The sequence below is a fragment of the Helianthus annuus genome, chromosome 9, assembly GCF_002127325.2.
Source record: "Helianthus annuus cultivar XRQ/B chromosome 9, HanXRQr2.0-SUNRISE, whole genome shotgun sequence".
Lineage (NCBI taxonomy): Eukaryota > Viridiplantae > Streptophyta > Magnoliopsida > Asterales > Asteraceae > Helianthus > Helianthus annuus.
The window spans coordinates 127,978,487-128,266,844 of NC_035441.2; the positions used below are offsets into that span (position 1 = coordinate 127,978,487).

At 37.3% G+C, this 288,358-nt stretch overlaps 5 protein-coding genes, 4 long non-coding RNA genes and 1 other non-coding gene across 12 annotated transcripts in view; 4 read left to right on the forward strand and 6 right to left on the reverse strand.

Moving 5' to 3' along the window:
* Positions 1 to 39,997: 39,997 nt before the first annotated feature.
* Positions 39,998 to 48,318, reverse strand: LOC110878607 (protein ZINC INDUCED FACILITATOR-LIKE 1). Of its 3 annotated transcripts, XM_022126939.2 has the most exons (16): positions 48,114 to 48,318; positions 47,270 to 47,310; positions 47,123 to 47,183; positions 46,556 to 46,658; positions 46,299 to 46,455; positions 46,159 to 46,221; positions 43,923 to 43,972; positions 43,773 to 43,848; positions 43,011 to 43,181; positions 42,673 to 42,760; positions 41,947 to 42,032; positions 41,527 to 41,634; positions 41,144 to 41,188; positions 40,960 to 41,048; positions 40,384 to 40,427; positions 39,998 to 40,301 (listed from the first exon to the last, which is right to left on the reverse strand). In XM_022126939.2, the coding sequence occupies exons 1-16, from the start codon at positions 48,250 to 48,252 to the stop codon at positions 40,210 to 40,212; spliced, it is 1,413 nt and encodes a 470-aa protein (XP_021982631.1). In that variant the 5' UTR covers positions 48,253 to 48,318; the 3' UTR covers positions 39,998 to 40,209. The 3 variants fall into 3 exon arrangements, with proteins under 3 accessions (XP_021982631.1, XP_021982633.1, XP_021982632.1); XM_022126941.2 differs by lacking the exon at positions 43,011 to 43,181; XM_022126940.2 differs by lacking the exon at positions 47,270 to 47,310 and having other exon boundaries at positions 48,114 to 48,317.
* Positions 48,319 to 80,455: 32,137 nt separating this feature from the next.
* LOC110878604 (protein ZINC INDUCED FACILITATOR-LIKE 1) lies at positions 80,456 to 151,702 on the reverse strand. Its single transcript, XM_035977029.1, has 17 exons — positions 151,636 to 151,702; positions 149,436 to 149,505; positions 128,165 to 128,210; positions 128,019 to 128,079; positions 88,177 to 88,279; positions 87,919 to 88,075; positions 87,786 to 87,848; positions 85,953 to 86,002; positions 85,804 to 85,879; positions 83,117 to 83,281; positions 82,824 to 82,911; positions 82,383 to 82,468; positions 81,954 to 82,061; positions 81,136 to 81,180; positions 80,948 to 81,036; positions 80,632 to 80,675; positions 80,456 to 80,544 (listed from the first exon to the last, which is right to left on the reverse strand). The coding sequence occupies exons 1-17, from the start codon at positions 151,700 to 151,702 to the stop codon at positions 80,456 to 80,458; spliced, it is 1,407 nt and encodes a 468-aa protein (XP_035832922.1).
* LOC118482098 lies at positions 110,975 to 112,821 on the reverse strand. The gene is made up of 3 exons (XR_004867212.1): positions 112,348 to 112,821; positions 111,378 to 111,554; positions 110,975 to 111,114 (listed from the first exon to the last, which is right to left on the reverse strand). It is a non-coding gene; the product is annotated as an uncharacterized LOC118482098 (long non-coding RNA).
* An 11,295-nt stretch (positions 151,703 to 162,997) lies between the features above and the next one.
* On the reverse strand, positions 162,998 to 218,927 carry LOC110878603 (protein ZINC INDUCED FACILITATOR-LIKE 1). The gene is made up of 16 exons (XM_022126936.2): positions 218,774 to 218,927; positions 209,408 to 209,448; positions 209,259 to 209,319; positions 198,560 to 198,662; positions 198,302 to 198,458; positions 198,168 to 198,230; positions 183,521 to 183,570; positions 183,372 to 183,447; positions 165,990 to 166,148; positions 165,658 to 165,745; positions 165,231 to 165,316; positions 164,835 to 164,942; positions 163,999 to 164,043; positions 163,814 to 163,902; positions 163,485 to 163,528; positions 162,998 to 163,398 (listed from the first exon to the last, which is right to left on the reverse strand). The coding sequence occupies exons 1-16, from the start codon at positions 218,910 to 218,912 to the stop codon at positions 163,310 to 163,312; spliced, it is 1,398 nt and encodes a 465-aa protein (XP_021982628.1). The 5' UTR covers positions 218,913 to 218,927; the 3' UTR covers positions 162,998 to 163,309.
* Positions 168,989 to 169,869, forward strand: LOC110878605. The gene is made up of 3 exons (XR_002558106.2): positions 168,989 to 169,144; positions 169,295 to 169,601; positions 169,675 to 169,869. It is a non-coding gene; the product is annotated as an uncharacterized LOC110878605 (long non-coding RNA).
* On the forward strand, positions 173,953 to 174,747 carry LOC118482099. Its single transcript, XR_004867213.1, has 3 exons — positions 173,953 to 174,076; positions 174,163 to 174,232; positions 174,337 to 174,747. It is a non-coding gene; the product is annotated as an uncharacterized LOC118482099 (long non-coding RNA).
* Positions 218,928 to 257,828: 38,901 nt separating the features above from the next.
* Positions 257,829 to 258,409, reverse strand: LOC110898103. The gene is made up of 3 exons (XR_004867214.1): positions 258,343 to 258,409; positions 258,183 to 258,266; positions 257,829 to 258,073 (listed from the first exon to the last, which is right to left on the reverse strand). It is a non-coding gene; the product is annotated as an uncharacterized LOC110898103 (long non-coding RNA).
* A 6,022-nt stretch (positions 258,410 to 264,431) lies between these two features.
* On the forward strand, positions 264,432 to 264,538 carry LOC118482499. Its single transcript, XR_004868533.1, has one exon. It is a non-coding gene; the product is annotated as a small nucleolar RNA R71 (small nucleolar RNA).
* Positions 264,539 to 269,454: 4,916 nt separating this feature from the next.
* Positions 269,455 to 270,162, forward strand: LOC110898108 (glycine-rich RNA-binding protein 3, mitochondrial-like). The gene is made up of 4 exons (XM_022144856.1): positions 269,455 to 269,569; positions 269,644 to 269,712; positions 269,780 to 269,880; positions 270,004 to 270,162. Exons 1-4 carry the CDS (start codon positions 269,455 to 269,457, stop codon positions 270,160 to 270,162), a joined length of 444 nt encoding a protein of 147 aa, XP_022000548.1.
* A 1,823-nt stretch (positions 270,163 to 271,985) lies between these two features.
* The window catches only part of LOC110906697 (protein ZINC INDUCED FACILITATOR-LIKE 1), a 47,744-nt gene continuing 31,371 nt past the window's right edge, over positions 271,986 to 288,358 (reverse strand). Inside the window, exons 7-16 of the mRNA XM_035977581.1 lie at positions 278,528 to 278,577; positions 278,378 to 278,453; positions 277,552 to 277,731; positions 277,215 to 277,302; positions 276,831 to 276,916; positions 276,407 to 276,514; positions 276,284 to 276,328; positions 272,991 to 273,079; positions 272,636 to 272,679; positions 271,986 to 272,548 (exon numbers count right to left, since the gene is read on the reverse strand). Of these exons, the coding sequence (XP_035833474.1) occupies positions 272,457 to 272,548; positions 272,636 to 272,679; positions 272,991 to 273,079; positions 276,284 to 276,328; positions 276,407 to 276,514; positions 276,831 to 276,916; positions 277,215 to 277,302; positions 277,552 to 277,731; positions 278,378 to 278,453; positions 278,528 to 278,577 (858 nt within the window). The 3' untranslated portion in view covers positions 271,986 to 272,456. The remainder of the gene's footprint in view (positions 272,549 to 272,635; positions 272,680 to 272,990; positions 273,080 to 276,283; positions 276,329 to 276,406; positions 276,515 to 276,830; positions 276,917 to 277,214; positions 277,303 to 277,551; positions 277,732 to 278,377; positions 278,454 to 278,527; positions 278,578 to 288,358) is intronic.

Here is a 288,358-nt window from a genome sequence, read left to right on the forward strand (position 1 = left end):
AAACTCCCCCTCAGCCCGAGCTCAGTGTTTGTTCGTGCAGGAAGAAGATGGTGAAAAGAGCTAAACAACAGTACAGAATACTGTTCTATTTATAGGCACTTGCAAACCACTGAGCACCTACGCTGACGTCACCATGAAAGTGACATCTAACCTCCTAACAAACTCTAACAACTGACCTGTACAAACACTGCTTAAGATAACTACTGATGTTACATTTCAATACATAAAACAAACATAAACTGCTGCTGCATCCTTCCACTGCTGTGAACCCAGCAGTACTTGTCATGATCAGCAGTGCTTAAACCAGGGCAGTAGATTGAGCAGCAGAGCTTTAGTTCTTCAACAGACTTTGTCTTGATCAGTAGTTGTAGGTCAGCAGTTTGCATGATCAGCAGATAGGAGGTCAACAGATGTTGAAATCACTTTCAAGGGGATAGACTTGCAACCAAACAACTGCTTATTCTGGATCCACTGCTCTGATCCAGTTTTGGTTTTCATTATCTGTTCCTTTGGCAGGGTTCAATCCCAACAATCTCCCCTGGAACAGATAATGCCAAAACTCTTCATTATTGTAGATCTTTATTGCCTCATCAACAATTCCCTTATTTGCCCTTTGAATTGCAATTCAAAAGTTAAGGCATCTGTATTATCATCATCCCTGCTAAGTGGAAGATCAAGGAGATCCTGCAAATCTTCAACACTCAGGCCAAGAGCTTGTTCCCTTGTTAGTTTCTTCACTTCGCCATCAGACCTGAACATAGTCAATACGTGGGTCTGTTTATCAGTTTTCCACTTTAGTACTTTTGAGCCTGATGGGTTTCTTAGGAGATTTTTATTTTAAGAGGAGTTTGGTGATGCTGGCCTATTCATGACTAGCTGAGCAGTACTTGCAGATTGGTCGAACTCAAGAGTTTCTTCAATCATTCTTTTTATGCCTTCTTTCACAAGGTCATCACCAGCAATTAACTCTTGAGTTGTTTCAGCATCCAACTGTTTTTGACTCCTTCTCTTGTAGATGGAAGCACCAGTAGGAGCAGTGGTTCTTTTGACTTGCAGCTTTGGTGGTCTTTTTGAGACCTCTGCTTTGGAGTAGTCAGGCTTTTGTGGAGCTGTTGGATCCTTCTTCCTAAGTTCCTCCAACCTTTTATAGGTGGCCCTGACCCTAGCTTCTCCCCACTTTGACACAGAATTCCTTGACCCATATTCAGCAACTATCAGCTCCTCTTTCATTCTCTTCAACTCTAAGGCTTTGTCAGCTTCAAACTGTTTGAATTTTTCAGGGGGAGTCTGCTGGACATTATCTTTGATCATTTCATGAATCCTGGCTACATCTTTTTCAAGCTCAGGAATGGTCCAGTTTTTGTACATGTGTTTCTCCCCCTTGTATTTCTTGTAGGTCATGATATTTTCAGTGTAGTCTTTTCTTAGGGTCTCATCTGCCCTTTCTGAAATTTGTTGACTAACATTTTTGGCAAATTGTTCCATTGATCTGATTTGTGTAAGAAGAAACTGATAGTTTTGCTGAAATTCCCTATCAGATTTCCCTTGTTTGTTTTTGTTAGCGATATCCTCTGCTTGCTTGGCTTTGATTTCTAAATATTCTTCAATGTTGTTTGGCATGGGATATCCTCTAACTGAGGGCAAGCTCCTTTTGGCAGGGTTATCCTCATAGTAGAAAGATTTGATTTCATCTCTAACTGCTATGAGTTCTAAAGGAAACACAACACCTGCAGGAGGTAATGGCTTTTGAATTTGAGTTGAAGAGAGAGGAATGGGTTTTGAAACTGTGACAAGTGCTTGAGATTTTGAAGCTGTTGGTGGTGGTGATGGAGAATCATCATCTGATATGATAACCCTTCTCCTTTTTATTTTAGGAGAGGCAGATGATGTTTTGGGTGGAACAATGGAGGTGGTTTGTGACTGACTAACAGTTGTTGAAACAATTGGTGTTTCAACCACTGTTGTCATTACAACAGATGTTTTAACATCTGCTGTCTTCTGCTTTAAGGCAGGAACTGATGGTGGAGATATTGTTTTTGGTGGTAGTAAGGCAGTGGTAGTGGTGTGTGTTGAAGTGGTGTGTGCTGAAGTGAGAGCAATTGTTGTAACAACTGAGATACCAGCAGATGTTGATACAACAGGAGTTTCAGCAACTGTTTGGATGGAGGTTTGATGTTGGTGGCTTTTGGATGGTGGTTTTGAAGTATGCTTTGGAAGACTGGATGGTGTGGACTTGGGTTTCCTTACTTTTCTAGTAAGATTTCTTTTTAGAACAGAATTTTGATCATCCTTTTCACCAGAACAACCCTGCTCATTCAGCTTCATGAAAGCTCTTTTCTCCTCATTCCAGCTTGACAAATCCTTTGCCGCTTTATCCCTTTTTACACTTATGACACAATCATCAAGTGCATTTTGGGTAACATCAACCTTCTTGCTACCATCTGGCAAGGGAATTTCTCTGAGCATTGCATCCTTTTCTGTATCAAGATATAGCCCATTATCAATCCCTTTCTTTATCTACTCCTTAATTTTCTCCCCCTTTTTGGCATTATCTGAGGGGATTTCATCAATGAAAAGAACTGTTGGAGGAGCAGTGCCAGTGGTTACCAACAGATGAGTTTTCAGAGCCTTGATGTCTGCTTGTGTGGTTTTGAAATTGGACTCCATCGCTTCTCTGAGCTCTTGAACATGTTTTTCATGCTGCTGCTCAGCCATCTGTTGTTGCTGGTGGAGAAATGGTTGAAAAAGATTCCAGAGCTCATTTGTAACATCTGCTGATGGTGGAGCAGGTGCTTGAGGTGGAACAGCAGTGGATGGTACCATTTGAACTGTTAACAACTGTTGCAGCATTTCTTTGATTTCTACAACAGATGTATCCAGTTTTTCAACTCTTTCCGTCAATTCCTGCTACTTTAAACCATCACCCAATTTAATGGGATCATCTGATTTCCCACTAGCAGTGGTTTTATCAGATGTTGAGGTAGGGAGTGTACTCCAAACATCAACAACTGATGCCCCTTTTTCTTGGTACTGGGGTCTTCTTCCTTCAACACTTGATAATCTTTTGATGGAACCAGTGGTTAACACAAACTCACTAGCAGATAACAGAGGTGTTATGGAAGGAATTGCCTCCAAGGAAGTCTTATTGATGTAGCCACTGTCCAAGTGTAAACTTGTTGGTTCAACACTTGTAGTGGCTGCTTCACTTGGATTACCACCAAGAGTTACATGTAACTCAAGGGGTGTAACCTCCTAAGGTTGTGTTGGTGGGTTAGCAAAGATTGATACATCAGGCCCAGTCTGTTGTTGAGGTATTTTCTCATGGATAGGTGATTGACAAGGACTGCTTTGTGCCAGGTTCAGATCAATTGCATCCAACAGTAGTTTGGTATTAGGTGGAATTGGGGATGTGAAGGTAGGTTTAGAAAGCGGAATTGCCCCAGGCATTGGGCTGTGGATGATGGAAACGAGTGCTTCCAGAGCATCATGATGTAGTGACCCTTGTTGTATAACCTGTTCTTTTTGGGAAGAGACAGGAGGAGTTTCGGCTAGGGTTTGAGATATTTTTGCCAACTGCTGTGAGGAAGTAGCAGCAGTGGTTTGTTGTGACTTTTGTGCTGTCACAGGCAGTTGCTCTGGTATCTCATCCTCCAGAGTTGCCTTTTTGATGGGTTTGGGGGGCTTTTGATTTTTCTTTTTCTGTGGCTTTTTTGTTGATTTTAGGTGTGGGTTTCAAGGCAGTTGGTTGGCTACCTTGATCACGTTGAGCAGTGGGCTCAGCAGCAGATACCTAAGGAGCAGTGTTTGCTGCTAAAGTCTGCTCAGGCACCTCTGCTTGTATTTTGCAAGGTGTTGACATTCTTGTAAATGTTTCAGCAGTTAAGCTGTTTATCTGAAAAGAGTCACCTTGGTTTATTACCGCAATATCATCCTTACTAAATTTTTTCTCAAAATAATAACTTAAAAATCTTGGAAACAGTAAGAATGATTTTGTTTCAACATTTTTAACCAAATCATTGAAAATTACCTTCGAATAGTTAAAATTTTCTTCTTGTAAAATAGCGTATCCCAAGTTTTGAATTTTCATTGGTATTTCATTAAAAGAGGTGGTTTTATTTGAAACACACATGAGAAGGGTATGGAATAAAAATCTTGTTGCAGGAGGGAAGAAACCTTTTTGTAAGGTATCCCTCTTCATCATTATGTCTGCATACCCTCTCTCAATGAAGTCAATTTTAACTCGTTTTTAGGGAAAGAATCTTTACCTTCCTGATCAGCGAGCTGAAAGACCTCAGATATGGATTGCGGTGTTATTTGAACTGCCTTTTTCTGCAGAGTAGAGTTAATGGCTATGACATTTTCACCTTGTTTTTCAAGGGTACAATTTTTCCAAAACTCTCTCTGAGTATGCAGGTAAATGGGTGCATCAACGGTTAACAAAGTTTTGTACTTTGATGCATTGATAATATCGAGGATGGAATCAAATGTATCGATGTTGCCGGGTTTTGTGAGAAGACCCAGTAGATTATGAGACGGTTTGTGTGGGATTTCTGTGGAGGTAGCCTTTTGAGAGGCCCCTTTGGAAGATTTTGCGGATGATTTCGATTTTGTCATTTTGAAGAAGAGGATCGAAAATGAGTTTGTGAAGAAATTTGATGGAATGGATTGGAAACTGCTTTGAGAAGAGAATTTTTAATAATTCAATTCGACAGTGAAACCCTGTTTGGGCTTTGAAAAGGGGTTTTATAGAGAAAAAGTGAATGCTGACGTGGCAGCGGTTACAAAAAGTCTGACCACTATGTACTGTCTGCATGCCATCCCCTGGTGAAATGAAGGACAATACTTTTGAACAGTACATTTTGTGAAAACAACTGGTGAAGACAGTAGTTGTAATGGTAATGGAGAACAGTGGATGCTTTTAACTATCAGTAGATAGCTCAGCAGTGGATACAACACTGATTTTGAACATCGGTGTTTATCAAAGGAAAATGAGAACAGGGGATGACTTTCAGCAGTGGACAAACTTTTGAGGTAGAACAGACTTTTGAACCCATCAATGGTTATGGCAGACTTTTAGGATTTTAATGAAAAATTCATTTTTAGCTATTTTTAAGGATGGATTTTTGATTTTCTGAAAACATTTTAATGCTTTTATTCATAGAAAATCAGGATTTTGCCTGTTATTCCATGTTTAGCAAGCCAATCCTAGAGATCAAGCTTTCAAAGGTGGATGTGTCTAATGCTTTGGTTAGCACATCTACCAGCTGATCCTTAGTTGGAACATGATGCAGAGAAATCAAACCTTTTTCATAGCAATCCCTCACAAAGTGATGTCTGATATCGATGTGTTTGGTGGTTGAATGGGAAACTGGATTTTTGATGATATTTTCTGCTGCCTGACTGTCCAACATAAGTGGTGTCTTCAAGGCAGTGATACCAAAATCTAGTAACTGATTTTAAAGCCAGAGCAGTTGGGCTGTACAGCTTGCAGCAGCTATATATTCTGCCTCAGCAGTGGATGTGGAAACAGCTGCTTGCTTTTTGCTTTGTCAAGACACTAAGCAATTGCCTAGGAATTGGCACCCTCCTGAAGTGGACTTCCTTGTTTTGTCACATCCAGCAAAGTCACTGTCTGATAAACCTGAAAGCTCAACTTTACCATCAGCTGGATACCTGTCACACCCCGATTTCCACGTGTATCACCGGTGGGCCCGGTGGGGGATTATCGTGACGTAGTTGGCAACAATATAGTCAAACCACAATATATAAATGCACAGCGGAAGCATATAGATAAATATTATCCAACCATTTATTGTAATATCGATTGTATCACATATAGTTGAATAGTATCCACAGGAGGGATCAAAATAAATAAAAATGTTGTTCAACAGATAAGACATCAAGCTTGCGAGACTTCTTAAGATGCTAAGGAGCTATTGCCAGCCGATTACGTGTAGTACCTGCACTTAATCTTTTTGGGGAAAATATGTCAGTTTACACCGGTAAATACATTCAACCGACACTTTTGTAAAATGTTTATTTAAAATTGATTTGAATGCACGAGGCACAAACTCTTTTATAACTTGGGAGAATTATTTAAAATTATAATCTTGTGAACGAATTACATGTTCCTTTTATGCGTTCAGTAGCCCGGATCTAGTCCGGGTTAAAGATCAATAAACACACCACTTTGCGTAAAACCATGATGGGTAAACCAACGGCTACGTCTTTTATAATATAGACATAATACCGGGTGTCGAGGTCGTAGCCATTTCGTAAAATGATGCCTAGGATATCCGAGACATGGTCATTAACCCCCCAAAGGCTTTTAAGTAACAAGACTGTTTAAATGAGCCGATCAAATTATTCAATTAACCACCTAAGCGATGAAAAATTTGATGCTCAATCAAGCGGTATTTTATATACCGTAACCCAAGCCCGTATAAGGGAAAATAAGTTAAAAGTATTTACCTTTGCAAGTATTGTCCTTAATCGGTTAAATCACAGATATCTTTTACTGGGGCTCCTATTCTGGAACGAAGGTTTTAAAATAACCTATTAGAATCCTAACGGGGCTTTATATTAGCCGTAGCCTAGACCGGTTAGTTTCGAGGGATAGATACGGTTTAATCGCGTGAAAGGCGAAAACCGAGAATGGAATGTGATTCTGACCCAACAAGTTCGGAGACTTGTTTTATACGGGTTTAATATTCACACTCTGAATCTTGGGGTCAAAATGATATGGTTTGACCCGTATCGGCTAATTTATGTAAACTAGTTACATAAGCCGAACCGTGCGCGCAATAGGTGCAACGGGTAACCGTAGGAGTCCTACACTGTTTTCCTAAGTCAATATACTTTAAAGAGGTTGTGGTATCAGTAGGATACCTTCCATAATGCCCGTAACGAGTTTTAGTTCATTATACGCCCCGTAGGGGTTTTCCGGTCATTTTAAAGACTTTTAAAGGGATTTCTGAGTTCTACAGGAAACCTGAGTTTCCCGATCAGTTTAATAAGTCTAAAATATCTTATTTATTATTTAAAATCAGTAGCAACTGGAATCGGGTCAAAAGACCTTGTAGAACTCAAGTTTTGGCCGAAAAGGGCATATTCGGTATTTACCGAACCGTAGCCATAACCGCAGGTTATGAGCAGGTTAAAATTAATTAAAAATCTTTAAAAATCCCAAAATATTATTTTACTACAGTGGGTAAAAGTTTTGGCGACGAAATCTTGGTTTAGGTAGGCGTTATGCTAATTGCACCGTTTATTACAAAAGTTTCTTATAAATGCGCTATTTAGCATAATTCCCATTCTAGACCTCGGATTGGCGTGAAACTTTAGGGACATGCTTAGAATTTAGTAAGCAAGGTTATGGTCCGTTCACGTGTCTGAAATACTCGTTTTATTTTAAAATGGCGTTACGGTCAACTTTTAAGTAATTAACGGAAATGCGTAAAAGACTCGGACAAACAACGAACCGGTCACAGAGGGTGATACCATCACGTGACCTGGTCCTAAGAGAGTCCTAAAGCATATCTACATTATACTAAAACGGGTCAGAACTGAAGTCAAAGCAAAAGTCAAACTTTTGCGACATTCGGCTCCGAACCGGGTCAATATATCAAATGGCCGAATCAAACGAGTTTAGACAAGTTTATATACTTAATATCATGTTTTATGAGTGTTCAAACAGGTTTCATATCATCCATATTACAGATTATGCAAGAATCGCAAAAATGACTTCCTGTTGACTTTTTAAGTATACGTTTGACTCGATATTTGATCTAGTTAGAGTGGTGATCAGGGGGAACCCTTTTAGGGGTTTATTGCCCACATAAATACCAACACATAACTACTTTCAATTCGAGATATGACTGAGCCATTAAGGATTTATCTCGAAGTCAAACCGTAGTTACGACGGTTTGATTTTTAGCTATATTACTAAGTAAAACTAAACCACAAACGTTTTAAACAACTTACAGAAGCTTGAGCACGATTTAGGATGATAGGATAAAGCTTGGAAGCTCCAGAGATGATCAAGAGAATGTGTTTTGAGGTGTGGTGAACTTATGCATACAATAGGCCTTTTTATAGTACACAACTTGCCTCTAGATCATTACAACACATACTACAAATGAGTATGGATGAATGGCAGGTGTCCTAAGGTGCTATGGGTCGAGTAGGGGACGCCCATACCTCTGGGAAACCCATTCATATATGTTTTACCGCTTTAAACAGCCAACAGCCAACTTTCTGTCGCTGGGCATTGCTTACGGACCGTATGGCTGGGGCCTTGCGGTCCGTAAGCTTGTGGCGGAGACAAGCTTAATCATTCATCCCTTTACGGCCCGTAAGGCAGGACCCTTGCGGTCCGTAAAGGTAGTTTTTAAATCTTTTTAAATCTTTTTGTAATGATTAACAAATCTTGGTATTTAGTAACGAAATCTTTGGTAATTAATAACCTGACCTTTCGGGTTTGAAGGGGTAACTTTGCGATTTGGCCCTTGATTATTTACAACTAAGGGCCTCGTGTTATTTACCCGCATTGTTAAGTCCCCGGTTATCTTGTTAATTATTCGGAAAGCCTTAACTTTCATTGTTGACGCTTTTAACCCTTCTCGTACGAATTTGATCATAACTTTCTCGTTTTAAAACGGAACTTCGCGGAATTTATACACTATATTCTAGTGAGCGTATTTTACTGTTAGAAAGCCTCGGGTACGTCAAAGGGTCACTCAGAGGTATAATTAAACATGTTGACACAGTTAACCCCTGTAGCTTGTAATCTCTCACTTTCTTCTGCGTTTCGCTTCCGTACGATCCATGATTTATTCGTTTGAAGGTACTAGCATCGTTTAGGGTTGCTATACAGTATACTTACCCTTGTTTGACATTTATAACCCTCGAATTTACATACTTTCAAGGTTTGTCAACATTAGTCCTTTATTTAATATTAAATGCCACGTGTAAACTCAAGACACGTGTCAATACATTATTGGACACAAAATTTCGAGGTGTTACATCCTCACCCCCTTAAAATAAATCTCGACCCAAGATTTACTCAAACAAATAGGGATATTTCTCTTTCATCGTGGATTCAACTTCCCACGTGAATTCGGGACCTCTCCGGGCATCCCATTTAACCTTAACTATTGGCACATGTTTTCTTCGGAGCTTTTTCACCTGTCGGTCTTCAATCGACAAAGGCTTCTCCACAAACTTCAAGCTCTCATCTATATGCACATCTGTGTGTGGGATCACTAATGATTCATCAGCGAAGCACTTCTTTAGATTGCAGATGTGGAACACATTATGAATTCCATTGAGCTCTTCTGGTAAGTTTAATTTATAGGCAACTGACCCGACCCGTTCGATAACCTCGAAAGGTCCTATGTATCTCGGGCTCAGTTTGCCCTTCTTACCGAAGCGCATCACCCCCTTCCAGGGTGATACCTTTAGTAACACTTTTTCACCTACCTCGAAGTGAAAATCCTTACGCTTTGGATCAGCGTAACTTTTCTGCCTATCACGGGCAGCTTTGAGACATTCCCGAATCTGGACAATCTTGTCCGTTGTTTCGAAAACTATCTCTGGCCCTGATAATTGGACCTCTCCCACTTCCGCCCAACAAACAGGCGATCTACACTTCCTACCGTATAATGCCTCGAAAGGCACAGCCTTTATGCTGGTATGGTAGCTATTGTTGTAGGAGAATTCGATTAGGGGTAGGTTCTTATCCCAACTACCACCTAAATCGATAGCACATGCTCGCAGCATGTCTTCTAACGTTTAAATAGTACGCTCACTCTGGCCGTCTGTCTGAGGATGGTAAGCCGTACTAAAGTTCAAACGTGTGCCCAAAGATTGTTGGAAACTTTTCCAGAAATGAGACGTGTATCTAGTATCTCGATCAGAGATAATAGACACAGGTATACCATGTAAGGCTACAATCTTATCAACATATAACTGGGCCAATGTATCGGAGCTATAAGTCTCCTTGATGGGTAAGAAATGAGCTGACTTAGTCAGTCGATCGACTATAACCCATATTGTGTCGTTTCCTTTGCTCGTTTTTGGTAACTTGGTGATAAAATCCATAGTTACACACTCCCATTTCCATTCAGGAAGTTCAGGCTGTTGTAGCAAGCCAGATGGCTTTTGATGCTCAGCCTTGACTTGCGCACAAGTCAAGCATTTGGCTACATAAGCGGCTACAGACTTTTTCAAGCCTATCCACCAATAGTTTGCCTTTAAATCCTGATACATTTTATCTGCTCCAGGATGGACAGAATATTTCGAACTATGGGCTTCCTGGAGGATAACATCTCGTAGTCCTCCATAAATAGGAACCCATATCCGCCCATTCAATCTCAAAAGTCCATCCTTGTGAAGAGTTAACTACTCCTCAATTACTCCCAGCTTCTCCTTAGGATAATTAGCTTCCGACACAGCCTCTCGCTATGCAGCTAATATCCTTTCAATCAAGTTATTCTTTACTTCCATTCTCCTAGCATTGATTCGGATGGGTTTCATCCTTTCTTTCCGGCTCAGGGCATCAGCGACTACATTCGCCTTGCCGGGATGGTATTTGATCTCACAATCATAATCATTCAAGGTTTCCATCCAACGGCGTTGCCTCATGTTTAGCTCCTTCCGATTGAACATATGTTGAAGGCTTTTGTGATCTGAATAGATCACAAACTTGATTCCGTATAGATAATGCCTCCACAGTTTTAGTGCGAATACCACGGCACCCAGCTCCAAGTCATGGGTCGTGTAATTCTTTTCGTGCACCTTTAACTGTCTTGAAGCATAGGCAATCACTTTGCCTTTCTGCATGAGCACACACCCCATGCCAGTGTGTGACGCGTCGCAGTAAACTACGAACTCTTCGGTACCTTCTGGTAGCGTCAACACAGGAGCGTTGCTCAGCCTTTGTTTCAAAATATCAAAGGATTCTTGCTGCTTAGGGCCCCAAACAAACTTTTCCTTCTTCTTGGTTAGAGAGGTTAAGGGCGCAGCAATCCTTGAGAAATTCTCAATGAATCTTCTGTAGTATCCTGCCAATCCCAGAAAACTACGGATCTCTGTGGGCGTCTTTGGCTCTTGCCAATTCATGACCGCCTCTACCTTAGCGGGATCCACCTGGATACCACGCTCGCTTACGACATGTCCAAGAAATTGGATTTCTCGTAGCCAGAATTCGCATTTAGAGAATTTGGCATACAGTTGCTCGCGATGCAGCAATTTGAGAATACATCGTAGGTGTTTCTCATGGTCAGCTTTATTCTTTGAATAGATAAGGACGTCGTCGATGAAAACGATGACAAATTTGTCTACGTACGGCTTGCAGACGCGATTCATTAGATCCATGAACGCAGCCGGTGCATTTGTGAGCCCAAAAGGCATCACTAGGAACTCGTAGTGACCGTAGCGAGTCCTAAATGCTGTTTTGTGTACGTCTTCATCTCGGACCTTCAGCTGATGGTAGCCCGACCTTAAGTCGATCTTCGAGAAATAGCTAGCCCCTTGCAATTGATCAAACAAATCGTCGATCCTTGGCAATGGGTATCTATTCTTTATCGTGACTTTATTAAGTTCACGATAATCGATGCACAGACGCATCAATCCGTCCTTTTTCTTCACAAACAGGACAGGTGCTCCCCAGGGAGACGAACTAGGCTTGATGAAACCTTTTGCTAACAGTTCATCCAGCTGGGTCCTCAATTCCTTCATTTCAGTCGGTGCTAGCCTGTAGGGTGCTCTAGCAATGGGAGCTGCCCCAAGGATGATATCTATTCTGAATTCCACCTGCCTATCTGGTGGCAACCCAGGTAGATCTTCGGGGAAAACTTCTGGATACTCCGAAATGACAGGAATGTCCTCTATCCTTGGTTTGGGCTCTTCGATAATCACTTGTGCCATGTAGATGACACAGCCTCTTTTTAAGCATCTTGAAGCTTTGAGCATAGTTACGTTCTCGGGCAATCCATACTGTGTATCCCCTCGAAGGGTGAGCGATTCACCATTCGGGGTCTTTAGCACAATTTGTTTTCTATTGCAAATGATCTGGGCCTGGTTGTGGGACAACCAGTCCATACCCAGAACGATGTCAAAACTAGCCAGATTAAAGGGAAGTAGAGATAGAGGAAAAGAATGGTTCTTAATGGATATCATACATCCCTCTAATATAGTGGAGACGGTTTCTACAGTGCCGTCTGCTAGCTCTACTTCGTATTTCACATTTAGCGTTTTGATAGGCATGTTCAGCAATTTGCAAAATTTTTGGTCTACAAAGGATTTATCAGCGCCTGAATCGAAAAGTACTCTTGCAAAGATATTATTCACGAGAAAAGTACCTGTGATTACGTTGTCGTCCTGCAACGCTTCCTTTACATCCATTTTGAAGACTCTAGCGTTATTCTTTTTGGTTTCTTCAGTCTTCTTGGCGATCTTGGGGCAGTTGCTCTTGATGTGCCCCTTCTCACTACAGTTGTAGCAGGTCGCGTCTTTAATCTTCTTACAGTCCACAGTCTTGTGGTCTTTGGACTTGCACAATCCACAAGTATGCGTCTTTGACTGGGACTGTGAGTTCGGCCCAAACCTGCATTTCCCAAAGTGGAGTTTTTGGCAGTTTTTGCACTTGGGCTTCTCTCCGGTTTGTTGCCCATCTTTTCTCGACTCTGTTCCTCTCTTGCCATCACCGTTCCCACGGTGCTTCTTTCCCGACCTTCACGAGGTATCATCCTCACGCTTCCTCTTTTCGGCCTCTTTGTTCCTCTGCGATCTCAGCCAGACCGCGTCCATTGTGAGGGACAAAGAGAGGTCAGTCACAGACCTGAAGGTCGTTGGCCGAGAGGCCTTCACACTAGCCTTTATCGCGGGTTCTAACCCCCCGATAAAACGAGCAATCCTCCTTGGTTCCGGGGTGACTAGATATGGAACCAATCGAGACATCGTGTTGAAGCTCGTTAAGTAGGCGTGGCAGTCCAGATTTGTCATCACCAATGACACAAAATCGGACTCTATCTTCTCCACCTCATGCTGAGGGCAGTAATTTTCTTTGATGAGAGAAACGAATTCCTCCCACGTCATGCTGTAAAGCACAGCTTTTCCCGAGGCCTGAACCAACGCCCTCCACCAAGCTAGGGCCTCGCCCTTAAACGACCGCGACACAAACTTCACTACATCCCTTTCCGCGCAGCCACTGATGTCCACCATAGTGTCCATCTCATCCAGCCATGTCATACATTCAACGACACCCTTCTCCCCCGTAAAGTCTTGGGGTTTACAAGACACAAAGTACTTGTATGTGCAGCCCCTGGCACGGGAAGCATCAGTATACTCCCTTTCGCGACGAACACTATTTTCGTTTGACGAGTGATTATCGTCGTCCTTCTTGGGCTTGGACGAGTGGTTATCGTCGTCCTTCTTGGGTTTGGATGGTGGTTTGCTGAGGGATTTTGAGTGTGTCTTCGGCTTTGATGGTGGTTTGGAAACAGTTCTGCTTCGAGATTCGGTATATTGTCGATCTAGAGCTGCTTGCACAGCGTTGTCGACAAGAGCCTTGAGTTGAGCGCCCGTTAGATTTATTTGGGCATTATCATAATCATCTTCATTTGTATGACTATTTCCTCCATTAGGATTCGCCATAGTAGCTTGTATCTGCTGCAGAAGATAATGAAAATTCTATTTAGGAGTTTATTTATTGAATTGTCTTTTATGGCAATTCATTAACCATGGTAACGAAGACCATATCCGGTTAATCTGTTACTCACTTTTTATTTAGGATTTGAACATACTTATCCTAATCACAATTAATATTGCTAGTGGCATAAAAGCCTAGTCACGAGGACGTTATTATAATATTTAGCCGAGATTACGGAGAATCAAGGTATGAAGGTTTGAACCGTAGTCCTTTTACTCCTTCTGACAGGGAGTCCTAAACCACCATTGTCTTTTGCCCTATTATGACAATATGTATGGCTCGTAGGCACTACATCGCTTATGGATGTTTAACAAGTGATCACCTTTATTGGTGATTTAACCCATGATTTATTATATCATTAATTTGGGCTTTGGAATCCTTTAAAGGATTCTTGTATAAGAATGACGTGTGTGACTTTAACGAATCACATCTGTCATAATTGTTAACATGCTTACAGAGGTTAACAGGGAATCTGAATCTTTTAATTAGGTCTTACCATCTTGGCCGGATCTTAAAAGACACCTGGCTAGGTTTCACTCTGAAGATTCTTTATTTAGGCAGATCAAATTAAAAGGAATGATTTTGATTTATTTCATATATAGTAATAACAACATGAAATTCATAATATAACATTCCAAAAATTTTAATACGATTACACACCGCCCTAAACGGGACTTTTAAACAGTACATACCTACATAGAGGTTAAAATGAGAGACAAGTCCACGCAGGGACTAATACATGATAAGTGTCCACGCAGGGACTAAAAGATAAGTCCACGTAGGGACTGAAATACGATAAACGTCCACGCAGGGACTTATTTAAAATAAACGTTACATTAGAACATACATAAGGACTAATGGTCACGTTTCTTCTTCTTGCCCTTCAGTAGGTTTGCTAAGCCCTTGAGGAATCCTCGGTGGCTCTTACGTTCTTCCTCGAAGTCTCTTTCCACACGGCTCAAACGGTGGAGTATTTCTTCTTGTTCAGGTGGGGAAAAACGCGGTTGTGGCGCCGGTTGCGGAACTGGAGGTCTAGGAGGTGCTGGATACCCATGAGCTGAGTAGTCCGGTATTCCCATGTTTCCATATGCTCCGTCTGGATAGCGGGCATTATACCTAGCCCCTACCACATATGGGTCGCGCTCATAGTTGTAATTGTAATGTGCTTGTGATGACGGTTCGAACGGGTTGTAAGCCGACGGACCCATATATGCAGGTATTGGGTGGTCATACCCAAATGGTGGCGAAGTTGGTGCAGCTGGTGCGGAGTTCGCCTCCTGTACAGGATTTGAAGGTCCTTCTTCTTGTAGTGGCGGGTAGTGGCTACTACTAGAGTGTCGAGGGGTGCTGAAGTGGAAATCCCCTCCTCCTCGTGTGGACATACGGGCATTTGTCCTCCTACGCCTTGGTGGATCAGGCATTACTGGCTATACCGGTGGCGGAGGTGGTGGCGTAACTGCCACGAAATGTGGATCCTCGGAGGGATCTCGCGGATGTTGCGGCTGTTGTGATGTCTGTGGCGTGTGGTACCACTCGTGTTGATTAAACAACGCCATGAAGCTATCTGGTCCCTGATAGGGTGTACCGTGAAAGGATGACCCATCAGAGATTTCTATTGGATGCGTGGGCGTACCACGAGCAGGTTCTGTCGGATCAGTATCCTCGTCCATATGATCTTCGGAGAAGTGATCTTGTGGTCCTAACGGAACAAAGCCTGAAGGTTCCTGGATGTAGTCAGCTGGATTAAACTGACCTCTGAAGTATGGAGTAGGGTCGTCAAAATTTCGGTGCGATACCGAACGCTGTAGAGGTATGAAGGAGGGTTGCGGGTTGTTGGGATCATTTTCGGAATTTGGCCCGAATGAGTGCCGGTACGATGGCGTCGAGCTATGCGAGGTGGAATGCCTCGCAGGTTCATAAAGGTCTCTTCGCCTTTGCGGTTCTTCACTCCTTGTGGTCGAAGGAGCTCGCGTATTTGAAGGTCCAGCTTCGTGATCGTTGTGAGTAGCGATCTCTCCTCTGCCTCTTCTTCCCCTTCCTCTTCCTCGGAAAATCACTGGTGGCATATTTCCTGCTTTCAAAACTTTAAATAATAATAAAAGAAAAAGACAAACTTGGAATAACAATTCGAATTTGTCCTATGTTCTTGTCTAGACTCAAGTTTATGCAATTGTGTCACTGAGATTAAACACATTAGGATAGTGTTTAATTCACTCAATGTTGGCTCTGATACCAACCTGTCACACCCCGATTTCCACGTGTATCACCGGTGGGCCCGGTGGGGGATTATCGTGACGTAGTTGGCAACAATATAGTCAAACCACAATATATAAATGCACAGCGGAAGCATATAGATAAATATTATCCAACCATTTATTGTAATATCGATTGTATCACATATAGTTGAATAGTATCCACAGGAGGGATCAAAATAAATAAAAATGTTGTTCAACAGATAAGACATCAAGCTTGCGAGACTTCTTAAGATGCTAAGGAGCTATTGCCAGCCGATTACGTGTAGTACCTGCACTTAATCTTTTTCGGGAAAATACGTCAGTTTACACTGGTAAATACATTCAACCGAGACTTTTGTAAAATGTTTATTTAAAATTGATTTGAATGCACGAGGCACAAACTCTTTTATAACTTGGGAGAATTATTTAAAATTATAATCTTGTGAACGAATTACATGTTCCTTTTATGCGTTCAGTAGCCCGGATCTAGTCCGGGTTAAAGATCAATAAACACACCACTTTGCGTAAAACCGTGGTGGGTAAACCAACGGCTACGTCTTTTATAATATAGACATAATACCGGGTGTACGCCTACACCCGGGTGTCGAGGTCGTGGCCATTTCGTAAAATGATGCCTAGGATATCCGGGACATGGTCATTAACCCCCCAAAGGCTTTTAAGTAACAAGACTGTTTAAATGAGCCAATCAAATTATTCAATTAACCACCTAAGCGATGGAAGATTTGATGCTCAATCAAGCGGTATTTTATATACCGTAACCCAAGCCCGTATAAGGGAAAATAAGTTAAAAGTATTTACCTTTGCAAGTATTGTCCTTAATCGGTTAAATCACAGATATCTTTTACTGGGGCTCCTATTCTGGAACGAAGGTTTTAAAATAACCTATTAGAATCCTAACGGGTCTTTATATTAGCCGTAGCCTAGACCGGTTAGTTTCGAGGGATAGATATGGTTTAATCGCGTGAAAGGCGAAAACCGAGAATGGAATGTGATTTTGACCCAACAAGTTCGGAGACTTGTTTTATACGGGTTTAATATTCACACTCTGAATCTTGGGGTCAAAATGATATGGTTTGACCCGTATCGGCTAATTTATGTAAACTAGTTACATAAGCCGAACCGTGCGCGCAATAGGTGCAACGGGTAACCGTAGGAGTCCTACACTGTTTTCCTAAGTCAATATACTTTAAAGAGGTTGTGGTATCAGTAGGATACCTTCCATAATGCCCGTAACGAGTTTTAGTTCATTATACGCCCCGTAGGGGTTTTCCGGTCATTTTAAAGACTTTTAAAGGGATTTCTGAGTTCTACAGGAAACCTGAGTTTCCCGATCAGTTTAATAAGTCTAAAATATCTTATTTATTATTTAAAATCTGTTGCAACTGGAATCGGGTCAAAAGACCTTGTAGAACTCAAGTTTTGGCCGAAAAGGGCATATTCGGTATTTACCGAACCGTAGCCATAACCGCAGGTTATGAGCAGGTTAAAATTAATTAAAAATCTTTAAAAATCCCAAAATATTATTTTACTACAGTGGGTAAAAGTTTTGGTGACGAAATCTTGGTTTAGGTAGGCGTTATGCTAATTGCACCGTTTATTACAAAAGTTTCTTATAAATGCGCTATTTAGCATAATTCCCATTCTAGACCTCGGATTGGCGTGAAACTTTAGGGACATGCTTAGAATTTAGTAAGCAAGGTTATGGTCCCTTCACGTGTCCGAAATACTCGTTTTATTTTAAAAAGGGCGTTACGATCAACTTTTAAGTAATTAACGGAAATGCGTAAAAGACTCGGACAAACAACGAACCGGTCACAGAGGGTGATACCATCACGTGACCTGGTCCTAAGAGAGTCCTAAAGCATATCTACATTGTACTAAAACGGGTCAGAACTGAAGTCAAAGCAAAAGTCAAACTTTTGCGACATTCGGCTCCGAACCGGGTCAATATATCAAATGGCCGAATCAAACGAGTTTAGACAAGTTTATATACTTAATATCATGTTTTATGAGTGTTCAAACAGGTTTCATATCATCCATATTACAGATTATGCAAGAATCGCAAAAATGACTTCCTGTTGACTTTTTAAGTATACGTTTGACTCGATATTTGATCTAGTTAGAGTGGTGATCAGGGAGAACCCTTTTAGGGGTTTATTGCCCACATAAATACCAACACATAACTACTTTCAATTCGAGATATGACTGAGCCATTAAGGATTTATCTCGAAGTCAAACCGTAGTTACGACGGTTTGATTTTTAGCTATATTACTAAGTAAAACTAAACCACAAACGTTTTAAACAACTTACAGAAGCTTGAGCACGATTTAGGATGATAGGATAAAGCTTGGAAGCTCCAGAGATGATCAAGAGAATGTGTTTTGAGGTGTGGTGAACTTATGCATACAATAGGCCTATTTATAGTACACAACTTGCCTCTAGATCATTACAACACATACTACAAATGAGTATTGATGAATGGCAGGTGTCCTAAGGTGCTATGGGTCGAGTAGGGGACGCCCATACCTCTGGGAAACCCATTCATATATGTTTTACCGCTTTAAACAGCCAACAGCCAACTTTCTGTCGCTGGGCATTGCTTACGGACCGTATGGCTGGGGCCTTGCGGTCCGTAAGCTTGTGGCGGAGACAAGCTTAATCATTCATCCCTTTACAGTCCGTAAGGCAGGACCCTTGCGGTCCGTAAAGGTTGTTTTTAGATCTTTTTAAATCTTTTTGTAATGATTAACAAATCTTGGTATTTAGTAACAAAATCTTTGGTAATTAATAACCTGACCTTTCGCGTTTGAAGGGGTAACTTTGCGATTTGGCCCTTGATTATTTACAACTAAGGGCCTCGTGTTATTTACCCGCATTGTTAAGTCCCCGGTTATCTTGTTAATTATTCGGAAAGCCTTAACTTTCATTGTTGACGCTTTTAACCCTTCTCGTACGAATTTGATCATAACTTTCTCGTTTTAAAACGGAACTTCGCGGAATTTATACAGTATATTCTAGTCAGCGTATTTTACTGTTAGAAAGCCTCGGGTATGTCAAAGGGTCACTCAGAGGTATAATTAAACATGTTGACACAGTTAACCCCTGTAGCTTGTAATCTCTCACTTTCTTCTGCGTTTCGCTTCCGTACGATCCATGATTTATTCGTTTGAAGGTACTAGCATCGTTTAGGGTTGCTATACAGTATACTTACCCTTGTTTGACATTTATAACCCTCGAATTTACATACTTTCAAGGTTTGTCAACATTAGTCCTTTATTTAATATTAAATGCCACGTGTAAACTCAAGACACGTGTCAATACATTATTGGACACAAAATTTCGAGGTGTTACAATACCAGATACCAAGTGTGGGAGCACCTTTGAGGTATCTGAATATCCTTTTTACAGCAATAAGGTTTGACTTTCTAGGGGCTGATTGGGATCTTGCACAGAGACATGTTGCAAACATGATATCTGGTCTAGATGCAGTTAGGTACAATAAAGACCCAATCATACTTCTATATAAGGTCTGATCAACCAAATCATCCTTTTCTTCAGACATGACCAATTTATTGGTTGCAATGGGTGTACTACATGGCTTACAATCATCCATATCAAATTTCTTTAAAAGTTCTTTGGCATATTTGCCTTGATAGATGAAAGTACCATTTTGCAGTTGCCTTACTTGGAGACCAAGAAAGCACTGGAGTTCACCCATTGCACTCATTTCAAACTCAGCTGTCATGAGTTGCCTGAACTCTTCACACATTTTATTACATGTGCTTCCAAAAATGATGTCATCCACATAAATCTGGACAATCATCAAATCCTTTCCTCTCCATTTTAGAAATAGTGTTTTATCAAGCCTGCCTCTGGTGAAACCAATGGAAAGTAAAAAGGTGGACAGAGTTTCATACCAGGCCCTTGGTGCTTGTTTCAAGCCATACAAAGCTTTATTTAGCTTGTAGACATGATCTGGATTAAATGGATCCTCAAAACCTGGAGGTTGACAAACATAAACCTCCTCTTGAATCTTACCATAGAGGAATGCACATTTGATATCCATTTGATACACCTTGATGTTGTGGTTGACAGCAAAGGCCAGAAAGAGTCTGATAGCTTCAAGTCTTGCTACAGGGGCAAATGTTTCATCATAGTCAATGCCCTCTTCTTGTCTGTAACCTTTAACCACAAGCCTGGCTTTGTTCTTGACAACAATGCCCCTTTCATCAGTTTTGTTTTTGAAGACCCACTTTGTGCCAATAGGACTTACATTCTCTGGCAGTGGAACAAGCTCCCATACTTGTTGTCTTCTGAACTGTTGGAGCTCTTCTTGCATGGCTTCTACCCAACTGTTGTCTTTCAGTGCCTCTTGGTACTTGACTGGCTGATGGAGTGATAGAAAACCAGCAAAAAGACAAATGTTTTGGGATTGACTTCTTGTGAGCACCCCTTCATTGATGTTGCCAATAATTTGATCTGGTGGAAGAGATTTCAAGAAGATGATCTCTCCTTGGTATGGAACAATGGCATTGAGTGGTGAGGGCTGCAGATGTGTATCATCTGAGCTAACCACTGCTGGTGACTTTGGTGACCTAGCAGTGGCTTCAAAAGGTGGTGGCATAGGGGGTAAAGGTGTGGACACCTGCTGACTTTAATCCACTGTTTGAGGACTTTTGTCAGCAGTGTTTAATGAGGTGGAAGCAGTGGTTAAAGGGCTACTTTGGTCAACAACTGTTGAGGTAACAGTGGTTGAGCTTTGACAACTGTTTTGAACAACCGATGCTCTCCCTATTGAAGCCGACTTTTGAGGAATGATGATCTCATATCCATAGTCTGGTGATGAATCTTCTGATGGACCTGCACTGTTAGTCTTGACAGTAGTATTTCCAAAAGTGAATTTTTCAAGATCAAACAATTCTGCAGGATTTGCAGGGATTTTTATTGATGATAGTTCATTGAACTTTACATTCAAAGTCTCTTCCACTGCTTTGGTCCGTGTATTAAACACTTTGTAGGCCTTAGCAGTGGTTGAGTATCCCAGGTGGTATCCCATATCAAATTTGGCTGCAAACTTTGAGATAGAATCTTTTAAGTTTAGAATGAAACATGGGCAACCAAAAACTTTGAAATATGAGATTAATGGCTTTATTTTATATAGAATTTCATAAGCAGTCTTTTTGTGCCTAGGGTTGATCAAAACTCTGTTTTGGACATAGCAAGCAGTGTTTACTGCCTCTGCCCAAAAAGTTAATGGCAAACCTGAATCTGTAAGCATGGTTCTGGCAGCCTGAATCAATGTTCTGTTCTTTCTTTCAACAACCCCATTTTGCCTATGTGTTCTAGGGATGCTGTACTGCCTTACAATCCCTTTCTTCACACAGAAGGCATCCAACTCCTTATTTTTGAATTCTGTGCCATTGTCACTCCTGAAGACTTTTACTGGAAGGTCAAATTGCCTTTCAACCTGTGTCACAAAGTCTTGCAAAATGCCTGCAGTCTCATCTTTTGAGTGTAAAAAGAAGGTCCATGTAAACCTAGAGAAGTCATCAACAATAACCAAGCAATATCTCTTCTTTTGAGACTCATGACTTGCACTGGGCCAAACAAATCCATGTGCAGCATTTGCAAACACTGGGTTGTTTTGGACTCTTCAATGGGCTTAAAAGAGCTTTTATGCTGTTTTCCTTTTAAACAGGAAACACAGTGTTCAGGACATGAAAACAATTTTTGTGGTAAGCCTCTCACCAAGCCATTTTTTGAAATTTCATTAATTGTCTTGAGATTTGTGTGTCCAAGTCTTTTGTGCCATAGCTCTGTCTCTTTGTTAGAGGCAGCTGAGAACAGGCAGGCATCAGCTCTGGGATACTCTCTTGACATGTCAACAACATAAACATTGCCACTTCTTTGAGCAACAAGTTTTGTTGTGCCTTTCTTGATTATTACTTCAATCTTACTAACCATTTCTGGTCCAACAATCCTACAACAATCATTTATGAAGAATGAACCAAACCCTTTATAACTCATTTGAGATACACTCAGGAGGTTGAATTTTAGATTGTCAATAAGATTGACATTTTCAAGTTTTACATTTCCAGACTTTACTGTACCAGACCCCAGAACCTTTCCTTTACTATTATTACCAAAGGATATATCACCCCCTCCATGAATTTTGAAATCTTGAAGAAGGGCTTTACATCCTGTCGTGTGCCTGGAGCTTCCACTATCTACATACTAAAGACTATCTAAGCATGCAGAAGCTCCCTGCACATGAAGTAAAAGGATTAGTTCATAAAAGTCTCCAAAGCCAACAGGGCTTTGGATGGGGTCTCAACAGTGTCTGGGATGGATGCAGATGTATGGACAGTGGCTAGCACAGGGGTTTGAACATTTTTGAGAATGTTTTTCTCTAACCACTGTTGGGGGTCTTAACCCATCATCTGTTGATAACCAAAAGGATGCCTGTTCACTTTTGGTTTAGAGGGCTTTTTGTAAGCCTCATAAACGTGTGGAATCCTTTGGTATGATGCTTTATCCTTGCCTTTTCTGAAATGATTGGCTGGAGGTGCATCAGTCACTTGTACATCCCTTTGAACAGATGTTTGGTTTAGCTGTTTTGTGACAGCAGTTTGGACAGGGAAAAATAGTGGTTGTTTCTTGGTGAATTTAACAGATGATGCTGATGAACTTAAGGATGTTTTTGCAGTGTATTCTTTCTTCTTCTCATCAAAGTTTTTGAGATACACACATTCCTTAGTTTTGTGATTATTTTTACTACAGATGGTGCAGCTTTCAGCAGGAACAATGACATTTGTTTTGTTTAGATAATGTGCTTTTAGATGAAAACAATCTTTTGTTAGATGATTCTTCTTTTCACAAAAATCACAAAACAGGTTTTTAATCTTTCCTCTTTTCTTCCTTTTCTCAGATTCCTTTGCAACAGAGTTTTGAACCTCTGTTGGGATATCTTTGATAGGAATGATTCTTGCTTTTGGAGCTTTTACACATTCAGTGGTTGTGAAATCCATTGGTTTGAAATTCTCCAGGATATCACACTCATCAGACCATGTGGGTTTAAATTGGTATTTCTCAATTTCCTCAAAAGTTGAGGATCCCACAGATCTTTCCAGAGTAATTTTGTTACCAAGTTTGTCGGTTATTTTAACCTCTTGGCCATTTTTGTTGGTTGGAATTATCTCAGTTGAACAAGCTTGTTTTCCAGCAGTGTTTTCAAGATCATCATATTTTCTATGTCCAATACCAAACTTAAGATTGCTTTCAAGCTGTTTTGCAAGCATAACCTCATACCCTTTACAAGACTCCACCCATCTTTCACAGGTGATCTGGGTAGACTCCAACTCTGTTTTGCAAACTTGGTATTTTTCTACCATAGCTTAGAGTTGAGTTTTGGTTATGCTCTGCTCTTCTTTTAAACTGCTGATCTCTTTATCTTTTTCAGTCAATTTGTTTCTAAGTTCTTTTAATGACTTTTCAAATTTGACTTCATCAGATAGGACTTTATTCCTAAGGTTTTCATTTACCTCTTTGATGTTAGCAAATGCAATAATACATTTGTCTGAACACAATTTTTCAAGAACATGAGGTGATACCTTAGCAGCAGCCATCATGGCACAGTCACATTGATGATCACTTTCTTCATCAGCTCTAACTTCTTCCTCACTAGCTTTCTTCTTTTCTTCTTCCTTTTTGTCTTCTTTGGACCAGGGGGTAGACAGTGGTTCAAGCAGGGTTTCTGAATTTTCTTCCAGCAGTAGTTCACTAGCAACTGCAGTAACCACTACTTCAGCAACTTCATCCACTGTTTCAGCACTTAGCTGTTCACCTTCAGTTTCAACCCCTTCTGATATTGACTCTAATGCCATCAAACAAAATTCATCATCAAAAGTATCATGAGAAGCATAGAGTGCAAAATTTTCATCACCAAGTTCATCAGGCATGCTGCTCCAATCAACAAAGTCTTGTGTGAAAAAGCTTTGCTGATCTGGTTGTGTCACTGTTGGAGCAGCTTGTTGAGGTGCAGCAGGTTGCACTTGTGCCTGAGTAACAGGGGCTTGAACATACTAAATTTGTGGAACAGTAGTTTGAACATAATGCACAGGCACAGGGGTAGCGGCATAATGAGCAGTGTTAACATGTGTTGCAGGGGTATATTGGGTATAGTGCACAGTGTTTTGTTGTTGTGGTCTAGGGTTTGAACCAGGGTGAGTGATTATGGGACAAGTGGTTTGACTCCTACATTCCCTAGCAAAATGACCTAGCCTATTACACTTGAAACACTTGATTTTTGATTTATCCAACCCCACCCTTAAATTCCCATGAAGTCCTGGGAATTTTCTCCCTGTTCTTTTGTAGAATTTGCTTGTTCTAACACTAAGCAAAGCCAATTGATGCAAGATGTCCATCTCTTCTAAGTCAGTGGGATCAAAATGTTGCAAATCATTCAGCTCAAAGCACAAATTGTCTGACATCTGGTTTTCAGTATTTGCAGTGAAAGCATAATTTGCAGAGTGAGAATCAGAGTTGTTAAAATTACCCGCAACAGTTATGTCAATAAAGTGATCATAACTCTGATCCTTACTGCTACTACCAGATTCTTCCTGACCAAACAGAGCTGTGCTGCCAAATGAATAGTCATCAGCAACTTTACCAGACTCTTGCAACTTCCTTTTCTGGTTTAACTCCCTTTCATAGGTCAGGAGTCTACCATGGAGTTGGGTCAGGGTCAGATCTTTGAACTCAGCTGAATTTCTGGTGACAAAAGCAATTGTGTCCCATTTTTTTGGCAGTGATCTAAGGAACCTGCTATTTTGGGTTGCATTTGGAAATGTAACCTTAACAAGCCTTAGTTCACTGATGAGACAACTGAAACGTTCAAATTGTTGGGTTAGTGATTCCCCTTTGATGTGACAAAATGTATCATACTACTGATTCAGAATTTCCCTGTTGTTTTCGATAACCTCTTCCGTCCCCCCAAATTGTTCCTTCAATGCATCCCATAATTCCTTGGCACTGTTACAGTGTAAAAGCCCAGCATAGATTTCATTGGGCAATGCAGAGGCTATGATGCTAAATGCTTTGGCATCCAGTTCGAACTTCTGAAAATCAGATTCAGTATAATTTTCAGTTGGTTTAGGAACGAACTTTTTGGTGTCCTTAGCACTTGGCACCATAGGAACATGAGGACCGAAAACAACAGACCTCCAACATCCAGTGTTCTGTTGAGCGAGGATGTGACACATCCTTCTCTCCCAGATGTTGTATTCATTTCTTTTAAGCATAGGAGGTTTAAAAAGCGAGCCAATGTTATTCTTATCATCTTGAGACTGTGACGACATCCTGGTTGTTTTACAGGCACTGATTAATCAACTTTATCGGTGATTAAACCTTGCTCTGTTTTTCAACACAACGAACAAAGTATCAGTATCAACAATTTCGAGCTGAACTATTTACGTCAAAATGATTGTTAAATCAAATTTGACTGCCCAAGCTCTGATACCAATTGTTAGGATCTAAGTTTGGATTGATTGTGATTTGTGTTTGAATTTAGATGAACAAATGAAAGAGTAGTGCAGCGGAATTTAAATGGAAGCAAACTTTTCACAATCAAACAGAAGAAATGCTTTCAATCATACATTTTCAACACAGAATCAAATGATTAAATTTATTTTTAAACTCTGATTACAATGCATGTATGATTCGCAAACTCCCCCTCAGCCCGAGCTCAGTGTTTGTTCGTGCAGGAAGAAGATGGTGACAAGAGCAAAACAGAACAGTACAGAATACTGTTCTATTTATAGGCACTTGCAAACCAATGAGCATCTACGCTGACGTCACCATGAAAGTGACATCTAACCTCCTAACAAACTCTAACAACTGACCTGTACAAACACTGCTTAAGCTAACTACTGATGTTACATTTCAATACATAAAACAAACATAAACTGTTGCTGCATCCTTCCACTGCTATGAACCCAGCAGTACTTGTCATGATCAGCAGTGCTTGAACCAGGGCAGTAGATTGAGCAGTAGAGCTTTAGTTCTTCAACAGACTTTGTCTTGATCAGTAGTTGTAGGTCAGCAGTTCGCATGATCAGCAGATAGGAGGTCAGCAGATGTTGAAATCACTTTCAAGGGGAGAGACTTGCAACCAAACAACTGCTTATTCTGGATCCACTGCTCTGATCCAGTTTTGGCTTTCATTATCTGTTCCTTTGACAGGGTCCAATCCCAACACTTTCTGATTTACTTCGGTGATAAACGTGCCGAAACAGATGTAGACTCGATCTGTGGTCTAGAGTTGGTTTAGGAACGCATTGTCCATCGATTAAGACGATCACGAGATGGATTCTGGCATAAACCTGTCACCAACGGACAAACGGGTCGGACTGGGGTGTTTCCCGACCGATCAAAATGTCTGTAAAATGATGAGTAGCTGATTGCCTCAGTCTGGACCGAGACGTCACCATAAATTTCCAACTTAGAAACTTTTTTGACAAACAAGAACAAGGGTCACCCGATCGAACGGCAACCCGATCGGACAACAACCCGATCGGATAGCCACCCTATCAGGTGACACTTGTCCTGAAGCTCTCAAACTCTTAGTAATCAAACAAAAACTTGGAAGTTTGATCGAATGGCCACCCGATCGGACAGCCATCCGGTTGGAATGCCCAGTTCAACAACACTCGGATCGAGTGGTAATCCGATCGGATTACCATTCGATCGGACAAGTCACCCTGGTCCCTTTCATACAAATCACAACCAAACGGATGGCAACCCGATCGGATAGCCATCCGATCGGGCAGCCATTGTCGCTCTACATCACTCGTGTCATCCGACCGGCTGGCCATTCGATCGGACAACCCTTCGACCCGGTGACTGATTTAACACTTCATTCAATCTCAATACGCTGCCCGACTCTTACCCTATTGCAATCTAATCAGGCTAACCCTAAAAGAGCTCCCTTTGATCCAATAACAGTTGCGACTGTTAAACAACCACTGTGAGTATACTCGATCCCCTTTTTACTTTAAACTTTTGGGGTGTAACATGTATTCTATGAAACTTAAACATGAATCTTTGAAACTTATACTCTATCCTATGTGAACATGAAACTTATGATTCTTGATTCTTGACTCTTTGTGCTATGTGACGTTTAATCCAGAGTGTGTAGTTCCGCCTTAACAATAGTAGCGCTATAGGAGATGCACCTCTCCCATTACTCTCGGGGGGTATTGTTAGGAGGATTCTATTTTACCTTGAGTCTTGGGTAAACACTAAAGCATCGGGATACTTGGGCTTCTACTGCGTGGATTGCGACACTAGCACGGCAGAAACTATTTTAATGTTTACACTATGGATATGGGTTATTTTAATCTATTACACTATTATCAAACTTGTATACTCGCCAATACTTTTGTATTGATATTATAATACATGTTGCAGGCTGATAGGATGCTATGGAATGCATGGAATCAAGCTAGGAGATGCTTAGAAACGTCACCTAGTTAACTTAGAACCTTTTGAATAATTTGAACAATATTCGTTATCGTTTATACTTGATATATGTGTTGGTTATGTTTGCTTTTAAACAATGTTATGATAAATTTGATCTAATTTCTATTAAAACAAATAGTGTTATGGAATCTCGTGAGCAATCTTAACGCCTAGTGCTCGCACCCTGATGTTTCCGCCATCGGTTGGGGTGTGACAGATTGGTATCAGAACCATAACTATAGGGAATTAGGATAAGTAGGAATACTTGCCCTAGTCTATAGTTCTAGGAATCTTGACTCTTATTTGTTGTTTAAGACTTATGCATTCTACCGTATCTGCTTCCTAGCAGCACATGCTCCTATTGAACTTACATGCCTTTCCTAAGGCTGATACAATATACACTTTATACTATGAAGACACTGTTACACAGTGTTTATTTTAGCACGAGATTTGCCCACAGGATAGGAGTGACATCCGAACCTTGAAGGGAAATCTCCATATTATTCTAGGTCGGTTTTGTCTGCGGATGAAAGCCGACAACATTTAGGGTACGATGTTGTCAAGATAGAGGTGAAACTCAGATAACTAGTCCAACTCCTTGATGATTTTATGTCTCGCCAAGGTCTCGTAACTGCCAATCAATTGAGTATGCGGAATGACCAAAAGGACAAATATCGTAGGCCTAACATCGATGACGTATTTTTCTAAGTAAGTCAAGACGCGTTACCTCAACTCGAAAGGAGTTCGAATCACTTTGGTTAGTCGTCGTTCCTCTACCCGGAAATAAGCCTATCTTGCTTTTATGTTATCTCGATTTTTCATAAATGTGGTTTTATCTATAAGGTTTTAGACTTGATTCTTCGTTCGTTTTGGTATATTTTTACACAAATCACATGTTGTCCGCAATCTAAAACGTTAATCCTAATCTCATAACCAACTAAATTTATGAGCTTTATTCTATGAGTAATCTATGTGGTAATCTTGAGTGACTATTATGTTTTGAGGTGATGATTGTAGGTATGAAACACTAAGATGACATGGAAGTACGAGACAGAAGTGGCATGTCCGAAGCATGGTGGATACGCCGCTGGTACTTCCTATATATAAGTGCTTCCGACATGTTACCAACTTTCGTACCAAGTGCCATACGAGGTTAGTGTTTGCAGACCAGCGTGGATAGTCTATGTAATCTATGGAAACTTTATTCGCGAAATCTACGGGGAATCTATGTAATCAATGTAGACCCTAAAGCTATGCATGTAATCTATGTGTACTCTAGCAATGTTAATCTACTGTGTCAAACTATTGAGTTAACCTATGGCAATCTATTGAGTTAACCTATATTAATCTATTAAGTAGTCATGTTAAGCTATTGGGTTACTCTATAAGCTAATCTATGTCGATCTATCAAGAAAACTATGAATAAACTATGTGAATCTAATCTATGCGAAGCTATTTGAGAGATCAATGATGATAATGATAATGATGATGAGTAAATTGCTATGTTTGATAATTGGGACACGTAACATGACACCAAGTACGAGGCAAGGCGATGTGTCCAAAGCGTGGTGGATATGCCGCTGGTACTTCCTATATATAAGTGTTTTCGGCACGCTGACCAAACTTCGTGCAACGTGCCATGTGAAGGTCGTGAGTTTTGTGGTGATTCAATCTAGATTCTATAATCTATCGTGTGTGTAATCTATATTGTGAGATCTCGTTAATCTAGACTCATACGATCCTCTTGTTGGATCTTTAGGATGTCTTCGCGAAAGCTATCCGGCACTCTCAGGAAGTCCAGGGAGAAGTCTCAGAAAAAGATGATGTCATTCATGGCCGACCAGATTGCCCGAGTCGTGCCAAAGATCGTCTATGAGCTCCAAGGATCAAACACTCCTCCATCCTCTGTAGACTCCAAGGCTGAGAAGCAGAAGCCTACTAAGTTCAACTACAAACATTTCATCTCTTGCAACCCTAAGCCTTTCACGGGCAGTGATGGGGTGACTGCTATGCTCGAGTGGTTCGACAACATCGAAGTTACCTTCATTAATAGTGAGTGCCCAGATCATTTGAAAACTAGGAGTGCAACTGGAATGTTTCAGGGTAGAGCATTGGAGTGGTGGTCGAATGAGAGAAACATCCGTTCAAATGAAGAAGCCTATACTCTTCCATGGGCTGAGGTGTGAGAACTAATGATGCTTGAGTTCTGCCCTCTTCATGAGCAGTTGAAGCTTGAAGAAGAATTTCGGCATCTAAAGCAAGTTGGTGATGACAACCTGGCATATACTACTCGTTTTAAGTAGTTGAGTCTCATCGTTCCTCACTTGGTTTCGACTCCTAAGCGGATGATAACCAAGTATATCAACGGCCTACAGTCTGTAATGCGTGATTCTATCGAAGCAGCTCAGTTGGAAACTATCGAAGAAGTCTATCGTTTGGCAGCAAGTTTGAACAACAATCGTGTGCGTGATAAGTAGTTTGCTACCCCTGCCCCTTCAAAGTCTCCCAGCAGCCTAGTGGCAGCAAGAACAAGAAACGAAAGTCTCAGGGTACGGGATGCAATGCTATTGTCCCTGCTGCTAACCCTGCTGCAAAACCTGCTCCTGCTACTACTGCTGCTAACCCTGCTGCTCCCGAAGCTAAGAAGCAATACACTGGGCCTCATCCCAAGTGTGCAACTTGCAACTACCATCATCCCGCTACTTCTGCATGTCGTCTGTGCACCAACTGTAATCGCTATGGTCACACTACTCCCTACTGCCGTCAAGCTAACCCTGCACTGCCAGCTCAGCAAGCCCCAGCTCAGGCAACTCTACAAGCATCTCCAGCTCCTCTACAGAATCCTAGGCCAGTCAATGTTGTTCGTGCATGCTACAAGTGTGGAGATACTACTCACCTCCGTAACCAGTGTCCTCAGCTGAACCAGGACCAGCAGCCAGCCGCTCGTGGACGAGCGTGCAACCTTAACGCAAATCAGGCTCGTAATGACAATGACGTTGTCAATGGTATGTTCCTTGTTAATAACCTATATGCTTCAATTCCATTTGATACTGGTGCCGATAAAAGCTTTGTGTCCGTGGAATTTGAGTCTTTGATAAACTGTACACGCTCCAGGTTACCAGAGTCGTTCTCTGTTGACGTCGACAATGGTAAGTCGATTCTTGTGAATTCTATCGTTCGTGATTGTTCCCTGACTCTTAACGATCATGTATTTCCTATTGATCTCATACCCATGCGTTTGGGAAGTTTTGATGTTATCATTGGCATGGACTGGTTGCGAAAGAACCATGCTGAGATTGTTTGTCATGAGAAACTTGTTCGTCTTCCTCTTCCCTCTTGTGATACTTTGATCGTCTATGGAGACCGACCTTCAAAAGGACTAAGGTTAATGTCATGCACACAAGCGAGCAGAAGCTTACGTAAACAGAACCCTGCCTTCTTGGCCCACCTGGTGGAACCAAAAGGCAAGGGGAAGAACATAAGCGACGTTCCAGTGGTGTGTGACTTCACCGATGTCTTTCCTGAAGATCTTCCTGGTCTTCCCCCTCCCAGGTCTGTTGATTTTCGTATTGATCTCGTACCTGGTACAACTCCTGTCGCCAGGGCTCCTTACCGTCTTGCACCTACGGAGATGCAGGAGTTATCTAGTCAACTTCAGGAGCTACTCGATAAGGGTTTTATTCGTCCAAGTACCTCCCTGTGGGGTGCTCCCGTTTTATTTGTCAAGAAGAAGGATGGTTCCTTCCATATGTGTATCGATTATCGTGAACTGAATAAGCTTACCGTGAAGAATCGTTATCCGCTTCCTCGCATTGATGACCTATTTGATCAACTACAAGGCGCGTCCTGTTTCTCGAAGATTGACCTACGTTCTGGATATTATCAACTACGTGTCCTCGAAGATGATATTCCTAAGACTGCATTCCGTACTCGATATGGGCACTACGAGTTCGTAGTTATGCCTTTTGGCTTGACTAACGCACCTGCAGTGTTCATGGACCTCATGAACCGTGTTTGTAAACCCTACTTGGATCGTTTTGTTATAGTATTTATCGATGATATTCTTATTTATTCTAAGTCTAAAGCTGATCATGCTCGCCACCTACGTCTAATGCTTGAACTTTTACGTGGTGAACGTTTGTACGCTAAGTTTTCCAAGTGTGAGTTTTGGATTGACGAAGTGCAATTTTTGGGTCATATTGTTAGTAGACAGGGTATTCATGTTGATCCTTCGAAAATTGAGGCAGTGAAGAATTGGGTACGCCTAAATCCGTGTTTGAGATTCTTTCTTTCCTAGGATTGGCGGGTTATTACCGCCGGTTCATCGCAGATTTTTCGAAAATCGTTGTTCCTCTTACTACGCTAACCCAAAAGGAGAAACCATTTGTTTGGGGTCCCGAGCAAGAGAACTCCTTTCAAACCCTTAAGAATCTCTTGTGTAATGCCCCTGTGTTAACTTTACCTGATGGCAACGACAATTTTGTGGTATATTGTGATGCCTCGAATCGTGGATTGGGCTGTGTGCTCATACAACGGGGCAAGGTTATTACTTATGCCTCTCGTCAGCTCAAGGTACATGAGAAAAACTACACTACTCACGATCTGGAGCTTGGTGTAGTTGTCTTTGCGTTAAAGATATGGCGACACTACCTGTATGGTACGAAGTGTGTGGTCTTCACCGACCATAGGAGCCTTCAGCATATTTTTGACCAAAAAGAGCTGAACATGCGACAGAGACGTTGGGTGGAATTGCTTAACGATTACGACTGCGAAATTCGCTATCATCCTAGCAAGGCGAACGTAGTAGCCAACGCCCTTAGTCGTAAGACCCATTTCAAGGCTATTCGTATCTCTAGTGATCTGCGTGCTTGTATTCGTGAAGCTCAGTTTTCGTCAGCAAATGAAGGAAGTCTAACTATCGAAGTTCATGGCACTAATATAAATCAGCTCGAAACTAAATCTGATGGACTGTAGTATTACCTGAATCGCGTCTGGGTCCCAGATCGCGATAATCTCCGTGAGCTCATTATGACAGAGGCTCACAAATCCTGTTACTTTATCCATCCAGGTGCCGACAAGATGTACCAGGATCTGCGTACAACTTATTGGTGGCCTGGCATGAAGAGGGACATTGCTGTCTATGTGTCTAAGTGCATTACCTGCTCGAAGGTAAAGGCTGAACACCAGCGTCCTTCTGGACTCTTGGAGCAACCTAAGATACCTGTCTGGAAATGGGATAGCATTGCTATGGACTTTATTACCAAGCTACCCCGTACCTCTAAAGGTCATGATAGCATCTGGGTGATTATCGATCGTTTGACCAAATCCGCTCCCTTTCTGCCTCTTGTGAAGATTATAGAGTGAAGAAACTTGCTCGAATCTATACCGATGAGATTATAAGTCGTCATGGCATACCTCTTGACATCATCTCGGATCGTGATGGTCGTTTTACTTCACGTCTCTGGCAAACGTTTCAATCCGCTATGGGTACGCACTTGAATCTTAGCACGACCTTTCATCCTCAGACGGATGGTCAGAGTGAGTGTACTATTCAGACCCTCGAGGATATGCTTCGTTCTTGTGTCATCGACTTTGGTGGTAACTGGGATGTACATTTACCATTGATAGAATTCTCGTACAAAAATAGCTACCATTCCAGTATTCAGATGGCTCCTTTCGAAGCTTTATATGGGCGAAAATGCCGATCTCCTCTCAGCTGGCATGAGGTTGGGGAAAAGCAGTTCACCGGCCCTGAGATTGTTCAAGAGACAACGGATAAGATTCTTCAGATCCGCGATAACTTGATCAAGGCTAGGAGCAGACAAAAGAGCTATGCTGATAATAGGCGGAAGCCTCTGGAATTTGCTATTGGTGACCGTGTTCTACTCAAGGTATCTCCCTGGAAGGGAGTAGTTCGTTTTGGGAAGAAGGGAAAGCTTGCGCCTCGCTATGTGGGTCCTTTCGTGATACTTGAAAGGATTGGCAAGGTAGCATACAAACTCGAATTGCCACAAGAGCTAAACAATGTGCATCCAGTGTTCCACGTATCTAACTTACGGAGATGCCTAGCCGACAAAGGACTGCAGGTTCCTCTTGAAGACTTGCAGATAAATGAAGCTGTTCAATTTGTGGAGAAACCGGTCGAAATCATGGATCAAACTGTCAAGCGTCTTAGGCGCAGCAAAATTCCCATTGTTAAGGTTCGATGGGAAGGAACGCGTGGTGCCGAATTCACTTGGGAGCTGAAAAGTGATATGAAGGCCAAGTATCTGCACCTCTTCGAGCAGTATTCTTCTAAGATTTCGGGGACGAAATCCCCTAAAGGAGGGGAGACTGTAACGCCCAACGTCCCTGAACTTTAGACACTTGGCAAGAACAGTCCCTAAACTTCTAATCAATTTTAGCCCCTGTGGTTTTATGGAGTTGATGTTTTGATACTTTTGGGTGTGAAAATTGTTGATACTATGATGCTTGACTCTTTATTCTAGATGCTTGATTGTGACACTTAAACTATGAGACTTGATACTTAGCCTAGATACTTGACCCTTGATGCTTAATCTAGACACTTGATTCCTGATACTATGGAAACTAGATTCTTATTGTTGATTCTTGATACTTAGAGTTTTGATTCTTGATGCTTGAGAAACTATGACTCTTGACCCTTAAAACTTATTTGGTGCTTGACTCCTTAGACTCGTGAAACTTGATTCTTGATTAAACGAGAGACTGGAGCCTTGTCACTGGCGGAATCTATGAAACTTGGAAACTTCTGGTTTGTGATGTAATCTAGATACTTTACCTAAACTATGCATAACGCAATGCCTAACCTAACGCGTAAATCGAATCAAAATCGGGAACGCGGAAAGACGGATTGGTCAGAGTGGCCGTCCGATCGGATGACCATCCGATCGGATGACCATCCGATCGGATGACCACCCAAGCCGAACCACGCTTTCCCTTCCTTTCTCCTTCACCTATAAATTGGCCTGTCACATCACCTTTCAGTGATGTGACAGCTCTGCTCGACCAAGAACACGCGCGCACGCTATTTGTTCATTTTCTCATCAATTTCGGTACGTTTCAAGCTAGATCTTTGTACTTTCTCACTCTACACATCATTCTCCACGTGATTCCCGCTTGAAATCACACTTTTCACCAAGAAATCTCTTAGATTTGAGTTCTTGAGGGTGATGTCATCATGACGGTTTGTACAAACTGCCATGTGATGTCATTCTAAGCAAGATTCAACTTGAATCTAAGGTATTTCATATGTTTTTACATTAAATCTAAACCAAACCTATACTTTCCATATAAAACTGGGATTATTCTTCATCTTTTCGTCTAACTTTCTGATTTACTTCGGTGATAAACGTGCCAGAACGGACTGTAGACTCGATCGGTGGTCTAGAGTTGGTTTAGGAACGGATTGTCCACCGATTAAGACGATCACGAGATGGATTCTGGCATAAACCTGTCACTAACGGACAAACGGGTCGGACTGGGGTGATTCCCGACCGATCAGAATGTCTGTAAAATGTTGAGTAGCTGATTGCCTCAGTCTGGACTGAGACGTCACCATAAATTTCCAACTTAGAAACTTTTTTGACAAACAAGAAAAAGGGTCACCCGATCGAACGGCAACCCGATCGGACAATAAACCGATCGGATAGCCACCCTATCAGGTGACACTTATCCTGAAGCTCTCAAACTCTTAGTAATCAAACAAAAACTTGGAATTTTGATCGAATGGCCACCCAATCGGACATCCATCCGGTTGGAATGCCCAGTTCAACAACACTCGGATCGAGTGGTAATCCGATCGGACAAGTCACCCTGGTCCCTTTCATACAAATCACAACCGAACGGATGGCAACCCGATCGGATAGCCATCCGATCGGGCAGCCATTGTCGCTCTACATCACTCGTGTCATCCGACCGGCCGGCCATCCGATCGGACAGCCCTTCGACCCGGTGACTGATTTAACACTTCATTCAATCTCAATACGCTGCCCGACTCTTACCCTATTGCAATCTAATCAGGCTAACCCTAAAAGAGCTCCCTTTGATCCAATAACAGTTGCGACTGTTAAACAACCACTGTGTGTATACTTGATCCCCTTTTTACTTTAAACTTTTGGGGTGTAACATGTATTCTATGAAACTTAAACATGAATCTTTGAAACTTGTACTCTATCCTATGTGAACATGAAACTTATGATTCTTGATTCTTGACTCTTTGTGCTATGTGACGTTTAATCCAGAGTGTGTAGTTCCTCGTTAACAATAGTAGCGCTATATGAGATGCACCTCTCCCATTACTCTCGGGGGGTATTGTTAGGAGGATTCTATTTTACCTTGAGTCTTGGGTAAACACTAAAGCATCGGGATACTTGGGCTTCCACTACGTGGACTACGACACTAGCACGGCAGAAACTATTTTAATGTTTACACTATGGATATGAGTTGTTTTAATCTATTACACTATTATCAAACTTGTATACTCGCCAATACTTTTGTATTGATATTTTAATACATGTTGCAGGCTGATAGGATGCTATGGAATGCATGGGATCAAGCTAGGAGATGCTTAGAAACGTCACCTAGTTTACTTAGAACCTTTTGAATAATTTGAACAATATTCGTTATGGTTTGTACTTGATAAATGTGTTGGTTATGTTTGCTTTTAAACAATGTTATGATAAATTTTATCTAATTTCTATTAAAACAAATATTGTTATAGAATCTCGTGAGCAATCTGAAAGCCTAGTGCTCGCACCCCGATGTTTCTGCCATCGGTTGGGGTGTGACAATAATTAGATATCTACATAGAGTAGTTGAGATTGACTGTTAAGGTTGCATCGGATCCAATTGCTATACACTGTGCTGGATGTGGGATTGAACCACCAATAAACCAAGAGGTTGTTGGTGTGTAGTGGCTCAATCATTGTTTGACAGTAGTCATAATTTATTGGAGAGAGGGTAAATGAAAAGTTGTGTGAGTTGTGAGATGCCATATCTGTGGTGGTGAAGCAGGTAAATATACCATAAGAGATATGCTAACTTTTGTATGAAAACTGTAACTTTCAGGTGAAGTGGTAAGAAAAAGTTATAACTTTCATGTGGAGCAGTAAGTGAAAGTTTGTGAACTTTCATTTCAAAGAGTGAGCGAAAGTTTTGTAGACTTTCTTGTGATGAGTAAGCGAAAGTTGTGACTTTCTTTTAGCTTTAAACTTTCATGTGACAAGAACCGAATTTGTACTTTTGTGTAAAGGGTAAGCAAAACTTGAGAAAGTCGCTTTGCTTGTAACCTTTGAGTAATAGAATGCAATAAAGTAGTAACTTCCACACGAAATTGTAAGGAAAACTAGTGTTTAAATTTATTTTGGCAACGGTGATGACTATTGAAGTTCGATGCTACAACGACAGGTAACAATGATGGTGATGCCACAATTGTGAGTGCTAACAAAGATTTCAGCTGTGTTGCAATAAACAAGCAGTGACTTCAGTGGTGGCGTTAATGGTAAAAGCAGTGGTAGTCCAATTGTGATGAAGCAGCAGTTGTATATGGCTATTGACTTGATGTGATTAGTTCAATAGTAATTGGTGGCATTATCTAGTCGTTTTTCTTTGGTTCTGCTACCAAGATAAACCAAGAGTGTGTGTCATTGTGAGTAGTTTAACTAAATTAACCCTAAATTACGCACTAAGTAATACTCTAGACTCTCAAAAAACTAAATACCGATGACATGCAAGTGAACCTATCGACCTAGTAAAGCTAAAGCAAGTCCTGATATCGAACCCACGAGACTCCTATTGGAAATGTGAACTAGACTCTATTACTCACCTACACTTACTTGATTTTAATTGTTTTCATGTTTGAGGGGGGGGGGGGTTTCTAACAATTCTAATGCAATGAATTAAGATTAACTAACGCAAACTTAGACATGAACTATTACTGTAGACGAGATCAGATGATAGTAAAAGCACTACCTAGGTCAGAATCCTAGACGTGAATGACAAGCTCTCTCTCGGAATTGGAACTATTGTGGAACCGGGATATAAATATACTAAACTCAAAAGATGATCTAGGGATCATCGACCCTTCTCAAGGCGTCGCCTGACCGATCCTAAAAGTTGTTAAGTAGACCGATTATGTGGATTCCCTCACGGGCTTTCCAACTCTAATAATGAAGTACTTGCTAGACAATCCACCTCACAACGTGAATGTCTCAATACGCGAAGATGTGCAAGGGTTAACTATAGGAATCGTGATCAAACTCGATAGGTAAGGAATGGCATGCAAAATAGGGAAATCTTCTCACAAAGGCTTTACACATAGAAACCTAACAATCAAGACAAACAATCTCTCACCTCACGGCTATTAAGATTGGTTGAATAACTAGACCTACTCAATTCACAATTATCACTCCTATGGGTTACTACGTCTAGCAAACCACTTAACAATCGAAGACACATGATAAACGATCTAGCATTCACCTAAAACTGGAAGACATTCAACAAAGCACATGTGGAGTAAGAATCATACATTAAACAAGTTTAAATATGCATACACATAAGATTAGGAAAAACCAAGTCTTTTACTTCAAAATTTAACCACAAACATTGTTTCAAAAACAGAGAAATCACATGTCAAACAATAGTATTCATCACGACCTAGGGAGTTTATAAGTTTAGCCAAAAATTATCATGAAAACATAAAAATTCATCAAATTAGATTTAACAAACATGATGGATAAACAAACAAGATACATGAGATAGATAAGAAACTGAATGATAACACCCGAGAAATATTGATCAAAACACTTTGAATCTTCAATCTGATGCTTATATCTCCTTGAAATCGCCTATATCAGCTCCTCCTTCGTCCCAAGTGTGGATAATGATGATTAAAAGTTGTTTAAGGTTATAATATATCGAGTCTGGGCCCAAAACGATTTTTCTGCGTCTTTTAGGCCCGTCATGTCGCGCGACGGGCTTTCCCTTCTGGTGTCGTGTAACGCGATAACACATATTCACATGGTGATTTTATATTCCCTCACGTCACGCGAAGGACTTGTCTCCACCCTGTCGCGCGAGGCGACAAGGGACGTTTTCAGCATTTTTCTCCCGTTCAATCTCATGCTTAACCGCAACACGTCCAGAAGCTTGTTTTTCTTCGTTTTTGCCCATTTTCACTTCTTGCCAATGGTGAAGCTTGACTCAAATGACGGAGGGTCGAAAACGTATATACCGGGGGGTCGAAAACGTATATACCCAAAAATTTCTGTGCGAAAACTACATATATAACACTACTGAGCGAAAAGTTCGGGGGGTCGGGCGCCCCTCTCCTCCCCTTCTATACTTCACCCCTGCTTCTTGCTTTCCTCCGGACCCTTGCAAAACTAAGTGTCTTACAAAATCCTAATTAAAACCACATAAAACAACTCGAAAACTGTACAAACTATACATGGAATAAGATGTATTTTGCAATACATCAACTTCTATATCAACTAGTTGAATTGGAAGTTTGGACAATTAAAAACATTCTACCCTTAACTACTTACCAAAAACTTTTTGTCGATTTCAAATTTTCAATAAACCATAACATACAAACCTCACAAAATAAGACCTTTATCTTGTATACTCATCAAATCACTTCCATCAATGTCACACAACACAACATGATTTGTAGTAAATTAGTGTTTATCCCCCGCGTTGCTAGGCGTAGGTCGTAAAACTATGCTAGGTAGTAAGCAAACGATCAAAACTGGGAAAATCGTAAAAAACGCGAATTTATACTGCCATGTGATGTCAAACATAGGAAAAGATAAAACCGAACTTATGCCGTGAGCTGGCTTAAAACATAGACAAACTCAAATTTATAGCGGAAAATGCTTAACTTAAAGAGAAAAAAACTTACGGGACCAAAAATGAAACATAGAACTTTAAGGGATTAAAAATGTTAACCACAATACAAGAAAAAAAACAACTAAAAGACAAAAAAAAAAAAACAAAACCTCGATTCTCGTGCAAAAAGACTAAAAGGAGGTAAAAATTAAAAGGATGACACTTTAGTAATTAAGCTACAAATGAGGGTTAACAACACAAAAAAAAAAAAAAAAAAAAAAAAAAAAAAAAAAAAAACCAACCCTCCACCATTTGGTGCAAAAAAAGGTAAAAACTAAAAGGATAGCATTTTAGTAAGTTAAAGGGAGGATTTGTTTTGGTACTATAGACGAGCTACCTAAATTGTTATATAGTACAATTTGGAATTATTCTATACTTTCAACTATATTAACACTTCAGAAACATTCAAAACATTCAAAAGCCACTGACAATTGATATAACAAAGTTAGATGGTATGCATGGTTGACTTTATGGCAAGTCCATGTAAAAAATGTCACAGACAAATTTTCAACAAACCATAACATACGAACCTCACAAAATAAGACCCTTGTCTTGCATACTCATCAATTACTTCCGTCAATGCAGCACAACACACACAACATGATGTGTAGCAAAGTTAAAATTAATCTATAATTTCAACTATATTAATCCTTTAGAAACATTCAAAACCTACAGACAATTAATATAACGAAGCTAGATGCTATATAAGGTTGACTTGATTGAAAGTCCACATAAAAAATGTCACTAAGATCATTTTCGCAACTAGAGTGTAGTCGTTGGATTCTCTTAGAATTAAACCCGGATTCAGTTGCTCCCCACTAGTTACGATTTGCGATAAAAAATGGCTTGAACGTCAGTAGAACCCCAAGTCCCTCAATTATATTCAAGAGAAAAAATATCATATGTGCGCCTGAAATAAATAATCAGTAAACCTTATTATGTTTTATAAAAATATCTTTGTATGCAACAGTATCAAGTGAAAAAGAGCTTACCAGGAAGAAATGCTACATTTTGTCTCTTTAGGGACCATGACAAACTACAAATTTAGAGATAAGTGCAATATAATTAATCAATTACTTGATGTGGGTTAGGTTCATTATTGAACAACCCCTTTGATTGTGAACACTAGTAAACTAATCCTAGTCTTTAATTATCAATACAAAAGTGTAAATCAATGGCCAGGATTTGATGGTGAAAATACACTAGTGTATTTTACTATTTGATGATGTAAATCAATCGTCAGGATTTGTTCACTCAGTTCACAAATACATTAGTGTTCACTCTAGAACCCCACCCTACTTGATGTTAATGATAATTAGAAAGTAAACTTGCCAAGTTGTACTAGGTGTTTTCACCGCTTTAGTTATAATGTATTTAAATGTTTTGATACTATATAACTTTTAACAATATAGTTTCCCCGAATCATAATTAATGCATTAACTACTTTTTTGTGAGTAAACACAACTCCTTTATTTTCTTCCATCACATACAACTGACCCTTTTTTCTACCACAACCTGTTTTGACACCCACAATTAAATTTGAGATTATCCAACATATGAGTACTCACAGTGTTCCTCCACATGATGGACCAATTGCATTAAAAGTTGCCTGCAAAGTCATCGCAATACCATTGGCTGCACCTCTTTGATGTTGATCCTGTTATCCATGTACATTTGTATAAAATATATAGTTAATACATGTACCTTAACATTGTAAAATTAAGTACAAACTAGAGAAACAAATAATATTACCACAGCTTTATTTTGCAGCATGACTGTCCCGGTTATGATGGAGATCTGGTTAAATTGAGAAACTAAATTATGGTGACAGAGATAAAGTAAAGATGGTCACAACATAGATAAACGTTGCATTGTATGATCTAGACAACATGGTTATGTTACTCGAGCCTATGACCGCCATATACATACTAAAATTGAAGTTTTTTTTTTTTTTTTATAATTGTCTGTTGAAACCCGTGACTATAGGTGGCAAAATATGCGGTAACAAGTCAATGCGTCAATCTTCATATACAGGGATTAGAAGTACCATTTAATGTGCATGTCTTAAATAAAGTAACAACAGTCTATCAAGAAAATTACATATAGTAGACAACATGTAGCCTTGACAAACTTACTGATAAAATGTTCTTCACAATTGAAGCTAAATTTAAGGTAAATGTGAGTATGAAGCCAGACAACAATGCAATGTATGGATAAGCTGTAAGTAGAGGTATAGACAGAACCTACACAAGAGATAGTTAGATTAGCCTGTTAAGAAACATATTATCTAATACTTATTTCCTCGATAAGTTAGGTACCTTTGACTTTGAAAAAAAACTACTTATGTTTTCAAACTAAAATAAATATATTTATTCATTTCGAATAACTAAAATCACATCAAAAGTAGAATAATTATTATATTTTAAGAACAATTTGTGAGAAAACAGAAGAAAAAGGAGTTATAGTCTGACTTTCAATGTCAAAGGTAAGGCAATTAATAAATATAAGAGGAAATAGTAGTAGAGAAATAATGAGTCTAAAGGAAGATTGTTTACTCCTGAGATCCGAGCTACCATGAGAGGCCCAAATATCCTCACCGCAATCGGAAAAAATGCAGTATGAAAAAGAAGAAGGCACACCCCTAAACAATCATTAGTTCGGTGAGTGCCCGTTTTGACCCTAACAAATTAGATACTTTTTCAAAATGAATGTTTTGATCTATTACCAGGCCACTCCGTTTTGTCATGTCATTATCAAGAAGGTAAACCGATTAATAAAACACAAATTTAACATAGAAACATTGAATCTTGAATACTCTCTTAACATTGTCGCTTACATACAAAGATCCATACATAATTACACCTACGAGCTGGCGTGTCTAGAAAACACGTCGTTTAAAATCAACCGATACTATAACCTAATGACAATACTATAGTTGACCCCTTCTATTTACAACTTTACAACTTTGACACCTTATACTTAAATTAAGACACAATAATACTAAATGTTTAGTTTAACTACCAATATGCCAAGTTTATGAAAAATGTAAATGGAACTAAAATGCAACACATAAAAGTTTTGACAAAAAGTATCTCATTCTTTTAACTTATTATTGCTACACAATGGTTTGTTTAGCAGTGAAAAGTTAATTTTCTTTTAAATGATTAAAGGTTTGAGGGAAATATGTAATTTAACTTAACATTTTTGTCAAATAAACAAATGTTGCTAATAATTTGGAATATCCAAGTACAGGAGAGGTGTTTAAAAATTGATAATCTCACCTGTGATGGATAGGACAATGCCAACATCCTCAGTAGTATAGTTAAGTCCCCCCAAACTCTTCGGGCTCTCAGCCCATAATGAGAAAATCTGTGAATGATAAAAATCAACATAGTCTTAAAGTTATGATGGGTGAATATTTATATAAGAATCAAAGTTCAAAAACCATGGTAAAATGTACTTGACTATTCATCACCAACTAAACAATATGGTTTATGGTGTATATTTTATGGTTTATGGTATCCAGAAGTGACTCTGTACTTTGAAAGAATGATAGAAATTTCTTAGGATTTGTTACCAACAGTGAGTTTGTAACTAACGACCATATTTTAAAATCTACCTCGGTGTAAGCCGTGTCATGAAGAGAGAAAACACAATAGACAATAATAGAAGACATTAATGGCCAGTTCTTAAGGAGGCTTAATAAAGTAGAATCTTTTTCCTCATCCTGAGCAACCCGTACATCTGACGCAGACTCCAACTCAGCTTTTTTATGAATGTGTAATGTTTCCTGCGGTTTTGATATAAATATGAAGTTGAACAAGATGTATTTCCAGTAATATTTTATTATGTTTTCCTTTTCTAAGAATGGTTTTAAGAGCGTCCAAGGTGTTAGGCGAGAGCTTAACATACAGAAAGTGTTGCTCTGTATACAACGAAATGTTGCATCCCTCTCATCACTTTACATATCAACCATTTAATTGAGTAAAGCATTCATAACCTTTTTTCTCATTACTGTGTATTAAAGCCAAGTTTGTAAGCCTTGAAAACACGAATAAAAGAATGAGGATACACATTGCATAAGTTGTCTTCTCTACATATCGGAAATTGAAAATTAAAAATGATGATGTATTGTTAGAATCTCAAAAATTAAGATTGTGTTCATTGATATTCCAATTGGTCAAACATCAAACCCATGTTTGGTTCTAGTGACATGTTCGACTTCAATTTAGCCTTAAAACATTTCTATAGAAAAAAATGTATTCCTATTTTCATCAATATTGCAAAACTGTACTTTAAAGTTTCAAATATGGAATAAATATCATGCTAAGATGCATTTTAATGGAAGCATTAAGAAGTTGTTAATTTCATAAAAATGTACCGGAAGCCAAATTGCAATGATGGTCACAACAAATGCGAAAATGGAGATGCAAAGGTAAGGCAAGAGGTATGGAAACCTGCATCACAAGTAATGGTTGCAGTTTTTGCATAACTGAACTCAAATTATATTTACATATGATATCACAATTACCTTCCAAATAAAGAATCCGAAGATACAAGGCTTGGAAATTTCTCTGCAGGCTGAATATCAAAAGAAGTTATAACACACGTTAGGAGATGTGAGATAGATGCTCATACAAACTTACCTACCGAAAGTATGACTATGTATAAAGTTAAGGTTTACACAAAGGAGTTATGTGACTAACTTTTCATGAACATTTGCAAATGTTTAAGTTAATAGTGAATGGCTTAAGGTTATGTTGTTTTGAAGACAGGTACAACTTATCTTACATTTACACTATATGAATATATCAATGTAAGTTTTGCTTATTTATTAGTATAATTATTAGCTTCCTTTATTATCCCAACATTGATTCCGTAATACCCATGCATTTATAGGGTTGAAACACTACTTTTGAAAACTCATTTTTAATACCCATGTTAAAGAATGTGTTCCAAATGTAAAGGAAATTGCCTGATTGCATTATGAATATTAACTGTGTTACAAACTATGCATCAGGATATCAACCCCGTAGCCATTCAATTATTGATTAGGTTAAAAAGATTAGTTACCCAATATTTGGTAATGTGCAGGGAAGCTAAAGGTGTTGCGGAAACTTGAGCCTGAGCCAGGATACATGGAAGACCGAATGAACCCGACAGTCCGTTGGTGCTTTAAGTTCATAAGTGGCTACCCCCAACAAAAGAATAAAGAATGATGTGTTAAGAACCACGAGACCTAGGTGGTAGTTTCTTAAAATGTTGATCGACAAGATACGACTGAATTCATGGAAAAACCATATCTCCATCCTCAAACTTACTTCACGCCATTTTAGGTCGACCATGGATTTCATGCGATCCCTTCTTGTTTGCAAATTAGTACGCAACACCTTCATGCTTTCTTGGGTTGTTTCCAAATCTTCGATCTTGAATTCGACATCCAAAACATGCGCAGATCGATCTTCGTCATCGCTAGGGCGGTCGTCATGTGTTTCTCTTTGGCTAGATCCGGTATGATTTGCGTGAGACTCCTTGACATCTAGATCTGTCTGTTGGCCGCGAGGAACTTTTAGGGAAGCTACATCTTCCCTAAGATGTGATTCCAAGGTATCGAGTCTAGCAGCGGGGGCTGCTAGTTAATTGGCACCTGGGGTTTTAGGGCTACGACTCCTAGAAGCATCATCAGATTTCGATTGTTGTGCTTTTAGGTGTTAGATATTTTAGTGTAATCGGCATTGACTTGGTGATCAAAGTGAATAATAATACACATCAAGCAAGTTAGGGAGGTGCGGGAGTGCACGCTTGTTTGAGTTATTATAATTCGAAGTGTACGGGCGGAGCCCGTACTCTACGGGGTTCCAAGGAGGCAACGCACCCTTGGCGGGGGTCCGGGGGCAGTGCCGATGGGAGCAGGGTCCAATGGGCGTAGCCCCTGGCTGGGGTCGAGCTTCAAAATAATGGCAGTTAAAAGGCAGTTTAGTGGCGGTTTTGTCTTAAAATTGAGATAATTGCCATTAGGCAGTTAATCACCCCCAACCCAGAAATTTGTAGAAGTTTTTCTTATTAGTTTTTCCTTCGTTCAGATAATTTTCGCATACACACATACCCTTGTTCAATTTTCTCGAAAATCAGAGTTGTATCCGATTAAATTATTCGGGTGAACCACCGAAATAATTTGATCTGTGAGAGTGATTACACGCCTCTCTGATCATCCGGTAATCTGAAAATTCCCCAACATTAGGGACATGACATGGGCCTTAAGTGATTCAAATGACTACAATTTGGTGACAATGGCACCAATTTAGTCGATGTGTGATTCTGGTGAACACCACTACCTTCATTCTGGTCATTCGGTGTCTGCTCCATCATGTTTCCTGGCAATGGAACCATTGATAGAATCTGGAAATCGAATTAACTTAATAGGGGATAACTGACCTGATTCGAGATAGGCTAGCTCTCCAAAACATAAATGATTTGATTAATAATAACTTGAACGGTGATACAAAGAAAAACTTGAACATTAATATTAATCCTATTATGGTTATTAATTAGAAACTAAACAAATTTGACCCCAGTACTTTCCTTCCCTTAATTTCTATTGAATTAAGTGATTTAGATGAGAACTCGAATCTGCGACTTGACCCATTTTACCCTTATGGGAACAGACCCAACCGCTTTCCTATCATATACATATGTTCAGTTTCAATCAAATTTTTAAGATGTTATCCACACATGAAGCATATCAAAATACAAGTGAGTATAGAAACCTGTGCAAGGAAACCTCCCAAAGCAGGACCAATGATCAATCCTATCCCCCATGATGTACTAGTCTGAAAGAAAACTATAACTACGTGAAATATGAATGACTAATAATAAACATCATGAAGTTTCATGATTCATTCCTTACAGCTGATAATCCTAAAGCTTGATATTCCTGAGGGAAAATTTCACATGCATATGCCTTTATAGTTCCTAGTATCCCGTTTAAAAATCCAAGAAGGAACCTTGTAATGATAGCCATCCAATAGTTGAAACTAAAACCGAAAATTGTGTTGAAAATAACCCTGAAGAACATGAAAAAAATACTTTTTTGTTAGAACAATTGCTATTATGTATTTCAGGAGACATAGTGCCAAAATAATAATTGTTGAAGCAGGTACGAACACTGTTGAAGTGCCTAGAATAATAATTGGTTTCCGACCATAGCGATCAGCTACCACTCCCCAGAGTACAGATGATAATGCCCGTCCAATCATATATGCGGACCCTTTAAGATTTTGAAACATATGAGATAAAGTTATAACAAATTTTATCTGTTTACTTAACTTATAAATGGGTCGACTCAATGTACATTTGATGTCATGCACAAAATTAGCTAAAAAGAAAATGGTTTAGATGGGAGAAATGGGTCAAGAAGTTCAAAAGTAGCCCAAAATGTATATATAATGCATAAAACACTCTAAAACATTCTATTTAAGATGACATAACTCTTGTGTGTATATATAATGCATAAAACCCTCTAAAACATTTTATTTGAGATGATATAACTCTTGTAATAAGATTTGGCGCTAATTAGTTATGACGAATTAAAATATTATAGACAGAAAGTGTTTGGGGTCAGTTCAACCTAACCCACCCGTACAATCAATACTCATTTTGATTTGTATCTGTTTTGACCGATTACCCAATGTGACAACCTTTAATGGAACAAAACAAGAAAAAACAACTTACCAACAAAGCCTGCATAGTAACTAATGTCCTCTTCTTTCTCTGCAATGTTAAAATCCCTTACCTACAACCGAAATCAAGATAAAGAACCCCAAAAGTCAAAAATTGAAAATTGGGAAAGAAAGCAAAGACATAAGTGAACACATGTACCATGAAATAGATAAACGGATAAAGAGATGATATTGGGAGTACTGGGAAGGAAAAATGGAAACAAATGTCAGACATGAAGCCATCAATGGGATTGCATGGAATTACATTCAAGATTATATGCTTCAAATGTAATAAATTGTTCTTTTCACCTTTTTTTTTATATAATCTAACATTAAATACCAAGATACAAAGTAAAAAACATATACTTTTTCAGTATGATACAACTATATCATGCAGCATTAGGATCATCATTATCATACTCAGTAAATCCCAATTCCACTCTCGTCTTTTTTTTTTCTTTTTTTTTTTAACGGGAAATTTGAATTACTGACGGATCACTGAAGCATCACTAGGCAATAATGCCTATACACCAATTCAGGAGTATACATTAGTTAGTATTTAATGTTTTACTACGATATTTAGAAAATATAATTTAATTAGGTTTTCTTTATAATTATCCTCATGATCTATAGACGTTACAAAAATATTGTGTCACATAATATCCAATCATTGATTTTATGTATTATGAATGTATCTACTGCTGCTGATTCATATATTTTTTTTCTACAAAGTAACATATTAAATGATTGTATTATTTAATTTCTTGTCCGTATTTTGTAGTTTACGTAACCCTTCTAAAAAGTAACCAAAAAAACTTTGATCGAAGGTAACTTAAATCTATAGCAACATGACATAATTTTCTATCAGCAAAATAAATGTTTTGGACACCTTTTAGAAAAAGAAAAAGAAAAAAAACCCAAACATCATGATAAAATATAAATAAGCAGTAAAATTGGATGATGAAATAAAGATGATTAAGTTATAAAATAAGCAATATACTCACCAACACATAGCACCACGACCCATATACAAATGAGCTCTTTAATAGGTAACCCGGTTTGAATCCGTTTTCTACGATCCACTTTACAACCTGGGCAATTCTCATGGTATACTTGCTCCAAAAGCTCGTCGTTGATTGCCATCTTTAAACAACAAACGTTGGAGGAGAAGACACTAAGTTTGTATAGAGAGATAGAGTCGTTAAATAATACACTAAGAATAAAGCACTTATAGTGATTAGTGGTCCCTGAATTATTGCTAAATTTTCAGTTTTTGTCTGCATATCATCACAACTTTGGTCCTTATAGAATGAGTTAATGACAAACCGGTCCTCCTCTGAGATCGGTTTCAGATCTCTTTTTAAGTGTCATGGTCGATCTGGCAAGCACATGAAAAGAACGGATGTGATATCATACACATGTATATTCTTTTTAGAACCTACGATACCTTTTATTAATGGTAAACTTTATTAAAACACAACTAACCCGAATCGGACAGCCATAACACAGTTACATAATTACAAATTTATATCAATTCTTTCTAGCGGAAAAAAGGATCAGGGAGTTCCTGAGCCAAGATTGAGACGGAGAGAATTTCATATATACCTTGTGTTTATTGATTCTTAAACATGATTTCCAACAAATGAGGATTAGTATACATGAGGGGAATGAATGTTGAATTTTATTATTTATTAGTGTCATGAAATAAACAATTGGATCTCTCCATCTCGGGTTGATTACACACATTTATATATTATAAACTAGGTTGTAGTCCCGTGTATTACACGGATTAAATAATTAAAAATGTTTGTTAGCAGAGTACAATAATATAATTATGTGTATCTGATAATCATCACACAAGCTTGCAATCTCTTGCTTATAGTAGTCAAAACTCAACCCGCTTCTAAAGTGGTTAACAACTCTGTTCGTGATAATTTAATATAAATTTTTTGATTATTTTTACATCGTTAGTCAATAAAGTAATGAAATAACTTTTAGAGTTAATTACATAGTTAGTCCTTGTGGTTTGCACAAAATAACATACTTAGGTACTAATAGTTTAAAATCACCTTCTAGGGTATTAACTTTTCATTTTGTAACGTTTGGAGGTATTAACTTCTAGGGTATTAACATAGTTAGTCCCTGTGGTTTGCACAAAATAACATATTTAGGTACTAATAGAATGTGATTTTAAGCCAACAAATAACGTTAATACCTTCAAACGTTACAAAATGAAAAGTTAATACCCTAGAATGTGATTCTAAACTATTAGTACCTAAGTATGTTACTTTGTGCAAACCACAGGGACTAGATATGTAATTAACTCTAACTTTTATCAAATACATGAGATAATTTATTGCATATTTGCACAAAAATATGCAAAATATCATTATCATTATAAATCTAATATAAAAAGTTACATAAAAAATATGTTTTTGGTACAGTATCAATATAAATCTAAGATAAAAAGTTACATAAAAAATATGTTCTTGGTAAGGTTTAATTAAAACATACATATTATCATTATAAGTTAAAGATATGTTTGAAGTAAGAGCGGATTTTGTAAGAATATTTATCCGATTTAATTTGACTAAAAATATTAGTAAACTTAAAGATATATATTTGAGTAAATACGGATACCAAAGTAATAAGCAATGATTTCATTTATTACATTTAGGGGTGTTCAGAATTCGTTTTGAATTCGAAAAATTCGAAATTCGATTAAATCCGATTCGATTATCAGGAATTCGTTTCGATTATAAGAATTCGAATTCGATTCAATTCGAGTCAAGTAAATCGAATACTAATCGAATACGAATTTATAACTTCAAATTCGATTCGATTCGAAATTCGAATAAAAATTATATATTTTATTTATTATTTTTATATATAATACATATATACCTTTTATTGGGCTATACTATAAATTATTTTCAAAATTTATTCCAAGTATTAAAATTAAAATTATCCATTACCAACCCTACTACATAGCCCATAACTAAAACCTAAGTAGCAAATCTGTCAGTAGATTTCTAACCCTATAAATATTAACTTGTAGTGGTTATTCCCGAATTCTCATTTTGAATGTTAGATTTATGGTACTTTATTTGGAATGTTTTATGGCTGCTCTAAAACTTATGTTTCATTTTAAAAGCTATTTACATGTTTTAAAAGAAACTGAATCAAATCGAATTTATTCGAATTCGATTCGAATTCGAATTTTTAATCGAATACGAATTGGATTTTTTATTCGAATCGAATTGGGTAGGTTTTAATCGAATACGAATCGAATTCGAATTCAAGGAAAAATAAAAATTATTCAAATAATTCGATTCGAATAATTCAAAAATTCGATATTCGATTCGATGAACACCCCTAATTACATTAACTTAATTTAAGAAACAATTTAAAGGTAATCTTGATTAAAATGGCCTTTTGAGAGATGATATGGTGGTGATAGGTGACATTATTTGTAATTGTTTATTAGATTTTAAATACAACGATATTGTTTTTTTTTCTTCTTTTTAGATAATGATTCCCCTTCTCTAAGATCAAAGAAAAAAATATTACGTTTAAATAATAAGTTATATGAATTGATAACTATGGGTATCTTATTTCTTTTTTTTTTTTTTTTTTGTAAGAAACTATGTAATGAGAAAAATATGCACGTATGGATAAGTGATAAATATATACATATTTATATATTTTAATTGTTAAAAACCATATTAAATAAATTTAAAATAAAAATTGCAAGGTTGAAGGAAAACATGCCATGTGGTATTAATTGGAATCTTTTATTAGAATTTAGATTAGCATGTTTTTTTGCATAACAAGTTATAAATTGTGCTTTGGACATTTTTCAAAAAAAAATTGATTTTTTTACTTTTAATTAAAATGTTTTTACCTTTTACAATTTTAACCCTATATAATTTGTTTTTTTAAATTTAACCCAAAACATTTCATTATTTGCAATTTAAATTCACAACTTTTGTTACTTATACTTTTCATCTTCCGCAAATTTTCGTTTTACGTATAGTTCTAAATTTTTCGAGTTAATACGACGCAACGTGCATGTGTGTTCAACATTTTTGCCTCTATTTTTCCATGTTTGTCAGGTTCGTCGCAACACGCATATCCTAGGTCGAGTCAATGTTGGTGGTCGATGACGGTTGTGTGACATTAGTACTATTTGACACCTTTTTACACTCCGATGCAACACGATGTGTGCTTTGGGGGTTTTTCAAAGAAAAAAATTATTATGCATATGGTTGTTGTAACGTTGGCTTTGTGGGTTTTCCAAAAAAAATGATTTTTTTACTTTTCACCCAAAACTATTTCATAAATTACTTTTAACCCAAAACTATTTGTTTTTTTACTTTTAACCCAAAACTTTTTATCTTTTCCAATCTATCCTCATAACCTTTTTTACTTTCAACTTTGGTCCTTTATAGTTTTCATTTTCCGTAAATTTTTCGCTTTATGCTTGGTTGTAAATTTTGTGACTTAACACATCGCAATGTGTGTCTTTGGCTTAACGTTTTTACGTTTCGTTCTAAATTTTTGCGAGTTAACAAGATGCAACGTGCGTGTGTGGGTGAACGTTTTCCATCGTCTATTTTTTCCCCGTTAAACAGGTTTAATATAACGTGCGGGTCTTAAATCGACTTAGTTATAACTAAAGAATCCCCGCCGCATTGCGGCGGGTCGGAATCCTAGTTTAAATTAAAAATAAATGTTTACATTTCAAGAAATAGTAAGAACTCTTAATTTTAAATCTAAAATCTAAACTTCCTAATATAACTGGCACGTTACTCTCATACTTTTTTTTTTCTTTTTTTTTTTTTCAATTCTTGCAAAAGATAGACTTTTAAATGTGGTTTGACGGACCTACAAGCTCAAATAATGATGGTGTTGTAAGTTGTTGACTTTGAAGCCGTTCACGAAACAATATTTTTCTTCCCACGAAGCAATATTTTTTCCCATGAAACAATATTTAAAGGAAGGATAGCGATATACATGCACCGTTTGCTTGTTAAATTGATGAGGATCTTAACTTTTGGAATTTGAAAAACAGACAATCATTTCTTCTGACAAGATACTTTTTTAAAATGTCATTTTATTCTATGTAATTGATTGGTATTTTGTCAATTTAGTTCAAAGGTTTGAAACATTGTTATTTTAGTCTAAATAGTTTTAAACGTTCCTATTTTTGTCCACTGAGTTAACTCCATTCATTTTTTTGTTAACTAGAAGGGCATTTTGATCTTTTATTGTAATTCTGTTAACTTGGAGGACAATTCGACCATATAAAATGACCGATTTGCCCTTCTAGCTAACAGAAAAACTGGATGGAGTTAACACAGTGAACTAAAATGGCAACATTTGAAACTATTTGGACTAAAATGACACCGTTTCAAACCTTTGGAACAAAATAGTAAAATGACCCAAACCATAAGGACTAAAATGGTATTTAACTCTAAATTTATTTTTGTATGTCTCAAACAGGTGTTCTTCATATTTTATCTATTTAAATTGAATTGAATATTTAATATAATAAAATAATAATATTACTAAATTAAAGAAGAGAATCACACATACAATGACAATAAAGAGGAAATGATTCAAATTAAGAAAAAATAGTCGAACTAGAAATCAAGTAAAAAGGAAGGAGGCTAACCCCCGAAAATGCTTTGCGCCTAAGTTCTTTTGTCGATGGGGCTTACACGTTGTGACTCATTAATTCGGTTGTGTTGGGAGGATTATTGATCGCAAACTACAGAGAAAGCAAATAGTAGAAGAAAACCCTATATACAATAAATTAGAAAAAAAAGGTTAAACAAATTGAACGTATAGATGAAGAAAGCATCAAGTTATGCAGAGAAAAATTTTACCAGATGATTTTCTTGTGATGATCCGATTAACAAATCAAAGAATGAGGCATAACAAGAGAGTCAGATTTTCAATCAGCGTTTTGTCAAAACGAAATTTATGCCCCCTAATTATTAGCGAGATTATATTTTGGGTGAAAATGAAAAATATAAAGTTGATGACGTTTAAAATTTACTTCGAGAAGGCCCACGACCATATTAATTGGAAATTCTTAGATTGGATCCAAGAACAAATGAATTTTCAAATTAAGTGGTTCAAGTGGATATGGCCGATTATTTCTTTGGTTAGATCATCGGTATTGGTGTACGGGTCCCTGTCATTTGAGTTCCAACTCCAAAAAGGTCTTAGACAAGGACGTTTTCCTTCATACAACGTTTAACCGAGAACTTGTCAATTCTATTTGGGATCGGAGCTTACTTGAAGACCAAGAAATCATAATAAACATTGAAAAATTAGGAGGTTGAAGTACATGCTCGATCAAGACTATTATGACAAAAAAATTCCCTTAGGTCTAGTGATAGTTATACTGCTTTAGGATGCAGAGCCATCCTTAAGGATTTAAGTGCCTAGTATGAGCCAAAAAAATTCCCTTAGTCTAGTGAGTTATATAACGTAACTTTTTAAATAAACATTAACGTTATAGCAATATACATAAAAAAATATAGTACTAAATAAGAGAATGACAAATTGTAATAGATAACCAATGATTCGTAAAGCTTCATGAAATCAACATGATCGATGGTGGGTTGTGGTGGTGCGTTGGTGGGCTAAGATGGTGGTCGGAGGGCAGAGCCAATGATTGACTAGTGGCTTGGTATAAACTATTGTCGTTCTGTGTTTTCTTTCTTTTTTTGTTTTGATTTCTTTGTTTTATCATTATTTAGATTATTATGGATTATATATATGACCGGCTAAGTTTTGATTTCCAATAAATAAGTCATAAAATTTTAGTTAAATTATATATGACCTAATAAGTTTTAAAGTTCTAATTTTTTAGAGGGCCCAATAAGACAATAAAATTTTTGTTTTCGTATTTTAAATGTATACATATAAACATATATATAAAACTTTAGGTCCTCAAGAAAAAGGGGCCTCGGACAGGAGTGCGACTCGCCCATCTTCATGGGCCGGCCTTGTCAGTAGGGGTGAAAATTAGCCAAGCCGAGCCCGAGCTCAATAAAGCTCGAGGAGCGCAGGCTCGATTAACTTACGCGAGCATGAGCTTAAGCTCGACTCAGTTCGAGCTGTCACACCCGCTAAAATCAGAGTTGGCGTGATCTAACTGGTATATTCATTGCACAGCAGAAGTATTAAATGCTAAGACTTCTAGGAAGTGAACGCCCACTAAGTACTCGAATACCCATGGGTTCTCCAATTCCAACCGTGCCATAGTTTGAAAATGTAACCTAAGAAAGAAACATGCGAAAAATCAACATAAAGTTGGCGAGTTCATAGGTTGTTTGAAAAAGATTTGAAATAAATACTTTTGATAACCGGTTTAAAATAATGTAGAGAAGACGAAATAAAAATCATTTTCCTTGGCATGTCATATGAAAACTTTGTATTTGTAAAACTTTGTGTTTATAAAACTTATTTAACCGTCAATGTCTGCGCATGACAATGACGATATGCCCACATGAGCCTATCCAGTCCTTAAGTTGTAGGCCTTATAGTTTGCATGCAGGATCCGTGAGTTGTATGCAGGAGACACTGTCCCGTTGTTCATAAGCAGGACAAACCAGTCCTCTTATTTGTATGCAAGACACCCAGTCCCGTTGTAACTAGGACAACCCCGTCACTAGTATGTAGCTCATGCATGTTTCGTAAAACGCTTATAACCTTTGGTAAACCATTTGAGTTTATTGAAATTCATTTGTAAGATGGTTTAGAAATATATATTTTCGTTCATCAAAATATTGTGTACTTTTGCGAAACTTGCATGTCTTTCCACACACCCGAATACATTTATAAGAATGTAAAACTGTAAAAAGTGGGGGTTATGAACTCACCTCGATATCCTTGTGCAAAGATAGCTTAATGTGATCCATAAGGTCGTTTCCAAAACGTGACTTGCTAGCATGCAATCTATAACATTCCTACGAAGGAATAACTAAATGTAGCTAAACTACGTGTCACCGAGCTCTACCGCATCGCTAACCGAATGATTCGATGAGAAAACGTGAACTTGAAGGAAGCGATAGCTATATTCGTTTAATTCCATTTGTTATCAATGATAAATACTAGTTTTTGAGAACACGTAACTTCCAAAAGATTTGGTATATATATTTATATATATAAATATAAATATTTTATGAAGTCGTGTTAGTCATCTCGAATAGTAGTACGTGTTTGTGACGAATATTTATATATAAAAATAATACTTTGTAAACTCGTATAATGTATCGCGTCTCGTATATAATTATCAAAATAACTATATATGGTTGTATGCTTGTTATATTCGACTTGTTTGTTTGTTATCAAATAACTAGGTTAATGATATATGTGACAATCGTTTGGTAATTTATCGTATGCCGTTTAGGCGTTTGAAATAAATATAAAAAGTTATATTTATTTTACAAAGTTTTCGAGTTGTGGAAGATTTCCGAATTTTGTTATTTTGTAAACGGCGTTAGTTGAAACGTTATAAACTCGTTTTTAGTAGATTATAAGCCTCACCAAAAATAATCATACACGTATATTTATTTCTATAAAATACTTAGAATCCCGTTATGTTTCCGTCAGTTTTGAAATAATAACATATATCTTTATATTTTAACGAAAATCGGGCAGAGTTTCCTCTGTTTTTAGGATAACCCGACAAATCAAGTTGTCGATAAAACTTTCAAAACACAACAAACAATGTACAATATATATGATATTCTATCGTAGCTTAAAAAAAAGGTCGAATTTTTGTCGCGTTTAAGTCAACACATATATACAATTTTGTAAAGAGACGTCGATTCATTTTTAACTATCATTTACACGATTTATATATACAAAATTTCATTGCACAAGTACAGTAATTTTCATTATGACGTTTATATTAATCGGTTCGGTTTTAATGCTCGGTTTCATGTTTAAAACAATATAACGTGTCATGGCCCCCGACCCGGTTTGACCCGTTTCAGGAGCCGCGGAACAGAAATCCCGCGGTATTTAATTTAGGCGACAGCGGAAGTCTTTTTAAAACAGGATCTTTAGTAGTAAAACTGCTCATTATATAATTTAGGGATAAAACCCAGTAATTTACAATAATGTGATTTCAATGGAAATCTTTATTTTCCAAAACATGTTTCTTTATTTATTTACACTGAGCCACTTTTCTAAGCTGGTAGTGCTTCCTGGCACTTTTCTTTGCTCACAACAGATTACCTGAAATATGTTTGAAAAAGGTTTTGTCAGCGGGGAAATACTGAGTGAGTTCATTCAGTTTTTAGGAAATGACTCATAGTTATAAATTACAGCATAAGAGCGATTACAATGGTTCATATCTTATTTTTATCTGGCTTTCTGTCACAATGGTGACAAGTCACAATGGTGACGATGGTCATACCACTATTAGGTTAATGAACTCTAATAGTGACGTTTCTCCCTAGTAGGTCAATGAACCTAACTGGGAGAAATAGTAATGTGCACAATACCCCACTAACCAATAAATCAAGATATCCACGACTTAGTCCCTGTAATTATAACACTTTGAAAATAATTTGGAGTATTGTAAAACAATTGATAAAAAGAGAATGACTCACATTGCAGATTTAACGAGCAGTGTATAAGCCTACTGATTAGCCTTGATTATTTCTAATTTAACAATAATGCACACAAAACAGGATTAGTGATCAATACAGCAGTTACGATAATTCCCCGAGATCAATTTTGACAATGAATGTCCAAGTGCAATACTTCGGCTCATTTATCAAAATGACAAACGATAAAGTATAGTACTTCAACTCGTATATCGAATTATCGACAACGACAAAGTACAATGCTTCGGCTCATTATCGAATTATTGACAACGATAAAGCATAGCCCAATGTGGGCGGCACTTAGACATTCTTTGAATGTATTGATTCCGGAAACTGAATCGTAATAGCGATCGAGTAATTACCCTGTTCTGCGGCAGCGATTCGATAATTGTGTGTGTGTTGGACTGTTTTGCTTATAACTCGACCTACGTAACTCCGATTTTCGTCGTTCAAGTGCCAAAATTCAAGTCCCAACCCCTGCTATTTATACTGAAATTTTGACACCGTCGCGTAGCGCGAGGGGTACCCCCTTAGCCGTCGCGCTACGCGAGTGACCACCCTATTTTCATAGGGTAGCCCTTCGTGCAGGTAGGCTTGCTGTGTTGTCAGTTTCTTAAAATTCGATTTTTACAATTAGTTATGAAGATAATCGTTGGCTAGGGTTTATCCCCCCCTGAGTTTTAGGGGCCCTGATCCTGATTCTGAAAATTCTGAAAATTTTAGGGTTTGTGTAGAATCACTTGGGTGTCTCAATTAGGGTTTCCTTAATAGCTAATTAATATTCTAATTATTAATTTTAATGAGAGTTGTTACATCCTCCCCACCTTAAGAAAAATCTCGTCCTCGAGATTCACTGAAATAGATGAGGGTATTTTCACTTCATTTCTGATTCCAGTTCCCAAGTATACTCTGGTTCTCTTCTAGATTCCCATTGGACTTTCACTAACACTAGTCGTTTGTGTTTGAGAAACTTAATTTTTTCGATCTTCTATTTGTAGGGGTTTCTCTGTCATTTATCTCTATATCTTGAAGAGGTACTACCAAGGATTCGCTTGATAGACGTTTCTTAAGATTGGATACATGAAACACATCATGTACTTCAGCTAATTCTTCTGGTAGTTGTAAATGATAAGCTACTGGTCCTATGCGTTGGTTTATTGGAAATGGTCCTACGTATAAGAGACTTAGCTTCTTCTCTTACCGAATTTATAAATTCCTTTCCAAGGAAATACTTTCAATAGCATTTTGTCTCCAACTCGGACTTCGACGGCTTTTGTTTATTATTTGTATAGTTCTTCTAACCGTCTTCAGCCTTTCCTTCGTGATACTGAATATCACAGTTGTAATCACTGAGGATTTCCTTTTCCTTATGTTTAATTCTTGTTGCTCAAATATGTATCTTAAATTCTTATGACCCATATGGATAGTAAGCTTGCTTAGATAATATTTCCTAATCTTAAGGATAACTTGTGGTTTCTAATTTTTTAGGCTTACAAGTGGTAAGGCTTTCTTTGTGCTTTTGCGATTGCCTTGATGCATACACAATTACCTTTTTGTGTCGCATTACCATATATCCAAATTTTAACTTTGAAGCATTACCGTATACTTTAAAATCTTCTGTTCCTTCTGGTAAGGCTAGCTAGAGGCTTCTTTTTATTCGGGTTCTTATTTATAATTAACTGTGTTAACTTAGTTAAGGATGTATCTATCTAAGAGAATCCTTAATAAACTGCCTATAGTATCCGGCTAATTTTACAAAATTCCTACTTTTCATTTAAAGATTGCGAACTCTTCCATTGTTATCTTAGCAGAATCTAAGTGAATATCTTCATGATTTATCATGTGACCTTACGTGGTTTATTTTCTATAATCATAAATACTTCTCCGGCGGTTACCTGGATTTTCTATAAAATTCTTATCACAGAGAATTCGAGTAGGGTTGGCTACTAATCAATCTATTTCTAACACAACATTAAACTTGGCTAATTTCATAGGAATTAGGTTAGCGAAGAATTATATGACCTGAGAGTTATATTTTCCTTTTTGCCTATTTTGATGGTAAAGATTTGTCTAAGTTAAGAGTTTGACAGAATGAAGTATTTATAGAACTTTGGTGTGCATCAGATTCAGTTAATACTTTTTGTGTAAACGTTGTATCCTAGGACGTACCGGCTATTACATCTGGAATAAGCTCTGTTTCCTGAGCAGTCAATTGAAAGGCTCTTGCATTCCTTTTTGCTTCTTCTGCAGGTTTGGCTTTAATGTCAGATGGTTTGTTCAGTTTTGGACAATTTGGCCTAAGATGTCCAGTTTCTCCACAGTTGTAACAAACTGAAAATTTCTTCCTCCTGCAGTCTTCTTCCTGATGCCCTGGAATTTTGCAAAAATTGTAGTATCCTTTGCATCTCCCAAAATGCTTTCTTTTGCAAAAATTGCAAAATGAACTAGTAGAAGATTGCCCATTCCCTCCTTTCTTAAAATCGTTATGGTTATCCGAACGGATTACCTGGGTAATCTTTTGGGCTACTTCCTTCCTTCTATTTTCTTCTCTTGTCCGTACTAGTTCGTCAGTCAGAGTATTGGCTAAATCTACCGCATCATCAATCGTGCGAGGTTTCGCAGCCTTGACGATGTTACGGATTTCAGAAATCAATCCCCAAATATATCGAGAAATAAGTACTGGCTCTGGCGAAGCCAGGGTTGGTACTACTCGAGCATATTCGAAGAATGTCGTAGTATACTTTCGACAATCTACATCAACCATTCGGTGGGTTAAAAACTTGTTTGTCATTTGTTCCTTTTCATATTCGGGACAGAATTTTCTTTCTACCAAGCTTTTAAATTCTTCCCAGTTCATAGCATACGCCATCCTTCTTCCTTTTGATTGTAACACCGTATTCCACCATTCTAGCGCTCCTTCTTTGAAAAGGTTTGACGCGTACATGACCTGATCATCCTGAGCACATTTACTTATGGCAATTACTGCCTCAGTTTTCTCTAACCAACGTAGTGCCGCAGTCGCTCCTTCGTTGCCTGCAAACTCAGATGGTTTACAAGCAAGAAATTCCTTATAAGTGCAACCAGGTGTTGCAACTTTCATTTTCTTAGGGAGCGGCGCTGGTTGTGGTTCATTGTCATGATTAACATGATCATTGCCTCCGTTTATGCTATTACTGAAGTTATCTTCAGAAATACGTTTGCTAGGAACGGGTTGTTGTTGTTCTATTGGATTTTTAACAGCAGCAACGATGGCTGGAATAGCGTTGGCTATCCCTTGAGCTATCATTGTTGGAATAGTGTTGGCTATCCCTTGAGCAACGATATTTTCTATATCCTGCCTAGTCATATATTGATCCCCCGGTTGTTGTTCAGAATCATTAGCCTCATTAACTGGTTCATTATTAGCGTTTTCCATTTGACAACTATGTTATAGATAAATAATTAGTATACAGGAAATAATCCAATATCATACTTAATTGCACATAATCACGTATACGAACAAAATTTGTAAATTTTTTTTTTTTTTTTTTTTAAATTTCATGCTTCTATATACAACTGTTTTATTATTTATCTTACACATACTGATTTTACTATTATTATTACATAATAACAGTTTCATAAATCCCCTATCCTTTTTGTCAACGATATTCTAGTAACTGTGTTCCCTCTTATCGTAGTTCCAGGAGATTTGTCCCCCAATCTCTTGGATCCTATTCCCAGTATCCATTAGTTCTTCACCAAAGCGAAGTTCAGCCTTATTCTTGTTACTTATTGGTGGATTTGGTAAAGGTTCTAGATGGAACTTGAGGAAAAAGCTTATAGGGATGGTTTTGTAACTGTATTTCATTAATTAACCATTCGTTTATTTGCGAGTGGATTGAAGGGTTTGGAATAGATGGTTCTAAGTTCATTGGTAGTGGTGTTTCAAGAGAGCAATTAACAGGCTTAATAGTATTAGGGCTTGCCATTATAGAATCTAACTCTTCCTGAGATGGTAACTTTTCAATTTGCCTAGAACTTTCCCCAATTTCTATTTCCTTGGGCTTGGGTTTCTCGAGAGGTAAAGCATCGAACTCTATAGGTTCTTCTATATCTGGTATATACCTATTGAAATCTCTGGAAACTTCTAATCTTACTGGATAGAGATTTAAATTCTGAAGGGCCTCAGACAAGTTACTCATGCTGTTTAGCAAAAATAGACATAGTCAGAATTCATAAATTTATAGAAAACTTTTTAAATATTAGTTCCTACTGGGTACTATTGAAATTTACATCATACGAGGTTTTATTTTGGAAATTTTATGATTTTCTTGATAAGCCTTCTAGATTGTAGATAATAAAGGTACTAATACTTGAATCAAATTATTTAAGAATTTGTATGACTTACTACATTGACTAGCATATAAAAATCTGCTCATACTGTACACAATTAGTCAGATAAATAAATAAATAATCATAAAATAGCAATTAATGGAAATTAAGTATTTTCTAAATACTTAATTGGCTTAAATCAGTGGCTTGAGAAGTGGCTCTGATACCACCTTATTTCTGTCACGGCCCCCGACCCGGTTTGACCCGTTTCAGGAGCCGCGGAACAGAAATCCCGCGGTATTTAATTTAGGCGACAGCGGAAGTCTTTTTAAAACAGGATCTTTAGTAGTAAAACTGCTCATTATATAATTTAGGGATAAAACCCAGTAATTTACAATAATGTGATTTCAATGGAAATCTTTATTTTCCAAAACATGTTTCTTTATTTATTTACACTGAGCCACTTTTCTAAGCTGGTAGTGCTTCCTGGCACTTTTCTTTGCTCACAACAGATTACCTGAAATATGTTTGAAAAAGGTTTTGTCAGCGGGGAAATACTGAGTGAGTTCATTCAGTTTTTAGGAAATGACTCATAGTTATAAATTACAGCATAAGAGCGATTACAATGGTTCATATCTTATTTTTATCTGGCTTTCTGTCACAATGGTGACAAGTCACAATGGTGACGATGGTCATACCACTATTAGGTTAATGAACTCTAATAGTGACGTTTCTCCCTAGTAGGTCAATGAACCTAACTGGGAGAAATAGTAATGTGCACAATACCCCACTAACCAATAAATCAAGATATCCACGACTTAGTCCCTGTAATTATAACACTTTGAAAATAATTTGGAGTATTGTAAAACAATTGATAAAAAGAGAATGACTCACATTGCAGATTTAACGAGCAGTGTATAAGCCTACTGATTAGCCTTGATTATTTCTAATTTAACAATAATGCACACAAAACAGGATTAGTGATCAATACAGCAGTTACGATAATTCCCCGAGATCAATTTTGACAATGAATGTCCAAGTGCAATACTTCGGCTCATTTATCAAAATGACAAACGATAAAGTATAGTACTTCAACTCGTATATCGAATTATCGACAACGACAAAGTACAATGCTTCGGCTCATTATCGAATTATTGACAACGATAAAGCATAGCCCAATGTGGGCGGCACTTAGACATTCTTTGAATGTATTGATTCCGGAAACTGAATCGTAATAGCGATCGAGTAATTACCCTGTTCTGCGGCAGCGATTCGATAATTGTGTGTGTGTTGGACTGTTTTGCTTATAACTCGACCTACGTAACTCCGATTTTCGTCGTTCAAGTGCCAAAATTCAAGTCCCAACCCCTGCTATTTATACTGAAATTTTGACACCGTCGCGTAGCGCGAGGGGTACCCCCTTAGCCGTCGCGCTACGCGAGTGACCACCCTATTTTCATAGGGTAGCCCTTCGTGCAGGTAGGCTTGCTGTGTTGTCAGTTTCTTAAAATTCGATTTTTACAATTAGTTATGAAGATAATCGTTGGCTAGGGTTTATCCCCCCTGAGTTTTAGGGGCCCTGATCCTGATTCTGAAAATTCTGAAAATTTTAGGGTTTGTGTAGAATCACTTGGGTGTCTCAATTAGGGTTTCCTTAATAGCTAATTAATATTCTAATTATTAATTTTAATGAGAGTTGTTACATAACGTAATTCGCGTCATTATTAAATCTCGTGCCGAAACGTTGACCGAGTTTGACCGAGTTGACTGCGTTGACCGAGTCGACTGAGTTGACCGGGTTGACCGAACCCGAATCTTTAACCGAGACCCGAACCCGAACCTGAATCTTGAACCGAATATGAACCGAACAAAAACCCAACTGAAACTGAAGAACCACTACCACTGCCGTTACACTGCCGCTGATGCCATTACCGCCAGTTGCCGCCGTGCGGTGGCTCGGTTCGTCTGTAGTAACCTCGTCGTCAAACACCCCAATTAGAAACTCGTGAAACCCTCGCACCACCACTCTCCAGCCGCCGGAAAAACGACTTTACCGCCTACGTCGTCATTACCTTGCCGGAAATCACCACCTCTATAACCTGTAACATCATGCACGAGCCGGAGAGGGGTGGATCTAAACAGATCTGGAAGATGAAGGAGATGGAGGAGAGTGAAAGGCACTTACCGGAGAGAAACCTCAAACCAAGGCTGTCGGAGCTCGTAAACATGGCCACAACTGCTCAAAACGGAAAATGGAGGCCGAGAATGTGTTCGGGATGTAGGTTTTAGGGGGTACACCTTTGGTCCACTGCGAAACACCCTACGGCGCCACCGCCGGAATTCCTCGTCGGACCACCATCCACGTGGCCAGCCGTCATAATACGCCAGAGCTCCGTCGGTGGTCTCGCCGGACTGGCTGCCAGACTTCATTGAGAAGAGAGAGAGTTGTGCGTGTGGGTGTGTGTTAGGTAAGTGAGTGGATAAGGTTTAAGTGTAGGTATGGCAATCGAACCCGAACCCGATGGGTAAACCCAAAACCCGACACATCTGGGACGGATTTGGGGTCGGTTAATCGGGTTTGGGACGGGTTTGGGTCTAGTTTTTTTTTTCGCGGGTTTGGGATGGGTTTGGGATTTGGTGATATACACGTTTACCCGCCCCAATTACCCGATAAGGTAAACCCGTTTACCCGATATAATTTCTTTTATATTTTTAAATATGTAAATATAATACACCTTTTTTTCTATACACATATGTATTTTATCTCGTATACATTATAGTTATTTGTTATATTTCTTTAGTGATAATACTAAGTGTAACTGATTAGTAGTTACCCGATGGGTTTTGGGTACCCAACGGGTAAACTTTTTAAAATTAATGGGTTACCCGAAACCCGTGGGTATACCCGATACCTGATGGGTATTTACCCACTAGAAACCCGACGAGTTTTGGGACAAGCTTATTTAATCGGGTTTGGGGTTGGGATTACCTAAACCCGTCCCAAACCTGACCCATTACCATCCCTATTTGAGTGAGATTGAGGCCTTTTATACTTAGGGTTTCTAGTGGGTTTGGGCCCAAGGCCCACAAGCCCACCTCTTGTGTTTTGAGCGGCCCAAATGCACCTACGAGACCCGTTTCGAACCCGAACTCCATGGAACGTTGTAAAATATTATTTTAGGGACAAAAGTATATAAAATAGTGTCGGTAGTTAACGTTGGCGCGTTCGTTTGTCGGTTGCGTTAAAAATCGGGTAAAATCACTACAATCGTCGTTTTAATCCGTTTTCCGATCCGATTTCGGCTGCGAATAATAAGATTCGATTATATAGCTAAATTTATTATTATATTTCAGTTTTTTAGGTAATACAAAAGTACGATGCTTCTGTTTCGTTGTCGGTGCGTTCCTAGAGTCGCGTTTTTCGTTCACGTATGCGTTTTGTGACGTTCGAAAGCACGAAAAATTCGTAAATCCAGATTCATATGTTTAAACTATACGTATAAAATTCGTATTTGTTGACGTTGTCAGTATTTCATCTGGTGTCAGTTCGTTACCGTTTAACTTTCAACAGATTTCCCACAAATCACCATTTGCGCACTGTAAAGTCGGTTAGACGTTCCTAGACACTCCAAAGGCCTAATTAAGTTAATTTACGTCTTAAACCACTTCTTATTATTGTCTTAATGCTTGTTATATATGTAATTAATAACCAAAAGTTACCGGTTGTCACACGAGCTTTGTTTTCAAAACTCGACATCGGTTCATTGGTAGTTTCTCAAGCTCGATCTTGGCTTGGGCTCAACTCGTTTATCATGTATTAATTAATATATTAAATATAAATAATAGACTCGTTTAGACTCGCGAGCTCGATAAGTGAAGCTCGGTTTCTAAATAAGTTTAATTAAGATTGGCTCAGCTCATTTACTAGACAACTTTAAATAAGGTGTAAATATTATTATATATTAATAAAAACTATTATTACACTAAGGCTCGATAAGGCTCAATGAGCCTTATAAGCTTCACATGCCAGGCTTGGGCTTGATAAATAAATGAGATTTATTTTTGGCTCAAGCTAGGCACAGGCTCGATAAGGCTTGGCTCATTTCAAGCTTCTTCTTGAGCCGATCTCGAGTAGCTTGCGAGCCACTCGGCTCGTTTGCCCCCTACCTGTCAGTATCAACTAAGATGCAATAGCATTTAAGTGTGATCAGCAACAACTAAGTTACTACTCATAGGCAATGTTGAGGTAACAATTGTTGTTACTAAGTTAAAATACAATATTCAAGTCTTGCAGTTTCTCTCCACTTGAAAGCTTCACAAAACAGTTGCCCCAACCCCTATTACATTAAACTACCGCCTTCAAAGAATATAGAGAACAAGTGTTGATTATCAAAAGAGCTAGTCAACACGTCAGCCAAAGTCAAAGGCTGAAGACCCAAAGACCAGTCAACAAGTCAAAGGCAGAAGTTCTAGATTTCCAGAAGAGTTACGTCACAACTAGCTGTTCTGAGAAATCAAGTAGTTCACTATATTACTCATTTACTCTGAAGATCTAGCAGTTCAACGAAACAATGTAACAATCCAATAGTTCCACATAGTGGAAGTTACATCAATTAATGAAGTTGTTAAAGGTTGATTTCATGATGACATCACCAGCAATTCACACCTCCGATATATAGTTTTGTGTTTCTTTTTAATTAGTTAACACCAAGAGCCGAAGTGCATATAACTTAGTGAGAGTGTGATCACTTGTGAGGTGGAGTATTGTGTACTTATTGATTGGATTACATCTATTGATTTATATAATGAATCATTTGCAATCCTTTACTGTTCATCTGTGATTTTGTTTGATGTATTAAGATAATGTTGTTTGATTGAATTTCCCAATTTGATTAACTGTTTTACAAGAAAAACACACACAACAGACATTCTAATCCAATAGATGTCAAGGCCATTACTACTATCGTAATCGCTGCACCGAAGAGAGTCAAGTACTTTTTGAAGATCGTTGTGCTTTTAGCATCAACAAACCAATTGACAACATTAAAAGTTGCAACAAGGTGAAGTTAGTGGCACCAACCGTGGCATCCCGTGGTAATGACTGTCACGACCCCCGACCCCATCTGGCCGGAATCGGGCGCCGCGAACAGCCCAGTGGTACCGGTGATTATTTTGAAAAACATTGCAGCGAAAATTTCATCAGGACCGTGAGTTAGGAAAAATATCAGAGTTTTAAAATACCGGATTTTATTTATTAAATAGATGGGATAAACCCATGTTTTACAAAGGTAGCTTTAATAATAATGATATTTCTTAATTTGATTTAATTAATAAAATAAGCCACTTCTTGATGCCTTCGGTGCCGGGTCCAATTCTTACTCCAATATACTGTAATTACCTGAAACGCGTTTTAAAAAAGTTTTGTCAGCGGGAAATACTGAGTGAGTTCATTCAGGTTTTATAAAAACAGATTTGTTATAATTCACAGTATTAAGAGAGATTACAATGTTTCTGATATCAAACCAACTACCCACAGTATTTGTCACTCGACTCATTTCGGTGACTGTGGTCATATCACCATTGGCTGCCCCAATGAATGACGAATATCACTTAATTTTAGGTTCGCCTACCTAAAGTGATAACAACAGTAGTAATGTGCACAATACCCCACATACCGGCTGTAATTTGGTGATTACATAAACTTAATCACTGTAATTATAATTCTGAAAATAATTTGGAGTATTGTAAAACATTTGATAAAAAGAGAATGACTCACATTATAAGCATGCAGTATTGATTTAACAAGCTTCTGGATACTATTCCTTCTGATAATTAAGCGTATACTTTATTGTTCTGAATCTTCTGATGAAGTAATAGTTTGTTTGATTGTAAGTGTGCAGTTGGGAGTATCCGGGTAGTTAAACATATAGTTTAACAGAATGGAATACGTATTTGTGTAAAACCCAAATCAAACCTTAACGGTAGTCACGAGATTCGAACCTTAACAGAATTCACAAAGTATAGTACTTTGGCATCCGTTTAACGAACTCACAAAGTATAGTACTTTGGTATCCATTTAACGAACTCACAAAGTATAACACTTTGGATTCCGTTTACCGAAATTCACAAAGTACAACACTTTGGCATTCGTTAGTTGGTTCCTGAATCAATCGGACAGAACATCGCTTTGGTGATTATTGGTTAGAACACCAACGTATAGAGAGAAGAATAGAAGAAATGAGCAAAGGAAAATGAATTCCTAAGCTTCCTATTTATAGGTAAGAAGTATGAAAGTTCTAGGTAGTTTCCTATAGCTTTTCTAGGAAGTTAGCTATACATCTTCTAGGAAGCTTCCTATCCACAGATATCTATCCTCTTACACCTTCCTAGCACCTTCCTTTGATATTATCTACTTTATATTTATATATATTTCTATTTAGGTGATTAGTAGATCTTACTTAGCTTAATTAATCTTGCTTAACTTAATTGATCTTGCTTAGCTTAATTAATCCTGCTTAACTTAATTAATCGTTCTTAGCTTAATTAATCTAGTTTAGCTTAATTAATCCCACTTAATTAATTAATTAATCACACTTAACTTGATTAATAGATTAATTAATCTACTTAGTTAACTTAACTGCTAAGTTTATTTAACTTTACTTAACTATTAAGTATTCTAGCAGTTTCCTGATTACGGGTTCTAATTTCTAGACACAATGGAACTCGTATTAGTGTATTAACTCAATTCAACTTTAACGATAATCACGAGATAGAAATCCTCACAACGAATGAAAAAGTGCGATACTTAAACATCCAGCGGATTCGCAACGAATGACAGAGTATAGCCCGAGTTCGGGCAACACTCAAACATCCTGTCGGAATCACGATGAATGACAAAGTATAACCTGAGTTTGAGCAGCACTTAAACATCCATCGGATAGTCTCAATCGATCGGATAAAGTATCGTACCAGTGATTAGAGTTATTACCCTAATAACGGGCAGAGTTTAGGGATTTAGAGGGTAAAATCCCGAGCTATTATTTACAAAAATAAAAGCTGACGGAAAGAAAAGAATTGAACAGCGATCAAGTTAATACCCGGCATCGTAGCAGCACCCTGCTATACTAATTAGAGATTATTTCGGCTATAACTCGACATATATTTGGAGTTTTTACGTCGTTTTACTTTCTGATTTCGAGTCCCAAGGCCTGCTATTTATACACGAAATTTGACATGCTTACGGACCGTAAGCCTAATCCCTTACGGTCCGTAAGGGACACCTAAGGGTCATAGGGTTGCCACGCGTGGGACTAGGCTTGCTGAGTCGACGTCTCCTTAATTTTAAATTTTGACAACGAGTTATAAGGATAATCATCGAGTAGGGAATACCCCCCCCCTAAGTTTTAGGGGCCCTGATCCTGATTCTGATTATTCTGAAAATTTTAGGGATTATGCAGGATTACTTGGGTGTCTCAATTAGGGTTTCCTTTTTATACAATTAACATAATAAGTATTAATTTTAGTGAGAGTCGTTACAATGACCCCGAATGAATGTGGAAGAACCGAATAGCGACCCATGTGGCGTTCCATTGAAACCACCCCAAACATCGTTGGAAGATTGGAATGGCGACCACCTTGGTGCTCCCAATCCGTCCTTGAGGACAAGGACCTTTTTTAGGGCGGGAGTATTGATATGAATCCATCCTGACCCGGTTAATTAATCAGGTCAGCCGAAGACCAGTCAACATGTAACGCCCTGGTTGGGGTGTGACACAACAAGTCAAAGGCAGAAGTTCTGGATTTCCAGCAGAGCTGGGTCACAACTAGCTATTCTGAGAAATCCTGTAGTTCACTATATTACTCTGAAGTTCCAACAGTTCAACGAAACAATGTAACAATCTAGTAACTTCACATACTGGCAGTTATATCATTTAATGAAGTTGTTAAAGGTCACTTTCATGATGACATCACCAACAATTCACACCTCCTATATATAGTTTTGAGTATCTTTTTAATTAATCAACACTAAGAGCCGAAATGCATAAAAAACTTAGTGAGAGTGTGATCACTTGGTGAGGGAATATTGTGTACTTATTGATTGTATTAGATCTATTGTTTTATATAATGAATCATTTGAAATCATTCACTGTTCATCTGTGGTTCTGTTTGATGTGTTTAGATGATACTGTTTGATTGAATTTCCCAATTTGATTAACTGTTTTACAAGAAAAACACACACAACACACATTCTGATCCAATAGATGTCAATGCCATTGCAACTATTGACGGGTGGTCCATGGGATAACCCTTAGTGATGTTAAAAGACGAGTTTATCCCTCATTTAATCATGTAATTATCTTGAATTAGATAACTACAGTTGCTAATGTTTCAGGTGTAGTTCGGGAGCTAAAAATGGATAAAACGCTGCTTTGGACGGTTTGGAGATGAACGGGTCGTGCATGGAATGAAAGAAGAAACAAAACCCAAGCATCAGGGCTTCACCGTAAATTACGGTGGCCCTGAAACCTGCATTCTTCCACCGTATTACAGTAGCAAACCACCGTAAACAACTTGATGTCCATCGTAATTTACGGTGGAGACCATAAATTACGGTGGTGGTGACGGACAGATGCGTAACTGCCTCATTAAAACCGTTTTTGAGGTGTCTTTTCACATATCTCATCATTGGACGTTTTCTCTGAACATTGGGGGCGATTTTGGCTGGTTATTGTTGGTTCTAAACATTCCAAGACATTTAGTTTGTGTTTTTGATTCCTATGAACTTGAACTTTGATGTTATGATGATCAACTGAACCATGTCCGGCTAAAATTGTGGTGATCATCTTAGGTGAAGGTTTTTCTAAAACTCTTGTGTGTTTGTTTCTTTATTTCTAGAATGATAACATTGTGTTGCTTTGATTATCATGGTGTATGAATAATTGATTGTAGCTTGTTAATTGGTATTGCAATTCTAGTGTAATTCGTACGTTCTTGGTGCCGTTGGCAATCGAGATATCACGGGAAGGGTTAGGGTTGGATATTGATTGATTGATCATCGGGAAACAACCTCGCATTCATATAATCCGAGTACTTTGTTCCCTTTTATCATAACAATTGTTTATACACGAGTTATGTCTATGTAACTCTTTCTAGTTGGAATTTCGCACAAGTGTTTAAAGAAACTGAATCCTAAGATGGTCATTGTTCTAATATTCTGAATTAAAAATCCAATCTTGATTAGTAAGTAACTGATAATTTAGTTTTCTAAAACAAACAATCCAAATCATTGATCTTTAATTTCTGCAAAGTAGGTTAATTGTAGTTAAATCACAAAGCTATAACATAAACACATTTTCCACATACTCCCTGATTTCGATACCCATTTACCACTATCTACTAGTTGTAATTTGGATTAAATTTGCGTGTACCACGACAAACACGTCAAATTTTGGGCCGCTGTCGGGGAGTAGTGCGCAACGTGTGTTAATTTAGTAGTTTTGTTTGTTATTTTTGGGTTTATGCTGGTTGTGTTTAGTGTGCAGGTACCGTAGGTGTATGCATACTAGAGGCTCTCACAAGTCGTCACCACTATCGTTCGATCCGGAAATTGAAAAAACACTACGGCAAAACCAAGTTTTGCTATGAGAAAACAGAATTGTTGGTTCACCCACTTCACCCATTACACCAAGAAACATCATGCAAGAATCTCAAGTACCACCCATAACGGGTCAATCGACCTCATCATTCATACCTACTGCCACACAACCATCACCAAACACCACCATACCTAATACCACCACTGAACCTACTCCACCACTCGAAGTTACACCAACCAATACCACGCAACCGATCACTACCAAGTTGAACCCACTATTACCTTTAACCCTTCTACCACAATCCCACCATTTTCCCATTTCTTTCCCCCAACTACGGGTCAATCATCCTCTAATTATACTATAACACCCAATTCAACTATTGTTCATGCTACTTCATCCTTTAGACCACAAAACCAATCGGGTTTTCAATATTCAACTCTTCCCTTTGGGCAATCTTCGGGAATTCAAGGGGATGGATACGATGATGGTTACGAAGAGGATTTTAGAGGTTATGAAGAGGAAGGTTTTTCCTATGGGGGTGATGGTGGATATTTGGGACTACAAGGGGGAGCGGGTCAACAAGGTCAACCGATTCAATAATTTCAAGATATGGGTAGATTACCGGTTGGAGTGCAACATATTAGACCGCAAGGGCCACAATTGCAACACCCTACACCGCTACATCAAGTGCGGCCTCAAAACACGCAACCTCAATTTCAAAGGCCGATTCAACAACAACCACCTATGCATCAATATCAATACCAACCACCGGTTGCACCTCAAGTGCATATGCAAGGGCAAATAGGTCAACCAAGAGCACCATTGGGTGCACCTCAAAGACATCATCGGGAGGTTGTATGGGGGATCGAAGCTCACTTCCGGCCTATTATCACTAACAATCCTTCACCGGTAGTGATTCCTCATCATGCGGATGGAAGAACTTTTGAAGTTAGAACAACCGCCCTCCAAAGTCTACCAAAGTTTAAGGGATTAGCAACGGAAGAACCCTATTTTCATTTGGAGACATACGACTCCATTTGCAACACTATTGGAGGTCAAGGATTTTCTTCGGATGATGTCAAGTTGGACCTTTTCCAATTTTCCCTAGAAGATAAAGCAAAGAGATGGTTTCACACTCTACCCTCCGCATCGATCTTTACATGGGCCGATATGCAACAGATATTCTTGGATGAATATTACACCTCTCAAAAGACTAATGATGCAAGGAGAGGTTTGAGGAGCTTCCAACAACAATCGTGGGAGATGTTTCATGAAGCCTTCGAAAGGTTTAATATGATGTTACAGAATTGCCCTCATCATGGGATCCAATTATGGGAGTTGCTAAACGCGTTTCACGAGGGGTTGAGTTCGGAGGATGTACGGGATTTAATGTCGATCACTAATGGTACATTCGGTACGAATTACGAACATGTTGATTGGGCATTTTTAGAGCAAATGGCGGTGAATTCCAAGAGGAAGGTGCAATCTTCAAGGCGGGCAAGGCATGTGACACAAAGGCCATAAGTGCATGGAGTAGAGAGTGGCAATGTTCAAACCACAAACCAAGTATACAACGTGTGCACTAATTGCAATGAAATAGGCCACACGACGGAGGTTTGTGTAGTGGGGATGGTTGATGAACAAGTAGAGGAAGTGAATGCATTTCAAGGGGGTGGCCGAAATTTCAATATGAACTCCATCACATACCACCCAGGGTTACAAAACAATCCTAATTTCCGTTATGGGAATGCGGCGAACCAAGCTAACCCAAACTTTCAAGGAGCTCAAGGTAACTTTGCACCTCGTCAACAATACAATAGAGGAAACTATCGGGGTGGAAACAATTATGGTTATCAAGGGAAATTTCAACAAACGGGTCAAGGTGGTTTGGGTCAAAGTTCATCAAGCGGGAATGAAGTCATGGATATGCTTTGGGCTATAAAACAAGATATGCAAAAGTGGAATCAACTTGATGAAGTTCGGATGCAAAAGGATGAGGTACGTGACAAGAGCATCCAATCACCAACAACCCAAATGGGTCAATTGGCAACCGATGTGGCAGAATTGAAGAAAAAAAAAGGTCAACTTCCTAGCGACACTAAGGTAAATCCTTCACATGGTTCGTCACGAGGTAACAATGTTAATATTAGTCATGTTAGTGTTTTGAGAAGTGGCAAAGAATTTAAGGCGAATTTGTCACCGGGGTTGGTCGAGGGGGTAGTTAAGGGTGTTACGGGTAATGAAAGTGATGATGATGTCTCACCGGTTACACCTAAAGAATCAAATGTTAAAAAACCGGGTTTGGGTAAAAATGAGGAAAGTGAAAAAGTTGAGGGTGAATCGAGTCAAGTTCCATTTCCATCGGCTTTACTTGACCCGGGTAGGAACATTTTTATTGCATCAAGAGGTCCCCCAAAAGAAGAATTGTGGGACATGTTTAAACAAGTAAAAATCAATCTTCCACTACTTGATGCAATAAAACAAGTACCCGCTTATGCTAAATTTCTAAAGGAATTATGTACACAAAAAAGGCAACAAAAGAAGAAGATGCCTAAGCGGGTGGATTTAACCGGGCAAGTAAGTGCGGTTTTGAATGGGGAGCTTACTCCTAAGCTCCAAGATCCGGGTACGCCATTAATAAATATTCAAGTTGGTAATTTCAAAATGGCAAGGGCGTTACTAGATCTTGGAGCCGGGGTGAGCATTTTACCGGGGGGCTTATATGACCAATACGACTTTGGTCCGTTAGCAAGAGTAGAGATAATGGTGGTTTTGGCCGATTTGTCTCATAAGTTACCCCGTGGGATGGTTCAAAATGTGATTGTGAAAATTGATGAGTTTTATTACCTGGTTGACTTTTTAGTATTGGTCTACTCATCCGCGGACCCAAAACAACAACAAAATGTCATTTGGGTCGGCCATTTTTGAGCACCGCGCATGCTGTGATCGATTGTAGATTTCGTACAGTCGATATGACCTTTGGAAACCAAAAAATGCGTTTGAATGTTTTTACTAACAATTCTAATGCTGTTGGTGTTGATGAGTGTTTCATGGCAGATTTAGTCGACGGATGCAACCAACACGAGTATGAGGAGGATGGCATAGATATGTGTTTGTGTGATTTTTCTGAACAGGTACATGCTTGTGCATTATGGGTTGAAGAGAAAAAACAGGATGCTATGGCTTTGAAGGAAGGTCGACCGCCATGGACTCACCAATTCGAAAGCTTGCCGGTGGAAATAAATTCGGGTACTAGACCATCATTAGAAGAACCACCAAAATTGGAGCTCAAAGATTTGCCAAGCCATTTAAAGTATGCTTTTGTAGGGGATAATGACACACTACCGGTCATTATTGCCTTTAATTTAGAAATGGCGCAAGAGCAAGCTTTGTTGGAAGTTTTGAAGGAGAACAAAGGAGCTATCGGATGGAAGATTGCCGATCTCAAAGGAATTAGTCCATCAATCGTCATGCACAAGATTATTACCACCGAAGATGCAAAACCGACACGAGAAGCTCAAAGGCGGTTGAATCCGAACCTAAGGGAGGTAGTAAAGAAAGAGGTAATCAAATGGTTGGATGCGGGAATTATTTATCCAATTTCGGATAGTGTTTGGGTAAGTCCTACCCAAGTTGTGCCTAAGAAGGCCGGCATTCAAGTAGCCAAAGATGAAAATGGTGAACAAGTTGCCACCCGACCGGTTACCGGGTGGCGGGTGTGTATTGACCGCCGTAAATTGAATGCCGCCACTTCTAAGGACCATTTTCCGCTACCTTTCATTGACCAAATTATTGAAAAATTATCGAGTAAAAAATATTACTACTTTTTGGACGGGTATTCGGGTTACAATCAAATAGCAATACATCCGGATGACCAACACAAGACCACCTTCACTTGTCCATATGGTACCTTTGCCTTTAGGCGAATGCCATCTGGCTTGTGCAATGCACCGACAACTTTCCAACGATGTATGATGAGTATCTTCTCGGACATGGTTGGAGAGTCGCTTGAAGTGTTCATGGATGACTTTTCAATTTTCGGAACTAGTTTTGAATCTTGTCTCAACGAATTACAATTTTTTTTGAAACGATGCTTTGAGAAAAATTTAGTGCTTAGTTGGGAGAAAAGTCATTTTATGGTGCAAGAGGGAACTGTGCTAGGTCATGTGATTTCGGAAAGGGGAATGGAGGTGGACAAAGCTAAAATAAGGGTAATATCATCTTTGCCACCACCTAAAAATGTTAAGGGTTTAAGGTCATTCTTGGGACACGCGGGTTTTTTATAGACGTTTCATCAAAGGTTTTAGTGTTATCACAAAGCCTTTATGTAATTTGTTATTAAAAGATGTTCCATTTGACTTTACTGACGAATGTTTGCAAGCATTTACTGTTTTGAAGGAACATTTGGTCAAAGCTCCCATCTTGCAACCGCTGGATTGGTCAAAGCCATTCGAGATCATGTGTGATGCAAGCGACACTACAATTGGTGCAGTTTTGGGTCAACGAGTTGATAGGAAGCCGGTGGTAATTTATTATGCAAGCAAAACTATATCCGAAGCGCAACTGAATTACAACACAACCGAGAAGGAGTTACTAGCGGTGGTGTATGCTTTGGATAAGTTTCGCTCGTATATTTGGGGGAGCAAAGTGGTGGTATATTCGGATCATAGTGCGGTCCGGTATTTAATGGAGAAAAAAAATGCCAAGCCTCGTTTAATCCGGTGGGTATTGTTGTTACAAGAGTTTGATTTAGAGACCCGAGACAAAAAGGGGAGTGAGAACGTAGTGGCGGATCACTTGTCTCGGATCCCGGTGGAAGGAATTGATGATGTGAGTGAAATAAACGAAAGATTTCCCGACGAGCAACTCTTAGTCGTTTCCACTTTTGTCGCACCATGGTATGCTCATTACGTAAACTATCTAGCCACGGGTGCCATCCCAAATCATTGGACCAAAAAGCGAAGACAACAATTTATAGTCCAAGTGAAGCAATACATTTGGGATGAACCGGATCTTTTCAAGATCGGGCCAGATCAAGTTATTCGGAGGTGTGTGCCTGAAACAGAAGTGTTGGAAATTTTGACTCATGCCCACTCATCCACATGTGGAGGTCACTTTAGCGGGAATAAAACGGGTTATCGGGTTCTCTCATGTGGGTTTTACTGGCCCACCATTTTCAAGGATGCATGTGAGTTCGCAAGAAACAATGTAAATTGCCAAAGGATGGGAAGCATTTCCAAGAGGGATGAGATGCCATTGCAACCAATTTTGGTTGTAGAAGTGTTTGATGTATGGGGCATTGACTTCATGGGTCCTTTTCCAAATTCCAACGGGTTTTTATACATTTTGGTAGCAGTGGATTACGTATCTAAGTGGATTAAGGCTATTGTAACAAGAACAAATGACCACTCGGTTGTTTGTAAATTTGTTCAATCCAACATTTTCTCCCGCTTTGGTATTCTGAGGGTCATTATCAGTGACGGAGGATCACATTTCAAGAACTTTAACTTCAGAAAATTGTTGAAGCAATATAGTGTGAATCACCGGATTGCCACACCTTACCATCCGCAAACGAGTGGACAAGTTGAAGTGTCCAACCGTCAAATAAAAGAAATTCTCATGAAGACGGTAAGAACGGATAGGAAGGATTGTGTTAGTGCACTATGTCTGTTGATTTCGTCTTGTACCATGTAATGTAATAGGATTGATAGATCAGGGCTCGTAGTACGAGAAACAGGTTTTATGAGGTTTTGGGTAATTCCACACGAAATTACCAGATGGTAATTCCACACGGAATTAGGTAATTCCGCATGAAACGAACCTTGTTAATTCCACACGGAATTACACGCCTATAAATACCTTGGCCTTGACTTTCATTTGTAACTTTTCTGATTCGGTAATGAAGTGCTGCCGAACTGTCTCTAGGTTGTAAATCACTGTTATATCAATAATAGAGACATTTATATAGACATCAAGCTGTTTCCACGTCCGTTTCACTGTTTCCGTCTTTGATTCGGATCCAAACTCTTCTAATTCGTATTGGTCGAACGAACGATCCTACTGATTGGTCGAGTAAGTTGGACGATGCATTGTGGGCATACCGAACAGCCTACAAAACTCCAATCGGCACAACACCTTACCGGATGGTGTATGGAAAGGGTTGTCACTTACTGATGGAGTTAGCGCATCGGGCATATTGGGTAATCAAGACGGTAAATGCAGATTATAATGAAGCGGGAAAGATAAGAAAGTTGCAATTGACTGAAATCGAAGAACTTAGAGATGAGGCATATGAGTGTGCATCGGCTTACAAAGACAAGCTCAAGAAAGTACACGATGCAAAATTGAGGAAGAAAACCTCTGAAGTGGGTCAAAAGGTTTGGTTGTACAACTCAAGACTCAAGATGTTTGCGGGCAAGCTTAAAAGCAAATGGATGGGCCCATATGTTGTTCAGCGAGTTGGGAGGTTTGGTGATGTAGATATCCAAGATGAGCAAACGAACAAACAACAAACGGTGAATGGACATCGCTTGAAGCCATAATTGGAGAAGAACGACATAAACAACTTGGAGCTTGACAAAGTGGGCTACATTTTATGCACGGTCGGTGAGGAACAACCATGAGGGGCCCAGGTTTGGTAGTGTAAATAGTTAGTATTTTGTTTAGTTTGTTTTGTATAGTTTGCACAATTGCCGTATTTGCTTGAAGTCCGTGTTTGAAACAAGTGTGGGGATATTCGGGTCACGAATTTCTCTAACATTGTGTTGAGGACAACACGGGACTTTCGAGGGAGTAGGGTAATTTTTACATGTTTTTGAAAAATTTAAAAAACACAAAAAAAATTGAAAAAAACTGAAAAAATATAAAAAAAAGACATTGAAAATTGGAGTTTTTGGCGAAGCAAAAAGGCCCAGAGGCCACCATGATTTACGGTCTGTACCGTAATTTACGGTGGAAAGTGAAAAACATGGGGCTTTATGGTGAAAAGACACTGAGTTACGGTGGGATTTTTGTGCCAGCATCCACCGTAATTTATGGTGTCCACCGTAATTTAGGGTGGACCTGGCGAGTTGAAGGGTCGATTCGGGTGCAGCATTTACATAAAAAAAAAGAAAAAAAATGAAAGAAAAAGAAAAAAAGATTGATGTTGCATTGTCTTGTACATAGTAGTTAAGTTTGGCATTTGTTAGTTTGTTTCAATTGTGTAATAAAAGACCCGGTAAAGTTTTCGCTACTTCATATATATTCCATTTCCTACCCATTCGCCTAGCCTCGTTACAACCTTTAAGCCCCTTTGATTTGCATTCATACTTGACACTTCTAGGAGGAGGACCGATTTAGGTACAAGCTTATAGTTGTGACCCACCCGTTCGCCTTTTTCTGTGTCTAGCTTATAGTTGCTAGTGCTTACTTGTTGCCGAGAAGAGAGACATAGCGAGGGGTGCATTATTTTGGGTGTTAAGAAAAGGGGTAGTAAAAGGATTGCATGTTTGCGCTTGATTTATGTTGATCACTTGTTTTAAAAATGGTTTGATGAGTTGCTTGGGACAAGCAACGGTTAAGTGTGGGGATGTGATGGGTGGTCCATGGGACAACCCGTAGTGATGTTAAAAGACGAGTTTATCCCTCATTTAATCATGTAATTATCTTAAATTAGATAACTACGATTGCTAATGTTTCAGGTGCAGTTCGGGAGCTAAAAATGGATAAAACGCTGCTTTGGACGGTTTGGAGGTGAACGGGTCGTGCATGGAATGAAAGAAGAAACAAAACCCAAGTATCAGGGCTTCACCGCCGTAAATTACGGTCCACCGTAATTTACGGTGAAGCCCTGAAACCTGCATTCTTCCACCGTATTACAGTAGCAAACCACCGTAAACAACTTGATGTCCACCGTAATTTACGGTGGAGACCATAAATTACGGTGGAGGTGACAGACAGATGCGTAACTGCCTCATTAAAACCGTTTTTGAGGTGTCTTTTCACATATCTCATCATTGGACGTTTTCTCTGAACATTAGGGGCGATTTTGGCTGGTTATTGTTGGTTCTAAACATTCCAAGACATTTAGTTTGTGTTTTTGATTCCTATGAACTTGAACTTTGATGTTATGATGATCAACCGAACCATGTCCGGCTAAAATTGTGGTGATCATCTTAGGTGAAGGTTTTTCTAAAACTCTTGTGTGTTTGTTTCTTTATTTCTAGAATGATAACATTGTGTTGCTTTGATTATCATGGTGTATGAATAATTGATTGTAGCTTGTTAATTGGTATTGCAATTCTAGTCTAATTCGTACGTTCTTGGTGCCGTTGGCAATCGAGATATCACGGGAAGGGTTAGGGTTGGATATTGATTGATTGATCATTGGGAAACAACCTCGCATTCATATAATCCGAGTACTTTGTTCCCTTTTATCACAACAATTGTTTATACACGAGTTATGTCTATGTAACTCTTTCTAGTTGGAATTTCGCACACGTGTTTAAAGAAACTGAATCCTAAGATGGTCATTGTTCTAATATTCTGAATTAAAAATCCAATCTTGATTAGTAAGTAATTGAGAATTTAGTTTTCTAAAACAAACAATCCAAATCATTGATCTTTAATTTCTGCAAAGTAGGTTAATTGTAGTTAAATCACAAAGCTATAACGTAAACACATTTTCCACATACTCCCTGAGTTCGATACCCATTTACCACTATCTACTAGTTGTAATTTGGATTAAATTTGCGTGTACCACGACAAACACGTCAACTATCATACTCGTTGCATCGAAGAGCGTCAAGTACTTGTTGAAGATCGTTGTGCTTTTAGCATCAACAAACCAATTGACACCATTAGAAGTGGCAACAAGGCAAAGTTAGTGGCACCAACCATGGCGTCTCGTTGTAATGACCCCAAATAAAAGTGGAAGAACCGAATGACGACCTCTGTGGCGTTCCGTTGAAACCACCTTGGTGCTCCCAATCCGTCATTGAGGACAAGGATCTTTTTGAGGGCGGGAGTATTGATACGAATTGATCCATCATGACCCTGTTAAATAACCAGGTCAGCCATAAGTCCATGTTTACACCATCACCCATGTTATATCCCTTTTATTCTCATTTCCTTTTATTAATCATGCATGTAGTGGGTTAATTGCATTATGCCATGTTTCGCTAGTTCCTGTGCGCTTCTTCTTCAAGTTGTAAGCCTATTTGAAGCCTTTGTTTTGTTAAATGTTAGAACAATTTCATCAAATTAGTCTTGTTCTTATCTTTGTTTCTTGAAGTTTGACCCACTCAAAGGGTTAGTCTAGCCCAATCTAGGGGTTACTATCATCAGATAACCGTAAAGTACTTCACACGATTTAGATATTTATCCATGGATTTGAAACTTTAAACCTACATGGTCTACTTGGTTCGGGTATCTTGAAATAGGTAAAACGAGAAATTGAGGAAGTTTTATCTTTGGTCAATAGGTATTTATCAAAGAAGACAAGCTTCGTTGGTCTAGATAAAGGTGTCACAGAATACAACCGTGCACTAATCGAATCAGACAACGACCAGAAGAAGTCACAATTAAAATAGAAGAAAACAACCCTCACAAAACAACAGGGTCTGCAAATTCAGAATTCATAATACTTCCTTCAAAGATGAATGGATTTCAAAACATGCACATTCAATATAACAAAGCTAGATGACATGCATGGTTGCCTTGTTGAATGTCCAACAAAAAAATGTTACCTATATCAGTTTGGCAACTAGAATATAATCTTTGGAATCCTGAAGAATCAGGTCCGAATTCGAGTACTCCCAACTATTAAGGGTTTGTGATCAAAAACGGCTTGAACGTCGATAGAACTCCAAGCCCCTCAATCACATTCAAGATAAAAAATATCATTTGGGCTCCTGAAAATCGAATAAATTAGTAAGCCATATTATTTTCTAAGATAATTCATCTTCCTATGCAACATTTTTCAAGAGAAAATCACGAACCAGGAAGAAATGCCGCATTTTGTCTCTTTAAGGACCATGACAATCTACAAATTTAGATATAAGTTAAACTCAATTTGAGGTAGTTGTGCTGCTTGATGTTAGAAATAACTAACTAAAAGGTAAATTTCTAAACTCTTGTTAAATGTGTTTAATTGTTTAAAGATTATAGTAATTATTTTTGGTATAAAGATTCTACGAAACATATTTGCTACTTTTTTGGAGCTCAACCCGACTCTTTTCTTTCCCTGACTTACAAATGACCTATTTTGACCAAAACCCATTTTTACCCTAGATAATTAAACAGATGAGTACTAACAGTGCTCTGCCGCATGTTGGACCAATTGCGCTAGCAATCGCCTGCAAAGTCATGGCAAGACCATTCGCTGCACCTCTTTGGTGTTGATCCTGTTATCCATGTACATTTGTATAAAATATAATAGTTAGTATACGTACACTAGCACAGTAAAAAAAATAGAAAAGAACTAGAGAAACAAATAATATTACCACAACTTTATTTTGCAGCATGACTGTCGCAGTTATGATAGAGATCTGGTTAAAATGAGAAACTAAGTTATGGTGATAAGAAATAAAATAATGGTCGTAACACCAAGAAACATTTGAATTCTATGGTTGTTTATGTTAACATCCATATACATACTAAAAGTAAACCTTTATTTTTATAATAGTATGTGGAAACCCACGACTACAATTGGCAAAATAAGGGTGGATCTGGTTAGTAGTGCTGCAAACGAACGGAACGAACACGAACAAGACCTTGTTCGTGTTTGTTTGTTAAGAAATATATGTGTTCGTGAATCGAACGAGATTTTATGTCTGTGTTTGTTTGGTAAGGAAATGAACTTGTTTGTGTTCGTTTGTGTTTGTTTGTTAATTTTAGGCAACGAACAAAAACGAACATTGACGAACACAAATGAGCACAAACTAATGTTCATGAACACAGATGGAAACAAACGAACACAAACAATCGTTCATGATGAATAAAATATATAATACACTGACACTTAATAGATATTTAATTTGTCGGAATTTTGAATTATTTAAATAAATATAAAAACTAAAAACACTAATGAACTATCGAACACAAAAGAACATGTTACTGAACGTTCACGACTGAACACGGCCTCTGTTCATGTTTGTTCTTTTAACTAAAAGAACGAAATTTCTTATTCGTGTCTGTTTGTTTAATAATTGAACGAACACAAACGAACTTTCCGCCGAACGTTCGCCGAACGTTTGATTTGTTTACAGCCCTACTGGTTAGGTAACCGGTCAATGCAGTCGATCTTCATATAAAAACTTACTGATAAAACATTCTTCACGATGGATGCTAAATTTAATGTAAAGGTGAGCATAAAGCCAGTTAACAATGCTATGTATGGATAAGTTGTGAGTAGAGGTATAGACAAAACCTACACAAGAGATATCTGGTTAGCATATATGTAAGGCAATCGTATTATCTAATACTTATTTCCTCTATAGTTTTGTACCTTTGTCTCTGAAAGTCAGACAAACTACTTCTACTTTGAAATTGATATAAATATATTTGTTTCGAATAACTATAATCACATCAAGAAGTATGATAATTATCATATTCTAAGAAGAATTTGTGATACACAGAAGAAGAATAAAGGATTATAGTCAGACTTTCATAGTCAAATGGAAGGTAATTATAATTAAGAGAAAAGGAAATAGCAGTAGAGAAATAATGATGGTAAAGGAAGATTGTTTACTCCTGAGATGCGAGCTATCATGATAGGCCCAAATATCCTCTCTGCAATTGGAAAAAATGTTGTCTGGGAAAGGAGAAGGCATGCTCCTGAAACAATCACCAGTTTGGTGAGAACCCGTTTTGACCCTAACCAACTTGATACTTTCTAAAAATGACCCATTTTGATCTATTACATGGCCTATCCATTTTGCCAAGCTTATGGAAAATGTAAATTGTAAGGTTTATCAAATAAAACTTTTGACAAAAATGATCTCATAATATATTTGCAGAAACAAACTTTTTTGCAGTCAGAGATGAATAACTAATCTTAGTGCTTAAAGGTTTGAGGAACATGAGCAATTTAGCTTAACATTTTGTCAAATAATCAAATGTTGAAAATAATTTGGATATATGGAATATCCAACTATAGAAGAGAGGTGTTAAAAATCATAAATAATCTCACCTGTGATAGATAAGACCATGCCAACATCGTCAGTAGTATAGTTAAGTCCCCCCAAACTCTTCGGGCTCTCGGCCCATAATGAAAAAATCTGTGAATGATAAAATTCAACATTGTTTTAGAAGTTATTATTTGTAAAATGTACTTGACTATTTATCACCAACTTGACAATATAGTTTATGGTGTAGGGTTTAGTGCATCTAGAATGGACCATGTACTTTGAAAGAATGATAGAAATTGTCCACGTTTTGTTTGCAACAGTAAAATGTAACTATTGACTAGATTTTGAAATCTACCTCAGTGTAAGCCATGTCATGAAGAGAGAAAACACAATAGACAATGATAGAAGACATTAATGGCCAGTTCTTGAGGAGGCTTAATAAAGTAGAATCTTTCTCCTCGGCAATCGACGCATCCGAAGTAGACCCCAACTCATTATTTTTGTGAATGTGTAATGTTTCCTGCAGTTTTGATTTGTTGTAGATTTCATGCTAAAATATGAAATCAAGCAATATATATATATATATATATATATATATATATATATAGGTAAAGAGTACTGTACAATATTGCTTATCGTACATTAGGTACGCTTCAATCTCAGCCGTCAGATCATCTTCCCGCATTTTAAAATCGCATGTTGTTTTTTTATAACAATTTCGCATGTGATAATTTTTGATGAATTCACATGTTGTTTTTTTGTACCAATTTCGCATGTGATAATTTTTGATGAATTCGCATGTTTTTTGTATCAATTTCGCATGTGATAATTTTTGATGAATTCGCAAGTTTTTTGTACCAATTTCGCATGTGGTAATTTTGATGAAATCGCATGTTAAAAAACCAACATGCGAAATTGTTACAAAAAAACAACATGCGATTTTCAATGCGGGAAGATGATCTGACGGCTGAGATTGTAGCGTACGTAATGTACGATAAGCGCATTTGTACGTTAACCAGCCCCTATATATATATATATATATATATATATATATATATATATATATATATATATATATATATATATATAGGGTTAGGTTAACGTACAAATGCCCATATAGGGTTAGGTTATATATATATATATATATATATATATATATATAGGGTTAGGTTAACGTACAAATGCCCATATCGTACATTACGTACGATACAATCTCAACCGTCCGATCATCTTCCCGCATTGAATTCGCATGTTTTTTTATAACAATTTCACATGTTGGTTTTTTAACATGCGATTTTATCAAAATTATCACATGCGAAATTGTTACAAAAACCAACATGCTATTTCATCAAAATTATCACATGCGAAATTGAATTACCACATGCGAAATTGTTACAAAAAAGCAACCTGCTGTTTCATCAAAATTATCACATGCGAAATTGAATTACCACATGCGAAATTGTTAAAAAAAACAACCTTCTATTTCATCAAAATTATCACATGCGAAATTGAATTACCACATGCGAAATTGTTACAAAAAAACACCTGCTATTTCATCAAAATTATCACATGCGAAATTATTACAAAAAAAAAACAACATGCGATTTTCATTGCGGGAAGATGATCTGACGGCTGAGATTGTAACGTACGTAATGTACGATAAGGAAATTTGTACAGCACCCTTTACCTATATATATATATATATATATATATTGTATTTTGTGTTTCTTTTGTAAGTGTGGTTTGAAAAGTGTGAGGTGCTCCGAGGCGTTAGGCTAGAGTTTCACATATGCTCTACATACAACCAAATGTTGCATGTCTATTTCTTTTAGATATTAGCCTTATTATAATCAAGTAAACAATTCATAACCTCTTTATCGTTTGTGCTCAGAATGGTGGGGCACATATACGTACTTGACACTAAGTATATGCCCTCTATTGAAGTATACGCTCATGTTATATGTTTACACCCATGATCAAGTATGCGCTTGTTATAAGTGTGCACTTACGTTTCAAGTATACGTTATTTTTTAAGTACAATCCATGCTAAAGCGTGAACTTGAAGTTCATGATCGGAATGAAAGTACGCACAAAGTTAGTTCATGTACACGTGTTGAATACCCTTAAGAATGTGAACTTTTGATCAGGTTCACGAGCCTAGTCAGAGGTTGAGTGGTTTTTAAAGACAAGTACGGTATACAAGGTGAGTTCTAGACGCCCTATTTCACCATTTTGAGTTGATACACATGCTACTTTAAACGATTAGAACTCTCTAAAATGACTGTAGCTATTACGTGCTATATATTGACTGGCTACTAATTGACATGCGGTGCTTAATAAAAGTTTAAAGGTTAAATGAATGATGTATGATCCGATAATCAAGGAAGACGTATTCATGTTACTACCTGTGAGTGCGACTAAGTAGCAGGCATAGAGCCTTATACATGTCCAAGATTATTTGGCTAGTGTCGAGTAGTTGACGATGAGGTTTGCTTCACGACTATGTGTTTTTTTTTTTTTTTTGATGATTTAATGTTGATGTGTATATTAATTATTAAGAATGTTTATTAATGGTGGATGATAATTTTTTTACTTAAAATGATAAATCCTTGTTTTCAACCTAAACTAGGACTCACTAAGTAGCTTCATTTTAAGCGTATATATTATGGGGTATTGATGTTTGATAGAAAGTCTACGGCATGGATTCTGATCTCCCCTACTCTTCAAACTAGCATCTTATCAAGCTTAGATGACCTTTTATATTTAATTTATAAGGTTTGTTGACTTGGTGTAATTGATGTTTTGACAATTTCGTTGTTATTTGATGATTACAATCGGTCTAAGAACTATCTTTAATGCAATGATGCAACTATTGGGTTTCCTTGTTTTGGGGCCTTATATCTTGGTTCAGGGGACATGTTAAACTTTAGTATCCTAAGAAAATGTTTCTTTAGATAAAAAAATATTACTATTGAATCAATATTATGTTAAGATTCCTATTAATGGAAATATGAAGGAAATTTTAATTGCATAAAACTATACCGGAAGCCAAGTTACACCAATGGTCACAACAAATGTGAAAATAGAGATGCAAAGGCAAGGCAATAAGTATGGAAACCTGCATCACAAGTCATGGTTGAAATCTTTGCATAAATAAACCAAATAATATTTGCATCTAATATCATGACTACCTCCCAAATAGAGAATCAGAAGATACTAGGCTTGGAAATTTCTCTGCAGGCTGAATATCAAATTAAAACAAGTTATAATACACATTAGAAGGAGATGTGGAGTACATGCAAGACAAACTAGACTAAGATACCAAAATATGATTGTGTCTAAAGTTAAAGTTTACACAAAGAAATTATGTAACTAACTCTTTATGAACAATTATAATGTTTCGTTAAAAAGTGAAAGGCTTAAGTATATGTAGTCTTCAAGAGAGATGCAACTTATGTTAGATTCTCACAACATATCTCTGTGAGTTTGATTATGTTATTAGTATAAGCTTTAGTTTTATTTATTATCCCCAAGTTGATTTCGTGATACCAACGCATAGACTAACACTACTTTTAGAAAGTGATTCCCATAAATATTGAGATAACATCTTAGAGAATAATTGCCTCACTATACTATATATACTAATTGCCTCACAAATTGGTATATATACATATACATATACATTTATATATATATATATACATATACATATATCTATATATACATATATATATATATGTATATATATATAGGGGAAGGTTCATTTGAGAAGAAATTTAACGTGAGAATAAAAAGAAGAAAAGGGCATAATGGTAAAACATTAAATAGTTTATAACTCCCCAATTAATTTTGTTATCTCTCATTAATAAAGCAAAAATATTTTTATTTTATTTTATTTTATTTTATTCTACACATTTCAAAATTTATCATACATATATCTTACACTTACCGAAATTTACCTACGCATATCTAAATTTATCATACACATTTACGAATTTATCCTACACATACAAAAATTATCCTACACATGTCGAAAATTGTCTTTCACCCTAAATTATTTTATCTTGAAAGACTATATTTAAAAGTGAGTTACAAATTTAATTAGGTAGTTAATTAATTACAATTAGAAATTTACTTATATGTCCTTATTAATAACATTAAATGGACGTATTAAATGAAGTAAAATGGAGCATTTCTATTGGTTTAAAAGTTATTCTTTTTATTCTTACAAATTTTTTCTTCTTATTTGAACCTTCCACTATATATATGTAGATGCGTTGTAAGAACCACCTCCAGTTGGTAAGAACCGTGAGAACATTTTGATCCAGGGCGAGTTGGACCAAAATTTTTTTTCATAAATGTAGATGCGTGTATTATAAACACGTTTGTAAAAAAAAAATTCAAAAAAAAAAGTCGTGTGTGTAGTTTTGAGCACCACAAGTTTGTGTTTACGGGTACCGTATTGTGTTTACGGGTACCGTAAAATTTAAATAAAATTTACGGTACCCATAAACACAAACTTGTGGTACTCAAAACTACACACACGACATTTTTTTTTGAATTTTTTTTTACAAATGTGTTTACAATACACGCATCTACGTTTATGAAAAAAAAAATTTGGTCCACCTCGCCCCGTACGGTGTAGTTCTCACGGTTCTTACAATTGGAGGTGGTTTTCATTTTAGCGGTCCTATATATATATATATATATAGGGTGAGGTTCTTGAGTGAACACTAGTGTATTTGTGAAATGAGTGAACAAATCCTAGCCATTGATTTATATCATCAAATCATAAAATACACTAGTGTATTTTCATCATCAAATCCTGGTCATTGATTTACACTTGTGTATACACTTGTGTATTGATAATCAAGGGTTAGGATTAGTTCACTAATGTTCACAATCAAGGAGTTTGTTCACTAATGAACCTAACGCTATATATATACACACATACATATACATATACAATTTTGAAAAGGCTATGTATAGTTGTTGCATATCAAGATACAAATGAGTATAGAAACCTGTGCAAGGAAGCCTCCCAATGCCGGACCAATGACCAATCCTATCCCCCATGATGTACTAGTCTGAAAGAAATTATGTGAGACACAAATGGATTATAATAAGTAGTATGAACTTTGATGATTCATTTCTTACAGTTGACAATCCTAAACCTTGATATTCTTTAGGGAAAAGTTCACATGCATATGCCTTTGTAGTTCCTAGTACCCCGTTAAAAAAGCCAAGAAGAAACCTTGTAATGATAGCCATCCAATAATTGACACTGAAACCAAAAATTGTGTTGAAAATAACCCTGAAGAACATAAAAAAATACAGACTTTATTAGAGAATGTGATTTATACTAATTTCATGATACACAATGACAAAATAATAATTGCTCAAGTAGGTACGTACACTGATAAAGTGCCTAGAATAATAACTGGTTTCCGACCATATCGATCTGCTATCATTCCCCAAAGGACAGATGAAAATGTTCGTCCAATCATATATGCGGACCCTTCATAAGATTAAGAAATGTATCAGATATAGACAATTATGAACTATTTACCTATAAATTGGACGATTCAGTATACATTTGATCTCAAATACAAAGTTCGCTGAAAAGAAAACACATTAAGTGGAACAAATGGGTCAAGAAGTCCAAAAGTATTTACACAACATATATATAATGTTTAAAATGTTGCAGAGATGAGATTTTGGATTTTATCTTAGGCGACTGGCTTAACGAAAGTATAATGTTAGATTGTGATTGGTTCAACATGAGTATAAAGAAACTAATTATAAAAACCAATTCACAATAGAATTTCTAACCTGAATACATTTGACTACACATACCTAATAACCTATATACACATGCATATGAACGATAGTTTAAAGATTAATTGTCACCGACCATGACGACCAATTAACTACCACATGTGACATTTAGATAACTACTTTGTCCAGGACATAACTTGACTCGATCTAGACTTTTCGATGACATGTTATTTACATAATAATTGTTACAAGTAAATTATAAAGAATTATTGTTTTACTAAACTTAATACTTCCCCTTAAATTAAGCATTGTTTATGTTTTGATCTTTCACACTTTATGTAACATTTCTAGTTTTTACAGTGACAGCATCATGTACTTATTTGAAGGTTAGCAAAGAGAATCGTTTTGAAGTCATTATATATGTGAAACATTATCAAATCAATTAGTATTCGTTTTTATTCATTTAATCATTTCATACATTCAATATAATGCAACATTTGCAACATATATAACATCATTTGTAAATACTTGTATTCCAATCATTTTGGACATGCGTTTATACATATCACATAAGTACTAAACCTATAACATTCTAATTATGACATTAAGGCGATTATAGAGATAAACTAGTGCGATTAACCCACGCTTCACGTGCGAGAATTCAGTCGAGGTCGATTTAGTTTGTTATGGTACGGAAACTCGTTACAACAACCCATTTATATTGATTTATTGAAATAACTAAAAGGTAGACGACAAAACTTTTTTATGATAATATATAAGTATTAAAACAAACAAAATTTTGTTGTAAATTGTTGTATTCTTTAATATGTAAGTAATCAATTATTTAGAGTATATATTTTGTATATCAGAATATTAATCATTTGTAAGCTAAAAATATCCACATGACATAAAATTCTTATACGTATGCATGTATGCTCTTTGCACAAATAAAAGTGACTCTCAAAAACACCAAACTCTACTCTACTGGCACGGTCAACCTGTTTTTAGCAATAATAAAAGACACGTGGCAGTGCATGATTGAATTGTGACACAACAACATGTGAATTTAATTACTATTGCTAACAACTTGGTCTATTATATATATAAGAATATCAAATAATCTAATTTATAATAAAAAAAAATTCTCTATAATGTCATACCGCAATCTCTCCTTAATTTATTTAAAAATATTAATATATAATATTAAATTAATATTTGATATCTAATTCTAAACCATCCAAATCGATTAAATGAAAGAATTTAAATTAATATGCAAAGTGGATGAAATGCTTGAAATCAATTGGAAATCAAAAATTGATAACAAATATTATCATGTTATACAACAACAATAATAATAATAATAACATAAATATATGAACTAATGTTACTACTAATATATCATGTTATGCTATAGCATAATATAATACTTAATTATGTAATAAGTTTTTATTATAATAAATATTAACAAATATTAGAGATATTGTTTACCTTTTTATTGTTCAACTAGGATAAAATCTTGTGTATTACATAACTTAAATTAGTAAAATTTTGGTTTCATGTTTGTAATTCTAAATATGTGTGATTATAAAAGGCAAAATCAGAAAATGAGAATCACAACTCTTAAATTTAGAAAATAGAAGCAAAACAATGGTCAATTAAAATGTTATCATAAAAGTTAAAATAATGAAAACGTGTGAGGTTGGTGAAAACAAAATAAGGAATGTATTAAATGTACCATTGAAAAGGAAATCGGATAACTTTAAAACATGTGAGGATCAGCATGTAAGTTAACTATGGATATATTTTAAGTGAAAAACAAAAACTAAGGTTGCATAAAATTGTGTCATGTGTCTCCTAAGAATTTTATATATTAGGTATAGAGATAAAGATAGAGATAGAGAAGAAATAGAGATAAAGACAAACATAAATAAAGAGATAAAGGTAGAGAGAAAGATTATATAAAGATTTAATGTATATTATTATATTGTAGACATTAAAATTTAATATTTTTAAAATTTACACACATCAAATCTCTATATTAATAAATCAAAATAGAGCACATTAAGAAAGTTTTCATATTACATATATACTATTGTTAGATATTTTAATACAAATTCAAATAAATTTAAATTAGTAAAGTAAAAAAATAATGTTGACAAATTTTGATATTTGATATATCTTAACTATAAAATACTGTTGATAATTTTTGATATTTGATATTTCTTGATTATATGTTGTTTAATTAATAATTATTATATTAATTTATGAAAAGGCATGTTTATGGATATAAATAATTTTTAAAACCTAATGTCATCCTTGTATAACCTTATATCATTAAACATTATGTGAATTATTTTTAGATTTATAAATCTAAATTTTAGTTGTTATTATAGGCTTTTTAACGTGGTATGTTATTTCAATTAAATCACATATATATAAAAATATTAAAGTTATGTATTTTATTAGGCTAGATGGTATGGGGAGCGTCCCCCACGCGTCCAGGTCCGGCGACGAAACACACACCGTGCCGCCCCACCCCCTTCCCCGTCCTCGTCCTGAGCGTCGACTACTAGACGTTTGAGACGGAGCATAAGAGGACAAAAATTCCTAATTTCCATTGATTTGTTAAATGGAAATAGAGAAAAAAAGAAGCTTATTGCTGTTGACGTTTGATTTCGAAGAGAGAGAGAAGCACAGTTAGTGGCGCCTGTTTAAATTTTTAGGGGTTTTGGCTCGAGTAAGTTGGAGAAGATGAAGATGAGATAGAGATAGAACGGCTGATGTCTGTTTAGGGTTTGGTGGTTTTGTCTCGTAGCAACAAAGAAAAAGTCATAAAACTCAATTTAATAAAATTCTTGAAGTCCGAATAGTTGTTAAATTTGCAAATTGAATTAATTAATTTCTTTGAAACTTAAAATGAAAGATTTAAAAAATAAAAAAAGTGGAAGATTTAAAAAATAAAAAAAATAAAGTGGTGGGGTAAGATCATCCTCCCATTTCCATTGATTTTATAAGATGGACCATCCTCAAGAGGATGGTAATGTGACGCCTAGATGACGGATCATCCTCCAATAGGAAAGGACCATCCCTGTAGCCTAATACACTAATCACATAACTTATTAAAAGAATAACAAACTCCCATCCCTAACCTCAAAATTTCGCCCCCACCCTCCACTTTGTCTTAGTTATGATTTGTTTTTATTATATTAAATATATCACAATCACATTTTAAACCCAATTCCTAACTATAAATCATGGTTGTAAAACAAGGTTTCCAAAGCCGAGTACTCTCCGAGTAGTCGCTACAAGGCAGGCTGCAGAGGCGACTTTCTTTGACTCCGCCTAATTACTAGGAGTCGGTCAAAAGCGGTCAATCTCAGCCAGAATTGGATCTAGTAGGTCAACTCGGGCCTAGTTTGACTTAAATAATAATATAACATAATTTCTATGCCTATCATATTAAATAATGAATATCATTTTCACGTAATTTGTTATAAATACTAGTAAATTTGTGTTATTTGACATATATTTAATCTCCAAAAAGTAATTTCTTTATAATTTAACATGTCCGAGTACTCCCCGAGTACTCTCCGCGTAGACCGGGTACTCTCAACTCCCCGGTCGACCGACTAGGGAGCGCCTAGCGACTTTTGCAACCATGCTATAAATACAACCTTTTTCTTTACACTTTGAAAATAAAATTTACTTTCAAACACCAGCCCTAACCTAAATTGCCCCCACTTCTCTCTCTTGTTTACTATTTTTGAATCCTAAGAAATTCTAGCAAGTGTTACTGATGACGGGGTAGTCTAAGACCAAATAAAATAAAATGACATTAATACATGAATGCTTAAAAGGTAAAAAGGTTCAAAGCTTCAAAATCTGGGGAGCTGAAATAAAGCAACTCGGAAACAGTAAGAAGTCACATCTCTTGGTTGCTTCACCAACTCACCAGCCGCAAAAGCAACGCAGGTCCACAGAGCACACTCTTTTATCCGCGGGGCAAAAGGCTTCAACCCTCAAAGGGTAAGTCCCTCACTGCAAACATGGTCACTAGTCAAATGCATTCCTCATTGAGAGATGCCTTCTCCTATAAATTCAACACTTCATTTACTAAGCAAACATTCCTGGCCAGCCCCGATTCCTAAGATCTCTGGTCATTCACATCGAGTACTTGCTTCATGCAAGACACTCCCTTTCACATCCAACACACACATTCCTTTTGCTAGTTCATCCGAATCTGAACACATTTCAGAGGAGGATCTTTAGCAAACAACAAAAATAAACTAGTGAACCTCTCTCCACGTCGTGCAAACGTGGGGGAACCCCACGACCTGCGTTAGGCAAAGTTGAACCCTTCAACCCTTTTACCTAAGCAGCCCAACTACTACCCTTGGTCTATTATTTGTTGCATCAACAAGTTGGCGCCCACCATGGGGCCACGCCACTATTTTTCTTCAAAAAGACCTAGTAGCGTAGCTCCATTACCTTAAACTTACCATGTCAGAAAGTGGATCCCCGGGAGAAGTGAACCAGGTTCCAAACACTTCAACCCCAGGCACTAGCCAGACTCATGTGGCTATACCAACTTCTTTTTCGACTCCGGGGAGCACTCCCGAGTTTCTCACTTTCAACACTCCAACTCCATCCAGATCCGGGGTCCCTTCCCCCAATGTTGGTGTCTCTAGCACCCCCTCACGTGTTGAACTTACCCCTGAAGGGGTCGCTAACAACTTCCTTGAGTTGAGGTCTCTCCTCAACCAATATGTGAGTAGGGAAAGAGACAAGGGTGTGAGGATTCGTTTGGATTATGATGAGCCAGAACCAACACTATCTCCTGAACCTCCTATCCCTCCTTTTACATCCAGGGATGAGGCTGGTCCAAGTCATCCTCCTCTGAACCCTAACCCTTATTTATCCGCAAGGCCAAATCCTACATCATATCCTCTCTTCTCATCCCAACCAGCCACAAATGGTGCTCCTTTGGGCCATGAGCTGACCCTTGATCAACTCCTACAGTCCCCAGTAACAAGCATTCCGCCCTCAACAACAACCTCATGGGAACTGGCTTTATCTGTGCTCCGTTTGGCATGAAGTGCCGTTATGAGTACCCCCTTGGGAATTAACTGCTCAGTTGCACCCGGAAGCCTTGAAGGCTTCAACCTAATGCCCAAGATGATGACTCAGATAATGGCCAGCTTCCCATGGCAGCACTTCATTAATCAAGTGTTGGCCACTCAAGGGAACAACAATAATAACAACAATGTGGGTGCAAGGGTTGAAGAAGATTTGGCCAAGCCTTATAAACCAAGTAACCTCTCATGCTTTTCACAGCAGATAGCCGATTATGATTTCCAAACAAAGATCAAAATGCCGGCCCACATCAGAATATATAATGGGACTGAAGATCCCGAAGACCATCTTCAGATCTTTACCGGTGCCGCAAGAATCGAGAAATGGTCAAATGCTGAATGTTGTTTGATGTTCATGCAAACCCTTGTCGGATCAGCCAGAATCTGGTTCAATGACTTGCCTGCTCGAAGCGTTCGAAGCTTCGATGATCTAAGCAAAGGGTTCCTAGCCAATTTCTCTCAACAGAGGCGGTATGTTAAAGACGCAATAGTGATCTTTCAGATCAAACAAAGAGATGATGAAAGCCTTCGAGAGCTCATAGAAACGTACAAAAAGGAAGGTCTAACTTATGTGGGGGCAGACGAAAAAATGAGAGTGGCTAGTTTTATGAATGCCATCACATCCAAATATCTCACAAGAGATTTCAACAAATCCCTGCCCAAGACCTTGGAAGAAGCTCTCGAAAGGGCTGAAGCCCACATCCGGGGAGAGGAGGCAGTAGACATTAAAGAGCAAAGGAAAAGAGGATCCAACTGGCGAGGCAATAGCCCGGCTAGAAAGAGAGGAAACTTTAACTCTTATGACAGACGCCAAAAGGGTTCAGACCATCGAAGGTCTGAAGGTCAGAACCCTTCCAACAGGGAAAAAGGCATGAGTTTCACACCCCTCACCAAGACTCCTCAGGAAATCCTCGCAACCGAAGAAGTCAAACAAAACTTTTGGCCTCCTAGGCCTCTCCCCAAAAGCAGAAAGAATGAGAACTCCACACAATACTGTGAATTCCATGAAGAAAAGGGTCACCACACCAATGATTGCTTCCAGCTTAAGAAAAGGATTGAAGAAGCTGTTAAGTCCGGAGATATTGCTCATTTGGTGAAAGGAGTAAGGGACAAAATGGCTGAAGGAAAGGGCATGGAAGTCAATATGGTGGATTTTGATGGAAGGGTTCCACACAAGAGACAACGGTTGGAAGCTTGGGAGCTTCAGTGTGTTTGCTTTCCCCCAATAGAGAAAGACCCTCTTTCAAACCCTCTTGTGTTGGAAGCAACTGTGGGAACGTTACAAACAAGCAGGGCATACATATACACTGGGGCAGCCACTGAAATCATGTTTGAGAAGTTCTTCAACCGCTTGAGCAATGAAGAACGTTCAAGGCTTCAACCCTCTGGAACCCCCATAAAAGGTATTGCCGATATACCCCTTAAGCGTTTAGGGCAACTGACACTTAATATTCGTTTCAGCGAAGGTCAGAAGGAAAGAATCCAACCACTCACCTTTGTGGTTATCAACATACCTTCAAACTATGATGTGATCATTGGAAGGCCAGGGCAGTGTGCATTCTACATGGTCGTGTTTGTTGGCCATGGCACAGTCAAATTTCCCACCGAGAGGGGGATAGCAACCCTTCAACCTTCTCAAGAGGCCTACCTGGTTGAGGGTGAAAGTTCTAAAAGTGAAGAAGACAAGCAAAGGTTGATCATAAATCCTAAGTACCCTGAGCAGAGAATAAGGGTCAATCCAAGCCTTTCACAAGAAACCCTCTCGTATCTTGAAAAGTTGCTAACACATTACAACGATGTCTTCGCTTGGTGTCCAGAAGATATGACAGGGATCCCTCAGAACATTACTGAACATGAGTTAAGAATACCACCGGATGTCAAGCCTGTGGTCCAAAAGAAAAGAAGTCTAGCACCTGAGAGAAGCCTGGCTGCTTGCCAAGAAGTTGAAAAGCTTGTGTCAGCTGGCATTCTCCGAGAAGTCAAGTACCAATCATGGGTTGCAAACCCGGTTATGGTCAAAAAGCCAGACAACTCTTGGAGGATGTGCATAGATTTCAAGGATCTTAACAAGGCTTGCCCCAAGGATTGCTATCCACTGCCGGAAATTGATCTCAAGGTTGACTCCCTCACCGGTTACCCTTTCAAGTGTTTTCTTGATGCTTACAAAGAGTATCATCGAATACTCATGAAAGAAGAAGATGAAGAAAAGACAGCGTTCCACACTGATAAAGGAATCTTTTGTTACCCAAAGATGCCTTTTGGCCTCAAAAACGCTGGAGCAACCTACCAACGTCTAGTGGACAAAGCCTTTGCAAGCCAAATTGGTAAAAACATGGAGGCATATGTCGATGACTTGGTGATCAAAAGCAAGACGGAGTATCAAATGCTCGATGACATTCAAGAAACTTTCAAGAACCTCAGAAAGGTTAACATGAAGCTCAACCCTGAAAAATGTTCATTTGGGTTTGAGGAAGGTAAGTTCTTGGGTCATATTGTTGGGAAACAAAGCATCAAGGCTAACCCAAACAAGGTGAAAGCTGTTCTTGAAACCAAACCACCAAAAACCAAGAAGGAGGTTGAAAGCTTAAATGGGAAGCTTGCAGCCTTGAAGTGTTTTACCTCAAAGTTAGCAGAAAGGTCTCTCCCCTTTTTCAAAACGCTCAAGGGTTGCACTGATAAGAAAGACTTCAAATGGACTGAAGAGGCTGAAGAAGCCTTTAACCAAATGAAGCAACACCTAGCTTCTCTACCTGACATGGCAGCCCCGGAAACGGGAGAACTGATCTCAGTCTACCTCTCAGTTGCTGAAGAAGCAATAAGCGCGATCCTCACCATTGACAGAGATAAGACCCAGGTACCCGTTTATTTCTTCAGCAAAACTCTAAAATTGGCTGAAACCAAATATCCTCCTTTGGAAAAAATGGCCCTAGCCCTAGTTCAAACAGCTAGAAGGCTTCGAAGGTATTTCCAAGCACACCCTATACAAGTGGTCACCGACCAACCTATTAGAAGTGTGCTTGAAAAACCAGAAAACTCGGGACGATTAGCCAAATGGGCAGTGGAACTAGGTGAACATAACATCACCTATGTCCCAAGAAAAGCCATCAAAGCCCAAGTCTTGGCTGATTTCATTATAGAAGTCCCTAAGCAAACCATCACTGAAGTAAACACAACCGCTACTGAACCCTCAAACCTTGAAGCCAGGAAGCTTTTTACCGATGGGGCTTCAAGCGTTGAAGGGTCAGGGGCTGGGCTTATTCTGATCAACCCAGAAGGGTTAGAATTCACATATGCTCTTCGCTTTGACTTTCAGACAACCAAAAACGAAGCCGAATACGAAGCACTGGTAGCTGGCTTAAGATTGGCTAAAGAAATGAAGGTCCAAAAGCTTGAAGTGTTCACATATTCGTTGCTGGTATCAAGCCAAGTGAATGATAGCTACATTGCAAAAGAGCCCAACATGAAAAGATACAAAGAAAAATCCAAAGAATTGATGAACACCTTCCAAATGTGTACAATCAAACAGATTCCAAGGTCTCAAAATAAGAAGGCTGATGCTCTACGCAAACTGGCCTCTCTTACCTTCGCTCACCTCACTAAAAAGGTGTTGGTAGAGGTGCTAAAAGCTCCGTCAATTGATGAGTTGGAAGTTCAAGATGTAGTCACTGATGAAGATCCAAATTGGATGACTCCAATTAAGAAGTTCCTTAAAAATGGTGAACTTCCTAATGACCAAACAGAGGCCGAAAGGGTTAAGATCAAGGCAAGGCAGTACATTCTACAAGGTGAGACCCTATACAAAAAGGGTTACCTCGCACCCTTGCTAAGATGTGTTGGTCCTGAACAAAGTCAGTATTTGGTCAAAGAGGTCCATGAAGGAATATGCGGAGCTCATTTTGGAGCTAGATCGGTGGTTGCCAAACTTATGAACCTCGGATACTTTTGGCCCTCAATGCACCGAGATACCACTGAGCAGCTAAGGAAGTTTGATGCCTGCCAGATTCATGCACCTGTCCCAAAAAGTCCCAAACATGATCTTGTCCCAATAACCTCAGCATGGCCATTCCATAAATGGGGCATGGATATTGTCGGTCCATTCCCCCCAAGCAAAGGTGGAGTAAAATTTTTGTTGGTGGCCATAGACTATTTTACCAAGTGGCCTGAGGTTAAACCACTTGCAAAGATCACAGGCAAGCAAATCACTGAATTCATTTGGGAAAGCATCATTTGCCGTTATGGATTGCCGGGAGTCCTTGTCACTGACAATGGAAAGCAGTTTGTTGAGAAGCCTTTCAGCGTTTGGTGCAAAGAATACATGATCAATCAAGTTTTCAGCTCAGTAGCTTACCCGCAATCAAATGGTCAAGTGGAGAGAACAAATCGAAGCATAGTGGAAGGTATCAAAGCCAGATTGGGAAGATATGAAAGCAACTGGCTTGAAGAATTGCCAAGTGTTCTATGGGCCATAAGAAAAACCGAAAAAACAAGCCACAAAAGAACACCCTATAGCTTGGTATTTGGGTCTGAAGCTGTAATCCCAGCTGAAATAGGAGTTGTAACACAACGAATTGTCAACATGGATCCCGAATTGAACAAAAAAGAGACCATGTTGAACTTACAACTCCTAGAGGAAGCACGAGACCAAGCTACAATTCAAGAGGCCAAGTACAAGCAACGAATGGAAGCCTATTACAACAAGAGAGTCAAAAGTGAACGTTTCAAGCCAGGAGAACTGGTACTCAGAAACAATGAAGCTAGTAAAAAAGAAAACCAAGGAAAGCTTGGTCCAAAATGGGAAGGCCCGTACACCATCCTGGAAACACATAAGGGTGGATCTTACAAGCTAGCAGACTCAGAGGGTAAAAGGCTTCCAAGGCATTGGAATGGAAAAACCTTGAAGAGGTTCCATGTCTAAACATGAAAGATTGGTTTGTATTTCAAAAGTTGCACTTCAAGAATGGCACTAAGAAAACCTTTTGTAAAAACAAGTATTTCTTGAATGAATGAAGTTGTTTTATCAATTTTGTCTTTCTATCCTAAGATCAGGTTGAGAACCTAGCAAAAAACTCCATGGCAGGGGCCATGTAAGGGGATGAGCTCCCAGGCTACATCGCTCAATAGGTTCAAAGGTTAAATGGACCTATATAGGGGTGAGTTCCTAAATCAATACAACTCCATGAGACTTATTATCAAAAACAAAATGGTCTCAAAGAGAGGTTTGAACAGCCTACACCAAATGTTCCTTAAGCCTTAGAAAAACAACCAACAAACGGGCTTGCGAAATCAAATGAAAATAGGAAAATGATGAGTAGGATAGGTGCTATGTCTTCTTGTTAAAAATACCAAGGCTAAGTGACTGCAGCACTGAACCCTTTAAGGTATAAAAAACATAAAGACAACGCAAACTTGATAAAGACAAAGCTAAAAGAAAAGCAGAAAATAACTTAAGGAACAATGCAACAACTTGAGCAAAGGATACAAACCAAGCAAAGTCACAAACCCAAGAAGCCTTGAAGGCTTCAAGCTACACACATGGCAACCCAAGAAGCATTGAAGGCTTAAACCTACATACGAGATTGGCAAAAAGCTTAAAGGCTTAAAGCCAACCAAGCTGCCTTAACAAAATAAGCACAAGTATAAAAACACAACAAAAAGAAAATAGTCAAACATAGTATCATAGCAAAGAAAGCCTTGAAAGACTTTCAAACATCCAAACACAAGTTAAAAACAAGTCCTAGTGACTTGTAAGTTCAGAAATTGTTCAAACGGCCATACAGACCTAAAACACAACCACATAACAGGAACCTTAAGGGTTCCTGCAAAACCTAATATTGTTTGAAGTTACGATTACAAACCACAAATTGTTTTAAAAGGATGCTAAGAAAGCTACGAATATCATGCATCAGCAGAGGGCTTAGAGGCACCCTGCAAAACCTTCTCATTGAGACCATCAGGCTTTAGTTCCTTCAAGATAGAGAGGGGCTTACCACAGCAAAAAGCAACTTGGCTCACATATGGGTATGTTAGCCTTTCCATCTGCTCTACGAACCCTTGAAGACATCGGAAGCCTCGGGACGGTACAAAAGAGATTTTTCCAAAGGATGGCCAGACTCATGAAGCTTATAACTTGCAAGAAGACCTTGATGTTTACCGAGATTGAGCAGTTTAGTGTAAACTTCACCCAGAGCAGAAGTGAACTCTTTAGAGTGAAGAAGATAGGTCACAACTTGATGAAAACCCTGCTCAATAAGCCACTGGTTATCCCCAGTGGCCTGGGCAACCAAAGCCTTTAGCCATCTTTTTCCTCATCAAAAGCCCTTTGTTGAACAACTAAGGCCTCCCTGTCAGATTTTAGCTTCAATCTATCGGCTTCAAAACTCTTTTTGAGATCACTCATCTCAATTTCATGTCTTCTTGTCAGCTCACCCTCCTTCTTAACCCAAGCCAGCTCCTTTTCAGAAAAAACCATCAATCTCCTTCTTCATGGCGGCAATCGAAGCTTTCATATTTTCCTTCTTCTTAGAGGCCTCCACATACTCCTGCATGCCCTTAGCAAAGAGGGTAACACCTTCAGCCAACAGGGCCGAAAGGTTGCAGGAACTCAGCATCATCCTAGAAATAAGATGATCAGCCTCCATCTCAGATATAGCGCTTCAAACACCGGGAGGAGTGAAATGAGCTAAGGCCTCAGCGCAAACAGTCGGGTCTTTGAAACTATCACCAACCTTAACCCCCCTCAATTAGGCACATAAACCTCCTGACCCTCTGAACCTTCGAAGCTCTCAACGCTTTTGACTGATGAACCTTGAATAACAGGAGTACTACCTTTCTTAATTAACTTCTTCTTTTTGCTCGAAACAATTAACTCCTTCTCCTTACCTTTGCTGACATCCATAGCTTGATCCGCTGACACTTCAATATCATCACTAACATCGATAGGCTCCGAACCAGAAGGCTGATCAACACCTTTCAGATGGCGTTGTGAACGACGAGTGGAACCCTTGGAAGCAGTAGCCTTGGTAAAACCTCTGACATTGGGGACATTTACATACCCGGAACCCTCGAACCTATAATCAGAACCCCTAACAACCGCATTCTCACCAGGGGTAGCAACAACATCATCAAAACCAACGTCGGAGGTATCATCACTTTTGATAAAGTCAAGAACAGACATAACTGCAACACAAATATAAAAACACATAAGCAAACAAAGAAATAGGAACAAAAGAGCAAGAGAAGAACAAAAGCATACCCTTCCCATCTCTAATAAGCACCGGATCCCGATTGGCCTTTTCCCACACTTTACTAAGACCCAATAACACCAACAAATGCTCAGGGAAGGGGCGAAGCCTCGAAGGGCACTCCCTGAGAGTTTCTAAAAAACGAGTGTTTATGTCAAAAGCAGAAGGCTCTGGTTCGTTCAAAACGGCATCTGGGTGTCTCCAAACAAGTTTAAAAGGAACAATCTCTTCTGACACCCAAAAAAGCTGGTCCTTCCAGACCCCAAGTGTAGAAACCATGGACGAAACCAAGCAGGTATCAACTTGAGTGGTCTCGAAGGTAAACCAATCACCATTCTTAGCAAGCCGAAAGAAACGACGGAAGGACAACAAGGACGGATCATACCCGGAGGCCCGACACAAAATTTCAAAATGCAAAACCCTAGCCATGCCAAGGGGATGAATCTGACCAAATGAAACTCGATAATATTCCAGAATATTCAAAACGAAGTTTGAAAACGGGTAACAAAGATTGGAAAACTCAAAATGTTGACAATATAAAGCAATTGAAACAGGAGGACATTCATTGATAGATTCATCACAAGCCGGTGCAACCGGTTTAAATTTTGTTCCTACCCCCCACTCCATACAAAATAAATCAACCTTCTCCTGAGTCATTCGAGAAAATGACTTTGCCAAATCCTTACGAGCACCCATGATATGCGAAAATTAAACAGAAAATTAAACAGAGGAAACTACCCTGTTTTTGAAAAAAGGAAAACTTGAGAAAAAGAAAGCGAATGATGTTTCTTGTGTTAAAGCATATGTAAATTAAGGAGATAAGAATTAATATGACTAGGCAAATGAATTAAAAACCGCCGCCAGACAAACTGCCACAAGTCATGTCAACTGTCTTATCAAATTCAAAATTCAAAAAACCCCAAAACCGTTTCCAACCCTTCAAGCTTCGAACCCTTGAAGCCTTTAAGCAGAAAAATACATGTACAAAAGTCAGAAGTCTTTGAGCTCATCCCACAAAAACATCTGACTTGGGGGACTGATGACGGGGGTAGCCCAAGACCAAATAAAATGACATTAATACATGAATGCTTAAAAGGTAAAAAGATTCAAAGATACAAAACCTGGGGAGCTGAAATAAAGCATCTCGGAAACAGTAAGAAGTCACATCTCTGGGTTGCTTCACCAACTCACCAGCCGCAAAAGTAACGCAGATCCACAGAGCACACTCTTTTATCGGCGGGGCAAAAGGCTTCAACCCCCGAAAGGGTAAGTCCCTCACTGCAAGCATGGCCACTAGTCAAATGCATTCCTCATTGAGAGATGCCTTCTCCTATAAATTCAACACTTCATTTACTAAGCAAACATTCCTGGCCAGCCCTGATTCCTAAGATCTCTGGTCATTCACATCGAGTACTTGCTTCATGCAAGACACTCCCTTTCACATCCAACACACACATTCCTTTTGCTAGTTCATCCGATCTGAACACATTTCAGAGGAGGATCTTTAGCAAACAACAAAAATAAACTAGTGAACCTCTCTCCACGTCTTGCAAACGTGAGGGAACCCCACGACCTGCGTTAGGCAAAGTTGAACCCTTCAACCCTTTTGCCTAAGCAGCCCAGCTACTACCCTTGTTCTATTATTTGTTTCATCAACAGTTACAATACTCATTCTTCATTTATGATTTGTTCTTTTGCACAATTCGTCACTTTTATTCGTTGTTCTTTCACTTTTAATTCTTTAACTCATTATTTATCATTCTTGTAGATATATTGTAACAATAGTATCATTAAAACACATAAACTAGTCAAAGGATCCCGTTTTTCTATGGCAGCTAAGCACGTTGCATTCAGTGAATCCTTCCAAGTGCTATATTGCATGTTTTAATGCTTACGCACTGTGAGATTAAATATATAGTTATCATAATATTTAATCTGGTAGCCATTATAATAATTTATATTATATAGATCAAAATATATTAATAACCTATTAATAATTAGTTGGTAATTGTTTATGGACCATATTACCCTTATTAACTAATTAGGTTTCCTCTTGGGTGTATATATAAGGAGATTATTAGAGACTTTAAGGGTTAGACAATTACACAATTCACACAACCCTCATAACATCAATTCGTCTCTCTCTCCATAACCGAAACCTTCCCTTGTTTCGGTTCATCACCATCATCATCTTACATCCTAAGGAGGAACCAGATCCTGACAAGTATGTCAAACTCAATGGCTGCATCTTTGACTGGATTCTCTGCTGGCCTGTCTGCTGTAACAGGTATGTTATTCATGTTTTCCATTATGTTTAAACAGAACTGATCAACATGTGGTATCGTATGTTGATAAATCAGTTCTATTTTTTTTTCGTATCCATTATTCTGGGATTAAAATCTGGAAAACAGAAAATTTTTTAAAGCCATATAAATCACGGCTGGTTTCGAGTACCAATGAGCCGAAATCACTGTTTTCGGAAGATGTTGTTTAAAATATTGACTCGAAATCGTAATGGGTAAATTAATGTCCGAAATCTATTAACAAAAGTCTTAAATTTAAGGTTTCGGATCCTAGAATCATGCTTTATTTTTTATATGGTTCATCATATGTTCTAAGAAAAACTCGAAAATTCCTTAAGTTTTGGAATATAATTTGGATTAGTGGGTGTTTTTACTGTTTTGATCTGAATTTTATCTTTTAAAACTTCGAAAACTGTTAAAAGATAATCAGTTATAATTTTCAAAATCTTTTGATAAGTCTAGATCAGCAATAAAACAGGAAACATTATCCCACAATCCCTAAAATTTTGAGCTTTCAGTTATTATCACAATAACAGCTGTTAACAGTGGACTCGAGACCATCAGATTGCAACTCGAGACCATCAGATCTCGACTCAAGACTACAAGGTCTCGACTCGAAATCATAAGGTCCTCAAATCTTTACAACTCGAGACAAAAGTCTCGACTCGAGACCATATAGTTTCAACACGAGACCACTGAGGTTTCGATTAAGGGCTTCAATCTTCACAACTTGAGACCGTGGTTGCGCCTCGAGACCTCATTATGAGTCGAGATCTCATAAAATACAGTAGTCGAGACCATGGTTTCGACTCGAAAGAACGAGGTTGTGACTCGAGAGCTTAATGAGTTTGATCTGCGCTAACAGGTGGTTTGCTATTAAATACTTGGTTTTGTAAACAATTAATTAACTAATCAGAATCAGATAACTTTTACAAAACCAAAATAGCATAACTTGAATGAGCTTCTGGTGTATCATTTCTGGCCAAAGCTGATTTAATACATCTATTATTGTTCAAGTATTATAAAACTATGTTTAGTATGCATTGCAAACGTGAAATGTCTTGATTTCTGGCCAAAGCTGATTTAATTCATTCATGTCTAGCATACTTGACAAGTGCATAACTAAAGTGATAGTCTCATTTCTGGCCAAAGCTGATTTGTCACGATTACTTTGCACACATACTTAAATGATTACACTTCTGGCCAAAGTTGATTTGTCCTCGTTTAAGTAGAATTTTAACTAAGTCTATGATTTTGATGTTAGTAATAGACAATATCACAGCTTCATAATTAAAATGGTCATTATTTATGCCTGCCTTAGTATAACATGCCCTTAGATCACATTAGGACTTCTTTCTTAGTATCATAACTTTCTCATCTTATTTCCACTATAAGCACCCAATTGCGGGATTCCACCTTTGACTGGTGATAACTTTGCTAAATGGAAGGTTGCCCTCATGCTTACACTTGGATTGCTTGATTTCGATTATGCTCTTAGAGAGAATAAGCCATCAGACCTTACTACTCAAAGTACTGCTGCGAGCACATCATGATGATGCATGACATGGCTAATAAGCTGAAAGGGCTAGAGATGGAAATCAGTGATGGTTTTCTTGTTCACTTCATCATCACTTCGCTTCCTTCGTCCTATGAAGCATTCAAGATCAATTACAACACTCAGAAGGACAAATGGACGATGAGTGAGCTGGTCGCTATGTACGTGCAGGAGGAAGAGCGTATGAAGATGGATTGCACTACTGATGTTGCTAACTTCACCACCTCCAGCTCTAAGAAGAGGAAGAACAATCATCACAGAAAGGATGCTTCCAAAATCCAAAAGCCAAATCCTAATACAAGTGCACCTTCCAGCTCTAAGAGCTCCTTAGGCAAACCCTATTGCAAGTTCTGTAAGAAAACAGGACATAAGCAAAAGGAATGCCCCTGACTTCAAGGAGTGGCTGGCTAAGAAAGGTAACGATTTTTTCATGATACTTGAGTCCTTTAATTTAAATGTTCCTACTAATTCTTGGTGGTTTGATTCTGGCTCCATGGTTCATGTAACCAACTCTACTCAGGGATTCCTTTCAATCCAGAAGCTGGGAAGAAACCAAAGAACTCTTAAAGTTGGGGATGATCGGGAATTAGAAGTGAAGGCCATAAGAACATTACAATTATTTTTGAAAACTGGTTTATGTATTAAACTTTATGATACCTTATATGTTCCTGAGGTGACTCGGAACCTTGTACCAGGACCAAAGTTAGACATGGACGGTTTTGTTGTTTCCTATGGTCATCGCAAACTCTCTATTCTCTATGATTCTGTTATTTATGGTACTGGCATTCTGGATGGTGGTCTCTATATATTAGAACTGTATGATAATTTTTCCAAATCTTTGCTGTCATATAATATTAATGAATCACTCACAAAGATGAAACAGATTCAAGACTTAGAGACTTCATCTATGTTGTGGCATCAACGTTTATGCCACATCTCAAGAGAACGATTAAATCGTCTCGTAAAGGATGAAGTCTTACCTCCTCTCGATTTCACTGATTTTGGAACATGTGTCAAATGTCTTAAAGGCAAAATGACATTAGCGAATAAGAAAGGTGCCACTAGGAGCTCTAATTTATTAGAACTCATTCATACTGACATTAGTAGTCCCTACCAAATCGTTGGCATAACAGGAGATACTTCATTTATCAATTTCATTGATGATTATTCTCGTTACATGTACTTGTATCTCATTAAGGAAAAATCTGAATCTCTTACAACTTTTAAAGATTATAAAGCTGAAGTTGAAAAGCAATTAGATCGTCAGATTAAAGTTGTGAGATCAGATAGAGGCGGTGAATATTATGGAAGACATACTGATGTGGGTCAAGCTCCTGGTCCATTTTATGAGTTTTGTAAGGGCTAGGGGATTGTGAACCAAAACACCATGCCTGGTACACCTCAGTAGAGCGGTGTCGCTGAACAAAGAAATCGTACCCTTATGAACATGGTGGGCAGTATGTTAGCCAACACTAATTTACCATTATTCCTCTGGTCTGAAGCGTTAAAAGCAGCTGTTCATATAGTCAATAGAGTTCCTTCTAAGTCTGTCCCTAAAACTCCTTATGAACTTTGGACAGGAAGGAAACCAAGTCTTAAATATATGAAAGTATGGGGCTGTATTGCTAAAGCAAAACTCTATAATCCTTTCCTAAGGAAACTTGACCTAAAACAGTTACCTGTTTCTTTATCGGGTATCCTGATCACTCAAAGGGTTATCGTTTCTATTGTCCTTCCCATATCACCTGTATTGTTGAAACCAAGCATGTTGCGTTCCTGGAGGATTTCAAGGTCAGTGGGAGCAGTACCAACCCTTACGAAGAATTGCAAGAAGTACAAGACGCGGGGGGGGGGGGGGGGGGGACTCGTCGCTTACCATTACTCCATTTACTCCTCTTGTACCCAATGCAACAACTGCACCTAAAGCTACTGCATAAATTCCATCTCCACAATCAGAACCCATTATACCTCATAACGAAGGCACATCAAACGCTTAAAACCAAGACAATGCTGAACCCGATAATCAACTCAAGAGGTCATCTAGACAAAGAAGGCCTACTAATTGGGATGATTATGTTACCTACCTGACTGAAATGGATGCTGGAAAGCTCAATGATCCCACCTCTTATAATGAAGCCATTAGCAGTGATCAGTCTTCTGAATGGAACAAAGCAATGATTGATGAGCTTGAATCCATGAAGAAAAATGACGTTTGGGATTTGGTAGAATTACCAAACGGTGTTAAACCTGTAAGTTGTAAATGGGTGTTCAAAACAAAACAAAACTGGATCCGAATGGGAACGTTGAACGCTACAAAGCGAGATTGGTTGCAAAGGGCTACACTCAGAAAGAGGAAATTGATTATCAAGAGATGTTTTCACCAGTCTCTAGTAAAGATTCATTAAGGATCGTTATGGCCCTAGTAGCTCATTTTGATTTGGAGCTGCATCAGATGGATGTCAAAACTGCTTTCCTTAACAGAAACTTAGACGAAGATGTTTACATGAAACAACCTGAAGGCTTTAAACCTGACGGTCAGGAGCATTTAGTCTATAAGTTGAAGAAATCCATTTATGGTTTAAAACAAGCATCACGTCAATGGTACCTTAAGTTTGATGAAGTCATGAAGAGACAAGGTTTATGAAGAATTAAGTGGATCAATGCACCTACCTCTAGATGAGTGGGAGTAATTTTACTATACTTGTTCTTTATGTAGATGATATTCTATTGTCAAGTACTAGTTTAGACATGTTGCATGAGTCGAAGTAGTTACTTTCGCATAACTTCGGCATGAAGGATCTCGGAGATGCTTCTTACGTCATTGGCATCGAAATTCACCGAGATAGACACAAAGGGATCTTAGGATTGTCTCAGAAGACTTACAAAGATCGTGTCCTTACACGTTACAACATGCAACAGTGTAAACCCTCAGTCGCTCCAGTAGTTAAGGGAGATGTTTTCGGTTCATTCAAGTGTCCGACAACAGAGGTTGAAAAGGAGCAAATGAGCCAGATACCTTACGCGTCAGTGGTCGGGAGCCTAATGTATGCTCAAGTCTGTACTCGCCCAGATATCGCTTATATTGCTGGAATGCTAGGCCGTTATCAGACTAATCCTGGCCTAGATCACAGGAAAGCAGCTAAGAAGGTCCTTAGATATCTGCAAGGGACGAAAGACTATAAACTGACTTATAGAAGAAGTGATCACTTAGAAGTGGTAGGTTATTCTGATTCTGACTTTGCCAAATGCAAAGATGACAAGAAATCCACTTCGGGCTACATCTCTATGTTAGCAGGCGGACCTATCTCATGGAAGAGTCATAAACAACACTAAACTACAACTTCCACAATGATGGCAGAATACATTGTTGTATACAACGCAACCTGTCATGGAATGTTGCTTAGAAATCTGATCACTGGACTCAAAATCGTTAATTCCATTTCTAGACCATTGAAGCTTTACTGTGATAACTCAGCTGTCGTTAGTTTCTCAAACAGTAACAGTTCGACTGGAGCTAGTTTATATCTCGATACAAAATATTTGTTCGTACGTGAACGAGTTGAGGAAAATAATATTTGTATTGAGTATATTAGTATTAAGATATGCTTGCGGATCTGATGACTAAAGGTCTCCCACCTAAAGTTTTCAAAGAACATGTATCGAATATGGGACTTACTGAAGACCTTATTTAGTGGCGTATTGTACTAGCTTATATTTTAATCAATAAAAAATTTCCTCAGTTTGATTTTGTATGTCTCTAACATATGTTCTGCCGGTGTAATGACATATAGACAAATATAAATACAAATCAGACGCTAAAGGGCTTATGCGTATTTAATCTGGTAGCCATTATAATCATTTATATTATATAGATCAAAATATATTAATAACCTATTAATAATTAGTTGGTAATTGTTGATGGACCATATTACCCTTATTAACTAATTAGGTTTCCTCTTGGGTGTATATATGAGATTATTAGAGAGTTTAAGGGTTAGACAATTACACAATTCACACAACCCTCCTAACATCAATTTCGTCTCTCTCTCCATAACCAAAACCTTCCTTTGTTTCGGTTCATCACCATCATCATCTTACATACTAAGGAGGAACCAGATCATCCTGACAAGTATGTCAAACTCAATGGCTGCATCTTTGACTGGATTCTCTGCTGGCCTATCTGCTGTAACACGTATATTATTCATGTTTTCCATTATGTTTAAACAGAACTGAACAACATGCACATCTTGGCTAATCAAAACCTAAACCATTATGCTACATCTTCTATATGTAATAATCAATGTGCTAAAATATGTCTTATATTATATTCATGCATAAAAACTCTAAAAACGATCAACGGGAAACACGTAAGTGTTTTTCCCGTTTAGGATAGATTTCTGTGTTGAGTTTGGATGATCATATCTTGGTCATTCCTTAATCAAATAAAGTAAACTATTGTTTTATGATTAAATTCACTAGAATACGGTTTAAGCGATACATGTCACGCTTAAAAAACTCTTCCGTTTGGATACCCTAAACATAAAAAGGAAACTAGTACTCAAACCGGACAGTCTACAAAAATCCACGGTTTTTGACCTATTTTCTAGTCTCAAACAGAAACTTTTTCTAAATGAATGTTGCAGAGGACATTCTAAATTTAGTAAATTGGTTAAATATATAAATTTTCTTCAGCGTTTGTTATTTTTTTGTTATTTTTAAAACGTAAAACAAAATCAACACAAAAAATTGTTGGAGTTTATCATATTTTTAAAACTAGTCATTGAATGGTAAATCAATGATTCGTTTAATTAATATAACCAAAATCATCATCAAAACATATGTAAACCGTAACTAGCTGTACTTAATTATATTAGGGTCTACCTCTTATCATTGAAACACACAATTTCATCATCAATCATAAGATGAGAATCATAGTCAATTTTTTGCCGTTTTATCGTGTTGGGATGGAACACGTACGTTATAAACTTATCTTTTAATCAGAATAGGATTCAAACGTTAACACAAGTGATTTCATAAGATACACTTTATTTTAAATATGCATTCATGATAATTATTTATTCTTTACACAATCATTAACTTTTTCAAGCTAACATAAGTACAATCATAGGCCTATAGGATTCACAAACCCATCCAATATTCTTTGGATGATTGAAACCGTAATCAATTGTTAGAGGTTTGATTAGTGCATTGTACATTGTACATTGTACTTTTCAATGCTTTACTATACATTGTATAATATGTTATTTTATGATTAACTTGTTATGAACTGTACATTGTACTTTTCAATGCTTTACTATATACCTATGTTTCTTCACCAACTATTTTTATTTGACAAGTTTTTTACATGTTTCCGGTAATCTTGCTTAAAGATCAAGACACACACATTGGGCTACCTTAGATATACAAATAATCAAGACATTATTTATTTATTTATTTATTTATTTTAGTTGATTGTTTTGTGGACAAGTTTTTTAAGTTGTTTTGGTTGTTCGAAAACAATACAATTCATAATTCACTTAATCGTAATTTTCCTTTATTGCCTTGGTCTCTTTTAACATGAATTCACCATCATGGAGTTCACACACTGTGAGGGTGTCACTACTAGAAAACTAGGTTTTTCCGACCGCAATTTTGGTCGCAAACCGGTCGCAATTGCCCTGTTGCGACCGTTTTCCGACCGGAACTACAATCGGAAAAACACCCGTCGCAATTGCTCTATTCCGACTAAGTTGCGACTGCTGCTATCTTTTCCGACCTGGGTTTTGCGACTTTAATAATGGTCACAAATATTGCGACTGTTCCTGGTTTTGTGGGACTTCGGTTGCGACGGTCTTGACGCGACCGTATTCCGACCGCATGTTTTTTACAAACTGCGATCGTTTTCCGACCGCCTGTCTTTTACAAACTGCGATCGTTTTCCGACCGCCTGTCTTTTGAAAAATTGCGACCATTTTTTTAGTCGCAATTTCTATTTATTTTTAAAAAAATTATTTTTATCCATTTTCTTTGTTAACCCTACATATAATGTCAATTTTAAATTTTTCATATTATCAAATTTTCACAATTGTATAAAACATCCCACTTGAAACATCAAATACCAAAGTTATCATAACAAAATACATATTCAAAACAAAGTATTTATACGTTTTGAAACCTAGCTTTTAGCATCGCTTCAATGTTTGCCATCCTCTCATTCATAGCCTCTTTCTCGCCTTATCTTTCTCTTTTTCCACCACCAATTCCGCAATAATATCGTTCAACCTTTCTTTTTCTTCTTCATTTTATTTCACTATATCTTGGATAATCACGTTCAATCTTTCGATCTAATAAAACCAATGCAAAGTGAAATATTAATGGCCAGCATTATCAATTTATACAATTTATGAAACTGTTAGCTGTTTATACAATTATTATAGAATAAAGAGAAAAAGTCAGTTTGACTTCTAAGGTCAAATAGCCTATTTTTCAATAATATCCATACAAAAGTTTAACATATTATTGACTGAGAAGTGATTGCATGAAAAAATAACGTCAATATTTGAGTTTAAACTTGTTTAAACCAAACAACTTAAAAGAATAAACATACCTCTTGGTCTTGTTTGCCATGATGCTGAACGCTAAAATCATTCTTAAGATTGCTTAACCCATATACTTTTCCTCTCTTCTTTCCCCCGGAAGCTCGGTACCACAATTCTTTGTCAAGTTCTCGGTGTTCGCTACTTTCCTCCCCATACTTCTCCAAAAGATATCCCTCATATTTCACCTACAATAAAATTGTTATGTAATTTTTTATTATTTATAAAAATAACACCAGATATTTGAAGTTATAACAAAATGTCTCAACTTCTTCATATTTTATCAGTCTATTAACCCATTCATCAGCTGTAAGTAATTGGGGTAATCACGGTTTTCTGATTATTTAGGGATCCATGACAAATGGTTACTGAGAAGCGCGTGCAGCTCACAAGGAACAAAATTTGAAGTTGACCAACTCGAATTCGCAAGCTTTCAAGGCCTGTTTTTTATATTTGGAATGGCTTGTTTTCTTGCGCTTATCATATACATTGCACTAACAATACGCCAATTTTACAAACACTATCCGGACCTGTCTGAGACAACTGGAAGAAGCATCCAATCGGGACCCATTAAAACATTCATTTCATTTGTTGATGAAAAGAAGAGACGACAAAAGCGCATTCAAAGAGAAAGTTTTCAGAAGGAAGTTCAAGCACGACGTATGCAAATAATGCTGCGATGCAGAACTATAATAGCAACAGGACGTACGCAGATAATGCATCGTTACAGAACTATAATGGCAGCAGGATAGATATGTCAGTGGACACCCTCAAATGATCTAAATGTTGTAATGTCAGTCATATTTAGATTAATCTCATAGTTTTATGGTTGATCCAAACCCTATGTAATGTCAGTCATATTTAGATTAATCTCACATGTTACTTTATATATAAAAGATTTGCATCAATTTGCGTAGAGTTGATCATATTTGTTCACTTCAACCTGTTAAAACGTACTTATAAATTTACATCAATATCCACCTTAGAACTAGAACCGTTGGGGAGGAACACCTTTACGGTCACACCTTGACACCGCTAGCTACACAAAAATTTATCCAGGTAAAGACATGGTCAACCAAGTCAAACCTCTAAATCTGCTGTAAAAGTTGTTACATACATATACAGCTAACTAACTGCCTAACTCTTTTTAAATCAAAATGCTTAAGCTAGATATACCTTTTACTTTAACTTTGGTTTAATTTATCTTTTGAAACTGCGTTAATAATTTTAGAAAAAAATCATACTGTTTATAAAGTGTGAGTTTTTGACGTTACATCCGTAATACCCGAAGTTATTATCTGTTTATAAAGTGATGAATCAATGATTTTAATAATGATTAAGAACTTAATAACATCTTCCGTTGTAGTCTACTTAGTTAGGATACTCGGCTCTCACCGGAGAGACCCGGGTTCAAGTCCCACATAAACAATAAAATCTTCATATTAGTTATCAAAACCCTACATAAAGTGAAGAAACTTACCCAAGTCTCATGTGCCTCCAGATAGTTTTTTCTTAGCAAAACTGCCTCCACCATATTGATCTGTGATAAATCCTATAATAAATCTTACTATTATAGCACAAATCACTTACGCGTTAATTGGCAATTAAAAAAGAACTCTAATTACACGCTTATATACCTTGTTGCTGCCCTGTTCTCTTGTTGTTGCCCAATTCTCTTGTTGCTGCCATGTTCTCTTCAGTGACCACACCTTGCCCCCTGCTGCCTCCTGCCACAAACAATTACATAAAAGTACTAGTTAGTAATATGCTAAAACACTTAACAATTAACCGACTGCAACATGGAGGAAATAAAGAGCTAAAGACAGAATACATGCATACAAATGGTTACATGGGTATGGGGACCAACGGATGGACTACGCGGGTCACCAAGGGGTAATGTCACCTATCATTATGCATCAGTGTTCCACTCGCAAAAGAAAACATAATTAATCTCTTAAAACTTTACAATCCTATTATAATAGCGGGATGGCAGTAGCAATATAGTTAAAGAACAATTTTCTATCTTCTTAATAAACGACTAACTCACACAAACACAGTAAACCTACTCGTAATCTACACCAATGTCCATCATTGAACAAGAACGCTCAACCATTTACGGAAGAACACTTTTACTACACACCTTGATACTGCATTACCACTACACTGCAATACTTTTGGTAACAATCTTCTATCCACCATCAGCATTCTAAACAAAACACATACAAATAACAATCTTCTATCCATAAAATAACCTATGTTTACAGTTTCTACAGCATAAAATAACTGTAAATCCATATAAACAGTTATCATATCGAAATCGAACACACGATCGAGTTATGAACAAACATGAAGTCATGAAGATAACAGTGATTTAGGTCTACTACTGTCTACGAGCAGAAAAAAGGAAGAAATTAGGGCAAAATTAGGGAGAATAAGAGACCACACCTTGCCCTCTGCCACCTCCTGCCATAAAACCACGACATCTACCGGCATCTGTTGTACTACGTGCCATGATACTACAAAAAATAGAATCAAATTAACCTTCAAATACCTCAGATCCGTGAAACGATGTGAAATCGAGAACAACTTCGATGTACCAGCAAAAGTGTGATAGAAATTGGTTAGAGGAACGATTAAGGAGTCGCCGATCTAGGTTTTATGCAGATCAATTGGTAGATCTTCGGTGATGTGGAGGAACGATTGGGGGAATCGCCCATTCGCCTATCTAAGGGCAGAGTCTGTTTTAGGTTTTGAGAGAGAGAGAGATTGGGGGAATTAGGAGCGGGATATGAAAATTTTAAAGGGATTTATTATATTTAAAGAGAAAGCATTTTTGAAGAGTCAGTCTTAATGATAAATGTTGGATTGAAACTTGGTATTTGTTTGTTTGGTTTGAAAATTATTTTTAGTTCGTTTAACTGAATGCAAATCTTTTTTTAAGGGTCTTCAAAACAGGTTAACCAATTATAAAAGGTTCATAAAACAATTTAAACGGACTGTAAACGGTTTTATACTTTTTGTAGTTTAATCCAGCTGATCATTCTAACTTTCATTATTTATAAATTAATAATCACTTAAGAAGGGAACATTTAATTCAATATCCCTTTTATAACCCAAATCCAACGTTCATGTGTAAGTGTTCTTCTTTAGCTGTTGACTAGCCACAAAAGGAATGCGCTGATGATTTCTACTAGATAAGTTGCTGCACTCTTCCACTTCTCATGATCACACCTACAACTAGCTCTCTACAGTCTTATTGTTAAAGATATGATCATAATTGCAAGCTGATACTGGCCTTGCAGGCATAAATCCTCATGCAAGCAAAGTTGGCCCGACGGCCCGACCCGTTTGTATATTTTTTTTGGCATAAATCGAAATAACCTATCAACTGGCCAACGCAAGACCCTTGACTGCAGACAAGAATTGATAATACGATTTTGATCCATAAAAGTACAGGCTGAATATGCAAGAAAACTACCAAAAGATGATTGACAACATGATTTCCTTTCGCACTCAAAAGAACACTTGTAGTGTTTTGTAATAATTATTAACGGATCAATACTTTTACATCACTAGCTTTGCCTCTCTGTCACAACTCTGAAAATTGGATAAATAAGACTTGTGTTTACTCTATTGATCCTCTGAGCCTTTGCCACTTGGCGGTGATATGACACCAAGAATAACAAACCCGCCCAAGATAACGATCAAGACACCCAATATATTCACTAACATTGCTTCTGCAGAATAACGAGATATTATGTTGTTGGTTTGAAGAAACGTAGCTTTTTCTAAAAGGCCAGTAGCACAAGCGGCAACTGCAAGCACGTAAATGTAGACTCCGAAGAAGACATGCCATGGCAGCAGTGAAGCCCTGCTGTTTCTTGAACCACCGGGATACCAGAACGTTGCAAATCCAGCTCCCCACTAAAACATGCTTCGAACCCGTGACCTTGAGTGTCCTAGTCCTCGGGCCGGTTTAAACATTAGTACTTGATTAAAAAAACAAACGGTGCTTTACCTTTCCAGTCTCATCCCTAATTTTATTTAAGACACCTGTTATCTCGGCTTCAAGGGTCTGAGCTGCGTTACAACCCGGTTGCAACTTGAGCTTTCCTTTATTGAAATCGAGTATGAAATTATAGCATTTTTCAGATAAAAATTATTGTAAGTACCCAAACATATCTAAACAAGAATGCTTCCTGCTAATTATGTTATAGAAGATCCAGATTCTCATTTCATATACGTCTGCACGAATAGGGGTGACAATTCTGATCTCAGTGAGTCATTGACAGTTGATATTTGATCAACATCATGAGCTGATTAGCCTCAACAACTTGATAATAAGCAGTTTGCGGTGGTTTTTATAATGACAAATGCTTTAGTCATATACCTGATAAACGAACGGTTGAAAAGGCGTCGAAAAGAACGGAGCCGCCATAAACACACACAGTGGCTTAAATTCAACCGTAGATCAAACTACTGCTGAAATCAACAAAAAATGGCAGATCGATCGGTCAAAACTGAGCCATTAAACAAACTTGCAGTCAAGTGACCCGTTTGACGATTAAACTGACCCATTAAACAAACTTGCAGCCAAAACAGGCATTTGCAGCCTTTGACCCATTTGACGATTACAAAACAAATGGCATTTGCAGGAATTATAAATAAACTTCATGAAAGCGTAGAAACTAAACTGCAAGCAAATATAATATACCATACCATTAAACTGTAAAAAGTAAACTACCATGTTCAAATTACAACAGAATTTGTGAAACAAAGTCAAAATTTGATGAAAGAGGAAGATGAATATTTTGTCTGATTGAAGTTCTAAACTTATATATTTTTACCCTAGAACTTATGACTATTTGCAGTTTTTACCCTAAACAATGATGAATAGTTTTTTGCTTTTTCTATTTTTTCTTGTATCTGCGACCGCTTTAAACGGTCGCAACTTTTGTTTTTTATATATTTCTCTTATTTGTGACCGTTTTATACGGTCGCAACGTTCTTTTTTTTTGTTTTTTTATTTGCGATCGCTTTAAACGGTCGCAACTTTTGCTATTTTTTTATTTTTCTCGTATTTGCGACTGTTTTCCGACCACAAAAATTTGGCCACAAAATTTGCCACCGTTTTGCGATCGAATATGGATTGGTCTTTAATTTTGCGATTGTTTTGGTTTTAGTCACAAATCGGTCACTAATTTTGCGACCGTCTTATGTTAGTCGCAAAATTTGGTCGCAATTGCCTAGTTTTCTAGTAGTGTGTGACACTATGGCTGGCATCTTACTCCATAGTAACCTTCATTTTCTTCAACACATTCCCACTTGGTTCTCAATGATTATCTTCATTGTCATCCTTGTCTTCAAACGAAATACTGTCATTTTTTACAACCTTGTAGTACCAGTACCACTCGAGCTCTTACAAATATTGGATACATATCATTTCATGATTGATGCTTTATCCTAGTCAAATCCTAAATTATGTGCTATGAGGGGCCATAAGTTTTTGTCTGTTGTTTGATTGTATCATCATTTATTTCAACTAACATGTAAAGTTGAAACAATTCAATTTTCTCTTCATCATTAGTCATAGGCGGAAATGGTCTTTTCTTTGGTTATGGTTAAAGTATTTTTTTCAAGAACCATTCCACCAACCGATTACACTCATTACTATACTAGCCTTGTTTTTTAGAACTGCTTCATATATCAACATAAAATCTACCAAGAGCATATACTCTTGTTTCGATGTGATAATTTATTGCTCGAAGTATACCTGCAAGTATTCGATTTCCCTTTAATGTGTACCGCCTTTCCATCATCAATGATTTATTCATTCTCCTTGTCACCATCCACAAAAAACCTTTCATTGATTTTACAAATTGTATATTCCATTTGCACTTCATGGTCTGGACATGATCTAAACTTAACACATTCCTTTTCAAGGAGGGAACATAGAAAACACTTGGAATGATTTCTGTTGATCCTTGTATCTCCATTTTGATCATAACAATTCCTTTTACAACCATTTTATCCTTTTCACTTGTTCTTTTTGTATTCCATAAGTTCTTTTAAATCTAGTGAACAATTATAACAGTTGATCATGATCATGTGAATCTTTATTACAGGACTTACATACCAAATTTCTTGCCATGTATGCCAATTTGTGCCGGCTACTAGCAAATCAGATTATTGTATCACTTCATCCCATCTTTAGATCTCCAATTCTTCAAAATACTCCCTCATGTGACCCGGTTTATTGCAGTAGTAGCAACATGTCATAGCCTTCTTACTTTTACCACTTCTTTTTGCTTTTTAAATCTTGTTCTTCTTCATGCTTGATGACAAATGTTCTAGAATCCTGAACAACAATGTAAGGATATTGTCCGTTTTTGCCCCTAATGGGTTACCCATCTAAGAGCTCACGGTTTTATCTCACCCAATGAATTGCTCACCCATTAAATTGCTCACCTAAGCAAAACATGTCATGGCATAGAAGATTTCGACTCCCTTATAAGCACTGTTGCAGAAATCGGCCTAGGCTGCCGATTAATCGGCGCCTAGGCGCTAGGCGGTCACTTACTTCCTAATTTTGAGCTAGGCGGTCAATTAATCGGTCATGGTAAAAAATCGGTCAAAATCGGTCCTAGGCGGTCAAAATCGTTCCTAGGCGGTCAAAAATCGGATTAATCGGTCCTAGGCGGTTCTAGGCGGTCCTAGGCGGTCAAAATCGGTCAAAATCGGTCCTAGGCGGTTCTAGGCGGTCCTAGGCGGTCAAAATCGGTCAAAATCGAACCATACTATCTGAAACTTGAAGTATTTATGTGAATTTTGAAGCATTATTTTTATATTATTGGGTATATATATATAATTTTGAAAAAATACATACAAAAATCCCATTCCGATTAATCCCTATGTCACAGCCCCCGATCCCTATCTCCCGGGAACGGGCGGCCGTGAGCCAGTTTCGGTGGTATCACATTTATTTATTCAATTTGGCAGCGGAAATTTTCATCAGGACCGTAGTTAGGAAATATTTTAATCAGAGTAAACCACCATGTTTTATAACATTAAACATATGGGTAAAACCCAAGTTTTCAATACACACTTTTCATAGGAATACATCCTATTTATTTGAATAAAAACATCCATTTTATTATTAGGTAACTTTATTGCCACTTTTCCAAGCCTCCAGTGCTGTCCAGCTGGCTTCTATTTGGCTTTCACATATTGTTACCTGAAACGCGTTTTAAAAATATTTTGTCAGTGGGAAATACTGGTGAGTGAATCCCAGTTTAATCAAGTTTAAATAAAAATTCACAGTGAACAGTATTGAGGGCGATCCCGCAATTACATTTGTTTCCAAGTTATATCAATTACCACCACACGGTAATGTCGTTCCGACTTATGGTCATGTTACTCCTTTACCAGGTGGTAACAAATTTTGTATACAAAACCCCAAATTTACCGACTGTAATTGTATTCTTACAAATACTCAATAACTGTTATTCACATGGAAATTTAAGGTTTTGTAAAAACAGTTAACAAAAAGATTTACAAAAAGTGGATCAACTCACATTGCTGTTTTAGGTTTTTCGTAAGGGTTTCCTGGAGATAATCTATAAATTACACAAATGCACGTGTGTTAGTATAATAACCCATTTTAACATTAGTAATACCCTCCCCGAGACGGCATTCCAACGACTACGTCGGGCAGAACCACGACAGCCGTTACGGAACCCTAGATCAATCGGGCAGCGTATCTAATACGTCTCCAGGGGTTATAATACTTACATCGTAGCAGAACCTCGCTATTTTAGGGGGTATTGGACTCGGGTATAATGTCCACTATTTAAAAGCTAGAGAAAAAGAAAGAAATTTGAGCGAAACGGACTGAAGGTCGTTGCCCTCTATTTATAGTTGTGAAATCGCGTTCCCACGCGGCCCGCGTGGAGTTTGGCCAGGCCTTACGCGGCCCGCGTTGACCCAAAGTCAACGTATAGCTTGTTCCGGTCATCATCTAGGGTTGACACGAGTTGGACACGTGGCCGCACCGGGTCACGCCACAATTCCGGACACTCGCGGCCCGCATGGACTTAACCCACCATGTACGCGGCCCGCATCAACTTGGGTTTTAGGAAAAGTCTGGTTAAACACTCTCGCGGCCCGCGTTAACTTGAGGTGAGGCCCCACGCGGCCCGCCTCAACTTAAAGATTATTGTTTTTATTTATTTTATATAGTATAATCTAGTTTGGGCTCGGTTTTCACATACGGGGTACATATAAATACACATTGATATATATATATATATATATATATATATATATATATATATATTAGGGTGTCGGAATTATTATGATAGGTGTCGGTTTTACCGAGGGTTGTTATATCCTCCCCACCTTGTTTTAGAGCTCGTCCTCGAGATCTACTGGAACAAGTGTGGATATTTCTTTTGCATTTCGGATTCAAGCTCCCACGTGTACTCGGGTCCTCTTTTGGAATTCCATTTGACTTTGACCAGAACTAGTCTTTTATGTTTGAGATTCTTAATTTTCCTATCTTCAATTTGCAGAGGTTTCTCCACAAACTTGAGTTGTTCATTAACTTCTATATCCTTAAGAGGTACTACGAGTGATTCATCGGCTAAACACTTTTTGAGATTAGATACATGAAACACATCATGTATTCCTGCCATTTCCTCTGGCAGTTGTAGCTGATAAGCTACAGGTCCTATTCTGTTAAGAATTTTGAAAGGTCCAATATACCTGGGACTTAGCTTTCCTCTCTTGATGAATCTTACCACTCCTTTCCAGGGAGAGACTTTCAATAATACTTTATCTCCCACTTGAAATTCTAATGGTTTGCGTCTGTTGTCGGCATAACTCTTTTGTCGATCACGTGCTGTTTTCAGTCGTTCCTTGACTTGAATGATTTTATCAGTTGTTTCTTGTACTACTTCAGGTCCAGATAATTGTTTTTCTCCAATTTCTGCCCAACAGACTGGGGTTCTGCACTTTCGTCCATAAAGTGCTTCGAATGGGGCAGCATTGATACTTGTGTGATAGCTGTTATTATAAGAAAATTCTATTAAAGGTAAGTGTTCGTCCCAATTACCTCCAAAATCAATTACACAAGCTCTAAGCATGTCCTCCATTGTCTGAATTGTCCTTTCACTTTGTCCGTCTGTTTGAGGATGATACGCGGTGCTTAGATTTAGCCTGGTTCCCATTGCTCTTTGGAAACTTGACCAAAAATGAGAAGTAAAACGGCTATCTCTATCAGAAACAATTGATAAAGGAATGCCATGTAATGAAACAATTTCATTTACATATAATTTGGCTAATTGTTCCATACTAAAGGTTTCCTTCATTGGTAAGAAATGAGCTGACTTGGTTAATCTATCTACAATCACCCAGATTGTATCATTACCTTTCCTTGTTTTAGGCAATTTGGTAACAAAATCCATTGTTATCAATTCCCATTTCCAAACTGGTATTTCTAATTGTTGTAACAAACCTGAGGGTTTCTGATGTTCAGCTTTAACTTGTGAGCAAGTTAAACATTTAGAAACATAAGCTGCTACATCCTTTTTCATTCCTATCCACCAGAAATTTTTCCTTAAATCCTGGTACATTTTATCACTTCCTGGATGCATCGTATATTTAGATTTATGAGCTTCTTCTAATATACGGTGACGTAAATTTCCTAATTTAGGTATCCACATTCTCTTTTGATGGAACCTCCAAATTCCATCTGTTCCTTGTTCTAATTCTTTAATCATTCCTTTTAATTTTTCAGTATCCTCCTTGATTACTAATTCTTGTGCTTTTCTAATTTGATTGTTTAAATCTACTTGTAGATTTAATTTAAGAGAACGTACCCTTCTTGGCTTTTCGTAATATTTTCGGCTTAAAGCATCAGCCACTACATTGGCTCTTCCTGCATGATACTGGATATCACAGTCATAATCGCTAAGCAATTCCATCCAGCGTCTTTGTCTCATATTCAACTCTTTTTGCCCGAAAACATATCTTAAACTTTTATGATCAGTGAATATGGTAAACTTACTACCATAAAGATAATGTCTCCAAATCTTAAGGGCAAAAATTATAGCTCCTAATTCCAAATCATGGGTCGAATAATTTCCTTCATGACTCTTAAGCTGTCTGGATGCATAAGCTATAACCTTTTGGCGTTGCATTAATACACATCCATAACCTAACTTAGAAGCATCACAAAAGATTACAAAGTCTTCAGTTCCTTCTGGTAATGCTAGTATTGGTGCATGGGTTAATCTTTGCTTAAGGATTCTAAAGGCTTCTTCTTGTTTTGGTCCCCATTCAAACTTAACAGATTTACAGGTTAACTTAGTTAAAGGAATAGCTATTCTAGAAAAATCTCGAATAAATCTTCTATAATAACCGGCCAATCCTAAGAAACTTCTAACCTCGGTTGGTGACTCTGGGGTTTTCCATTTGGTAATTGCTTCGATCTTTGCTGGGTCTACATGAATTCCTTCATGATTTACTAAATGTCCGAGAAATTGTACCTGTTCTAACCAAAACTCACACTTTGAAAATTTTGCATAAAGCTTTTCTTTTCTTAATAAACTTAAAAGTAAATGCAAGTGCTTTGTATGCTCTTCTTTGCTTTTAGAATAAATGAGAATATCATCTATGAAGACAATTATGAATTTATCCAAATATGGCTTACATATTCGGTTCATCATGTCCATAAATGCGGCTGGGGCATTGGTTAAACCAAATGGCATGACAGTAAATTCATAATGACCATACCTTGTTCTGAATGCGGTTTTAGGAATATCCTCTTCCTGTACCTTTAATTGATGATATCCTGATCTTAAATCGATTTTAGAGAAAAATCGAGCTCCTTGAAGTTGATCAAACAAATCATCGATCCTTGGTAATGGGTACCGATTCTTAATCGTGACTTTGTTCAATTCACGGTAGTCAATGCACATACGCATTGATCCGTCCTTCTTTTTAACAAATAAAATCGGCGCTCCCCATGGCGATGAGCTTGGCTGTATGAATCCTTTTTCCAACAACTCGTCTAGTTGTTTCTTCAGTTCTTGCATTTCTGCGGGTGCCAAACGATAAGGTGCTTTGGCAATCGGTGCTGTTCCTGGTAACAGATGAATTCTGAATTCAACTTCCCTGTCTGGCGGTAGTCCTGGCAATTCTTCTGGAAAGACATCTGAAAATTGGGATACTACTGGGATATCTTTTAACTCTTTTCCTTTAGTGTTAGTGATTATAGAAATCAAATATACTATAGATCCTTTCCTTATACAACTTGCAGTTTTCATCACAGAGATAAATTTAGTGGATCTAAAGGGTTTATCTCCTTTAATTAAGATCTTTTCACCTCTTGGTGATTTTAATTGAATTGTCTTTTGATCACATAAAATACTGGCTTTATTGGCTATTAACCAATCCATTCCTAATACTACATCAAATCCAACTAGATTCATTGGGTAAAGGTTTGCCATAAATTTTTGATTAAAAATTTCTATTCTTGCCCCCTGCAAGATTTCAGAAATCTTAACAGTTTCTCCATTTGCGGTTTCCACTAGACATTCTTGTGGTAGTTTAGTTAATGATTGATTTAGGAGTTTGCAAAATGAAGTATTAATAAAACTTTGGTTGGCACCAGAGTCAAATAATACTTTAGCAAAAATATCATTAACTAAAAACGTACCAGCAATGACGTCTGGGATCATCTTGGCTTCGTCTGCAGTCAAAACAAATGCTCTAGCATTTCTAGGGTTCTTGTTATTTGCAGCTGGGGTCAATTTTGGGCAGTTTGGCTTGATATGACCTTTTTCTCCACAATTGAAGCACATCCCATTAGTTGGTTTTCTTCTGCATGTCTCCTCCTTATGTCCTGGTGCTTTGCAGAAATTGCAATAAGTAGAGCATCTTCCAGAATGTTTCTTTTTGCAGGCTTTGCAGTATGGTGCAGAGGTAGAACCTACATTCCTACGATTGGAATTCCCAGAACGGAATTCTTGAGTAAGCCTTTGGGTTAGGTTTCTTCTCTGGTCTTCTTCTCTAGTACGGATTAACTCATCTGTCAAGGTATTGGCTAGTTCTACAGCTTCCTCTATGGTTTGGGGTCTAGCGGCCTTGACTACATGTCTAATTTCTCCAATTAATCCCCAGATGTAACGGGAGATTAATACCGGTTCAGGTGATGCAAGGGTAGGTACTATCCTAGCATATTCAAAGAATGTGGTAGTGTAACCCTTACTGTCTACTCCGGTCATTCTTAGGTTCAAAAACTTATTTGCTATCTGTTCTTTTTCATTGGGAGGGCAGAATTTCCTTTCTACCATGTTCTTGAATTCTTCCCATTCCATATTATAAATCCTATCACTTCCTCTGGATTGAAGGATAGTGTTCCACCATTCTAAGGCTGCATTTTTAAACAGATTTGAAGCAAACATTATTTTATCTTCTTCAGCACACTTGCTTATTTTCAGAACTGCCTCAGTTTTCTCTATCCAGCGTAAAGCTGCAATGGGTCCTTCATTGCCCGAGAATTCTATTGGTTTGCAGGACCAGAATTCCTTGTAAGAACAACCATGTGGCATGGTTCTTCTTCTTTTGGGAACGGGCGCTTGAAGTATGGGTCCATTGTTTACGCTGTTTTCTGGTTCAGTTGGTCGCTTACTGCTATGCTTACTTTTATTATTTGCTTCCTGAACCGTTTGAATAATAAAGGGCATTGCATCTATAATTCCTTGTGCCACTATATGCTGAACGGCACTATTATCCATTTGGTTTCCGTTGTTATTATTGTCCGAATTCTCATTAACCACGTTAATGTTACTCTGGTTATCGTTATTCAGATTTTCTTGATTTCCCGCGTCGGCCATCTGAATTTTAAACATTTACCAAATATTAATATCACAATTAATATTTGAATATATCCAATCACATAACACGCACGTTTAACCAAAAACGTCGAGCATTGCGACTTTTACTCTATTTATATAGTATGCATCAATACACACCAGTACAGAAATAAAAATTACAGTACCGACTGAAATGTAAAGCTACAATACTAATAGTATGCATCCGTAGTTTTTTTTTTTTTCTAACACATACACACATATATTATTTTATTATTATTATTATTACTGTTTCTACCATCACCTTCACTGATATGGATTCATCCAAAAATCCATATTACGCTCATCGTATTTCCATACGAGGCGTTCTCCCACCTGTCGCATACGATCACTGCTTTCTAAAATTTCCTCCCCAAAAGTCCTAAGTTCCTGGACATTTTCTGCACTCATTGGGGGTGCAGGTTCTAGGATTGGGTTCGGAAACTGAGGTATGGGTTCCTGATACGGAGGCATAGGGGCCTGGTATGGGTATGGATTCTCTAAAATTTCCCTAACATATGCATCACTAATGTTGTAGGGATCTTGAGGATCTAACCCTGGGTAAGCTCCTAAGTTGGGCACTGGCACATTTTCCTGTATTGGGTTTTGTTGCACGTAGTCCCTAACATCGTCCCACCAGGGGTCGTAGTTGTTTGGGTCTAGAGGATCAGGTGCAGGTACCCTAGGTATTTCCTCCGGGTTGAAATCAGGCATTTCTATCTGGTTTTCTATTTCCATGGATTGATCAGGATTTTGTGGTTGGGGTGCTAGCATTTGTTCCAGGTTTGGATCAGCAGCAATGGTTGCTAAAATATGGATATTAGCGATACCCCTATTGAGCATATCCTGATTATAAGCATCAGTTTCTCTTTTTGCTGCGGCTAACACTCGCTGTTCCTGCAACTTTTTCATTCTTTTCCTACGCTCGTGCGCTCCCCTACTGAACCATCCCCTCTTTTTCTGAGGAAATGGCTCTTCAGACTGAGCCTTAAACACAAAGATCCCTTCTTCTGTGTCAGCAGAATACCCTGAGAGGGCAGGCTGAGAAGAGGAGGTGCCTTCGCTCCTAGGCGAACCAGACAGTTGACGATAGGCGTAAGAAGGTCCTTGGTCACTCATACTGTAAACTAACAAATAGTCAGATAACACAGAGCAAGAAATACAATTATACACGTATTTCCATAATTTATTTCCTAACACTTTGAATTTTGATGTCAGCAGAACACTTCTGTGGCTGAATCAGTGGCATAGCTCTGATACCACCTTCTGTCACAGCCCCCGATCCCTATCTCCCGGGAACGGGCGGCCGTGAGCCAGTTTCGGTGGTATCACATTTATTTATTCAATTTGGCAGCGGAAATTTTCATCAGGACCGTAGTTAGGAAATATTTTAATCAGAGTAAACCACCATGTTTTATAACATTAAACATATGGGTAAAACCCAAGTTTTCAATACACACTTTTCATAGGAATACATCCTATTTATTTGAATAAAAACATTCATTTTATTATTAGGTAACTTTATTGCCACTTTTCCAAGCCTCCAGTGCTGTCCAGCTGGCTTCTATTTGGCTTTCACATATTGTTACCTGAAACGCGTTTTAAAAATATTTTGTCAGTGGGAAATACTGGTGAGTGAATCCCAGTTTAATCAAGTTTAAATAAAAATTCACAGTGAACAGTATTGAGGGCGATCACGCAATTACATTTGTTTCCAAGTTATATCAATTACCACCACACGGTAATGTCGTTCCGACTTATGGTCATGTTACTCCTTTACCAGGTGGTAACAAATTTTGTATACAAAACCCCAAATTTACCGACTGTAATTGTATTCTTACAAATACTCAATAACTGTTATTCACATGGAAATTTAAGGTTTTGTAAAAACAGTTAACAAAAAGATTTACAAAAAGTGGATCAACTCACATTGCTGTTTTAGGTTTTTCGTAAGGGTTTCCTGGAGATAATCTATAAATTACACAAATGCACGTGTGTTAGTATAATAACCCATTTTAACATTAGTAATACCCTCCCCGAGACGGCATTCCAACGACTACGTCGGGCAGAACCACGACAGCCGTTACGGAACCCTAGATCAATCGGGCAGCGTATCTAATACGTCTCCAGGGGTTATAATACTTACATCGTAGCAGAACCTCGCTATTTTAGGGGGTATTGGACTCGGGTATAATGTCCACTATTTAAAAGCTAGAGAAAAAGAAAGAAATTTGAGCGAAACGGACTGAAGGCCGTTGCCCTCTATTTATAGTTGTGAAATCGCGTTCCCACGCGGCCCGCGTGGAGTTTGGCCAGGCCTTACGCGGCCCGCGTTGACCCAAAGTCAACGTATAGCTTGTTCCGGTCATCATCTAGGGTTGACACGAGTTGGACACGTGGCCGCACCGGGTCACGCCACAATTCCGGACACTCGCGGCCCGCATGGACTTAACCCACCATGTACGCGGCCCGCATCAACTTGGGTTTTAGGAAAAGTCTGGTTAAACACTCTCGCGGCCCGCGTTAACTTGAGGTGAGGCCCCACGCGGCCCGCCTCAACTTAAAGATTATTGTTTTTATTTATTTTATATAGTATAATCTAGTTTGGGCTCGGTTTTCACATACGGGGTACATATAAATACACATTGATATATATATATATATATTAGGGTGTCGGAATTATTATGATAGGTGTCGGTTTTACCGAGGGTTGTTATACCCTAGGCTGTACCTCACCGCCCGACTAGCGCCTAGCGCCTTCTACAACATTGCTTATAAGGAACCTCTGTTCTCCCCTCTACCGATGTGGGACTTACATCTACACCCTCTTAGGGAGCCTAGCATCCTCCCTGGCACAGTGGCCCGACCCCTATCTCTGATACCATTTGTAACATCCCACAGGTAAATCATGACAGGATATTGTTTGTTTTACCCTTGATGATTTGCCATCTAGGAACTCATGGTTTTGTTAAAACCGGAAAAATTGTTTACGCGGGTCCAAGAAGAGAAGGTTTCAATCCCCTTGTAAGGAAGACTTCGTTGTCTCTCAACTGATGTGCGACTTAGTCTTTGCTCTAGTCTTAGTTTTTGCAAAATTGTACATGCCTTCCATATCTTTCGTGTAATCTTTCACTTGATTTCGTGTAATCTTTCACTTGAATCATTTATGTGGCTCTTATAACACTTGTAGATAGGAGATGATTGATTTTATCATAGGTTTAATGGAAGAATGATAACATGAGACAAAAGAAGCTAATTACAAAAACCAAATCATAGAAGTAGTGATTAGAATACATTTGATTACGCATCCCTAATGACCTATATATACATGCATATGGACTATAATATTAACGGCCAACTGTCACCACCCATGACCACTATTTGACTACAATAGTTGATAGTTAGATAATAACTTTGTTTGGGACTTAACTTGACTCGATCTAGACTTTCCTATGACATGATATTTACACAATAATTGTTATAAATAAACTATAAATAGTGATTAATTTACATAACTTAATATAAAACTTCGTAAAACTTGTTATTTAGGATGATACAACAATTGTAATAAGATTTGACACTAATTATTTATATAGATATAAAAGATTTCGAACAAAAAGTGTTTGTAGTTAACCCAACACATCCAAATAAACAATACTCATTTTGATTTGTTTGTTTTTTGACCCATTACCCAATGTGATGATCTTTAACGAAACACAACAGTTAAACAAAACTTACCAACATAGCCTGCATAGTAACTAATGTCCTCTTCTTTCTCCGCGACGTTAAAATCCCTTACCTACAACAAAAATCAAGATAAAGAATTCCAAGCAAATAAATTTAGTAAATGGGAAAGACTGAAAAACATAAGTGAACACGTGTACCATGAAATAGAGAAACGGATAGAGAGATGATATTGGGAGTACTGTGAAGGAAAATGGAAACAAATGTCAGAAATGAAACCAATATTGGGAGTAATGGGAATTACATTTAAGATCGCATGCTTCAAATGCAACAAATAGTTACTTCCACTTTTTTTTGTATAATCTGACATCTAATACCAAGAAACCAAGATAGAAACTGATAAACATATACTTTTCATTCTGGTCCAACTATTTCATGCATCATTAGGATAGAATTTGGTGTCCCCTTTGGATCTATACTAGATCGCTTGTTTTGAGCTTTAAAAGAAGCTACCTTTTGTCGCAAGAAGGACGACGCAAGAAGGATGACAGGGAAATGATTACGGAATTATGTTGAAAACAACTTGGAAATACAATACTTAAAATGAAAGATTACTTGACTACTTGATTTATATCTAGATAGATAGATAGATAGATAGATAGATAGATAAATACTAATAAACTGCACTACATGCTCCTATTTATACTTGACATTGACAAGGCATAACTCAACTAATCAATGAGTTTCTATGCCATAACTCTTCCATAACTTCAAGTGTTAAAGTGAAGTCATAACTCCATGCTAAAACATGGGTAACCTCCAAACTAGTTAACGAGTGGATCAAGCTACTTCTTGTGATTCAGCCCCTCCTACTTGTAGTTCAGGTTCACCTATTGGCCTTGACCAACTTCAATATTTGCTTAAGAATCTTATTGTATATTTGTATATTTTTATTAGAAATATTAGATTTTAATAATCACAACTATTCATCGTTGGCCGCCAATAGACCCAACTTTAAAAATAACCACTGGCAGTCCTAATTTTTAACATATTGGCTTTCAATGGACCCTGACTAACAGAACCCTAACGCTGTTAGTCTCCGGTCGCCGGAAAACTCATTTTTGGCCGGAAAACTCAACATTTTTGTCTCGAACCTCTTTGTAACCTTATTATTGACCTTTGAGAACCTTTTTCTAGTAAAAGCCCCAATTATTAAAGTCGTCGGAAAACTTCTTTTCCGCAAAAAAAACTCAACTTTTTGGCCGGAACTCTCAACATTTTGGTCCCAAATCTCATTGTAACCTTAGATCGGACCTTTAGAAACCTTTTTCTGGACAAAAAAAGGTTTTTCGGCGACCGTAGACTAACGGCGTTAGGATTCTGTTAGTCAGGATCCATTGGTAGCCAATATGTCAATAGTTGGGACTGGTAGTGGTTATTTTTTAAGTTGGGACTGTTGGCGGCCAACAACGAATAGTTGAGATTACTAAAATCCAATATTCCTTTTTTATTAATAAGTTAGTTTCTTAATCGTTATAAATAAATAAGTCAGTATAAAATTAGAGGTTTTTGTACATATAATATAGAATTTGAATATATCAAAAAATCTTATTCTCATTTCTAAAGTAATTAGTTGAGAAGTTTTATCCTCATTTCTATTTATCTTTTAAATTTCACTACAAACTACCCAGTTACTTTAGTAGCTTTAGTATGTCACAGAATAAATCCCACTGTTCTAAGGAAGTTCTCCTTTCGAAAAAGAAGTACAGAATAAATCCCACTTTTTTATGTGTAGAGAGAGTAGGAAATGGTTTTTGGTGTAAGGTGTACAAATTGATTTGAACCTTTGACCAAGCTTTTTGGAGGCGGTGGCAAGATCTTAAGCATGAAAGTTCAAAATGACTTAAATGCAAAATCAAAAAAGCCTCGCGACTCTTTTTAAGTTTAATCTAGCTAGTTTCATCATTATTTAAGTAAATTTTAAGTAATTTATAACTAAAATAAAAATAGATAGATCATAAAGGGGCTGTTTGTTTAACTCTTAATGAGGCTCTTAGTGGTTCAGACCACTTCTTACTGGTTCAGTACTTAATGGTTCAGACTGTTTGTTTCACGAGCAGATGTCTGAATAGTTCAGACATTTGCCTCTGAATGGTTAGGATTTATACAAAGTCTGAATGGTTAATACCTCTAATCTAAATTGGTCAGACATTTGCCTCTAAACGGTTAAGCATATATAGGCTCTTAAAAGTTTAGACCTCTTACTGGTTCATGTAGGTTCGTGATTTCGGACCGAAACCGTGATTAGAGTGTGATTAAGTTCAAGACGGGAGAGATTAGAGACTAACAAACAACTTCTTTGTATTAATCCGGTAGTATAACTTTACAAAGCGGCCCGATTACAAGATAACCGAACAATACCAAAGGAGTATACATCCGGGGAGAGACCAAGTGGTGATTTCTCCCCCAAACACTAAAACCTCATCTCAAACTCTCTGAGAACTCTCTCAAGTTTGCAAATGACTAAGGGTTGCTATTTATAGCCACACCCCCTTGTCTAGTAAACACACATGGTCAAACAAATAACCCTCTCGTTTGACCACTTCAAACGAGTGGGTCAATACAAGTTCGTCTGACCATTTCAATAATTATTACATAATCATCATAAAATAAAACTAAACTATTCGAACAGTATCGGACACAAAAACTGCACCAACAAATTCCCCCTTGTCCGTTGCTGTCGAATGCTGAAAATGCAACTGCAATCGATCTTCAGTCAAGTATTTGTTGATGTCATCTTCTCTGTATTAACAAATTCCCCCTTGACTGATGATCCAGGTAAGTAGTATCTTCACTTGAATCTTCATACCAAACCCTTGAAGCTTTTCGTATAGTATTTCCCCCCCAAAGTACGCGTATCCGGTTGGGTGTTGTGCAATTTCCTCGCAAGGCTAAATTGACCGATCTTCCGCTGATCTTCCAATACTCCAACCGGCATTTGATAAGGGTTCCATTCTTTAAAAAACTGCATCAAGTCTTGATCTTGTCAAAAGAACTCCATTTCATTCAAGCATACTACATTGGTAGAGTTTTCTGGTGAACTGTCTTCTTTAAACCATCTTTGTGGAATCGACCAAGTAATGCACTTTGATCTTCAGCATCAACACTCAGGAAGTCAGCTAGACCGAGTATATCACTTGCAAGCTCAACCAGCATGCTTAGTTGAACTACATCCAGATCTCATTGTCTCGCTTGTGAAGTTAACCACGTAATGCACTACGGATCTTCAGCATCAGTACTCAGGATGTCAGCTTGACCAAGTACATCGTTTGCGAACTCTACGAATTGAATTACACCCAAATCCCTGTAAAATCTCATAAAGATTCCTCAGGTCTTCAGTGAACAACGCTTTAAAACTACTATAGACTTTAGATACCTGTATGTTTCCATGCAAAACCCTTCACGCTGGCTGGAGAATTAATTAAAATCTCTTAGGATCTGAGTTTGATAAGATTGTGTTTGTTTCACTAAAATGAAGATGAACTAGAAATAATTGCAGCGGAAATAGATGAATAAACTTTCAGCACAATCAAAGAGAGAATTGTTTTAAGCAAACATGTTTATCATAGAATCAAATGATTGTATTTAATTACAATTATCAACACTACTGCATGCATGCATACAATCTCCCCCTCAGCATGAGCTCACAGATGGTTTGTTCGTACAGAATGACTTGGAGAAGAAGAGAGCTAATAGAACAGTACAGGGTACTGTTTTATTTATAGTACAGAACAAACCACTGAAGCATCTTTGCTGACGCCACTATGAAAGTGACATCTAACTTCCTAACAACTTACAACCACTGCCTATTACAAACACTGCTAGTCTAAACTACTGATTTCAATAATACAAAGAAATGAACTAAACTACTGCTTCTCATTCCACTGTTATACTCTTAGCAGTGCTTTGTGTCTTCAGCAGTACTTGAACCATGACAGTAGATTGAGCATCAGTGTTTCATCTTCAACAGTCTTTAAGTCTCATCAGTTGTTGAAGATCAGCAGTTGTTGTAGAAGGGCAGTAGATAGAGGTAAATCAGGTGTTAGGCCACATTCAAAGGGAAAGAACTGTTGCAAGCAACTGCTTATTGTGAATCCACTGATCTGATCCAGTTTTGGCTTTATCAACTGTTCCTTTGGTAGGGTTCAATCCCAACAAAATCCTTAAATATGTGTCTGTGCAAAACATTCCATGCAGAACCTTTGGAATCACCAGAAAAACACAAACTCCACCACCTGTGATTGCGTTTAGAAATTTACCGAAGAAATTCTAAAACATATGAAAATTTTTTCCCCCAATTTCTTTGGTAAAATCTCTAAACCTTGACAAATTCCCTCCTCTGGGCGGAATTGTCGTCAGCTACACTGAACAGATTCCCTCCTCTGAGCGGAATTGTCGTCAGCTACACTTAATTTCACCCTTTGATGAATAATAGAAGCAACAGTCATCTTCCACCTCTGCCCCTGCCCACAAAGATTCTTCTACCGGCGAACATTCCAAGTCGACGAAGAGTCATGTGTCAACAAAAAATCATGGGTCGACGAAGATTGATGGGTTGACGAAGATTGATGGGTCGACGAAGATTGAAGGGTCGACGAAGACTAATAGGTTGTTCGGCCTTGATTCTTCGTTGAACAATTTAACGGGTAGGTTCGACGAACACTCCCTGGGTCAACGAACTCCCTGGGTTGACGAACACTTGGTATAGAGACTCCCACGAAGACTCTTGATTCTTCGTGGAGAGTCTTCGCTGAAGGACTCTTCGGCAGCACAAGGTCTTCGGCACGAAGAATCAATCTTCGTCAAGGTTCTTCGTCAAGGGAGTCTTCGTCAGGGATTCTTCGTGGTTCACTTTTGGGAAGCCCTAGTTTCTCTTCAAGCAGCCGCCATACTCCTCAGGAACACAGCGGAGAACAGGTCTGCAGATCTGATGAAACACGCCTCAAAAATGATAAAGAAAGATGAAGACTTGATATTCTTGGTGTGAAACATAAATTTTAACCCTCTTGTATGGTCCGATTCACCCTAGACCCGTCCAGATCTAGTTTTTTCTTCATGTTTACACCACTTTACATTTTAAACAAAAAATCACAGCAATCACAGATCTAGAGCACATGTGACTTAGCAAACTGTTAGATTTGCTATCGACTCACCGACAAAAATTTAGCATGAGTCTTGCTATCGACTCGCCGACAAAAATTTAGCATGAGTCTACGCTACTGACTCGCGGATTAAAAATGTAGCAAGAGCGTCAAAAGCGCTTTAGGGGTAGTATCGTCTTTTTATGTGTTTTTCTAGTTTTAGCGTAATTTAGGAGTGTTTGGTAGTTTCCGTTTGTTTGTACAGTTTTTATACGTGCCGAGTGAAGGGTCTACGTGGGAATATTGTTAAAACATGTTGCGGATGGTAAAAATGGCGAAAAATGGCCAAAAAGAATGCTGAAACTGGTTTCTGCAGCAAACAGACACATCTGCAGATTTGGCATGGCCGTGCCATGGGTCGCACGCCTGTGCGATTTCGGGCTGGCCTGCACCTCGAGTCGCACCCCCGTGCATTACCGAGGTCAACGTGCAAGAATGGGTCAACATCGGATCCGCACGCCCGTGCGAAAATCCGCATGACCGTGCGCATGGTCAGGGGCATTTTGTCATTGTTCCATATAAAAGCCCTCATCTGCATCCACTTCTCACATTCGCGAAACCATACTGCACTCTCGTTCCTGGCCAATTTTTTCCCCCAAAATCGCACCATTTTTCGCACGGTTTCTCAGATCTTCTCGCACGGTTTGTTTTTTTTTTTTTCTTGTCAATTTCCTGTTTTTATCGCTTTCTAGGGTTAGATTCTCCGATTTCTTCAAGGCTTTTTAGGGTTCCCTTCATAAACAAATCGAAACCCTAGCCCTTGCAAGAACTTCACAAATCATGAACACCCGGCTGATTTCCTAACCCCCTTGTCGCTAGAAACTTGAAAAATTTCAAAAAGATTTGACTGTTCTGATTCGGGGTTAAGAATCAGCAGAAAATGGCACGGTCGTTCTGTACATGGAACGGTCGTGCGTATGCGGGTCGTTCATGTTTTTTTTAACTGTGGTGCCGGATATGCACGGTGATGCGACCAGTCACACGTCCGTGCAATCCCGTCATGTTCCGATAATCAAGACCGCACCACCACTGATCTCGGTGACGCATTACCATGCGTCCATTCGCACGCCCGTGCGAAACACCCAGATCAGTTTGATAGAATCTTCATAACTGTGTGTTCGTCTGAGCATGAAGCACGAGCAGCACCAACCACACACACTACCACATTCACCACAGCACCATGATTACTACCAGCATCAGGAGTGGCCAGAGTTTTACCAGCAGTTCCAACAGATGCGAGTTACGCAGGAGCAGCATGGGACTTATATCGACCAGATTAGGACTAGTCAGGACCAGATCAGGGCTAGTCAGGATCAGCTCAGGGCCACTCAGGATCTGCTTAGGCATAACCAGGAGAGTTTGTACCAGGGAGTGAGTGCTGGATTTTCATACTTATTCGGGGAGATGCATCATGCATATCCCGACTACTTTCAGCACCCCCCACAGTTCCCACCGTGGAACCCACCTGGTTAAGGTGATGCGGGCCCGTCCTTCACAAGAGATGATGATGGTGATGACGAGTAGGAGATGGTGGTGTTGTTCGTTGATGGTTTTTATTATTTCAGTACTTTATATTTCGGGTGTTCATTTTGCGTAGTATTTCAAACACCCCCGGATTGTATTTTATTTTCAAACACTTTACTTTATGTCTTGTCTTTGTTGGTATTTCTAGTATTTCTATTTATGTACATTATGGTTTTTATGTTTATTCTGTTACTGCTCTGTTTTGGTGTACATGTGACATACTTGCAGATCCGACATATCTTGGACCGGAGCATATGACAGACACAGCTTTGGAAGTCTCGTTTTATCAGATATCATCTTGAGGGGAGTACTATTATCCTTTTTCTCTATATCTCGGTTTCGCATTGGGGACAATGCGAAGTTCAAGTGTGGGGAGGGGGTTAACTTTGTTTGTCCTCTAAAAAAAAAACCAGAAAAATCATCCAAAAATATCCGTGTTCTGTATATATTTTAGTAAATAAACCGGTTGGTTGTGTTTTAGAAAGTTTCGGACTTGATAAAAACCCGACAAGCAAAATAAATTTTGAAAAAGAAAACCGTAAAGCGTGACAAACAAAGAAAGACTTGCATGATAGTTTTCACACTTTTACCCATTCCTTCCGTTACGTGAGCATATTTGAGCCTTGATATTGTCATGTATTTGTTCATTTCGGAGTAGGAGTGAGCCGGATGTCATGTGTAATTTAGAACATGTCACTAGAATACTTGTTAAAACCATGAACTTGTGGATTTGTGTAAAAGTGATAGAGGCACTTAGATTACCCCTTTGTTGTAAACCTTGTTCTTTGTGTTGTGCTCCCCGTTCACCTTACATTACCCTTTAGGATTAACCATGTCGAGCCTTCCCGTTTACCTTTGTTTACCCAACATAATCGCCCACTTAGCCAAATTTAGCCTTTTTATGTTTTAAACCTTTTAGTGTTGAAACTCAGTCAAAATAATCGTTTAACTAGCACTTGTTATAGTTTATTATTCATTGTATAAATCCATTAGTTTGCAAAAAAAAAAAAAAAAAAAAAAAAAAAAAAAAAAAACAAAAACAAAAACAAAAACAAAACAAAACAAAAAACAGAAAATAAAACACCCTAAAATAGGGTGAAGTTGATAAGAATCGAGCAAATTTTGAATGCTTAAATGTTAAAATTTCGTTGATAAGCTCGATTGCGCAATAGTCGCCTCTTTAAGGCATTTGTATGTAAAGTTGTATACTTTGTTGCTAGTTAAACGCTAATACCGAGTTTTAACCATTTTCGCCACTTTATATGTCTACTTCCATACCCTTCGCCCAAGCCTAACGTTACAACCCGTAAAGACCTCTTGATTTACACTTATTCGCATGTTAGTTGGTGGAGACGAGATCTTATGACAAGCTTATGATATTGCATATTTCATTGACGTGGCATTGAGTGTTTGCACATACACATTTTATGTATGTTTCATAAATAAAACCGAGTGTGTGTGAATATTGTGAGTCGTGTGAAGATTAACATGTTGAGTCAATTAAATGTGAAGTCACGGCTTTTTGGTTGTCGCTATTATAATTGCACATGCTTGTTGGGTTTGAGTCTTTTGATGTTGTCTTTCGACAAACCGGTTAACCGTTTATAGTAGTTTTCAATAAAATAGTGTGTAAATTATCGTTCTTGTTTGTTCCGTCTTTTATTGCTTTTTAGTTCAGCTTGCTTGAGGACAAGCAAGGTTCAAGTGTGGGGAGATTTGATATTCACTAATTTACACATATTTTAGTCCGCCATTTTATCCCCATTTTATGCGTTTTCGGCCGTAAAACCGTCATTCGGATACTTCATCAGGTATATTTTTGTTTACAGGCCGAAAACAGCATACCAAACAAGAAAATGATGAAAACGATGATTTTTCGGGTGAAACGACAAAGCTGCGAAGATTCTGTGAAGAAATCTGATCTGGGCAAGTTGCACCCCCATGCGGTTGGTGGCACCCCCGTGCGGATGCGACAACAAGGCTCAGCTCGGTGTTGCACACCCAGTGCGATCAGGAGTGCAACGAAATCTCGGGAACGCACCCCCGTGCAAATGGTGGCACCCCCGTGCGGATGCGACAACAAGGCTCAGCTAGGTGTTGCACACCCAGTGCGATCAGGAGTGCAACGAAATCTCGGTAACGCACCCTCGTGCGAATGGTGGCACCCCGTGCGGATGCGATGGCCAGCACCAGCCCGGATATGCACTACCAGTGCAGCTGCTCGTGCCACCCCAACCCCGAAGACGCACGCCCGTGCAACCCATTGCACCCCCGTGCGAATGGTTGCACCCCCATGCGGATTCGATGACCAGCCCCGATCCCGGATATGCACGCACGTGCACCCCATGGCACGCCCGTGCGAGACCGAAGACCAGTCAACTTGTTAGGACCGGTTTGACTCCGAAACGATTGCGTATGACACGTTCGACGTGCGGAAACCGTGAACGTGAATAACCGAAACACACGAGACGTACTATTAACGTGATTCTTTGATAGATCTGAAAAGATACAAGAACCGTGAATCACCTTTTGCCTTTCTCTCTCTACTTTCTCTCTCTAGCTTCTCTCTCTAACCTCTAAGCTCCAAAGATCAAAATGGCAAAAGTTTCTAACTAAAAGCCTAAGGCTTCTATTTATAGGCCAAAGGTGATAAGGAATCTTTCCTTATTTACAATAATGCCACCTTGCCTTTAGTAACAAGATATTACATTGTAAACACTAAAGTTCTTCTGTTTCAGCTATGAACTGAGATGACGGAGGCGATAGACATTAATGTACCAACACAACTCTGCTGATGTCATGCAGTATGGTGGACCACCACCAATAATTGCTTAAAGTGCACGGTCGTGCGATCGGAGAACGACCGTGCGACACCGAAAAAGCATAAAAACAGAACAGAACCATTCTATTAGTAACTCTGGAATTTTGGAGAGCTTTGCAGGCGATTTTGAGGCTCCGAAGGCTTCTGCTTTCAATCGGATTCAAGCCACATTGCCCGGTTTTGCTCATTTACTATCCGGATTCTTAATCTTGTGCTTGTTTATGGTTGGGTTTTCTAATCTTTCCATGTTTTTGTTAATCTTTCAAGCATTTAGATTAATATTTATGTATTATTGTAGCCTTTGGGCAAAAACACAACAATCCCTTGCTTGATTATAACCATTAGTATGTTAATCTATGTTTGTAATGAAACTTTGAAGTATTTTCTATGATTATCTTTGATGATTAGTTTGCAACCTTGTTATTGATATTGATTTCTTGATTATAAGTAATTGTGTTGGATGATTGGTGCTTGGTTAGGTAAGATAGTTGAAAAATGAAGCTTATTTAATCATGTATTAGTAAACTTTTAATTTGGTTAACTAGCTTAACTTGGTTAAAATGTGGGCACCATGATACTCTAACGGGTTAGTGGTTTAATAAAATGCAATTATTGTTAATCAAGAAAGCTTGCCTTCACGGAAGGACTCTAACGGGTTAGATGGTGTTGTTACGAATTCTTGCCATGATTTGTTAGCTTAGTTAGTAGTTTCGGCCAAGATTACTATCTTAGTGAATTTATGCGTAAGATTTGTAAAATGAACTCGGTTGTGATTTAATCTAGTTTATGCTTGTCTCGGTGGTTGCATTGTGTTTATCGGTGTTGCTTTCCTTGATTAAGTGAGGTTAGAAAACTCCTAACGGATGACTAACTTATTTTTAGGAGATTTTTATAGACATTTATCAATTGCACGTTAAAGAACAATTTTAGGTGGTTAAAGTGTGTTTATCGTTTTAACTTTCCGAATGATTGTCATGTTAGGATTCCCGAAAGGGATACTCATTGTCTCGAAATGGAAAATTGACCGAATACTTCTAGTGCCAAAACTGACTTAGTTGACATGCTGTGGTTGTGTATTAAGCAAGGCTATTTATATATAATTTACTATGTTTTACAAGTATTTGTTTATGCTTACTTTAGTGTAGTTAAAACCAAAACAACTTATGTTTTTACCGATAGTTTAGCGACAAAGGTCTAGTATTATTTCTCCGCCCATTTCCGTGGATCGATACTTGGTTCTTACCGATACTTTACTACATATATGACGGGGTACACTTGCCCTTTCGTGTGTGTTTTGATGTAAAAGTAATAATCACTTTTATAAATTTAAAACCAATTCGTGTGTAATTTGATTGTAAAAATATGTACAGTCGCGCACGTACCAGGGGAGTAAGAAATTTTAGAAAATCCAAAAACATTAGAAAATTTGAAAAAAACAAAAACATGATAAAATCAAAAATGAGTTTTGTTGTATAAAAGAGGAAATGATAGTACATCAGTGGACTATCACAACACGCTAAAGAATTGGAAAGTCAAATGTGATAAACAATCTCACTGCGGATATCCCAGTAGGTTTTTATACATTCAGTAGATTGTTTTCGAGATATAAACCTAAATTTCATAACTTCCTTATTTCGTGGGGAACATCTCTCGGATATATAGGTAACCCCTGAAATCTTGTTTAAAGGGCTTTCTATTTCTGACATACTAGGTCTTTGTGCGTAATGATATTTGGGGTATTATAACTGGACTTCTGATTTTGCGGAAGCAATAGCCTAGTACTCGTATAATGCTTTGCATTGCTTTAAATCTTAAAGCCCACCCTCAGCATAAAAAATGATGAAACATTGAAAAATGTTAATCATGTGCTGTTGAAGAAAAGATCCCCAAACGGGACACACCGAAAGACGAGCCATCATCTTTTTCTGAACGGAAGTTCTAACCTGAGCTCTCATGGTCTTGCAATTACCCGTTCACAGATATCATTAGTGTTCTTTCACTTGTAAGACTAAATATAGGAGTCTGGATACGGGAGTATATTCTGAGGTGGGACACGCGAATAAGTTTAAGTGCATTAAAACACTAATCTCGTATCTCGAAACAGTTGAACTTTGTGTGAAATTTAAGTGGATCAGTATACTGACAATCTAAGTGAATTGTTTAGAAATTAAAATGATTAAAGCTTAACGGTGTTGGTGATTTGTCTCAAAAAACTGATATGATCGTCTTACACAAACTCACAAAAAATATTGTCTGTGAATATTTCTTTACTGCATTTCATTACAAAAATTCCAAAAAGATTTTCGGAGTGTTTTAGCTTAAAATTTTGAAAATACAAAAAGATTTTATTTCATATTGTTTTCAACAACTGATGTTGAAAAGATGATTTTCAAAATTCCAAGTGCTAAACATGATGAACAGGTTTGGGAGAGTGTGGTTAGAATTGAGAAAAGTTATTTTTACAGGTGGATCATCAGAGATTAAAATTGTAAAATCATTTTTTGATGTAATATCTAACAGGTGATAGAGTATAAATTTGTCAAATGTTAAATTTGTGAAATTTATTGTGAGGTAGAGGATGTGCAGGAATGAAGCTTGGAAGAGAGCCAGGTTCCGATTCCTGAGGACAGACAAACTTATGCCAGGAACCAAATTTTGTGGATAAGAAGAGCCAGGTTTCCGATCTTGTGCATTTCAGAATACGATCCCAGATTATCGAAAGGGGGAGTTTGAAATCAGTAGAGCCAGCTTCTGATCCTAGAACTGTATAAAAAGCCAAGTTCGAATCCTGATGATTCATGCAAGTTGCTGATGCTGATGAACTTAAGGAATCAAGAGACCTGATCAAGAGAATTATAAAGCTCAAGAGCCTGGTTGCGATTCTGATTCTCAGAAGATAAGATCAACATCCAAGGGGGAGATTAGTTGTTAAAGTAAAGAGAAAGAGATTGAGGATGCTTACACAGTCAGATACTTTGGAGAGAGCACGTAGACCGATAAAAACTGAAGACTTCCAAGACTCGATACTGAAGACTTCGTCAACATCCAAGGGGGAGTCTGTTGGTGCATATGTTTGTCGACTTCGTCTTGTATCAAGTCTTGTAATAGAATAGATTGATCAGGGCACATAATACGAGAATTATGTGTGTTGTGGCCATTTCGCACGAAATGGGTCTTGGCCATTCCGCACGAAAAGCCATTTCGTATGAATCTGTTTCGTACGAAATGGTCAGCCTATATATCGTAGCCTTGTTCAATTCATTGGTAACTTTGTGATTCCGGTACCGAGGTGCTGCCGAAGTGTCTCCATCATTGTAAAACGATCTGATATCAATACAGAGACAGTTTAAAGTGATTTTGTGTGCATACCAGCTGAAATAACTCTGATACGTCTGTTTCTGCCTTTTGTATTGGACGAGATCTCTTCTGAACGACTCGTTTGGTCGTGCAAACGATCCTACAAGGATACACACTGCATAAGTTGTCTACATATCGGAAATTGAAAATTAAAAATGATGATGTATTGTTAGAATGTCAAAAAATAAGATTGTGTTCATTGATATTCCAATTGGTCAAACATCAAACCCATGTTTGGTTCTAGTGACATGTTCGACTTCAATTTAGCCTTAAAACATTTCTTTAGAAAAAAATGTATTCCTATTTTCATCAATATTGCAAAACTGTACTTTAAAGTTTCAAATATTGAATAAATATCATGCTAAGATGCATTTTAATGGAAGCATTAAGAAGTTGTTAATTGCATAAAAATGTACCGGAAGCCAAATTGCAACGATGGTCACAACAAATGCGAAAATGGAGATGCAAAGGCAAGGCAATAGGTATGGAAACCTGCATCACAAGTAATGGTTGCAGTTTTTGCATAACTGAACTCAAATTATATTTACATAAGATATCACAATTACCTTCCAAATAAAGAATCTGAAGATACAAGGCTTGGAAATTTCTCTATAGGCTGAATATCAAAAGAAGTTATAACACACGTTAGGAGATGTGAGATAGATACTCGTACAAACTTACCTACTGAAAGTATGACTATGTATAAAGTTAAGGTTTACACAAAGGAGTTATGTGACTAACTTTTCATGAACATTTGCAAATGTTTAAGTTAATAGTGAATGGCTAAGGTTATGTTGTTTTGAAGACAGGTAGAACTTATCTTATATTTACACTATATGAATATATCAATGTAAGTTTTGCTTATTTATTAGTATAATTATTAGCTTCCTTTATTATCCCAACATTGATTCCGTAATACCCATGCATTTATAGGGTTGAAACACTACTTTTGAAAACTCATTTTTAATACCCATGTTAAAGAATTTGTTCCAAATGTAAAGGAAACTGCCTTATTGCATTATGAATATTAATTGTGTTACAAATTATGCATCATGATATCAAGCCCGTAGCCATTCAATTATTGATTAGGTTAAAAAGATTAGTTACCCAATATCTGGTAATATGCAGGGAAGCTAAAGGTGTTGCAGAAACTTGAGCCTGAGCCAGGATACATGGAAGACCGAATGAACCCGACAGTCCAGTGGTGCTTTAAGTTCATAAGTGGCTACCCCCAACAAAAGAATGATGTGTTAAGAACCACGAGACCTAGGTGGTAGTTTATTAAAATGTTGATCGACAAGATATGACTGAATTCATGGAAAAACCACATCTCCATCCTCAAACTTACTTCACGCCATTTTAGGTCGACCATGGCTTTCATGTGATCCCTTCTTGTTTGCAAATTAGTATGCAACAACTTCATGCTTTCTTGGGTTGTTTCCAAATCTTCGATCTTGAATTCGACACCCAAAACATGCGCAGATCGATCTTCGTCATCGCTAGGGCGGTCGTCATGTGTTTCTCTTTGGCTAGATCCGGTATGATTTGCGTGAGACTCGTTGACATCTAGATCTGTCTGTTGGCCGCGAGGAACTTTTAGGGAAGCTACATCTTCCCTATAGATTGACCCGCGTCGAAGGAACCAAGCCACTACCACTACTGTCGTCTTTGACCGGCTGAGTTGAAGAAGCTTGATATTGACCAGGTTAACAATACATATGTATAACACGGGTATACACAGATTGACCCGCGTTAAATCTGACCTGAACCGAACCGTGACCCGAGCCGAAACAAAACCGGAACCATCATGAAGCTGATGCCATCTATTTTAACCAAACCGTAATCGATCTGGAAGTATCCGAACCACCAACATTACCACCAAGAGCAAATCGTCTTCACCATCAAAACCAAACCGTTAAAGTAGCCGGGAAAAAAGTCGAAGGAACGGTTCCTACACAAAAAAATTTCCATCACAAATGCGTAGCAAGTTGCTACACATTTCCTACACAATAAATTTTACATCACAAATGTGTAACAAGTTGCTACACATTTCCTACACAATATGGTAATAAATTTTCCATCACAAATGCGTAGCAAGTTGCTACACATTTCCTACACAATAAATTTTCCATCACAAATGCGTAACAAGTTGCTACACATTTCCTACGCAATAATTAATAATAATGCTGATTAAACCTTAAAATATAATCTAAGTATAATAATAAATAATTGGTCAGAAATGCGTAGCAACAATTAATATTTAAATGAATTTAACATATAAATCTAATTCCAACAAATAAATAATGGTTCCGTCGGAAATGCGTAGCAAGTTGCTACACATTTCTGACACAATACTTAGAATTAGTATATTTGTCACTATTGTGTCACAAATTGCCCAAAAAAATCAAGGTCTTTTTTCCGTAGGAAATGCGTAGTAAATGTGTCAGAATTTGTGACGCATTTTTTTGCGTAGGAAATTTCCGTAGCAAAATGACCACTTTTCTAGTAGTGCTAAGATGTGATTCCAAGGTATCGAGTCTAGCGGCGGGGGCTGCTAGTTAATTGGCACATGGGGTTTTAGGGCTATGACTCCTAAAAGCATCATCAGATTTCGATTGTTGTGCTTTTAGGTGTTAGATATTTAGTGTAATCAGGATTGACTTGGTGATCAAAGTGAATAATAATACACATCAAGCAAGTTAGGGAGGTGCGGGAGTGCACGCTTGTTTAAGTTATTATAATTCTAAGTGTACCGGCGGAGCCCGTACTCTACGGGGGTTCCAAGGAGGCAACGCCCCCTTGGCGGGGGTTTGGGGGCAGCGCCGCTGGGAGCAGGGTCCAATGGGCGGCAGCCCCTGGTGGGGTCCAAGGGGCAAAGCCCCTGGCTGGGGTCGAGATTCAAAATAATGCCAGTTATAAAAGGCAGTTTAGTGGCGGTTTTGTCTTAAAATTGAGATAACTGCCATTCGGAAGTTAATCACCCCCAACCCAGAAATTTGTAGAAGTTTTTTTTATTAGCTTTTCCTTGGTTCAGATAATTTTCGCATACACACATACCCTTGTTCAATTTTCTCGAAAATCAGAGTTGTATCCGATTAAATTATTCGGGTTTACCACCGAAATAATTTGACCTGTGAGAGTGATTACACGCCTCTCTGATCGTCCGGTAATCTGAAAATTCCCCAACATTACGGACATGACATGGGCCTTAAGTGATTCAAATGACTACATTTTGGTGACAATGGCACCAATTTAGTCGTTGTGTGATTCTGGTGAACACCACTACCTTCATTCTAGTCATTCGGTGTCTGCTCCATCATGTTTCCTGGCAATGGAACCATTGATAGAATCTAGAAATTGAATTAACCTAATAGGGGATAACTGACCTGATTCGAGATAGACTAGCTCTCCAAAACATAAATGATTTGATTAATAATAACTTGAATGGTGATACAAAGAAAAACTTGGACATTAATATTAATCCTATTATGGTTACTAATTAGAAACTAAAAAAATTTGACCCTAGTACTTTCCTTCCCTTAATTTCTCTTGAATTAAGTAATTTAGATGAGAACTCGAATTTGCGACTTGACCCCTTTTACCCTTATGGGTACAGACCCAAACCACTTTCCTGTCATATACATATGTTTAGTTTCAATCAAGTTTTGAAGATGTTATCCACACATGAAGCATATCAAAATACAAGTGAGTATAGAAACCTGTGCAAGGAAACCTCCCAAAGCTGAAAGTTATAATCCCTACACATCCTTAAGTACAAGGGTTTTATGGTAATTAAAGAGAAGAGTGGCGGTTACATGGCGGTTACAAAGTTGAGGGGCTAGTTGTGACAAATCAGAACTTGGTAACTACCACCCCAAGGGTGGCGAAATCCCTTGGGAGGCACCCATTCGATTTCAGCCACACACAGAGAAGGGACGCAACTTTTCGCTTAGGAGACGCACCTCTTCACGTTAAATCTCATCCACAAGATCCTAGAGACACACCCGTTCACGAAGAGACGCGTCTATTCACTCGTACCCTTAGAAAACTATAAATAGGGATCATTTGATTTCATTTGTACATTCACTCTCATTCGAAATCAGTTGTACATATACACACATTCAGATTGTATTTCGATTATTATTCAAGTTATACAAGTTTGTTTATCACGTTCTAGAGATCAAGATCCATTTTGGGGCCAACAAATTGGTATCAGAGCATCAGGCTCTAAGCGTGGGAATCGCAAGGCATCGCAGGGAATTCGCGATCAGGTTTCAATTTCGTTTTAATTCGCAAAAGTTTCATTTCAGAATTTTTTAGTTTCGGTTCTAGTATAATCGGTTGAACCAAAGGGTTAGGAATCTAGGGTTCGTTTTTGATTCCGGGGTTTTTTAGTGCGAATTAGTTTGATTTCGGTTGTTTGATTATAACACGATTTGGGTAATCGGGGTTATTGAGATCTATTGAAACCAAAAGAAAGTTTATTAGAAGTGAAGATTATTCGGCAGGAAGATATGGCAGGATCATCCGGACAAAATCCGATAATAATACAGAAAGAAGGAAATTCTCTTTCCCAGTTTCAGTGTCCGATTCTGAAACCAACAAACTATACGGTTTGGGCTATTCGTATCAAGACGATTCTTGAAGCGAATGTTTTGTGGGAAACGATTGAACCGGCAGAAAATGCAACGGTAGACACCAAGAAAGATAAGTCTGCAATTGCATATCTGTTTCAAGCAATACCAGAAGACGTTGTATTGCAAGTTGCAAGTTGTAAGACTGCAAAAGAAATTTGGGATAATTTAAAGGTTAGACACGTTGGTGTTGATCGGGTACAAAAGGCGCGTATGCACACGCTATTATCAGAATTTGAATTGTTGCAAATGAAGGATGACGACACTATTGGTTCGTTTACCGCAAAGATTAATAGTATCGTTACCCGGGCAACTGAAGTAGGAACGACGCTGAGTCAACCGACTCTAGTACGCAAACTCCTAAATGGCGTACCAGATAAGTTTACTCAAATCGTTGCCTCCATGGAACAATACTCCGATCTAGACACTATGACACTAGAAGAAGCGGTCGGAAGATTAAAAACGTATGAAGAAAGGTTAAAGTTGAAGAAAAAGGAAAGCCCCGTGAACAATCTAGAAGAACTTCTGTATGCGGGTCATGGACAACATGTTGAAAATCATGGATGAGGGAGATTCCGTCCGTCACGAGGCCGAGGGAGAGGAAATTATCAACATAGGGGTGAAGGGCACACCTCTTACGAGTCGGAAGGAACCGACAAACCACAAAGTGATGATAGCAAGCAAGAGACACAGACTATGAGAGATAAGTCAAAAATCACTTGCTACAGATGTGAGAAACTTGGGCACTATGCCTATGAATGCCCAACCAAGAAAACCAATGAAAATGAGACACTATTGGTCGAAATAGAAGAAGATGATGATGAACTGGCACTTCTGATGTGCCTAGACGCTGAAGAGAAATAGAAACGTGTAACTTGGTCGTGTGATACGATCAAGGGGAAGAACCGTGTGATGCGGAGATAACCTGTGAAAGGTATGATAAAACAGTCCAGTGAATGGATCGGATCAAAGCGAAGAATCCGTGAGGGAAGCAATCAATAATGAAGAACTCGTTGTGAGAGACAACCGTGAAGAAGATAAATCAAGGAGAAGACGCGCGTATCCTGTGACTGGGTCAGAAGAAGGATTATTGTGTGATACAACCGCAAAAGAAATCTAAGTGAGTTAGATTATCCAAAATCTATGCGAGATGGATGCAAGTCATGTGATATGATGGTGGGCAAGTTAATCAAGACCGGTGGAGTTCGTGTTGAGACAACTATACAAGAAAAGGTTCGTGTGATACAAATCAAGTACGGTCAAGACAAGTGTGAAGCAAGTTCGTGTGAAGCGAGTTCAAGTGAAACAAGGTTCGTGAGAAGCAAGGTTGGTGAATAAAAGATCCGTGTGAAACGTCGGATACCGAGGAGTTTTAAGAAAAATGGAATTGATCAAAGTTCAAGATCTACAACTCAAGGATGTTCGTGATTAGGGGGTGAATGAAAGTTATAATCCCTACACATCCTTAAGTACAAGGGTTTTATGGTAATTAAAGAGAAGAGTGGCGGTTACATGGCGGTTACAAAGTTGAGGGGCTAGTTGTGACAAATCAGAACTTGGTAACTACCACCCCAAGGGTGGCGAAATCCCTTGGGAGGCACCCATTCGATTTCAGCCACACACAGAGAAGGGAAGCAACTTTTCGCTTAGGAGACGCACCTCTTCACGTTAAATCTCATCCACAAGATCCTAGAGACACACCCGTTCACGAAGAGACGCGTCTATTCACTCGTACCCTTAGAAAACTATAAATAGGGATCATTTGATTTCATTTGTACATTCACTCTCATTCGAAATCAGTTGTACATATACACACATTCAGATTGTATTTCGATTATTATTCAAGTTATACAAGTTTGTTTATCACGTTCTAGAGATCAAGATCCATTTTGGGGCCAACAAAAGCAGGACCAATGATCAATCCTATCCCCCATGATGTACTAGTCTACGTGAAATATGAATGACTAATAATAAACATCATGAAGTTTCGTGATTCATTTCTTACAGCTGATAATCCTAAAGCTTGATATTCCTGAGGGAAAATTTCACATGCATATGCCTTTGTAGTTCCTAGTATCCCGTTTAAAAATCCAAGAAGGAACCTTGTAATGATAGCCATCCAATAGTTGAAACTAAAACCGAAAATTGTGTTGAAAATAACCCTGAAGAACATGAAAAAAATATACTTTTTGTTAGAACAATTGCTATTATGTATTTCAAGAGACATAGTGCCAAAATAATAATTGTTGAAGCAGGTACGAACACTGTTGAAGTGCCCAGAATAATAATTGGTTTCCGACCATAGCGATCAGCTACCACTCCCCAGAGTACAGATGACAGTGCTCGTCCAATCATATATGCGGACCCTTTAAGATTTTGAAACATATGAGATATAGTTATGACAAATTTTATCCGTTTACTTAACTTGTAAATGGGTCGACTCAATGTACATTTGATGTCATGCACAAAATAGCTAAAAAGAAAATGTTTGAAATGGGAGAAATGGTCAAGAAGTTCAAAAGTAGCCCAAAATGTATATATAATGCATAAAACCATCTAAAACATTTTATTTGAGATGATATAACTCTTGTGTATATATATAATGCATAAAACCCTCTAAAACATTTTATTTGAGATGATATAACTATTGTAATAAGATTTGGCGCTAAGTAGTTATGACGAATTAAAAGATTATAGACAAAAAGTGTTTGGGGTCAATTCAACCTAACCCACCCGTACAATCAATACTCATTTTGATTTGTATCTGTTTTGACCGATTACCCAATGTGGCAACCATTAATGGAACAAATCATGAAAAAACAGCTTACCAACAAAGCCTGCATAATAACTAGTGTCCTCTTCTTTCTCTGCAATGTTAAAATCCCTTACCTACAACCAAAATCAAGATAAAGAATCCCAAAAGTCAAAAATTGGAAATTGGGAAAGAAAGCAAAGACATAAGTGAACACATGTACCATGAAATAGATATACGGATAAAGAGATGATATTGGAAGTACTGGGAAGGAAAAATGGAAACAAATGTCAGATATGAAGCCATCAATGGGATTACATGGAATTACATTCAAGAATGTATGCTTCAAATGTAATAAATTGTTCTTTTCACCTTTTTTTTATACCATCATATATCTATATATAATGAATAGTAACTTTATTTTTATAATAACTAGTAATAATGCCTGGGAGCGTTGCGGCGTCGTAAACATCGAATGGATTAGTCCAAGCATTATGTGTCGCGTTAACCACACGAAAACACGTGTTTCGACGTATTCGATTGAACTTAATGTAACCTACATAAGCATTGCGATTTGATCCAAGCGTTATGTGTTGCGTTAACTACACGAAATCAAATTTGAAAAATCAGAAATATTACACTTCTAACCGAAACATTGGGGGAGAGGGGCGGGTGCACCTCCCGTCCCTTAAAAGCTAAGTCCCACTCTAATGTAATGATCATAGTTTGAATACGTGACATGTGGTTTTGTATGGTGGTGGCTCATAATATTGTTCATGGCAGTGGAGGTGGTAACTTTTAGTGCTTTATGCCATAGGTTACAAAATTTGGGGGTTACTTTCTCCTTTAAGATATAGGATAATATATAGCTTTTTATTATTTTTTCTGTTTAAAGATCAATGGACTCGTATCATCGTTCTGATCAAAAGCCCTAAAGAATCTGTTTGTGATTTGGAAAAAAAAACTTAACTCTGTTAAGTTTTTTTAATAGGGGACCATTGTAGGAAAAATATATGAAAGATGAGACTGGTGGGGGAAATATTCTGAGGTGGGATTACTAATGGGCAATAAGATCTAGATGAGATTATTACAGGTCAATTCACCAAATATAAATAAGCAGTAATATAGTAATTGGATGACGAAATAAAGATAATTAAGTTATAGAATAAGCAATATACTCACCATAACACCACGACCCATATAATAATGAGCTCTTTAGGTTGGACGATATGGAACCGTCGCAGCGTCCATCCTCATCCGGTGACGGCCGGCTTACCACACCGCCCCCTGCCGTCCTGTCGTCTTCGTCTTTTTCTCGTCGTTTGCGACCGACCAAATTGTGGGGCCCAACTCAAAAAGTAGCCGTTATTTAAAAAAAAATTAATTTCACATTTAATTAATTATTTCCAACGGTTATAATTCAAAAAATCACCAAATTCACTCCCACTTTTATAAATACTCACATCTTTTACACCTTTTTTCACAACTTTTCACCCACTACAATCTCATATCTCTCTCACATTTTATAACCCCTCTTCCCTTTTAATAAAAAATCATCTATTTTTATACCATTTTTACCCACTACAACATCAGCTCTCTCTCAAAAATTATCATGGCTTCACCTTCTTCCATTTCTTCAATTTCTTCCATATCTTCATCATCTTCGTCTACGGGGTATTCATCATCTTCGGAAGAAGATGCTATTTTGCATAACATGATTATGAACGCGGCTCAGGTCTTCATGGCGGGTGATGAAGCGTCGTCCCAACGGCTATCTAGACGAGCAAAATTTAACCGAGACCAAGAAGGTATTTTACTTTTTTTCCTTATGTTTTATATAGATTTGAAAATATACTTTATAATTAATTTCACTTATGTTTCGTTTTAAATTTATAGCCGGCCACGTTAAACAAGTAGCCGATTATTTTGCTGACGAACCCGTCTACCCGGCCGATATTTTTCGACGTCGTTTCCGCATGAGTCGTCCGCTGTTTTTACGTATTGCAGGCGACATGGCCCAGTCTGATCCATTTTTTACACTGCGAAACGATGCTAGGGGGCAAAGGGGTTTCAGTAATTTACAAAAATGTACGTCGGCCATTCGCCAACTGGCATACGGTTACGCACCCGATGCATTAGACGAGTATATAAGGATGTCTGATAGAACCGCACGTCTATGTTTGCATAAGTTTTGCCAATGGGTTGTCAAATTGTACAGCAAGCGATACCTGCGGAAACCGAACGCAAACGACGTTCAAAAATTATATCAAGCACACGAACAGAGACATGGTTTCCCAGGAATGCTCGGGAGCATTGATTGCATGCACTGGCCGTGGCATAACTGCCCAGTTGCCTGGCAAGGTCAGTATACTAGGGGAGATCATGGACATCCGACTATTATTCAAGAGGCTGTTGCATCATAGGATCTCTGGATCTGGCATGCTTTTTTTGGTCTACCTGGTTCGCTCAATGACCTTAACATCATATACCTGTCATAGATATTTGAGGATGTAGTGGCGGGTACAGGTCCAGACACAAGCTTTACGGTTTCGGGGGTGGAATACAGGCGAGGTTACTACCTAGCCGATGGAATATACCCGACGTACTCGACAATCTTTAAAACTATTCCGCACCCGACAGACGAAAAAAGAAAAAAGTTTGCGAAGTATCAAGAGGGTGCGAGAAAAGATATTGAACAGGCTTTTGGTGTTCTACAAAAAAAAAATGGCAAATCATTGAACATCCAGCACGTTCGGCTACACCAAAGCGGTTACGAAACATTATGTACGCTTGTATCATCCTTCATAACATGATCATTGAAGACGAAGGTAGAGCGATATGCGAGTACGACGAAAACGCGTCTACTTGAAATTCTGTTCCAGTTAGTTAGTGGGGAACAACAAGACTTGAACATGTTCGCTCTACGTAACGAGTACACACATCATAACCTACAAACGGACTTCTACAAACGGACTTAGTTGAGTACATTTGGAACAACGCTCAAAACGAACCCGACGACATGGAAGACGAAGACTAGTAGTTTATTTTAATATATTAGGATTTGTTTAAGTTTATGTTTTTTTAAGTTTAATTTTTTTTAAGTTTATGTTTTTTTTTTAAGTTTATGTAATATTTTTAAATATTAATGAAAATATTGATTTTGTTTATTTGTTAAATGTTAAAAAAGTAGAAGATTAAAAAAAAAACATAAAAATGGTGGGGAGGACTATGACTAGGACCATCCTCCCGTACCCTCTACTTTTGGGAGATGGAGCATCCTTGGGAGGACTATAACGTGGCGCCTACGTGGCGGATCATCCTCCCTTGGAGGACCATCACCATACCTTGTAGCCTTAATAGGTAACCCGGTTTCGTTTTCTACGATCCACTTTACAACCTGGGCAATTCTCATGGTATTCTTGCTCGAAAAGCTCATCGTTGATTGCCATCTTTAAACAACAAACGTTGGAGGAGAAGACACTAAGTTTGGATAGAGAGAGAGTCCTTAAATAATATACTAAGAGTAAAGCACTATAGTGATTAGTGGTCCCTGAATTATTGCTAGATTTTCAGTTTTTGTCTGCATATTATCACAACTTTGGTCCTTTTAGAATGAGTATGACAAACCGGTCCTCCTCTGAGATCGGTTTCGGATCTCTTTTTAAGTGTCATGGTCGATCTGGCAAGCATATGAAAAGAACGGATGTGATATCATACACATGTATTTTTTTTTAAGAACCTATCGCGATACTTTTTTTAGTGGTAAACTTCATTAAAACAGAACCAGTCCGAAAATCGAGCGCCCACAACACAATTACATTATTACAAATTTATATCAATTCTTCCAAGCAGAAAAAAAAGGATCGGGGAGTTCCTGAGCCAAGATTGAGACCGAGAGCATTTCATATATAGCTTGTGTTTATTGATTCTTGAACATGATTTCCAACAAACACTACAAGAAAAAAAATCTTATAGAGAGGATATTTTTTCAGCCTATAGAAAGGACATGTTGTCTCTATAGGTCTTTTTCACCTATAGAGACGACATATCGTTTCTATAAAATTTGTTTCTACAGCCTCGTCCCTATAGTCTACAAGAGTCGTCTCTATAGGTGTCGTTGCTATAGATTAGTTTTTAGAGACGACATGTCGTCCCTACAAGTTTGTGCAAAAACAAAATTAAAAATCAAACTTAATATTTACTAAATAAAAGAAATATTTACTAAATAAAAGAAATGTTTATTTGTAATATTTTTTTAACCCTATAGAGACGATATGTCGTCTCTATAGGTTCTCTTTAAAAAATTAAAAAACAAACATTTAAGCCCTATGTTTTCGTTATAAAAAAATTAAACAATTGGTGTCATGAAATGTTGAATACATGAGGGGAATGAATGTTGAATTTTATTATTTATTAGTGTCATGAAATAAACAATTGGATCTCGGGTTGATTACACACATTTAAATAAAAAAAAATGTTTACATTTCAAGTGTAAATAGTAAGAACTCTTAAATATAAAATCTAAACTTCCTAATTTTCTATAGAAAAGATCGGTATTTATATAACTGGCACGTTACTCTCACACCTTTTTTTTTTTTTTTTTTTTTTTTTTTTGCAATTCTTGCAAAGGATAAGACTTTTAAAGGTGGTTTGACGGACCTACAAGCTCAAATAATGATGGTGTTGTAAGTTGTTGACTTTGAAGACGTTCACGAAACAATATTTTTTCCCATCAAACAATATTTAAAGGAAGGACAGCGATATACACGCACCGTTTGCTTGTTAGACTGATGAGTAGGACTGTAAACGAACTGAACGAACACGAACAAGCCCTTATTCGTGTTTGTTCGCTAAGGAGATAAATTTCTTCACGAACGTTCATGAACATTTACTGAACGAGATTTTATGTTCGTGTTCGTTCATTAAGGAAATGAACGTGTTCACGAACGGTTCACGAACAAAACACAAATAAAATCGACGAAAACGACGTAGTCTAGTAGGTGGATGGCGGAGGAATAAACGCTGGAACTTGAAGCAATAATAGTGGAACGGAGGTTGATAGTGTTTGTTAATGTGAATATTGAGAAAGGATAGGGGAACGATGCAAAAGCACGGTGGGAATCATGTTTTCTATTTTAACTTTTAGGATGACAAAATAAATAAAAGTTAAAGAAAATAAAAATTTTAGACAAAATTAGTAAAAGTACAAAAAAAAACTCATGATCAACATAAACAAACGAACATGAACGAATGTTTACGAACACATTACCGAGCGTTCACGAACACAATTGAACGAACGAGAGCTTTGTTCATGTTCGTTCATTTAACTAATTGAACAAAATTTCTTGTTCGTGTTCGTTCATTTATTAAACGAACGAACAGTAAACGAACTTCCCGCCAAACAGTTCACGAACTGTTCGCTGAACGTTCGGTTCGTTTTACAGCCCTACTGATGAGGATCTTAACTTTTGGAATTTGAAAAACAGACAATCATCTCTTCAGACAAGATACTTTTGCCTTTTTTTTTTATTTAGAGTTAAATGTGATTTTAGTCCTTCTGGTTCAAGTCATTTTACAAATTTAGCACAAAGGTTTTAAATATTGCCATTTTAGTCTAAATAGTTTTAAACATTCTTATTTTTGCCCACTGGATTAACTCTATCCATTTTTTTTAACTAGAAGGGCATTTTGATGATTTTTATAATAACATTACATTTTTTTCTTTATTATTTATATTTTCAGTTTCCATGGTGCTTGTAACCGACCCGTTATCAATAAAACGATTTGAAATAATCCATTAAGATGCTTACAAGATATCTGATCACATAGGATGCCGCATGATTTAGTTTAAAATTTGAATTGATTTTATGTGAACAGTCTGTCTATTTCTTTTGTATTGGATAATTCAATTTTAATTTAAAATTTAAACTTTAGTTCCATGTGCTTTTAAACTATCTAGCATAGTAATTCCCCAATGCTTCCGTATTCGATTGAGGTGTTACAATTTTATTGTAATTCTGTTAACTTAGAAAAACTGGATGGAGTTAACCCAGTGGACTAAAATGGCAACGTTTGAAACTATCTGGACTAAAATGACAACGTTTCAAACCTTTGGAACCACAGGAACTAAAATGGCATTTAACTCTAAATTTTATTTATGTATGTCTTAAACGGGCGTTCTTCATCTTTTATCCCTTTAATAAATGGGATATTTAAGATAATAAAATAATAATATTACTAAAGAATCACATGTAAAATGACTGTCGTTATTCTGCGTTATTGGGCATTTTCTCCCGCCAATCACGCCCGGCACCCACCCCCTAGGCGTTATTCTGCGTTTTTTGTCAAAAAAATTCCCTTGGCGTGTTTTAAATCACGCTCTTAACATTTGTGTTTGGCCAATAGCATTTAATATTCCCTTTTTTAATCAAATAGGTTTTTTTGTTGGTTTTTTTTTATTTTTATTTAATTCTTTACACCCTTTAACATAATGCCCACATCTCCGCTACACCCATTTTAGAAAAACGCCCAATAATGCCCCTTGCTGACTGTACTGCCACATGGCGGAAAACGCCCTAGGGTAAAGGCATTATTCACCCAAACCACTACACATGGTCTAATAAACATTGTAAAAATTAGGAGGTTGAAGTACATGCTCGATCAAGACTATTATAACAAAAAAATTCCCTTAGGTCCAGCGATAGTTACAGTGCTTTAGGATCCGTAGCCGTCTTTGAGGATTTAAGTGCCTAGCATGAGCCAAAAAAATTCCCTTAGGTCTAACGAGTTATATAAAGTAACTTTTCAAATAGATATTAACGTTATAGCAAAAACATAAAAAAAATATAGTATTAAAATAAGAGAATGACATATTGTAATAGCTAACCAATGATTCGTGAAGCTTCATGGAATCAACGGTTCCATGATTGATGGTGGGTTGTGGTGGTGCGTTGGTTGTCGGAGGACAGAGCCAATGATCGACTAGTGGCTTGGTATAAACTATTGTGGTTCTATGTTTTCTTTCTTTTTCTGTTTTGATTTATTTGTTTTATCATTATTTAGATTATTATAGATTATATATGACTAGCTAAGTTTTGATTGTCAATAAGTTTATTTGGACCCAAAATAAGTTATAAAATTTTAGTTAAATTATAAATAACCCAATAAGTTTTAAAGTTCTAATTTTTAGAGGGCCCAATAAGACAATAAAATTTTTGTTTTCGTATTTTAAATATATATATATATATATAAAACTTTAGGGGACCAGGAAAAAGGGGCCTCGGATGGGGGTGCGAGTCGCCCACCCCCATAGCCGGCCTTGTTAATAGGGGTGAAAATGAGCCAAGCCGAGCCCGAGCTCAATAGAGCTCGAGGAGCTCGGGCTCGATTAACTTACACGAGCTTGAGCTTAAGCTCGGCTTGATTCGAGCTTTGTTTTCAAAAGCTCGATATCGGTTCGTTGCTAGTTTCTCAAGCTCGAACTTGGCTTGGGCTCAACTCATTTATCATGTATTAATTAATATATTAAATATAAATAATAGACTCGTTTAGGCTCGCGAGCGAGCTCGATAAGTGGAGCTTGGGCTCGAGCTCGTTTACTAAACAAACTTATTTTTAGGTTTGGGCTCGGCTTCTAAATAAGTTTAACTAGAATTGGAACCCGCCGCAATGCGGCGGGGATTCTTTAGTTATAAAGTCGATTTAGGATCCACACGTTATGTTAAACCTGTCAAACGGGAAAAAAATAGACGATGTAAAAACGTTCACCCACACACGTTGCGTCGTGTTAACTCGCAAAAATTTAGAACGAAACGTAAAAACGTTAAACCAAAGGCGCACGTTACGATGTGTTGAGTCAAAAAATTTAGAACCACGCATAAAACAAAAAATTTGCGGAAAATAAAAACTATAAAGGAACAAAGTTGAAAGTAAAAAAAGGTGCGAGGATAGATTGCAAAAGATAAAAAGTTTTGCGTTAAAAGTAAAAAACACAATAGTTTTGGGTTAAACATAATTTATGAAATACTTTTTGGTGAAAAGTAAAAAAAATCAATTTGTTTTTTTTTTTGGAAACCCCCAAAGCCATGGTCACGACAACCATATGCATAACCATTTTTTCTTTAGAAAACCCCCCAAAACACACCCCGCGTTGTGGCGGGGCGTAAAACGGTGTCAAATAGTACTAATGTCACACAACCGTTATCGACCACCAACACTGACTCGACCTAGGATCTGCTTTCTTTAGAAACCCCCAAAAGCACACCCCGCATTGTGGCAGGGCGTAAAACAGTGTCAAATAGTACTAATGTCACACAACCGTCATCGACCACCAACACTGACTCGACCTAGGATCTACGTGTTGCGACGAACCCGTCAAACATTAAAAAATAGAGGTAAAAAACATTGAACCACACATGCACGTTGCGTCATGTTAACTTGCAAAATTTGAAACAAAACATAAAAAAATCGAACCACACTCGTACGTTGTGTTGTATTAAGTCGAAAAAATTAGAACTATACGTAAAACGAAAATTTGCCAAAGATGAAAAGTATAAGTGACAAAAGTTGTGAAGTTAAATTGCAAATAATGAAAAGTTTTGGGTTAAAGTTAAAAACACAAATTATGTAAGGTTAAAATTGCAAAAGCTAAAAACCTTTGTGTTAAAAGTAAAAAAATCAAGTTTAGTTTTGGGTTAAAGTTAGAAAAACAAATTATGTAAGGTTAAAATTACAAAAGCTAAAAACCTTTGGGTTAAAAGTAAAAATCAAGTATTTTTTTTTAAAAACTCACAAAGCACAAGTTACAAGTGATGATGCACTAAAAAGTTGGTTATTTATATATGGAATAATTAACATTGGCTCAATTCATTTACTAGACAACTTTAAATAAGGTGTAAATATTATTAAATATTAATAAAAACTATTATTACACTAAGGCTCGATAAGACACAACGAGCCTGATGAGCTTCACATGGTAGGCGCGGGCTTGATAAATAAATGAGATTTATTTTAGGCTCAAGCTCAGCACAGGCTCGATAAGGCTTGGCTCGTTTCGCGCTTCTTCTCGAGCCGATCTTGAGCAGCTAGCGAGCCACTTGGCTCGTTTACCCCTACCTGTCAGTATCAACTAAGATGCAATAGCATTTAAGTGTGATCAGTAACAACTAAGTTACTACTCATAGGCAATGTTGAGGTAACAATTGTGGTTACTAAGTTAAAATATAATCTTCAAGTCCTGCAGTCTCTCCCCACTTGAAAGCTTTACAAAATAGCTGCCCCAACCCCTGTTACATTAAACTACCGCCTTCAAAGAATGTAGAGAACAAGTGTTGGTTATCAAAAGAGCTAGTCAACAATCAAGTCAACCAAAGTCAAAGGCTGAAGACCCAAAGACCAGTTAACAAGTCAAAGACAGAGATTTCTAGAAGAGTTGGGTCATAACTAGCTATTCTGAGAAATCCAATAGTTCACTATTGTTGGCTCATGTAATCAAGCCAAGAAGAACAGATGATATGGAAAGCCAAAATTGGTTCTCAACAGTTGATCACAATAAGTAATACATGTCCTAAATTCTCTCCAATGACAGTGTTTTTATCAGCAAATGACTCTAAGTACTGATCTCCACAACAACTGTTATTCAAAGAATTGCTGAAGTATAAAGACTGAAGTCTTAACAACTGCTGTTACTCAAGTACTGATGAAGACCAAAGCACTGCTGACTCAAGGCCTGATCACCCTTTATTAAAAGCACTGAGCTGCTACATCAGTGTTTAGGCAACAACAGTGGAAAGCTACATCAGTGTTTATGTGACAGTTGTTTATTGTATCAGTGTTTTGTATGTATCAGTGGTTAGAGGTTGTCAGTCTGTTAGATGTCACTGTCTAGGTGACGTCAGCATTAGATGCTCAGTGGTTAGGATTGTACTATAAATAGAACAGTACATGTACTGTTCTATTAGCTCTTTTTCACCATAATCTTGTACGAACTAACTGTGAGCTCAGGCTCAAGGGGAGTTTAGTGTTGCATGCATGCATAGTTGATCTTTGTAATTGATACAATCTTTCGACTATGAAATCATGTTTGCTGAAAACTATTCTACTATGATTATGTTTTAAAGTTTACTTTTCATTTCCACTACACATCCTAACAATTGGTATCAAAGCATAGGACAGTCAAGTGGAGCAGCTACTACAGATGTTGGATCCACTGATCTACATCTGGACAGTAGTTTCATAAGTAAGACTCCCTTGAAGGCAACCACTACTGATGCTATCAAGGTATCCATTGGTGTGTTCAAGTTAACCACTGGTGAGATTTCCAAGGTAACCACTGCATAGGGAAGTCCCTAGTAACAAGAAAAAGGGGCATCAGTTAATGAACCATTGGAGACTCCTCCTGGTTCAACAGCTGATACAACTACCACTCGTAGGAAATCAGATGATCCCATTCATTTGGGTGATGGTTTAAAATATCAAGATTTGACGGGGAGGTTATTTTCCATTAAAAGTACTGTTCTCACCATGAATCAATCAATCCAAACTTTGGTAGAAGCCTCCAAAAGTCAGCCCACACATCAACAATTATCCCAAGAGCTCTGGAATTCAGTTCAACCCATTATCACTGCTCAAAGCGAACTTATAGAAATTCAACACAATAATCAAATGGCACTGATCAGAAATATGGTTGATGCAAGGTACAAAGATACTCAGGCTAAAATCAAGGCTATCAAAGAGGCCTTGACAAAAATGACTGGCATTGCCCCTGCACCTATCTACAGAGATGATGATGATCAAGATGATGCCAAAAAGGGGGAGAAACATGATATGAAGAAGTTTAGCAGACCTACTCCAAGGCAAAAGCCAACTCAAAAGCCAGAGTCTGAGAAGAAGTCTTCTACAACCACTGATGAAACATCTTCCAAAGAAAAGAAAAAGGGAATTGATGAAACCCTAACATTCAAGCAGATGAAGTGGCTACAAACAAAAAGACTGTCCAAAATCAGAATGAAACGAAGGAAATGCAATGGAAGAAGGAACAAAAGGCAATGAAGGATTGGGAAATCAAAACAAAGGATCTTGGCACTTCCAACATGAAGAAATCTTTCAAACACAATAAACCACCACTTGCCACATTCTCAAAACCAAAACCACAAAACCAAACACCTGAAAAACAAACCACTGCTGGTCTCAAAACCACTGCTAGTTAAGAAAAATACCTAAACCAACACCGCCACCACAAAACCAACCTTCTAAAAGGCAGAAAACAAAACCATCCTCAACAATGCCATCCACCAATGCAACAAATGTTGACACTTCAACAGTTGTTAAGACAGCAGCGGTTGAGGCACCAGTTGTTTCAACAGTTGTTAGTCAATCCACCACTTTCCAATTTCCTTCCCAAGCAATCTTCATTCCTATTTCAAACTCTCCAACAAAAACTCCTTCTCCTAAAAATGTTTACACAAGAAAAAGAAAGTTTTAAGTGAATGATGATGATATCCCTGCACCTACTCCTTTATCATCTTCACCTTTCATTCAAACTAACCCTGAACCATTCAATCCTCCTCCATCACCAACATCAAACCCACTTGTTCAACCAAGAACACTTGAAGGGGAAGATCCTTCAAGAGCCATTCCATTAGCAGTGAATTATCCTCTAGAATTGCATGCACTAAAAGGAGAAATGAGACAATTCTATACAGAGGATAATCCTTCAAAAAGAACTTTCCCATCCATTCATGGTTTCAGAACTCCAAAGAACATAGATGATTATCTGAAACTCAAAGCCAAGTAAGCTAAATACATTGCTAAGCATGAAGGTAAAGGGCAAGGTGACAACAACATCTCAAGTCAAATGCAGCATGGGCTTAGTAAGGTTAGGAAACTGGAAGACTATGCAAGAGACTTAAGCAAAGAGATGTCAAACTTGCCACCAAATGCTGATCTGCAAAAGAAGCTGAGGAAAGATCTCTTAGAGCTTATTATGAGAGACAAAATCTATCCTGCCAAGGTAGAACAATTCAAAGACTAGCCACTCACAGCCCTTAAAGCAGAAGTTAACAGAATTGAAAGAGTAAAGAATGATCCTCAGATGAAGTGATCTACACCAAACTGGAACAAGTTCAAGAAATCTAGTGCTGAACTCACTTTAGAATACAAGAGGAAGAGAGCTGAGTTGGTTGCAGCTAAATATGTAACAGCAAAGGCCAAATCAAAATGGTCTAGGCAGTACATTGATCTTACCTATGATAAGCTGGAGAAACTAAGAGAAATAGATCCTACAGCACCAAAGAAACCAGTATACAAAAGCAAAACCACTGATGAGCCAAAGCAACAGGCCCTCTCTCTAAAAACACTGTTCACATCATCTGACTTATGCACCCATGTCTTAGAACAAAGAAAACGACAGAAGCAGATAGATGAGGAAGATGCACAGAGAGAAGCTGGAATTATGAAACAGGCCATCAAGGATCAGATCATGTTTGGCTTGGATGATGCCTCATTAAAGCTTCAAGCTCAACTTGCTGAAACAGTGCAAAGGCTGACAAGCAGACCTCCATCACCAAACTCTCATCAAATAAAGTCTCTCCCAAGAAATCCATTGTACTCAAAAATACTAAAGTGGAAGTCTGATAGAAAGACCCATGTATTGACTTAGCTCAAGTCCAATTGAAGAGTTGAACACATTTCAAGGGAGGTTGCATTAGGTCTGGATGCAGCTGACCTCCTAGATCTTTAGGAACTTCAACTCTGCAGGGATGAGGATGATGAAGACTCCATGAACTTTGAATTACAATTTAAATGGAAAATCAGCGAGAAGCTAATGAGAGAATAAAGATCAAGAATAAAGAAGTGTTTTGGCATCATCTATTCTAGGGGGGAGATTGTTGGCCCATGTAATCAAGCCCAGAAGAACAGATGATATGGAAAGCCAAAATTGGTTCTCAACATTTGATCACAATAAGCAGTGCATGTCCTAAATTCTCTCCAATGACAATGTTTCAATCAACAGATGACTCTAAGTACTGATCTCAACAACAACTGTTATTCAAAGAACTGCTGAAGTATAAAGACTGAAGTCCTAACAACTGCTGTTACTCAAGTACTGATGAAGACCAAAGCACTGCTGACTCAAGGCCTGATCACCCTTTATTGAAAGCACTGATTTGCTACATCAGTGTTTAGGCAACAACAGTGGAAAGCTACATCAGTGTTAGTGTTTATGTGACAGTTATTTATTGTATCAGTGTTTTGTACGTATCATTGGTTAGAGTTTGTTAGTCTGTTAGATGTCACTGTCTAGGTGACGTCAGCATTAGATGCTAAGTGGTTAGGATCGTACTATAAATAGAACAGTACCTGTACTGTTCTATTAGCTCTTTTTCACCATCATCTTGGACGAACTAACTGTGAGCTCAGGCTGAGGGGGAGTTTAGTGTTACATGCATGCATAGTTGATCTTTGTAATTGATACAGTCTTTCGACTAATGAAATCATGTTTGTTGAAAACTATTCTTCTATGATTGTGTTATAAAGTTTACTTTTCATTTTCGTTGCACATCATTCTCTGTTTCATCTTTCATTTTAGTTAAACAACACAATCAAAAGAAACTCAGATCCTAACAAGTATATTACTATGAAGATCCAGCAGTTCAACAAAACAATGTAACAATCTAGTAGGTTCACATACTTGCAGTTGCATCATTTAATGAAATTGATAAAGGTCGCTTTCATGATGACATCACCAGCAATTCACACCTCCTATATATAGTTTTAAGTATCTTTTTAATTAGTTAATACTAAGAGCCGAAGTGCATAAAACTTAGTGAGAGTGTGATCACCTGGTGAGGGGGAGTATTGTGTACTTATTGATTGTATTACATCTATTGATTTATGTAATGAATCATTTGCACTCATTTATTGTTCATCTGTGATTTTGTTTGATGTGTTTAGATAATACTGTTCGATTGAATTTCCCAATTTGATTAACTGTTTTACAAGAAAAACATACACAACACATATTCTGATCCAATAGATGTCAAGGCCATTGCTACTATCATAATCGCTGCACCGAAGAGAGTCAAGTACTTGTTGAAGATCGTTGTGCTTTTAGTATCAACAAACCAATTGACACCATTAAAAGTGGCAACAAGGCGAAGTTAGCGTCACCAACCGTGGCGTCCCGTTGTAACGACCTGAATGAAAGTGGAAGAACCGAATGGCGACCTCTGTGGCGTTCCGTTGAAACCACCTTGGTACTCCCAATCCGTCCTTGAGGACAAGGACCTTTTTTAAGGTGGGAGTATTGATACGAATCCATCATGGCCCAGTTAAATAACCAGGTCAGCCATAAGTCCATGTTTACACCATTACCGGCGTTGCCACTAAATATCCCTTTTATTCTCATTTCCTTTTAATAATCATGCATGTTGTAAGCCTATTTAAAGCCTTGGTTTTGTTAAATGTATAAGAAGAACAGTTTAATCAAATTAGTCTTGTTCTTATCTTTGTTTCTTGAAGTTTGACCCACTCAAAGGGTTAGTCTAGCCCACTCTAGGGGTTACTATCATCAAACAACCGTAAAGTACCTCACACGATTTAGATATTTATCCATGGAATTGAAACTTGAAATCTACATGGTCTACTTGGTTCGGGTATCTTGAAATAGGTAAAACGAGAAATTGAGGAAGTTTTATCTTTGGTCAATAGGTATTTATCAAAGAAGACAAGCTTCGTTGTCTAGATAAAGTGTCACAGAATACAACCACGCAGTAATCGAATCAGACAACGATCAGAAGAAGTCACAATTAAAATAGAAGAAAACAACCCTCAAAAAACAATAGCTATAGGGTCTGCAAATTCAGAATTCATAATACTTCCTTCAAAGATGAATGGATTTCAAAACATGCACATTCAATATAACAAAGCTAGATGACATGCATGGTTGCTGTTGTTGAATGTCCAACAAAAAAAATGTTACCTATATCAGTTTGGCAACTAGAATATAATCTTTGGATTCCTGAAGAATCAGGTCCGAATTCAAGTACTCCCAACTATTAAGGGTTTGTGATCAAAAAAGGCTTGAACGTCGATAGAACTCCAAGCCCCACAATTACATTCAAGATAAAAAATATCATTTGGGCTCCTGAAAATCGAATAAATTAGTAAGCCATATTATTTTCTAAAATAATTCATCTTCCTATGCAACATTTTTCAAGAGAAATCACGAACCAGGAAGAAATGCTGCATTTTGTCTCTTTAAGGACCATGACAATCTACAAATTTAGATATAAGTTAAACTCAATTTGAGGTGGTTTTGCTGCTTGATGTTAGAAATAACTAGCTAAAAGGTAAATTTCTAAACTATTGTTAAATGTGTTTAAATGTTTACAGATTATAGTAATTATTTTTAGTATAAAGATTCTACGAAACATATTTGATATATGCATTAACTACTTTTTTGGAGCTCAACCCGACTCTTTTCTTTCCCTGACTTACAAATGACCTATTTTGACCACAACCCATTTTTACCCTTGATAATTAAACAAATGAGTACTTACAGTGTTCCACCGCATGATGGACCAATTGCGCTAGCAATCGACTGCAAAGTCATGGCAAGACCATTGGCTGCACCTCTTTGGTGTTGATCCTGTTATCCATGTACATTTGTATAAAATATAATAGTTAATATATGTACATTAACACTGTAAAAATAGATAAGAACTAGAGAAACAAATAACATTACCACAAATTTATTTTGCAGCATGACTGTTGCAGTTATGATAGAGATCTGGTTAAAATGAGAAACTAAGTTATGGTGATAAGAAATAAAATAATGGTAGTAACACAAAGAAACATTTGAATTCTATGGTTGTTTATGTTAACATCCATATACATATTAAAAGTAAAGCTTTATTTTTATAATAGTATGTGGAAACCCACGACTACAATTGGTAAAATAAGGGTGGATCTGGTTAGTAGGGCTGCAAACGAACGGAACGAACACGAACCAGACCTTGTTCGTGTTCGTTTGTTAAGAAATATATGTGTTCGCGAATCGTTCACGAACACTTATTGAACGAGATTTTATGTTTGTGTTTGTTTGGTAAGGAAATGAACTTGTACGTGTTCTTTTGTGTTTGTTTGTTAATTTTAAGCAACGAACAAAAACGAACATTGACGAACACAAATGAGCACAAACTAATATTCATGAACACAAATGGAAACAAACGAACACAAATAATAACAGAATATATAATACACCGACACTTAATAGATATTTAATTTGTCGGAATTTTGAATTGTTTAAATAAATATAAAAACTAAAAACACTAATGAACTATCGAACACAAAAGAACATGTTACCGAACGTTCACGAATGAACACGACCTCTGTTCATGTTTGTTCATTTAACTAAATGAACGAAATTTCTTGTTCGTGTCCGTTTGTTTAATAAATGAACGAACACAAACGAACTTTCCGCCGAACGGTTCACGAACTGTTCGCCGAACGTTAGATTTGTTTATAGCCCTACTGGCTAGGTAACCGGTCAATGCAGTCGATCTTCATATAAAAACTTACTGATAAAACATTCTTCACGATCGATGCTAAATTTAATGTAAAGGTGAGCATAAAGCCAGTTAACAATGCTATGTATGGATAAGTTGTGAGTAGAGGTATAGACAAAACCTACACAAGAGATAACTGGTTAGCATGTAAGGCAATCGTACCTTTGTCTCTGAAAGTCAGACAAACTACTTCTACTTTGAAATTGATATAAATATATTCGTTTCGAATAACTATAATGACATCAAGAAGTATGATAATTATCATATTCTAAGAAGAATTTGTGATATACAGAAGAAGAATAAAGGATTATAGTCAGACTTTCATAGTCAAATGGAAGGTAATTATAATTAAGAGAAAAGGAAATAGCATTAGAGCAATAATGATGGTAAAGGAAGATTGTTAATTTACTCCGAAGATGCGAGCTATCATGATAGGCCCAAATATCCTCTCTGCAACTGGAAAAAATGTTGTCTGGGAAAGGAGAAGGCATGCTCCTGAAACAATCGCCAGTTTGGTGAGAACCCGTTTTGACCCTAACCAACTTGATACCTTCTAAAAATGACCCATTTTGATCTATTACATGGCCTATCCCTTTTGCCAAGCTTATGGAAAATGTAATTTGTAAGGTTTATCAAATAAAATTTTTGACAAAAATGATCTCATAACATATTTGCAGACAATTTTTTTTGCAGTCACTAATCTTAGTGGTTAGAGGTTTGAGGAACATGAGTAATTTAGCTTAACATTTTGTCAAATAATCAAATGTTGAAAACAATTTGGATATTGGAATATCCAACTATAGAAGAGAGGTGTTAAAAATCATAAATAATCTCACCTGTGATAGATAAGACCATGCCAACATCGTCAGTAGTATAGTTAAGTCCCCCCAAACTCTTCGGGCTCTCGGCCCATAATGAAAAAATCTGTGAATGAAAAAATTCAACATTGTTTTAGAAGTTATTATCGGAGAATATGTAGTAGAATCAGAGTTCTAAAACCATGGTAAAATGTACTTGACTATTTATCAACAACTTAACAATATAGAATGGACCATGTACTTTGAAAGAATGATAGAAATTGACCATGTACTTTGAAAGAATGATAGAAATTGACAACGTTTTGTTTGCAACAGTAAAATGTGACTATCGACTAGATTTTGAAATCTACCTCAGTGTAAGCCATGTCATGAAGAGAGAAAACACAATAGACAATGATAGAAGACATTAATGGCCAGTTCTTGAGGAGGCTTAATAAAGTAGAATCTTTCTTCTTCGGCGCATCCGAAGTAGACGCCAACTCATTATTTTTGTGAATGTGTAATGTTTCCTGCAGTTTTGATTTGTTGTAGAATTCATGCTAAAATATGAAATCAAGCAATATATATATATATATATATATATATATATATATATATATATATATATATATATATATATATATATATATATATATATATATATATATATATATATATATATATATATATATATATATATATATCTATACTACTTTAATAAGGATATGTGAAGGACAAGATGGTAATTGAACAAGGTGTTGAAAAAACACTTAATGCACAATGTACAACTGTTAAGGCACAAGAAAACACAAACCCTTTTACCCTTTACAAGGGTATACATCTGCCGTCCAAATGTTTTACTTTCTCACACGGATCAACATCGGGACCGTCCATTTGACTTCACACGGATCACCATATGCTTTCTCTCTCAATGCTCACACATCTCACAAAACAACATCAGATCTTCTTCTGTCTCTTCTCTCTCTCTTTTCTCTCTTCTCGGCGATCTAGGGTTTCATGAGATCTATCACCAGATCCGTTTGAATCTATCACCAGATCCGTTTGATGAGCAGATCAAGGGTTTCATGAGATGTTCTGGCAAGGGATCCACAGATTTGAACAAGGGATCCGTTTTATCTGGCAAGGGATCCACAGATTTGAACAAGGGATCCGTTTGATGTTCTGATAAGTTGCTTTATCTTTAATCTTGATGTAGATTTGTTAGTAGATATCTTACCATGTTCTTTTGTGATTCTTACTTTTCAGGTGAAGCGGTTGACGGATGTTCGAAGGACGAAATCTGAGGTTTACGAAGGATTTTCTCATGTGTTTTGTGATGAATCGACTCAGGTTAGGTTCTAAATGTTGATTTATCTTTAATCTTGATGTAGATTTGTTAGTAGATATCTTACCATGTTCTTTTGTGATTATTACTTTTCAGGTGAAGCGGTTGACGGATGTTCGAAGGACGAAATCTGAGGTTTACGAAGGAGTTTCGCATGTGTTTTGTGATGAATCGACTCAGGTTAGGTTCTAAATGTTGATTTATCTTTAATCTTGATGTAGATTTGTTAGTAGATGCGGTTATTTCAAATTAGGTTGAAAGTCTTGTGATATTTGAATTTGTATTTTTGGTGATGATAGTTAGATTAATTTCAGATATGACATAGTGAAAGGATAAATTGTTTTTGTAGTTTTGATTTTACTTTGTTCTGTTATATTTTGATCTTTTGCTTCATTTTTTGGGACTGATAAGTGTCATGGTTGTGTGATAATTATGATATTTAGGTCATTTAGATATGGAATTGTGAAAAGATAGATTGTTATGTATTTTTGATTTTGGTTTGTTCTGTGGGATGCTCGATGAGCAGATCTAGGGTTTCATGAGATGTATCACAAGCTTTATCTGGCAAGGGATCCACAGATTTGAACAAGGGATCCGTTTGATGTTCTGATAAGTTGCAATGAGTGTTATATATCTTACCATGTTCTTTTGTGATTCTTATCTTTAATCTTGATGTAGATTTGTTAGTAGATGCGGTTATTTCAAATTAGGTTGAAAGTTTTGTGATATTTGAATTTGTATTTTTGGTGATGATAGTTAGATTAATTTCAGATATGACATAGTGAAAGGATAAATTGTTTTTGTAGTTTTGATTTTACTTTGTTCTGTTATATTTTGATCTTTTGCTTCATTTTTTGGGACTGATAAGTGTCATGGTTGTGTGATAATTATGATATTTAGGTCATTTAGATATGGAATTGTGAAAAGATAGATTGTTATGTATTTTTGATTTTTGTTTGTTCTGTGGGATGCTCGATGAGCAGATCTAGGGTTTCATGAGATGTATCACAAGCTTTATCTGGCAAGGGATCCACAGATTTGAACAAGGGATCCGTTTGATGTTCTGATAAGTTGCAATGAGTGTTATATATCTTACCATGTTCTTTTGTGATTCTTATCTTTAATCTTGATGTAGATTTGTTAGTAGATGCGGTTATTTCAAATTAGGTTGAAAGTTTTGTGATATTTGAATTTGTATTTTTGGTGATGATAGTTAGATTAATTTCAGATATGACATAGTGAAAGGATAAATTGTTTTTGTAGTTTTGATTTTACTTTGTTCTGTTATATTTTGATCTTTTCCTTCATTTTTGGGACTGATAAGTGTCATGGTTGTGTGATAATTATGATATTTAGGTCATTTAGATATGGAATTGTGAAAAGATAGATTGTTATTATTTTTGATTTTGGTTTGTTCTGTGGGATGCTCGATGAGCAGATCTAGGGTTTCATGAGATGTATCACAAGCTTTATCTGGCAAGGGATCCACAGATTTGAACAAGGGATCCGTTTGATGTTCTGATAAGTTGCAATGAGTGTTATATATCTTACCATGTTCTTTTGTGATTCTTACTTTTCAGGTGAAGCGGTTGACGGATGTTCGAAGGACGAAATCTGAGGTTTACGAAGGATTTTCGCATGTGTTTTGTGATGAATCGACTCAGGTATGTCACTCGCAACTCGCAAGGAAACCTTTTTTTAGGATCTGAATTTAATTAGTTATACCTTTGGTTAACGACTGTCACGATCACTATTATTACAGAACAAGCTCACTCCGATCTTCTGGCTGCCGGAGAAAGTGTATCTGCTTGGAGAGTCTCGGAATTGGCTTTGGCGACGCTGAACGCTGCTTCATTCGAATCGATGGGGGCTTCATATGCAGAATGTTCCCTCACTTAGTGGTCTCATGCTCACTCAAGCAGAGGTAAAGTAAAGTTTATCATCATTCATCAATTTTCTTTTATTTTTTGTTTATAATAAAGGTTTTTATATTTGCAACTTGACAAAATGTGATTTATATTAAATTTATTTTAAGTTAATAGTGTACTGGTTATAACTAATATCAAATCTTTACTAATACTTGATTTCTTTTTATGATGGTTGACTTTGCGAGAACTAACGGAGCATTAGTGTCAAGAATGGGCTGAGATTCGAATTCAGTCGGTTTTTCGCTCTTTTTTGGTAATTTCTAAGCCTTGAATATTAATTTTTAACATGCTATGCTACTGAGAGAATATAAACTTGACTATATTCTCTGTTTTTTGATGTGTTTTGTTATTTTTATGCTTTTTGTTTTTTAACTGATCTTAACCCATTTGACTTATGCTACAGACAAAAAGGGATCAAGATCGGGACCGTCCATTTGACTTCACACGGATCACCATCTGCTTTCTCTCTCAATGCTCACACATCTGACAAAAAGGGATGCCAAAAGCAGGGAAGTACAATCTACAGGAAAAAGCAACACTTTACTTTTGTGTGAAAGACAGCTTGCTTGCTGCAGTCTCTATAATATACCAACACTCTTCCATACACTGTTTGAAAGACAGCACTGCTTCCTTCAGTCTCTATAAATAATCCAGAGATATCTACACTCTACTCACACTTTACAAACTCTCAACTACACTCAACTGAAATTGTAAGTTTATCTCAGTTGAATAATCCTACTTTCAAAACATCAACTTAACAACTTCTATTTACTTCGATTTCAGAATATATCAACTCTTTGCATTCGGATCTTGCGTTGTTTCTCGGCTCTCACATCAAGGTTTTAAAATTTTTGTCGGCTTTTCACATCTCCCTCTTGCATTGTTGTAAGTTCTTTCAAATATGACATAGTGAAAGGATAAATTGTTTTTGTAGTTTTGATTTTACTTTGTTCTGTTATATTTTGATCTTTTCCTTCATTTTTGGGACTGATATGTGTCATGGTTTTGTGATAGTTATGATATTTAGGTCATTTTTGGGGATGATAAGTGTTGTAGTTCAATGAAAATTATGATAGTTAGGTCAATTTTAGATATGGAATAGTGAAAAGATAGATTGTTATGTACTTTTTATTTTAGTTTGTTCTGTGGGATGTTTTGATATATTTTTTCATTTTTCGGGATAGTGAAAGGATAAATTGTTTTTGTAGTTTTGATTTTACTTTGTTCTGTTATATTTTGATCTTTTCCTTCATTTTTGGGACTGATATGTGTCATGGTTTTGTGATAATTATGATATTTAGGTCATTTTTGGGGATGATAAGTGTTGTAGTTCAATGAAAATTATGATAGTTAGGTCAATTTTAGATATGGAATAGTGAAAAGATAAATTGTTATGTACTTTTTATTTTAGTTTGTTCTGTGGGATGTTTTGATATATTTTTTCATTTTTTGGGATAGTGAAAGGATAAATTGTTTTTGTAGTTTTGATTTTACTTTGTTCTGTTATATTTTGATCTTTTCCTTCATTTTTGGGACTGATATGTGTCATGGTTTTGTGATAATTATGATATTTAGGTCATTTTTGGGGATGATACGTGTTGTAGTTCAATGAAAATTATGATAGTTAGGTCAATTTTAGATATGGAATAGTGAAAAGATAAATTGTTATGTACTTTTTATTTTAGTTTGTTCTGTGGGATGTTTTGATATATTTTTTCATTTTTCGGGATAGTGAAAGGATAAATTGTTTTTGTAGTTTTGATTTTACTTTGTTCTGTTATATTTTGATCTTTTCCTTCATTTTTGGGACTGATATGTGTCATGGTTTTGTGATAATTATGATATTTAGGTTCATTTACTTTGTTCTGTTATATTTTGATCTTTTCCTTCATCATTGCAGGAATTTTTTTTAAAACAGTACTGTATTCAAAACAAAATAAAACGCCGTATTCACAAAACAATACTGTATTCACAAAGCTGTATTCAAAACAATACTGTATTCAAAACAATACTGTATTCAAAACAATACTGTATTCAAAACAATACTGTATTTAAAACAATATTGTATTCACAAAGCTGATTGTTATAGTTATTATGTGTATGTGTAAATTATAGTAAATTGTTTTTGTAGTTTTGATTTTACTTTGTTCTGTTATATTTTGATCTTTTCCTGCATTTTTGGGACTGATATGTGTCATGGTTTTGTGATAATTATGATCTTTTCATTCATTTACTTTGATCTGTTATATTTTGATCTTTTCCTTCATCATTACAGGAATTTTTTTTAAAACAATACTGTATTCAAAACAAAATAAAACGCCGTATTCACAAAACAATACTGTATTCACAAAGCTGTAGTCTCTATAATATATCCTCACAAAACAATACTGTATTCAAAAACAATACTGTATTCAAAACAATACTGTGTTCAAAACAATACTGTATTCAAAACAATACTGTATTTAAAACAATACTGTATTCACAAAGCTGATTGTTATAGTAATTATGTGTATTTTTCAGTTTACAAATCACTCCAAACACATATCAATTGAGAGGTATGGGCGGTGGTTATCCAATTCCCGTTGAATCACTAGGATCAACAAACCATTTAAACCTTCCTGATTCAAACCCTCTAACTTCAAACCCACCTCCGGTGTCAACCCCACCTCCGGTTTTAACCCCACCTTCGGTTTCAACCCCACCTCCATTGGCAAACCCTGAATATGATGATCCATTTGGTTGGACGGATGAAGAGTTGAATTGGGCGTATGACTATACCTTCGCTCAACTACAATTTGGTGGACTACAAATTGAGGGGTGCCATCGTCCGGTGCCAAACACTCCTATACTTCCTATGCATCCTCCACCTTCAAACCAACCTTATTTGGAAAACTACAGTCAAACACAAGAACTACCGACCTGGGCTGAAGGGTACGAAACTGACCCTGTGGCGGTTTACGAACCACCATTGGATGAAAAAATGGTTTGGGAACCTTAGAACAAGTTTTATGATAACTGTAGTTTTTTTTTTCTCGAATTACTTTGAATCTTAATTATGTAACTTTTAATTATGTATTAGTTTAAATTTAAATTTGTTGCTGTTTAATTTTAATCATGTTTTAGTTTAAATTTTATTTCTGGAGTTTTTATTTTTTTAGTTAACTAATATTGAACACTTAATAGGATATGTCTGATCATTTTTCCGTTGAAGAATTTTCATCATTGACAAATGATAGAGCATGGTATAATATAATCTTTGTTAAGGTGGAGTTTATTTGGCATGACGTCGATTGTAACAACTCTCATTAAAATTAATAATTAGAATGGTAATTAGCTATTAAGAAAACCCTAATTGAGATACCCAAGTAATTCTGCACTAACCCTAAAATTTTCATAACAATCGGAATCAGGATCAGGGCCCCTAAAACTCAGAGGGGATTAAACCCCAGTTGATAAAATCCTCACAATTTTACTTGGGCAGTAAGTTTCTGTCAAAATTGACTCATCAAGGCTAGTTGGGACACGAAATAACCTAGGCTACGAAATAGACTCGTCGCGCCACGCGACGGGTAAACAGGTCGTCTTCGCGTGGCGCGAGGGAGGCCAAAATCCAGATATAAATAGGGGGCAGTGGCACTTGAATTCTGCTGAAGATTCGACGTTAAACTTCGAATTATACACTGAGTTACAATAGAAATCGTTCACACACACACTATTATCGAGGTGCTGCCGCAAAACAGGGTAATTAGTCGATCGCTATTACGATTCAGTTTCCGGGATCAATATACCCAAAGAATGTCTAAGTGCCGCCCACATTGGGCTATGCTTTATCGTTGTCAATAATTCGATAATGAGCCGAAGCATTGTACTTTGTCGTTGTCGATAATTCGATATACGAGTTGAAGTACTATACTTTATCGTTTGTCATTTTGATAAATGAGCCAAAGTATTGCACTTGGACATTCATTGTCAAAATTGATCTCGGGGAATTATCATAATCGTTGTATTGATCACTAATCCTGTTTTGTGTGCTTTATTGTGAAATTAGTTTAACAGGGATTAAATCTAAATTCTATCAACACTAAATCTGCAATGTGAGTTATTCTCTTTTTATAAATTCTTTTATCACAGTTTGTGATTAAATTACAATACTCCAAATTCATTTTCCGAGATTATAATACCAGTGATTAAGTTGATGTAATCACCAAATTGCAGCCAGTATGTGGGGTATTGTGCACAATATTATAGTTTAAATCATTTTAGGTGGGCGTACCTAATTTAATTGATTTACGTCATTCATTGGGGCAGCCAATGGTGATATGACCACTGTCACAGATTCGGTCGAGTGACAAATACTGTGGGTAATTGGTTGATATCAGAAACATGCGTAAAAGATCTTAACACTGTGAATAATCATAAAATGTGTCGTTTTCATTAACTAGAATAATTCACTCAGTATTTCCCCGCTGACAAAATCTTTTTCAAACATGTTTCAGGTGATCTGCTGTAATTCAGGAAAAATGCAGGGGAAGCATTTCAAGCTTAAGATAGTGGCTCGAGATAAAATAAAGAAATGTGTTTTATTACTAAAAACTTGTATTGTAAATTACCCGGGGTTTTAACCCGAATTGTAAAATAAAAATAATCGGGAAAAGTTTTAACTTAGCCGATCCTGTGAAATAAATTTTCCGCTGCTAAACTCACAATAAACAGATTACCGCAGACTTTCTGTTTCGCGGATCCTGAAACGGGTCAAACCGGGTCGGGGACCGTGACATCGATGGAAAGAGATTAGTGGTTATATTTCTTGATCAACACGTAAGAACATTATTTTAATTTACTTTGTGTTATATAAGCGTTTTTCCACCACTAAATTTCTTTTCATTTTAGAGACAAAAAATTGTTGCTTTCGTCCCACAAAATTTGATACACAAATATAATGACGCGTCATTGATGGGTGGTTTTTTTTCGTTGAATCATTTCCAAATTGAGAATCTCAACTATCTTGAGTGCCCAAAGTACCAGAATTACGTGTTAGTTTGGTCCTAGAAGAAAATTGTCATCAACGAATATACAAAGCTTTCTTCACTTACGCTTACGATTCCAAGGGGTGCTTCTTTATATCCATTGGTCCCTTCCATTATAGAATTGAAGCATGACAGGAGACCTCAAATGGATATTGTTGGTACATATTAATTCTCTATCTATAATTTTTATTAAATATATAAAACTTTACATATGGTCTATACGATTTAACTGATTTGGTTTTAGATGTGGTTGGGAGAATAATAGAAGGCAAACGTGATCGATGTTGTTTTGAACTTTCTCTTCAAGATAAGACGTACGTTATTATTTATTATTAACATATTACAAACATAATATTTACGTTATATGTAAGAAAATATTATTATTAGAAGAACTTTAACCCAAAATCGTAATATACAGTGGTCACACAATACAATTGTTTTTGTCTGCCCTGAAGCCTTCCGATGTGATACGTTCCATTCGAGCCGTGCAACAAAGGTCCATCATATATGTATCACGTCTCAAGTTGGTTCATCTACCAGATAGTATGTTATGCTTTACACATGAACATTCTAATAATTAGTTAGATCTAATGGCTCATGTAGTTTAATAAAAGTTATATTTTATTTGTTATTTCAGTTAATATTTTGAAGTCTACGGAGTTGAGTACGATTACGTACGAACCGGATATGGTCGAGGCACGGGATATGTAAATTATGGATCGTTATCCAATTTGTGTTTAAGTTAGAAACATTTGGTGTTGTTATTTGTTTAGTTGTTGAATATTAAAGTCTCTCTTGGTGTTTCGTGTTTTGCTTTTTGTTTCCCTCATATTGATGTAATTGTAGAAATATTTATAATCTATCACCAAGGTATAATCTTCTTAGATTGGACAACTAAATAATCATTATCTGTATTAAACGAAGGTATAACCATGGCTGACCTTCCTACTCATACAATCGTGTTTGAGATATTAACGAGGCTGCCAGCAAAGGATGTAGGTCGTTCTAAGAGTGTATGTAAGCAATGGTATGCGTTATTGTCAACACAAGATTTCGTAAAGATACATTGTTCTCGCTCAGTAGTTTCATCTAACCAGAGAGTTCTACTAATTGACGACCTAACGTGTTCTGTTCGTCCAATCATCTCTAATAACAATGACTATGGTCCAAGCTCAACAGTTACATTTCCATTCCATCACCAAAATAATGATGTCTCAATACTTTCACATTTGAACGGATTGTTGTGTGTTTGCTTGAATCATACATACGAGCTGCTTCTTTGGAATCCAACAACTACTGCTTTCAAGCGTTTGTCAACCCCTGATTCTCATGGATTCTATATAAATAACCTTGATGCCATTGGTTTGTACGTTGACGCTGACGATGATTACAAGGTCTTGCATATAAAGCGTAGGAGTGGTGTACTTGGTGTCTATGTTTATTCTAGGGAAGTAGACTCTTGGAGAAATATTCCTTTCATAACAAGACAAGAGTACCTAAGCCCTCATTTCAATTGGTCAGCTGGCACATTTTGTGGTGGTACTCTATATTTCACTGTTTGCGAATGTTGGATTGGAGGTACGAATGTGGTGATTTGTTTTGATGTTAATTCGGAGCAGTTCAAGGAGATAAGCTTTCTACCCGTTCCTTCTAATGGAATGGTTCAAGGTGTTTTAGTTAATGTAAAAAATGTGCTTCACATGTTTGCTAGCACTGGCATGTTTGAGATGACAATTGACCTATGGACACTACAAGGGGATTACTGGATTAAGGTCTTATCATGTCCTCCGATCCCCCCGATATCATTGTCATTGTGGTGCGATATAACACATTATGTGACAAATGGTAATTGGTTTGTGATGACTAAATTAGGGAAGTTGTTTACAATTGAAATGGATATGAAGCCCTTCGAATGTTTTTATCCCGTTTCTTGGTTTCGAGGTTTTAAGGGTGCGGTGTTTGTGCAGACCATTGTTTCACCAAGTATTTAGATTGGCTTTCACTTAATGTTATCATTATGTATGTCAATGTTTTAAGGATTTGTGTTTTTTTTTTCTCTAAGTCATGATATTCCGTTTAAGTCATGTATTTTAATGTTATCATTATGTATTTCAATGTTATCCTTCGGTTTGTTTTTCTCTAAGTTATGTGTTGGAATGTTGTTATGATTTGAGAATTTCATCATCTATGATAACTCTCTTTTATTTAATTTGCAAGGTATTTGTCATTTTTTCAATTTACAATGACTAATGGACTCTCAAACCCTCGAAATCATGCTTCTAGCTCGAGTGCATCTACTAAAGCTGAAAAACGAAAAGAGTATCAAAAAAGATACTATGCTGCACGCAAAGAAAATAACAAAGTATCTAAATTTGGGAGTGGTGATGCCCCCCAAAGTGCTTCATCAATATCTTTAATGAATAATAGGTCAACAGAAAGGACACCGTTAAGAAGTTTACAAACTAATATTACTCAATTTCTACAAACAACAAATGAGAACGCCTCAAGTGTTTCTACTACAAAATGCAAGGAGTACAATGAAGGATGTTCTAATACACCAAACGATAATGGAATGCGTATTTCAAATGGCAGTCAAGTCAACCAAACCCCGATAGATGATGTAATTGACGTAGTCAGGCATAGAACATCACGAGGTTTCTATTTATTTAACAAAGATTTCTTTTTTGAACTTGACATCTTTTACAACCTTCATTACTTAATACACCAATTTTTTTAGGTATTCAAATTCATCCGCGTACTTTATTACCCCAATTTGCTGAAGTAGTTGATCAACCTTCCCTCCAACATGGGAGCGTAGAAGATGATCCTTATAATTTTGTTTACAATGGTGTACCTGGAGAGCATCGTGTTTTAAAGGAACGAGGCGCATGTCCTAATTGTGGAGCAAAACGATTTCAATTTGAATTTGATACCTTTTGTTGTATGAGTGGGAAAACCGTGTTAGCAAACTTAGAAATTCCAGAGGAATTGTACCGACTTTTCACGTCTCAAGATGAAATTGGAGATTTGTTTAGGCAAAACATCCGTGCTTATAACACCAATTTTTCTTTTGCCTCAATGGGTGTGACATTGGATGATACATTGAACAATATGAGAGACGGCGTATATACTTTTCGTGCACATAAAGGAATATATCACAGAATCGACCAATTAGTTCCGAGGGATGGGACTCCTAGGTACTTGCAGTTGTATTTTTACGATCCTGATACTGAGTTAGATCACAGACTCCGATGGCCAAATCTTGATCGGCGTATTACTCAGATTTTAACACGCGTTCTTTCTACAAACCCATATGTCGATACATTTAGAAGACTTGCGGAACTAGGACCTCTGGACAACTATAGAGTCACTTTGAATACTTCGGTTGAACTTGACCAAAGGGTGTACAACCGACCAACGACATCGGAGGTATATATAATATATTATATTAATTGCAATTATTTAATATAATTGCTTATTTTACTTACTTATAGTTCACAATTATATAGGTTGCTGGTATTTGGGTTGAAGGTAATGACAATATCACTTCGTATAAACGAAGTATTGTAGTGTACGGTAGGTCTGAATATAGACAAACTATTCAGCCGTACTTCAGTTGTTACGATCCATTGTCGTATCCTTTATTTTTTCCTAATGGTGAGTCGGGTTGGCATGCTAACATACCACGTCAAGGAGTATCAAGCAATGAGGTTCGCAACAATGAAAACATCGAAGGAGAAATGGAAGGTACCAACAATTTGTTATCCTTTTTAAGTGAAGATCATAAAAATAGCGTAATGCGTTTTATTTTTATTAACTGTTTGTTTTTAATACATCTTCATCGTTCAGAGGCTAACACACGAAGTGGTAGAACAACCGTGGCTATGCGAGAGTACTACTGTTACAAGTTCCAGATTCGATCTACCGATAATGTGCTTTTGTTCGGTGGTAGGCTGCTACAGCAGTTTGTGGTTGATGTTTACATCAAAATTGAGACGTCACGCTTAGAATTTTGTGAGAGAAACCAGGAAAAAATTCGAGCCGAATTGTACCAAGGTATTGTGGATTGCGTCAATACTGGCGAGGTTCATGCAAACAGAGTCGGGAAAAGAATTGTGTTGCCTGCATCTTTCATCGGGGGGCCTCGCGACATGCGACGTCGGTTTCTAGATGCGATGACGTTAGTTCAAGACGACGACAAGCCTGATGTATTCCTTACAATGACATGTAATCCTAAGTGGCCTGAGATATGTGATAACTTACATGTTGGTCAAACTGCTACAGATCGTCCAGACCTTGTTTCAAGAGTGTTCCGGGCTAAATTAGAAGATCTTAAGGATCAACTCTTCAAGAAACATGTCCTCGGGGAAGTTAAGTCATACGTCTATGTCATTGAATTTCAAAAGCGGGGTTTGCCGCACGCACATTTTCTCCTAATCATGTACCCGCAACACAAGATCAATAACGCGGACCATTATGATAAGGTTGTGTGTGCTGAAATTCCTAACAAACTAACACATCCCAGATTGCATGAGATGGTTGTCAAGCACATGATTCACGGTCCTTGCGGCAATTTACGATCAAGCAGTCCTTGTATGCAGGGTGATCCTAAAATTTGTCGTTTTCACTATCCTAGACAATTTAACGAACAGACGACACAAGGAGAAGATTCGTATCCGTTGTATCGAAGGAGAGACACCGGGATAGAAGTGGACCTACGAGGACAAACACTTGATAATAGATGGGTGGTCCCATATAACCCAAGGCTTTTGATGATGTTTAACTGCCACATGAATGTTGAAGTTTGCTCAAGTATAAAATCTGTGAAATATCTTTTCAAGTATGTTTATAAAGGACATGACAAACAGGTTATTCAAGTCGATCAAAGTGAGCCAGGGGTTGTTATTAATGAGATAAAAAGATATCAAGATGCACGCTACATATCGCCCCCAGAGGCTATGTGGCGAATTTTTTCCTTCTCTCTTTCTCAAATCTTTCCTGCTGTTCTAGCCTTACAACTTCATCTCCCAAATAATCAGATGGTTAGATTTAGAGATGATGACTTGATGCCTAATATTGTTGATAGGGAAAGGGATAAGAGAACCATGCTAACAGCATTTTTTGATCAGAATAGAAACGATGAAACAGCAAGGGTACATTTGTATAAAGATTTTCCAAAACACTATACTTGGAATGGAAGCACACGCCGTTGGAGTCGTCGTTTCGGTAAAAAACAAAGAGGTCGTATCGTTTCCGCTAATCCAGCCGAAGGAGAAAGGTACTACTTACGCCTACTTTTGTCAAATGTCAGAGGGCCTACTTCTTTCGAACATCTTTGCACAGTTAATGGTCAACGGTGTGCGACATTTCGGAAAGCAGCTCTTGAGTTAGGCTTAATAGAAGACGATGAATATCTATCACAATGTCTCGAAGAAGCCTCTACGTTTTAGTTTCCCAATGCTCTTAGAAGGTTATTTGCGACCATAATGATTTTTTGCCAACCTGGAGATGTTCGAAAGTTATGGAATGACCACTTTGATTCACTATCTGAAGATCATCGGTTACACTGTCAAAGTATAGAACGAGTTCAAAATATGGTTCTTACCGAAATAAGTGTCTTGGTACAATCCATGGGTAAAAATTTCAATGAATTCGACCTTCCTAAGATAACTGACGATGTTAACTTACAAGATGCAGGTTATCGTGAGTTACAAGAAGAGTATGGGATTGTTTTGGAACCTGAACACTTGAGTGCCAAACATTCACTTAATCCGGACCAAAAAAATGTGTTTGATGAGATCATGATGCATGTTGATAATGATCTTCCAGGCGTGTTCTTTATTGATGGTCCAGGTGGAACTGGAAAAACATTTTTGTACATTGCCTTGCTTGCTGAAATTCGGTCACGTGGTCTTATTGCTCTCGCAACAGCTTCATCAGGTGCAGCGGCTAATAATATGCCAGGAGGTAGAACGGCTCACTCGAGATTCAAGATTCCTCTTAATCTTGAAAATAATTCAATGTGCAATATTAAAAAACAGAGTGGGGCCGCTAAACTGATTCGCTCTGCCAAAATAATCATATGGGATGAAGCGTCGATGGCTAAACGACAAGCGATAGAGGCAGTCGATCGTACATTCCAAGACATTATAGGTGTTAGTCTCCCATTTGGTGGAAAGATAATGGTTATGGGAGGTGACTTCAGACAGGTGTTGCCGGTTATCAAACGTGGCACTCGAGCACAGATTGTAGACTCCAGCGTACGAATGTCACCTCTTTGGTCTTTGACTAAGAAGATGCGGTTGACCATAAATATGAGAGCGCTGAAAGATCCATGGTTTTCTAAATTTCTTTTAAGAGTCGGCGATGGAACTGAAGAACCAATCGAAGGAAACTATATCCGCATACCCGATGACATGACAATTCAGTGCAACAACAGAGAAAACGCTATAAAAGAATTGATCCATGCCATCTTTCCATCAATTGAAGATAATGTATATTCTTCAGATTATATAATCTCTAGAGCAATATTGTCCACTAAAAATGATAGTGTTGACGAGATTAATAATCAAATGATTGAAATTTTTCAAGGGGAGGAAAAAGTTTATTACAGTTTTGATGAAGCTGAAGACGATCAGCGCAACTTCTATCCGGTCGAGTTCTTAAATTCGCTAAATGTTAGTGGATTGCCGCCTCATAAGCTTCATTTAAAAATTGGATGCCCAATAATATTGTTACGTAATATCGATCCATCACATGGCCTGTGTAATGGCACGCGGTTGATATGTAAGGGTTTCATGCGAAATGTTATTGATGCGGAAATTGCAGTCGGTCAACATGCCGGAAAAAGAGTTTTTTTGCCAAGAATCCCTCTAACCCTTTCTGAAGATGACATGTTCCCATTTAAGCTGAAAAGAAAACAATTTCCAATTCGACTTAGCTTTTCCATGACGATTAATAAAGCTCAAGGTCAAACAATTCCGAACGTTGGTATTTATCTACCGGATTCTGTATTTTCACATGGACAACTTTATGTCGCGTTATCAAGAGGGATTTCAAGACAAAGTACGAAGGTGTTGGTACATCTCGCCAAAGAATTCAAACAACGCGGAGTTTACACATCAAATGTTGTCTACCAGGAAGTGTTGCGTGATTAATTAATCGCATCCGTATCAAAACGAAGGTAAGTTAGTAGATTATGTGCCTTATTTGCTTCCTGAAATTACTTTTTAATTACTATTTTAAAGCACCTGTAAGCGTGTAACATTTTGTTATGTGTCGAAATCTGGTACAGGAGAGGAGAAGATACAAGAAAGTCATAAGCGAACGGATGTATTGGTAAAACAGGAAGAGATACAAGAGACTCCCCGCATTTTGTTTTTATTGTTTTGTCTAGCTACTTGACTGTTTTGAACTCTTCTTGTTTTTAATTACATCTACTTCCTTGTTTTGTACTATTCTTGTAGAAGATCACGAATAAGAAAACTAACTTAAGTACTATACGATATATCACGAGACGACGGATAAACTAACGGTAAACGAGTATCCTATTGTAAATCGCCACTCCCGCCGCATCGCGCGGGTAAGTGACTAGTATATATATATATATATATATATATATATATATATAAATATCTTGCTTGATTTCATATAGGGTGGGGTTTGGCTACAAAGTCCATTTTTCCGACAAAGTGTACAAATTCATAAAACACTACAATTTCATCCATAAAACACGCTCAAAACCCACAAATAAGAGAGTGAAGATCAATAAAACACAATATCCAAACCCTAACATTCCATAAAAACTTCAAACACATCATTGTAGAACTATGAATATGAAACACAACATGATAATCAATATAAAACACCCTAATGTTTGTCATTCGGTAATCAAAGCCTTATCATCCAAAACACAACACAAAACCCACAAATATGGCGTTTTAGTAATCTTCACTTTGTTATTTGTGAGTTTAGAGTGTGTTTTAAGGCTGAAATTGTAGTGTTTTATGACTTTTTACACTTTGTAGGAAAATAGACTTTGTAGCCAACTCCCACCCTATATATATATATATATATATATATATATATATATATATATATATATATATATTGTACTTTGTTTTTCTTTTGTAAGTGTGGTTTTAAAAGTGTGAGGTGCTCCGAGGTGTGAGGCTAGAGTTTCACATATGCTTTACATACAACCAAATGTTGCATGTCTATTTCTTTTACATATTAGTCTTATAATCAAGTAAACCATTCATAACCTCTTTATCATTTGTGCCCAGAATGGTGGTGCACATATACGTAGTTGACACTAAGTATATGCCCTCTATTGAAGTATATGCCCTCTATTGAAGTATACGCTCATGTTATACGTTTACACCCATGATCAAGTATGCACTTATTATAAGTGTGCACTTAGGTTTCAAGTATACGTTCTTCCTTTTTAAGTACAACCCATTTTAAAGCGTGAACTTGAAGTTCATGATTGGAATGAAAGTACGCACAAAGTTAGTTCATGTACACGTGTTGAATACCCGTAAGTATGTGAACTTTTGATCAGGTTCACGAGCCTGGTCAGAGGTAGAGTGGTTTTTAAAGACAAGTACGGTATACAAGGTGAGTTCTAGACACCCTATTTCACCATTTTGAGTTGATACACATGCTACTTTAAACAGTTAGAACTCTCTAAAACGACTGTTAGCTATTACATGTTATATATTGACTGACTACTAATTGACATGCGATGCTTAATAAAAGTTTAAAGGTTAAATGAATGATGTATGATCCGATAATTAAGGAAGACGTATTAATGTTACTACATGTGAGTGCGACTACATAGCAGGCATAGAGCCTTATACATGTCCAAGATTATTTGGCTAGTGTCGAGTAGTTGACGTTGAGGTTTGCTTCACGGCCATGTGTTTTTTATTGATGATTTAGTGTTGATGTGTATATTCATTATTAAGAACGTTTATTAATGGTGGATGATAATTTTTTTACTTAAAATGATAAATCCTTGTTTTTAACCTAAACTAGGACCCACTAAGTAGCTTCATTTTAAGCATATATATTAGGGGATATTTATGTTTGATAGAAAGTTTACGGCATGGATTCTGAGCTCCCCTACTCTTCAAAATAGCATTTTATCAACCTTAGATGACCTTTTATGTTTAATTTATAAGGTTTGTTGACTTGGTGTAATTGATGTTTTGACAATTTCGTTGTTATTTGATGATTATAATAGGTTTAAGAACTATCTTTAATGCAATGATGCAACCATCGGGTTTCCTTGTTTTGGGGCCTTATATCTTTGTTCGGGGGACATGTTAAACTTTAGTATCCTAAAAAAATGTTTCTCTAGATAAAAGAAATATTACTATTGAATCAATATTATGTTAAGATTCCTATTAATGGAAATATGAAGAAAATTTTAATTGCATAAAACCATACCGGAAGCCAAATTGCACCAATAGTCACAACAAATGCGAAAATAGAGATGCAAAGGCAAGGCAATAAGTATGGAAACCTGCATCACAAGTCATGGTTGAAATCTTTGCATAAATAAACCAAATAATATTTGCATCTAATATCATGACTACCTCCCAAATAGAGAATCAGAAGATACTAGGCTTGGAAATTTCTCTGCAGGCTGAATATCAAATAAAAACAAGTTATAATACACATTAAGAGGAGATGTGGAGTACATGCAAGACAAACTAGACTAAGATACCAAAATATGACCGTGTCTAAAGTTAAAGTTTACATAAAGAAATTATGTAACTAACTCTTTATGAACAATTGTAATGTTTCGTTAAAAAGTGAAAGGCTTAAGTATATGTAGTCTTGAAGAGAGATGCAACTTATCTTAGATTTTCACAATATAGAGTAAACTGCAATTTTACACCCTGAGGTTTAAGCCACTGGCACTCTGACCCCCTCCCAGGGAAATTTCTCACTCTGACCCCATCCCAGAGAAATTTCGCACTCAGACCCCCCAACTTATGAAAAGGCCTGCAAAATGACCCCCTGTTGTCAACTTCTGTTTAAAGTCAACATAATTTATTAACGATCAAGGGGTATAAAGGTCATATCCACTCTAGTTTTGTATCTTACTCAAGACACCACCCTATACATATGACACTCCTGGCACTCTTACCCCCCCCCCCCACTTTCCCCCACCTTATAAGGTCTCATCCTGTTTCTTCTCTGGCGATCTTCTCCTCTCCGATCAACTGCCCTCATCTCCGATTAACTGCGACCCTTCACAGCGCTCTAACCAAATGTCGCTAGTATGTTGGCTAATCCGATACCAGATCTACCACACGTCAGGTACAATCGTCCATTGTTAGTTAATCAAGGTTTGACATTAGATATTACAGTTTGGGTATAACCCCATTAGAGTCGGATTTGTGTCAGTATTAGTTAATCTCATGTATGAACCCCATTAAGGTCGGATTTGTGTCAGTGTTAGTTAATCTCATGTTATAAACAGGGTATTAAAAATTAGTCTGATTTCTATGTTAATTTTGTGTTGTTTGGTGTTTTTTATAGTTAACCTGACAATGAGCCTATCAAGCTCATCACTGGTGGTCCACTTGGTTGTCTCCATGTTTGGTAGGCTTGTCTTCAACTTCCATTATCCACCAGAGAGTTGGGATGATGTTAACTTAGTAGTTAAGTAGGATTAGTAATGTGTAATATGTAGGTTAACTTAACTTAAAGTAGATGTTAATGATGATGACTGATGATGATGATGATGATGATCAGCAGCAGGTTTTGTGTGGATGATGATGACTGTGTAGATTTTAAGTGTTAATGATGATCAGCAGCAGGTTTAATGGTCAAAATTTGCATGCATGCATTACAGTCTACTTGTTTATATGGTCATTTTTGTCATTTGCAGGAGGTTTTGTGTGGATGATGATGAGTGTTAAGATTATGAGTGTTAATGATGATGACTAATGATCAGCAGTAGGTTTTATGGTCAAAATTTAGATGAAGTACAGTCAGTTACACTGCAGTTAGGCTTAGTTATAATGTCATTATGAGTGTTAATGATGATGAGTGTTAAGATTAAATGACCATTTTGACCATGTTAGATAACATTGCAGTTAGGTTTGAGTTGTTTGTTTATGTGCATTTGCAGCAGTTAGATAATCATGTTAGATAACACTTCAATTGTTTGTTAAATGACCATTTTGACCATGTTAGATAACACTGCACTGCAGTTAGGTTTGGTTTGTTTGTTTATGTGCATTTGCAGCAGTTAGATGATCATGTTACACCAGTGAGTGATGATGAGTGTTAAGATTAAATGACCATGTGCATTTGCAACCATTTTATCATCTGCGGTTACGTTTGGTTTGTTTATGTGCATTTGCAGCAGTTAGATGATCCATTCACATCAACTAAGCAGTTTCATGTCCATTTGCAGCAGGTTAGATGATCCATTAGGACTTGTTTATCAGATTCAGTTGATCATTTAGTTTGTGGTCAGATTCAGTGCAGCAGGTTTAGTATCAATAAATAAGTGAATGTTATGAATACTTAGTTTATGATCATTTCTCAGTGTTCTATTATCAATAAAACAGTGGATCACATCAAATACAAAGTTTTACACTTAGTTTCTGCAGCCTTTGACTTTGGCTGGTCAAACATTTTTGGCGGGAATGGTTTTGTTTACTATAGGGGGTAAGGAAGCAATGAAATACTTAAAACGGAGGGTAATATTGTTTGTTATAACAAAGTATAGGGGGTAATAAGAAAGGACAATATAGTCGTTTAACACTAGGGGGTAATACGTTTGCTTACAACAAACCATAGGGGGTAATATAAAAGGGTAACATAGTCATTTTACATACCATTTAACAGATCTGTTAAGTTATTTGACAGCATGGGGTCATTTTGCAGGCCTTTTCAGAAGTTGGGGGGTTAGAGTGCGAAATTTCCCCAGGATGGGGTCAGAGTGACCCTATGGGGTAAAATTGCAGTTTACTCCACAATATATCTAATCTATGTGAGTTTTGATTATGTTATTAGTATAAGTTTTAGTTTTATTTAGAGTTAAATGCCAGTATAGTCCCTGTGGTTTGCCCTTTTTTCACCTTTAGTCCCTAAGTTTCTAAAATTACAGCTATAGTCCCTAACTTTTGCAATTTCATTCCCGGATAGTCCCTAGGCCTAACATCAGTTAGTTTTCTCGGTTAAGTGGATGTGAAATGACAAAAATACCCTTACTATAAAATAAAATAACTTAACCTACTAAATAGATTTATTTATTGTGGGACCTACTCCTTTATAAAAATAATAACAACCCCACCCCCACCTTCCTCTCTCTCTTTCTTCTCTAACCATCCCATAACTCTCATTATCTTCCACCTCTCGAATTCTCGTACAACTGTAAAAAATCCCTCTCTACAAACCAATTCTCATCCTAATCGTGCTTATTATCATAATCACTATTATTATTGTTAATATTATTATTATCCTCAGAAACAACCAATATTCGTTTAAATTTATCAAATTCGGATTGATTCTGACCAAATTTTGAATTATCACACAGATAACTCAAAGTCAACTCCTGAGAAAGCCCTAATTTCAAGGATTTTGACTCCAAATTTTTACCAACACCGTCATAATTATAAGAAGACCCTAATTTATGATCTGAATTCCATTGATTTTGGTTAGATATGAGCTGTGTGAGCTTGGATTCAGAGTTTTGTTAATAATCGGTTGAGTAATTTTTTATATCTTTTAACATATTGAAGATGAAATTGAAAGGTTACCTGTGGAGAGTTGAGGATTGAGATGAAGAAGTCAACTGGAATTGAAGAATTGAAGAGGTGTGGAATGTTGATTTCTTGTTCGTTGTTAATTAAGGTTTGAATTGTTCAAAGTCGCCATGACCATGAGTGTTGTGTAGTGTACTGTGTGAAATGTGAAAATGCCAAAAGTGGATGTTTTTCCGGCGATGGTCTGTGTGGGTTGGGGTGGGTTTGTCTGGTGTGGGTGGCTTACGGTGCAGACACAAAGGGGGTGTTTATTTTTTGCAAGAAGTACTTCATGCCCTCTTATGTCTACGTCGCGCAGACCACGCGCAGACCTTTGAGTCTGCAGCGTGTTTGTTTTTTGAAATAGATTTCACTAAAAAAACTCTTCTAGAGCTCTTCCTCACGCAGATGTGGAATTACATCTTCAACCCTCTTCAAGACTATCTCTTTTTCAAAACCCTACATCCTTCTTGACCAGCCCACACCAGACCTTCTCCAGCTGACCTCCTCCGCCACCACCTCCACATCCACCTCCTCCGCCCCCCACGTTCATCGTCGACCACCTGCTGCATCGTTCACCATCGACCACTGCCTCCTCCGTCAACACCTTCCGCCTCCACCTCCTCCGTCGACCTCCACCATCTGCTACTCCAATCGCAGGTAACAGTTGGTTTCATCGGTTTGGAGATTCAGGTATTTGAACCGATTTGCAGTTATAAACTCTGAATTATCTGTTAATATTACAATAATGCGACATAAGTTTGATGTTTTGTTGTTTAAATCGCTGCATGAATGATTCTGATATGTGTTTAATGTCGGGTTAATTTTATGTTAGATCAAGTAATTTTGTTTGTAGTAAGGTTAGGAACTTGTTATCAGGATGTTAAATAATTAGATCATGTCGTAGTTGTAAGCGAATTGAGTTAGAATCGTAGTTGGATATTGCAAGTGTTATGAAGTTGATTAGATGTAAATGATTATGATTTGCGGTAATGATTTTTTTTTTGGTTGAAATATTGAAGTGTTCGAGGATCTAATTAATTAGGTTTTTTTATTTCCGGTTCTAAAGTTTAAATAATCTGTTAATATGCGAATTACGCACTTAACACAAAAAATATGATTATGATGTTGCAAGTGTTATGAAGTTGATTAGATGTAAATAATCTGATTATGATTTGCGGTAAATTTGTTTTATTCCTTTGATGTTTTGTTATACAATTCGCTGTAGCAGTTAAAAAAAACAGTCTTCTTCTTGCAGACTGCAGAGGTTTGGTCCACCTCTTCTGCTACAGATGTCTGCAGATGTGGCCCGCAGACTGCAGACATTTTACCTCTGAAAAAACAAACAACACCAAACAAAAACAAGAAAGAGAGAAACGGGGTGGAGGTGGGTAAAAGTGGGTCCCATTATTATTAGATAATTAATATTATTTTTATTAATATTTTATTAGTAAGGGCAATCTTGTCATTTCATACCCACTTAACACAAAAAATAACCTCCATCCGCTTCAGGGACTATCCGGAAACGAAATTGCAAAAGTTGGGGACTATTGCTATAATTTTAGAAAGTTAGGGACTAAAAGTGAAAAATAACAAACCACAAGGACTATCCGAGCATTTTTCTCTTTTATTTATTATCCCCAAGTTGATTTCGTGATACCAATGCATAGGCTAACACTACTTTTAGAAAGTGATTCCCGTAAATATTGAGATAACATGTCCAAGATATACACAATTATCAATACACATCATAGAGAATAATTGCCTCATTATACTATATATACTAATTTCCTCACAACTTGGGCATCATCCCCAAATAACATTCCTTTCATTCTCATTTATGTACACACACCCATATAACATATATATATACATATATATATATATATAGGGCTCGGTTCAAATGAGAACCACCACGAGTTGTGAGAACCGTGAGAACTTTTTCTTCCCATACAAGTTGGACGAAAATTTTATTTCACAAACGTAGATGAAAATATTATAAACATATCTGTAAAAAAAGTAAAAAAAATTGTCGAGTCGATAGTTTTAACTGATTCAATTTTTTTAGATGCTGGTGTAAATTTTGTACGAATATAAATATTTTTTTACGCCTCATGTAAATGTGGGTATGTGGTAATTATTTTTAAAATTTTTTTATTGAAACAAGTGATTTTTTTACGACTTTTGAGAAAAAAAAAATTTGGAAAAATCTTTTGGATGACCTAGTTCTCACGGTTCTCACAACTCAATGTGGTTTTCATTTTAACCCATCCATGTATATATATATATATATGTATATATATATATAGAGAGAGAGAGGTCAGTTAATGTACAATACGGCTTAACGTACATCACGTACGACAGATAATTACGCACGTTCATTTGAAAATCACGCACGTTATAAACTAAAACACCCAAATCACGCATATTGGAAAACATTAATCACGCATCATGAAAACATTAATCACGCACTTTATATACATAATCACGCACGTTGTCGTACGTGATGTACGTTAAGCCGTATTGTATTTTACACTTTTCCTATATATATATATATATATATATATATATATATACACACACACACACACACACATATAGGGGGCCGCTAAAATGAAAGCCACCTCCAGTTGTAAGAACCGAGAGAACCACTTTCCAACCATTAGATCTTCAAGATAGATGGATGAGATTAAAAGTAATTAAAACTAATATTAAATACTTTTTTTCTTATTATGTTTTAAATATTTTAATGCAAAATGGTAGTTTAGTAAATTTACTCTTTTTTGTCTTTATTGTTTTTTTATTACTTTTTTTGGTATTATTATATTACTTGTTTTTTTAAAACAATTTTTTTAATTAAAAACCATTTTAGATCCAGATTTTCAAACAAAAAGCAATTTTTTGCACGCCGTTTTTAAGCCCGACTTTTTCACACGCCGTTTTTTTACGCCAAGTTTTACGCATCGTTTTTTTAACCCGTCATTTTTACGCCCCTCTTTTACGCGCCGTTTTTTATGCCCCGCTTTACGCGCCGTTTTTTACGCCCTGTTTTTACGTGCCGTTATTCACGTCCCGTTTTTTCACGCCGTTTTTATGCCCCGTATTCACGCCCCTTATTTATCCGTCGTTTTATCACCCGGTTTTTTTACAAGCCATTTTTATGCCCCGTTGTTATGCACTGATTTTTTTACAAAAAACAATTTTTGTCATAATTTTTTTACAAAAAAACGTTTTTACGAGCCGTTTTTTACGCCCCCGTAAATGTATTTACGAGTCGTTTTATGACCCGGGTTTTTTACGAGCCGTTTTTTACGTCCCGTTTTTACGCGCCGTTTTTTACACCCCGTTTTTACGTGCTTTTTTTTACGACCCGTTTTTTTTTGCCTCGTATTTACGCGCCATTTTTTAAACACACGTTTTTTATTTTTTTTACGGTTTTAAACTTTTTTTACGAAAAATTTTTTTACGGTTTTAAACTTTCTTTTTACAAAAAAAAATTTACAAAGAAACTTTTTTACAATTTTTTTTACAAAAACTTTTTAACAAATAACAAAATTTATAAGAATTTTTTTTTACGGTTTAACCTTTTTTTTTTACAAAAACTTTTTTTACAAACACGTTTTTTAAACTTTTTTACGTTTTTTTACCAAACTTCGTTTACGGTTTTAACCTTTTTTTTACAAAAACTTTTTTACCAAAAACTTTTTACAAATTTATTTTTTCATAAAAACTTTTTTTACAAACGACAAAAATTTATACGAAGACTTTTTTACGGTTTTAACCTTTTTTACAAAAATCTTTTTTTACACACACGTTTTTAAACTTTTTTACATTTTTTACAAAAACTTTTTTTATAAAGTAACAAAAAGAGGATAGAGAAATGTGAAAAGAGAGAAATTGAAAAGACTTTAATAAGAGACTTTAATGAGGAGAGAGAGATGATTTGATGGTTTTGATTAAATGACTATATTACCCTTTTGGTTGTAATTATCTGATTGGTGGAGAGTGGTTCTCGCGGTTCTTACAACTGGGGGTGGTTGTTATTTTAGCGGCCCCCCATATATATATATATATATATATATATATATATATATATATATATATATATATATATATATATAAGGGATGGTTATAGTATAAATCACAATTATTTTTAAAGTTGTGGTAGAATTATATCATCACATTGAAAATAAAAGAAGGATAAAAAAAGAACCGATTGCTCGTAAGCATAATTATAGTGTATTCAATATAATTGATATTATATATGTTATTATTTTACCTTTTTTCTATAATTAATTGGATGTCACGTGACATTTTTTAAATGATTCATACAGTTTTTAGACGAATTGTGATTCATACAGTTTTTAGATGAATTGTGATTCATACACCGGGGAAAGTGTGAGAACGGTGAGAATGGTTATGGATCGTCAAATCAAAACAATCCATGGACTAGATCGCGCGGTGGCGTTTTTGTAAATAACATCAATTTTATTATGTGGGACGCGCTTCATTAACGGTAAAAGGGTCTTTTACTTCTCAAATTCAAAATGCCAACCAAAATGATAACACGCCATTCAAAAAAATAAAACGCCATTAAATACAAAACGCCAAAATTAGTGATAAAACGCGTTGGAGATTACAGGAAGAGGAAACAACACAGTAACTGAAATTCAGTTATTAACATTTATTAGAAGAAATTCCCTCCTAAATTACGCGCCAAAAACATCATTATATAAACCACGTAAAACATCGCTTCCATAATCACTTCAATCTATCATTTCTGCAAAAAACATCTTTTACCAAAAACGTCAATTTAACCAAAACGCCAAAAATGGCAACCATCGTTTGGTGGAGATACACTTTGGCAATCAGGCGATTCGTCATGCGTTTTGACAACAGAAGGAGGGTGTATGTTAGGACGATCAAGGAAATTTTGAAGATGGAAGAAGAGGTACAGAGGGGTATTATATCTCTTGGCATCGCTCTGGATAACGAATGCCATGAAACACATATGCTTATGAAAGCATTAACTAGGAAATTTGGACCAATCAAAGCAGATGAAAAGCTGGACCCTGTCATGACATCATTGCGTTTTGATGATGAAATAGACATGGTGACCGTTATATACGACAGCAGAGAGCAGGGAGACTACCTGCTTGAAAACATCATGACAAAGCAGGGGCTTGGGTTCATGGAAGAATTGCATAACGCCACTTGTTTGAACACAGACATGTACTCAAAAATGGCGTTAATGCAAGACATGTTCAAATGGAGGCTTTAGAATCTTCAGGAACAAGAAGCCGATGAAAGTGAAGGTGATGACATCGATGAAGGTCTAGATGAAGACTCTGAGGAAGAAGATGACGCAAGTGATGGATACTTCTCGGATAAAGTACCTTCTGACGAATTGTTTTAATTTTTTTTTGTTAGTTTTCTTCTGTGTAATTTTTTTTTCTTAAGATAATTAAATGATATATTCTCTATTTATTTGCAAAACGCCAAAAAAAATACTACAAAAAGTTATTGCTTACAAAACGCCAAAAATAACAAAAAATATTTTCCTGCTTAATATTTTCTCCGTTATTGTATTTTGTCATCTTGGACTGCATAATGCCATTTAAAAAACGCCAAACTTGGAAGATAGGACGTCTATCACCCTAGAAACTGATAAAGCTGAACAAAACAGTAAATACACACAGTAACTAAAAAGACGGTTACTTTATTACTATCATTATTTATAATAAAAAATCCCACCTATACTACGCGCCAAACAACTCCCATAAGAGAGGGGACTCTACGCAATGAATTGATCACACCCAGAAAAACAAACGCCATGTTCCCTAGAAACCACTCACTTTAAAAGGCCAAAAAGTTAGTTAAAAAAAAACCACAGATGGCAAAGCTTTCACTGAATGCATTCTTCTCTGAAGGGGTTATCTCTATAATCTTTTGCTTAATGAGATGGACAAATATTCAAGAAAAAAAGACTGATGACAGTGATATGTCATCATGTGAGCCTTGTTCTTGATGACTATATGCATGGCAAGAAGGGATCAACACAAGTGTAAAATACTATTTTGGACTCCATTATTATAAATAGCATTCAAGCAAGAGTTGATCTTCAATGACATGCCACTAATCAAGAATATCAATCCAAAAAACAGGATGCCACTAACAAGTTTCGTCTAAAAAAGACGGGGTTTATGTAGGAAACTTGGCATCTAGCTAAGGTATTCAAAGGTTCAAAACACCAAAAACAAATTCAAGAAGAAGAGGCTGATGACAGTGAAGATTCGGATGGGAAATAAAATTACCATTTTTATTTTTTTTCTTTTTCATTTTATATTGTTTTGTTATCAAATTATCTTTTGTTTGTTATCTAATTATCTACAAATAAAATACATTATTATATAAAACACCAAAAAACTACAAACACCAAAACGCTAGTAGTATGAAAACTGTGACAACGGGTGCTAGCAAAGCACCTTGTCAATGTATTAAACGCCAAAAAAATTGACTAAACGCCATAAAAACATTTGGTCTTATTATAATCTTATGAAAATATTAATGACTCGTAGTGAATTATTATACAACGCCACAAAACGCCAAAAGAATTGACTATAACACCAAAAGAATTATCTAAATGACACAAAAACAATTAATTCGACGCCAATTAGTTAATGAATACAATTAACGCCAAAATAATCTTAGACGCCAAAAATGAGCCAGCATAAATTGGGAAAATAAAAGAAGATTGAAAAGACAAAAAAACCCCTCACGCCCTGATCATATCCCACGCCACGTGTTGGGCCAGGATGCGTTCTCACCTTTCTCACACTTTTGGGCGTATTCTCCTGATCCTGTACCTATATATATATATATATATATATATATATATATATATATATATATATATATATATATAGTGGTAAGGGAAGGTTCATTTGAGAAGAAATTTAATGTGAGAAGAAAAAGAAAAAAGGGCATATTAGTAAAATACTATTTCATTTATAACTTATATCATTAACTTTTAACTCTTTAATTAATTAGTCAACTAATCATTAATTATCATACATATAATCTACAAAACCTACACATATCAAAATTTCCTACATATACCCTACACATTATACAATTTTATCCTACACAGTCGAAATTTATCCTACACACCTCGAAATATATCCTACACAACTCGTAATTTATCCTACACAGCTAGTAATTTATTCTACACTTTAAATTAAGTTGTTTTTTTAATTTGAAAAAAATATATATTTTGAAAAGGAGTTACAAATTTAATTTAGTTACTTATTAAAGGGGAAGAATACAAATTAATGATTTTTGTAAGTTTACCAATATACCCTTATATTAAAATTAAATGCAAATATTAAATGAAGTAAAATGAAGCATTCTTATTGGTTGAAACTTCTTCTTTTTTCTTCTTACAAAAAATTCTTCTCATTTGAACCCTCCACTATATAGGGGTATATATATATATATAGGGTAGGGTTCAAGCGAAAATCAACTTTATTGCGAGAACAACAAGAACCAATGTGAACACAACAAAATAAACCCACTACACCATCTAAATCCTAAAAAAACCTAACCCCCCCCCTCCCAAAAAAAAAAAAAAAAAAAAACCTCCTCTCCCCCCCTCCCTCTCAAGCTAAATGCTAAAAACTAAATAATAAAGCTAAACCCTCAAAAAATCTAAAAAACACACAAAAAATTATTTTTTAATAAAAAACGCTAGTTTTATTCTAAAAACAATTAATGATGAAAAGTAGAAATTTTTATTAAAAAATATTTTAAAAAATTAAATAAATTTGTAGGTAATTGTTACATATGTGTAACAAAATTTTATTGTTACTTTATCATTTAAACAATGACATTTTTTATATATATGTAGCAAATGCCTATAAAGGTTTTTTTATTATTATAACATATATTACATACATGTAAAAGAAATTGCCTCAACTAAATTTTACTGTGTGTGTTTTTTTATGTTCTAAAACATTGCCTTAGTAATTGTAGATAATTTGCACACTGTGCTTTTTTCTATAATACATAAGATACATAAACTTTGATTATTTTCACATAAATTTAAAATCTAATTTTTTTTTAATATTTTTTAAATAAAACTCGCTACTTTTCGTCAATAAAAAAACTTAAAAAAAATTTTGGAGACTAGAACTTGCGATTATTATTAAAGAATTTTTTTTGTGTGTTTTTTTTATATTTTTTTTTAGGTTTTTTAGGGGTTTAGCTTTATGATTTAATTTTGGGAAATTGGCATGTAACAATCCCACCTAGACCTTATTAGCCATTAATAATCACACCTTAGAATATTCCCCCCACCAGTCCCACCTTTCACCTATTTTTCCTACAATGGTCCCTCGTTAAAAAAACTTAACGGAGTTAAGCTTTTTTCCAAATTTGAAACAGATTTTTAGGGCTTTTGATTAGAACGACGATACGGGTCCATTGATGTAAAACTTGCCTCGAAACAGTGCTCCAAACGATGAAAACAACGCTTCAATTCGGGTGTTTAAATTTCCAATTAACCAAAATCAAGTCACTTGGAGCACCATTTCGAAGTGATTTTTACATCAATGGACTTGTATCATCGTTCTGATCAAAAGCCCTAAAAATCTGTTTGTGATTTGGAAAAAAGCTTAACTTCGTTAAGTTTTTTTAATGGGGGACCATTGTAGGAAAAATAGGTGAAATGTGGGATTGGTGGAGGGAATATTCTGAGGTGGGATTATTAATGGCCAATAAGGTCTTGGTGGGATTATTATAGGCCAATTTTCCTTTAATTTTTAGCATTTAACTTGGGTGGGGTGAGGGGTTTATTTTTTATTTTTTTTATTTTTATTTTTTTTTTGGGGGGGGGGGGTTAGGTTTTTGGGGGGTGGGGTTTAAGTTTTTTTTTTTTTTTTTTTTTTTTTTTTTTGGGGGGGGGGTGGGTTTAGAAATCCTAAAAAACCTAAAAAACACACAATTTTTTTATTATTTTTTATTTAAATCGCTACTTTTAGTAGCAAAAAAATTGTTTAATAACTAAAAGTAGCGAATTTTCCATAAAAAAATATTAAAAAAATTTATGTGTTTTTTAGATCTTTTTTTTGGTATTTTTGGTTGTGTTTACATTGGTTCTCGCAGTTCTCGCAATAAAGGATGGTTCCTAAATGATCCTTCTCATATATATATATATATATATATATATATATATATATATATATATATATATATATATATATATATATATATATATATATATAGGGGACCGCTAAAATGAGAACCACCTCGAGTTGTAAGAACCGTGAGAACTACACCGTACGGGGCGAGGTGGACCAAAATTTTTTTTCATAAACGTAGATTCATGTATTATAAACACATTTGTAAGAAAAAATTCAAAAAAAAAATGTCGTGTGTGTAGTTTTGAGCACAACAAGTTTGTGTTTACGGGTACCGTAAATCTTACCGGAAAATTTACGATATCCATAAACACAAATTTGTGGTGCTCAAAACTACACACACGGCATTTTTAAAATTTTTTTTTTACAAATGTGTTTATAATACACGCATCTACGTTTATGAAAAAAATTTGGTCCACCTCGCCCCGGATCAAAAAGTTCTCACGGTTCTTACAACTCGAGGTGGTTCTTATTTTAGCACAATTCTCTCTCTCTCTCTCTCTCTCTCTCTCTATAAATATATATATATATATATATATATATATATATATATAGGGTGGGGTTCTAGAGGGAACAGTGTTCTAGCCATTGATTTACATCATCAAATCGTAAAATACACTAGTGTATTTTCATCATCAAATCCTCAAATTCTGGCCATTGATTTACACTTGTGTATTGATAATCAAGGGTTAGTATTAGTTCACTAGTGTTCACAATCAAGGAGTTTGTTCACTAATGAACCAAACCCTATATATATATATATATATACATAGGGGGCTGCTAGAATGAGAACCACCCCGAGTTGTAAGAACCGCGAGAACTACACCCCACGGAGCGCCGTTCGCCATGAATTTTTTTTACAAGTAGATGTGTGTATTATAAACACAGCCGTAAAAAATCATGGCGAACGGCGCTCCGTGGGGTGTAGTTTTTTACACCACAAGTTTGGTGTTTTTTAATTTTTTTTCTTTTTTCTTTTTTTTTCCACCAAACTTGTGGTGTAAAAAACTACACCCCACGGAGCGCCGTTCGCCATGATTTTTTACGGCTGTGTTTATAATATACACATCTACTTGTAAAAAAAAATCATGGCGAACGGCGCTCCGTGGGGTGTAGTTCTCGCGGTTCTTACAACTCGAGGTGGTTCTCATTCTAGCGGCTCCCTATATACATACATATATATATATATATATATATACATATATATATATATAGGGGAAAGATAAATCGAAAACCCATGCGAGTTGAGAAAACCCAAATAAACCCTATGTAACATTTTTATTTTTTTCTAAAAAAATAGGGAATGTAATATAAATGTACACGGACTTATTTACGAAAAAAAAAGAAAAAAATGCTTACCAGTTTTTTTTTTAAAATGTTGAAAATTTTATGTTACATTTTTTTGGACATATATATTATGTAACCTGAAATTTATAACATTTAAAAAAAAAAACTACTCGGTGTTTTTTTGTGTTTCTTTTTTAAAAATGTTCAAGTATATGTATATTACATATCCTATTTTTTTAGAAAGGTTTCTTGAGTTTACATGGATTTTTTACAAAGGTTTCTTGAGTTCACATAACTCAAGTGGGTTTTCTCTATAGCCTTCCCCTATATATATATATATATATATATATATATATATATATATATATATATATATATATATATACACACACAATTTTCAAAAGGGGAATTGGCATGTAATACTCCCACCTAGACCTTATTAGCCATTAATAATCCCACCTCAGAATATTCCCCCCACCAGTCCCACCTTTCACCTATTTTTACTGCAATGGTCCCCCGTTAAAAACACTTAACGGAGTTAACATGTTTTCCAAATTACAAACAGATTTTTTTAGCGCTTTTGATCAGAACGATGATACGAGTCAATTGAAGTAAAACTTATTTCGAAATGGTGCTCCAATTGACCTGATTTTGGTTAATTGGAAATTTAAACACCCGAATTGAAGCGCAATTTTCATCGTTTGGAGCACCGTTTCGAGGCAAGTTTTACGTCAATGGACTCGCATCGTCGTTCTAATCAAAAGCCCTAAAAAATCTGTTTGTAATTTGGAAAAAAACTTAACTCCGTTAAGTGTTTTTAACGGGGGACCATTGTATGAAAAATATGTGAAAGGTAGGACTGGTGGGGGAATATCCTGAAGTGGGAATATTAGTGGCCAATAAGGTCTAGGTAGGATTATTACAAGCCAAATTCCCTTTTGAAAAGGCTGTGTATAATTGTTGCATATCAAGATACAAATGAGTATAGAAACCTGTGCAAGGAAGCCTCCCAATGCCGGACCAATGGCCAATCCTATCCCCCATGATGTACTAGTCTGAAAGAAAATTATGTGAGACACAAATGGATTATAATAAGTAGTATGAACTTTCCTGATTCATTTCTTACAATTGACAATCCTAAAGCTTGATATTCTTTAGGGAAAAGTTCACATGCATACGCCTTTGTAGTTCCTAGTACCCCGTTAAAAAAACCAAGAAGAAACCTTGAAATGATAGCCATCCAATAGTTGACACTGAAACCAAAAATTGTGTTGAAAATAACCCTGAAGAACATAAAAAAATACACACTTTATTAGAAAATTTGGTTTATACTAATTTCATGATACACAATGACAAAATAATAATTGCTGAAGTAGGTACGTACACTGTTGAAGTTCCTAGAATAATAACTAGTTTCCGACCATATCGATCTGCTACCACTCCCCAAAGAACAGATGAAAATGTCCGTCCAATCATATATGCGGACCCTTCATAAGATTGAGAAACGTATGAGTTATAGATGTGACAATTATGAACTATTTACTTATAAATTGGATGATTCAGTATACATTAGATCTCAAATACAAAGTTTGCTAAAAAGAAAACACTTTAAGTGGAACAAATGGTTCAAGAAGTCCAAAAGTATTTACACAACATATATATAATGCATAAAATGTTGCAGAGATGAGATTTTGGATTTTATCTTAGGCGGTTCGCTTAACGAAAGTATAAAGTTAGATTGTGATTGGTTCAAAAACAAGAACATGAGTATAAAAAAACTAATTATAAAAACCAAACAATAGAAATCGTAACCAGTTGTGACATTTAGATAACAACTTTGTCCAGGACACAACTTGACTCAATCTACACTTTCCGATGACATGTTATTTACATAATAATTGTTACAAGTAAATTATAAAGAATTATTATTTTACTAAACTTAATACTTCCCTTTAAATTAAGCATTGTTTATGTTTTGATTTTTCACACTTTATGTAACATTTCTAGTTTTTACGATGATTGAATCATATTCATGTACTTATTTGAAGGTTATCAATGAGAATCGTTTTGAAGTCATTATATATGTGAAACATTATCAAATCAATTATTATTCGTTTTTATTCATTTATTAATTTCATACATTCAATATAATGCAACATATGTAAAATATGTAACATCATTTGGAAATACTTGTATTCCAATCGTTTTGGACATGCGTTTATACATATCACATAAGTACTATGACATTCTAATTATGACATTAGTGCAATTATAGAGATAAACTAGTGCGATTAACCTGTGCTTCACGTGCAAGAATTCAATCGGGGTCAATTCAGTTTGTTATGGTACGGAAACTCATTACAACTGCCCATTTATATTGATTTATTGAAATAACTAAAAGGGTAGATGACAACTTTTTTAGGATAATATATAAGTATTAAAACAAACAAAATTTTATCATATGAAATAAAGTAAATTGTTGTATTCTTTAATATGTAAGTAATCAATTATTAAACTATGTATTTTGTATATCAGAATATTAATCATTTGTAAGCTAAAAATATCCACATCACATAAAATTCTTATACGTATGCATGTATGCTCTTTGCATAAATAAAAGTGACTCTCAAAAACACCAAACTCTACTCGCACAGTCAACTTGTTTTTTAGCAATAATAAAAGACACGTGGCAGTGCATGATTAAATTGTGACACAACATGTGAATTTAATATTACTATTGCAACAACTTGGTCTATTATATATATATAACAATAACAATATCAAATAATCTAATCTATAATAAAAAATTCCTAGTAATGTCATATGACAATCTCTCCTTAATTTATTTAAATTTAAAAATATTAATATATAATATTAAATTAATATTTGATATCTAATTCTAAACCGTCCAAATAGATTAAATGAAAGAATTTAAATTAATATGCAAAGTGGATGAAATGCTTGAAATCAATTGAAAATCAAAAAAATGATAATAAATAACAACATAAATATATGAACTAATGTTACTACTAATATATCATGTTATGCTATAGCATAATATAATACTTAATTATGTAATAAGTTTTTATTATAATAAATATTAACAAATATTAAAGGTATATTTAACTTTTTTATTTACATAACTTAAAAAATTAGTAAAATTTTTGTTTCATATTTGGAATTCTAAATATGTATAATCATAAAAGGCAAAATAAAAAAAAAATGAGAATCACAACTCTTAAATTTAGAAAAATAGAAGCAAAACAATGATCAATTAAAATTTTATCATAAAAGTTAAAATAATGAAAACTTGTGAGGTTGGTGAAAACAAAATAAGGAATGTATTAAATGTACCATTGAAAAGGAAATCAGGTAACTTTAAAACATGTGAGGATCTGCATGTAACTTAACTATGTATACATTTTAAACGAAAAACAGAAACTAAGGTTGCATAAAATTGTGTCATGTGTCTCCTAAGAATTTTATTTATTAGGTATAGATATGAAGATAGAGATAGAGAAGAAATAGAGATAAAGACAAACATAAATAAAGAGATAGGGGTATAGATAGAGATTATATAAAGATTTAATGTATATTATTATATTGTAGACGTTAAAATTTAATATTTAAGTTAAAATTTACACACATCAAATCTCTATATTAATAAATCAAAATAGATTAAGAAAGTTTCCATATTACATATGTACTATTGTTTGATATTTTAATACAAACTCAAATAAATTTAAATTAGTAAAGTAAAAAATAATGTTGACAAATTTTGATATTTGATATATCTTAACTATAAAATATTGTTGATAATTTTTTATATTTGATATTTCTTGATTATATGTTGTTTAATTAATAATTATTAATTTATGAAAATGCATATTTATGGATATAAATAATTTTTAAAAACCTAATGGCATCCTTGTATAACCTTATATCATTAAACATTATGTGAATTATTTTTAGATTTATAAATCTAAATTTTAGTTGTTATTATAGTCTTTTTAACGTGGTATGTTGTTTCACTTAAATCACATATATATAAAAATATTAAAGTTATGTATTTTATTATGTTAAGTCCCTCTAATACACTAAGGCCAGGGGTGGCTTAACGCCACCCCACCAACTAAGCAACTATAGTGTCTCTGGGGCGACATCGACCACATGGAGCAAATGAAAGAGGGGCGCTATCATGTCCTCGCGAGTGTGTTAACGGAAGAAAAATTGGGATTTTCGATGTGGGAGGCCAAAGTGACCGTTATGCAATGTTCAAATTAAAAAAAATAGTTTTTTTTAATTCAAATATATATACAAACCTATCACAAACTAAAACACACACCAATCATAAAAAAAAATATATAAATTATATCCAATCATTTTTAAGAATGTCATCTGATTCGTCGAGCTCTTCATCCGACGGTGTTCTTGACGATATGATTATTGCAATTACGCAGGAGGCGATTAATTATTTGCGAGAAGAAGCCCAATCCTTTACATCGCGTACCAGACAACCGACTCTTGAACGAGATTGGTTAGGTACTCATGAACATTTAATGCAAGATTATTTTTGTGAAAATCCGTTGTATGATAATGTCCTGTTTAGGCTAGGTTTCGTATGAGCCGTCGCCTTTTCCTAAAACTTTATAATAATCTTGCGGGCGAATTCCCTTTTTTCACACAAAGAGAAGGTGTTAGTCGCAAAATTGGTTTCTTTGGAATGCAAAACTGTACTGCAGCAATTAAGTAACTAGCGTACGACACATCGAGTGATGCGTGGGATGGATATTTAAGAATGTCGGCCAGAAGCTGTCGTGATTGTCTTGAAAATTTATGTGAAGGTATTTTTTATTTATTGTAATTATTATTATTATTATTTTATTTATAGTTTATTATTATTATTAATATTATTTTTATTTACAGTTTATTAATTTTTATTGTTATTAGTATTATTTTTTTATTAACACTATTTTATTAGGTGTTATCTTTCTGTACGGGAGGCGATATTTGAGGATGCCAACCGCTGCCGACGTTCCACTTTTATACGAGGCCCATCAGTGGATACATGGGTTTCCTGGGATGTTGGGTAGTCTTGATTCTAGCAAGTGTTACAATACTCGGCTTCATTTATGATTTGTTCTTTTGCACAATTGGTCACTTTTATTCATTGTTCTTTCACTTTTAATTGTTTAACTCATTATTTATCATTCTTGTAGATATATTGTAACAATAGTATCATTAAAACACATAAACTAATCAAAGGATCCCGTTTTGTCTACGGCAGCCAAGCCGTTGCATTCAGTGAATCCTTCCAAGTGTTATATTGCATATGTTAGCACATTGATTATTACATAGTAAAGATGTAGCATCATGGTTTAGGTTTTGATTAGCCAAGATGTGCGTAAGCATTGAAACCTCTCACAACCGGCATCGTCCAGATAGAGTTTTTGTTTGGAATAATTGGGTCCCGAAGAAGGTGGGCATTGTCGCTTGGAGAGCGGACTTGAACCGGTTGCCGACTAGAGCAGCCCTCTTGGTTTGTAATGTTCCTGTGCAAGACCCGATGTGTGTTTTCTGTGGCAATTACGAAGAATCTAGCGAGCACTTGTTTGTCTCTTGTCACTTCGCGCAATCGGTTTGGCTAAATATCGCCGGTTGGTGCATGATTCCCCCTATTATTGCCTTCGGTATAAATGACTTACTGACACTTCACGAGTTCGAGTTTAGTGCGGCTTTGAGCAATAAAAGGAAAGCATTTCACGCGGTGGTACTTGTTGCGTTTTGGTGTATCTGGAAATTAAGAAATGAGGTGATGTTCAGGCAGGCTACTCCGAATTGTACGAAACTATTGGATGAGATTAAGTCGATGGCGTATCTATGGACTAAGAATCCATCAAAATTGGTGTCCATAACTTGGGAAGATTGGAGTCGATTTAGTTTTGGTGCTTAGTTGTAATGTGATCTTGTAAGTAGGTGGTGTCGAATTGATTCTGTATGTATGGCGGGTAGCGTCTTGCTACAATGAATAAAATGAATTTTCGTCGGCGGTTAAAAAAAAAGTGCTAAAATATGTTTTATATTATAATCATGCATAAAAACTCTAAAAACGATCAACGGGAAACACGTAAGTGTTTTTTCCCTTTTAGGTTAGATTTCTGTGTTGAGTTTGGATGATCATATCTTGGTCATTACTTAATCAAATAAATTAAACTATTGTTTTATGATAAAATTCACTAGAATACGGTTTAAGCGATACATGGCACGCTTAAAAAGCTCTTCCGTTTGGATCCCATAAACATAAAGAGAAAACTAATACTTAAAACCGGAGAGTCTATAAAGATCCACGGTTTTTGACCTATTTTCTAGTCTCAAACAGAAAATTTTTCTAAATGAATGTTGTAGAGAACATTCTAAATTTAGTAAATTGGATAAATATATAAATTTTCTTCAACGTTTGTTATTTTTAAATCGCGATCAGATTCTTAAACTACCCCTCCCTCCTTTTAAATTAAATCACGTTTTATATTCCCCTTCCCTAATTAAAAAACCTGATTTATGTTCGTCGGTTTACCACTGACAATCATGTTTCTGTGGAATTTGACCCTTTTGGTTTTATTGTGAAGGACCTCAAGACCCGGACCCCTATCCTACGATGCAATAATCCGGGTGATCTTTACACTCTTGATCCTAAACACGTCACCAAGTATCCAACACCATCTACTTTTGCATCCATCTCTCAAGACATATGGCATCAAAGACTCGGTCAACCGGGATCGAATCTTCTTCATTCTCTTAAACAATCTAAATTTATTTCTTGTGGGACTACTAAACCCTTGTTTTGTCAATCCTGTGTGTTTGAGAAACATATTAAACTTCCTTTTGTTGATTCACTGAATGCTAGTTTTATGCCTTTTGATATCATACATAGTGATTTGTGAACATCTCCTATTTTAAGTAGTGGCGGACATCACTATTACATGTTGTTGCTTGATGATTTTACTAACTTTCTTTGGACTTACCCACTTGCTAATAAATCACAAATTTACATGACCTCACCACTTTTGTAAACCATATCACCACTCAATTTAACCTTAAAATAAAACAGTTACAATGTGAAAATTGTAAAGAATATGCCAATAATTCTTTTCAACAGTTTTGTCAACAACATGGCATGTACTTTCGTTTTTCATGTTCACATACATCCTCTCAAAATGGCAAGGCGGGGAGAAAAATAAGAACGATAAATAATCTCATCCGCACACTTTTGGCCCAATCGTCCCTACCGAACACCTATTGGCATCATGCACTTGACGTTGCAACTTATCTACTTAACATTCTCCCTAGTAAACTCCTTCACTATAAATCTCCCATTCAATGCCTCTATCTATATCGACCCTCCTATGATCACTTACAAGTTTTTGGATGCCTATGTTACCCATTAGTTCCACATACGACTATCCATAAACTAGAATATCGGTCCATGCCGTGTGTTTTTGTGGGTTACCCATCCAATCATCGTGGGTATAAATGTCTTGATCTTGCAACTAACAAGATAATCACCAACCGTCACATCATTATGTTTGATGAAACAACATTTTCATATGCCAACCGACCTCAACCTACTCTTCAAAACTATGACTTCCTAAACACATTTCTCCATCCACAACTATGGCCTCTCACCCCTCCCCTATGACCAGACAACATACTGGCCCATAACCGATCCCACACCCCTACACCTTCCGGTCCTTCATCGCAGCCCATTCACACCCCTCTGAACAGCCCACATATATCTCATGTTCACATCGGGCAGCAGCCCTCCACTTCTAGCCCTACATCACCCGACCCGAATCCAACATCTCCAACGCCCGCCCCTCCCCATCCTCCAACATCTCCTTTACCCGGCCCAAATCCAATCTCGTTACCCAACGGTACCCACACTTCTCAATCACTGCCCCAACCCCCTGCTCCACCTTTTACCCATACTCACTCTCGATGCGCACACGTGCGATGCATGGTATTACTAAATGACAGTTCCTCAATCTAAATTCTTCTGTCCTTGCTCCCATTCCGAAAAACCCGTGAGATGCCTTATCCGTTCCGGAATGGTATGATGCTATCACCATCAAGTCTAATGCCCTTATTAAAAATAAAACATGGGAATTGGTACCTAAACAACCAAGTATGAATGTTTTGCGTAGTTTATGGTTGTTTCGTCATAAATACAGGTCAGATAGTTTGATAGTTTGCTGGAACGCTACAAAGCACGTCTAGTTTGTGACAGTAGTAATGAACAAATTGACGTTGATTGTGGGGAGACTTTTAGCCCGGTTGTCAAACTTGCAACCATACGCACTGTCTTGTCACTTGCCTTATCACAGTGTTGGGAAATACATCAGCTAGACGTTACCAATGCTTTCTTGCATGGCAACTTGACCGAGACTTTTTAAATGTACCAACCTATGGGGTTTCGACATAAACGGTTTCCCGACTATATGTGCCATCTCAACAAATCTTTCTATGGTCTAAAGCAGGCACCTCGCGCATGACTTTTTTTTCTCTGTTGTACCTGACACTCGTTGGTCTACATCTGGATACTGTGTGTACCTTGGCTCAAACCTTCTGTCCTGGTCCTCCAAACGACAAGCCGTAGTATCACGTTCAAGTGCTGAAGCTGAATATCGTGGTATTGCTAACCTTGTCGCAGAACTTTGTTGGATTCATAATCTTTTATTTGATCTCCATCGATCGATGACTAAAGCCAGTTTGGTATTTTGTAACAACATTTGTGCAGTTTATCTCTCGGGTAATCTTGTCCAACATCAACGCACCAAACATATCGAATTGGATATTCACTTTGTTCGTGAACTTGTTCAGCATGGATATGTTCGTGTTTTGCATGTTCCCTCTCGTTATCAAATCACTGACATTTTCACCAAAGGTCTCCCACGGGTTCTATTTGAGGACTTTCGATCCAGTCTCGGCCACCTCCAGTTTCGATTACGGGGGTGTAATAGAATATATAATAGGAATGTGTATATTAGATTGACTATATAAATCTCTCCACCAAAATAGGAGATTACACACTTGTATATATATTGAATGTTATGAATGAGAGGAGAGCAATTCAGCCATTCTATCAGTTACGAACTGTACATTGTATTTTTCAATTTTTTACTATATACTAATGTTTCCTCACCAACTATTTTTAGTTGACAAATTTTCTACATATTTCGGGTAATCATGCTTAAAGATCAAGACACACACACATATAGGGCCGCCTTAGATATATAAATAATCAAGACATTATTTATTTATATATTTTAGTTGATTGTTTTGTGGACAAGTTGTTTAAGTTGTTTTGGTTGTTTGAAAACAATACAATTCATAATTCACTTAATCGTAATTTTCCTTTATTACCTTGGTCTCTTTTAACATGAATTCACCATCATGGACTTCACACACTGTGAGGTTGAGACACTTTGGCTGGCATCTTACTCCATAGTAACCTTCATTTTCTTCAACACATTCCCACTTGGTTCTCAATGATTATCTTCATCGTCATGCTTGTCTTCAAATGAAATACTATCATTTTTGACAACCTTATAGTACCACACAAGCTCTTACAAATATTGGATACATATCATTTCATGATTGATGCTTTATCCTAGTCAAATCCTAAATTATGTGCTATGAGGGGCCATAAGTTTTTGTCTGTCGTTTGATTGTATCCTCATTTATTTCAACCAACATATATAAAGTTGAAACAATTCAATTTTCTTTTCATCATTAGTCATAGGTGGAAATGGTCTTTTTTGGTTATGGGTAAAGTATTTTTTCAAGAACCATTCCACCAATCGATTACACTCATTACTATACTATCCTTGTTGTTTAGAACTGCTTCATATATCAACATAAGGGTATAAGGAGTGGTTAAACACTTTAAAGTGGCAAACCAAAAAACCGACCAATGAGAGCGCGTCATGTCAATTAGGCAAAAGTGTTTAAACTTTGGTGAAAAATGTTGGCAATGGTTTAAACACTTGGTGAAGTGGTAAACTATTTTTAAAAAAAAAAGGAAAAAAGATGTGATTGGTTGAGATTGGAATGGACCCCACCCCATACCCCCTCTCTCTCTCTCCTTCTTCCCTTTGCCGCATCGGTGTTGGCTCACCGATTTCTCAACATTTTCGTCAAACATGGAAGTGGCAAATGGGTTGGCATTGGTTTGCCACCCATTGCCGCATCGGTGATTTCGTTTTGCCGTCCCCCACTCCTTATCCCCTAAAATCTACCAAGACCATATACTCTTCAATAGACAATATACTAATGGTATTTTGGTCTTACATTTGTTCATTCCCTTATCTTTGGCCTCTTGTTTGGATGTGATAATTAATTGCTTGAAGTGTGCCTGCAAGTATTCGGTTTCCCTTCAATATGTACTACCTTTCATCATCAATGATTTATTCCTTCTCCTTGTCACCATCCACAAAAAAACCTTTCATTGATTTTACAAATTGTATATTCCATTTGCACTTCATGGCCTTGTTTTAGGACATGGTCTAAACTTAACACATTCCTTTCCAAAGAGGGAACATAGAAAACACTTGGAATAATTTCTCTTGATCCTTGAATCTCCATTTTGATCATACCAATTCCTTTTACAACCATTTTATCATTTTCACTTGTTCTTTTTGTATTCCATAAGTTCTTTTAAATCTAGTGCACAGTTATAACAGTTGATCATGTGAATCTTTATTACAGGACTTACGTAACAAATTTCTTGCCATGCACGCCAATTTATGTCTGCTACTAGCAAATCAGATTGCTGTATCACTTCATCCCTTCTTTAGATCGGCAATTCTTCACAATACTCCCTCATGTGACCCGGTTTATTGTAGTAGTAGCAACACGTCATAGCCTTCTTACTTTTACCACTTCTTTTTTCTCTTTAAGTCTTGTTCTTCTTCATGCTTGATGACAATTGTTCTAGAATCCTGAAAAATAGTGTAAGGATATTGTCCGTTTTTGCCCCTAGTGGGTTACCCATCTATGAACTCACGGTTTTATCTCACCAAATGAATTGCTCACCCAAGCAAAACATGTCATGGCATAGAAGATTTCCACTCCCTTATAAGGAAGCTCTCGTTCTCCCCTCTACCGATGTGGGACTTACATCTACACCCTCTTAGGGAGCCTAGCATCTTCCCTGGCACAGTGGCTCGACCCCTGTCTCTGATACCATTTGTAACATCCCACAGGTAAATAGTTACAGGATATTGTTCGTTTTACCCTCGATGATTTGCCGTCTATGAACTCATGGTTTTGTTAACCGGAAAAATTGTTTACGCAGGTCTAAGAAGAGAAGGTTTCAATCCCTTGTAAGGAAGAATTCATTCTCTCTCTCAACTGATGTGTGACTTAGTCTTTACTCTAGTCTTAGTTTTTGCAAATTGTACATGCCTTCCATATCTTTTATGTAATCTTTCACTTGAATCATTTATGTGGCTGTTATAACACTTGTTGTAGATAGGGGATGATTGATTTTATCATAGGTATAGGTTTAATGGAAGAATGATAACATGAGACAAAAGAAGCTAATTACAAAAACCAAATCATAGAAGTAGTGATTAGAATACATTTGATTACACATCCCTAATGACCTATATATACATGCATATGGACTATAATATTAACGGCCAACTGACACCACCTGTGACCACTATTTGACCACAATAACTGTTAGTTAGATAATAACTTTGTTCGGGACTTAACTTGACACGATCTAGACTTTCCTATGACATGATATTTACACAATAATTGATACAAATAAACTATAAACAGTGATTAATTTACTAAACTTAATATAAAACTTCCTAAAACTTGTTATTTCAGATGATTGAACAGTTGTAATAAAATTTGACACTAATTATTTATATAGATGTAAAAGATTTTGAACGAAAAGTGTTTGTGGTTAACCCAACACATCCAAATAAACAATACTCATTTTGATTTGTTTGTGTTTTGACCCATTACCCAATGTGAGGACCTTTAATGAAACATAACAGGAAAACAAAACTTACCAACATAGCCTGCATAGTAACTAATGTCCTCTTCTTTCTCCGCAATGTTAAAATCCCTTACCTACAAAAAAAAAAATCAAGATAAAGAATTCCAAGCGAATAAATTTGGAAAATGGGAAAGAATGGAAAACATAAGTGAACACGTGTACCATGAAATAGAGAAACGGATAGAGAGATGATATTGGAAGTACTGTGAAGGAAAATGGAAATAAATGTCAGACATAAAACCAATATTGGGAGTAATTTGAATTACATTTAAGATCGTATGCTTCAAATGCAACAAATAGTTATTTCCACTTTTTTTGTATAATCTGACATCTAATACCAAGAAACCAAGATATAAACTGATAAACATATACTTTTCATTCTGGTCCAACTATTTCATGCATCATTAGGATAGAATTTGGTGTCCCTTTTGGATCTATACTAGATCGCTTGTTTTGAGCCTTAAGAGAAGCTACCTTTTGTCGCAAGAAGGACGACGCAAGAAGGATGACAGGGAAATGATTACAGAATTATGTTGAAAACAACTTGGAAATACAATACTTAAAATGAGAGATTACTTGACTACTTGATTTATATCTAGATAGATATATAGATAAATACTAATCAACTATATTGATGCATAATTCCTTAATTCACGCGGGTCAAAAGTAGCAGGTTGTTTATGTAATTAATAGAAAGTTAGTTTAAGATCTAAATAGATTAAGTACACAAGTGCGAGGACCAGAAGTGACGAAGTGAAAGTTTATAACCTACATCTAAGGGAATCGACATTCCATTCCCTGGAGACTGTGACTCTTCACAGAAGGCGGCAAACATCAGGATCTTCAAGAGACACATCATTTCATCAAGAAGACACAATTGTTCGGACGCACCTCTTTAATATGTATAAATAGGGTTAGGATTTTCAATTGTAAACATATTCTCAATCATTTTGTACAATCACATTCAATCAGGTTCAATTGAATTCTTGTTGTTTTTCTATTTCTTGTTTCATCTTTGTTTCATATCAAGTTCATAGATTGGGACCAACAAACTACACTACTTGACATTGACAAGACATAACTCCACTAATCATTGAGTTTCTATGCCATAACTCTTCCATTACTTCAAGTGTTAAAGTCAAGTCATAACTCCATGCTAAAACATGGTAACCTCCAAACTAGTTAACGAGTGGATCAAGCTACTTCTTGTGATTTAGCCCCTCCTACTTGTAGTTCGGGTTGACCCACCTGAATACGTTTAGCAAATAACCCAAGTCCAATTTATAGCCCACATAAATAGTTGATTACTAACACAGAGCACTACAATCCATATATTGTTAACTGTTGGTAACGCGGTTTGGCAAAAAAAAAAAAAAAAGAAAAAAAAATCTGATCAAGATGTGGCAGGAGCGTATATGAAAACAAGTGTTAATGTTACATAGGCCATCACTTTCATACTGATCAACCAACAAATTCCGATTGACTAGTAATTTCGTGCTGGCTAGATGAAGTTCTTGGTCGTTTTAGGATCTTAGATTGTTGTTTCTATAAGCACACGTATGAAGATTACAACTAATGCCTGATGATAACTCAGGCTATTTCTATAAATGGGTTGTGTTTGAAAATATATGAGATTTATTATTAGTGTTATTATGATATTCTTTAGGTAGTTAAAGTGTAAATGTATTTTCTATATATTGTATCTTGTATCTTGTTCTATTATCACGAGAAGAAAAGAAATCTTTCACATTCTCAATTCAAACATGGTATAAGAGGATTTTACGATCTCTCAAGAGTACTATAGCCTTTGGATTACATTATAGTCATCCCACTTCTACCTCATTGCTTGGCTACTCTGATATTGATTGGGCTCGTTGCTTAGAGACTCGCCGATCCACTTATGGTTACTCTATATTTTTAGGGGGTAATCTGATTTCTTGGAGTGGTAAGAAACAACCTACCGTCGCCAGATCCAGCTGCGTGTCCGAGTAATGGGCTATGCTAACACTGCTTCGGAAATTGAATGGATAACTCATCTTCTTCAAGAACTTCATGCGCTTCCTCCAGAAAGACCAACTATTCTTGGTGATAATCAAAGTGCTATTTTTCTAACTCAAAATCCCGTTGCTCATAAACGCGCTAAACACATAGCTCTTGATTATCATTTTTACGTGAATTAGTGACTGCTGGTCATCTGGCTACTAAATTTGTTCCAACCAAGCTTCAGGGGCTGATATCTTCACAAAAAGTCTTCCAAGTTCTCAGTTTAATGTTTTTAGACACATGCTTCGCATCGGACCACTACCGTTCAGCTTACAGGGGGATGTTAGATAATATATGAGATTTATTATTAGTGTTATTATGATATTCTTTAGGTAGTTAAAGTGTAAATGTATTTTCTATATATTGTATCTTGTATCTTGTTCTACTATTACCAGAAGAAAAGAAATCTTTCACATTCTCAATTTAAACAGGTTGGCACTTAATCAGACCTCAACGTACGTCTAGTTGCTCAGTGGCGAAGCTTGAGATTTCCGATCGGATGGTCGAAAACATATATACCCAAAAATTTCTATAAAAACGGGGGTCGAAAACGTATATACCCAAAAGTTTCTATACGAAAACTACGTACTCTCCACTACCGAGCGACAACCCCTCCCGCCCCCACTATGTTGCGCCCCTGCAACTGCTATTGACTGATTATGTTTCTAGATGTACTGTTTGATGCTTAGCAACATGGATGCATCTAAGATTTAGCATCACCTATTGGCCTTGACCAACTTCAATATTTGCTTAAGTTTAATCTTGTTTCATCATTATTTAAGTAAATTTTAAGTAATTTATAACTAGAATAAAAATAGATAGATCATAAAATCGAGACCCTTATTATCTTTAATTTTGACAATAATATTGATATATATTTTTCCTTTTCTGAGAAAAATGACACTGAAAAAAGAAAAATTGATGCTACTAAAATTATGATAGAACATTGATAATTGCAACTGACCCCCTAAAAGTTTTATAATAAAATACATTGTGTTACAAAGTGTTACATATGGAGGTATACAAGAGTATTCATGGTTTTCTTAATTTAGATGAGTTTTCATAGATATAGATATAGATTAGTATATTCATATATATACTGTTATAATTATCTAGTTGAAATTGTAATATATGTATATAAAAGGATTTTTAAGAGTTACTGTGTATAATAAAAGATATTATTTATCACTATGGCATCAACTCCCTATACATAAAAAAAATCCATTTATCACTAGTGTTTTAGTTCTCTCCCTCATTAGTCATCCAATCTGATCTCAGATTTGAAAGTGAATCTGGTAAAACAAAAGTTTGCTATATACTATAAAATATGTCTTATAAATTTGACGCTCTACTGGATTGACGCTCTACTGGCCTGCTTACCAGGCAAGCCGAGGCAGCATGAGCTTAAGCTGGGGCTCGACAAATTTGAGGAGCCAAAATTTCAAGCTCATGCTTGGCTCTATTAAAATTCAAGAATGCTCGTGACTCATCAAGCCACAATAGGGCCAAATAAGCATATGTGGAGTGTTGGATCCAATTGTCAAAACCATTGAAGTTAAAGACCCGTCAAAGACGGATTTGATGTAATTTAAGCAGCTAAAAAATATGTGTCAAAAGAACTAAATGGAACAAATTGTACTTGAAGGGCCCAATTAAATTGTTTAGTTTAATTGAGGGAGTTCTCATTTATAGATGTCGGAAAGAAGGCAATAAGTCGTAGTATAGGGGCTAGATATGTAATATGGTGTTCTATATAAACACCCTCATTGTATAACCCTAGAACTAGTTTTTTCTCAATTAAAAATTCAACCCCGTTACAAAGTTCATTCTCTATACCAGTCAACATGGTATCAGAGTGGTGTTTCTGATCCGTGAACACTTTGTTCATCATCTACAATCAACAAAACCAAAATCAAACCAGAAAAACCCAAAACCAAAACCATAATCAACTCCAAAAATCTATCTGATCAAACTCCAAGAATCCAATCTATCTCCACCACCGCCGCTATAAGAAACCCTAGCTGCCGCTGCAAGAAACCCTAGTCGCCGGGCGGATTTGTTTTTTGAAGTTGTTCATCAGCTGTGTTGAAGTTGTTCATCGGTTGTTCATCATTGATCTATCGAGGTTCTGGGCGGATTTAACTTGGTCGCTGTTTAACCAGTTGTTCATCGTTGTTTCTCCCGTTTAATCTGTACCTCCAGGAAACCCTAGCCGCCGTTTAATCTGGCGGATTTACTGAAGTCTTTTGGACCGTTTTTAAGCTAGCGGATTTGTTCTGCGGTATCTCAAATCTTGAATGCGAGTTCAAGTTGCCCGACGTATTTGATAAATATGTCGGTAAGATAACTTCGCTACCTAGCGTTGTTATTCCAAGTTTCTTTTTCTTGTAGATTGCCAGCGTATTTGGGCGACCTTAAGATAACTTATCTATGGTTCCCGGCGTATTTAACATTTCCGGCAGCTTTTAACCTTAAACGTGAGTTCAAGTGTCCAGCGTATTTGAGAAATACGCTGGTCAGTTATTTTTTCCGGTAATAGACAGCGTTTTTAGTTCAAAAAAAAAAAACTCCGTGTCAGAAAAGTTAATATGGCAATCAATCATGAAAAAAACAGATCATGAATATTTGATTCTGGTGCCACTAACAACATGATGTTTGAACCGTTGGACATGTGTTCAATGACCAACCCTCAAAAGGCTCAAATTCATGCCGCGAACAACGGAACAATGCAACTGAAAGGAGGAGGAACAATTGAAATTTCACCAACTATGAAATTATCAAATTGCCTTTATGTTCCGTCATTATCACAAAAATTGCTCTCAATTAGTCATATTACCAAAGAATTAAATTGCGTGGTACTAATGCACCCTACCTTTTGCCTCTTACAGGATATCAGGACGTGTGTGATTATTGGACATGGCACTGAGCGCCAAGGATTATACTACGTGGATGAAGTGGCTCAACATGGTACTGTGATGTTGGCACATGGAACGAAAACCGAGAAGCTTGGCTATGGCATAGACGTTTGGGACACCCATCCAGTGGTTATTCGCATCTTTTGTTTCCAAAACTCTTCCCTTCAAATGGTAAAATAGATTGTGAAACCTGTTTTCTTGCCAAAAGCCATCGACAACCATTTAAACCTAGCAATACGAAAGTTGATTTACCTTTTTCACTAAAAGCCATCGACAACCATGGTAAAATAGATTGTGGGGTCCTGCTCCTTTTATGGGGGGCAGAGTTTTCGGTACTTTCTACTATTCGTGGATGATTGCAGTCACATGACATGGGTATATTTTAAAAAAAAAAAAAAATCTGAAGTTTATGAGAAATTTATCGCATTTTATGCTATGATTCACACTCAGTTCAAAAGGGAAATCCAAATCCTTCGGTCCGACAATGTGGGGGGGGGGGGGGATTTGTCAATACATCCATGAAACATTTCTTTAAAATCAAAGGATTAGTTCATCAAACCTCTTGAAATGACTCGAGCTCTTCTAATTGAATCTCATGTACCTACATCTTTCTGGCCGGAGGCGGTTGCAACCTCTGTGTATCTCCTAAATCGGCTTCCCACCAAAGCTCTTAAGTTTAAGACTCCCCTAGATTACCTATCTATGTTTGCCAGTATTCCCCATCCACTTACACTTGAACCTTGAATCTTCGGTTGTACAACATTTGTCCACATACTAAAAACCAACAGAAACAAACTTGGCCCATGTGCTGAGAAATGTGTATTTGTCGGCTATGGGATCGATCAAATAGGTTACCGGTGTTATAATCCAAAAACTCGTCACATGTTCACCACAATGAATTGTGACTTTCTTGAAACAAAATATTTTTATAACACCCAACTTAGTGGTCGGGGGAGAACGAATGTATAGACACTATGAGTTGGCTAACTCAACTTCCATCATCTGAAGAAGTAACAACAGAAGACTATCACAGTACTTCGAGTCAATCACCTTCAAACATAGCCACACAATCTGTGGAGCACAGTACCACTGAAGAAACTCCATCCAACTTGATACCAGAGGTAAGAAATACTGAGAATCCTGAATGTTCTATGTCTTATAACTATGAGATAACATGGGAACACATAGAACCGGCAACAACAGAACATACAGAACATGTTGAACCAGATGTTGAACAGGTTGAACCAGATGTTGAAAAGGTTGAACCAGTTGCAGCAGAGACAACCAGAAGATACTTTCTCCCTCCAAGAGAAAATAGAGGAGTTCCTCCCAAGATATACTCACCAGAAAAGGTGGCTCCAAGGTCTAGATACCCTGTGACAAACATTGCCACTAGGAATCTGTCTAAGGAAGCTAAAGCATTTGCCACTGCCTTGTGCTCTGAACAAATGCCATCTACAACACAAGAAGCCTTGAAGTCAAAAGAGTGGAAAAAGGCCATGGAGACAGAAATGGAAGCACTCAAGAAGAATAACACATGGGAGAAATGTACTCTTCCACCAGGAAAGAAAACAGTGGGATGTATTTGGGTGTTTTCAATCAAACATAGGCCTGGCACAATTGAAAGATACAAAGCACGACTGGTTACAAAGGGGTATACTCAAACTTACGGAATTGATTACTCTGAAACCTTCTCCCTAGTAGCCAAAATCGGCACAATCAGAGTTCTTTTTTCAATAGCCGCCAATAAAGGTTGGTCTCTTCATCAATTTGATGTGAAAAATGCCTTCCTACATAGAGAACTGAACGAGGAGGTCTATATGGATGCCCCACCGGGATTCAATGAGAATTTCAAGGCTGGAGAAATATGTCGGTTAAAGAAATCTCTGTATGGGCTCAAGCAGTCTTCTAGAGCTTGGTTTGGGAGGTTTACCCTTGCTATGAAGAAATATGGCTTCAAACAAAGCAATTCTGACCATACTCTATTTTTTAAACGAAGGGGCAATCTTGTGACCTGCTTAATTATCTACGTTGATAACATGATACTTACAGTGAACGATGAAGAGGAAATGTCAATGTTAAGAGATAAATTTTTTCGGAGTTCGAGATGAAAGACCTCGGAAGATTAAAATATTTCCTTGGAATTGAAGTTCTAAAATCTAAACAAGGGATTTTTATTTGTCAGAAGAAATATATTCTTGATCTCTTAGCCGAAACCGGAATGATTGAGTGCAAACCTGCAGACCTCTTAGCCAAAACCGGAATGATTAAGTGCAAACCTGCAGACACCCCAATGGTGGTTAACCACGGCCTACACATGGAAGATGGAGCAGAACTAGCAGATGAAGAGAGATATCAACGAATGGTGGGAAAACTAATATACCTCTCCCACTCTCGCCCAGATATAGCTTATGCAGTAGTAGTAGTGAGCCAGTTTATGCACCAGCCCCAAACAAGTCACATAGAAGCAGTTTTAAGAATCATCAGGTATCTCAAAGGAACAACAGGTCATGGTATACTTTTCAAACCAAATGGGCACTTAGAAATCCAAGTTTATACAGACGCCGACTGGGCATGGGATAAAGGAACGAGAAGGTCAACCTCAGGATACTTTACCATGGTCGGAGGAAATCTAGTCACCTAGAGAAGCAAAAAACAAAAAGTAGTCACCCTATCTAGTGTAGAAACCGAATTCCGATGGGTTGCACGTGGCCTAGCAGAAATTCTATGGATACGCAAGCTTCTAACTGAGACTGGCTTTCCTCCCACTGCAGCAACCAAAATCATGTGCGATAATAAAGCTGCTATACATATCTCAGAAAATCCAGTCCAACATGATCGAACAAAACATGTGGAGGTAGACTGACATTTCATCAAGGAGAAACTGGAGGAAGGAATCATAGAGCTCCCATATGTATCGTCAAAAGATCAACTCGCAGATATTTTTACAAAAGCCGTCAACGGATACATGTTTAGTAGCTGCTTGAGCAAGTTAAGTATTAGGGACCCCACTACTCAACTTGAGGGGAGTGTCGGAAAGAAGGCAGTAAGTCGTAGTATAGGGGCTAAATGTGTAATATGGTATTCTATATAAACACCCTCCTTGTGTAACCCTAGAACTAGTTTTTTCTCAATTAAAAATTCAACCCCATTAGAAAGTTCATTCTCTATATCAGTCAACAATTGAGAGCTTCCCTCTTCTCTTTGGATTCGAGCAACACCGATATGAGAGTGTTTCCTACCAATATCTCCCATCTTTTATAGCTAACTCAATATCTTCAATTTTCATATAGCATGGATGTGGAATAACCCTTTTCATAGAATAGATTCCTACACGTTACACCTTTGTTTTAGAACAGAGTCCTTCACATTATGTTCTTTTCTCTCGTATTTTTAGGCCCAGACTATTGTAAAGATTTTTGACCTAATTAGTTTAAAAAGCACTAGCTCGTGATTACTTTTGTAAATATTAGATGTTAGATTATTCTGATTTATTACTGTTATTGTCCATACTTGGTTTTGTGAAGGATTGCATATGTATTTGGGGTGTTCATCGAATAAACAGTTTTCGAATTATTCGAATCAAATTTTTAATTTTTTTACCTGAATTCATATTCGATTTGATTCGATTAATATTTGAAACTCGAATTCGAACCGAATTCGAATAAATTCGATTTAATTCAAGTTCACCCTAAACAATAAATTATTTTACTTTCATTTTTTAAAAGTACTACAAACTAATTATATTCAACATAAAATTTAATAACCTGCAAAATTAATTAACTATCAATATGTCAAAACACAAAAAAAAATAAAAGATAGATTGTTTACTGGTAGCGATTTAAGTTAGATAAAAATTTAGAAATAAGTAGCATATACTATTTGTCAGTAGGTTTGGTAATGTTATGAATAATAAACTTATCATTTATGGAGGTGGTTCATACTTTGGCCAAGTTTCGAAGTTATATGTGTGTGTATATACATATATTAAAAAATTATATATAAATTGAATTCAAATTTCGAATCGAATCGAATTCAAAATCATAAATTCGTATTCAATTCTAATTCGATTACTGGACTCGAATACGAATCAACTCGAATTCGAATCGAGTCGAATTTCGAATTTTTCGAATCCGGAACACCCCTAATATGTACAAGCTCAGTGATGGTAAAATATTATGCAACATTGTTTAGCAACTTGTCTACCTTTAACTAATTAACCAGAAGATATAAATCAATGCGAAAGGAGATAAAAAGCTTAGCTGATTAACGTAATGTTCATATGAGTTCAAAAATGTTACAGATAATAAATAAATACCTTTACTAAGTATGACTTCTTTTATGTTAACAAAGAAAGAACCTTCCTGAAGTTAATCTGGGTCTATATAAAGTAACTAAAGAAACCAATCTGTATACAACTTGATTTAATTGTATCAACAAAATAACGTTTTGGTCACCTTTAAGAAAAATAACATTTTATAATAAAATATTAATAAACATTAATATTATAATAAGATGATGAACTCAAGATGAATAGATGATTAAGCAATAAAATAAATAATATACTCACCAACACAAAGCACCACCACCCACAGAAAAAAGAGCTCTTTGATGGGTAACCCAGTTTGGATCCGTTTATTACGATCCACTTTACAACCAGGGCAATTCTCATGGTATTCTTGCTCCAAAAGCTCATCGTTTATCGCCATTTTTAAATCCAAACTTTTGGCAACAAGAAACAGAGATTTGATCAATTATATAGCAAGAATAAAATACAATAGTAGTCCCTCAGTTACTTACTGTTATGCTTTTAGCTTTTCTCTTCTGATTATTATAACTTTGGTCCTTATAAAGAATGAAACAGTAACAAACAGTGGCGAACCCAAGATTTTTATTTTTTTGAATGGCAACTCTTTCTTCTACTCTATTACACCAATAATTCTAAATTAATCGCCTATGCCCAGGTTTGAATCTGAGACCTCTTCTTTAAGAAGTAATGCCTCTACCAAATGGGTTAGCCCCATATTGGCAACCGATCCACTTCTGAAAACGTGTTTTGAGATCTAAGTGTCACTTTTCGGCATGAACGTGAAATGCGTGTATGGAATATATATAACAATATATATTCTATATTTAGAACCAAATAAAGGTGTTTCCACTAATTTCTATTTACAGTCCACTCAAATGAACTTTTTATATAATCACACTTTGCTTTAATAGACATGTTTGTTCCATATTCGCATGCCCATTCTTTTTTTGTTTTCTTTTAACCTAGGCGTATATTATTATACTAGTGGTATCAAACCAACGATTTTCAGTTTTACACGACGGAAATTTGATTAGTATTAGTTCATTTTGTTACGATAACAACACTCGTTATGAAAAACGAATCAGGAAAAATAAATAAATAGATAGAGTCGCGATATAGTTAAAAGAATATTAACACGTGATTTACATCGATCGAAAACAATTACTGTAGGAATCGGTTCGTCATGCTATTGCTATGGTACCGACACTCACTATAGCAATATTGACACCCGTTACATTATCTATAATCGCTTCGATTTTGTTCGTTATGGTATCAACAATCGCTTTTGCAACCAAAATTGTTCGTTACAGTAACAATCGCTTTAGCTTTAACTACCGAACGATAAATCAAGATAAATCTCATTATTCTTTTATATTTATATAAATAATGAAGTATTAATATATATTTTATACTAATAAAAAAATAACTTGAAATTGGATTATATAACCATCATAGGGTCCACCAAACCCTGTTGGGTTATATAAGATTTGATGATAATTAAAGCCAAAACCTAAAGGAACTTTGTTCCCAGCCTGATGAAATAAGTTGAAGTATAATCAAGTGTCATGAAGTTTCCCTTTTGAATACTTTTCTAACAAACAACCAAAACTGCTGATACAAGAACTGTTGCATCAACTGGAAGACAGAATACAAAGTGTTGGATTGATAAAGTGTTGGTCAACCGGTCAACAAGTCAAAGCTAAAGATCAGAGACCAGTCAACATTAATGTCACACCCTGATTTCTGGTGGGCCTGGATGGGTAGGGTTTAAGCATGACGATCGGATAACAATATCACAATTTATATGCAGCAGAAGTATTTGAGTAAAAATACTCAATTCAATAAAAGCTTGAATATATATAAAATTTATACAACCGTTCAAGTGTAAGCCCACATGCAGGATCGAAATAAAAAGAGCTTTAGACATCATAGGCCTTAAGCTGAGGAGTTGCAAATTCCATAGCATTTTTCATAGCCGATCCGGATTCCCAGCCTAATATCAAGGTTCGTACCTGTGGTTCAATTTTTTGAAAATACGTCAGCTTTGCTGGTAAATATAATTAACTGACTCGTTTTGAAAATCGTTTTTCAAAAAGAGTTTCATAGATAGAGAAAACTCGTAGGTAATCATTTAATATTTCTTGGGATTTTATCTTGTCACCAGATTTACAATACTTGTCATTCAATCGAGAACCAGAACCAGAAATCAATGTCGGTCATTTTCAGGGCTATAATGATTAAGGTACACACCAAAGTTTAATAACGCGTCTTATAGTCAGTATGCCTACCCCAACGCGTTAGTTAGTATGACCGTAATAGTTCATGAGTTGGAACGCCCGGACTCGGTACCCTTAACCCCCAATCGTTTCAGTTATCAAGTACTACGGATTAAATCGAGTTCTTATATTTATATGCAATCACAAGGCTCATTTATATAATACCCGCTCCAAGTGGCATATTTTCCATACCCCAAGTTTAAAAACAAAATAAGTTAGAGTATTTACCTCTTACTAGCTTCCAACCGATAACAGTTTTAATTTAGCAAAAGTAGCAAATCAAAGTATTATTGACCCAAGTCCGATTATCTGGGGGGGGGGGGGTTCTAAAGTCCGGAATGAACAGAATTAGTTATCTGTCAGAATGTATACGAGTCATAGGTTAGTTTCTTAGACATGACCCGTTACTTAAGAATAGATTTGGTTTCGCTAGATTAGGCGTAGACCAGATAGAATGTTATTTATACCTATCCGAGTGCAATGACTCATTTGATAAAGGTTATATAACCACACATCCTATTTTGAAATAATTTTGACTTGATTAGACCCAATACACCTATTTTATACAAACTAGGTTAGTATAACTGGTTATGCACGTAAAAGCGGGTTCGGAAGGTCGGTTGGGTCTAAGACAAGTCCGGGGCGTCAAAATATATTTTATAACATTACACATTTTGTTTGAAAGTTAGAATGTTGATTAGTTTGGCTTAAAACCATTTGTTTAGTCATTTTGACGAAAAAGAGCATAGTTGTCCTTTTTATTATATATTTACAAGACTTGTCATTGGACCTACCAAACAACATGACCAATAGGTATAACTTCAGATGGTTATACTCTATGATAATATGGTCATAATCTCAAGTTTAATCAGATGCTAACGTTGACTAAACGGGTCAGAATCAAAAGTCAAAGCAGAAGTCACACTGCTTGACTTTTGACACAGAATGAAGTTTTAAACCGAATAGGACGAGTTGGGCATGCTAATACATGTTTATATAAGTTATATATTCTGTTTAAGTGTCAAAACAAGTGAGTTATAAGCTTAGAAACTCATTTATGCGATCTATGCAAATTGTTGCATTTTTTACTTTTTAAGTAACATGCTTGACTCGTTAATTCGACTAGTAAACGTGATGATCCGAGGGTATGATCATAGAGGGATCACACCATCATTATTATGATCACGTAGAAAATTTTGGATTGAACTTTGACTTGACCATATTGGTCAGAACTGAAAGTCAAACAGAAAGTCAAACTATTTAACTTTTAGTTAATTACTAGCTAAAATAAATGAAATTGAACAAGGAGAAGACTTACTAGAGGAGAGGAACGCTTAAGAGCACTAGAGAGCAGCTCCAAACTTCAGGGATTTCTCCAAGTGAGTGATTAGAGTGAATTGAGAAGATGTGAGTGTTATGGACACTAAGAACATCCATTTATACTACTCAAGAGGTCCTCAAATCAAGCCTAGTGTCCCACCTGGTGTTATGGACATGCTTAGTGTCCATCCAGGTGTTGAATGGAGGTGATAAGTGGCAAGAATCGGAGTAGGTAGTAGCTTGGCAGCCAAGGCAGGCTAGCTTCCATCTTTCTATCACTTGCACCCCTTACGGACTGCAAGAATGGTGCCTTACGGTCCATACGGACCTCTGGCAACTTGTTGTCTCTGGCACCCCCTTACAGACCGTAAGAGTGGTGCCTTACGGTCCATAAGGACCTTTGGTGCCCAAAAATATTAAGACTCCCTTGCGGACCGTAAGGGCTAAGCCTTACGGTCCACAAGGGACCTCCAGGAGCAAAATTTTGGGATTCTTTTATATTTTTAATCCTTGGATGTCACACCCCGACCACGTAGAACATACAAAACGTGGCGGAAACGTCGGGGAGTGTTGGGACAGAATCATTGTTTCATAACACATGGAAATTTAAATATTATTTTATTGATTAAATGAACTCGTTGTTCTATCACAATCACATAAGTACAACTATGATCTTCCAAGTTTTAAAGTTGCTAAGGCACGAGTCCATCCTAAATGTAGCATGTATCAACAATCATCTCAAGACAGCACCTGAAACATGTGTAAAAATAGGTACGTCAGCATAAAAATGCCTGTGAGATACATTGGTTTTGTGAAAACGGAATTCATGACTTATGTTAGAGAAAATGTTTAGTAACAGTCAGTCATGAACCTTGTAATTTGCTTTGTCTTGTAAATCGTTTGAAAAACGATAAGATCAGATGATATGTATAAATAAGAGAATAATGTATGGTTAAATGAATAACCATGAAAAATGAGTTTATATAAGTTAAGTTGTTTGAAAAACAATGTTTTGGATAAAACGTTTATGGTATATATAAAATATACTTTGGTTTTAAGAAAGTTGAATAAGTAATATATTAAAATATATTTTCAGTTCCAATATTGTTAACCCAAATGTACTAAATAACGCAACGGTATGTAATGCAATGAAAACACTTATATATAAGAAGTACCAGCGACATATCTACCATGTTTTCATCACATTACACTCGTTCCGTTATCTAAACACTAACCAAAACCAAATCGTTTGATAGATAGTATATTAAATATACTTTAGTTGTTCAAAATAATCGTTTTCAGTAGTATATTACAAGTATACCTTGGATTTATAAATAACACATTTAAACTATGTTTTAGTTTTGTAAGTAATATATCAGAATATGCTTTGGATGTGATAAATAACATATTAAACTATGTCTTGGTTTGTAAATAACATATCAAAATATGCTTTGGATGATTACAAAATATATGTTGGTTCTGTACAATACCACACATGAGAGTATATCAAACTATACTTTTTGGGAATATATCAAAATATACTTTAAAGGTGCGATTTAAGAATTCATTCAGACCTAGTGCATCAAACTACACCTTTGAGACTATAAGGATACCACAAAGGAAATCCCTATTTGGATGGAGAAACAAATTGGTTTCAGACATTCCATGACAACAGGAATGGGGTGTCTAGTCCTATAGCGCTATATCATACTGCCAATCGGTCTGGTGAACAAAATAAGTACTATTCCAACAATTACTTTTGTAATCTTTGAGAAATCAGTGTTTAAACCATAGATAGTCATTTAGTTTGTCAAAAGATAAATACTAACATGCATAATCAATTATACTTTGAAATCATGAAAATAACAGATAGGTACACATGCTTCACCCCAAAACAGTTTGGAAAACAGTAAAAGAGGGGTTCAATGTACTCACCTGAGATTGCTTTGGAGTTCTTGTATAATAACCAGATAATGCTAAAGATCACGGGATATCAAACGGCACCTAATAGGTAGCTATGTTAATATACCGGACCAAATCGGAAGGATCGGATAGTACGCGGGTTCGTAAACCAAACGAGTATGGAGACTCGTGTAGTATGGTTTAGCAAAGCCTACATACTAAAATGAAACTTAACCTAAGTGCTTACGGTCCACCACGACCCGTTTAGGTAGCTTATGCTACCTTACGCGTCGTTCGCGTAGAATGCGTTCGAAACGCCTAACATCGCGACCACTAGGTATAACCTCGGAAGGTTATAGCTATGGTCACCTAATATGTTTGGTCGGATCCTAAGGATCGACCAAATGGGTCGGGTTCGAAAGTATAAGCGATGGTTTAGATCGCTTACCTTACGACCCTATATAAGCACTATACTAAACGTGACGAGCTAAGCATGTTAGAACATGCTTATCTAAGTTTAGAAAACAGGTTTGACATCAAAACAAACGGATTTGATGCCCACGAGTAGTTTGGTTACAAAATATGCAAGAATGCACATTTTGGCCGAAACTACGACTCGTCACTGAGCCTAGATAACGTGGTGATCAGTAGGTATGGTCACCATGGACCATAACCATCGTGATCACACTCACGTTATGAAGTTCCAGGAACTTCGCATCGACCATGAGCTGGTCAATGCAGAAAGTCAACAAAACGTTGACTTTCGGACTCGAAAAGCGAATAAAAGAGCGAAAGAAGACTTACGGAGGGTCCCCGAGTGCTAATCAAGATCAAATAGCTCAGGTATGAAACAATGGTTTCAACTTAGAGCTTTAGATCTGATTCTTGTGGGTTTTTACACAAATGGGGGGGGGGTATTTATAGGAAAAGTGGAACCGTTAGGATCGTTTTATCGAATATCGTGCCTTGATCTCGTGCGTACATGTGTCCAATGGTTAAATTCACTGAACTTGGCCCTTGGCCCTTCATTGGGTGAAAAGGCATCGCCTCTTGATCGAACGAAAGGCCAGATTTTGCATTAAATGCAAAATCTTTCTGTCAGACATCCTTACGCGGCCCGCGTGAAAGTGTGTGCAGGTCTTACGCGGGTCGCCTGGCCCCGTCTGATCTGCACCACTTGCAGAATTTACATATTTGGCCCCTGTTGCGTTTTTAAGCTATTTCCAGCCCTTTTAAGACCTGTAAAGCCATCTTTAAGGCCCCAAAATGATTCCTAAACATTGTGGACATGAAACATGCCCAAAAATGTTTCGGATGTTGGCTCGTTTGGCCGTACGATCGCGATGTTCGCTTAATTACGACGGAATGCGCATAAGTGCGAAAGACGATCCAAATGACGCGACGAATGGATTTTTCTCATGCCAAACACTAAGGCATAATATAAGGATGCTTACATAAATTTTTGGATGTCCGGATGTATTCAGAACGTAAGTTATGCGCAAAAGTGCAAACTTGTGCACTTTTTGACACTTTTAGTCCCTGAATGATCCAAAAGTTTGTTTTAGCATACCAAACACCTCAAAGCCTATTTCTAAGCCATGTAAAGGATATTTATGGTATGTTTAACTTATGGAAATGTTCCGGAATGTTCGTTACAGTTCAAATTGGCATACTTTCGCAGTTTGTCAAGTTTAGTCCCTGTAAGCGAATTAACTTGTTTTTGCCATACCAAAGCCTTCAAAACTTATTTCTAAGTTATGTAAAGGTTATTTAAGGTATGTTAAGCCTATGTCACTATTCCGGAGTATTCGTTGGATTAAACTGGTTATTTTTACGCATCAGAGCGCGTATAACCCTCCAGAGAGCGATTTAAAACTTAAAATCGAACAAGAGTTGATATGTGCAAACGATACACATATTTGTACAAGTCCAAGGTATGAGATACAATATTTCATTGTTTTGGAATCTGTTTGATGGTTGCAGTGACACAGGTGTTACAGTCTCCCCTACTTTAGGAAATTTCGTCCCGAAATTTAATTCTAGAGGAAACTTGTGAAGACAGCTGTGACGGTTTCGCCTTCTAATAGATCCCTTGAACCCTTAAGTAAAACTCGGGGCCATGTTAGGACTCTTAGCGAATTTGTTAACCCTCAAGCGAATTCCTAGTAATAATAAAACATGGAATTTTGAACTACGAACATAAGGATGTTTCTTATGAAGACTTATCATAGGAAACTTGGTGTGTGATTGAGATCAGAATTCGGGAAGCGTGGGAACAAATGACATTGGTCGAGGTCCGAGACTTCTCCCGTATCATTATTCTTGTCACTAGGTCTTAACGCAAGATGAAGCTTCCTGTGGCTCCTGTGCACTGAATTCCATAATTATGTAGGCCTCCATAATTACGTAATTCCTTGCACAGTCCACACCGTCCATTTCATAATGCGTAGGAAATACTACTTGAATAAACATGAAGCGATTCGACTATATCAACTCATGATCTTCTTAACTAGACCGTCGTACGATCTCTTTAAATAGACCACTTAAGGGATCATTTTTAGTTATACCATCACATGATATTTCTAATCAGATCTTCAAAATCAATTTGTTTAAGCAGACCATTCAAGAGGTCCAATTATAGAATAATACTTTATAACCAGAGGGACTTAACTACAATGTTGAAATCCATTAGGGGTTTAAGATAGTATCTTTGGATATCCTATTATGAATCTCTCGTATGAGATATGAAAGATTCTATGAGGATTTGGATGGATCATATACAACCACAAAACATGTAAGAAAGCACATAAGCACAAATTTAGTTAACCTGATTCTTTATTTTGTTATCCTTAGGTATGGATATTAAGGCACACTAGGAATCCAATCTATGGATTTCATTTGGCACTTTAACGATTTATAAAGATCTATCTATAAAGATAGAGGGATTCTCAGTAAGAGTTTGACTTTGTTTCTTAAAAGAAACGAGAGTTTAAGGTTCTTGGGGAGATCACAAGTGATCATAATATGACAGAACCATACGAGTAGTTTGTCTTTGGGTTGACATCATAAAGTTGCATCAAGCATTCACACAAACGCATAAATTTTGCAGAAATAAAAACAACAAATCTTTATTTATGTAACAACGGAATTGTCTTGAAGTGTCAAAAGATAGCAACTAAGGAAATACAAAACACTAATTGTTCACTGCTGCATCATTGTTCATGTTTGCCTCATTGATGTTGAACACTCGTCCACACGCTGGAGGTATGTTAACAAGCCTTGGGCAATTGTTCCTGTAGTGGGTAAGGTCACCACAATTATAACATGACCTGGAGAGAACCGTGCTTGAACAGCAGCAGGGTTTGCAGCAGCTTGATTTGCATAACGACAAACATTGATCAAATGTCCCAACCGCCCACAGTGGGTACATTTGTGACACTGCTTTTGCTCTAGATGATGACGGTTGCATTTGTTGCACAACGGTGCGGTACCAACATAGTTTTGTCTTTTACGAGGTTGTGTTGGCTGGTTTGGTGTAACTTGTTTGTCTTGAGCAGTTACAGCGTAGCTTTGAGAGGCTTTGCGCTTTTTCTTCTTGGACACCTCAGCACTTTCTTCCTTTGGTTCCACATGAGCAGTCTCGTCAGATGGTCTTAAGTCGCCCTTCCGAAACAGCTTGCGCTTCCTGATTTGGGATTCAGTCAGAGTGGCAGCCAATTCAATGGCTTGTCTGACAGTAGTAGGGTTGCTGCCAGTAACAATGTCCTGAACTACGTCAGGAAGCCCATCAATGTATTTCTCAATCGCCTTATCCAGAGGCGTAACCATAGTAGGGCATAACAAGCTCAATTCCTCATAGCGATCAGTATAGGCTCGATGTTCCCCACTGTCTTGCTTTAAATCATCAAATTCCCTTTCTAGAGCCCTAAGCTCATGACGAGGACAGAACTCCTTCATCATAAGAGCCCTAAGCTCGGCCCAAGTCTGTGCTAATGCAACCTCTGCACCGCGGTCTCTCATAACCCCGTTCCACCACGTAAGAGCCCTCTTCTGAAACACACTCGAAGAAAACTCGACCTTGCGATTTTCAGGACACTGAACGTGACGGAAAGTATTCTCAATGCTCTCGAACCATTGAAGAAGACCAGTTGCTCCCTCAGAACCATTAAACTTGAGCGGTTTAGCCGAGTTAAAAATCTTGAAATTGCATGGAGCATTGTTGTTGTTGATGGCTTGAGTTATTTGAGCATAAAGAATTGGGAAGGCAGCAGCCATTTGTTGCGCGATGATTTCCGCCAGTTCGGCATTCGCCATCTGATTGTCGCGTCGAGGAGGCATTCTAAAAGGGGAAACATGAGAGGAAACGAGTGAGAGAATTAGACGAAAAGAATGAGATGAAACAAATCTGATGAAAGCATGGATAGTGGTCATTTGTTTGTTACTACAAAGTAACAAACGACCTCGGTGATTAATCAAAGCAAATAGGCCAAAAATAATGTATCGCGAAGACATGCTCGCCTATAAGTGGACACTCACCCCAAGAGTTCCCAGGTAAGAGTGACTGGTCCGATTATGTGGATTTGTACGAACACTCTAGCCTTAGACAGAAAACTCAGGGTACAGGCATCCACCCTTCCAGTTTGCATGTGTTCACATTATTTAGACCAACTTTAACGGGATTTTGAAAATTCAAAGGGGTTCAAAACCCTATAACAGAGGGTTCAAAACCTAGAAATCAATCATCCTAGAACAGATGATTAGTTTTCAAAGCGGTTTTGAAATTTATGTTCTTGTTGGGGTCGTCGCCTAAGGATAGGTGACAATATTGTTTTATGACTAAACGCAAGTAAACTCGCGTTAGGGTCCTAGGAAGGTTATAGACTAGGTCAAAGCATTACTAATAACCTAATTCCCTATAACCATGAGCTCTGATACCAACTTTTCTGTCACACCCCGACCACGTAGAACATACAAAACGTGGCGGAAACGTCGGGGAGTGTTGGGACAGAATCATTGTTTCATAACACATGGAAATTTAAATATTCTTTTATTGATTAAATGAACTCATTGTTCTATCACAATCACATAAGTACAACTATGATCTTCCAAGTTTTAAAGTTGCTAAGGCACGAGTCCATCCTAAATGTAGCATGTATCAACAATCATCTCAAGACAGCACCTGAAACATGTGTAAAAATAGGTACGTCAGCATAAAAATGCCTGTGAGATACATTGGTTTTGTGAAAACGGAATTCATGACTTATGTTGGAGAAAATGTTTAGTAACAGTCAGTCATGAACCTTGTAATTTGCTTTGTCTTGTAAATCGTTTGAAAAACGATAAGATCAGATGATATGTATAAATAAGAGAATAATGTATGGTTAAATGAATAACCATGAAAAATGAGTTTATATAAGTTAAGTTGTTTGGAAAACAATGTTTTGGATAAAACGTTTGTGGTATATATAAAATATACTTTGGTTTTAAGAAAGTTGAATAAGTAATATATTAAAATATATTTTCAGTTCCAATATTGTTAACCCAAATGTACTAAATAACGCAACGGTATGTAATGCAATGAAAACACTTATATATAAGAAGTACCAGCGGCGTATCTACCCTGTTTTCATCACATTACACTCGTTCCATTATCTAAACACTAACCAAAACCAAATCGTTTGATAGATAGTATATTAAATATACTTTAGTTGTTCAAAATAATCGTTTTCAGTAGTATATTACAAGTATACCTTGGATTTATAAATAACACATTTAAACTATGCTTTAGTTTTGTAAGTAATATATCAGAATATGCTTTGGATGTGATAAATAACATATTAAACTATGTCTTGGTTTGTAAATAACATATCAAAATATGCTTTGGATGATTACAAAATATATGTTGGTTCTGTACAATACCACACATGAGAGTATATCAAACTATACTTTTTGGGAATATATCAAAATATACTTTAAAGGTGCGATTTAAGAATTCATTCAGACCTAGTGCATCAAACTACACCTTTAAGACTATAAGGATACCACAAAGGAAATCCCTATTTGGATGGAGAAACAAATTGGTTTCAGACATTCCATGACAACAGGAATGGGGTGTCTAGTCCTATAGCGCTATATCATACTACCAATCGGTCTGGTGAACAAAATAAGTACTATTCCAACAATTACTTTTGTAATCTTTGAGAAATCAGTGTTTAAACCATAGATAGTCATTTAGTTTGTCAAAAGATAAATACTAACATGCATAATCAATTATACTTTAAAATCATGAAAATAACAGATAGGTACACATGCTTCACCCCAAAACAGTTTGGAAAACAGTAAAAGAGGGGTTCAATGTACTCACCTGAGATTGCTTTGGAGTTCTTGTATAATAACCAGATAATGCTAAAGATCACGGGATATCAAACGGCACCTAATAGGTAGCTATGTTAATATACCGGACCAAATCGGAAGGATCGGATAGTACGCGGGTTCGTAAACCAAACGAGTATGGAGACTCGTGTAGTATGGTTTAACAAAGCCTACATACTAAAATGAAACCTAACCTAAGTGCTTACGGTCCACCACGACCCGTTTAGGTAGCTTATGCTACCTTACGCGTCGTTCGCGTAGAATGCGTTCGAAACGCCTAACATCGCGACCACTAGGTATAACCTCGGAAGGTTATAGCTATGGTCACCTAATATGTTTGGTCGGATCCTAAGGATCGACCAAATGGGTCGGGTTCGAAAGTATAAGCGATGGTTTAGATCTTTTACCTTACGACCCTATATAAGCACTATACTAAACGTGACGAGCTAAGCATGTTAGAACATGCTTATCTAAGTTTAGAAAACAGGTTTGACATCAAAACAAACGGCTTTGATGCCCACGAGTAGTTTGGTTAACTGTACTAAACGTGACGAGCTAAGCATGTTAGAACATGCTTATCTAAGTTTAGAAAACACGTTTGACATCAAAACAAACGGCTTTGATGCCCACGAGTAGTTTGGTTACAAAATATGCAAGAATGCACATTTTGGCCGAAACTACGACTCGTCACTGAGCCTAGATAACGTGGTGATCAGTAGGTATGGTCACCATGGACCATAACCATCGTGATCACACTCACGTTATGAAGTTCCATGAACTTCGCATCGACCATGAGCTGGTCAATGCAGAAAGTCAACAAAACGTTGACTTTCGGACTCGAAAAGCGAATAAAAGAGCGAAAGAAGACTTACGGAGGGGCCCCGAGTGCTAATCAAGATCAAATAGCTCAGGTATGAAACAATGGTTTCAACTTAGAGCTTTAGATCTGATTCTTGTGGGTTTTTACACAAATGGGGGGGGTATTTATAGGAAAAGTGGAACCGTTAGGATCGTTTTATCGAATATCGTGCCTTGATCTTGTGCGTACATGTGTCCAATGGTTAAATTCACTGAACTTGGCCCTTGGCCCTTCATTGGGTGAAAAGGCATCGCCTCTTGATCGAACGAAAGGCCAGATTTTGCATTAAATGCAAAATCTTTCTGTCAGACATCCTCACGCGGCCCGCGTGAAAGTGTGTGCAGGTCTTACGCGGGTCGCCTGGCCCCGTCTGATCTGCACCACTTGCAGAATTTACATATTTGGCCCCTGTTGCGTTTTTAAGCTATTTCCAGCCCTTTTAAGACCTGTAAAGCCATCTTTAAGGCCCCAAAATGATGCCTAAACATTGTGGACATGAAACATGCCCAAAAATGTTCCGTATGTTGGCTCGTTTGGCCGTACGATCGCGATGTTCGCTTAATTACGACGGAATGCGCATAAGCGCGAAAGACGATCCAAATGACGCGACGAATGGATTTTTCTCATGCCAAACACTAAGGCATAATATAAGGATGCTTACATAAATTTTGGATGTCCGGATGTATTCAGAACGTAAGTTATGCGCAAAAGTGCAAACTTGTGCACTTTTTGACACTTTTAGTCCCTGAATGATCCAAATGTTTGTTTTAGCATACCAAACACCTCAAAGCCTATTTCTAAGCCATGTAAAGGATATTTATGGTATGTTTAACTTATGGACATGTTCCGGAATGTTCGTTACAGTTCAAATTGGCATACTTTCGCAGTTTGTCAAGTTTAGTCCCTGTAAGCGAATTAACTTGTTTTTGCCATACCAAAGCCTTCAAAACTTATTTCTAAGTTATGTAAAGGTTATTTAAGGTATGTTAAGCCTATGTCACTATTCCGGAGTATTCCTTGGATTAAACTGGTTATTTTTACGCATCAGAGCGCGTATAACCCTCCAGAGAGCGATTTAAAACTTAAAATCGAACAAGAGTTGATATGTGCAAACGATACACATATTTGTACAAGTCCAAGGTATGAGATACAATATTTCATTGTTTTGGAATCTGTTTGATGGTTGCAGTGACACAGGTGTCACATTAGACTTTATTCTTTTCCCATTTTGGCATTTTTAGTCCCTCTCCTTCCACATAGTTGGAATTAGTTGGAGAATTCAGGACACGTTTCAATCAACGTATTTAATGTGGGTGCATCTCCTTCCACATAGTCGAGATTAGTTGGAGATTCGGGAGACGTGTCGTCGCATAGTTGGACGAAAACTTTTGGGGTGTTACAATTAAAGACCAGAAGTACTGGATTTCAAAAGTGTTGGAATCCTTCCTGTTGTTTTGGAATACCACCTATTTACCTTTGTTTTATTAGTAGTTTCAATGTAACAGTATTTTTCCTAACTATTCAACAATTTTGCAAACTGCTGGTAGTTAGATCATTTCTTAGGTTGTTTAGGGTCGCTTTCATGATGACGTCATCAACGGTTCTCTCCTCTATATATAGAAAACAAAACCATGATGCATGTAAGATGTAGAACTCTTAGCGCTTAAAAGTAGAAGAACTAAGAGAGAGAGAGAGAGAGGTGCACCTGGTAAGGGGGAGTTAGTTTGTACCTTTGATTATAATATAACATGATGAATATATGAAATCATTTTGACAATAATTCCCAAATCGAGCTGTGTTTATGATGATGTTTTTATTATCATTGTTTGATTAAATTTACGAATTAATTAAAATGTTTTATCAAAAACTCGCACTAACACATACTCTCAGATTCAACAATTTGTATTAGAGCCGGTTACGCTAAATTGACTTAACGTTGATTCAGAAGACAAACAGAGCTCATATTGATAACCGATTAAGTGATCGAAGGACTTGAGAAGAATTAGAATAATCAGAACATTAATTTGTTTCTAAAACTTTGTTTTTTAAGAAAAACTCAATAGAATTCAAAGAGATGTCAATCACTCATGATCCTCATAATACCGAATCGAAAAACAAGTCTCCGATGCTCATTCGGCATGAATTCAAGATATGGCAACCAAGGATGTGTCACCACCTATCTCAGCAGAACACAGGTTGCTGGAGGTCAGGGGTTTTGGTCCATACGTTCCCTCTATACCAAGTACTGAACAACCAAATGTTAATGTTCCTAAGAAACCTACTAATTATTCTAAGCAAGATTTCTAGATATTAGAGATTGATGCTAAGGCATTCGGGATACTGGCTATGGCCTTATCCAATAAAAATTTATGCTAGATTTCTCCACGTTAAGAATGCTAAGGAATTATGGTATGCTTTGAATGAACAATTTGGTGGCATAGATCAAGTACATGATAACAATAGGGAAATCTTGAATTAAAAGTATGAGACATTCACTCATTTCAAGGTGAACCTCTGACTCAATAGTTAGAGCGATATAATTGCTTAATCAGTGAGCTAAGGCTTGCTAATCAAACTTACACAAATGCTGCTTCGAGTCATAGATATTTAAGATCTCTCCCTAACAAATGGAATAAAATAGAAATTGTCTTGAAAAACTCTATTGGATTCAAGGAAATGACTGACACAACTTCATGGAAACTGCTCACATTTGTGAGAGAACTTGACCATAAACAGAAGTTGATGTCATCAGGAAAGGTTACTGATGATTACTCTTTTGGTAACACAACATTAATGAGTCATGATGGATCATCACATATCAACCATGTGAGTAACTAGAGTTGTGATAAAATTGTTGACATAACTACTGGACTTAATTTTCAAAATAACTCATCATGAGTTGTGAACCAAAATCTTGCCCTTGTAATGTATGATCTACAACCTATGGATCCAATTGATCAAGAAGAATTTAATATTCTTGACCAATTTGCCCTACTGAGTCTCAAAACTAATCAATTCTATAAAAAAAACTTGTAGGAAGTTTCCTGGTTTAAATGGAAAGGGTAATTTTGAGAAGGATAAATCTAGGGTTGACTGTTACAAGGGTCACAGATTAAGGCATTTTGCCAGAGAATATGAAAATTATACTCAGAACTCTTCATCTTTTGTCACATATCCTAGTTCACCAACTCAATCTAATTCTTAAAAGTTAAATCAATTTTTTTTCCCAAAATACCAACATACCCCTAATCCAAACGCAGTGGCTACAACTCACTTTTATCATACACCCATATCAACACATGTTCAGTAAATTGCAACTTTTTCAAGGCCTAATGCATCATTTTATTGGGTTGCATTAGCTCCATTTTCTTGTAGTAAAGACTAAAGATGAAACAAAGAGGCCAAGTTTTTGTCGAAAGATGTTCCAAATGGTCCATTTAGAATTCCAGGTGGACCATTGTCAACAACATTTATTATTCAGCTTTCTTGAGGTCCAAATGGACCATTTGGAATGCAAATGGACCATTTGGAATGCAAACGGACCATTTGCACCCAAATATGCTACACTGATCACGAGGCACAGTTGGCATACACTATTACCTACCCCATTCCAAACAGACCATTTGTTGTGCAAATGATCCGTTTTCAACAAAGTTCTCCACCGAGTTAGTTCTAAATGGTCCATTTGGAATTGCAGATGATCCATTTGGAACCTACCGAGACAGTTGTTGCTTGGGCTTCCCTATATACCTTTAGGCTGATTTTTCTTACATCCACCCTCACAAAACACTACCAAAACGTTACCGACATTTCGAAGAAGGATCGGGGAGCATGGGTGAAGACCAGTGTTGGTCGGTTGTTGTCTTGTTGTCACACCCCGATATTTCCACGTATTACCGGTGGGCCCGGTGGGGAGTATCGTGACGTAGTTGATATCATCATAGTCAATTTTATCACAGTTCAATGCACAGCGGAAGTCTAAAGTAAAATATTACAAACCGAATTGAAAGTAACATAAGTATTACAAATGGAATGTAAAAGGATCCACAGGTGGATCTAAACAAAAGAAGATATTGTTCAACAGATTTTTAAGTGACAAAGCTTGCAAGACTCTTTATTTATTCACTCAGGAATAGCCAACCTATTTCGAATAGTACCTGCACTTAACCTTTTGGAAAGTACGTCAGTTTACACTAGTAAATACAATTAACCGACACTTTTGAAAATGTTTTAAGAAAATTGATTTAAATGCACAAGGCACAAATAATCTTTTATAACTTGGGATAATTATTTAAAAAATAAACTTGTAAAAGAATTATATGTTTGTTATACGTTCAGTAGCCCGGGCTGAATACCGGGTTAAGGATTAATTGACACACCATATAATATATCCCACGACGAGTTATTCTCGAGCAGGCGGGTACATTATTTTACATATGCACCGGCAGGTGTATGCCTACACCCCGTGCTTAAGTCATGGCCATTTCAATGAATGAGCCAAAGATACCCAGGACATGGTCATTATCCCCCCCAAAGGCTTAAAACAAACAAAACAGATTAAACGGGTTATCTCAATGATTTAACCTTCATATGATTAAAAATTCAATACCCAACCAAGCGGTATTTTATATACCGTACCCCAAGCCCGTATAAGGGAAAATAAGTTAAAAGTATTTACCTGAGCAAATTATACAAATTTATCCCAGCCGTATACAATCAGCAAGTTCAAATATCTTTTACAGGGCTCCTAAATCTGGAACGAAGGTTTTAATAACCTATTAGATTCCTAACGGGTCTTACTTAAGTTTAAGCTTAGACCGGTTAGTTTTAAAGGAAGATATACGGTTCAAAACGCAAGATTAAGCGAAGAGCGGATTAGAATGTGATTTAGACCCGACGAGTATGAAGACTTGTATAATATGGGTAAACTAAACACATTCTAGATTGAAACAAAAATGATAAGGTTTGACCCGTTTCGGTCAATTTATGAAAACTAGTTACATAAACCGCACCGAACGCGAATAATGCTTAACGGGTAACCAAATGAGTCATGTATAGGTTCCCTAAGTTAATAAACTTAAAGTGTGTTATGATATCAGTATGATACCTTCCATTATGCCCAAAACGAATTTGAAATCAATTTATGCCCCGTAGGGGTATTTTGGTCATTTTTAAGATTATAAAAGAGGTCAAATAATAATCTGAGGTTCTGGTCTAAACTGGTTAGTAAAAATATTTATCTTAGTAGGTTATATCAGTGAGATATTGCATATATGTGAAATATATCATTTATGGCCAAACTATGCACCGTAGGGGTATTTTGGTCATTTCACATAAGCTTTAAGGTCAAATTTGGAAATCTGAGTTCAAAACTTTTACTTACTGTTAAAGTATAAAAATTTACTTAAAACATCAGTAGGTATTAAGTCTTATGTGTCAAAAATAGTTTTAATCCATACTATGCGTTTAAAACGCGTAAAAAGTCGGTTTTAGGTGATTTTCAGGTTATATAAGGAAAGCTGAGATTTTTATCAGTCCAGAAGGCTTAAAATATTTTATTTATCGTATGAAATCAGTAGCAAAAAGGGTATAACCGTCAATTACCGAATAAAAGCAAGAACCCCATGTTATGATCAGTTTAAAAATTAATAAAAATCTTCAAAAATCCCAAGATAATTATTACATCAGTGGGTAAAAAGTTTGGTGTCGAAATTTGGGTTTAAATAGGCTTTATGATAAAAATGCCGTTTAATTAATAAAAAGTTTTCAAATTACGATATTGAGCATAACTCCTAATTTAGACCTCAAACTGATGTCAAATTTTTAGGACAAGTTTATAAATCAGTAATAAAGGTTTTCGTTTTCACACAATTTCAAAAATCTCGTTTTAAGGTCAAAAGGGCATAATGGTTAACATTTAAACAATTAACGGAAACATGCAAATGAATCGGATAAATAAGGAACCATGTAGTATAACCTCAGAGGGTTTTACTAACCTATAATATGGTCCTAAAGGAACCTTAAGGCATATCTAAAACAAGCTAAATCGGGTCAGAACTGAAAGTCAAAGCAAAAGTCTTCTTTTGCGACTTTCGGTTCCGAACCGAGCCCAAACTCGGAATTGTCGGGTTGAACATGCTTAGACATGTTCCTACATTATTTACCAAGTTATTTTAATGTTAAAACATGTTCCATAACCTCTACATTATCAGTTATGTGTTTATTTGCAAAAATAGCTTTCTGTTGACTTTTTAATATTAAGTTTGACCCGACAATTGACCAAGTTAGAGTGATAATCAGGGGGGTGCCCTTTTAAGGACTTATTACCCACATAATTACCAACTCATAGCCACTTACATTTCGAATAATGGCTGGACCATTAGTGATTAATCACTAAGTCAAAGCTTAATTACGACGGCTTTGACTTTTGGTCATTAAGCTAATAAAACTTAAACTAGAGGGGCTAAGAATGCATACAAAGGCTCTTAGCACGAATTAGGAGATGAGGGAAACTTGCTTGAAGTCCAGAGAGCTCCAGAGAGTGAGTTTGAATAATTTTTGGTGAATGAACAAATGACTAGCAAACAAGAAGGCTTTATATAGGAATTTAAACTTCACAAGATCATTCCACACAAGCCTACAAGTGATTCCTGATGATCCCAGGTGTCCCCTATGCATGAAAATCTGTTGGCTCAATCCCTGGTATCAAGAAATGGCATGAAAAGACGGTGGAAACTGATTAACCTGCAGCTGTGCAGGTTTTGGTCGCTGGTGACTTCTACGCGGGCCGCGTTAGATCCTTAAAGGGTCTACGCGGGCCGCGTAGACCTCCTGATCCGGTAAAAACTTTGGCAGCTTTGCATTTTCGGTCCCTGGTCCATATAAACTTTATATAACTTCCATTTATTGTATTTTGGACCCCCATAGTTAACTTTTAAGGACCTTGGGTCATATACTAACTCCGTTAAGCTCCCGGTTAGTTGTACGATCACCCGAAAAGTCTTGTTTTCTTTGAAACTACATAAATTTAATATCTAATTTTCTTGTGAGCAAAAAATTAAATTATTTACAATCTTTTTGGGTTCGTTAAAGGTCACTCGGAGGTAACTTTAACATGTTGACGCTTTTAACCCCTATGTTTCGTAAGATCCTTGTTTTTAACACAACGACTTCCAATGTTCGATAAATTATTTGTTAAAGAATACGAACTTCATGTGAGGTCAATCAGAGGCGCATGAATGGCATGTTGACACTTTGGATCTCTTTACTTACATATTTACATTATTTGACAATTTTAGTCCCTCGAAAATAATTCCTTACACATTGAAAGCTCATGACACGTGTCCTCATTATATTGGTTGTGATTTTTACGAGGTGTTACATCCTCACCCCCTTAAAAGAAATCTCGACCTCGAGATTTACTGAAATAAATGAGGGTACTTCTGTTTCATTGTAGATTCCACCTCCCACGTGTATTCGGGACCTCTACGGGCATCCCATTTAACCTTCACAATCGGTACATGCTTCTTTCGAAGTTTCTTAACCTGTCGATCCTCAATCGACAAAGGTTTTTCAACAAACTTTAAGCTCTCATCTATATGCACATCCTTATGTGACATGGCTAGCGGTTCATCAGCTAGACACTTCTTCAGATTGTAAATGTGAAACACATTATGAATTCCACTGAGCTCTTTAGGTAGGTTTAACTTGTAAGCCACTATTCCGACATATTCGATGATCTCGAATGGTCCTATGTATCTTGGGCTTAACTTGCCTGTCTTGCCAAAACGCATTACCCCTTTCCAGGGTGATACCTTAAGTAACACTTTGTCTCCTACCTCGAATTTCAGAGGTTTACACCTTTTATCTGCATAGCTTTTCTGCCTATCCCTGGCAGCTTTGAGATGGTCACGTATCCGCACAATCTTATCTGTCGTCTCCAGGACTATATCAGGTCCTGTTAGTTGGACATCTCCAACTTCTGCCTAGCAAACTGGCGTTCTGCACTTTCTTCCATACAAAGCTTCAAAAGGTGCAACTTGAATACTCGAATGATAGCTATTATTGTACGAAAATTCGATCAATGGAAGATGATCATCCCAACTTCCACCTAAATCAATAACATAAGCTCGTAGCATATCTTCAAGTGTTTGTATCATGTGTTCGCTCTGACCATCCGTCTGAGGATGATATGCAGTGCTGAAATTTAATCGAGTACCTAACGATTGCTGAAAGCTGTTCCAAAAGTGCGATGTGTATCTCGTATCCCTATCAGAGATGATTGACACTGGCACTCCATGAAGAGATACAATCTCGTCCACGTACACCTGAGCTAACTTATCTGAGCTGTGTGTTTCCTTAATAGGTAAGAAGTGGGCTGACTTAGTCAGTCTATCTACTATTACCCAAATGGTATCATTTTCTCGCTTTGTTTTCGATAACTTAGTGATAAAATCCATAGTTACCATTTCCCACTTCCAGGTGGGAAGTTCAGGCTGTTGTAGCAAACCTGACGGCTTCTGATGTTCTTCCTAAACTTGAGCACACGTCAGACATTTAGCCACATAGGTGGCTATAGATTTCTTCAAACCTATCCACCAGTGTTTTGCCTTTAAATCCTGATACATCTTATCACTAGTCACTACCAGGATGAACGGAATATTTGGAGTTGTGGGCTTCTTGAAGTATAACGTCTCGAAGTCCTCCATAAATTGGAGCCCATATTCGTCCATTCAATCTTAGGATCCCATCCTTGCCATATGATAATTGTTCAGCAGTTACTCCTAATTTTTCATTTGGATAGTTAGCTTCTAATACAGCTTCCTTCTGAGCGGCTAACAACCTTTCATTCAAGGGTAAGTGATAATGACAAATCAGCCACTGACCTAAAGGTAGTAGGTCTTGATGCTTTCACACTAGCTTTAATCTCTGGGGCTAAACCCCCAATAAATTGAGCAATGCGTTTTGGTTCCGGTGTAACCAAGTAAGGAACCAATCAAGACATAGTGTTGAAGCTCGTGAGATATGCCTGACAATCTAAGTTCTTCATAACCAATGTTAAAAAGTCAGTCTCAATCTTCTCAACTTCATGTTAAGGGCAGAAATTCTCTTTGATCAGAGTAACAAACTGATCCCATGTCAGATTGTACAACAAGATCTTTCAAGTAGCTTGGATCAAAGACCTCCACCAAGCTAGAGCTTCACCTTTGAAAGATTGTGAAACATACTTCACAATATCTTGCTCTGCGCATCCACTAATATCAACAATATCTGGATGGTATCGGATTTCACAATCATAATCATTCAGTGTCTCCATCCATCGACGTTGTCTCATGTTCAGATCCTTCTAATTAAACAGATGTTGAAGGCTCTTATGATCAAAATAGATTACACACTTGGTACCATATAAATAATGCCTCCAAAGTTTTAGTGCAAACACAACGGCACCTAATTCCAAATCGTGGGTGGTGTAATTCTTCTTGTGCACCTTTAATTGTCAGGACGCATAGGCAATAACCTTGCCTTTTTGCATAAGCACACATCCCATGCCAGTGTGCGATGCATCACAGTAAACCACAAATTCTTCGATCCCTTCAGTTTAAGAATATCAAAGGATTCTTGTTGCTTAGGACCCCAATCAAACTTATATTATTTCGAGTCAACGAAGTCAGGGGTGCAGCAATCCTTGATAAATTTTCAATAAAACGCTTGTAATATCCTGCCAGACCCAAGAAGCTACGAATCTCAATGGGCGTCTTCGGCTCTTGCCAATTCATGATGGCTTCAATCTTAGCAGGATCCACATGGATACCACACTCGCTAACCACATGTCCAAGAAATTGGACTTCACAAAGCCAAAATTCACATTTTGAAAACTTGGCGTAGAGTTTCTATTGCTGAAAAAAGTTTAAGAATACATCGAAGGTGTTTCTCATGATCAGCCTGGTTCTTCGAATAAATAAGTATGTCATCTATGAAGACAATGACAAATTTGTCTAAGTAGGGCTTGCAAACGCGATTCATGAGATCCATGAACGCTGCTGGTGCATTAGTGAGCCCAAAAGGCATCACTAAGAACTCGTAGTGACCATAACGAGTTCTGAATGCAGTCTTATGCACATCTTCATCTCTGACCTTCAGCTTATGGTAACCTGACCTTAAATCAGTTTTGGAGAAGTAACTTGCCCCTTGCAGTTGATCGAATAGATCGTCGATCCTGGGCAATGGATATCTATTCTTGATTGTAACCTTGTTTAGCTCGCGATAATCGATGCATAGACACATTGATCCATCCTTCTTCTTCACAAACAGAATCGGTGCTCCCCAGGGAGATGAACTAGGTCGAATAAAACTTTGGCCAACAAATCATCCAGTTGAGTCCTTAACTCTTTCATCTCAGTCGGTGCTAACCTATAAGGTGCTCTTGCAACAGGTGCTGCTCCAGGAATAATATCAATTCTGAACTCCACTTGCTTATCTGGTGATAAACCAGGTAGTTCTTCAGGGAATACGTCTGGATATTCAGAGATAACAGGGATGTCTTCAACCTTGGGCTTTGGTTCATCAATAGTTACTTGTGCCATGTAAATGACACAACCATTCTTCAAACATCTAGACGCCTTAAGCATAGACACTTGCTTAGGCAACCCATACTGAGTATCTCCTTGTATGGTAAGTGGCTCACCATACGGAGTCTTCATAACCACTTGTTTCTTGTCACAAACAATCTGGGCTTGGTTATGAGATAACCAATCCATGCCTATCACTATGTCGAAACCAACTAGTTTCAAAGGAAGCAAAGATAATGGAAAAGAGTGGTCCCTAATGGATATAAAACATCCATCTAACACGGTTGAAGCAGTTTCTATGGTACCATCGGCCAATTCTACTTCATATTTTATACTTAGGGTTTTAACAAGTAGATTTAATAACTTACAAAACTTATCATCAACAAACGAATTATCTGCACCCGAATCAAATAATACCCTTGCATAAACATCATTGATAAGAAAGGTACCTGTTATCACGTTGTCATTCTGAATTGCTTCTTGTGCATTCATCTGAAAGAACCTAGCATTGGTCTTCTTACCTTCTTCAGGTTTCTTTGCATATTTTGGGCAGTTTGTCTTAATATGCCCCTTCTCATTACAGTTGTAACAAGTCGCATCCTTTATCTTCTTACACTCCAACGTCTTATGCTCATTAGATTTACAGATCCCACAAGCCCTGGGCTGTGATTGGGATTTTGATTCATACCTGCACTTTCCCAGATGGCATTTCTTGAAGGTCTTGCATTTGGGCTTCTCACCCGACTGTTGGTCATCCTTCTTAAATCCTGAACTCTTCTTGTGATCCGAGTTCCCTTTACGCTTCTTATCTGAACGGTGTGAGTTATCATCCTCACGTTTCCTTTTCCCCTCATCAGAATGCCTAAGCGATCTCTGCCTGACCGCATCGAGGGTAAGTGATAATGACAAATCAGCCACTGACCTAAAGGTAGTAGGTCTTGATGCTTTCACACTAGCTTTAATCTCCGGGGCTAAACCCCCAATAAATCGAGCTATGCGTTTTGGTTCCGGTGTAACCAAGTAAGGAACCAATCGAGACATAGTGTTGAAGCTCGTGAGATATGCCTGACAGTCTAAGTTCTTCATAACCAACGTTAAAAAGTCAGTCTCAATCTTCTCAACTTCATGTTAAGGGCAGAAATTCTCTTTGATCAAAGCAACAAACTGATCCCATGTCAGATTGTACAACAGGATCTTTCAAGTAGCTTGGATCAAAGACCTCCACCAAGCTAGAGCTTCACCTTTGAAAGATTGTGAAACATACTTCACAATATCTTGCTCTGCGCATCCACTAATATCAACCACTGTATCTATCTCATCTAGCCACGTCATGCAATCAATGGCTCCTTTTTCTCCAGTGAAATCCCTGGGCTTGCAGGAGACAAAATACTTATAAGAACAGGTTTTTGCTCGTGGCCCCTTATCGAATACAATCTTCTTAGACGGAATACTATGCTGATTTGATGAGTGTTGGGCATCATCCTTCTTCGACTTGTGAGTTTTAGATGGTGGCTTGCTATGAGCCACATAGTGAGTTTTAGGGTGTGATTTAGAATGAGGTACGGATAGGGTCTTGCTCCGAGTACCACTTGATTCATTAAACTGCCTATCCATGGCTTTGGTAACAGCATTATAAATTAATGCTTGAAGTTCCGCACCAGTTACGTTGATTCTGGTAGTATCATGATTTTCCAGAGGGTGACTGTTGACTTCTTCAGATTCTGCCATGTAGCTTGATTGCTACATAAAATGATTGACAATGATTTATTTAGAGGTCTATAACAGAATTGTCATTCTTGATGATTTATCAACCATGGTATTGATAAACCATATTGGTTAATTTATTAAGCATATTCATTCAGGATTTTTCATTATAATTATCCTTAGTTATAATTCATTAAAATGTTATAATGGCACAAAAGGCCCAGTCACTAGGACAATTTTAAATTATAAGCCATGATCTTGTAGGATCTAGGCATTAAGGTTTGAACATAGTTCATTACCTTTTCTTGACTGGGAGTCGTAGACCACAACTGTCTTTTGTCTCAAAGGACAATAATTATGGCCCGTAGGCACTTCATCACTAATGGATGATTAAATAAAATAGAGAAAAGGAATTGTAGAGATCCAATATAAGGATGGCTTGTGTGATTTTATCGAATCACATTTGCCAGGAATGTTAACATGTTTTCAGATGTTAACAAGGATTTGAATCTTAATTAAGGAGCTACCATCATGGCCCTGTCTTAAAAATGTCACATGGGCTAGGTTTTGTCTTTAAGATTTTGTTTAATATATAATGGCAGATCAATTACAAAAGGAATGCTATTTTGATTTAGTTCCTATATTATATTTATGCATATAATGAAAAAAATGAAATTTAAATTTAAACATTCCATTAAATATTAAAAGAGTACATAATTGCCCTAAACGGGACTTTAACAGAAATAACTTGCCCACGCAGGGGCTAAACTGAAAATACAAGTCCTCGCAGGGACTAGGTACATAAATAGATGTCCACACAGGGACTTAATTAAAAATTAAAGTAATACAAAACAAACAATTAAGGAACTTCAATGATCCCTTTTGTTCTTCCCCTTGATTAAATTTGCCAAACCCTTAAGAAATCCCCGGTGGCTTCTACGCTCCTCTTGAACCTCTCGCTCCACCTGGCTCAACCTCTGAAGAATCTCCTGCTATTGTGGTGGCTGGATCTGTGGTGGTTGCGGCTGCTGCTGCTGCAGAGGTTGAGGAGGTGGCGGGTATTGATACCCATATGCTGGGTATCCAGTCTGATAGGGGGCTCCGTAGGGCCCCTCAGGATGAAGAGCAATGTAGTTTGCCGCTACAAGATATGGGTCAACATCAGGGGCATTGAAGTAGTTGTAGCCAGAATGACCCGGCTGCTCAAAAGGGTTATACGCCGCTGTACCGGCGTAAGAAGGTATTGGGTTATCAAAACCCATCTGTGGTGCTGGTGGTGCGACTGGCGCAGAGTCCACCTCTGAAACAGGGTTCGAAGGCCCTCCCATCTGCGGGTCTTCATACAGTGGTGGGTAGTGACTGCCACTGGAGGGTTGGGGGGGTGCTGAAACAGAATCCCCCTCGCACGGACATTCGTGCGTTTGATATTCTCCGCCTCGGTGGCTTCGGAGGCGGCTGCTGCTCTGGCGGCGGTGGCGTGACCGCCTGAAAACGAGAATCCTCAGAGGGATCCTGCTACTGCTGATACTGTGGCTGGAAAAGGGGTGTGAACTCTCAGGGGTATGAGGCAAACCTTGCTTCATAGCTATCTGGGCCCCGATATGGCGAACCGTGAAAGGACGATCCGTCAGAAATTTCGATGGGATGCGTCGGCGTCCCACTCGGTGGCATCCCTGGATCGAGGTCATCATCCATATCCATGTCGTGGTCACCGGAAAAATGATCTTCTGGTCCCAATGGGTTAAAACCCACTGGTTCTTGCACCTGATTTGCCGGATTGAACCGGCTCTGAAAATACGGGGTCGGTTCCTCAAAGGCACGGTGTGAACTCGACCGCTGCAGTGTAAGGAAAGAATGGTGAGAATCATTGGGCTCGTTTTCCGACTGTGGCCCAAAGGAGTGATGATACGAGGGCGAATAGCTTAACGAGACAGAACGCCTCGCAGGTTCCAGGTATATCCTCCAATCTTCTTGAGGACTAGTACTCATCGTCACTGAAGGAGTTCGCCAGTGAGATGGCCCGGCCTCATGATCATGACTAGTGAAAATTGGGGCTTTACCGCCTCTTCCTCTGCCTCTAATACGTGGCGACATCTTCTGTTCCTGTCAAAACAAACAAAAGAAACAACAAAGAAAACAATAAAGGACAAAATAAAAGATTAGGATTAGTCCTAAGTCCTTTGCCTAGACTCGAAAGTCAAGGAATGTGCAACTGTGTCATTGATATTAAACACAAAAGGCTAGTGTTTAATTCACTCAATGTTGGCTGTGATACCAACCTGTCACACCCCGATATTTCCACGTATTACCGGTGGGCCCGGTGGGGAGTATTGTGACGTAGTTGATATCATCATAGTCAATTTATCACAGTTCAATGCACAGCGGAAGTCTAAAGTAAAATATTACAAATTGAATTGAAAGTAACATAAGTATTACAAATGGAATGTAAAAGGATCCACAGGCGGATCTAAACAAAAGAAGATATTGTTCAACGGATTTTTAAGTGACAAAGCTTGCAAGACTCTTTATTTATTCACTCAGGAGTAGCCAGCCTATTTCGCATAGTACCTGCACTTAACCTTTTGGAAAATACGTCAGTTTACACTGGTAAATACAATCAACCGACACTTTTGAAAATGTTTTAAGAAAATTGATTTAAATGCACAAGGCACAAATAATCTTTTATAATTTGGGATAATTATTTAAAAATAAACTTGTAAAAGAATTATATGTTTGTTATACGTTCAGTAGCCCGGGCTGAATACCGGGTTAAGGATTAATAGACACACCACATAATATATCCCACGGCGAGTTATTCTCGAGCAGGCGGGTACATTATTTTACATACGCACCGGCAGGTGTATGCCTACACCCCGTGCTTAAGTCGTGGCCATTTCAATGAACGAGCCAAGGATATCCAGGACATGGTCATTAACCCCCCAAATGCTTAAAACAAAACAAAACAGATTAAATGGGTTATCTCAATGATTTAACCTTCATATGATTAAAAATTCAATACCCGACCAAACGGTATTTTATATACCGTATCCCAAGCACGTATAAGGGAAAATAAGTTAAAAGTATTTACCTGAGCAAATTATACAAATTTATCTATGCCGTATACAATCAGCAAGTGCAAATATCTTTTACTGGGCTCCTAAATCTGGAACGAAGGTTTTAATAACCTATTAGATTCCTAACGGGTCTTACTTAAGTTTAAACTTAGACCGGTTAGTTTTAAAGGAAGATATACGGTTCAAAATGCAAGATTAAGTGAAGACCGGATTAAAATGTGACTTAGACCCGACGAGTATGAAGACTTGTACAATATGAGTAAAGTAAACACATTCTGGATTGAAGCAAAAATGATAAGGTTTGACCCGTTTCGGTCAATTTATGCAATCTAGTTACATAAACCGCACCGAACGTGAATAATGCATAACGGGTAACCAAATGAGTCATGTATAGGTTCCCTAAGTTAATATGCTTAAAGTGTGTTATGATATCAGTAGGATACCTTCCATTATGCCCAAAACGTATTTGAAATCAATTTATGCCCCGTAGGGGTATTTTGGTCATTTTTAAGATTATAAAAGAGGTCAAATAATAATCTGAGGTTCTGTTCTTAACTGATCAGTAAAAATATTTATCTTAGTAGGTTATATCAGTGAGATATTGCATATATGTGAAATATATCATTTATGGCCAAACTATGCACTGTAGGGGCATTTTGGTCTTTTCACATAAGCTTTAAGGTCAAATTTGGAAATCTGAGGTCAACACTTTTACTTACTGTTAAAGTATAAAAATTTACTTAAAACATCAGTAGGTATTAAGTCTTATGTGTCAAAAATAGTTTTAATCGATACTATGAGTTTAAAACGCGTAAAAAGTCGATTTTAGGCGATTTTCAGGTTATATAAGGAAAGCTGAGATTTTTATCAGTCCGAAGGCTTAAAATATTTTATCTATCATATGAAATCAGTAAAAAGTTTGGTATCAAAATGTTATGTAAAACTCATTTTATTAGCGCAAAAGGGTATAACCGTCAATTACCGAATCAAAGCAAGAACCCCACGTGATGATCAGTTTAAAAATTAATAAAAATCTTCAAAAATCCCAACATATTATATTACATCAGTGGGTAAAAAGTTTGGTGTCGAAATTTGGGTTTAAATAGGCTTGATGCTAAAAATGCCATTTAATTAATAAAAAGCTTTCAAATTACGATATTGAGCATAACTCCTAATTTAGACCTCAAACTGATGTCAAATTTTTAGGACAAGTTTATAAATGAGTAATAAAGGTTTTTGTCCTCTCACATTTTCAAAAATCGCGTTTTAAGGTCAAAAGGGCATAATGTTCAACATTTAAACAATTAACAGAAACATGCAAATGAATCGGATAAATAAGGAACCATGTAGTATAACCTCAGAGGGTTTTACTCAATGTTGTAGAAGGCGCTAGGCGCTAGTCAGGCGGTGAGGTACAGCCTAGGGATTAATCAGGATTAATCGGAATGGGATTTTTATATGTATTTTTTTCAAAATTATATATATATACCCAATAATATAAAAATAATACTTCATAATTCACATAAATACTTCAAGTTTCGGATAGTATGGTTCGATTTTGACCGATTTTGACCAATTTTGACCGCCTAGGACCGCCTAGAACCGCCTAGGACCGATTTTGATCGATTTTGACCGACTAATATTGTCCGATTAATCCGATTTTTGACCGCCTAGGACCGATTTTGACCGCCTAGGACCGATTTTGACCGATTTTTGACCATGACCGATTAATTGACCGCCTAGCTCAAAATTAGGCAGTAGATGACGGCCTAGCGCCTAGGCGCCGATTAATCGGCCGCCTAGACCGATTTCTGCAACCATGGTTTTACTAACTTATAATATGGTCCTAAAGGAACCTTAAGGCATATCTAAAACAAGCGAAATCGGGTCAGAACTGAAAGTCAAAGCAAAAGTCTTCTTTTGCGACTTTCGGTTCCGAACCGAGCCCAAACTCGGAATTGTCGGGTTGAACATGCTTAGACATGTTCCTACATTATTTACCAAGTTATTTTAATGTTAAAACATGTTCCATAACCTCTACATTATCAGTTATGTGTTTATTTGCAAAAATAGCTTTCTGTTGACTTTTTAATATTAAGTTTGACCCGACAATTGACCGCGTTAGAGTGATAATCAGGGGGTGCCCTTTTAAGGACTTATTATCCACATAATTACCAACTCATAGCCACTTTTAATTCGAATAATGGCTGGACCATTAGTGATTAATCACAAAGTCAAAGCTTAATTACGACGGCTTTGACTTTTGGTCATTAAGCTAATAAAACTTAAACTAGAGGGGCTAAGAATGCTTACAAAGGCTCTTAGCACGAATTAGGAGCTGAGGGAAACTTGCTTGAAGTCCAGAGAGCTCCAGAGAGTGAGTTTGAATTATTTTTGGTGAATGAACAAATGACTAGCAAACAAGAAGGCTTTATATAGGAATTTAAACTTCACAAGATCATTCCACACAAGCCTACAAGTGATTCCTGATGATCCCAGGTGTCCCCTATGCATGAAAATCTGTTGGCTCAGTCCCTGGTATCAAGAAATGGCATGCAAAGGCGGTGGAAACTGATTAACCTGCAGCTGTGCAGGTTTTGGTCGCTAGTGACTTCTACGCGGGCCGCGTAAGATCCTTAAAGGGTCTACGCGGGCCGCGTAGACCTCCTGATCCGGTAAAACTTTGGCAGCTTTGCATTTTCGGTCCCTGGTCCATATAAACTTTATATAACTTCCATTTATTGTATTTTGGACCCTCATAGTTAACTTTTAAGGACCTTGGGTCATATACTAACTCTGTTAAGCTCTCGGTTAGTTATATGATCACCCGAAAAGTCTTGTTTTATTCAAAACTCCACAAATTTAATATCTAATATTCTTGTGTGCGAAAAATTAAATTATTTACAATGTTTTTGGGTTCGTTAAAGGTTACTCAGAGATAACTTTAACATGTTGATGCTTTTAACCCCTATGTTTCGTAAGATCCTTTTTTTTAACACAACGACTTCCAATGTTCGATAAATTATTCATTAAAGAATACGAACGTCGTGTGAGGTCAATTAGAGGCACATGAATGGCATGTTGACACTTTGGATCTCTTTACTTACATATTTAGATTGTTTGACAATTTTAGTCCCTCGGAAATAATTCCTTACACGTTTAAAGCTCATGACATGTGTCCTCATTATATTGGTTGTGATTTTTACGAGGTGTTACATCCTCACCCCCTTAAAAGAAATCTCGACCTCGAGATTTACTGAAATAAATGAGGGTACTTCTGTTTCATTGTGGATTCCACCTCCCACGTGTATTCGGGACCTCTACGGGCATCTCATTTAACCTTCACAATCGGTACGTGCTTCTTTAGAAGTTTCTTAACCTGTCGGTCCTCAATCGACAAAGGTTTTTCAAAAACTTTAAGCTCTCATCTATATGCACATCCTTATGTGACATGGCTAGCTATTCATCAGCTAGACACTTCTTCAGATTGCAAATATGAAACACAATATGAATTCCACTGAGCTCTTCAGGTAGGTTTAACTTGTAAGCCACTGTTCCGACACATTCGATGATCTCGAATGGTCCTATGTATCTTGGGCTTAACTTTCCTGTCTTGCCAAAACGCATTACCCCTTTCCAGGGTGATACCTTAACTTGGTGTTTAAGACCAATAAATTGCATTAGTTTATAGCTGACTATGCGTTGATTATTGATTTGGTTAACTTATCAATTTTTTATCTAGATCTTGCATGTTTAGACTTCATACCTGGTTAGCACCTACCTTGAGACCAAAAGGAGATAGGTTGTGGGTCGGTTAGGTTTTCCCAGACTTAGGTTAGAATTTGCATGAGATTGAGATTCTTAGCCATTATCTGTTTTCATCGCTTATCCAAACATTTTTTCATTAGTTTTAATTCGCCCCTTGACATCATTTGGTGTCTTGAGATTTGTGAGACTGACAGGAGATCAAACCTTAGGGCGTGTAACCATCTAATGTTTGGAGAGACTGAGAGGAGATCCTTTCACTACCTGGTGAGCTTTACACGACCGTTTGGGTTGGCCTTGTTCCTATTGAGACCGAGAGGAGATTTAGGACACCTCAGTGAACCCCGTTTAGACCGTATCCTTGGATCCCAGTTTTTATCCGAGTTTCCATTTACCGTAGCATTAAGCTTTATCATTAGGATTCCCCGACTATACATTCATTCCTCCCATTCCCGACTTCCCCTTCGTGTGTCATTTTCCCAGCTTGTTCCTTGCTTATTTATCCCTACTTCTTTACCTTCTCTTTCTGTTTACTACTTTGATTCGTTGTTAAGTTGACACCATACTATTTTACCCAGACTAGGTCTTGACAGAGGTTAAGTATTGAGGGCTGCACATCAGCGTCCGCGAATTCATACTCGGTCTTATAGACTTTACTATATCATACCGAGTTATGTGATTTAGTTTATTAATTCCATTTTAAAACACAGATTGTGTGAGATTTAAATTTTCATATATATACCAGCACACATTAGTCATTAATAAGGTAAGAGAACTAAAGAAGAAGGCATAGGTTATAATAGTGATTTCTACAATTTAGATAAGAAATTAAACTATTATTTGATTATTGATTGTATGTATCCACAATATACTTTAGTCTAAGAATAAACCTCATACATAATTTAGATAATCATCCAGGGATTTGAAACATCAAACTTACAAGCAGGGCCAGCATAACATGCCAGACATGACATGATAAAGCACGATTTGAGATGCTAGACACAAACACATTAGGATAACTTATGGTGCCATTTTTTTTCCAAATACAAACATGACCTATTTAGAAACAGGTCAACACGAAATGACATGTTATAAACATGTTTAGGGAGATGATCAATATCACGTATAACCTATTTAGCGAAAACAAATTTGCCAAAAGTTCATAAAAGTCATAACTAATACATAATCCTTAACATATTAGTCCTTAGAAAATTTAAAATAAAACTCCATATAAGTCAAATTATAACATCTATTACACATATAAACATGTCATTAACAGGTCGCTAAACGTGTCGACCTATTTAATGCACGAAACCTGTTATGCCGAGACACAAAACATGTCAACAACATATTGTTTTGTGTTGTGTTAACAGGTCCGTGTTTGATATTATCAGCCCTACCTACAAGCTCTACATGGATCTGGCCCAAAGCTAGAAATAGGTAAGAGAGGAATTGAGGAAGTTTTATCTTTTGTCAATAAATTTTATAAAAAAAAGGACCTTGCTGCCTAGATAAAGGTGTCATGGAATACAACCGCACACCGACCAAATCAGACAACTTACCTGATGAAGAAGTCACAATCAAATCGAAGAATATGGACTATAAGATACAACCGTCACAAAACTGTTGATAATTTTAGTGTTGTCAACGGATTTTGGTGATATTGAATTGACTTGTCGACCAAGTTGATCTTATTAAATAATAAACGAGTTAGGAGATGCGGGAGTGCATGCTCGTTTTAATTTAATACGATCTAGTATATCCATCGGTTTTGTTTATATATAAAATATATTTAGTTTAAAACCAACTGGGCCTGTTCACAATATTAGTTGGGCCACCTAATGAACTAACTAAATTAAGTTATGTTTATTAGGCTTGGGTCCGATTGATAGTCAAAGGATGGGAAATAATTGTGAATCAGATTTTTTTTAATAAAAACAAATGAAAACAAGAAACCGATGGATTGTGTATATTATAAAAAAAAAAAAAAAAAAAAAAACAAGATACGGTGTTTTGTTGGTTGATCGCATATTGGAAACTGGTTGATCGTTGATCAGGAGGGTACTATTCCATCTCAACACAAAAATCAAATTCGGTCTTGACAAACCTTTTGGTCTTATCTGATTAAGCATTTGTGTGTACCCACAAATAGTTAGATCTGAAAGTGCATCACCATTCCAAGAGGAATCCAAGTTTATATTTCAGTGTTTTTCATCTCTCCAATCAGATCTGCGATTTCGATTCACTGCAGGGTACGTTCTATATATAATCCAACAAAGATCAAAATAATTGTTGGTTGGTGTAATCGAATTCAATATCTGCAATTTTGGGTTCCAACAAAGATCGAATTTTGGGTTTGCAATTTACTGTTCTTATTCGATTTCAACTTCTGGAGTTCGGTTTATATTCAAGATATACAAGAAAACAAACATGCCAAGATTGCATAGTGATTTGCGAGTTCTCTTTTATTTTGATAGATGATAAAATGTTTTGTTATTTGGATTTATTAATACAACATCAATTAATTGCTTTTAAATCAGATTTAGACTAATTAATTGATACAACATAAAACATGTCTGTCACCTGGTTTTTTAATTTTCATGCATTGGTCAATTAATTGCTTTTAATGCAGGTTAGAGGTGTTTGAGTGGTTTCGGTTATTTACATGGCTGACAAGAACAAAATTTTTGGGGTACATGGCTAACAAGAACAAACTATTTATGTATTTCGGTTGCACGCTTTTTTTGTATCCGTGATGACGGCGGCCTCGATTTTGTTTGAGATCGTCGGCATTGATCTGGACTATTGTCGGTAAATTTTGGTGCCGTTACGGGCCTGACTGCCTGTGTAGAAACCGCCATAATTGTTTACGTTCAATCCGAGTAGAGTAACTTGTTAATATTTTTCTCGCGTGACATTCAAATTGCAAAGAGTTCGTCGATCTCGGCAATGGCACTAGACTCACATCTTTACGGTAACAATTTGCCCATTGCATACATGGTAAGTTGGCCGGATATATATTTGGTTTGGCTTTTGGGACAGGTGATCAACGGTGATTTAGAGTTTGTGGTTGATGACGGTTTAGTCGATTGAAGTCTGGTAAACTCGTGAAGATCTCCGAGTTATTCTTGATCAAGAACAAAAACTCGTGAAAATAAAAGTTCGTTGGTACAACAAATTGTATACTCCATGTGGAAATTATATATATATATATATGGAACCCATTAAGTGTAACCAACTTTGAAATCAATATTGACCATTGGATCTTGCTGAGATTAAATCTCAGCCCTTTAAACTCACAAAATTAATTGCTTTTGTAGCAGTTCAGGGCAGTTTATTTCGGTTTTCAGTGGCTCCAGTTTTTTCTACACACGTTGCCGGTGAACCTCCATGTCTCCTTTTTTTTCCTCTAACCGTCATATACCCTTCCTTATATCTGTGAACCAAAAACTCTTCCACTTCTATCCACCGCGAGCACTCTTTTCCCCTTCTTCGCCACGTTGCTGGAAGGTGGTGGCGACACAGGGGCGTTTTCGTTGACAGTGGTGAGTGGTTATCAAAGTTTATTGACAGTATTAATGGTTTGCTTCATACAATTGCCGTCGGGAAGCCCTTCTCCTCTACTCGCCGCCGCTGTTGTTTGAGTCGGACACCGGCGCCGCCTCCGTTCTACACTCTGTCGTCGTCGGTTAACACATACTAGCTCCACAAAATTTCTGAATCGATCACAAGGTACGCAATTCTTGATTCAAAATAGTCATTGGTAGCATAAATTGCGATTAGGGGACCACAATCATCAATTCAAACGACGAATTTGGGCGTTAGGGTTTCATCGTTTCCACTTTTTTCTGCTTATTTCAGGTCGTTAATGTTCTTGGATAGATTGCTATCTCAGGTTATTGATTTCTACTATCAAACTCATATCTGTACAATTTGGGTATTTTGGTTCTTTATTTGCATTTTTATTAATTGTCTATTGCTTAGATTTTTGGGTTTTTCATCTTTCAGTTAAGGCTTAGTGGAGATAAACCATTAGTTCCAGAAGATCCTAAAGAGAAAGACATTTCAACTTGAAAGTCCCAAGTGAGAGGAGACCACAGGACAAAGGTCATTAGTTGAGGCTAGCAATCTGATTGTTCTCATGGTACAAGTCTATGTGATTTGCTATTTTCCATATTTTTTATGGATCGCTTTTGACTAACTACACATATGACTTTTTCTATTTTGTTATCTTACATTAAATTGTTTTCCATTTTCTACATAATTTTGTTTTTGTATTTTTTGCAGCTCCTTTCTTCATACGTGGAACTTCTTTCTTCATACGTGGAACTAATCTCACATCATCCTTCTCCATTTTCCAACTTAAAGAGTTTAAAGATTTATCCGGTTGATGTTACGTGATTGAAAGTAACCGTTGAGAAATACGCGATTGAAAGTAACCGTTGAGAAAGCACATATGTCCGTTGAGAAAGGACCAGATCCGAACGGTGATGGATAACCTCATTTCCCAAAAAATAATGTAGCTGACCCATATCCGTAAGAGCAAAGAGAGAGTTAAGACACTCAACAATGCTGGTGATAGTGCCCTGATTATTACCGGTGATTATAATGTCATCAACATACACAAGCAGATAAACAAGCGTGCCCGATGAGTTGAGAATAAATAGCGACGGGTCAGTTTTGGACCCATAAAAGCCCAGTTGACGAAGAGCAGTAGATAGCTTAGTAAACCATGCACGGGGGGCTTGTTTGAGCCCATACAAAGATTTGTTCAATAAACATACATGATCAGGCCTGGTAGGGTCAACAAAACCAGGGGGTTGGCGCATGTAAACTGTTTCCTTAAGATCACCATGTAAGAAAGCGGTTTGAATATCCAGTTGTCTCAAAGACCATTTGTTTGTGACTGCCAAAGATAAGACAGTTCTAATAGTAGCAGGTTTGATAACTGGGCTGAAGGTCTCGTTATAATCAACACCATGCTGTTGATGAAAACCCTTTGCAACAAGACGTGCCTTGTACCTGCTAAGATTGCCATCCTGATCTGTTTTTAACCTGTAAATCCGTTTCCTCTCCTATGGCTACTTCTCAAGTGTTGTTACCTGATGATAGTCCTCTGCTTGATGATCCTTCCCGATACAGAGAGACTGTCGGGGCTCTTCAATATGCCACTTTGTCTCGTCCCGATATTGCCTTTGCTGTTAACAAAGTTTGTCAGTTTATGCATGCTCCTACCGAGAATCATTGGGCTGCTGTGAAACGAATTTTACGTTATCTAAAAGGCACGGTCAACTATGGTTTATTGTTTCGTCACAACACGGGTTATCAGCTGCAAGCTTTCTCTGACGCTAAATGGGCTTCTACTCTTACTGCTTTTTCGGATTCTGACTGGGCTGGTTGCCCAATCGATCGTCGATCCACGGGGGGATATGCTATCTACTTGGGATCCAATCTCATCTCTTGGTCTGCAAAAAAACAACGAACTGTCTCCCGATCTTCAACAGAATCTGAATACAAGGCAATAGCTGATACTGTTGCAGAACTGATTTGGTTAAAGTCTCTCCTTCGTGAACTCGGTTTGGATAGCAAGGCACCCACACTCTGGTGTGACAATCTTGGTGCAACCTACCTTTCTGCCAATCCGGTTTTTCATGCCCGTACGAAGCACGTTGAAGTTGATTATCATTTTGTTCGTGAACAAGTTACTCAAGGAGAACTACATATCAAATTCATCTCAACTGATGACCAAATCGCTGATATATTTACGAAGCCCTTGTCATCACAAAGACTTGAGTTTCTACGATCCAAGTTGCAGGTCGTTCCCCGCCCTCAACTTGCGGGGGAATGTAAGACTATGTTCTTATTATATTAGACAAACTTATTATTGTAGAGGGTATCTAATTGTAATTAGCAACTCTATATATAGGGCTTTGTTTTCTCTATATTTCAGACATAATAACAGATATCCTTTTCACGTAGTTTGATTCTACACATATGACTTTTTTCTATTTTGTTATCTTGCATTAAATTGTTTTCCATTTTCTACATAATTTTGTTTTTGTATTTTTTGCAGCTTCTTTCTTCATACGTGGAACTTCTTTCTTCATACGTGGAACTAATCTCACATCATCCTTCTCCATTTTCCAACTTAAAGAGTTTAAAGATTTATCCGGATGATGTTACGCGATTGAAAGTAACCGTGCCTAAGGAAGTCCAAAACTATGTGCTAAATAGTTCTCCAGATGCTACCCTTACAATGGCTTCACATGAGGTATGTATTCCATGAAGTATATATTTATGCTCTATGTAGATCTTACTTATTGCTCTGGTCACCTTGATGCACTAAATTTGTAATATGTTCTTAAGTGAACCATCAATTTCAACAAGAAAGAGCATTTAATACAGGAGCTTATTATGATACATGGAAATCCTGCAGGCGATTAGAGGTGTAATGAAGTTGCATCTACGCGAAACCTTATGAGAGAATTGCAAATGCCACTGGATCAGTGGAAAGAATATTGTGAAACAAACACAACTCCAATGAAGCAAGACAAGGCACCGATGAAATCCCATTTTCATGAAAGAATGACTTATTGGGAGAATCTGAATGAGCTGTTTCAGAATGGGTATGAAAATACTCGTGATATAACTTCAATGTTGCGGAAGATTGAAGGATTACTGAAAAAAGGTGCCTAGATCCCGTGGGGCCAAGTTGCAAGCATGGTTTTCTGGTTTACGTGTTGAGGCTGAGACTATCATGGATGATATGATGGATCGTGTGACACTACAAGAACAGGGCACCTTTAGCGGCGACAGGTGTCGCCGGTATTGACCACTTTGGTCGCCGCTATTGACTATTAGCGGCGACATGTCGCCGGTAAAGCATCGCCGGTATTGCTGGGCCGCTATTGACCCGCTGTCGCCGGTAAAGACATTTGTCGCCGGTATTAATCCTACACCTTTAGCGGCGACAGATGTCGTCGCTAAACGTGTCGCCGGTATTAACGTTCGTCGGTAAAGGTTGAAAGGCAATAGCGGCGACACCTGTCGCCGCAAAAAGTCTGTTTTTTTTTAATACAGCAGCTGTATATACAGCTGCCCAGCCAGTTTTACGGCTGAAAAAACAAAACCTGCCTATTTTCAAACAACGCAAGCATACACAATGAACATAATCAACATATAATTAAAAACTACGTTTAAGTCGTACATTATATCCTACAACGTTTAATTAAATCCAAAGCATACATTAAAAACAAGTCACTCATCGTCATCGTTATCATTGGGTTCATCGTCGGATTCATTATCGAATAAGTTGTCAGAATCGTAGCCTTTGGACTTTCCTTTTGCTTTTCCTTGTGAAGCAAGATAGTTGTTAAGTTGGTTCAAAAATGACGGGGTTTGGAACAAGCTGTTAACAAAATTCTACAATAATAGATAGCAAAACGTATATTAGCATATTAATTAACGCTACCAACATATATTTAACAAGGAAACATGCGTTCGTTTGTCATTTTTTAAATTGCGCAGTTTACCTCGGAAAAGGGTTCTTGCGTCCGAGCTTGCGAAGACGACATGTTAGATGACGAGTGCGAGGGCGTGTTGGAAGAAGGTTTAGGCCCCATCCCGCGGTACCATCCTCGCCGCTCACCCAACGCTTCCTGATACGGGGCAATTGGCGGACCCTCACCGCTCCATTGACTTGTGGCCTGTTGTATGTTCCGCTGTATTTTACGAAGATGATTAAATATATGTGTGTGTATATATATATATATATATATATATATATATATATATTTGTTATAGAAAATAATACTTAAAGGAAATACTTACGTAATTTTGTTCAGCAACCGGATCAACCCAATTCCCTTGATTGTCCGTGTGGGTTTTAGCATACGTAGGTACCCAATCCATCTCCTGTTTAACATTAAACTTAGATTAGACATTAAATAAACAAAAGCTTACACACACGCACACATACATAAAACATTACATTTTTATAGGCGGTGCTACCGTACGACGATGTCCCACCACGGTATGGGAATTGTTGTTTCTCGCGTTCTAGTGTGTTGGCCTCGCTTCTTTTAATATATTTAGCTTCCCGGAAACCTTCAATGGTTCTCAACCAGTTATCATAGGGCATATCCGCGGGATGGAATGCCCTTGCACTCTCAAGATCATTGTAACCTCCCTTGCTCTTAAATAATTGTTTAGCCTCGTACTTGCGGTCAGAGTACCGCTTCATAAGCACAGCCCTAATGCCACCCGTCAAGTTTTTGGCCTCTATATCACGTTCCACTTCATCAAAATTGAAATTTTCCTATAAATTAAAAAAAAAAGTTAAAATATCATATATAAATTAGATTTGCATGTGCTTAAATATTTGATAATTTTTTATGCATATAAGTTGTTTACCCGTAAGTGGTTCATGAGGGCATCCTTGTAATGTTGTTCAACGTTATCCCATCCAATTTTATCGAACGGGATGGACCGCCACATATACAGGCCGGCCTCCCGTGAAAACATATCTCTTGTTTTACCAACAGGGGTATAAGTCACCTGCCTGTCAAACGTAAGCGATACAGGCCCCCCCGCTTTTACCAGACGCCTTAGTTTCTCGTTTTTTGCTTTCCCTCTAACCCTCTTCGGGGGAACCGCTGCAATTAAAACAAAAATAATTAGTAACAACATTTATAATATATAAAATATAAGGACTACAAAATAATTTAGTAAAAGACTTACCGTCTGTCTCGTGTGTGCCACGAAATCCACCAGGAGGAAGCGGTGGATCACCAGCGCCGTCACCCCCATGTCCCCAGGGGGCCACATCAGCCATCAGATAAGCGAATATCAACAATATCGAAAACATAATCCCTATAAAGTTACAAATGTTACAGCATGATAACCGAATCCTTCTTAAACAAACAATCATGTAATACACATTCACATCCTAAATGAGATAAAGTATTCAAAAAGCAATTGATGTGCGTGAAGTGTGTTATATTTTTTATGTATATTTAAGCCCCTTTTTACACTTTTAGCCAAGTTTTAAATTTATAAAACACGATATTTACTAACACTAAACACACATATGGGCAAGTGCACCCATCGTGGACGTAGTATAGTGTTGGTAAGATACCGAGGTCGTCCAAGGACACAAGAGCTTTTAATACCGGTTTATCCTCAACGTCTAATCAAATCAAAAGGTTAGAAAAATGTTTTAAACTAAGAAAATAAAAAAAAAAACTAACTAAATGCTGAAAATAAAAATAAAATAAAAACAGATAGACAAGATGAATCACTTGGATCCGACACGTGTATTAGTATAACCTTTGATTATTTTCGCACTTTTGCACTTGTTTAAGAGATTATCTTAGTTATTGTAGTAGGCCCCTCTTTTGAAGGCGACGTTACCCTCAACCCAGTAGTTTGAGTCAGCAAGGATACAATCCTAAAGGGTCGGATTATTGAAAGATAATGAATTAAGTTATTAATGCAAATTGTGGTAGGCCCCGCTTCTGGCGGTGACGTTACCCTCGGCTAAGTAGTCTGAGTCAGCAGGGATACAGTCCTAAATAGCCGGATTATAGTATTAATAGTAGTTAACTTATGAGGGGGTCAAAGAGTTTGGATCCCCGCCATCCAATACCTATGGGCATTGAAGGAGATCCTACTAAATTTGACCCAGGTCCCAAGCAGGACCTCTAAACGCTGAACAAGGGCAAGACCCTTACCAAACCGTTCCCTTAACCCCCGACCAGGTAGCCAACATACCTCCATATAGACCGTGGAGATATGAATGGTGAAAATCTTTTATTTTATATAGACAGTAAAATAATGCCAAGACACCACGGACAAACGATAAGGAAAGATCACCTTCAACATAAGTAACTAGTTATTAAAGTCATTAATACAAAACCAAATAAAAAGTGCAAAAGATTAAAAATAAAAAGTATTATACTAAACACTTGTCTTCACCAAGTGATGTAAGAGACTTAGGCAAACATGGCCTTGATTGTCAAGAACTCTTACGATCAATCTTGGATCCCGAGACGACTCACACACTCTACGATGGACAATGGATGATGGTGGTGGATGATGGTGTTATGGTGGTGGTGGGTGGTGGATGAAGTGTGAGAGAGGTGGTGTGCCAAGGGATGAGAGAGAATGAAGCCAAGCTCCTCTATTTATAGGCTGAACAGAAGGCTGGACACGGCCCCGTGTCCGCTGGACACGGCCCCGTGCCTGTCTGACATTCTCTCACTTCATTAATTGTAATTGCGAATTACAATTAATGCGCCTGCTGTACTTTCACCACGCCCCCGTGCTCGCTGGACACGGCCCCGTGGTGGGCAATGGAAGCTTCTACTGGTTTGTCTTTTCTGCTGCTTCCTGGGCACGCCCCCGTGTTCGCTGGACACGGGGCGTGTTCAGACTCTGTTTCTTCTCCTTTGCCTTGGGAGATGCCGTTGAGGGTCCGGGCAGTCCACTTTTGTTCCTTTTCTTGTATTTATGGTAGAATTAGCTGTCTTTTTGCTTCTTTTGTGATTTTGAGCTCATTTCATCCTGAAAATACAAAAGGAAGACAAAAACACTCTTTTTCCAACATTAGTACTTAAAAAGGGTTAGTTTTATGCCTTAATTGATGTGATTTATATGTTGCATTTTACACACATCAAATACCCCCACACTTGAACTTTTGCTTGTCCTCAAGCAAAACTCTTTAAATGTGGCTTACACTCCCAAATGGAATAGGTAGAAGAGAAGTTTTTTAGCTTGTCCTAGAGTGTCGGGAATCCAAGGTTTTTATAGGTTTTATTTTTATTTATTTACAATCCTATTCGTTATGATTTATTTTGAACTTTTCATAAGATGAATTACTTATTTGGGCATAGCATGCCTTATTAAAATTCCATATATATACAAGTTCACATACCTCACGGGAGATCACTCAACACTCGGCCGAAGGTGTATATTTTAGTGAATCACTCGAGAGCGGCACGGAACTTACGTCTTCCATAGGCTTGCCAAGCAATCAATCCTCCTCCTTTTTAACTTTTTACCTTTGCAAATATCAAGAGGACTTTTGGGGTGAAGGCTTGGGTTTAAAGGTGGGTGGTTGGTTAGTGGTTAGTAAAAAGGGCGAAAATCGTAACAAGCGTCGGTTTTCGTGAAGTACCTTGTTTTTAGTGACTTTTTATTTTGAAGTATTTCTCCAAACAAGCTTTTGTAGCTTTTGTTTGTTTTTTGACTTCATCATCATCATTTTTTTTTTTAAACGTCACATAAAAAGGTGAGTTTACGAAAAAGCGAACTTGTTACTAAAAAAAAATTAAAAAGGTTTTTGGTGGGTAAAAAGGGTTTTGGGGTAATGAAATGAAAGGTTTAGGCTCAAAGGGGCTATTTAGGGGGATTTTGGGTAGGTAAAAAAAATGAAAAATAATGGTTTTGAAAGAAAAATGGTTAGTCCTAATGCCTCCATCATTTACTTACTTGGGTTTAAGTTGGTAAGGACCGGGAATGTATCGTCGTGGCAAGTTCTAGATTTGTAAAGACCGAGCGGCTATTCACACAAGAAACGAAAAATGAGCATTTAATCTAAATATGTGTATTTTTATGCTCAATAAAGGCTCAAAACTCACTTTTGTGGGAATGGGTTTTTAATGTGACCAAGCATATATAATCGAATTTTTAACTAGACTTGTTATACCGTTTCATAATTTTCTTATGTTGGTTCTTTTTTATCACGACGCTATCGGTTGTAAACTTGTAAAAATATAACCTTTTTAGAACTTGTTATCCCCAACTTAAACTAAGACAAGTAAATAATAAAAAAAATGAAAAAGTTTTTGAAAAAATTTGGGGTGTTTAGCGGTTCCAATAGAGTTTTGTGTAAGGCTTGTGTTTAGGATTTTGCAAAATTTCAAGGTTTTAGCATCCCCCCCCACACTTAAATTACACATTGTCCTCAATGTGTCCAAAAATAAAGTTTTTGGTTGATTAGAATGTATAAAAGTGTGTTAAAAAGCAAAGATTTATGTTACTGGCATCCTGGACACGGCCCCGTGTTGACCGGGCACGGCCCCGTGGTCAAGTGCCAGTAACAAAAATTACAGAATTAAAACAGAAGCCTGGACACGGGGGCGTGTCCGCTGAACACGGCCCGTGTCCAGTTACCTGAACTGGGTGATTTTCTGCAGGGGCTCAGCACGGGGCCGTGTTGGTTGGGCACGACCCGTGTTGAGCCTTCTGTGATGGAGATTTTTGTCGGGTTACTCTGTTCTTCGTGCATGGTTCCATTTTTCTCGTTCCCCTTTTCATCCATTACCACCATGAGTGTGTTTTATTCTGCAAAAACTAAAAGATTAAACTAAACTAAGGATAGATCCGCGGAATGCCTCCGTGGTGCGCCACGTTTATAAGGGTCCTTGGCTAGACCCGATTCCCGGTTATATATCTTCTGAGTGGAGTGCCTTGCTTCCCAAGTTACACCGTCGGAGAGCGGCATCCAAGCTTGAATCAATAACCTTCATGTAGTTGACTGGGTCGTCGTCCTCTATTCTCTTCCCAACTCCGAACTTCACCTCATCGTCCCCATACCTCAAAGTTAGTGTCCCGTCATTCATGTCTACCACTGCTTGTGCTGTGGCAAGGAAGGGTCTCCCTAGTATAAGGGGGACCTTGGTGTCTTCCTCCATGTCGAGTATGACAAAGTCAACTGGATAAACGAATCTGCTTACCCTTACCAAGACATTCTCGATGACACCTTGTGGGAACTTGACTGATCGATCAGCGAGTTGTATGCTTATTTTTGTAGGGCTCGTGGTACCCAAGCCAAGCCTTTTGAACATCGATGAGGGCATGAGGTTAATGCTAGCCCCTAAGTCGGCCAAGGCATTGCGAACGGGTGATTCCCCTATTGAGCATGGAATCGTGAAACTTCCGGGATCGATTTTCTTTTGGGGTAGTTTATTGAGTACGAGGGCAGAGCATTCTTCGCCTAAATTAACTAATTGCAAATTTTCAATTTTCTTTTTATGTGTAAGGAAGTCCCTCATAAATTTAGAGTATTTGGGCATTTGGGTTAGGACTTCGATAAAAGGAATATTGACATGCAATTGTTTTAACATACTTTCGAATTTTGCGAACTGCTCATTGGTCTTTTGACGAATTAACCTACCGGGGTACGGAACTCGAGGAGCCTTGGTAGGCTCTGGTGATGGGGGAGAGTTCTTTTCCTGCAGATGTGTTGGCATTGTTTCTTCCGTAGGTGGAGGTACTTCTGCAGGCCCTACGGTGCGGTTTCGTAGTGTGATGAGGTGAACTTGCGCCTTTGGGTTTGTTTCGGTATTGCTAGGTAATGCGCCTTGCGGTCTCTCGGAAAAATTTTGTGCTAGTTGATTTATTTGTTTTTCTATGTTTTGAATGCTAGCTTGTTGATTCCTAAAATTAGACTCTAATTGTAGAAATCTTTCCGAGTTTTTGTTATCAGTGTCAGAGACGAGGCGAGATATAGTATCTTCGAGCCTTTCTCGTCCACTTTGTTGTTGAGTGAAATTTTGTGACTCATTTCTTGATTGCTGAAAGTTTGTTCGTTGGGTTTGTTGGTTACTACTATTGCCGGTTTCCCTCCAACCAAGGTTTGGGTGGTTTCGCCATCCTTGGTTGTAAGTTCCCGTTGGAGGACCCGACGGCCTAGGTCTATTATCAATGTAGTTTACCATTTCTTGTTGATCGTCCGTTTCTTTCATGCAACTCCAATTTTCATGTGACCCACCACACCCTTCACAAGCCATAACCGAGACTGTTTTTGTCATTTCTAATTTTTTTATTTTTGAAGAAAGGGCCTCGATTTGGGCTTGTAAAGAGGTGCTTTCGTCGACCTTATGGGCGCCCGGGGCGATAGACTTATTTCCCCGGGGAGTGTGCCATTGAAAATTGGTTTGAGCAATTTCCTCAATCTGATTATATATTTCGTGTGGGCGTCGATTACCTAAAAGTCCCCCGGAGCTAGAATCAAGTGTCTGCCTAGTGTGTGGCAACAATCCATTGTAGAAAGTGGATACTTGTTGCCATATTGCGAGGCCGTGATGGGGACACTTGCGTAATAGCTCCTTGAACCTTTCCCAAGTTTCATATAAGGATTCCCCGTCCTCTTGTGAGTATGTATTAATTTCAGCCATTAATTTAGCAGTTTTAGAAGGAGGGAAATACTTATATAGAAACTTTTGGGCTAGTTCATCCCAGGTGTTTACCGATCCAGCTGGGAGGGTGTTGAGCCAAGCTTTCGCTCGGTCTTTTAGTGAGAATGGAAACATACGGAGGCGGATGGCGTCGTTCGATGCTCCATTGATCCGAAAGGTATCACATATTTCTAAGAAATTAGTTATATGTAGATGAGGATCCTCGTCCGCAAGCCCGTGGAAGGTTGCGGAGTTTTGGAGCATTTGTATCAAATGCGGTCGAAGTTCGAAGTTATTGGCTTCGACATTCGGAGCATTGATAGCGGCGCCTAGATTACCTACAGTGGGCCGTAGATAATCCATAAGGGTACGTTGGTCCGCCATTGGGGGTGGATCACCCGAAACCTTCTCTTGGTTTTTGGCTTTTAACCTTTTTCTGAGAAAGCGTTCGGGTTCTTCTAGCGGTTCCTTTATGTCTTTATTGGAACTGGAGCTCATACACTACGTGAGGATGGCGTCGGGTTCCAAGTCCTGCAATAAAAACAGAAAAGAATGTTGGTCAGAAGGTTCACCACGGCCCCGTGTTGAGCGAACACGGCCCCGTGTTGAGCGAACACGGCCCCGTGTTGCACCGGCACGGCCCCGTGGTCAGCCTTCTGTAACTAAAAAAAACAAAAACTGCCAGTAACGTTGCTGAGCACGGCCCGTGTCCGACCAGGCACGGCCCCGTGCTGAGCTCTGCAGAAGCTGAAAATCTAAGAAAAAATCCTAAAAAAAATAAAAAAAAATAAAAATATGATTAGGCCGTTGATTCCTAACTTTCTTAAAATCCTTGTGTCCCCGGCAACGGCGCCAAAAACTTGATGTGCGTGAAGTGTGTTATATTTTTTATGTATATTTAAGCCCCTTTTTACACTTTTAGCCAAGTTTTAAATTTATAAAACACGATATTTACTAACACTAAACACACATATGGGCAAGTGCACCCATCGTGGACGTAGTATAGTGTTGGTAAGATACCGAGGTCGTCCAAGGACACAAGAGCTTTTAATACCGGTTTATCCTCAACGTCTAATCAAATCAAAAGGTTAGAAAAATGTTTTAAACTAAGAAAATAAAAAAAACTAACTAAATGCTGAAAATAAAAATAAAATAAATACAGATAGACAAGATGAATCACTTGGATCCGACACGTGTATTAGTATAACCTTTGATTATTTTCGCACTTTTGCACTTGTTTAAGAGATTATCTTAGTTATTGTAGTAGGCCCCTCTTTTGAAGGCGACGTTACCCTCAACCCAGTAGTTTGAGTCAGCAAGGATACAATCCTAAAGGGTCGGATTATTGAAAGATAATGAATTAAGTTATTAATGCAAATTGTGGTAGGCCCCGCTTCTGGCGGTGACGTTACCCTCGGCTAAGTAGTCTGAGTCAGCAGGGATACAGTCCTAAATAGCCGGATTATAGTATTAATAGTAGTTAACTTATGAGGGGGTCAAAGAGTTTGGATCCCCGCCATCCAATACCTATGGGCATTGAAGGAGATCCTACTAAATTTGACCCAGGTCCCAAGCAGGACCTCTAAACGTTGAACAAGGGCAAGACCCTTACCAAACCGTTCCCTTAACCCCCGACCAGGTAGCCAACATACCTCCATATAGACCATGGAGATATGAATGGTGAAAATCTTTTATTTTATATAGACAGTAAAATAATGCCAAGACACCACGGACAAACGATAAGGAAAGATCACCTTCAACATAAGTAACTAGTTATTAAAGTCATTAATACAAAACCAAATAAAAAGTGCAAAAGATTAAAAATAAAAAGTATTATACTAAACACTTGTCTTCACCAAGTGATGTAAGAGACTTAGGCAAACATGGCCTTGATTGTCAAGAACTCTTACGATCAATCTTGGATCCCGAGACGACTCACACACTCTACGATGGACAATGAATGATGGTGGTGGATGATGGTGTTATGGTGGTGGTGGGTGGTGGATGAAGTGTGAGAGAGGTGGTGTGCCAAGGGATGAGAGAGAATGAAGCCAAGCTCCTCTATTTATAGGCTGAACAGAAGGCTGGACACGGCCCCGTGTCCGCTGGACACGGCCCCGTGCCCGTCTGACATTCTCTCACTTCATTAATTGTAATTGCGAATTACAATTAATGCGCCTGCTGTACTTTCACCACGCCCCCGTGCTCGCTGGACACGGCCCCGTGGTGGGCAATGGAAGCTTCTACTGGTTTGTCTTTTCTGCTGCTTCCTGGGCACGCCCCCGTGTTCGCTGGACACGGGGCGTGTTCAGACTCTGTTTCTTCTCCTTTGCCTTGGGAGATGCCGTTGAGGGTCCGGGCAGTCCACTTTTGTTCCTTTTCTTGTATTTATGGTAGAATTAGCTGTCTTTTTGCTTCTTTTGTGATTTTGAGCTCATTTCATCCTGAAAATACAAAAGGAAGACAAAAACACTCTTTTTCCAACATTAGTACTTAAAAAGGGGTAGTTTTATGCCTTAATTGATGTGATTTATATGTTGCATTTTACACACATCAGCAGTCCCAAGATAAACGGGGACAACCCGAAATTAATTTGTAAATCAATTTCGGGCGGGTATTTCTAAGCTCGCTATGTTTAAAATGATTAATTCAAACACATTTGCATTTGACATACAAACATTCATCCTTACATACACATTTGCATACTTTATACAAACATACATACTAACATACATATTTTTCACCAACATACTAACATACACCTACATAAATACATTCATTCATACACTTACATACCCACATACATGCTTACATACACCTAAATACACAAATAAATAGAGTTTCATATACTCATTTTCTCCAAATACACCTACATTATACATTTGACATACAAACATTCATCCTTACATACACATTTGCATACTTTATACAAACATACATACTAACATACATATTTTTCACCAACATACTAACATACACCTACATAAATACATTCATTCATACACTTACATACCCACATACATGCTTACATACACCTAAATACACAAATAAATAGAGTTTCATATACTCATTTTCTCCAAATACACCTACATTATACATTTGACATACAAACATTCATCCTTACATACACATTTGCATACTTTATACAAACATACATACTAACATACACATTTTTCACTAACATAGTAACATACACCTACATAAATACATTCATTCATACACGTACATACCCACATACATGCTTACATACACCTAAATACACAAATAAATAGAGTTTCATATACTCATTTTTTTTAAATACACCTACATTATACATTTGACATACAAACATTCATCCTTACATACACATTTGCATACTTTATACAAAGATACATACTAACATACACATTTTTCACCAACATACTAACATACACCTACATACATACATTCATTCATACACTTATTTACATCCTAAACTAAAAATTATACAATTTCTAAACTAAAAATAATACAATTTACATCCTAAACTAAAAATTATACATACTAACATACACATTTTAGAATTATACATACTAACATAAGTCGTCAAAATTATACATACTAACATACACATTTTCACCAACATATTTACATCCTAAACCAAAAATTATAGAAGTTCTAATCTTTAAAAAATATATATATATATATATATATATAAAACTAACCGTTTTTTTTCAGGTTTCAAGTAGACTAAGACCGCTGAGACGAGGTGGTGCCGGAGAAGTTTCGGTGGTGACCGGAGAAGAGATGGTGGTGATCCGAATATTCTTCCATAAACACAAATATACACAAAAACGAGCAAAGATTAAAGCCTATAACATGTAAATAACAAAATAGAGAAGAGATTTAAGAAAAACAAAGTTAAACTCACAGATTTGGGCAAAAAACGCGGTGTAGCAGCGGTGGTTCGCAGAGTTTTTGGGGGAAAATGAAGGAGGAGGGAAGGAAATGGCGCTGTCTGTGCTTTTACGGACAGATCAATACCGGCTACAACCTGTCGCCGCTACTGACTTATGTGTCGCCGCTACTATGCTAACTAGGGTTAAAGAGGATAAGATTTCTGTGGCTAGGGATTAAAGTGGGACACAAACCTTTAGCGGAGACACATTGTCGCCGCTATTAATTATCTGCTGTCGCCGGTATTGCTTCTGGAATCCCCAACCGTTAGATCAGAATACTGATCAACGGCTGGGGAATAGGTTTGACGCGGATCGACCAATAGCGGCACCGTTAGATCAGAATACTGATCAACGGCTGGGGAATAGGTTTGACTCGGATCGACCAATAGCGGCGACAGCTGGCCTGTCGCCGCTAAATGTGGGACGTTCTTGTAGTGTGAAGATCCAATTTGATAAGAGGCCAAGACGTTCAAATGTTCTCTTCGATGAACTTGCTACATTACAACCGGCTTCATGACAAATTATAAGCTCTTCATTTCCCATCTACTTACTCATCTGAATCTGATAATTATCTTTTATATCAATGTGCTTACATACTATATGGCTATATCTCTATAATGAAAGAGATGGATTTACAAGATATTTCAGGATTGATATGTATCAAAAAAGCAAAACGAACATGATCCGATCCATATCCATCCATTGACAAGTTGTGTCGATTAAGCTTCATGTTTCACCACTTTTCTTTTCTGAATGAATCTTTATTATTTTCTGTATAACTTATTTAATGTTATCTTGGTCGGGCCGGGTTTTGATTATTTGAATTATGGTCGGGCCGGGTTTTGATAATTTGAATTATGGTCGGGCCGGGTTTTGATTATTTGAATTAAATACCAACACAATATAAGGAATTTAAGGTAAAGATTCCAGATTTAAGGTTTTCGGATCAGCATATGTAAACTGGCATGTTGTTGTTTTTTTTTAAACTTGAATTGTTGTATTTAGATGGCATTGTTCAAGAGAGGTGGTAATATACTAAGGCAGACCGTCACCAACAATGAGTTCATGTCGTTAGTGGCGATGATACGATGCGCGTCAAATTGGAAACTGTTTGTAGGAGGTAACTAAAACCAACCAGTCAGTCCAGTAGGATCATGCATGTTGTGTTTATGATAACATTGCTTCTGGTTGCAGGACTTGGACCGGAAATAAATAGTACGCTTTTGCGAGAAGCTTTTAGTGTAAACGGTGAAGTCATTGAAGGTATGGAGATATGAAGTATGGTTTTTCTTTCTGTTATTCTAAATTAAACTTCTGTGACAACATGCAGCTAAAGCAGTGATGGATAGAAAAAGTGGGAGGTGTAGAGGTTATGGCTTTGTTGAATTTGCAAACTATCACTCTTTGGATTTCACTCGAAACCATGGATCAGTGGGTGGGTAATTTCAATTCACAGTTTTTGTATTGCCAATCATACTCTTTCTTGGTAATGACAAAGGATAAAAGAATTAATGCAAACTTTCACCAGACTATTTTTGTGAACAAAATGTGCAGGAGTTGTATGGTCGGACGGTGACTGTGAGGTGGGCCAAGGATAGTCGTGACGAGTATACATTGGAGGATGCTATTGCGGATGGTTGTGGGGATATATCCAACTGGAAGGAAGATGAGGATAAGGATGAGGATGAAGATGAAGATGAAGATGGAAGTTGAAATTTGCACCTGATCAAGTTAGTTTGTTTTCAACTGGACTGCTGTTTGCAGCTTATTATGGTCTCTTATTTTCTATAAGTGTTTATTTGAATGGTCCAAGACTTAAGTTATGCATTATTGTGTATTCAGTATTTAGATTGTATATACAAGTTTTTTGCACCTCTTTAAATTATCCTAAAAATCCACAAAAGATGATTTAGTTCGTTCTTTTCGAATTATAAGCTTGACAAAGTCGGTTAAAGACAGTTATCACAGTTGTTTAGGCATATGTACAAACAAAAGGCACACTGATTCACAAAGCAACATATTTTTTCCTTCTTTGTGTGTGTATATAAACCATTTGTACAGACAAAATTTAGTATCACATACATTGTACAAATATTCGGTTGTAATTGCAGGCCCGTCGATTTGTGCTTCTTACCCACCCATAAATCTATGGGTCCCATCTCCAAATCAAAAAGGCAAGAGAGTAGATGCCTCCTACAATTGACAGAGTGAGCAGGGGTTGATTTAACTGATCTAGGGTTCCACCCCTATAAAGGCATCAATTCAACGCAGAGAGGAAACCTAACCAAACAACCAGGCTTGGAGGTTTGTTTCACAGTGCTCCAATTTTTAGTATATATTCAAACTCTTATAACTTACGGTCTTGTGTTTTTCTTAGCTAATATTGATTTTAGCAGTGAAATCTTGACATTTCTATGGAGGATTCACAAGATGTCTGCGGTCACATTGATAGGTATAATAGTGTATGTCTGACATCAAGTTCTGTTGTCGATTATCTGATCTACAAACCACAATTCGCGTTTTTTGTTCTTATATAATTTGAATCCTTGGAAATATTCAGTCATCTTCATTGCTCTTAGCTAATTATTGGGGTGTTTACATGCCAATTGTCATATAGGTTTTCTTTTGTAGGAGGTTTTCTTTTCAAATGATGTTTTTGTTAGAATGCGAAAGATAAAATAATTATGTCATTATGACACTAAGACGCCCGTCCACCGGACGGGTATTAAACTAGTTAACTTTGTCGGTACATGGTGGAAAACAACAAATTGTCACTTAAAGTTTCGTCGGTACAACTAGTTTTAGTGACAAAGTTGAATTAGTTATTTTACGTGTTGTTGCTAACAGTTTGTTAGCATAGTTTTAGTGACAAAGCTGAAGTAGTCACTGTACGGGCTGTCGCTAACAGTTTGTCAGCATAGTTTTAGTGACAAAGTTGAATTAGTCACTGTACGGGCTGTCGCTAACAGTTTGTTAGCATAGTCACTAAGAGTCACTAAGTGATTTGTTGGCTAAGTCAGATAGCGACACTTCAGATTGGTCACTAATTGTATCATAAATTATTATGTGAACAATACCAAGGGAAACAACCTGTTTTGTTTGGCGGAATTATTATATGAACAAAACCAAGGGAAACAATCTGTTTTGTTTGGCAGAATTACTATATGAACAAAACCAAGGGAAACAATCTATTTTGTTTGGCAGAATTACGGGTAAAATCAAGAAGAGTCACCTCAACGGTTTAAATAAATGAAAAAAAAAACCCTTTGTTTCTTTGGATGGTTGCTACAGAGAGACAACACGCATTTAAAGAAATCAAAAACAAATTTTACTTGTTATGTTGTTGGGCAAACACGAAGCCTAGAAGGATTACCTGAACCTGAAGTCAGACACGAAATCGGGGACTCACATTTCGTAAGAATTCAACAACCTGTTTTGTTTGGCGGAATTATTATATGAACAAAACCAAGGGAAACAATCTGTTTTGTTTGGTGGAATTACTATATGAACAAAACCAAGGGAAACAAAGTATTTTGTTTGGCGGTATTACGAATAAAATCAAGAAGAGCCACCTCAACAGTTTAAATAAATAGTTTGATCTAAAAGTGTATCACGATTCCAAGAGGAATCCAAGTTTAAATTTCAGTGTTCTTCATCTCTCCAATCAGATCCGGGGTTTCGATTCACTGCAAGTATCGGGTACGTTCTATATATAATCCAACAAAAACAAGACCCTTGTCTTTATACTCATCAAATAGCTTCCATCAATGCCACACAAAACAACACGGTCTACAAATTTAAATTCATCTATACTTTCAATTAGTTTAACCTTTCTAAAAACGAATGGAATTAATAACTTGCACACAATTAACATAACAAAAGCTAGATGCTAGACATGGTTGCCTTTGTTGAAAGTCCACCGAAAGATGATCACCTAGATCATTTGGGCAACTAGAATATAGTCATTGGCTTCCCAAAGAATAGGATCCAGTTTCAAGTGTTGCTAACTAGTAATGGTTTGTGATCAAAAACGGCTTAAACGTTAGTAGAACTCCAATTCCTTCAATTACATTCAAGATGAAAAATATCATTTGGGCCCCTGAAATTAAATAAACCGGTAAATATTATTATTTTTTAAAAGATATTTGTCTTTCTATGCAACATTATGAACTAAAAAAACGCGAACCAGGAAGAAATGATGCATGTTGTCTCTTCAAGGACCATGACAATCTACAAAAAGAAAAAAAAAAAAAAAAAAAAAAAAAAAAAAAAAAAAGAGAAGTGAAATTTGATTTGAGGTGATTATGTTGCTTGCTGTTAGAATTAACTAGCTAAAAAGTAAATTGTAACTTGTGTGTAATGTATTTAAATGCTTACAAATTCTATTAGTTATTTTTAATAATATAGTTTCTACTAATCATATTTGATGCGTTAACTACTGCTTTGTGGGTTAACCCGACACTTTTCTTTCCCTCGCCTACAAATCATCCTTTTTAACACGACCCATTTTGACCCGATATTATTAACAAATGAGTACTCACAAGGCTCCTCCACATGCTGGACCAATCGCTTTGCCAATTGACTGCAAAGTTATTGCAATACCATTTGCTGCACCTCTTTGGTGTTGATCCTGTTACCCATTTACATTTGTATAATACATAATAGTTATTTTAGGCCCTAACTATCTGCACACCCAGTTTGCCTATCTGCACACTTAGGGTTTACCTACGCAGCGTATTGGTCAATACGCAGCGTATAGGGTTAACCCTATACGCTGCGTATTGACCTATACTCAGCGTATATAAACCATGGATCTCAGTGCCTAATTACCAATCATTGCACAGAAAACAAGGTTTATATACGCTGCGTATAGCTCTCTACGCAGCGTATATAAACCATTAGACTTTTTTGGGTCATTTTGGTAGGTTTGAGGGATCATTTTTTCACAAAGTTTATATACGCTGCGTATTGACCTATACTCAGCGTATATAAAGGTCTGAAAATGTCATTTATACCCTTGTATTGAGGCTATACGAAGCCAAATACAAGGGTAGTAGACTCATTTTTGTCTTATATGCTGCGTAGTGATCTATAAGGAGCGTATATAAAGCTCCATTTTTGTATTTTTTTTTTGTGTATTCCTTTATTTATTTATAAAAAAAAAAGGAAAATAACACCCGATACGATAATGTACGATACGATATAACACCCGTATAGGCCTATAGGTGTGATTTAGGTCCCGTATTGACCTCGTATAAGCCTCTAAGTGTGATATCGTGTCGTATAGGTGTAGTATAGGTCACGTATTGACCTCGTATAAGACTATAAGTGTCATATCGTATCGTATAGCATAGTATATGTACCGTATTGACCTCGTATAAGACTATAAGTGTGATATCTTATCGTATAGCATAGTATATGTCCCGTATTGACCTCGTATAAGCCTATAAGTGTGATATCGTATCGTATAGCGTAGTATATGTCCCGTATAGGCCTATAAGTGTGATATCGTATCGTATAGGTGTAGTATAGGTCACGTATTGACCTCGTATAAGCCTATAAGTGTGATATCGTATCGTATCGTATAGCATAGTATATGTCCCGTACTGACCTTGTATAAGCCTATAAGTGTGATATCGTATCGTATAGTGTCGTATAGGTCACGTATTGACCTCGTATAAGCCTATAAGTGTGATATCGTATCGTATAGGTGTAGTATAGGTCACGTATTGACCTCGTATAAGCCTATAAGTGTGATATCGTATCGTATAACGTAGTATAGGTCACGTATTGACCTCGTATAAGCCTATAAGTGTGATCTCGTATCGTATAGCGTCGTATAGGTCACATATTGACGTCGTATAAGCCTATAAGTGTGATATCGTATCGTATAGGGGTAGTATAGGTCACGTATTGACCTCGTATAAGCCTATAAGTATGATATCGTATCGTATAGGGGTAGTATAGGTCACGTATTGACCTCGTATAAGCCTATAAGTGTGATATCGTAAGGCAAGAAGGAAAGAAAGGCACTTTCGGGCACACAACCGCTGAAGTGGCCAGGGCACCTCATCTTGTCATTTCGTCCTTGCTCATTCCCGTTAGGCCGAAGTCTTTGGCCTTTCCTTCTCCGCGCCCGCTCACGCTTCGCTGACCTATCGCGTGGTAAAGAGAAAAAAGTACGAAAGAATAGTAAACGGAGCACACCGCAGAAAGATTCTAAATATGAGAAATCCCCCTTTTTTCGATAAGAAGGAAATGAAGAACAGGACCCTTGTGCCCCGGCCCTTGATCAGATAAAGCTGCCCGCCCTATGACCCACAACTCAAAATGAGCCTTGCGACGAGACGCGGACATTCCCCATGCTGCGGTTCCCTCCGGTCCGTTCCCGGGTTGGGTTAGGGGAACATCCGAGCGATTTCCTTCGCGGATCCATAGGTCACGTATTGTTCTTGTATAAGCCTATAAGTGTGATATCGTATCGTATAGCGTTGTATAGGTCACGTATTGACCTCGTGTAAGCCTATAAGTGTGATATCGTATTGTATAGCGGCGTATAGGTCAGGTATTGACCTCGTATAAGCCTATAAGTGTGATATCATATCATATAACGTAGTATAGGTCACGTGACCTCGTATAAGCCTATAAGTGTGATATCGTATCGAATAGGTGTGGTTTAGGTCACGTATTGACCTCGTATAAGCCTATAAGTGTGATATCGTATCGTATAGGTGTGGTTTAGGTCATGTATTAACCTCGTATAAGCCTATAAGTGTGATATCGTATCGTATAGGTGTGGTTTAGGTCCCGTCTAATCCTATATGCATATACAAGAACTATAGGAAACCTATACGAGACTTATACTACACTATACGATACGATACTATACTATACAATAACACCCGTATAGGCCTCTATACGAGACTTATATACTATACACTATACGATACGATGCAATACGATACGATACAATACGATGCAATACGATAAGATAATTTTATTTAAACGATAACAATATAATATATGTGTATTATTTACGAATAATATTTTTTTTTATAAATAATTTTTTTTTATAAATAAACAAAGGAATACGATAATTTAATTTAAACGATAACAAAACAATATATTTGTATTATTTACCAATAATATTGTTTTTTTTTTATAAATAGTTTTCTTTTTTAATTTTTATAATTCATAATATTTATATTATTGTTTATTTTTATAATTTATATTTGTATTATTTACCAATAATATTGTTTTTTTATAAATAATTTTCTTTTTTTTATAAATAAACAAAGGAATACACAATAAAAAAAATACAAAAATGGAGCTTTATATACGCTCCTTAGAGGTCCCTACGCAGCGTATGAGACGAAAATGACACAACTACCCTTGTATTTGGCTTCGTATAGCCTCAAAACAAGGGTATAAAAGACATTTCAGACCTTTATATACGCTCCTTAGAGGTCAATACGCAGCGTATTTAAACTTTGTGAAAAAATATCCCTCAAACCTACCAAAATGACCCAAAAAATCTAATGGTTTATATACGCTGCGTATTGACCAATACGCAGCGTATATAACCCTTGTTTTCTGTGCAATGATTGGTTGTCCTGAAATCCATGGTTTATATACGCTGAGTATTGGTCAATACGCAGCGTAGAGGGTTAACCCTATACGCTGCGTATTGACCAATACGCTGCGTAGATAAACCCTAAATTTGCTAGGGTTTGGTGTGCCAATAGGCACTTTAGTGTGCCAATAGGCACACCCTTATTTTATGTGCCTTAACACTATAAAAATAATTAAAAAGTAGAGAGATAAATAATATTACCACAGCTTTATTTTGCAGCATGAATGTCCCAGTTATGATGGAGATCTGGTTAAAATAAGGAACTCAAAAATGATGATGGAGAAAAACTTGAATTTATGTACCTTTAGTAATTGAAAAACTTACTGATAAAACGTTCTTCACAATCGATGCCAAGTTTAATGTAAAGGTGAGCATGAATCCAGATAACAATGCTATGTATGGATAAGCTGTAAGTAGAGGTATAGAAAAAACCTACACAAGAGATAGTTGGATTAGCCTTTAAACAGACCAAGTTATTTAAGTTAGGTACCTTTGACTCTGAAAGTCAAACAAACTAGTTGAACTTGATATAAATATATGTTTACTTGTTCCGTATAACAATGATCAAATCAAATAGTAAAATAAGTATTACATGTCAAGAAGAATTTGTGATACACAGAACAAGAATAAAGGATAACTACAATGTTATTAAATAATATATTTGGCTTTCAAAGTCAAAAGGAAACCGATAAATAAAGAGAAGAGGGAATAGTAGAAGAGAAATAAGGTGTCTAGAGAGCTTGTATACCCCTGAGATCCGAGCTACCATGATAGGCCCAAATATCCTCTCTGCAATGGGATAAAGTGCAGTCTGGGAAAGGAAAATGCACATCCCTGAAACAATCATAATTTCGGTGAGAACCCGTTTTGACCCTACCCAACTTGATCATTTTTTAGAATAACCCGTTTTGATATGTTAACCAGCCATCCTTTTTGCCAAGCTTATGAAAATGTAAAACGCATCAAATAAACATTTTGACATTAGAATAATGGTTTCTTGCAGGGAAAAGTAAATAACTCCTTTCAGCGAATAATGGTTTTTAGCTTAACATTTTGTCATATAAACAAATGTTGCAAATAATTTGGTATATCCAAATACAAAAGTGGTTTTAAAAATTATAAATAATCTAACCTGTGACGGATAGGACCGTGCCAACATCCTCAGTAGTATAGCCTAGTCCCCCCAAACTCTTCGGGCTCTCGGCCCATAATGAAAAAATCTGTGAATGATAAAAAGCAACATCGTTTTAGCAGTTATGATTGGTGAATATATAGTACAATCAAAGTTCTATGACCATGGTAAAATGTACTTGACTATCCGTCTTAAACTGAACAATCTTGTTTATGGTGTAGGGTTAAAGGTTAAGGGTATAAAGAAATGACCCTGTACTTTGAAAGAATGAAAGAAATTGCTTGGGAATTGTTTACAACACCGAATTCTATAACTAATGGCCAGATTTAAAAACTACCTCTGTGTAAGCCATGTCATGAAGAGAGAAAACACAATAGACAATGATAGAAGACATTAATGGCCAGTTCTTAAAGAGGCTCAATAAAGTAGAATCTTTTTTCTCAATTGTCTTTTCCTCAACTTCAGGTACATTGGAAGCAGACTCCAACTCATTATTTTTATGAATATGCAATGTTTCCTGCAGTTTTGAATGTTTTTCAAATTAGGTTCATGTTAACAACATGAAATCAAACAAGATGTATGTATGCCCAATAATATTTTAGTTTTATTTTTCTTTAAGCATGGTTCCAAAAGCGTGAGGTGCTCGTAGGCGTGAGGCAAGAGCTTCACATACACGAAGCCTTGCTGATCTATATACAACCAAAAGTTGCTTCTCTCTCGCCTCTTTTACATATATAAGCCATTTAATCAAGTAAATCATTTGTAACCTATTCATGCTTTATATGATCTAGAAACCAAGTTTGTAAGACTTTAAAACATTTCCAAGAAGAATGAGTTTACACATTTGCATATATAAGTGATAAGTCGTCTTCTATGTAGATCGGAAATTGAAAATCACAAATGAGAGTATAATTAGAATATCAAAAATTAAGGTTCAGTTCCTTCATATACCAAAGTTCATTCATGTACCAAATGTTAAAACATCAAACCCATGTTTGGTTCTAGTTACATGTTAAACTTCAGTTTTATCCATATAAAAGATATCCTGTTTTCATCAGTATCGCATAAATTCAACTATAAAAGTTTCAAAATATTGAACGGATATCAAGTTAAGATGCATCTTAATGGAAGTAATAAAGAAATGTTAATTGCATAAAATGTACCGGAAGCCAAATTGTACCGATGGTCACAACAAATGCGAAAATGGAGATGGAAAGACACGACAATAAGTATGGAAACCTGCATCACACGTGTTTGTTGCAACTTTTACATAACTAAACCAAAATAATATTTGCATATAATATCATAACTACCTCCCAAATAGAGAATCTGAAGATACGAGACTTGGAAATTTCTCTGCAGGCTGAAAATCAAAACAAGTTATAATACACGTTAGGAGATGTGGAGTACATGCTAGTACAAATTTAACTGAGATATTGGAGATATGCCTAAGTGTAAAGTTAAAGTTTACACAAAGAACTTATGTAACTAACTTTTCCAAAGATATGCCTAAGTCTAAAGTCAAAGTTTACACAAAGGAATCATGTAACTTACTTTTCATGAGCAATTGCAATGTTTCATAATGGCTTAAGTGAGTTTAATTTTCGGCTTGGTGTTTAATGGGCCATTTGATCCGGGTATCCACTTGTGCGTGAGATTGGCATCAAGAGAGACGCTTCAGGGTCAAGGAAGAAACAATTTGGGCTGATTAGGATGGGTTGAAGATAGCGGATTAAGCACTAGAAGATGGAAAAGATTTATTTGCTTTATATTTTTATTTACCATTATCTTATATTGATTTGGTATCTTATTTTTATATCTTTAATTTTACTAAAAGTATTAAGGTTCTATCATTATTTTAGTTGGTTGATTAGTTTGATTAAAAAAAGGTATTGTAAAGCTTTCTAGCTTAATATTTAAATCCTTCAATTCAAAATCATTTGAATATAATCCTTAGTGTCTGCGCCATTTGAACGTGGTTTTGTTCGTGTCAAGTATGTAGGTCCCTTTTCGCGGAGGATTACGAACCTAAACCTTGTTATACAAACCTACTAGCGAGTGCGGAATCCAAGCTAGCAAGCAAACCGAGTTAGTAGCAAGTAGAGAAACAAACACACAAAGATTCACCGATTAACACTAGTCGTATTAATGCAAATGAAGGTTTCGGTTACAAGCTCAATGTTTACAGAAGTGTTCTATAAACTCTCTAAGTGTGTGTGTGAGTTCTGGGCAGAATGCTCTCTAAGCTTCTATCTCTCGGGTGTGTAAAATGGCAGAACTCTAGAACTCTCAACACATGCATGGGTATATATACCCAGCTCAGCAGGTCTGCTCGAAGGATTCGACAGATGGTCCGAAGGATCATCTGTCGACCACATGTTACACGAAAGATCAGCGTGGACCTCGAAGGATCATCCTTCGAGGTCTAATGGTCGAACCATGGTCGAACCATATCTTTCTATCACCTCGAAGGATCAGGTGTATCCTTCGAGGCTATCCTTCGATCAGAACATCTTTCAACTGTTGTCCAAGTCAAACCGGAGGATGGTTGACTTGGTCAACTTACAACACAAATCAGGACATCGTTTATATCAGACCGAATACAGACAAAGTACAGACACAAGTGCACCAACAAACTCCCCCTTGGCTGTAGCTTTGTCTTTGATCTCTAAGCTTTGTCTTGTTCTTCTAAAAGTGTAGACTTGTCTGGAACTTCGACAGTCTTTGGTCTTCAGGTCTTCAAGACTCTGATGTCCTATCATGTCTTCAATGCCGGAGGATCTTCAAAGTCTTCACGTCTTGAAAGTAGAGAGTGTATCAACAAACTACCCGTATCATGTAGGAAGTGTGTTGACAAACTCCCCCTTAACATAAGCTCCCCCTTGAGTTATGCTCGTGAAAAGACTTTATCTTTATGAAGTGAGATCCTTGTGGTGTTGATGATGGCCAGCGGCAACTCGATCATCTTCATCTTTTGAGCGCCTTCTCGTCGTGTCTTCATTCCAAAGCTTGTCATCGACCATGTTCTCCTAGCCTTTAGAATCTGCACATGCAAGAAATCTAAACGCGTAATGAGAACAACTGCTTGGAATATAGCATAAACAAATGACACACGAATGACCATGTCATAATCAAACACCGTCCGACAGTTTGAAAGTTTAATAAAATTTGTCAATTTTAGTTTTTAACTTTCAAAACCTGCAAATTTCGACCGTTTATGAAGATTTAGTCAGTTCGGTTTTTAGTCAGGTTTCAGGTAACGAAGACTTGAGCTCCAACATCGTACGATCGAAAATAAAGCAGAAATAAAATCTTTTTGGCTTTTATAAAGTTTATATTAAAACAAGCCTAAAATCTTTTTGGTATTTTTGAAATTAAAAGACAACAATTTAAAATCCTTTGAGTGTTATCAAACGACATCACCGCTAATGTCGTGCTGATATGCACCAAACGATGAAACTGTTTAAAAGAACTAATAAAGGTTAAGCAGTAAATAAATATATACAAACATTCTTTTTGCGAGTTTCGAGGGTAAGAGAATCATATCAGTGTACGGTCATGCCAAAACACTCTTGTTGTTCAGTTAGTTAACATTAAGATAAGCATCCTATAACAATTATCGGTATTGTTGTCCACTTAAGCTCAACTTATCAGATGTAATCATGTTTAGAGGATACGTTAATGTATGATTTATACTTACCGACCGGTGTTCATCCACATCACGACACATTCCCGTATCAAGGTATGCACGAGAGTTCATCTTACCGGTGAGTATACTGATTATCATCTGTTTGACCGTATAAATTGTGAGATACTCACTTATTTTGATTTGAAAACAAGTCCTATGTGATATAATCACTTATTGATGAGGAACTTGATTTTCGTATGCATGAGGGCACAGGTGCAAGTCCGTGAACAGGTCAGTACTTCCGTACAGCAGAGAGACGAACTTGACACCCGGAAAAATGTGATATTTTATCACTTATTTGATTTGGACATGTGATTGTTTATCACTTATTGAGGTCGAATGTAGAATGTAATATGTACACGTATGTATAGTATCATGGAAGATCTAGACTTGCGTCCCCGTTATTTTTCGGTAAAAGATACAACCATGATACCCAGATGATAAGCAGCATAAAGACCGAATATCTCAGAACCTCGGCAATCTATCAAACGAAATTTCGGTACTAAGACCATATGCCAATGAATGGTTCCCACCTGGTCTTCAGTCGATTAAGATTTATATCACCCTGCACACTTTAAAATGATTGTGAGCCTACCGATACATCTTATATAGAGCTGCTTATCGTTTTTCATTTAAGGTTTAAAGAGGTTTGGATAGACCACTGATGTACTATCATTTTCTCTTTTGCTCGCCAGGAAACTCATTTTTGTTTTTCTATTGTTTTTGTGTTTTTGAATTTTTTTTTTTTTTTTGATGTTTTTGGATTTTCCGATTTTTGGATTTACTCCCCCCTAAAATCAACAAACTAAGATAAATTTAAAAACACAAAGGTATTTACAAAAATGATTTTCCGATGTTGGTTTTACTCTTGCTTGACCTTAATGCCATTTACCAATAATAAAAAGTCAAATCTTGATTTGTCAAATGCTTTGGTAAATAAGTCGGCACGTTGGTCATCGGTGTGGACCTTAACAACATCGATTAGCCTTTTCTCAAAGCAATCACGTATGAAGTGATATTTGATTTCGATGTGTTTGGTCTTTGAATGCTGCACAGGATTTCTAGTGATATCTAAAGCAGCAGAATTATCAACGTAAATAGGAGTAGTTAGGAATTCAAAACCGTAGTCCCGCATCTGTTGTTGGATCCAAAGAACTTGGGAGCAACAACTTGAGGCAGCAATGTATTCAGCTTCGCATGTTGATGTAGCTACACACGTCTGCTTCTTGCACTGCCATGTAACTAGGCGATTTCCTAAGAACTGACATCCAGCCGTTGTGGATTTACCGTCGATTTTGCATCCGCCAAAATCAGAATCACTGAAAGCTACCAATTCAAAGTTATTATCCCTAGGGTACCACAGACCGGTGTCAGGGTATGCCTTCAAATAACGAAAAATCCTTTTAACAGCAGCAAGATGTGAGGCCTTCGGGTTGACTTGATATCTGGCAAGCAGGCACGTTGGGTACATGATGTCTGGCCTTGATGCTGTGAGGTACATGAGAGATCCGATCATGGCGCGATAGATAGAAGGGCTAACAGCTTCTCCCTTCAAGTCTGGAGTAATTCCGTGATTAGTTGGCAATGGGGTACCAATGGGCGTTGCATCAGACATCTGGAACCGGCTCAAGATGTCACCAACATATTTAGTCTGATGGATGAATATCCCAGACTCCGTTTGTTGTACTTGTAGGCCCAAGAAGAAGGTCATTTCCCCCATAGCACTCATCTCGAATTTATCCTGCATAATGCGCTCGAATTCCCTACACAAGACATCATTAGTAGAACCAAAAATAATGTCATCAACGTATACCTGTACCAGAAGAAGATCTCCATCTTGTTCTTTGATGAAGAGAGTACAGTCGATAAGACCTCTACGAAAATCGTTCTCCAGCAGATAGTGAGATAAGGTTGCATACCAAGCTCGTGGTGCTTGATGAAGACCATAAAGAGCTTTGTTGAGCAACCAAACCCGATCGGGATGAATAGGATCTTCAAAACCTGGAGGCTGTTCGACGTACACCTCTTCTTCAACCACACCATGTAAAAATGCACTTTTCACGTCCATCTGATAAACCTTGAATCCTTTGAAGGACGCATAGGCTAGAAAGATTCGAATTGCTTCGAGACGTGCCACTGGTGCATAGACTTCGTTGTAGTCGATCCCTTCAATCTGACGAAAACCCTGAACGACTAAACGAGCTTTGTTTCGGATAACAACTCCGCGGTCATCCTTTTTGCATTTGAAAACCCAACGGGTACCAATCTTCTTGTATCCAGCAGGTTTCTCTACAAGTTTCCAGACACCCAGCTTCTGGAATTGTTGCAGTTCTTCCTGCATTGCTTCAACCCAGGCATTATCCTTCAAAGCTTCTTTCCACGTCCTTGGTTCTTCTTGTGAGACATAACACGCGAAGGACCAGTCGTTTTGTTGCCCGGATTCTCGAATAGCTGCATACAAGCCTGCATTGTTGTTGTTTCGCAACATGTTTCTTGTTTGTACGCCACTTTGCACATTTCCAATGATGTTTTGTTGAGGATGGGTATTATGAATCCTTGTTTCTGGATTGTCTGGAACTGGAACATTTATACCCAGGTTGTTAAGATTAAGATCAACAACCAATTCAAGACCCGGAATTGACGAAGAGGATGATGCAGTAGCCTCAGCTGTTCTATGAGCATCTACTGGAGGAGTACCCTCTGAAGTACCATGAACTGCTGTTGTAGGAGCTTCTTGATCTGCATCTAGAAATTCATCATCCTCTGAAGATTCGTTCAATTCGTTTGCATCATGAAAATCCTCATTGTTGAGAGTATTGTTGTTCACCGAAGACGATGGTTCTTGATTCACAAGGATTGGACGAACCACCGGTGAAACTGTTGCATTGTCACTCTCGAAAAACATCCTAGCCGCAGCATTTTCTTCAGCGGCTTCAACATTGATCGAATTGAAGAAGTCATCGTACTCAAACATCCAAGGTTGACCCGGATTTTTGACTGGCAAGGTGTGCCTTTGTACTCTGACCTCAGACCATTCTTCAACCCTTTTAGTCTCTAGATTCCAGACTCGTAAGTTAGGGGTGGCATACCCAAGAAAGTATCCATCAATTGCTCTTGCCCCAAACTTTCCATTAGGATCGATGATTGTGCATGGAGCTCCAAACGGTTCGAGATAAGACAAATCTGGTTTCCGTTTTTGAAGAAGCTCAAAGCAGGTCTTGTTGTGTCTTTTGACTGTAAGGACTCTGTTCAATGTGTAACATGCAGAGGCCACAGCTTCAGTCCAGAATGGAATGGGTAGCTGCGACTCTACCAACATTGTCCTAGCAGTCTCGATCAATGTGCGGTTCTTACGTTCAGCGACACCATTCTGTTGAGGAGTATAAGCTGCACTAAACTCATGAAGAATACCCTTTGAAGTGCAGAACTCCGTCATGGAATGATTCTTAAATTCAGTACCATTGTCGCTACGTATCCGCCTAACCTTCAACTTATACAAATTCTCAATCTGAATGATCAAGTTTTTGATAATGCCAAAGGTTTCACTCTTGTGTGCCATGAACGCAACCCAAGAAAATCTTGAATAATCATCAGTAACCACGAGGCAGTATTGATCACCCCGAATACTCTTGTGCTTGACAGGACCGAACAAATCCATGTGCAAACGTTCAAGAGGAACTGCCACTGTGTTGATCTTCTTTATAGGGTGCTTCTTCTTTGTTTGCTTTCCTTTCTGGCACGAAACACAGACGTCTTGAAGATGGAAATTTTTGAGAGGTACACCATTCACCAATTCATTTGAAACCAAATGATTCATTTTTCGTAAGTGAATGTGACCCATTCGTCTGTGCCAAGAGATAGTGTCTTTTTCTGTGGCTTTGGAAACGAAACAAGTTGCTTGTGCAGACGTAGTAATAGCCTGGCTCATGTCAAGGACATACAAATCATTTATCCTTGGAGCCGACAAGAGAATCCATTCTTTTGGAATTTTGAAGCCGGGTTTCAGCACATAACATCCATTAGCATCAAAGTGTACTGAAAATTTCTTGTCACAAATTTGAGAAACACTAAGAAGATTGTGATCAAGTTGTTGCACAAAATTGATCTTGTCAAAGCTGACAATCCCGTTAGATATCATTCCTTCTCCCGTAATGTATCCACCTTTATCTCCAGCAAAAGCAACATAACCTCCTCTAATAGATTTAACGTCGTAGAGAAGCTTCATGTCGCCTGTCATGTGCCTGGATGCCCCACTATCAACAATCCAATGACTACTGATAGTTCCTCCTGAAGCACCCTGCACATGAACTCAAATGAATTAGTTGGAGATGGGGACCCAAGCCATTGTGGTCTTGGGTCTTCCATTTTCATCAATGACAATAACTTCTTGTCTTTGATGGTTGGTGAATTGTGATGGTCCCCCTGATTCAACAACCGTTTTTGGTTTCCAAGTCTGTTTGGTTTCACCAGTGTTTTTCTTTAAAATTTTAACTTCTTGATGATTTGAAGTTTTAGAATTTTCTGGTTTTACAACAACAGATTGTTTATGAACCACATCGGTTTTAATCGCTTTTTCAATTTTCTTGACCTGTTGCCGTTTCTGTTTCTTTTCCCTTTCTTTTACAAGTCGGGGATCTTGTTTTGTGGAAACAGATGGCTTACGGTCAGTCTTACCACGGGGATCATCAACCTTTCCTTTCTGCTTATGAAGATATGGGCAGTTTCTAATAATGTGCCCAATGGTTCCACACTCAAAACATGATCTTCGTTCTACAAACCCCGAAGAATCATGTGATCGTCTAGCCGAAGATGTTGAACTTTGTGAACCCGAGGTACTAGGTTTTGAACTGCTTGGTTCATTTCTTTTCTCGACAATAGCTTTCTTGACAAAATCTAAGTTAGATTGATTTTCAAACTTTTCAATTTTGTCTGTTCCCGTCGATTTCACAAAGTTAACATTTTTCTTCTTCTTTTGGTTCGGCTTCTTGTTAGCTTGAGCCGGTGCTTTACCTTTGGGTTTGGTGTGATTTTGCTGTGTTGGCATTGTTGGTAATTTCTTGTTGCCAAATTGTTTTCGAATTTCAGCCTTTGGAATAGAAGGACACTGTGTAACTTTAACTTTAGGTCCTGCCTTTCCCAAGAACTTACTCGTCGAATTCTCAAAGACTTTGCAGATTAAGGATTGATTAACGTTCTTAATGGGAAAATCTTTGTCTGAGTAAATTTTATCATCACCAACTAGAGTGTACAGCAAATTCACACTCTCCGGCTCTCCTGCAGATGAGGACTCAGTTGCAACAGTCTTAGCGGGTTGAACAGGGGGATCACATAGAATGTGATTCTCAAGAGGTATGTCCTCATTTTTGGCTACCGCATCAGACTTTGCTGGGACAGTATCGTCAGATTCATCATCAGACGAATCAGCATCCTCAATCACAACTGGAGGATCTTGATTCTGTTCAGCACTCACAAATGTATCTGCTGACACATCCGAATCTGAGGATACTTCCTTTTGGTATCCGAGCCCTGCAGCAAACTCCTTAACATCTAGAGGCACAGAAGGTTCAAAGAAAACTCTGTCCTCTTCATCAGGCATGGCGTCATAATTATGTCTCACTGGTGGTGGACACTTCTTGTAGCCTATGCATGTGACATCTCTCTTTTCCTTCTGAACGTCAATGATGTGATCTAACACATAGCTAGAACTCAAATAACTGTCTAGCTTGAGTTTGATCGCATCACTTTCGGTTTTCACACAAGCCATCTCTTTTTGCATATTCTCAAGGCGAGATATATACAAATTAATATCAGTTTGTTTTCTTGAAACCATTTTAGTCAGTTCAGTTTTATCTTTCTTTAATGTTTCAATTACTGACTTAAATTCCTTTTCATGGTTTTCATAAAACATGTTGGCTTCTGTGCATTTTGAGAGATCCACAGTCAATTTCTGATTGTGGAGAAAGGTCACATCATAGTTCTCTTGCAAAGCGTCATGCTTACTTTGCAAGTCACTCAAATTCTCATTCACAGTAGTATGTTTGTCTTGCAAGTCAAACAAACTAGCTTGTAAAGCATCATGTTTGCCTTGCAACTCAGACATACTTTTCTCCATTTCAGCACATCTAGCATGCATCCTAGCACATTCATCACAATTAACAGCAGTGGGTTCATCGACACATACCTGACTTGATGAACCGTCGACATTAGCCATAAAGGCTGAATGGAGAGAAGACGAAGTATAAGCAGCTTGATCCACCAGAATAGATCTTCTTTGAGTTTCTGCTACAGCTTCCCCCAAGAGTTCATCAATGTCAATATCATCCGAAACATTAGATGTCTCACCCACATGATCATCACCAGAGTTGGATGATTCTTCATCAACACTCCTGCTGTATCCAGAGGAGTCTTCATCTTCAGACGATTCATCACCACTGGCAGAAGATTCTCCACCACTAGTGTGAACTAGCTCCTTCACAATCTGAGCAAAACATGCTGTTCCATCAGGAGCATCACCACCCAACTGGATTGACCAGTCACAACCTTCATCCACCTGAACTGCAAGTGCTCGGTTGGTTTGGTTGTTGACAGGCACCAATGTACGATCATTGTTTCTGTTCTGCTGGTTGCCTTGGTTCCTGAAGGGGTTTTGATTCCCGTGCTGGGCTGGCTTTGTACACTCCCGTTTAAAGTGGCCCCGTTCACCACAGTTGAAGCACTTAACAGCTTGCTTATCGAACCCATACTTGGTGTCTCGCTTACTTTCCAAGCTGGTTCTGCCGGTACTTTCCATCCAATCCTTTGCTCTTCTCACTGCACTCGCAAAGGCCCACTTGATGTCCATCAAGTCCATCTCTTCCTTATCAATCTGCCTGTAATCTTCTTGTGTCAGATTAATGTTTCCAATCTGACCTTCTATCAGCCCACAGTACGCGCTCACTACAGTGTTAAGCAGCTCCATGTGTTCCTTAGCTACTTCTACACTGATTTTAGAGAAGCTTGACGTGTCGAGCTGTACTGTACTTGACTTTGATTGTTGACCTGCAGCAGATGATGTTCCTCCATAACACGCATATTGTGGTTGTTGAGCGGGAGGAGGAGGAGGTGGTTGGATTGGATTTCCATACAGATCTGTGGTTGGAGGCGGCTTTACAGGAACTTGCACTAGATTGCCATACATATCCGTGCTTGTGACAAACGCCGTTTGAAGTGGAGCATGTGAACCGGCTTTTGCAGATGAAGAAGTGGAGGTGCCATAATACATCTCTGGATTCTGTGGCACTGCAACTCTCTTTGCCTTCAACGTTTCTTCCTGATCCTTGTTCTCCAGAAGTTGCACGAAATCGTTGATATTTGTTGTTCTCAACGTTCCGTTGTACTTCAAGATCTCCAGGAAGTTGTTCCATTGAGGAGGCAATGCATCGGCAAACTTCTTTACCACCTCTGTTGGAGTCGTTGT

Coding starts and splice junctions, on each gene's coding strand:
- LOC110878604 (XM_035977029.1), bottom strand. CDS start 151,702: ATGGCAATCAACGATGAGCTTTTCGAGCAAGAATACCATGAGAATTGC. Junction 128,211..149,435: donor ATATGGGTCGTGGTGTTATG/GTGAGTATATTG, acceptor TCCATTTTCCTT/CACAGTACTCCCAATATCAT. Junction 80,676..80,947: donor CCAACATGCGGCAGAGCACT/GTTAGTACTCAT, acceptor CTAAATTTGTAG/ATTGTCATGGTCCTTAAAGA.
- LOC110878607 (XM_022126939.2), bottom strand. CDS start 48,252: ATGGCAATCAACGACGAGCTTTTGGAGCAAGTATACCATGAGAATTGC. Junction 43,973..46,158: donor TGGGAGGTTTCCTTGCACAG/GTTTCTATACTC, acceptor TTTGATATTCAG/CCTGCAGAGAAATTTCCAAG. Junction 40,302..40,383: donor AAATGTAGCATTTCTTCCTG/GTAAGCTCTTTT, acceptor TATTTATTTCAG/GCGCACATATGATATTTTTT.
- LOC110878603 (XM_022126936.2), bottom strand. CDS start 218,912: ATGGCGATAAACGATGAGCTTTTGGAGCAAGAATACCATGAGAATTGC. Junction 183,571..198,167: donor TGGGAGGCTTCCTTGCACAG/GTTTCTATACTC, acceptor TTTGATATTCAG/CCTGCAGAGAAATTTCCAAG. Junction 163,903..163,998: donor TGCTGCAAAATAAATTTGTG/GTAATGTTATTT, acceptor CATGGATAACAG/GATCAACACCAAAGAGGTGC.
- LOC110898108 (XM_022144856.1), top strand. CDS start 269,455: ATGGCATTGTTCAAGAGAGGTGGTAATATACTAAGGCAGACCGTCACC. Junction 269,713..269,779: donor AAACGGTGAAGTCATTGAAG/GTATGGAGATAT, acceptor GACAACATGCAG/CTAAAGCAGTGATGGATAGA. Junction 269,881..270,003: donor TCACTCGAAACCATGGATCA/GTGGGTGGGTAA, acceptor CAAAATGTGCAG/GAGTTGTATGGTCGGACGGT.